Below are 277,956 nucleotides of genomic sequence, written 5' to 3'. Positions count from 1 at the left end.
CTAAATTCCTATCCTAAGGCTTCTTTCCTAGATTCAGTCCCACAGGCTCCTAGCCTCACAGTGTGTAGTTCAATTATGGTTTAATGCCAGCATGGGATGGGTATAGACTGTGTCTCATTTGCCACAAGGTATTGCCCAAATTTCTTCTGGACCCTGTTTCCTTATAATGTAGGGATAAACCAGTTCCCTATAAACCAGTTCCTTATCACGTGGGGATAAACCAGCTCTATAAACCAGTTCCCCATAAACCAGTTCCTTATACTGTGGGGATAAACCAGCTCTATAGGGTTCCTACCCCGTAGGGTAACTGTGTTGCTGTTGAGTTGCTCAGTCCTGTCCACCTCTTTTGTGACCCCGTGTACAGTAGCCTGCCAGGCTCTTCTGTCCATGGGATTTCCCAAACAAACCCATACTGGAGTGGGTTGCCATTTCCTACTCCATGGGATCTTCCCAACCCAGGGATTAAACCCATGTCTCCTGCATTGGCAGGTGGATTCTTTGTCACTGAACCACCAGAGAAGCCCAGGGTAATTGTGAGGATTAAATAAAACAATGTGGGAGGGTGTTTCACATCGAGCCTGGCACCCAGTAAGTGGAAGCTGCTGTTTGAGAGTGAAGACATTCATTCCTTTGGCTACAGGGAGTAGTGCTGGGAATGAAACGGAGAGGAGAGAGCCTATTTTATCCCTGAGGTGAACCTGGGAAAACTCTTTCATGGTGGAGTGAACCCAGAGCCAGGGGGCAGAGCCACGGTGGCAGTCCTGCCCCCTTCCCTGACAGCTGCCTGTTGCGGGGGTGGGGCGGTGAGGAGGTCTCCAGCCCCCACCCTTCTCCAGCATATAGTTGCTCTGGTCCTGCTCTGGTTGAACACAAGGGGAAGGAAAGGACCATGGCATCCCACTATAACCAACACACGGACCACCAGAGGCCCTGCAAGGAAGGCTGTGCAGATGAGGTGATGCAGCTGGAGAGCGCCATCGAACCACCTCTCCCTAGAGCCTGTGGCCTGTTCCTCCCATGGTCCCTGTTGGACCTCTTTTCTTCCTGCACTTTCACTTCTCAGTCTTGCCCCCTTGTTATTCAAAGTGTGCTCTGTGGACCACCAGCATCAGCAGTGTCCTAGAGCTTGTTGGGTATGAAGAATCTTGGGCCTGCCTCAGACTTCTAAATCAGAACCTGCATTCCAACAAGACCTCCTGGGAGTCATTGCCTTGTCAGTGCCTGAAGAGCACTGATCTAGGGTGTCCCATGCCTCAGTCCATCCCCTGCCTTTAGGACTGGACCTCCTCTGGTAGTGCCAATAGTTAGGGATAGAGGGTACCCAAAGGGTAGCCCCTCCTCCATCCACCGTTATTCTCTAGCTAAATAGTAACCCCCTGGGTCTTGGGAAAGCTTCACACAAGTGGCACAGAAACAGTGCAGGAAAGCTTTGTGAAGATTCGTTTTTGTGAGCAGTGAGAAATCGAAACAGGAAAATTCCCACAGATGGGGAGGGTCCATGGCAGGAGTGGAAGCACACTCTGGTGCTCTGAAGGCCAGGAGAAGGGACAACATATACTTTATGATCTAATTAGAGACAGGATGTTTTGTGTTGATCTCTGGGAGAAGCCAACCTGGTGGTTAAGAAATTTACTCTGAGCACTGAGTTGCTGACTTTCCTCCCTGTCTCAATGGGTCTCTGATGCCTCCAGTCTTTCATTGCTGTCACTAACTTGGAAAGAGCCAACTAGAAAATGCTCCAGTCTGGGAGATAAAAGTTCTTGGCCAAGATGCTAATCCTTCAGAAGGGTTTTCTCTCAGATTGATGTCCACTGAATTTGCTCTAAGATCACCACCCAGGACCACTATCCCCAAACAACTGAAAAGATGGCAGCAGCAAACTCACCATCAGCCTAGGAGGGTTTATGGCCTGGCCGAGTTGAGACGATAACTCATCCTGGCTGGGAGGGATGACCTTGTGGAGCTGGTGGTTAGTTAGATCTCTCTGGACATAGTTCCCTGCTCTTGCCCCTGGACCATGATCTGAACATTTTAGCTGAGAGCTCTAAGTTTCTGCTTGTTAGGGATGTCAGAAAATGACAGTATTTTCCCTACCTAATGGAGAGTGAAACCACGGTGAGACCAAAAGAGCCCTGGAATGATGCTAGCCCTAGGTTAAGCTCATTCTGAATACTGACTCAAAGTGGTATTCCATTGTGTTGCTCTCCCAGATGTTTGCATCCTGCCTCCAACAAGGAGCCAGGGAGTCTCCTCTCTCCTCCAGTCTCATCTCATTAATTGACAATAAGGAAGTTAACTCCTCAAAATACAGAGATACAGATTTTGCAGTCTAGAAAAACAAGGCAGGCACAAGGTCTGTGAAAGTCACATACAATGTTGGCAGAGTGAAACCACATTTACTAAATAAGGCTCAGGTCACCAAAACTTGAAACCTAAGAGTACTTTGGAGGCAAAATATGTCATTACTAAAACAACTTGAACATTAGCCAGAAAAGTAGACCACAAGCTTTGAAAACAAATCTATCCTTTTTTTTTCTTGGCTGCACCATGCAACTTACAGGATCTTAGCTCCCCAACCAGAGATTGAACCTGGGCCATGGAAGTGAAAGCACTGAGTCTTAACCACTGGACCTCCAGGGAATACCCAAGTCCATCTTGATACAATTAGGTCTTCCATGAGTCTTACTGGTCTTACCCAAGTAAGATGGTAGGTGTTGCAAGAGGGCATCAGAGGACAGACACACTGAAACCATACTCACAGAAAACTAGTCAATCTAATCACACTAGGATCACAGCCTTGTCTAACTCAATGAAATCAAGCCATGCCTGTGGGGCAACTCAAGACGGGTGGGTCATGGTGGAGAGATCTGACAGAATGTGGTCCACTGGAGAAGGGAATGGCAAGCCACTTCAGTATTCTTACCTTGAGAACCCCATGAACAGTATGAAAGGGCAAAATGATAGGATACCGAAAGAGGAGCTCCCCAGGTCATTAGGTGCCCAATATGCTACTGGAGATCAGTGGAGAAATGACTCCAGGAAGAATGAAGGGATGGAGCCAAAGCAAAAACAATACCACATCAGTTGTGGATGTGACTGGTGATAGAAGCAAGATCCGATGCTGTAAAGAGCAATATTGCATAGGAACCTGGAATGTCAGGTCCATGAATCAAGGCAAATTGGAAGTGGTCAAACAAGAGATGGCAAGAGTGAGCGTCGACATTCTAGGAATCAGCAAACTGAAATGGACTGGAATGGGTGAATTTAACTCAGATGACCATTATATCTACTACTGCGGGCAAGAATCCCACAGAAGAAATGGAATAGCCATCATGGTCAACAAAAAAGTCTGAAATGCAGTACTTGGATGCAATCTCAAAAATGACAGAATGATTTCTGTTTGTCTCCAAGGCAAACCATTCAATATCACAGTTATCCAAGTCTATACCCCAACCAGTAACGCTGAAGAAACTGAAGTTGAATGGTTTTATGAAGACCTACAAGACCTTTTAGAACTAACAGCCAAAAAAGATGTCCTTTTCATTATAGGAGACTGAAATGCAAAAGTAGGAAGTCAAGAAACACCTGGAGTAACAGGCAAATTTGGCCTTGGAATGCGGAATGAAGCAGGGCAAAGACTAAGAGTTTTGCCAAGAAAATGCACTGGTCGTAGTAAACACCCTCTTCCAACAACACAAGAGAAGACTCTACACATGGACATCACCAGATGGTCAACACCGAAATCAGATTGATTATATTTTTTGCAGCCAAAGATGGAGAAGCTCTATACAGTCAACAAAAACAAGACCAGGAGCTGACTGTGGTTCAGATCATGAACTCCTTATTACCAAATTCAGACTCAAATTGAAGGAAATAGGGAAAACCGCTAGACCATTCAGGTATGACCTAAATCAAATCTGTTATCATTATACAGTGGAAGTGAAAAATAGATTTAAGGGCCTAGATCTGATAGATAGAGTGCCTGATGAACTATGGAATGAGGTTCGTGACATTGTACAGGAGACAGGGATCAAGACCATCCCCATGGAAAAGAAATGCAAAAAAGAAAAATGGCTGTCTGGGGAGGGCTTACAACTAGCTGTGAAAAGTACAGAGGCAAAAAGCAAAGGAGAAAAGGAAAGATATAAGCATCTGAATGCAGAGTTCCAAAGAATAGCAAGAAGAGATAAGAAAGCCTTCTTCAGGGATCAATGCAAAGAAATCGAGGAAAACAACAGAATGGGAAAGACTAGAGATCTCTTTAAGAAAATTAGAGATACCAAGGGAACATTTCATGCAAAGATGGGCTCGATAAAGGACAGAAATGGTATGGACCTAACAGAAGCAGAAGATATTAAGAAGAGGTGGCAAGAATACACAGAAGAACTGTACAAAAAAGATCTTCATGACCCAGATAATCATGATGATGTGATCACTAATCTAGAGCCAGACATCAGTGAAGAGGCATCCGGTCCCATCACTTCATGGGAAATAGATGGGGAAACAGTAGAAACAGTGTCAGACTTTATTTTTCTGGGCTCCAAAATCACTGCAGATGGTGACTGCAGCCATGAAATTAAAAGACGCTTACTCCTTGGAAGAAAAGTTATGACCAACCTAGATAGTATATTCAAAAGCAGAGACATTTTGCTGACTAAGGTCCATCTAGTCAAGGCTATGGTTTTTCCTGTGGTCATGTATGGATGTGAGAGTTGGACTGTGAAGAAGGCTGAGCGCTGAAGAATTGATGCTTTTGAACTGTGGTGTTGGAGAAGACTCTTGAGAGTCCCTTGGACTGCAAGGAGATCCAACCAGTCCATTCTGAAGCAGATCAGCGCTGGGATTTCTTTGGAAGGAATGATGCTAAAGCTGAAGCTCCAGTACTTTGGCAACCTCATGCGAAGACTTGACTCATTGGAAAAGACTCTGATGCTGAGAGGGATTGGGGGCAGGAGGAGAAGGGGATGACCGAGGATGAGATGGCTGGATGGCATCACTGACTTGATGTACGTGAGTCTGAGTGAACTCCGGGAGATGGTGATGGACAAGGAGGCCTGGCGTGCTGCGATTCATGGTGTTGCAAAGAGTCGGACACGACTGAGCAACTGAACTCAACTGAACTGAACTGAACCTTCAGTTTATCTCCAGACTTTGATTTAAATTTGCTTATTAATTCACCATGAATTTTAATTTTAAGTTTATCCATGAAATATTTGGGCACATCTATTATTAACATTTGGCTAGACATCAAATAGGTATGTCCACTTCCACCAGAAGTTTTCAGCTTACTGAGAGAGAAAGAGATCCATACTTGAACTGGCTAAATGCAGTAAGTACTACTAATGAGTAATTTAGAAAATCTTTGCTCTTCTAAGTAGATCGGAGAAGAAAGGAGGCTTAACAGTCTCTGAAGAACATCTGGCTGAGACAAGGTTCAAGGGCAGTGGAAGGGAAATTTAGGATGGTCCCAAACTGATGATGGGTACTATGGTCTGGGTGCCCAGAATGGGCATTGGAAGAGCTGGGGATTAAGGTTGCCAGAGTGACACAGAACTAGGTTGTGACCAGCTAAGGAAAGAGGAACTTTGATAATTTTCTTTTTAAATTTTGTTTTCTTTTTCTCAAAATTACCAGTGCATATATCTGACCAAGTCATTTGTCCCATCAGGCTGGTCATGAAAATCAGTAGACTTCTGCGAGGGAAGAGAAGCCCTTTTCCCTTGCTCCCCTAGAAATACTCACCTTCAATTCTTTCAGCTGAAACCTTTTGTACTGACTTCAATATCACCACATGATATATTTATATTACCATTTAACAGTGTTTCAGTATTAGGCCAAGTCAATTGATTTTCTCCAGTGTAAGATGGAGATTTTGCTCTGTTCCCTCATCATCCCCTGTGATACATACTTCCAGGCCCTCCATTTTCTCCTTAAAATTGTGTCACTGTGATTGGATCAATATTAAATGTTGACATTACCAAGAATATATAAGCCCTATTTTACAGATAAACCAGGACAGATATTTATGACTTTGCCTTTAAAAAGAAACAACTTGAGTTTTTCCTGGAATTAACAATCTTGTTTTGTTTGTTTGCATAATTTTCCATATCAGTTAGGTTCAGTTCAGCCACTCAATCATGTCCAACTCTTTGCAACCCCATGGACTGCAGTCCTCCAGGCGCCCCTGTCCATCACCAACTCCCGGAGCTTGCTCAAACTCATGTCCATCGTGATATCCATGGTGATGTCATCCAACCATCACATCCTCTGTCGTCCCCTTCTCCTCCTGCCTTCAATCTTGCCCAGCATCAGGGTCTTTCCCAGTGAGTCAGCTCTTTGCATCAATTGGCCAAAGTATCGGAGTTTCAGCTTGAGAATCAGTTCTTCCAATGAATATTCAGGACTGATTTCCTTTAGGATGGACTGGTTGGTGTTCCTTGCAGTCCAAGGGACTCTCAAGAGTCTTCAACACCACAGTTCAAAAACATCAATTCTTGGGTGCTCAGCTTTCTTTATAGTCCAACTCTAACATCTATACGTGACTACTGGAAAAACCATAACTTTGACTAGATGGACCTTTGTTGGCAGAGTAATGTCTCTGCCTTTGAATATGTACTCTAGGTTAGTCATAACTTTTCTTCCAAGGAGCAAGCATCTTTTAATTTCATGGCTGAAGTCACCATCTGCAGTGATTTTGGAGGCCCCCAAAATAAAGTCTCTCACTGTTTCCATTGTTTCTCCATCTATTTGCCATGAAGTGATGGAACCAGATGCCATAATCTTAGTCTTCTGAATGTTGAGCTCTTCTCTTTCACCTTCATCAAGAGGCTCTTTAGTTTTTCTTCGCTTTCTGATATAACAGTGGTGTCATCTGCATATCTGAGGTTATTGATATTTCTCCCTGCAGTCTTGATTCCAGCTTCTGCTTCATCCAACCCAGCTTTTGTCATGATGTACTCTGCATAGAAGTTAAATAAGCAGGGTGACAATATACAGCCTTGACGTACTCCTTTCCCGATTTGGAACCAGTCTGTTGTTCCGTGTCCAGTTCTAACTCTTGCTTCTTCTTCTTTTTTTTAATTAATTTATCTTTTTATTGGAGGATAATTCTTTATAGAATTTTGCTGTTTTCTGTCAAACCTCAACATGAATCAGCCATAGGTATACATATATCCCCTCCCTTTTGAAACTCCCTCCCATCTCCCTCCCCATCCCATCCCTCTAGGTTGATACAGAGCCCCTGTTTGAATTTCTTGAGCCATACAGCAAATTCCCATTGGCTATCTATTTTACATACGGTAATATGAATTTCCATGTTACTCTTTCATATATTTCACCCTCTCCTCCCCTCTCCCCATGTCCATAAGTCTATTCTCTATGTCTGTTTCTCCATGCTGCCCTCTAAATAAATTCTTCAGTACCATTTTTCTAGATTCCATATATATGTGTTAGAATATGATATTTATCTTTCTCTTTGTGATTCACTTCACTCTGTATAATAGGTTCTAAGTTCATCCACCTCATCAAAACTGACTCAAATGCGTTCCTTTTAATGGCTGGGTAATATTCCATTGTGTATATATACCACACTTCATTATCCATTCATCTGTCGATGGACATCTAGGTTGCTTCCATGTTCTAGCTGTTGTAAATAGTGCTACAGTGAACAATGTGATACATATGTCTCTTTCAATTTTGGTTTCCTCAGGATATATGTATAGGAGTGGGATTGTTGGGTCATATAGTGGTTTTATTCCTAGTTTTTTAACGAATCTCCATACCATCTTCCATAGTGGCTATATCAATTTACATGCCCACTAACAGAGCAAGAGTGTTCCCTTTTCTCCATACCCTTTCCAGCATTTATTGTCTGTAGACTTTTTCATGAGGGCCATTCTGACTGGTGTGAGGTGATATCTTATTGTAGTTTTGATTTGCATTGCTCTATTAATGAGAGATGTTGAGCATCTTTTCATGTGTGTGTTAGCCTTCTCTATGTCTTCTTTGGAGAAATGTCTGTTTAGGTCTTTTTCCCACTCTTTGATTGGGTTGTTTGTTTTTCTGGCATTGAGTTGTATGTGCTGCTTTTATATTTTGGAAATTAATCCTTTGTCAGTTGTTTCATTTGATATTATTTTCTCTCATTCTGAGGGTTGTCTTTTCACCTTGCTTATACTTCCCTTTGCTGTGCAAAAGCTTTTAAGTTCAATCAGGTCCTACTTGTTTATTTTTGTTTTTATTTCCATTACTCTAGGAGGTGGGTCATAGAGGATCTTGCTTTGATTTAAATCATTGAGTGTTCTGCCTATGTTTTCCTCTAAGAGTTTTATAGTCTCTGGTGTTACATTTAGGTCTTTAATCCATTTTGAGTTTGTCTTTGTATGGTGTTAGGAAGTGTTCTAATTTCATTCTTTTACACGTAGATGTCCAGTTTCTCAGCACCGTTTATTGAAAATGCTGTCTTTGCCCATTGTATATTCTTTCCTCCTTTGTGAAAAATAAGGTACCCATAGGTGCATGGGTCTATTTCTGGGCTCTCTATCTTGTTCCATTGGTCTATATTTCTGTTTTTGTGCCAATACCATACTGTCTTGATGACTGTAGCTTTGTAGTGTAATCTGAAGTCAGGAAGCTTGATTCCTCCAGTTCCATTCTTCTTTCTCAAAACTGCTTTGGCTATTCAGGGTCTTTTTTGTTTCAATATGAATTGTGAAATTTTTGTTCTAGTTCTGTGAAAAATACCATTGGTAATTTGATAGGGATTGCATTAAATCTGTAGATTGCTTTTGGTAGTATAGTCATTTTCACAATATTGATTCTTCCTACTCAGGAACATGGAATATCTTTCCATCTGTTTCTGTCATCCTTGATTTCCTTCATTAGTGTCTTACAATTTTCTGTGTACAATTCTTTTGTCTCCTTAGGTAAGTTTATTCCTAGATATTTAATTCTTTTTGTTGAAGTGGTGAATAGGATTGATTCCTTAATTGCTCTTTCTGATTTTTTATTGTTAGTATATTGAAATGCAAGTGATTTCTGTGTATTGATTTGCATCCTACAACTTTGCTAAATTCACTGATTAGCTCTAGTAATTTTCTGATACTATCTTTAGGGTTTTCTATGTACAGTATCATGTTATCTGCAAACAGTGAGAGCTTTACTTCTTCCTTTCCTTTTATTTCTTTTTCTTCTCTGATTGCTGTCGCTAGGACTTCCAGAACTATAGTGAATAATAGTGGTGAAAGTGGACACCCTTGTCTTGTTCCTGATCTTAGGGGGGATGCTTTCAGTTTTTTACCATTGAGAATAATATTTGCTGTAGGCTTATCATATATGGCCTTTACTATGTTGAAGTAGGTTCCTTCTATGCCCATATTTTGAAGAGTTTTAATAATAAATAGGTGCTGAATTTTGTCAAAGGCTTTTTTTGCATCTATTGAGATGATCATATGGTTTTAATCTTTCAATTTGCTAATATAGTGTATCACATTGACTGATTTCTGTATATTGAAGAATCCTTCTATCCCTCAAATAAACCCAACTTGATCATGGTGTATGAGCTTTTTGATGTGTTATTGAATTCTGTTTGCTAAAATTTTGTTGAGGATTTTTGCATCTATGTTCATCAGTGATATTGGCCTGTAGTTTTCTACCACCATGGACCAGTGACAAACAACTCATGGATCAGCTGTGGTCCAGAGGCCATCTTGATTACTCAGTACAAAGGCTTCATCACTTCCGCGTCTGTTCTTCTGAATCTGGTAGACATTTCAAATTGCAAGCTCCAAGAATTTGACCTCCTTTCCCTATGTATTCTGCTGTGTCATCCCATTCCCTAGGCCCATAAGTGCAGAACACATTAACTGCTAGAGAGAAATGGTAGAAGAAGTAGCAACTAGGTCACAGAAAACAGTGGAAATAAAACTGCATCGGTTAACTCTCCAAGTTTCATTCTTAATGCAGAAATGAGAAGTATAAAATTGGCTTTTAAAAAAGGAAGAGAACGAGACTAATCATCATTTGTAAATAAACAACAACCTCCAGAAAAAAAAAAGGTTTTTTTTAATAGTTCAGTAGGATGGATTAGTACAAGCTAGTAAAATCAAGAACCCTTCTACTATACTAGACTAATGATTAGAAACCATAATAAGGGTTCCACTCACACCAACTATGAAACAAAATACCTAGAAATCAAATTAATACGAAGTCACTGAATATATTTGAAGAAAATAATAAAAGCTTGCTGAGATACTTGAGAGATTAGTTTAGTCGCCAAGTTGTGTCCAACTCTTCGCAACCCCATGGACTACAGCATGCCAGGCCTCCCTGTCTTTCACCATCTCTCAGAGTTTGCCCAGGGTCATGTCCAAATTAGTAAGTTTATATTGTAAAGAGGTATACATTTTTCTACAAATATAATTCCATTCTAATCAAAATCATGTAGAAGGGGTAAGGAGGACTTGACAAAGTGATTCTTGAATCTATCTAAAAATTAAAGGGATGATACTAACCAGAAAAGGATTTCAAGAGAGAAACTTGAGGGGGTACTTATTATCCTTTTTGATATTGTATGACATTGTAAAGCTACAGAAATTAAAACAGAATAATTCTGCACACACATGAAAAGAGAAGTAAGTGGAACAGAAAGATTATTCAAAAAGAGGCCTAAATATCAATAAAAATTTAGTATATGACAAATGCACAATTAAAATCATGAAAGGAAGGATGAGTTGTTTGAAAAATGGTGTTAGAACAATTGGTTAAAAATGTGCCCATTCCTGGACTCCTCTTTGTACTTCCTTGTTCCTTCAGGCTGGGTGTCCTCATGTGACTTGTATTGGCCAATGAAATGTGAGTTTGAGTCATGCGTGTCACTTCTGATAAGCTGTAAGAGCCGGTGCACAGTTGCCCTTGTTTCCACTTCCTCTAGTGAGTCCTGAGTAAGGATGATGCACAGAAGAGCTCCTAAGTGACTCATAATAAATGTGTAGTGTGAGAGGGAAATAAACCTTTGTTTAAAGCCACTGGAATTTAGAGTTTCTGTTATGCATCATAACCCAGCCTACCCTGACGGATATAATTTCTATCTCACACTTCAAACTTGTCATGAGGCAGGAGGTAAATGAGTCCCCCCAGGGTAAAGCAACTGGAGATTCATTCTCTATTGATGGAGATTCATTCTCTATTGATGGGATTCATTCTCTATTGATGGAAATTCCAAGACAAGAATAGCAGGACAATTAAGGGAGGAGGCTAGATCCTGCACAGACCACATATTTCTCATTCCCAAAGTCAGGAGATCTCCCTGACCATACAAACACAGAAAAGGCTCCTAGCAGGCCAAAGGGGAGTCATGTCAAGGGGTATTCTACCCAGCTGACTTTTCAGTAGGATCCATCTTAGCTAAGAGATGTGTGCACACACAAGGAAGGATCCTGAGATATACCAAATATGGAAAGTGAACCAGGTGAATCATAATGATTGGCCAAAGGAAACCCAGAAGAAATGCCTCATATAAGTGATTTTAAATGTTATGTGGGTGCAACTCAAGCACTCTCCCTCTGCCTGTGTGTCTGTCCACACGTACTATACTCTTTTCTCTCCTACTAAATACTTTATTTGCTTCACTACTTTCCGACTTTGTGGAAATTCTTTTCTGCAAAGTCAAAGAGCCAGGGCCCTTGCCACTGACCACTGGTCTAATGGCTAGGATCTGGTGTTTTCACCACTGCAACCTAGCCTTAATCGCTGGTTGGGAATCCAAGCCGTGCTCCAAGCCATTGCAGGCCACCCAAGATCAGTTAGAAGAAAAACAATTCACACCAATATTTTAGAGATGCAAATCATTAATATTCAGAGTACTAATGTTTTGTAGTACTTGCGGTTTTGAGGGGAGTGTTAGGGAGAAGGCATTCAATTCAGTTCAGTTCAGTTCAGTCGCTCAGTCATATCTGACTCTTTGCGACCCCTTGGACTGCAGCACACCAGGCCTCCCTGTCCATCACCAACTCCCGGAGTTTACTCAAACTCATGCCCATTGAGCCAGTGACGCCATCCAGCCATCTCATCCTCTGTTGTCCCCTTCTCCTCCTGCCTTCCATCTTTCCCAGCATCAGGGTCTTTTCTAATGAGTCAGTTCTTTGCCTCAGGTGGCCAAATTATTGGAGTTTCAGCCTCAAAGGCATTGCTGAACCCCCAAAATAAAGTGCTATATGCAGGGCCAGCTACATAATAAAGCACAAAATGAAAATGCAGGGTCCCTTGTTTTAAAATTTATATAATTTCAAGATGGTGACCACAGAGCATAAACTATGCATTGGGTGCTTCTCAGAGTGGGTCCCTATAAAATTTCATAGACTACACACCTGTGAAGCTGGCCCTGGCTGTGTACAACTGATGTGGCTGCATCCTCCCTTTTCTCCTGGCACAATTTCCTCACTATGCTGCCTCAGATTATGCTTCCACAAGGCAGTGAGGTTGATGTTCGTGTTTCATTCATGAAATCTTTACTCCAATGTTGCCTTCTCATTTAGGCTAACCTCTGTCCTCCATATTCCTTATTTATTTTTCTCCTGTAATACTTTTCACTATCCATCATGGTATACATTTATACATTTATCTTATTTATGTGTTTCTCCCCTACTAGAATGTAATCCACGAGGGCACATATTTTTGTCTGTTTTGGTCATTATCATATCCTCAACACCTATTACAGTGCCTATCATATAGTGATTACTCAGTAAATATCTGTCGAAGGAGTGAATAAATTAATTTAAAGAATATCAATAAGAATATCTAACAGGCATCCACACATTATTGGTCCACCTGCTCAACAATAGTTAATGATTTTGTTTCAAGTCACAGAATCATGTTATCCCCTCTGAATAGGGTAACAACTGCACCACAGCATTCCCTGTCCAATAACAAAATTGAGTCCTTGGCCCATTGCTGGAAATCTTGATAGTAATTGTGAAATTGCTCATGACGCAGGATGTCATGAAGTCGGGACCCTATAGAACAGAGGGTCCCCACCACCCACGCCTGTTAGAAATTGGGCTGCACAGAAGGAGGTGAGCAGTGGCAAGCAAGCAAAGCTTCATCTGTATTTACAGCTGCTTCCTATCACCGTCTGAGCTCTGCCTCCTGTCAGATCAGCAGCAGCATTAGATTCTCTTAGAAGCACAAACCCTCCTGTGAACTGCACATTCCAGGGATATACATTGTGTGCTCCTCATGAGAATCATCCTGAAACCAACCCCCACCCCTGCTCTTATCCCCAGTCCATGGGAAAAAATCACCTTCCATGAAATTGGTTCCTGGTGTGAAAAAGGTTAGGGACTGCTGCTACAGGGAAAGAATCTTTTTTTAAAAAATAATTTTACTAGGTTGTAATTTACCATAAAATGTACTCATTTGAATGGTATGGCTTGATGCAGTTAGATATATGTATATACTTACATTCTATGGTGTTTTATTTGGTAAAAACACACAAAATTAAGTTTACCATAATAACTATTTAAATGTACATTTCAGTAATGTTAAGTGTATCCGCATTGTTGTACAACAAAGATTCTCTAAATCTTTTTATCTTGCAAAATTGAAACTGTATACCCACTGAGCATGAATTCCTCCTCCCCAGGGGAAAATTTTCATTTTAATTCATCCTTATAATGAAGCATTCAGAATACATAAAGAACTCCTTAAAATAATCTCAAAATCAGACTACTTCTAGAAAGAGTCAAGGAATCATTTAGTACTCTTAAGTGTACAAATAAAAGAAAAACTATCCAACTCAAATCAACTAATAAATTAATAAAAAGGAATTTAGAGGCTCCTGCAAATAATAGTCTTCTATCTGGGGCTCAAATGATGGAACCAGGACTAGCTTCTCTTGCATTTCTGTTCTGTCTCTAGGTGTTATTTCCCTTCCCAGGGTGGTGGGAGCAGCACCAGCCAACCCTTTCTTCCTGGGCCTTGTGAGGAGGCTCTTTCTTCCCGGCAATCCAAACAGACAACTCCTCAGTCTAATGGTAAGATGACTTCCCATTAGATCAGTCTCGTTTCCTGCCCAAGATGGAACTAATCTCTGTGGGCAGAGGAATGGAGTCTATTGATCGTCTTAAACCAATTAGGATCCATGTGGGAGCTTGGGTAGGAGTCTACCTTCCATGCACTGACTGGCTGAGAATGTGAGAGTGATGATTTTAATTAAGAAAATTGAGTGCAGGTGATAAGGGGGAATGCCTGCTGGGGCAACATCAGAATGCCATCATTGCTATGTACTTTATCAGTCAATTACTTAGTATTCAGTGAGTTCCAGTTACAAAATGAGCACCTTGATGAACTTTGGAATTGTGGATCAGGTTGTACCTGAATTTTCATTTAGGGTTTATGAAAGAAATGTTTCCAGGAGAAACCTGTAAGGTGGTGAGGTGGGGGAAGCAGGACAGGGAAGGAGAGGAAGCCTTACAAGAATGTCAGGCCTGGCCTGATCATTCCAGAGCTGAGAGTAAATTACACACCCAGGCAAAGGAACTGGGCTATTGTACTTCCACACCAATGTTTGTCTACTGGCCATGGAGAAGGGGGGAAATTCCTGGTACTTCCAGCCCTCCAAGTAATCACGGAGGCATCTATACCCAGGGGCACTCTTCTGAAGGTTTCTAGTGGTAGCCATTCACAATGAAACTGACCAGAGATAGGTGCACAGAGCTGGTCAAAGGTGCACTTTCAACAGAAACCACTGCAGAACAGATGTGACCATGATCTTCTGTGAAAGCTGCTGCCAGATAAGCAGGCTCAGGGGCCCAACATCAGGGCAGAGGTCAAGCATTCTACCTTGAGAGGAGTTGTTACCAAAAGTGCCACACAAAGGAGCAAGGTGCAAGGATGGCACTGGGAACAGCCACCATGGGCCTAGAAGAATGTAGTTGTGGAACAGAGAAGAGTGAAATGCAGGTGTCAAGAGGGACAGTCAAGTGGGTGGGGGGCTTCCCTAGTGGTCTAACGGTTAAGAATCCACCTGCCAATGCAAGGGGCACAGTTTTGATCCCAGGTCTGGTAAGATTCCACATTCGTTGTTTTTCAGTCACTCAGTTGCATGTGATTCTTTGCAGCCCCATGAACTGCAGCATGCTAGGCTTCCCTATCCTTTACCATCTCCCAGAGTTTGCTCAAATTCATATACATTGAGTCAGTAATATCATCCAACCATCTCATCCTCTGTCACCCCCTTCTCCTCCCACCTTCAATCTTTCCCAGCCTCAGGGTCTTTTCCAGTGAGTCACCTCTTTGCATCAGATGGCCAAAGTATTGGAGCTTTATCTTCAGCATTAGCCCTTCCAATGAATATTCAGGGTTGACTTCCTTTAGGATTGACAGGTTTGATCTCCTTGATGTCCAAGGGACTCTCAAGCATCTTTTCCAGCACCACAGTTCAAAAGCATCAGTTCTTCAATGCTCAGCCATTTTTTATTTTCCAGCTCTTACATCTGAGAGTCCAACTTTGAAGGTCAGCAGGATTTAATTACAGAAGTTCTACAAGACTGGGGAAACAGAGACTCTTGGAGGGTACAAGCAAAACCTTGTGCACACCAGGACCCAGAAGAAAGTAGCAGTAACCTCACAAAAAACTGAGCCAGACTTGGCTATGTGTGCTTGGGAGTCTGGTGGAGGTGTGGGTCAACTCGGCCTACCACAGGGTCAGGGGCACTGACTACAACAATCCTGAGAGGCCCAGCATGCTGGCGTAAGTCCCTTTGAAGGAGGTCACCATTGCCCCTACCATTGCCTCAGGTCAAACTACAGGGAGGGAACACAGCCCCACCCATTAGCAGAAAATTGGATTAAAGACTTAGTGAGCATGGCCTTGCCCACCAGAACAAGTTTTCCTCATGGCCAGTCCCTCCCATCAGGAAGCTTGCACAAGATTCCACATGCCTTGAAGCAAATAAGCCTGTGTGCCACAACTACTGAGCCTGTGCTCTAGAGCCTAGGAGCCACAGTAAGAGAAGAAAAAAGTGAAAAGTGAAAGTGTTAGTTGCTCAGTTGTGTCTGACTCTTTGCAACCCCGTGGGCTGTAGCCTGCCAGGCTCCTCTGTCCATGGGCAAGGAGAGAAACCCCATCAATGAGAAATCCATACACCCCAATGAAGAGTAGCCTCCACTCACTGCAGCTAGAGAAAGCCCACATTCAGCAACGAAGACCCAGCTAAGCCAAATAGATAACTATAAATAAATAAATTAAGCAAATAAATCTTTCAAACAAATTTTCCTACTTCTTAACAACATAAAAAAAAATGTGAGAAGGACAAGATAGCTCTTTTCCTATTTTCTCACCTTGCACCATCAACACTCACCAACCCAAACCTCAGATTGGCCTTGGGCTCACCCATCCCAGAGCTTGTCTGGGCTTGGCAAACTGCTCTTCACCTGGGCTCCAGAGATGCTCTCCCAGTGGTGTCACTGGTGCAAGGCCTCAGTCTGAATCTTCAGCTCTATCCCTCCAGCGGTGCCCTGACAACACCCAAGCCCTCCAAGCTCGCTCCAACAGTTAGCTTTCCAGATAGTAACTTTGGCTGTGCAGCAGTTACTATCAGTGTGGCATCCAGATCCTCTGGCAGTCCTTTCACTGGTTATGTGTGCCCAGCCCTGGGGTTTCTGTTCTTTTTCAGGTCTGTGACTTTCATGGGAGGATGGTTTTGGAGTTCTTAGAGCTCTCCTATAAGCTCTAGGATTCTACATTCCCTGCATGCTAAGGCATCTCAGTTGTGTCTGAATCTTTGTGACTCTATGGACTGTTGCCAACCAGGCTTCTCTGTCCATGAGATTCTCCAGGCAAGAATACTGGAGTGGGTTGCCATGCCCTCCTCCAATGGATCTTCCTGACTTAAGGATCAAACCCACGTCTCCTATGTCTCTTGCAATGGCAGGCAGGTTCTTTATCCCTAGTGTCACCTACATTTCCTGGGACAGCCCTTAATCAATGAGTGATAGCATAGGAGAAGGGAAAGTCCAGTTCTCTTGCCTGAGGGCAAGGTAACTCAAAAGCTCAGGTGAGGCTGGACTGCACCTGAAATGCTGCCCTAAATCAGGTTTTCTTCCCAGTCTTCTCCCATCTCATTTCCCCTAAGAAGCCCTTCCTCAGGAATCTGTCGCACATAACTCTTTTCAAAGTCTGTTTCCAGGGAATAAGACCTAAGTTACTATGCTGGTTGGCTCCAATTACTTGGGCCATCAGTCTCCATAAGAAGGCTGGAACTGAAACTGTACAACTTGGATTGGGACTTGAACTCATGGTCTTTTAATTGAGATCACACACGTGGTCTCAGGACTCTATGAAACTCAGGTTCTTAATGTCTCATTGCAGAAAGAATTCAGTGAGAGACAAAGTGCTGGGTAAGAAGTGGATTTATTTAGAGAAGAACACAGTCCACAAACAGAGTATAAGCCACCTCAGAGGGTGAGAGTGGCACTAGAGTACAGGGTTGTCAGTTTTTATAGGGGTGGCTAACTGCACAGGCTAATAAGTGGGAATATTTCAGCTATTTAGGGGAAGGGGTGGGGAGTTCCAAGAATCAGGCTATGACCCACTTTTGACCTTTTATGGTTGGCCTTGGAACTGCCATGGTGCCTATGGATGTGTCATTTAGCATACTGATGTGTTACAATTAGTGTATGCTGAGGCTCAAAGTCTAATGGAAGTCTTGTCTTCCATCTTGGACCTAGTTGTTTCTAACCATTTATGTCATGACCTGTGGCTATGGCATTCTTTTAAAGTTTGTGCCCTGTCCCCTTCCCTCCTATTTCAGAACTAGATCCTTAGGAAGCTTCAGTTCATGCTCTGATAGCCTCATAACTGGTAAGGAGCCAGCTTCAGGTAGAAAAATCCCAGAAAGCATTGCGTTTGGCCAGAGTGGATCCTATGTCCATTCCTACAACCCTTACAATGGACAGGAAAATGGTACTCTGCAGACTCCCCAAGAACTGCTTTGTTGGAAAGTAGGAAAGCATTCCCTAAGTGATAGGGACACTGTTCTGGTTAGACAGAGGAATAAAATGGTAACTGCATTTGTGAGAATATAGGCTTGCTGCAAGTGACAGAGATAGAAAATAATACCACCCGAAGAAGATAGAAATGGGCTTTTCAATTGCCCTAGTGGTAAGGAATCCGCTTGTCAATGCAGAAGATGCAAGAGACACAGTTTCGGTCCCTGGGTCAGGAAGATCTCCTAGAGTAGGAAATGACATTCCACACCAGCATTCTTGACTGAAAAATTCCATGGACAAAGAAGCCTGGAAGGCTAAATTTCATGGGGCTGCTAAAAGTTGGACATGACTGAGCAACTCAGATAGAAATAGTTTTTTCTCTCACAAAAATGTCCAAGGTGGTATAGCATCTTGACTTTATTCTTGGAAGCCATGTGCCCAAATAAAATTTGTTGTTCTGGAAAAAGGGGAGAAGAAATATTGGGAGACAACTGGTCTCTCAAGACTCTTTCCAAATATTTATATTTATGGGCATTTAGGGAAAAGACTCCAGTGAGGTGAAGTCGCTCAGTCGTGTCTGACTCTTTGTGACCCCATGGACTGTAACCTACTAGGTTTCTCCATCCATGGGATTCTCCAGGCAAGAATACTGGAGTGGATTCCCATTTCCTTCTCCAGGGGATCTTCCCGACCCAGGGATCGAACCCGGGTCTCCCATATTGGAGGCAGACACTTTAACCTCTGAGCCACCAGGGAAGCCCAGGGAAAAGACTACTGGGATTCAAAAATCCCAGTGAAAAAGGACCAACTTAAAGTAATATTTCTCAGTCATATCCTATAAAATGCTTCTTCTAAGGGATTCTAATAGGTGTGACAGTAAATCAGAGTTCCATAATCAAATACATTTGGGAAATTCTGGGCTAAATGCTAGGGTTTTTTTTCTTTAATCACATGACTTCTGTCATGCCCTTATGGACACTATGACACTCCCAGGAGGACACAGATTGCAATGACATGTACTGATATCTCCAGGAGGAGTGTTTTTAGGAAACTGTTTGGAAAATATTTTCTTCAAAAAGGGTCATCTTCTCCTCCAACTCTCTCATTGGCATTTTTCCATTGTAACTCCTACATTCACAAAGATAACTACCATATACATGGTCATTTTCCAGTTCATTTCTACTGAAACTTTTGTTATATGCCCCAAGCCGGTTCAGTTTTGGAGAGGTGGAGAGACCTGTGCACACACAGTCCCAAAGGTAGGGAGGAACAAGCAAGTATCTCAATGGGATGGTGACTAGGTTGATTTGACCAAAGTCAAGTACCTGTAGGGGCTCAGCCAGTGAAGAATCTACCTGCAATGCAGAAGACCTGGGTTCAATCCCTGGGTCAGGAACATCCCCTGGAGAAGGGAATGGAAACCCACTCCAGCATTCTTGCCTGGAGAATCCCATGGACAGAGGAGCCTGGAGGGCTACAGTCCATGGGGTCTTAAAGAGTTGGACATGACTGACTAACACTTTCACTTTCTTTCACGTATCTGCAGAGTTGGTTAATGTCAGATGATGACAGACTAGGAAAATAGCAGGCACTGAGGAGGCAGGCACTGAGGAGTCCTTGAAGCTTTTCATTTATGAGGGAAGCAATACACTCACATTTGTATTTTAGCAGGATTATTTCTTGGATGGCATTACCAATTCACTGAACATGAACTTGGGCAAACTCCAGGATTGGGAAGGCCTGGCATACTGCAGCCCATGGGTTTGCAAAGAGCTGGACATGACTTCGTGACTGGACAACAACAAGTAGGTGTGACAAGCTGGGGATGAGAAGAGGACATACAAAGTCAATGAAAGTCATTTTTGGAACCATCCAAGTTCATGCGGTACCAGGCGCAAACGTTTCTCTGTTCCATCTCCCAGTTTTGGCAGATTAGGAGGGACTTTGAAGACAGGGCAGTGCAACTCAGCAGGCAGAGCCGCAGCCCTTTAGGAATGTCCTCAGACAATAAGCTTCTATTTTCTGGAATTAAGGTAGACCCCAGGTCTGCAGTTTGACCCATCTTGGTACTTGTTCTTCCACTGTTTCTTAGCCTCGGCTCCATTCAGAGCTTTGCCTCTGTGGATATCCCTAGATTATTAATATCCCTCGCCCTGATTCCTGGACCTTGGGAGAGGTTAAGTTGCCCTCAAGAGTATCACAAAAGTCCACGAGTTTCTGTTGTCCAAAGGCTATTCTGGGCATATAGATGGTCCCAATACAGACCATCTTGGAGGAGGTGGCAATCCACTCCAGTACTATTGCCTGGAAAATCCCATGGACAGAGGAGCCTGGTAGGCTACAGTCCATGGGGTCACAAAGAGTTGGACATGACTGAGCGACTTCACTAATACAGACCACAGAGGGCCAAAGTCTGTTGACTTTGTGCAGCCCAAATATTTACTTGTCAAGCCCCCTAAAATGAGGGAACAAGAGCAGAAATGAGTCAACGCATTGTTGTGTTTATTTTTTGACCTGGTTTGCTACAGAGGACTCAGAAAACCTCAGTGTGGCCACCATCTGCCCATCACCATGCTGAAGTTGCTCCAGTGAACTTAGAGGCCAAACTAAGTGAATTCTGGGTCTTGAGACACATCAAAGCAGACCACTCCTCCTACTTGGGTGAGCCAGAATTTTAAATTTCAGTGTTTAACTTCCTCTCTCCTTTTTCTCCTTTACTTTTTAACTGTTGTTATTGAAAATAATGCAACATTTTAAAATTGTACATAAAAATAATTACCCTCAGGGAATTCCCTGGTTGTCCAGTGGTTAGGACTCAGAACTTTCACTGACGATGACCTGGGTTCGATCCCTGGTCAGGGAACTAATATTCCACAAGCCTTGTGGTGTGGCCAAAAAAAAATTTTTTTTCACCCTCAGCCCTCTCCCTTAACACAATCCCACTTATTTCATGTTTGGTTCCAGTTTTTTTCATTTGAAGATATTTTTGTGTGTAATTGTATTCATAGCACACATGCTATTGTGTACCAATTTTAAAACTTGCTGTTGTTTGAAAATATAACCATAGTTTTTAAAGATAAGATAACCTAATAGTAGTAAAAAAAATCAAAATTAGAAATACTCTTAGTATTACCAGCCCTCTTAACTTTCTATCCCAGTCTTGTCTCAAGAATTTATTTTCTAGAGTCAGTTAATTTGGGGCTCAAATTCTGGGTCTGCCACTTAATACTTTGTGTAAGGTTACAGAAATTACTTGACATCAGATGTAAAGTTGACATAAAGTTATGAGAGCTCAGCTGGTAAAGAATCACCTGCAATGCAAGAGACTCCGGTTTGATTCCTGGGTCAGGAAGATCCACTGGAGAAGGGATAAGCTACCCACTCCCATATTCTTGGACTTCCCTTGTGGCTCAGCTGGTAAAGAATCCACCTAAAATGCAGGAGACCTGGGTTTGATCCCTGAGTTGGAAAGATCCCCTGGAGAAGGGAAAGCCTACCCACTCCAGTATTCTGGCCTGGAGAATTCCATGGACTGTATAGTCCATGGGATCGCAAAGAGTTGGACACAACTATATGACTTTCACTATGGTTGTAGTGAAGAATAAATAAGAGAATGTACATGAACTATCTGGCACATTTTTGGTCATGGTAAGCTTTCAAGACACCTGAGTTCCTTTTCTTTGGTTTTACTATACACACATATTTCTGTAGAGTTGAAGTTATTAAATACTTGTTAGTTTCCCATTGAAATTGTATTGTAACTAATTCCTGTTACTGCAGCTTTCAGAATTACTATTTAGAAGTGGTGGAGTTAGGATTTGAAGCTAAGCACTTCAAATCCTGCTGTCCTACTCTTGATTTATTTTTTTCCATCAAATGATTTGGAAGCTATATATCTCATCTTTATTTTATGTGATTACCTTTGAAATTTAAAGACATCTGAACTTATATTTTTTAGTCAGATGTCATCAATGAAACAGAATCTATTGCTTTCATTTGGTAAGGTAATTAAAACGCAATTTTTCTTCTTTCCTCTTCTCTTGCCTCCTAGTTTCTATTTAAATCATTTAAACTTTTATTATTCATAGTGAAAATTTTTTAAATTCTTTTAATAACTATTTTTATATCAGTAATGTTTTTAACAGTAGCATAAACAAGAATTACTTAGACTTAGTTCAATGTTTTATTAGTTTCATTGTTCATCATTATTTATTTTATACAACTCTTCTTTCAAAAAACTGTGGTAAAGTACACATAACATAAACTTTGCCATCTTAACCATTTGGGGGCTTCCCTGGTGGCGCTAGTGGTAAAGAACCTGCCTACCAGTGCAGGTAGACGTAAGAGTCACAGGTTCAGTCCCTGGGTCAAGAAGATCCCCTGGAGGAGGGCATGGCAACCCACTCCGGTACTCTTGCCTGGAGAATTCCATGGATGGAAGAGCCTGGCACGTAGTGTCACAAAGAGTCGGACATGACTGAGTGACTTCACTTAGCAGCATTAAGTACATTCACATTCTTGTGCAACCATCAGCACCATCCATCTCAAGAATTCTTTTCTTTTTGCAAAAAAATTCTGCACCTTTAGTGGGTGCACTGACTCCTCATTTTCCCTCTCGCCAGCACTGCCAACCACCATTCTAATTTCTGTTTCTTTTAATCTGGCTACCCTAGGTACCTCGTGTAAGTGGAATCATACATTTGTCCTTTTGTGAATGGCTTATTTCACTTAGTATAATGTCTTCAAGGTTTATCAGTTGTAGCATGTGTCAGAATGTCCTTTCTTTTTAAGGCTGAATAATATCCACTGTATGTGTGTAACACATTTTGTTTATCCATGGGTTTCCTTGTAGCTCAGCTGGTAAAGAATACATCTGCAATGTGGGAAACCTAGGCTTGATCCCTGGGTTGGGAAGATACCCTGGAGAAGGGAAAGGCTACCCACTCCAGTATTCTGGCCTGGAGATGCCACGGACTCTATAGTCCATGAGCAAAGAGTCTGATACAACTGAATGACTTACACTCACTCATTTATCCATATTCAGCTCTTTCTTAAGTTCTTTTTTTTTTTAAGAAATTTATCTGCTGAACTAATAGCAAACACATTATTTAAAATTATTTTAATTATTTAGAACTTTAATATTACTTAACACTATTTTAATAATTTCTGTATGTGCTGAAAATAGCACTTTGAGCTATTTTTTCAAGTAGGGCATTTGGTTCATCTCAAGTTGAATATTTCATGCCTGGCAGAATTCTAAAGATGGATTCCCTCCACCTCAGATTCTCATCCCCTGGATATCCAACAAACACTAGCCTAGGTACTGCTGGAAGGTGCTGTTGCAATTACTAATTAAAGTTCCCAATCCAGAGGAACTTTAAAATACAGAGGTTATCTGGGTAGTCCTGATCAACTTATGCGAGCCTTTTAAAAGAAGTGGAAGGCAGAAGTAAAAAATGATTCACAGAATAAGAATGACTTTACATGTCATTCCTGGTTTGAAGACTGCAGGGATCACATGAAAAGGAATGTGACTGGCATTAAGAAACTGAGAGAGAAGTCCCCAGTCATCAGCCAGTGAAGAAAGAGCCCTCAGTTCTCTAAACTTCAAGGAACTGAATTCTGCCCACATCAGAAGGAGTTTGAAAGAACCACAGTAGAAACTCCAGAGAAGAATGTAGCCTACTCCCACCTCAATTTTCAACCTTGTGAGACCCTGAGCAGAAAAACAAGCCAAACCTGCCCAGATACCTGAACTATAGAGAAGTGTAAGATAATAAAGAGGTGTGTTTCAAGCTGGTAAGTTTATGGTGATTTTTACACAGAAACAGGCAACTAATACAATGCTTCACTGTCTTAGTTCTCCCACATGGTTAGTAATAACTTTTTCTTTTAGATTTATTTTTTACTTTATTTAATTTTTTGGCTGTGGTGGGTCTTTGTTGCTGCATGGGGGCTTTTCTCGAGTTGCCACGTGCAGAGCTGCTCTCCGCTGTGGTGCTCCGGATTCTCTCGCTGCAGAGCACGGGATCTAGAGCACTGGCTTAGTAATTGTGGTGCACAGGTCTAATTGTTCCATGGCTTGTGGGCTCTTTCCAGACCAGGGATCAAACCAGTGTCCCTTCCATTGTAAGGCAGATTCTTAACCACTGGACCAGCAGGAAACGCTGGTTAATAATAACTTTTGATGCTTCATATAACAAATCCTTCCTCAGAGGATAAGAATCATTTACAATAAGATGAATCCATTTTATCACGGACCTATTTGTATATTATCATTAATAAAAGAATGTGCTGCAGGTTCTGAAAGTAATGTGCATGTTAAAAAGCCTTTCTGGATCAGAAATACCCACAAAGAAGCACTACTCAGTCCTGGAACAGCTTGGTTTAAAATTGGATATTTATCAAAGATGGTCATTTGGTGATAGTAACTATTTCACAGAAATAAAATATAGTCAGTTATATTATTAACTAATTGGGACCATGCACATAGCTTTAAAGATTTCCCCTTTTTCCTGATGATGGAAGCCCTCTACTTGCCTCGATACCCTAACTAGATGTGAGATAACTGAATGTGTCTGTTAGTCTGAAGCATTTCCTACAAAATGCTTTACACTTTTTCTGTATCTTTAGTCTTGTCTTCTCTTTTTTTTAAAAAAAGGTTTTCTTTTGCACAAATGATACACAAGTTCATTTTAGGAAAACTACAATGTGTTTGATGAGCGAAAGGGAAAAACTCCTACTTGCACTATCATCATACATAGGGAAATGAACTCTCATGTATAACACTTCTTTACACTTTTCTGTTTATACCTCTCTCTCTACATGCACTTATTGGTATCTATATTCACCTCTATACATATTGCTATAATGATAAATCTATACATCCTTATAAGTATATTCATGTCCTAGTCTTTCTCCAGCTCCCCGTCTCCACACCTGTTTCTTTATCTGTCCAGATAACTGTGTGTTCTTGACTTGCTCCTTCCCTGGATTAAGCCACACATAGTTTAGTGATCCATACTTTCTGAGCCGAGACATTCCCTAATGACTGGAGTCAAATATATTGCCACTCCCAGTTTTACCATCCAGGTTTTACAGGGCATCTAAGGATATGAACATTTGATTTTTGAGTACATCCTGACAACCACCCCTTTGTGGATCACAGCCTTGTCATGATCAAAGGGCTTGTATAACTCAGTAAAGCTATAAGCCATGCCATGCAGGGCCACCCAAGACAGATGGATCACAGTGAAGAGTTCTGAGAAAATGTGGTCCACAAAATGGAGGAGGAAATGGCAAACCACTCTAGTATTCTTTGCTTGGAACCCCAAGAACAGTGAAGAGGCAAAAAAGATGTGACATCAGAAGATGAGCCCCCCAGATCAGAAGGTGTCCAATATGCTCCTGGAGAAGAGTGGAGGGCAGTTACTAATAGCTCCAGAAAGAATGAAGTGACTGGGCCAAAGGAGAAATGATGCTCAGTTGTGGATGTGTTTGGTGGTGAAAGTAAAGTCTGAAGCTGTAAAGAACACTATTCTAGAATGTTAGGTCCATGAATCAAGGTAAATTGGACATGGTCAAGCAGGAGATGACAAGAGTGAACATTGACATCTTAGGAATCAGTGAACTAAAATGGATGGAAATGGGAAAATTTAATTCAGATGTCCATTATATCTACCATTGTGGGCAAGAATTCCTTAGAAGAAATGAAGCAGTCTTCATAGTCAACAAAAGAGTCCAAAATGCAGTATTTGGGTGCAATCTCAAAAATGACAGAATGACCTTCGTTGGTTTCCAAAGCAAACCGTTCAACATCACAGTAATCCAAGTCTATGCCACAACCACTAGTGCCAAAGAAGCTGAAGTTGACCTACTACATGACCTACTTCTCTCATGATCTACTTCACTGAAGACCTACAAGACCTTCTAGAACTAACACCCAAGAAAAAAGATGTCCTTTTCATAGAAGATTGGAATGCAAAAGTAGGAAGACACCTGGAGTGACAGGCAAGTTTGACCTTGGAGTACAGAATGAAACAGGGCAAAGCCTAACAGAGTTTTGTCAAGAGAACACACTGGTCATAGCACACACCCTTTTCCAACAACACAAGATGACTCTATGCGTGGACATCATCAATGGTCAATATCGAAATCAGATTGATTATATTCTTTGCAGCCAAAGATGGAGAAGTTCTATACAGGCAGCAAAAACAAGACTTGGAGCTGACTGTGGCTCAGATCGTGAGCTCCTTACTGCCACATTTAGACTTAAATTGAAGAAAGTAGAGAAAACTACTAGGCCATTCAGGTACAACATAAATCAAATCCCTTATGATTATACAGTGGAGGTGATGAGTCTATTACTCAGGGAATTAGATCTGGTAGACAGAGTGCCTGAGGAACTATGGACAGAATATCACAACATTGTACAGGAAGTGGTGACCAAAATCATCCCCAAGAAGAAGAAATGCAAGGCAAATTGATTGTCTGAAGAGGCTTTACAAATAGCTGGAGAAAGAAGAGAAGTAAAAGGAAAATGAGAGAGGGAAAGATATACCCATTTGAATGCAGAGTTCCAGAGAATAGCAAGGAGAGACAACAAGGCTTTCTTAAATGAACAGTGGAAAGAAATAAAGGAAAACAATAGAATGGGAAAGATTAGAGATTTCTTCAAGAAAACTGGAGATATCAAGGGAACATTTCATGCAAGCATGGGCACGATAAAGGACAGAAACAGTAAGGATCTTACAGAAGCAGAAGATATTAAGAGGTGGCAAGAATATGTAGAAGAACTAAACAAAAAAGGCTTTGATGACTGGGATAAGCAAGATGGTGTGGTCAGTCACCTAGAGCCAGACATCCTGGAATGTGAAGTCAAGTGGGCCTTAGGAAGCATTACTACAAACAAAGCTAGTGAAGGTGATGAAATTCCAGTTGAGCTATTGCCAATTCTAAGATAATGCTGTTAAAGTGCCACACTCAATATGTAAGCAAATTTGGAAAACTCAGCAGTGGCCACAGGACTAGAAAAGTTCAGTGTTCATTCCAATCCCAAAGATGGCCAATGCCAAAGAATGTTCCAAGTACCATATAATTGCACTCATTTCACATGCTAGTAAGGTTATACTCAAAATCCTTCAAGCTAGGTTTCATCAATACATGCACTGAGAGCTTCTAGAAATACAAACTGAGTTTAGAAAAGGCAGAGGAACCAGAAATCAAATTACCAGCATCCATTGGATCATAGAGAAAGCAAAGGAATTCCAGAAAAACATCTACTTTTGCTTCATTGACTATGCTAAAGCCTCTGATTGTGTGGATCCCTGGGTTGGGAAGATCCCCTGGAGAAAGGAATGGCCAGTATTCCTGCCTGGAGAATCCCATGGACAGAGGAGCCTGGTGGGATACAGTCCATGGGGTCCCAAAAAGTTGGATATGATTGAACAACTGTCTCTCTCAGACGTTCAGATGATACCACTCTAATGGTAGAAAGTGAAGAACTGAAGAGCGTCTTGATGAGGATGAAAAAAGAGTGAAAAAGCTGACCTAAAACTCAATATTCAAAAAACTAAGATCATGGCATCTGGTCCCAACACTTCATGGCAAAAAGAAGGGGAAAAAGTGGAAATAGTGAAAGATTTTATTTTCTTGGCCTCCAAAATCGCTGCAGACAATGACTGCAGCCATGAAATTAAAAGATACTTGCTCCTTAGAAGGCGACAATGACAAACCTAGACTAGATATTAAAAAGCAAAGACATCACTTTGCTGCCAAGGGTCTGCATAGTCAAAGCTACGGTTTTTCCAATAATCATGCATGGATGTGAAAGTTGGACCATAAAGAAGGTTGAGGGCCAAAGAATTGATGCTTTCAAATTGTGGTGTTGGAGAAGACTCTTGAGAGTCCCTTGGACTGCAAGGAGATCAAACCAGTCATTTCTAAAAAATCAACCCTCAATATTCATTGGAAGGACTGATGCTGAAGCTGAAGCTCCAATACTTTGGCCACCTGATGGGAAAAGCCAATTTATTGGAAAAGATTCTGATGCTGGGAAAGGAGGAAAAAGGAGAAAGGAGTGGCAATGAATGAGATGGTTAAATAGCCTCACCAACTCAAAGGACGTGAATCTGAGCAAACTCTGGGAGCTCATGAAGGAGAGGGGAGCCTGGCATGCTGCAGTACATGGGGTCTCAGAGTCGGGTATGACTTAGGGATTGAACAGCAACTGACAACCACTCCGTTGCCATTCACCTGGAAACAGGACTTTGTCAGCTCCTAACCAATAAGGAGGAACAACAACAACAAAAATTCCACACATCTTCTGAGAAGTGTATTTCTTTTCCTCTGCCATACTTGGTCCCAACAACAATAACAACAAACAAAGCTTGCCAGATTATTTGCCCAAGAGGGACAAAATCCTATGCGAATAATTTTTAAGTCTTCTCCCACTCAATAATTACCACTTTTCACTTCCACTTGGATGAGTATAACCGGTGTGGTGGAAGAGTGCCACCTGTCCCCTGCCACAGCTCTTACTGCACCTGGAAAAGTGGTATGGCAGAGCAGGTGTTGGGCTGCGCTTTCTCACCAGTGAGATTCCTGGTAATCAGAACAACTTCTTCAAGGTTCTCCTCTTTAGATTTCCTGCTTTCCATGTATTACTTCCCCACTTCTTCCTGCAATCACTTCCAAACTGCTCATACCTAGATCCTACCTTTGTTGGAATTTACACTAAGACTGGTTGGAGGTCACTGGGTGCACCTAGAAGTTTCAAACAAGGGCTATAAAGTTGTGCCAGTTTTTAAAATCTATTCATATATCTATAGTTTATTCTCTCTCATCCATCATGAGGGATCTTTGTTCCCTGACCAGGAATCGAACCCACTAGACAACGGGGAAGTCCCAATAATTTTTTCTTATTAATATTGTTAAATGTTATTTTTGTTTTCTCCTTTTTGCTTTGGTATTAATAATACTTTCAAACTTGTCTATTTTATTGTTTTTCCTCCAGTTAATTTTTAGTTTTCTTTGGGGATTTTATTTGTTTTCATTTTATTCATTTATGCTTTTCCTTTTAGTGATTTCTGCTTATTCTTCCTTTGGATTTATTTTGTTATTCACTTGCTAACTTCCTAGGTTGAAAACTTAATTCATCTAATGCCTGTCTTTCTTGTTTTGTCCTCAAAGCATCTGTGGGTATACATTTTCCTGACTACTGCTTTGACTACATGCCAAGCTGCTGACATGTAGGTTTATAATTATTGTTTATTTCTGAATAGTTTATAAAAAATTCATTTTGCAAACAAGAATCATTTAGAAAGCTTTTCCAAAAATTTTGGAAATAAATTTTTCTTATTTTGTAATTTTGTTGCATGGTGGCCAGAGAATATGGCCCATGTGAATTTTCACTTTTCTATAACTCTCATCCACCTCAAATATGTTCTTTGATCCTTTCAAAGAAACTTTAATTTCTTTTTCATGGAATGCCCCAGTGAACATGTGCTAGCAGTTCATCTGGAGGGAGGGGGGTGTGGTTCTCCCCTGAAAACTTCTTCATGGTAAGCTCTTCAACTGCCCACTTTTCTGCTCTCTACCCCATCACTGTCATGTGTTGACCCAGGAAAGGAAAATCTGCTCTTAGACATCCACAGTAGGACCTGTGTGGTTTGCCTCTACTGACCTGGGGTGCATCTCTGGGGATGTTTCAATCTCTCCTCAATAAACCTAGGAAATCAAGATGGCATTCATTAGTTTTCAGGAAACTGGTGCCTCCTCTCTTTGCCCTGAAAACTATACTTCTCTTAATGTGTTCCAAAAGCAGCTTACTCTTTTTCATGGCCCAGACCATAAACTAAAACACCAAGCCAGTGTTTCCCACACTGTGTTCCATAATATCAGTCTTGTAAATATTAATAGGTGATGTACAGAAAGGGTTCTGTTTGGGCACTGTTGAATTAAACAAAGAGGAAATGACCACTTCAGAGCCTCTGTATTTTTTAGTGCATTAATTGACATAATAAAAGAGGAGAGCATGGGTGTGTGTCCCAAACTAATCCGGAATGCAGCCTTTCTGTGGGACAACAAGGGTAATGTTTCACAGCAGACACTGTATGCCACTGCTATTTTCTTTTTTATTGTTGTTTAACGTTTTTTTTTTTTTAATTTAAGTGCAGTTAATTTACAATGTGTCAGTTTTAAATGTACAGCAAAATGACTCAATTATGCATACATATATTTATGAAGTGAAGTGAAGTGAAGTGAAGTGAAGTCGCTCAGTCGTGTCCGACTCTGTGACCCCATAGAATGCAGCCTGCCAGGCTCCTCTGTCCATGGGATTTTCCAGGCAATAGTACTACTGGAGTGGATTGCCATTTCCTTCTCCAGGGGATCTTCCTAACCCAGGGCTCGAACCTGGGTCTTCTGCATTGTAGACAGACACTTTACCGTCTGAGCCACCAGGAAGTCCACACATACATTTATATGCCACTACTATTTTCAAATATGCTCCTACAAAGTCTTTAGTCTTGGTCAAATTTTATTTAGCCCAATGATTAGAGCCAGTCCTTCACTCCACACTCTGAATGTGCTTGTATCTTGATTCTGAAATCCAGTGTTTTTGCTACCCCTCTTGAATTCTTACTGTGGGTATATCAGATCAGTTTGCCATCTATGTTCTCGTGCAGTGCACAGATAAGCACTTGGGAAGGACAGGACCAAGGACAGAGCCTCGCAGTGTGTTTCTGGAATAGGGAGGACACATACGTTTCATTGACATTTTTTAGACAATGCCTAAGCTATTCCATGGAGAAGGCAATGGCAACCCACTCCAGCACTCTTGCCTGGAAAATCCCGTGGACAGAGGAGCCTGGTAGGCTGCAGTCCATGGGGTCGCTGGGAGTTGAACACGACTGAGCGACTTCACTTTCACTTTTCACCTTATGCATTGGAGAAGGAAATGGCAACCCACTCCAGTGTTCTTGCCTGGAGAATCCCAGGGACGGGGGTGCCTGGTGGGCTGCCATCTATGGGGTCGCACAGAGTCGGACATGACTGAAGTGACTTAGCAGCAGCAGCAGCAAGCTATCCCAGGGACAGGGGAGCCTGGTGGGCTGCTGTCTATGGGGTCGCACAGAGTCGGACATGACTGAAGTGACTTAGCAGCAGCAGCAGCAAGCTATCCCAGGGACGGGGGAGCCTGGTGGGCTGCTGTCTATGGGGTCGCACAGAGTCGGACATGACTGAAGTGACTTAGCAGCAGCAGCAGCAAGCTATCCCAGGGACAGGGGAGCCTGGTGGGCTGCTGTCTATGGGGTCACACAGAGTCGGACATGACTGAAGCGACTTAGCAGCAGCAGCAGCAGCAAGCCATCGCTTCTCATGCTTACTTGTGCAGGTGATCATCTGGGAATACTGTTAAATGCAGAATCTGGAAGATTGGACAAGAGTCTGGTATTCTGCATTTCCAACAAGCTCCCAGGAGATGCTAACCCTGCATGCCCCAAGACTACATTTTGAGTAGTAAGAGCACTGAGTTGAGGTGGATTCTAAGGCTACATTTGTACTCAGTGAGGAAGAATACCATGATCAATTAGTAATGCTTGCCATGCATAGAAGAATGAGTTGATAATACATGTCATCTTTGTCCTATAACTCTATCTCTGTTTTGAAGATGATGCATTATTCAAGAGAGTAAAGAAAGAAAAGTCATAACATCCTGGGATGTGAAGTCAAGTGGGCCTTAGGAAGCATCACTATGAACAAAGCTAGTGAAGGTGATGGAATTCCAGTTGAGCTATTGCAAATGCTGAAAGATGATGCTGTGAAAGTGCTGCACTCAATATGCCAGCAAATTTGGAAAACTTAACAGTGACCACAGGAATGGAAAAGGTCAGTTTTCATTCCAATCCCAAAGAAAGGCAATGCCAAAGAATGTTCAAACTACCACACAATTGCACTCATCTCACACACAAGCAAATTAATGCTCAAAATTCTCCAAGCCAGGCTTCAGTAATACATGAATCATGAAATTTTAGATGTTCAAGCTGGATTTAGAAAAGGCAGGGGAACCAGAGATCAAATGGTCAACATCCATTGGATCATTGAAAAAGCAAGAGAGTTCCAGAAAAATATCTACTTCTGCTTTATTGACTACGCCAAAGCCTTTGACTGCGTGGGTTACCACAAACTGTGGAAAATTCTGAAAGAGATGGGAATACCAGACCACCTGACCTGCCTCCTGAGAAATCTGTATGCAGGTCAAAAAGCAACAGTTAGAACTGGACTTGGAACAACAGACTGGTCCCAAATCAGGAAAGGAGTACATAAAGGCCATATATTGTCACCCTGTTTATTTAACTTATATGTAGAGTACATCATGAGAAATGCTGGACTAGATGAAGAACAAGCTGGAATCAAGATTTCCAGGAGAAATACCAATAACCTCAGATATACAGAAGTGAAGAAGAACTAAAGAGCCTCTTGGTGAAAGTGAAGGAGGAGAGTGAAAAAGTTGGCTTAAAACTCAGCATTCAGAAAACTAAGATCATGGCATCTGATCCCATCACTTCATGGCAAATAGATGGGGAAACAGTGAAAATAGTGCAGACTTTACTTTGGGGGCTCCAAAATCACTGCAGATGGTGATTTCAGCCATGAAATGAAAAGAAGCTTGCTCCTTGGAAGAAAAGTTATGACCAACCTAGACAGCATATTAAAAAACAGAAACATTACTTTGCCAACAAAGGTCTGTCTAGTCAAAACTATGGTTTTTCCAATAGTCATGTATGATGTGAGAGTTGGACTCTAAAGAAAGCTGAGCGCCAAAGAATTGATGTTTTTGAACTGTAGTGTTGGAGAACACTCTTGAGAGTCCCTTGGACAGCAAGGAGATCCAACCAGTCCATCCTAAAGGAAATCAGCCCTGAATATTCATCGAAAGGACTGATGTAGAAGCTGAAACTCCAATACTTTGACCACCCCATGCAAAGAACTGACTCATTGGAAAAGACCCTGATGCTGGGAAAGATTGAAGGCTGGAGGAGAAGGGGACGGCAGAGGATGAGATGATTGGATGGCATCACTGACTCAATGGACATGAGTTTGCGTAAACTCCGGGAGATGGTGATGGACAAGGTGGCCTGGCATGCTGCAGTCCATGGTGTCACAAAGAGTTGGACACGACTGAGTGACCGAACTGAACTGAACATAGATTCTCTAGTTGCATTGCCCGGGCTTATTTCTCCCAGGCATATAGTATCTTAGTTATCAACCACAGATGAAACTCATGTCCCCTGCATTGCAAAGTGGATTCTTAACCACTGGTCCATCAGGGAAGCCCCCTGTCATAGGGATTTTTATCAATTGTTGATATCCAATTAAAGAATTCAAAATAAAATGACATTGTTATATTACCCTAAAAGGGGCAAGATTGGGGAATGAACTTTCTACGACTTTCCTATTTCTGTAAAATAATAATATATTCTGACAATACCAAGAACTAATAAAGCTATTGAAATTTCTTACACTGCTGGTGAGAATATAAACAGTTACAAACACTTTGGAGAACTGTCTGACAGTATTATTAAAGTTGAAGGTATTTGTGCTCAAAATCCTTCAAGCTAGGCTTCAGCAGTATGTGAACTGAGAACTTTCAGATGTACAAGCTGGGTTTAGAAAAGGCAAAGGAAACAGACACCAAGTTGCCAACATTCACTGGATCATAGAGAAAGCAAGGGAAGTCTAGAAAAACATCTACTTCTGCTTCATTGACTACACTAAAGTCTGCGACTGTGTGGATCACAATAAACTGTAAAATTCTTAAAGAGATAGGAGTACTGACCACCTTACCTGTCGCCTAAGAAACCAGTATATGGCTCAAGAAGCAACAGTTAGAATTGAACTTGGAACAACTGACTGGTTCAAAATTGGGAAAGGAGTATGTCAAGGCTGTATGTTGTCACCCTGTTGATTTAACTTATATGCAGAGTACATCATGTGAAATGCCTAGCTGCATGAATCACAGGCAGGAATCAAGACTGTCAGGAGAAATATCAACAACCTCAGATATGTAGATGATATCACTTTAATGGCAGAAAGTGAAGAGGAACTAAAGAGCCTCTTGATGAAGGTGAAAGAGGAGAGTGAAGAGTTAGCTTAAAACTCAACATTTAAAAAACTGAGATCATGGGATCTGGTCCCATCACTTCATGACAAATAGAAAGGGAAGAAGTGGCATCAGGGACAGATTTTATTTTCTTGGGCTCCAAAATCACTGCGGACAATGACTGCAGCCATAAAATTAAAAGATGCTTTCTCCGCAGAAGGAAAGCTATGACAAAGCTAGACAGCATATTAAAAAGCAGAGACATCAATTTGCCAGTAAATGTCCATATAGTCAAAGCTGTGGTTTTATCAATAGTCAGGTATGGATGTGAGGAGTTGGACCATAAAGAAGGCTGACCACCAAAGAATGGGCACTTTCAAATTGTGGTGCTGGAGAAGACTCTTGAGAGTCCCTCGGCCAGCAAGGAGATCAAACTTGCCAATGCTAAAGGAAATCAACTGAATATTTATTGGAAGGACTGATGCTGGATGAAGCATAAGCTGGAATCAAGATTCCTGGGAGAAATATCAATAACCTCAGATATGCAGTTGACACCACCATTATGGCAGAAAGCAAAGCGGAACTAAAAAGCCTTTTGATGAAGGTGAAAGAGGAGAGTGCAAAAGCTGGCTTAAAACTCAATGTTCAGAAAACTAAGATCATGGCATCTTTTTGGGTGTTATTTCTAAAAGGTCGTGTAGGTCTTCATAAAACCATTCAACTTCAGTTTCTTCAGCATTACTGGTTGGGGCATAGACTTGGATAACTGTGATATTGAATGGTTTGCCTTGGAGACTAACAGAGATCATTCTGTCGTTTTTGAGACTGCATCCAAGTACTGCATTTCGGACTCTTTTGTTGACCATGATGGCTACTCCATTTCTTCTGAAGGATTCCTGCCCGCAGTAGTAGATATAATGGTCATCTGAGTTAAATTCACCCATTCCAGTCCATTTTAGTTTGCTGATTCCTAGAATGTCGACGCTCACTCTTGCCATCTCTTGTTTGACCACTTCCAATTTGCCTTGATTCATGGACCTGACATTCCAGGTTCCTATGCAATATTGCTCTTTATAGCATCGGATCTTGTTTCTATCACCAGTCACATCCACAACTGGGTATTGTTTTTGCTTTGGCTCCATCCCTTCATTCTTTCTGGAGTCATTTCTCCACTGATCTCCAGTAGCATATTGGCACCTAATGACCTGGGGAGTTCCTCTTTCGGTATCCTATCATTTTGCCTTTTCATACTGTTCATGGGGTTCTCAAGGCAAGAATACTGAAGTGGCTTGCCATTCCCTTCTCCAGTGGACCACATTCTGTCAGATCTCTCCACCATGACCCGCCAGTCTTGGGTTGCCCTGCAGGCATGGCTTGGTTTCACTGAGTTAGACAAGGCTGTGGTCCTAGTGTGATTAGATTGACTAGTTTTCTGTGAGTATGGTTTCAGTGTGTCTGCCCTCTGATACCCTCTTGCAACACCTACCATCTTACTTGGGTTTCTCTTACCTTGGGCATGGGGTATCTCTTCATGGCTGCTCCAGCAAAGCACAGCCACTGCTCCTTACCTTGGATGAGGGGTATCTCCTTACCGCCGCCATTCCTGACTGTCAACGTGGGATAGCTCCTCTAGGCCCTCCTGTGCCTGGCAAATTTGGCCTTGGAATGCAGAATGAAGCAGGGCAAAGACTAATAGAGTTTTGCCAAGAAAATGCACTGGTCATAGCAAACACCCTCTTCCAACAACACAAGAGAAGACTCTACATGTGGACATCACAGGTGGTCAACACCGAAATCAGATTGATTATGTTCTTTGCAGCCAAACATGGAGAAGCTCTATACAGTCAACAAAAACAAGACCAGGAGCTGACTGTGGCTCAGACCATGAACTCCTTATTACCAAATTCAGACTCAAATTGAAGGAAATAGGGAAAACCGCTAGACCATTCAGGTACCCTAAATCAAATCCCTTATGATTATACAGTGGAAGTGAGAAGTAGATTAAGGGCCTAGATCTGATAGATAGAGTGCCTGATGAACTATGCCGGAGGTTTGTGACATTGTACAGGAGACAGGGATCAAGACCATCCCCATGGAAAAGAAATGCAAAAAAGAAAAATGGCTGTCTGGGGAGGCCTTACAAATAGCTGTGAAAAGAAGAGAGGCAAAAAGCAAAGGAGAAAAGGAACGATATAAGCATCTGAATGCAGAGTTCCAAAGAATAGAAAGAAGAGATAAGAAAGCCTTCTTCAGCGATCAATGCAAAGAAATAGAGGAAAACAACAGAATGGGAAAGACTAGAGATATCTTCAAGAAAATTAGAGATACCAAGGGAACATTTCATGCAAAGATGGGCTCGATAAAGGACAGCAGTTGTCTGGACCTAACAGAAGCAGAAGATATTAAGAAGAGGTGGCAAGAATACACAGAAGAACTGTACAAAAAAGATCTTCATGACCCAGATATCACGATGGTGTGATCACTCATCTAGAGCCAGACATCCTGGAAAGTGAAGTCAAGTGGGCCTTAGAAAGCATCACTACGAACAAAGCTAGTGGAGGTGATGGCATTCCAGTTGAGCTGTTTCAAATCCTGAAAGATGATGCTGTGAAAGTGCTGCACTCAGTATGCCAGCAAATTTGGAAAACTCAGCAGTGGCCACAGGACTGGAAAAGGTCAGTTTTCATTTCAATTCCAAAATAAGGAAATGCCAAAGAATGCTCAAACTACCACACAGTTGTACTCATCTCACATGCTAGTAAAGTAATGCTCAAAATTCTTCAAGCCAGACTTCAGCAACACGTGAACCGTGAACTCCCTGATGTTCAAGCTGGTTTTAGAAAAGGCAGAGGAACCAGAGATCAAATTGCCAACATCCGCTGGATCATGGAAAAAGTGAGAGTTCCAGAAAAACATCTATTTCTGCTTTATTGACTATGCCAAAGCCTTTGACTGTGTGGATCACAATCAACTGTGGAAAATTCTTCAAGAGATGGGAATACCAGACCACCTAACCTGCCTCTTGAGAAATCTGTATGCAGGTCAGGAAGCAACAGTTAGAACCGGACATGGAACAACAGACTGGTTCCAAATAGGAAAAGGAGTACTTCAAGGCTGTATATTGTCACCATGCTTATTTAACTTCTATGCAGAGTACATCATGAGAAACGCTGGACTGGAAGGAACACAAGCTGGAATCAAGATTGCCGGGAGAAATATCAATCACCTCAGATATGCAGATGACACCACCCTTATGGCAGAGACTGAAGAGAAGCTAAAAAGCCTCTTGATGAACGTGAAAGAGGAGAGTGAAAAAGTTGGCTTAAAGCTCAACATTCAGAAAACGAAGATCATGGCATCTGGTCCTGTCACTTCATGGGAAATAGGTGGGGAAACAGTAGAAACAGTGTCAGACTTTATTTTGGGGGGCTCCAAAATCACTGCAGATGGTGACTGCAGCCATGAAATTAAAAGACGCTTACTCCTTGGAAGGAAAGTTATGACCAACATAGATAGTATATTCAAAAGCAGAGACATTACTTTGCCGACTAAGGTCCATCTAGTTAAGGCTATGGTTTTTCCTGTGGTCATGTATGGATGTGAGAGTTGGACTGTGAAGAAGGCTGAGCATCAAAGAATTGATGTTTTTGAACTGTGGTGTTGGAGAGGACTCTTGAGAGTCCCTTGGGCTGCAAGGAGATCCAACCAGTCCATTCTGAAGGGGATCAGCCCTGAGATTTCTTTGGAAGGAATGATGCTAAAGCTGAAGCTCCAGTACTTTGGCCACCTCATGCAAAGAGTTGAGTCATTGGAAAACACTCTGATTCTGGGAGGGATTGGGGGCAGGAGGAAAAGGGGACGACTGAGGATGAGATGGCTGGATGGCATCACGGACTCGATGGACGTGAGTCTGAGTGAACTCCGGGAGATGTTGATGGACAGGGAGGCCTGGCATGCTGCCATTCATGGGGTCGCAAAGAGTTGGACACGACTGAGTGACTGAACTGAACTGAACTGAAAATCATGGCATCCAGTCCCAACACTTCATGGCAAATAGATGGGGAAACAATGGAAACAGTGACAGACTTTATTTTGGGGGCTCCAAAATCACTGCAAATGGTGACTGCAGCCACAAAATTGAAAGACATTTGCTCTTTGGAAGAAAAGCTATGACAACCTAGATAGTATATTAAAAAGCAGAGACATTACTTTACCAACAAAGGTCCATACTGTCAATGCTATGGTTTTTCCAGCAGTCATGTATGGATGTGAGAGTTAGACCATAAAGAAGGCTGAGCACTGAAGAATTGATAACTTTCAAACTGTGGTGCTGGAGAAGACTCTTGAGAGTCCCTTGGACTACAGAGAGATCAAACCAGTCAGTCCTAAAGGAAATCAGTCCTGAATATTTATTGGAAGGACTGATGCTAAAACTGAAATTCCAATATTTTGGCCACCAGATGTAAAGAGCTGACTCATTAGTAAAAATCCTGATGCTGGGAAAGATTGAAGTCAAAAGGAGAAGGGGGCATCAGAGGATAAGATGGTTAGATAGCATCACCGACTCAAATGACATAAATCTGAGCAAACTTGAGAGATAGTGAGAGACAGGAGAACCCATCTCTGCATGGTGTGCTGCAGTCCATGGATTTGCAAAGAACCAAACATGACTTTTTCAATTTTCCACGACTTTTTGAAATTTTGAAATGTCCATGACTTTTTGATTTTTGAATCTCTATAAGAATTTTCCACAGTTTGTTGTGATCCACACAAAGGCTTTGATGTAGTCTATAAAGCAGAAGTAGATGTTTTCTGAAACTTTGCTTTTTCGATCATCCAACAGATATTGGAAATTTGATCTCTGGTTCCTCCGCCTTTTCTAAACTCAGTTTGTACTTGTAGAAGCTCTCAGTTCATGTATTGATGAAACCTAGCTTGAAGGATTTTGAGTATAACTTTACTAGCATGTGAAATGAGTGCAATTGTGTGGTAGTTTGAACATTCTTTGGCCTTTCTTTGGGACTGGAATGAAAACTGACCTTTTCCAGTCCTGTGGCCACTGCTGAGTTTTCCAAATTTGTTGGCATATTGAGTGCAGCACTTTCACAGCATCATCTTTCAGGATTTGCAATAGCTCAACTGGAATTCCATCACCTCCACTAGCTTTGTCATAGTGATGCTTCCTAAGGCCCCCTTGACTTCTCATTCCAGGATGTTTGGCTTTAGGTGAGTGATCACATAATTGTGGTTGTCTGGGTCATGATCTTTTTTGTATAGTTCTTCTGTGTATTCTTGCCACCTCTTCTTAATGTCTTCTGCTTCTGTTAGAGCCATATCATTTCTGTCCTTTATACAAACACTTATATCTTTTAACCTATTCCCGCTAGGTAAAGATTAATGAATATAGTGATCACGGTGGTTTTGCAGGTGTTCAAAAGATTGAAATAAGATCCTCTGAAGTTTAAAGAAAAATCCAAATGGATGGTCATGATGCAAAGGACTGTCTTACGCATTTCCACTTAGGTGGACTTTTAGATGAGGGATAGTATGGTTCCCTGTGGGGAGGAAGAGAATGAAGGTTAGAAGAGGGAAAAAGGATGCTGATGAGGCCTACTCAGTGATGAAAGGATTTTTCTTACTTAGTTCCTTTGCATCTCTTTCTCCATAACTCTAAAGACCCTCCTAGTCTGGCCCTGGAGAGAAGATGCAGGACCTGGAGAAGGGTCTACATTTCAGAAAGGACTATCAGAAACAGGGAAGAGGGAACATTTACCAACAGTGACTGAGCCATGCATGCTTTCCTTTTTAAATAATCTTATCTATCTATTTAATGTATTAATGTCTGGCTGTACCAGGTCTTTGTTGCTGCGGAGGCTTTTCTCTAGTTGTGGCTAGTAGGGGCTACTGTCTAGCTGCCACGCACAGGCTTCTCCTCACAGCGGCTTCTCTTGTTGCAGAGCACAGGCCCCAGGATGCGTGGACTTCAGTAGTTGGGGCGTGTGGGCTCATTAGTTGTGGCTCCCAGGCTCTAGAGCACACGCTCAGTAGTTGTGGCACACTGGCTTAGCTGCTTCGTGGCATGTGGCATCTTCCCAGATCAGGGAGTGAATCTGTGTCTCCTGCATTGGCAGACAGGCTCCTTACCACTAAGCCTTATGCATGCTTTCTAATGCAAGGAACATGTGAGTTGAAGACTTAGAAGACTTAGTGGATCTGAATATAGGCCTAACCCATGGGAACTGCCCTAAAACCCTGTGTTTTCAGAGCTGGGCCAGGGGTCGAGGGGAGCCTTGGGCTTCCCAGTTGGCACTAGTAGTAAAGAACCCACCTGCCAATGCAGGAGACATAAGAGGCTCAGGTTGGATCCTGGGTAGAGAAGATCCCCTGGAGGAGGGCATAGCAATCCACTCCAGTATTCTTGCCTGGAGAATCCCCAAGGACAGAGCAGCTTGGCAGGCTGCAGTCCATAGGGTCACAAAGAGTCAGACGCGACTGAAGTGACTTAGCACACTCGTGTTATTATCTGATGTACTAACTGTTCCTTCAACCTTTGAGTCATTTACAATTTGATGAACATTTCTTCCATTTTTCATTTCAAATCACTGATTAATACGTTAAACAGGCATGGACTGTACAGGCTTCCATTTAAAGAGTATGAAAGTAAGCCTCCATTAATAAAGAAAGTGAAAGTGAAGTCGCTCAGTCATTTCTGACTCTTTGCGACCCCATGGACACCAGGCTTCTCAGTCCATAGAATTTTCTAGGAAGAGTACTGGAGTGGGTTGCCATTTCCTTCTCCATTAATAAAAGATCCACACAATTCCTTGATTATGTTCACAAGGGTATCTCAAATTCAGATAGCTTATTATCAGGAAATGTTGGGATTTGGCTCACACCAGAGGATACTATGTAAGACCATGGACTTCTATCTTTAAGATCCATGAGTATATTGAAATATTGTTTAGTAAATGATAATATTATTGATTAAGCTTCCTTTGTGACTCAGATGGTAAAGAGTCTGCCTGCAATGCAGGAGACCTGGGTTTTGATCCCTGGTTTGGAAAGATCCCCTGGAGGAGGGCATGGAAATCCACTCAAGTATTCATGCCTGGAGAATCCCATGGACAGAGAAACCTGGTGGGTTACTATCCATGGGGTCCCATAGAGTTGGACATGACTGAGTGGCTAACACACACACACACACACACAATGCTGTTCCTGAGTCTGAAATTCTCTCCTCCTTGTGGGCATGAATACAATTATTTCCAGCCCTCAGGATTATAGGAACGACCTTTGGAAGGTAACACATAAGGTCTACTAATCATTTGGTTGTGTTCTTTTGTTTCTCTTATCCTGTAGTTATATAAAAAGATACATCGTATCTCTCAGTCTAGTTGTAGTCATGAGCCTTGAAGGGGGTCTTCATGATAATCACCTCATGGTATTCATGCCCTTGTGTAATCTCCTCCCAACCTGAAGCAAGCCTGGCCTGTGTGATCAATAGAATATGCAGAAGTAATGGTAATGGTGGATGTCTTCCAAGGCCAGATAAGAACAGGCAATACTGCTTCTGTCTTGGTCTCTTACTTTGCTTTCTCTGGGAGAAGCCAGCCTCCATGTCATGAGGCCATTCAGCAATTTCACAGAGAAACCCATATGGAGAGGAACCAGCTTGCCAACCATGAGAGAGCCTTGGCTAACCTTCCAGGTCACTGCAGTCCTGGCTGACTGTGACCTCAAAAGAGATCCTGAGCCAGAAACACCCGATGAAGCAACTCCCAAATCTCTATATGGCAGAAACCATGGGAGATGCCATTAAATTTAGAATATTTTTCACACAGCAATAGTAACTAGTATACAAGTCCTTGAGCTCATGACACTAATCAATATCATAAAAGATGAAGATTTTGAAGGGAATAGTTCAGCAAAAAGATAGAAAGGTAAGTTAGGGATAAGCCTTGCTTACCAGCCTTACCAAAAAAAAATTCTCCCAGCAGTTCCCAGGGGGGAAGTCAGGTTCTTTCTGCCCCTAAAACATGTCAGTTCAATTCATGAGAAATTTAGTGAGCAATTGCTATGTGGCAGGTCCTGCATGAGATTCTGGGGTTTCAAGGACAAAACAAACTGCTTTTCCTCCAAGAGCCCACATCTGAGCTGGAAAGGCAGCCTCATATACAACTAGTAAGTGGGTAGTGAAAGAGCGATTCCTAGCATTCTGTGATAATGAGGTTGGGGGGCTCAGGCAAGAATGGAGCACACAGGTGGTGAGGCTTTGGGGAAAAGCAATATCTTCCCAGATGAAATGGAATGCAAGGGCATGAAATAAGCATTCATTCTAGGTAGAGAGGGCAGGCAACACGAGTTAACACCCTGTGATGAGTCTGGGGGAAGGTTGAGGTAGAGCCAGTCTAGGAAGGGCCTTGAAGGCCTTGCAAAGGAATATGGACTGTCTCCAGTAAGCAAAGAAAGGTAAGTGATGAAGGATGGTATTAGGAGCAAGCTGGGTGATGGGTATTAAACAGTTTTAAGCTGGACTAAAGTTTTATTCCTAACAGTTTTATGAACAGGCACCATGCACCTCTGTACTTTAGTTGAAGTTAAAAAGAATAAAAGAAAAAGTTATTCAAATGCTGAGTTCAAAAATTAATATCAATAAGACATATGAACAGTAAGCTTTGCTGTTATAAACAAGCACTTCATATACTGTATAGTGTTTTGGGTCAAATACATTTAGGAACATTTATACTTTGGGTAGCTAGATCATTAATATTGATATAAATGTATAATCTTTGTCATTGCATTATAATAAAAATTGATATACAGTTGAGCTCATGAACACCAAATATTAATTTAGTTAATTAATATTTATAATTTATTAATATTAATTTGGTTTAATATCAGGTTCAGCAAATTGTTACTATTAAGTAGCAAAGTGAAAAAAATTTTTTAAGGAAATATTTATTATAAGGATATGAGGTAAGTTTTTATAATGCAGAAATGCACTAGGCTGCAGAAAGGAATTGGAACCAGAAAGACAGACAAGTCAGGAATCCAGGCTATAGTCCGTCTTTCATCTTGGCCTTTCTTTGCATTATAGCCTTCTTCTCCTTCTCTTTTACTTTGTCCTCTCTCCCTTCCTCCTCCTCCTCCTCCCCCTCCTACTTCTTTTTCTCTGTCCCTGCAGATTGGCTTTCTCTGCTTCTTGGGCCTTGCAGGTGCAGTGGTATGTTAGAGTTAGCATCTTTATAGATTCTTGAAAGCTAATTGCTATTTTCAGGAATTTTGTAGGCTAGTGCTTAAACACGCTTATTAAAAAATGTTATATAAATTAAAGATATACATATTTTATTAAAGATAAAAGTAATAAATACTTGAAAGTCATCAACTCTTAATTATGTATTTTACTACATTTTCTATTGCCTATGCTCTGGAGGCTATTTGTATCTGTTTTATTTGTATGTTGAAAATACAATATAATGGTATAGCATTGTGCATCTCTTTCCAATTCTGCATTTGGTTACCTTCATGTCTATAGGCTGAAATCAGCTATGATAGGAATTTTTACACCACAGAAATTGGCAAAAAATATAATTGATTCATTGTTTTGTTGACTGTCAAAACTTAAGAAATTAATGATAAAATGCTAATAATGCAGAGACCATGTGAAAGGATTACCCATTCAAAAATTAAGCTTAAAATAGTGTTTTTTAAAAAATTATTTGGCTGTGCCAGGTTTCACTGTGGCACTCAGGATCCTCTATCTTCCCTGTGGCACGTGGCTTCTTTTGGTTGAAGCGAGGGGGAATCTTTGTTGTAGCATGTGAACTTTTAGTTGCTCATGGAGGATCTAGTTCCCTTCAGTTCAGTTCAGTCGCTCAGTCGTGTCCGACTCTTTGCGACCCCACGAATCGCAGCACGCCAGGCCTCCCTGTCCATCACCATCTCCCGGCGTTCACTCAGACTCACGTCCATCGAGTCCGTGATGCCATCCAGCCATCTCATCCTCTGTCGTCTCCTTCTCCTCCTGCCCCCAATCCCTCCCAGCATCAGAATCTTTTCCAATGAGTCAACTCTTCGCATGAGGTGGCCAAAGTACTGGAGTTTCAGCTTTGGCATCATTCTTTCCAAAGAAATCCCAGGGCTGATCTCCTTCAGAATGGACTGGTTGGATCTCCTTGCAGTCCATGGGACTCTCAAGAGTCTTCTCCAACACCACAGTTCAAAAGCATCAATTCTTCGGTGCTCAGCCTTCTTCACAGTCCAACTCTCACATCCATACATGATCACAGGAAAAACCATAGCCTTGACTAGATGGACCTTAGTCAGCAAAGTAATGTCTGCTTTTGAATATACTATCTAGGTTGGTCATAACTTTCCTTCCAAGGAGTAAGCGTCTTTTAATTTCATGGCCACAGTCACCATCTGCAGTGATTTTAGAGCCCCAAAAAATGAAGTCTGACACTGTTTCCACTGTTTCCCCTGTTCCCCCGTCTATTTCCCATGAAGTGACAGGACCAGATGCCATGATCTTCGTTTTCTGAATGTTGAGCTTTAAGCCAACTTTTTCACTCTCCTCTTTCACTTTCATCAAGAGGCTTTTTAGCTCCTCTTCACTTTCTGCCATAAGGGTGGTGTCATCTGCATATCTAATTCCCTTTCCAGGGATCAAACCTGGGCCTCCTGCATAGGGAGCTCAGATTCTTAGCCACTGAACCACCACGAAAGTTCCAAAATAGTATATTATGAACTGCAAAAATAGTATACAATTAACATATTGTATATATGTAACCTTGCACTGAGAATAGCACAAAAATTTGAGGAAATATTTTTCCAGTGTTCAAAAACCATTGCCTTTTTTAGCAAAGATTTTTTTTTTTGCCACTTCATATTTTTAATTGAAGAATATGTGCTTTACAGAATTTTGTGGTTTTCTGTCATACATCAACAAGAATCAGCCATAGGTACACCTATGTCTCCTCCCTCCCCAACCTCCCTCCCATCTCCCTCCCCGTCTCACCCTTCTAGATTATCACAGAGCCCCTGTTTGAGTTTCCTGAGTCATACAGCAAATTCCCATTGGCTATCTATTTTACGTACGGTATTATAAATTTCCATGTTACTCTCTCCATACATCTCACCCTCTCCTTCCTCCCCTCCCCCAGGGTCCTTAGGTCTGTTTTTCTATGTCTGTTTCTCCATTGCAGCCCTGAAAACAAATTCATCAGTACCATCTTTCTAGATTTTGTACATATGCATCAGTGTATGATATTTATATTTCTCTTTCTGACTTACTTCACTCTGTATAATAGGCTCTAGGTTCACCCACCTCATTAGAACTGACTCAAATGCATTCCTTTTTATGGCTGAGTAGCGTTCCATCGTATTCATGTACCACAGCTTCTATATCCATTCATCTGTCAATGGACATCTAGGTTGCTTCCATGTTCTAGCTATTGTAAATATTGCTGCAGTGAACACTGGGGTACATGTGTTTTTTCAGTTTTGGTTTCCTCAGGGTATATGCCTAGTAGTGGAATTGCTGGGTCATATGGTGGTTTTATTCCTAGTTTTTTAAGGAATCTCCATACTGTCTTCCACAGTGGCTATATCAATTTACATTCACACCAGCAATACAACAGGGTTCCCTTTTCTCCACATCCTTTCCTGCATTTATTATTTGTAGACTTTTTGATGATGGCCATTCTGACTGGTGTGATGTGGTATCTCATTGCAGTTTTGATTTGCGTTTCTAATAATGAGTGATGTTGAGCATCTTTTCATGTGTTTGTTAGTCATCTTTATGTCTTCTTTGGAGAAATCTGTTTAGGTCTTTCTCCTACTTTTTGATTGGGTTGTTTGTTTTTCTAAAGTTGAACAGCTTGTATATTATGGAAATTAATTCTTTGCCAGTTGTTTCATTTGCCATTATTTTCTCCCATTCTGAGGGTTGTCTTTTCACCTTGTTTGTAGTTTCCTTTGCTGTGCAAAGGCTTTTACATTTAATTAGATCCCACTTGTTTATTTTTGCTTTTATTTTTTATTTATTTTTTTTGAAAGTCGCAAAACTTTTATTTATTTATTTTTCAGGATTGATGGCAGTCTATTTTAATGGGGTTGAATTTATATAAACATACAATCCATTTGCAAAAATTCAGCAAATGAACACTTAATCTTATGCAGTTTGTTGTACATATATTTTACATCAAAAATTTGTAAGCAAACATTGAACTAATTCACTCTGAAATACTTTTTATTTTTTAATATAATGTTTTTAAATTTTTTTAAAAATTTATTTTTTAATGTAAACTTATTTATTTTTATTGGAGACTCATTACTTTATACTACTGTAGTGGTTTTGCCATACATTGATATGAATCCGCCACAGGTGTACATGTGTTCCCCATCCTGAAGCTCCCTCCCACCTCCCTCCCCATCCCATCCCTTTGGGTCATCTCAGTGCACCAGCCCTGAGCACCTGTCTCATGCATTTTTACTTTTATTTCCATTACTCTAGAAGGTGGGTCATAGAAGATTTTGCTTTGATTTATGTCATCGAGTGTTCTGCCTATGCTTTCCTCTAAGAGTTTTATAGTTTCTGGTCTTGCATCCATTTTGAGTTTATCTTTGTGTATGGCATTAAGAAGTGTGCTAATCTCATTCAGAAAAGTCTTCTTATCACTGATAAACCTGTCAGGTTTTTTTTGTAAAGTTCTAAAATGTGTTTTTGTTGTTTTACTTTTGTCCTCGTTGGTTACATAAATGAAAATTCATATTCATAACATTCATATTGGAGCTATTAGTTCAGTTCAGTCACTCAGTAGTGTCTGACTCTTTGTGACCCCATGGACTGCAGCACAGGCTTCCCTGTCCATCACCAACTCCTGGAGCTTGCTCAAACTCATGTCCATCGAGTCAGTGATATCATCCAGCCATCTCATCCTCTGTCATCCCCTTCTCCTCCTGCCTTCAATCTTTCCCAGCATCAGGGTCTTTTCTAAGGAGTCAATTCTTCACATCAGGTGGTCAAAGTATTGGAGCTTCAGCTTCATCATCAGTCCTTCCAATGAATCAGGACTGATTTCCCTTAGGATTGACTGGTTTGATCTTCTTGTAGTCCAAGGTACTCTCAAGAGTCTTCAGCACCACAGTTCAAAAGCATCAATCAATTGGAGCCATACTCATTTTTAATTGCAACTATAGTTTTGCTACAAATACAAGGGTTCAGCAAAAATCAATGAAAGTTTTCTGTTAGAATCAATTGGCCAAGTGGAATTTGCAATAAACAATATTGTATATTTTATTATCTATAAATTTTTTGCCACACATCTTTATGTCAGAAGGGTTTGTAATAAATTAATGTATTAATACATTATAGGCATTTATTTTTCATGAAGGCTAGTAAACATCTACCAACACACCACTTGATGGTCACCTTTTTATTTTTATTTTTTTGCTGGTGCTGGGTCTTCACGGCTGCACTCGAGCTTTCTCTAGTTGCGTGCTGGGGCTTCTCATTGCAGTGGCTTCTCTTATTGCAGAGCAGAGGCTCTAGGTGCATGGGCTTTGGTAGTTGCAGCACTTGGGCCCAGTAGTTGCCTCTCTCGGGTTCTAGAGCATGGGCTCAGTAGTTGTGGCCCACAGGCTTGGTTGCTCTGTGGCATGTGGAATCTTTCTGGATCAGGAATCAAACCCATGTCCCTTGCACTGGCAATCAGATCCTTAACAATTGTACCACCAGGGAAGTCCTGGATGGCCACCTTACACTCCTCAAATTTCCAACCAGATTAAAATACTGCCTTTAAATTCCAATTTCATATTTCCATGTCAGGTAATCTTTCAGTATGAGTCAATTGGTTGCCTTTGGTTTAGTCAGCTGAACTGACGATGCTGGTCACATAGTATTTAAATCTTCCCCCAAGGCCAGGGAGCCTTTAGAGAAGAGGGGTGGGCGATGGGCTGAGCCTGCATTCCAAAAAAATGATGTCTACTCTAACATATTCAGTAGACAAACTCACATTTCTTCAAAAAGTAAGCAAAAGTCACACAGAAGGAAATGGCTGAGACAAAAGATAGTAGGATAAGTTAGAAGAGGAAAGATGGATGAGATCAGAAAATATTGCAGAAAAACTAAAATTTAAGAACAGAATTAAAATCCATTTGGAGAATGACCTTTAGAAGCCGACCTCTAGTTTTGTTGGAGTTCACATTAAATACATTTTACCATCTCCCTTAAAGAAAGCTGAGTGCCAAAGAATTAACTCTTTTGAACTGTGATGTTGGACGAAGACTCTTGAGAGTCCCTTGGACTGAAAGGAGATACAACCAGTCAATCCTAAAGGAACTCAATCCTGAATATTCATTGGAAGGACTGATGCTGAAGCTAAAGCTCCAATACTTTGGCCACCTGATGTGAAGAGCCAACTCACTGGAAAAGATCCTAATGCTGGGAAAGATTGAAGGCAGGAGGAGCAGGGAATGACAGAGGATGAGATGGTTAGATGGGCATCACCGACTCAACAGACATGAATTTGAGCTAGCTCCCAGATCTGGTGATGGACAGGGAACTCTGCTGTGCTGCAGTCCATGAGGTCGCAAAGAGTCAGACACAACTGAGCGACTGAACTGAACTTGCCCCCAGATGACATTTATTTTTACGACATACTTCTGTCCAGTGAGATATAAGCTGAAGACTTCTGGGAATTACTGGGCCAGTTTTGTTTTCCTGATTTAGGTGCCATCTCTTCTTCCCTCTAGCTTCTTCTTTTTCTCTTGTTGAATTATGGGTTGCATGCTCCTTATGAGAATTTAATGCTTAATGATCTGAGGTGGAGCTGAGGCAGTGATGTTAGGATTGGGGAGTAGCTGGAAATACAGATTATCATTAGCAGAGAGGTTTGACTGCACAGAGACCATAGTAAATTAACTGCTTTCAGACTCATATTAAAACCCTAACAGTGAGGGGCAAGTGACAATTAAGCTGCATCTGGTGGCAGACTTTATAGTGGCGAGTTTGGTGTATTCCAGTTCTACAGCTGCATCTGCCAGCAGGCTTTAAGTCAGAATCTGAAACCTATTTTAGAGTATGTGTGACCTGCCCATTATTTTATTTACCACTTCTATCTGTTGCTCTTTCCTGCAGGGCACACTTGTCTCAGTCACAGTTTTGGCAAGCCCACAAGCTAATCCTGGCCAAAATATAACACCCTGTAGATGCTACTATTAAGACTAGGCTGATATTTGTTTCTTTGTTGATATCCTTGTCTTTTCTACCTGGACCCCATCTATTTTCTCAGATATTTTTGTTGATTTTATTCAGGACATGGTAAGCTCTTTTATCTGCACATTTCCTCATCTCAGGATAATTTTATTCTCATATAGTTTCAGTTACTAGGTCTAATCCATTTGTTCTGTTCTCCTTCTAAGAAACTAATTATAGCCATGCTAGCACAGCCATCAGGGATTTTGAGTTCATGTTTCAGAAAATTTGAATTACTAATGGCTTAAATAAAATAGGAATTTATTTTGCTTACATCATGACATGGCCAGTGATAGGCAGTTACTAGTCTTGGCCTGGTGTCGTAAAGAACCTAAAGCCTTGATTCTCTTGGTCTTTTCCCTCATGGTCAGAATATTGCTGCTCCAGCACCAGCTATCACATACCTAGATCCCTCACATATACAGTTCACAGTAGGGTTCATGCTACTATGAGAATCCAATGCCACCACTGATCCGACAGAAGGTGAAGCTCAGGTGGTAATGCAAGCAGTGGGGAGTGGCTGTAAATACAGATGAAGCTTTGCTCACTCACCAGCCACTCACCTCCTGCTGGGCAGCCCAGTTCCTAACAGGCCACAGACTATATTGGTTTTGGTCCATGGCCCAGAGCTTGGGACCCCTAACATAGAGGACAAAACAAATGTCCTCATATTTATTGTAGAGCTGATTGTAATACCAAACAACAATGCCAAAAAATTGAAAGAATATATATAATAATTCAGTAATAATCATGTTGATCAAAAGCTTGGATTATATTATAAATTTTATTTAAGATAAAATAATGTCATTCCTAATTCTAACAGAAGATAATAGATTAAAGAAAGTTTTTTATTCCCAAAACATATTTTATTTTTATTTATTTTTTATTATTTAAGTTATCTTTAATTTTTAATGGCAGCAAAATTGATTGATGACAATATTATGTAAGTGTCAGCGTACAGTATACTGAGTCACAATTTTTGAAGGTTAAATTCCATTTGGAGTTAATATAAAATAGCAGTTGTGTTCCTTGTATTGTATCCTCATAGCTTATTTACTTTACACACAGTAGTTTGTGCCTCTTAATTCTCTACCCTCCCTTGCCCCTACCTTCTTCCTTTTCTCCACTGGTAATCACTGCTTTGTTCTCTATATCTGTGAATCTGTTTCTTTTCTGTTATACTCACTATTTTATTTTTTAGAGTCTACACATAAGTACTATCATACAGTATTTGTCTTTCACTGTCTGACTTGTGTCACTTAGTATAATACCCTCCAAATCCATTCATGTTGCTGCAAATGGCAAAATTTCATTCCCTTTTTTATGATTGAGTAGTATTCCATCAAATTGCTGACATCTGTTGGATCATAGAAAAAAGCAAGAAAATTCCAGAGAAACATCTACTTCTGTTTCATTGACTATGTTAAAGCCTTTGACTGTGTGGCTCACAACAAACTGTAGAAAAGAGATGGGAATACCAGACCACCTTATCTGCCTCCTAAGAAACCTGTATATGGCTCAAGAAACAGCGGTTAGAACTGGACTTGGAACAACGGACTGGTTCCAAATTGGGAAAGGAGTACGTCAAGACTGTATATTGTCATCCTGCTTATTTAACTTATATGCAGAGTACGTCATGCAAAATGCCGGGCTGGATGAAGCACAAGCTGGAATCAAGATTGCTGGGAGAAAGATCAATAACCTCAGATACACAGATGACACCACCTTTATGGCAGAAAGTGAAGAAGAACTAAAGAGCATCTTGATGAAAGTGAAAAAGTTGGTTTAAAACTCAACATTCAGAAAACTAAGATCATGGTATCGAGTTCCATCACTTCATGACAAATAGATGGGAAAACAATGGAAACAGTGACAGACTATTTTCTTGGGTTCCAAAATCACTGAGATGCAGCCATGAAATTGCTCCTTGGAAGAAAAGCTATGACCAACCTAGGCAGCATATTAAAAAGCAGAGACATTACTTTGTTTTTCCAGTAGTGATATATGGATGTGAGAATTGGACCATAAAGAAGGCTGAGCGCAGAAGAATTGATGCTTTTGGACTGTGATGTTGGAGAATACTCTTGAGAGTCCCTTGGACTGCAAGGAGATCCAACCAATCAATCCTAAAGGAAATCAGTTCTGAATATTCATTGGAAGGACTGATGCTGAAGCTGAAGCTCCAGTACTTTGGCCACCTGATGTGAAGAGACAACTCGTTAGAGAAGATCCTGATGCTGGGCAAGATTGAAGGTGGGAGGAGATGGGGATGACAGAGGATGAGGTGGTTTGATAGCATCACTGACTCGATGGACATAAGTTTGAGTAAACTCTGGGAGTTGGTGATGGACAGGGAGGGCTGGCGTGCTGCAGTCCATGGGGTCACAAAGAGTTGTCGCAATGACTAAGTGACAACAAAACTGATACACATACCAATTGCATGTATGTGAAATTCTTCAGGATTTTCCCTAAAGACAATTATAATACCTGGAGATAATGATAGAGTTTTTTGTTTGTTTTTTTGTTTTCTTTCCAATGCTTTCACGTTTCTTCTTTTTCTTTTTTGATCTTTCTTTACTGTGAACAATGTGCTGACAGAGGCTATTCTTATTTGTATCTTTAAAGGTTAAACTTTTAACTTTTTCACCACTGAGAATGAGGTGTTTTTCTTTTGGTTTGGGTTTTTTCACCTGTTTGTTTTCTTTATGGTAGCATTCTTAACAATGAAAGACAGGTTAAAGTGATTACGTGATTCTCTTCTGTTTCTAGTGTGCTGAGTGCAGCCCCTTCCCTATGTTACAGCTTCAGGATGCCTAGGCCCACATTCAAATACCAGAATCAGCCTCTTTTGGTTTGAGGCCTCCCCTGATCCCCCCAAAACTTAGGAAGGCTGCTCTGCCCCAGCAAAGAGAAGGCTGGACTTTCTGGGGAATCACAGGTCCAGCATCAGTACTCAAGCAATGACTTTCTCTTAGGAACTGGACTATAAATCCGCTTGTTCCCTCATCCCTCTGATGGGATGATTGTGAGGGTCTGAAGACTGTTTTCATAAAATGGTTGTTAAATTTATTATTTGCGTCTTTTTTCTAAATCTGTTGAGATGATTTTTTGCTTTTCAGTCTGTAGCTGGGTAAATCAATATTGCTATTTTCTAGTGGCTAAATGGCATCCTTTCTTCTTGGGATAAACACTCCTTGGGAACATTTGTTTTCTACAATTGCTGCATTTAGTTAGCTGTGCATACGTGCTCAATCACTTAGTCATGTCCAACTTTTTGTGACCCCACAGACTGTAGCCCACCAAGGTCCTCCTCTGTCCATGGGATTTTTCCAGGCTAGAATATTGGAGTGGGTTGCCATTTCCTACTCCAGGGGATCTTCCTGACCCAGGGGTCGAATCTGCATCTTCTGCGTTGGCAGGCGGACTCTTCGCTTTTGTGCCACCTGGGAAGCCCCATTGGTTAGCTAGTGGTCTATTTATACTTGTTACATCTGTAAAGTGAAACTGAACTCTCAGTTTCCTTCTTTCACTGTCCTTTCTGATTTGCTGTGAATGTTACACTAGCAGTGGTTAGTGACCTGTTGTTGTTTGGTCAGTAAGTTGTCTCTGACTCTTTGAGACCCAATGGACTGCAGTGGGTCAGGCTTCCCCATCCTTCACTATCTTCCAGAGTTTGTTCGAACTCATGTGCACTGAGTCAGTGATGCTACTCAACCATCTCATCCTCTGTTGCCCCCTTCTCTTCTTGCCCTCAATCTTTCCCAGCATCAGGGTCTTTTCCAATGAGTCGGCTCTTTGTACCTGATGGCCAAAGTATTGGAGCTTCAGCTTCAGTATTAGTCCCTCCAAATCAGGATTGATTTCCTTTAGGATTGACTGGTTTGATTTCCTTGCTGTCCAAGTGATTCTCAAGTCTTCTCCAGCAACACAATTTGAAACCATCAATTCTTCAGCAATCAACCTTCTTCGTGGTCTATCTTACATCCATACATGACTACTGGAAAAACCATAGTTTTCACTATATAAACCTTTTTTGGCAAAGTGATATCTCCGCTTTATAATATATTATCTAGGTTTGTCATAGCTTTCCTTCCAAGGAGCAAGAATCTTTTAAAATCATGGCTGCAGTCACTGTCTGCAGTGATTTTAGAGCCCAAGAAAATAAAATCTGTCATTGATTCCACTTTTCCCCTTCTATTTGCCATGAAGTGATGGGATTGGATGCCAAGATCTTTGTTTTTTGAATGCTGAGTTTTAAGCCAGCTTCTTCACTCTCCTCTTTTACCTTCATCAGGAGGCTCTTTAGTTTCTCTCTACTTTCTGCCATTAGAGTGGTATCATCTGCATATCTGAGGTTGTTGATATTTTCCCTGGAAATCTTGATTCCAGCTTGTGATTCATCCAGCCCAGCATTTTGCATGATGTACTCTGCATAGAAGTTAAATAAGCAAGGTGACTATTTACAGCCTTGATGTACACTTTTTCCAATTTTGAACCAACCTGTTGTTCCATACCTGGTTGTAACTGTTGCTTCTTGACCTGCATAGAGGTTTCTCAGGATGCAGGTAAGGTGGTCTGATATTCCCATCTCTTTAAGGGATGGTTAGTGACTAGCCTCACACAAATTGGTGAATCTTGTTTCTGAGTTTGGGTAAGACAAGAGTTTTTCTGTTTTTTGAAGGTGATATAGGTGCCTACAAGGACATCTAGGTTTGGTGAAGTATTTTTGTGCCTAGAATTTTTTATTTGGATTCAATTTCTTTAATGTATAAATCTATTCAAGCTTTCTATTTCTTGAATAATTTTTTGGTAAGTGATATTTTTACCAGTAACTGTCTACCTTATCTCATTTTTCAAATGTTTAGTTTAAAATACTGAGTTCAAACCAATACAATATTATAAAGTAATTAGCCCCCAATTAAAATAAATTTATATTAAAAAATATAATAGAAAATCATCTAAAAAATAAATAAATGAAATATATAAAATCCATCAAAAAATAAAAATAAAAATACTAGAATGGTATGTTTTAAAATATAGATGATGAAATATATGATAAAATAAGGAAAATAAATTTGCCCAGTTTAAACAAAGATGAAAATTGAAAAGAGGTCTTTGTAGAGCACAAAATAATAGATAAAAGCCTATACCTAAACATGAATCAGCCATAGGTATACATAGGTATCCATATTCATGTTGAGGTTTGACAGAAAACAACAACATTCTGTAAAGCAACTATCCTTCAATTGAAAAGTAAATTTTTTAAATGTAAAAAAAATAATACTGAGTTCAGAGTTTTAGGAGAGCTGCTCATCTCTCCTCCCTTGCAGGGCTGGGTAAACATAGAAAGGTGACAAAGAAAGAGATGCTTTTGTTCGGTTCTGAGATGAGCCTCCAAAAGACATGGGGGAGGAGCTGTGAATTTCTCAGGTACTCCTAGTTATATTCACTAACAATTTTAGATATTTAATTGCAATTTAAAAAGAAAACATTAAATACCACATTCTAAGTGTGTAGGGGACAGGGTAAACAAGGACCCATGGGCTAGGCAGAGGCACTAAAGGTGACTTCAGGTGAAGGTGAGAGATAAGTAAGGCAGGATGCTTATTTGGCACAAAGGCCACAGCCATATGATGGAGACCGAGGCCAAGTCAAGGAGGTAGAACTTCATTCCATAGTTACTTGGTTTCCCACCTTTTGCCGAAATGCACCATTTTGGAGAGAATAGTAGAATGGTGAAAGACACAGACTTTTTCTTAGTACTTTAAAGCTTTGTTTTAACATAACTTGGGGTGAAGGGGTGATAAGGATAAAGAGAGATGAAGAAGAGGCTGGATCAATAGAGGCAGTCCCCTTAGAGTAACTAAGTATGTGGTGTGACCAGAGTGACAAAAGTCTGCAGTCAAGTGGGAGAATTTGACCTGGGGGTTGGGAGGAAAAGGTGTGAATGGAGCCTTGGGAAAAGAACGCACGAGGGGTTCGGGAAATCAAGTGCTTTGCAGCTGTGTGACCTCGGGCAAGTTATGTAACTCCCAAAGCCTTGGAATACCAGAATAAGGTCTCTGACTTTCAACTGAGTTCCATGCAGTTTGAAATTTCTGTGGCTAGGTCGCAAGTATCTGAGGATCAATGCAGGTGGGTGGAAACTCCAGGGGTGTATTTCCCAAGGTCGCATCTTCAACCTCAGTAGCACCCATATTCTGTCTCATTTGTGCAGCAGGGACCTGAGCAATAGCATTGTTTGGGAAGCCAAAATGCAATAGGAAAAATTAAAATAGTAAAGAGTAACTGCCACAGCTGATTCATGTCAATGTATGGCAAAAACCACCACAACATTTTAATTAGCCTCCAATTAAAATAAATAAATACCACCACCACCACCCCCCAAAAAAAAGAGCAACTGCCATGGATATTCAATAGCCACTGGGATTTTCAAAACAATGAAACACAGCATTCTAGAAAAATTAATGCACAATGATGTGCAAAATGGATTAGAGAGGGGAGAAACTAGAACCTTGGTTCTCAAGGAATGGTCTGTGGGCCAGGAATATCAGCATCACCTGGAAGCATGTAAGAAAGGCAGGATCTTGAGCCCTGACTCAGAACTGCTGAATCAGAATCTACATTGACTTTAGATGATTTAGAAATACTTCAAGGCTTTGTTAATGAGGACCCAAACCAGGAACTTCAGATTTAGTGAACTGCTGGGACCAGGAAGGTCCAATAAATGAATGATGAGCCCCACTGTGTGGGACTGATGAATGGCAGAGAGACGCCACCCCTTACCCCCAGTGGGGAAGGACCCTCAGATCCAGCCCCGAAGGTGGTGGTCATACCACAGCAGAGGGATCAACAGGACTTTTGGTTTTTCACAGGAAGCATGAAATCCTGATTCCAATGTTTAATCTTCTGACTTTTTAACCTTGACAATGCTAAATTTCCTGAAAGTGATATTGTGGTTGTATAGAATGTTTTTGTTCATAGGAGACTTACAGTGAAGTGTTTGAAGGTGAAATGTCATGATGTCTGCAGTAACTCCCAAATGGTTCAGCCAGGTGAAAAAAGGGAGAATGAGAGAGAGGAGGTACAATTGGAGAATCTAGGTGAGGTGTTTATGAGTATTTATTATATCTTTCTTACAACTTTTCCTGAGGGTTTGAAGTTTTCAAAATAAAAATTGTTATGGTATTGATCTCTAATATCAGTCTATATTAAAATTTCCTTATTTGTCCTAATAATAGTCCTTTATATATACTTTTCTTTTAGATCTTAAATCCAATTAAGGTTCACATGTTGTATGTTGACATTTAGCTGTCATGCCTCTTTAATATTTTAATCTGCAGGAGTTTCTTTGCTTTTTTTTTTTTTTGGTCTTTCATGATGTATATGTGTATGATTTGCAGTCCTGATGTTTGGCCAGTCTCCCCTACTCAAAAACATCTCTGCCATCCCTATCACAGTGCCTAATAAGACAGACATTGCTATAATCTCACTATAAACTCTGAGCCAGTCTTGAGGAAAGATGACGAAATGGTGTGATAAGTGATTTGGAAAGGCCCCTTAATGTGAGCTGGTGAGGGAACAGTGAAAATGGGGCAGTGAAATAGGCTTCCCAGAGGAAAGTAACTGACAAGTTGGGGAGAAAGATAAACTAGCTGAGGTTTGTGGGAGATGAGGGTGTTAACAATGAAGAGAATGAGAAAAAAAAGTGAAGAGAGAGAAGTGAGTTATCGATTTAAGTGTGCTTTCTTCAAGGGACAGAATTCAGACAGCTTTCTTTGAATTCTAGCTCATCACCTTAAATCTTGTGCAACATTGAGCAGTTACTGAACCTCTCAGGCTCTGTAATCTTAGAGTGAAAATGGAGGAAATAATGCCTCCCTGCAAAAGGAAGGAAAAAAATGTGCAAGGAGCACCTGGCACCTGGAAGACACACACAAATGTTCATGCGGCATTCTTGTCTCTTCTCCACCATCCTATGTTCAGTTGAATTTGCTCCTTGCTGCATCATCTCACAAGACTTTCAGGGTCAAGTGATTCCCGGCAAAAAACCAAAGCAAGATTTTCCTATTCCCCTAACAAATTAAAATGAAAACTGGCAATAGAACAGGTACAACCCCAAGAGAAGACATTGGAGCAGAACGAAGCTGGGTCTATAAGGAGCCCCACACATGAGGCAAACACATTTATGTTGTGTCAAGGTCATGTGCATCTTCTCATATCACTCTGAGAACATCACTACTTGAACAACTGGATGTGTTCCTTTGGGGAAATGATTTTTCTCTTTGTGTCAGTGTTTCTGCACTAGTGCTTTGGCTTGGTAGCAAATATGTAAGACCTTTTGTTGGAAGGAAAAAAAAAATGATAACATGACCTTCAGTTTCACAATTTTGCCTGAGGCTAGTTCTTGTAGTACTTGTACATGTATCTGAGAATGTCTCAGTATCCAGAATATCCAGAATATATAAAGAACTCTTTTTTTAAACCATGATGAAATGCTGTTTATTACCATAAAACCAATTACTAATTTTCTATAGACACATAGCACAAATTTCCATATTTTAAGTTACCTGTTGGCCTTTTTATATTCAAAAAATAGCTTTATTGAATGTGCAAATTAAAATTGAGTGTATTTTACAGAGTGTGTGCAATCATGATCACAATCAAGTTTTGATCCTTTTCATCACTCCTATTAGCAGCCATTCTCCATTTCCTTCCAGTTCCTCCAGCCTTAGGCAACCACTGACCTACTTTCTGTGTTTAGGAATTTGCCTATTTTGGACATTTTGTATAAATGGAATCATACAGTGTGGTCTATTGTGACTTGCTTCTTTCACTAAGCATGTTTACAAGGTTCATTGATATTGTGGAAGAACTCAGAAATTAGTAACAAGAGGCAAATAATTTTTTAAAATGGGCAAAAGTCTTGAACATTTCACAAAAGAACATATTACAATGACCAATAAGCACATGACAATATATTAATCTTCACTGTAATTGAGAAAATATAAGTTAGGGATTTCCCTGGTGGTTTAGTGGTTAAGACTCTGCACTTCAAAGCAGGGGCACGGGTTCAGTCCCTGACTGGGGAACTAAGATCCCACATGGTTGATGGTGTGGTCTAAATAAATACATAAAAATATATCTTAAAAAAGAAAATATAAGTTAAAATTACCTCAAGATATCTTTTTACACATACTAGATGGTTAAATTTTTTTTTAATTAACAATATCTAGGATTGAGGGTGTGTGAAGCAACTAAAAACCTCATACACTGATGGTGGGAGTGTAAAAATGGTGCAATCACTTTAGAAATCTGATTGCTCTCTAACCCCATAACCAGTAATTCCACTCTTGGTATTTATCCACGTGAACGGGAAACATTTATCTGTAGAAACAATCAAAAAAACAAACACTTGTACATGAGTGTTCATAGTAGTCTTAGTCATAAAATCCAAAAAATTACGTAAATAATTTCAAATCTCCATTAACAGTATGGGCCATCTATCAGCAATAAAAAGGAATGAATGATTGCTGCTTGCAACAACACAGGTAAACCTCTAAAACATTATGCTGAGTGAAAGAAGCCAGACACAAAAATTATATGTACACTGTGTTATTTCATTTATGTGGCAAAACTAATTGATGATGAAAAAAGTCAGAAAATGGTTACCTCTTGGAAGGTTACTAACTGGGAAATGATATGGAGGAATTCCTAGAGTGATGGACACATTCTGAATCTTGAAATGGGTGGTGGTTATGTGGGTGTATATAAGGATCGATAGTCATCCAGATGTCTACTTAAGATCTCCACATTTTCTCCATGTAAATTATACCACAGGTAAAAATATTAAAGGTTATTCCTTGACTTTGGCTGGCAGGCAACTTATTCTTGTTTGGTTAAGCACCCTAGCAGCGCGCCCCGTTCTACCCCCTTCATCCTGTGCTGTACCATTAGTTGTAGTAATACTCAAAGAAGATGAGTATTCTGCCTTTTGAGCAGGATTAGGGCTGGCTCTGACCTGGGGAGGGGGCTGGGGCTCAGGGCAGCTACTCAGCAGTGCCCTATCAGGAGCGAAAAGAGATGAGTCAAGATTTAAAGGGAGTTTTGACTCAGAAAGGAAGGGACTTGCTAGAACAAAAAGTTGTGTGTAAAGCACCTGGCACTGGGCTAGGAATCTTGTTGTTTGGCCTCAAGCTTCCTTCTGCTTGTTTTTGAGGTCTTTGCAAACCTGCCTCCTCTTTTTGACCATACAGAGTTTTGTCGGCAAAGTGATATCTCTGCTTTTTAATATGCTCTCTAGGTTTGTTATAGCTTTCCTTCCAAGGAGCAAATATCTTTTAATTTCAGGCTGAAGTCACGGTCCACAGTGATTTTGGAGCCCAAGAAAATAAAATCTGTCACTGTTTCCACTTTCTCCTTTCCTGACAAAGGTCTGTATAGTCAAAGTAATGGTTTTTCCAGTAGTCACGTCTGGGTGTGAGATTTGGACCATAAAGAAGGCCGAGTGCCGAAGAATTGATGCTTTTGAATTGTGGCGCTGGAGAAGACTCTTGAGAGTCCCTTGGACAGCAAGGAGATCAAACCAGTCAATCCTAAAGGAAATCAACCTTGAATATTCATTCAGTTCAGTTCAGTCGCTCAGTTGTGTCCGACTCTTTGCAACCCCATGAATCGCAGCACGCCAGGCCTCCCTGTCCATCACCATCTCCCGGAGTTCACTCAGACTCACGTCCATCGAGTCGGTGATGCCCATCCAAAAATCTCATCCTCTGTCGTCCCCTTCTCCTCCTGCGCCCAATCCCTCCCAGCATCAGAGTCTTTTCCAATGAGTCAACTCTTTACATGAGGTAGCCAAAGTACTGGAGTTTCAGCTTTAGCATCATTCCTTCCAAAGAAATCTCAGGGAATCAAGGCAAATTGGAAGTGGTCAAACAAGAGATGGCAAGGGTGAACGTCGACATTCTAGGAATCAGCAAACTAAAATGGACTGGAATGGGTGAATTTAACTCAGATGACCATTATATCTACTACTGTGATCAGGAATCTCTCAGAAGAAATGGAGTAGCCATCATGGTCAACAAAAGAGTCCAAAATGCAATACTTGGATGCAATCTAAAAAAAGACAGAATGATCTCTGTTCGTCTCCAAGGCAAACCATTCAATATCACAGTTATCCAAGTCTATGCCCCAACCAGTAATGCTGAAGAAACTGAAGTTGAACGGTTTTATGAAGACCTACAAGACCTTTTAGAACTAACACCCAAAAAAGATGTCCTTTTCATTATAGGGGACTGGAATACAAAAGTAGGAAGTCAAGAAACACCTGGAGTAACAGGCAAATTTGGCCTTGGAATGCAGAATGAAGCAGGGCAAATACTGGTAGAGTTTTGCCAAGAAAACGCACTGGTCATAGCAAACATCCTCTCCCAACAACACAAGAGAAGACTCTACACATGGACTTCACCAGATGGTCAACACGGAAATCAGATTGATTATATTCTTTGCAGCCAGAGATGGAGAAGCTGTATACAGTCAACAAACACAAGACCAGGAGCTGACTGTGGCTCAGATCATGAACTTCTTATTGCCAAATTCAGACTTAAATTGAAGAAAGTAGGGAAAACCGCTAGACCATTCAGGTATGACCTATATCAAATCCCTTATGATTATACAGTGGAAGTGAGAAATAGATTTAAGGGTCTAGATATGATAGATAGAGTGCCTGATGAACTATGGAATGAGGTTCGTGACATTGTACAGGAGACAGGGATCAAGACCATCCCCATGGAAAAGAAATGCAAAAAAGAAAAATGGCTGTCTGGGGAGGCCTTACAAATAGCTGTGAAAAGGAGAGAGGCAAAAAGCAAAGGAGAAAAGGAAAGATATAAGCATCTGAATGCAGAGTTCCAAAGAATAGCAAGAAGAGATAAGAAAGCCTTCTTCAGCGATCAATGCAAAGAAATAGAGGAAAACAACAGAATGGGAAAGACTAGAGATCTCTTCAAGAAAATTAGAGGTACGAAGGGAACATTTCATGCAAAGATGGGCTCGATAAAGGACAGCAATTGTCTGGACCTAACAGAAGCAGAAGATATTAAGAAGAGGTGGCAAGAATACACAGAAGAACTGTACAAAAAAGATCTTCACGACCCAGATAATCACGATGGTGTGATCACTCATCTAGAGCCAGACATCCTGGAATGTGAAGTCAAGTGGGCCTTAGAAAGCATCACTACGAACAAAGCTAGTGGAGGTATTGGAATTCCAGTTGAGCTATTTCAAATCCTGAAAGATGATGCTGTGAAAGTGCTGCACTCAATATGCCAGCAAAATTTGGAAAACTCAGCAGTGGCCACAGGACTGGAAAAGGTCTGTTGTCATTCCAATTCCAAAGAAAGGCAGTGCAAAAGAATGCTCAAACTACTGCACAATTGCACTCATCTCACATGCTAGTAAAGCAATGCTCAAAATTCTCCAAGCCAGGCTTCAGCAATATGTGAACCGTGAACTCCCTGATGTTCAAGCTGGTTTTAGAAAGGGCAGAGGAACCAGAGATCAAATTGCCAACATCCGCTGGATCATGGAAAAAGCTAGACAGTTCCAGAAAAACACCTATTTCTGCTTTATTGACTATGCCAAAGCCTTTGACTGTGTGGATCACAACCAACTGTGGAAAATTCTGAAAGAAATGGGAATACCACACCACCTAACCTGCCTCTTGAGAAATCTGTATGCAGGTCAGGAAGCAACAGTTAGAACTGGACATGGAACAACAGACTGGTTCCAAATAGGAAAAGGAGTACTTCAAGGCTGTATATTGTCACCCTGCTTATTTAACTTCTATGCAGAGTACATCATGAGAAATGCTGGACTGGAGGAAACACAAGCTGGAATCAAGATTGCCAGGAGAAATATCAATAACCTCAGATAAGCAGATGACACCACCCTTATGGCAGAAAGTGAAGGGGAGCTAAAAAGCCTCTTGATGAAAGTGAAAGAGAAGAGTGAAATAGTTGGCCTAAAGCTCAACATTCAGAAAACGAAGATTATGGCATCTGGTCCCATCACTTCATGGCAAATAGATGGGGAAACAGTGGAAACAGTGTCAGACTTTATTTTGGGGGGCTCCAAAATCACTGCAGATGGTGACTGCAGCCATGAAATTAAAAGACGCTTACTCCTTGGAAGAAAAGTTATGACCAACCTAGATAGCATATTCAAAAGCAGAGACATTACTTTGCCAACTAAGGTCTGTCTTGTCAAGGCTATGGTTTTTCCTGTGGTCATGTATGGATGTGAGAGTTGGACTGTGAAGAAGGCTAAGCGCCAAAGAATTGATGCTTTTGAACTGTGGTGTTGGAGAAGACTCCTGAGAGTCCCTTGGACTCCAAGGAGATCCAACCAGTCCATTCTGAAGGAGATCAACCCTGGGATTTCTTTGCAGGGAATGATGCTGAAGCTGAAACTCCAGTACTTTGGCCACCTCATGCAAAGAGTTGACTCATTGGAAAAGACTCTGATGCTGGGAGGGATTGGGGGCAGGAGGAGAAGGGGACGACTGAGGATGAGATGGCTGGATGGCATCACGGACTCGATGGATGTGAGTCTCAGTGAACTCCGGGAGTTGTTGATGGACAGGGAGGCCTGGAGTGCTGCGATTCATGGGGTAGCAAAGAGTTGGACACGACTGAGCGACTGAACTGAACTGAACTGAACTGATCTCCTTGCAGTCCAAGGGACTCTCAAGAGTCTTCTCTAACACCACAGTTCAAAAGCATCAATTCTTCAGCGCTCAGCCTTCTTCACAGTCCAACTTTCACATCCATACATGACCACAGGAAAAACCATAGCCTTGACTAGACGGAGTTTAGTTGGCAAAGTAATGTCTCTGCTTTTGAATATGCTATCTAGGTTGGTCATAACTTTCCTGCCAAGGAGTAAGCGTCTTTTAATTTCATGGCTGCAGTCACCATCTGCAATGATTTTGGAGCCCAAAAAAGTAAAGTCTGACACTGTTTCCATTGTTTCCCCATCTATTTCCCATGAAGTGATGGGACCAGATGCCACGATCTTCGTTTTCTGAATGTTGAGCTTTAGGCCAACTTTTTCACCTTCCACTTTCACTTTCATCAAGAGGCTTTTTAGTTCCTCTTCACTTTCTGCCATAAGGGTGGTATCGTCTGCATACCTGAGGTTATTGATATTTCTCCCGGCAATCTTGATGCCAGCTTGTGTTTCTTCCAGTCCAGCGTTTCTCATGATGTACTCTGCAAAGAAGTTAAATAAGCAGGGTGACAATATACAGCCTTGAAGTACTCCTTTTCCTATTTGGAACCAGTCTGTTGTTCCATGTCCAGTTCTAACTGCTGCTTCCTGAGCTGCATTCAGATTTCTCAAGAGGCAGGTCAGGTGGTCTGGTATTCCCATCTTTTTCAGAATTTTCCTCATTAGAAGGACTGAATATCCATTGGAAGGACTACTCCTGCTCAAAAGGCAGACTACCCATCTTCTTTTATTATTACTACAACTAAAGGTACAGCACAAGGTGAAGGGGGCAGGATAGAGGATGCTGGGGTGTTTAACCAAATAAGAATAAGTTGCCTGCCTGCCAAAGTCAAGGAACAACCTTTAATATTTTTACCTGTGGTATAATTTACATGGAGAAAATGTGAAGATCTTAAGTTGACATCTGAACGACTATCTACCCTTATATACATCCATGTAAGCACCATCCATTTCAAGATTCATCAGTCCTTCCAATGAATGAAGGATTTGAGGCTGAAGCTCCAATACTTTGGCCACCTGATTCAAAAAGCCAACTCACTGGAAAAGACCCTGATGCTGAGAAATATTGAGGGCAAGAGGAGAAGGGGGCGACAGAGGATGAGATGGTTGGATGGCATCACTGACTCAATGGACATGAGTTTGAGCAAACTCTGGGAGATAATGAAGGACAGGGAAGCCTGGCATGCTGCAGTCCACGGAGTCACAGAGTCAGACACAACTTAGCGACTGAACAAATCCTCTTTTTGGTCCCAGGGCCAAGAAGCCTCTTCAGAGCGACTGTCCTGGATGCTGTATCAACACGGACCCATCTCTACTCACTCTCATCTTGCTCTATTTGAATCATAAGTCACGATCTGGAGTGGTCCCCTTGTATCTGTTGACTTGTCCTTGATTCCATCTTAATTGTATACTCCAAAAGATCGAAGACCATGTCTACCCTGTGAACTTGGGCCTTAGTGCAGTACCCTACCCATAGTAAGTCTTCGACAGATATTTATGGCATCAGTAAATAGTAGCTATTATCAAGCTAGAGCTATTATTGATATCACCTTTGTTGAATCAAAGAAGAAATAGGTGATTTTGACAAACAACCTGGAGGAAGCTGAGGGGTGGCAAATGATGGGGAACTCCAAGGTTGGTGAGAATGAGAAAAAATGTCAGTGAAATTGGAAAGTGATTGGTGATGATGGAAATGAAGGCTGATGGAAGATATTGAAACTCAGGGGAGGACTTCCCTGGGGGCCCAGTGATATGGTCTTCTAATGCAGAGGGTATGAGTTTGATCCCTGATCGGGGAACTGGGGAACTAAGATCCCATATGCTGGAGGGTGTGACCAAAAAAAAATTTTTAATGGATAAATAAGACCTGTTTTAAAAAAAAAAAAAACTTCAGGGAAAATAGTTTCCTTTTAACAGAAACAAAAATCAGAAAATTTTGAGGCCCACAAGACCAAGTCAGGTCTTGGCTGACTCTCCCTTCTTCTGTCTCTCCAGGATGAGGTATCCCTGCTGCTCTGTGGCCCCCTAATATCCTCTGGGTAGATTTATGGAGATGATGGCCAAGTCTTTATCTCCAGCCCTAAGCTGTCTCCCAAGCTCCTGCCTCGTGTTTCTAAATATCATCAGGCATTCCTAGTCTGGCATCCCACAAACATACAAACCTTAACAAGTGTCAGACACAAAGTCCTTTTCACCCTCTGATCTCCAGCCGCTCAACCCTCCACTTACACGCCCATGTTCCCAATAATGCCATGTCATCTGTGAAGTCAACATCTATCCATCCACCAAATTGGACTCTTAGATGATTTTCATCTTTAGCCTTTCTCTCCAAATCTTCTGTCTTTTAAATCTTGTCACTCCTAATATCAGCAGTAATAATAAAAAATAATGATGATAATTATTGTTTATGACTGTTATTTTATTGTTTCAACAATATTTTGAGAAAGGTGCTAGTCATGGGACCTTAATCTCTCTGAGCCTCAGTATCTTTGTCGTATGGGGACAAGAACTGTGTACTTCATGGGGTGGTTGTGAGGGTTACACTAAGAATAACAATTGTGAAGTATTTGGAACAATCAGTATCTTGATTTTAGTAAAGTGCTTAACAAACATTATTGCCACTAATTTTATTTTTTCACTATTATTAAAATTGACCCATTTCACAGGTGATGACCAGATAGGTTAAGTAACTCTTTCAAGCTCAGCTAATTGAGTTTTTCCACTCTGGCTCTTCATATCTATCCCTTTTGCCATAGCATTAATTAATCACTTCTCATGTAGACTTTCATCACCTTCTAAGTAGTCTTCTCTCCATCCATCTCTTTGTCCACCGCTCCATCCTCCACACAAGAAACATCTCAAATGCCTATAAGGGGTGCTTAGTATATGTTCTCAGTGCTCCACCCAAATGCTCAACCCACCCTGGGTTCCACTGACAACAGCCATTCGTCATTCACCTGGCTTCTCTGTGCTTTTGCTTCCAATGGCCTACATCTATTTAGAGGACTATCCTACATCTGTACTGGGCTACTGGAATTGTTCTGCCTAAAAGCACAGAGAGGACAGGAGCTTATGTCTTGACTGACAAGTACTGGGTATGAGCACCCAGCTCCCTTATTGAGAATTAGCTTCTTCTCCAGAACTCCCCTATGGATCAGGAGGAGGCTGAGACCTTACCTAAAATCACTTCTCTCTTAGCTTCTGCTTTCCTCATTCTGCTTTCCCCACTGTCTTAGCAATTTCTCCTGGCAGCCTTTCCTTCATAAATCACCTGCAAACAAACCTTTATCTGAAGTCTGCTTCTGGGAAATCTGATAGAAGACACTGGCTATTACAAGGCTCTCAGGAATTTCTCCTGGTTTCTGTCTTTAGTTTTGTAGCACTTGACCTCTATGAATGAACTATATAGTATTAGCCTTGTGGATCACCTAGAGAAGAAAGAATTTGACGATTAGGTGAGACATCATGGTTTCTTGGCCAGCCAAGAGACTCATGGCATAGTACAGGAGACTAACCTGAGTACTGTGGAAAAGCAGGTGGGAAGAATCGACTAGAGAGAGAAAGGTAATATGAAGATTCTAGTATATGTTTATTGCAGAAACTTCAGAACTTCAAGTACAACAAAGAAATTGAGTCACTTGTAATCCGACCAACCCATGGATAATTACTAGTGATAATTGATATCTTATTGTATTCCTATTAGTTACCTATTGTTGTACAATAAATTATCCCCAGATGTAGAGGCCTAAAACAAAACTAAACATTTATTATATAATTTCTGTGGTCAGGAATTCAGGAACCGCCTAGCTGGGGTTCAGGCTTAGGGTCTTGGGAGGTTGCAGTTTTAAGACATTAGCTGGGTCTGCAGTCAGCTGAAGGTCTAACTGGGACTGAAAAATCCTCTTCCAAGATGACATGCTCACAAGGCCTTTAGCAGGGGGCCTCAGTTTCTTGTCACATGAACTTCTCCCAAGAGCTGCTTGAGTATCCTCATGGAATGGCTGCTAGCTTCCCCTAAAGCAAGGGATCCAAGAGAAAACAAGATAGAAGACACAAGGTTTTCACAGCCTTATAAGTCACACATTGTTCTTTCTCCAACCTTCTTTGATTACACAGGTCAGCTTTGTTCATTGTGGGAGGGCACTACCCTGTAAACCATTCACCTACCCAAAAACCAGTCACAAGTGTTTGAATAATAGAAGGAAAGGATCATTGGGGGCCATTTGGGAGGTCGGTTATCATGATCCCCTTCCACTTTTTTCCTTCATTTTGTATTTCTCTCTCTCTTTTAACTGTACACACTATCTTTTATAGGAAATTATACTGGTTGCTCACTCAACTGCCATTTCCTTTTTCTTTATTGTTAACAGAGCACCAACTCATTAATGTTTTATTTTTTGGGATTCTTAGCAGCAGACAACATAATCTTCTCTAGCAGAAAGTATGTTGTTCACAGAATCATTGGCAGGGCTGAAGAAACATGATCTATGTTAGAGGTAGGTAAACTATGGCCAGCAGACTTACTGCCAATTTTTATAAATAGAGTTTTATTAAAACATAGTAACACTCTTTTGTTTACATATTGTCTATAGTTGCTTTCACACTACAATGCAGAGTTAAGTTGTTGTGACAGAGACCATATATAATCCACAAAGCTTAAAATGTTTACCACTTGGCCCTTTAAGAAAAAGTCAGAATGGTGAATCCATTATAGTATGGAAGTTCTTCAGAAAAATTAAAAATAGAATTACCATATGATCCAGCAATACCACTTGTGGGTGTATATGTTCAAAAGAATTCAAGGCAGGATCTTAAAGAGATGTTTACATACTCATGTTTATTGCAGTACTACTTAAAATAGCCAAGAGATGGAAATAATCTTAATGTCATTGACAGAGAAATGGATCAAGAAAATGAGATTTACCTAGTGGTCCAGTGGTTAAGACTTGGTGCTTCCAATGCAAGAGGCATGAGTTCAATTCCTAGTGAGGGAGCTAAGTTCCCACATACCACATGGCATGGTCAAAAAAACACAAACAAACAAGATAATGTGATATATATTGTTTGTTTGTGTTTATGACTCAGAGAGAAAGAATCTTCCTGCAATATAGGAGACCGGGCTTTGATCCCTAGGTCAGGAAGATCTCCTGGAGAAGGAAATGGTAACCCACTGCAGTATTCTTGCCTGGGAAATCACATGGATAGAGGAGCCTGGTAGGCTACAGTCCATGGAAGTGCAAAGAGTCAGACACGACTGAACAACTAGCACACCACCACACATACATACAATGGAATATCACACAGCCTTAAAAAAGGAGGAAAACCTGTCACATGCTATAACAGCAATGAACCTTGAGGTCATTATGTTAAGTGAAATAAGCCAGCTTCAAAAGGACAAATACTATATGAGATCACTAACATGAAGTTTCTAAAGTAGTAAAAAGCATAGCAACAAGGTCAAAAGTTGGTTGCCAAGGGGTAGGGGATGGGAGAAATTCATGTTTAATGGGTACTTTCAGTTTTGCAAGAGGAAAAGGTCCTAGTGATTTGTTGTACAACAATGCAAATATACTCAACATGGCTGAACTTAAAAAATGGTTAAGATGATTATTTTTTTCCACAATGAAAAAAAAAAAGGAGTCACAGAATGACTCCTCAAACCGCACTGAGAACTGGGATGCCAATGACCCTAATGCCCATGCCACAGTCAGGATATTGCAGATGAGGAAACTGCTGCCACCTCCAGAATCCAAACCCCTGTGCACCATTCCCAAGTGGTTCAGTGATAAAGAATCTGCCTGCCAATGCAGGAGATGCAGGAGAGGCAGGTTTTGATGCCTGGGTTAGGAAAAACCCCTGGAGGAAGAAATGGCAACCTACTCCAGTATTCGTGCCTGGAGAATCCCGTGGACAGAGGAGCCTGGTGGGCTACAGTCTATAGGACTGCAGACTTGGACACGTCTGAGCAACTGAGCACACATGCACGTGCCATATTCACACCAGCAAGTCAGTCTTTTCTGAGTCCTGCCTCTCAGCTTTCTTTAATAGGTTCACAGGAGCATTTTGAGGGGGTGGAAGTTCTGATGGGTGGGAGTTTTAGCTTCTAGCCTTGTTTGTCCAGGAAAATATGCTAGAAAACCAATCCCAGTATTAACCATGACTATCCATCAACCTCTCCCTAGTCATATGCCACAGTCACATTTTTCAGGTATTCCCAATTCAAGAGTAAATCCTGAATAGTCTAAGTCAATGATTTTCAAACATTATAATTACCTGGAGAGTTTGTTAAAACATAGATTACTGGGCCCTACCTCCAGAGTTTATGAGTTAGAAAGTCTGGGATGGAACCCAAGGATTTGTTTTTTTTTTTTTTTATTTCCCAATTGAAACTGGTTTTTTAACTATTACCCTTTGAGAACCACTGGTCTAAGTCACTGTTTCCTAACCTTTTTCACACCCTGCCCCACATCCTGGAAAGAATTTGGGTTCTCAAAGACGTTATGAAACTATTAATCAACCCTAAATCCACCCTTACCTCTGGGCTTTTGTTAGAAGAGAAAATACATTTTCCTTATGCCCTTGCATTCTTTATTCCTTACGCATAAACTTATTCAGCATTCTTTGTTATTTCCAGCCAAAGGTAATTTAATTTATATGCACTTCAAACTGCTTTTATGTTTCATGAACACTGTTTCCAATCATTTGATATTTTTCTACATCATCAAACAAAATAGTTGCATAACACGTGTGTTGAAATGTATTTAGTAATTCCTCTTGGGAATTCCATGGTGGCCCAGTGGTTAGCACTCCACCACTCCACTGCAGGGGCCTTGGGTTTGATCCTTGGACAGAGAACTAAGATCCCGCATGCTGTGCAGCTCAGGCCAAAAAGAAAAAGAAAAAACTTAAAAATCTCTCTTATGAGATGTTTAGATTTCCCATTTTTTATTATTACAAGTTATACTACAATAGACATCCATGTCCATAAACCTTTGCATACATTCATAATTATTTCCATAGGATAAACTTCAATAGGTCATAGCTGAATGGTCTAGTGGTTTTCCCCACTTTCTTCAATTTAAGTCTGAATTTGGCAATAAGGAGTTCATGATCTGAGCCACAGTCAGCTCCTGGTCTTGTTTTTGCTGACTGTATACAGCTTCTCCATCTTTGGCTGCAAAGAATATAATGAATCTGATTTCGGTGTTGACCATCTGGTGATGTCCATGTGTAGAGTCTTCTCTTGCGTTGTTGGAAGAGGGTGTTTGCTATGACCAGTGCATTTTCTTGGCAAAACTCTTATTAGTCTTTGCCCTGCTTCATTCCGCATTCCAAGGCCAAATTTGCCTGTTACTCCAGGTGTTTCCTGACTTCCTACTTTTGCATTCCAGTCCCCTATAATGAAAAGGACATCTTTTTTGGGTGTTAGTTCTAAAAGGTCTTGTAGGTCTTCATAGAACAGTTCAGCTTCAGCTTCTTCAGCGTTTCTGGTTGGCGCATAGACTTGGATAACTGTGATATTGAATGGTTTGCCTTGGAAACGAAGAGAGATCACTTTGTCGTTTTTCAGATTGCATCCAAGTACTGCATTTCGGACTCTCTTGTTGACTATGATGACTACTCCATTTCTTCTAAGGGATTCCTGCCCACAGTAGTAGATATAATGATCATCTGAGTTAAATTCACCCATTCCAGTCCATTTTGGTTTGCTGATTCCTAGAATGTTGATGTTCACTCTTGCCATCTCCTGTTTGACCACTTCCAATTTTCCTTGATTCATGGACCTACATTCCAGGTTCCTATGCCTGGAATGCAAAGATGTAGAGGGAAACAATAGAATGGGAAAGACTAGAGATCTCTTCAAGAAAACTTAGAGATACCAAGGGAGCATTTCATGCAAAGATGGGCTCAATAAAGGACAGAAATGGTATGGACCTAACAGAAGCAGAAGATATTAAGAAGAGGTGGCAAGAATACACAGAAGAACTGTACAAAAAAGACCTTCATGACCCAGATAATCATGATGGTGTGATCACTCAACTAGAGCCAGACATCCTGGAATGTGAAGTCAAGTGGGCCTTAGGAAGCATCACTACCAGCAAAACTAGTGGAGGTGATGGAATCCCAGTTGAGCTATTTCAAATCCTAAAAGATGATGCTGTGAAAGTGCTCCACTCAATATGTCAGCAAATTTGGAAAACTCAGCAGTGGCCACAGGACTAGAAAGTGTCAGTTTTCATTCCAATGCCAAAGAAAGGCAATGTCAAAGAATGCTCAAACTACCGCACAACTGCATTCATCTCACATGCTAGTAAAGTCATGCTCAAAATTCTCCAAGCCAGGCTTCAGCAACACGTGAACCGTGACCTTTCAGATGTTCAAGCTGGTTTTAGAAAGGGCAGAGGAACCAGAGATCAAATTGCCAACATCTGTTGTGTCATAGAAAAAGCAAGAGAGTTCCAGAAAAACATCTATTTCTCCTTTATTGACTATGCCAAAAGCCTTTGACTGTGTGGATCACAATAAACTGTGGAAAATTCTGAAAGAGATGGGAATACCAGTTCACCTGACCTGCCTCTTGAGAAACCTGTATGCAGGTCAGGAACCAACAGTTAGAACTGGACATGGAACAACAGACTGGTTCCAAATAGGAAAAGGAGTACTTCAAGGCTGTATGTTGTCACACTGCTTATTTAACTTCTATGCGGAGTACATCATGAGAAATGCTGGGCTGGGAAAAAGCACAAGGTGGAATCAAGATTGCCGGGAGAAATATCAATCACCTCAGATATGCAGATGACACCACCCTTATGGCAGAAAGCAGAAAGGAACTTAAAGAGCCTCTTGATGAAAGTGAAAGTGGAGAGTGAAAAAGTTGGCCTAAAGCTCAACATTCAGAAAACTAAGATCATGGCATCCGGTCCTATCACTTCATGGCAAATAGATGCCAAAACAGTGGCTGACTTTATTTTGGGGTCTCCAAAATCACTGCAGATGGTGACTGCAGCCATGAAATTAAAAGACACTTATTCCTTGGAAGGAAAGTTATGACCAACCTAGACAGCATATTAAAAAGCAGAAACATTACTTTGCCAACAAAGGTCTGTCTAGTCAAGCCTATGGTTTTCCCAGTAGTCAGGTATAGATGTGAGAGTTGGACTATAAAGAAAGCTGAGTGCCGAAGAATTGATGCTTTTGAACTGTGGTGTTGGAGAAGACTCTTGAGAGTCCCTTGGACTGCAAGGAGATCCAACTAGTCCATCCTAAAGGAGGTCAGTCCTGGGTGTTCATTGGAAGGACTGATGTTGAAGTTGAAACTCCCAGTACTTTGGCCACCTGATGCGAAGAGCTGACTCACTGGAAAAGACCTTGATGCTGGGAAAGATTGAAGGCAGGAGGAGAAGGGGATGACAGAGGATGAGATGGTTGGATGGCATCACTGACTCAATGGACATGAGTTTTGGTAAAGTCCAGGAGTTGGTGATGGACATGAGGGCTGGCATGCTGTGGTTTATGGGGTAGCAAAGAGTCGGACACGACTGAGCGACTGAACTGAACTGAACTGAAACTTCTATAGACTTGTAAGATTAAAGTGTAAGCATTTTTTTAAGATTTAAAATATACTTTGCCAAGGTTTCCAGAAAGGTTGTACCGATTTAACTTCTGTCGAGTGTGGGAGGGTTTTAATTTCCTCATGTCTTCACCAACATTGGGTATTACACAGTCACCTGTGCTGGTGAAGACTCTTTGGGCTCATCTCTGGGACTTCACTCCTCCCCATCTGTATACTCTCCTACATGATCCTATTGGATTCATTGGTTTTAAATATAACACAGAGCTGATGACTCCCAGGTGTGTAACTCCAGCCTAACCGTCCTCCCTGAGCCCATAAGAGTGAATCTGGATGTAGCTATCCTTTGTTCCCTCTAGAGATGTCACAGATAGAAGACTTTTCCAAAGCTCCTCCATTCATCCTGTCTATGAAGTAGTTCCTCACCTTTCTGACTGCCTAAGCTCCAAACCCAAAAGCCTTCCTTGATACCTCCCTTTCCTTTGCGCTCCATATACAGCCTGGTAGCAATCCCCGTCATTTTATCTTCCAAGGATATTTTGAATTTGCCTCCTTATGTTCATTTCTACTGCTCTCACTTCAGGTCAAGCCACCTTCTTCCATCTGAGCTACTATAATTCCTCCCTGTTCTGTTTGTTTTACTTTTAATGCATCCCAAACCACATAGCAACAGAGTGATCATCTTAAAACAGAAACGAGATCATATTATTTCCCTGCTCATACCCTCTAATGACTTCTTATCATACTTAGAAACCCTGTTCCATCTGGGCCTCTCTTGACCTCTTCCCCAATCTCATTTCATCACATTCTCCGTCCTACCTTCTGTGTCCCAATCACATCAGCTGCTTTTCAATTTATCAAACATGACATGCTTTTTCCTGCCTCAGGACATTTATACTTGCTATTCCTCTTTCTGGAATCGTCTTTCCCAACTGAGTATAACTGACTTTGAGTCACAGCAATAATGTCCCTTTAGGCCTTCTTTACCACTTTACCGAAGATGGCGCCCCAACCTGGATTATAGTCAGCCCCTTTTATTGTCCCTTTTTAGCATTTATCACAGACACAAATTTTACTTACTTACTGGTTACCATTTCAGGACTTAGAACACAAGTCCACTGGGTACCAGGAGCCCAGCTAGACACTGGGTATACAATTACTTCTCTCCTGACCTCCCATACTTACCAGTATGTAGGCTCACTGCGGCAGGTGAGGTGAGCTTTGTCAATGATGCCCAGTGCCTGGCAGGTAACATGTGACCAATGACGTGGTTATACTAACTTAGATGAGTAAGTGGAGCAGTCAACAATCTGGGCACAAAAGACCTAAATTCCAAGTGACCTTATATAACTGGAGGTCTTATCAAAAACAAAGAGAATGAAATTCATTATAGATAGAATGTAAACACAGTCTAGGGAAAGAATGAGTGTGTGGTATGGCTCATTTTTATGGCTCAAAACCAACTGTGGGCTCAGTTTTACAGCTAGATTAGGCCTCTTATACTACTATGTAATTTTTATTTGTAAAGGGCTATGAAAAACATTTGTGGAAAATACGTTCACAGTAATTATATCATTAATCCATATACTCACTAGGTGGTAGATAGAGTAGACAGAATTATCTTAAGTTTGCATAATGGGACACCTACACGTAGCCTGGTTAAATGGTTTCCCCAAGGTCATCCAGCAAGGCAGAGATGGGGCAGGTACCCTGTGCCTTTTCTCTAAGGCTACAAGAATTTCATGTCACAATTATCTGAAGACTAAAGTATATATTCAAAATTAATCTTCACATCCTGTAGTATATATATGCACATCACTGTTTCCTAAAGTATCCATCCTGGAAACCACAACTTGGATCAGTTCATTTTCCTTGGCCTGAACTTCTGCCCCAGAACCCATTGTGGATTGGGGCTTCATTGCCACTTTCTTCTGGAGATGGACCATGTTATTTAAAATGGGGAATACCTGATTTATTGGATAAATGGACTTTTTTCTAAGCCTAGTTGTTGCATTTACTTACTAAAGATTTTTCATAGTATGCTGTGTGTGTGCTAAGTTGCTTCAGTTGTGTCTGACTCTTTGCGACCCTATGGACTGTAGCCTGCCAGGCTGCTCTGTCCATGGGATTCTCCAGGTAAGCATACTGGAGTGGGTTGCCTTTCTTTCTCTAGGAGATCTTCCCCAAGTAGGGATTGAACCAGCATCTCTTAAGTCTCCGGCACTGGCACGCGGGTTCTTTACCACTAGCGCCACCAAATGCACATGTCACAAGTGTGTAGCTTAATGAAATCTTACAAAGTGAATATGCTTGCATGCCTAACACCCACATCAAAGCAAAGAACATGACCAGCTCTTCAGAAGACCCCATGGGCTTCTCCTTAATCACTATCCCCCCCACAGGGTGACAGCATCCTAAAATCCAATGGTAGAATTAGTTTTGCTTTTTTTCTACTTTAGATAATTACTGATAGATTTTTATTCTTTTTCCATTTTTTCCCCCAAAGACTAAGTGTCTCTCTGAGGGTCTAGGTTCAAATGACTCCTTTACAGAATAAAATTCTATAATTTATTACCTAACATTTGAGGCTTTTTGTGTTTTGCCTCTAATTTTTGTTTCTCTCTTAGCTTCCAATTCTCCAGGAACCTAGGAGTTAATCCTGAGTATGCCTCTCTCTTCATACCTTCCCCTCCATCAGTGATCAGGCCCCATCGGTTCAGTCCAGCAGCTGAGATCACTATGTGCTTGCTGAGCACCCACTGTTGTCCAGGCACTATTTTAGCCATGTGCAGTGTTACATAGATTAAGATCTCTGTCCTAGAGGAGCTGACAGTTAGTGAGGCAGCGGAGTGAGACAGAAAAACAAATCATTTCAATATAATTCCATTCTAAATACTAGGAATTACTCCAGGGTACACATATACCAGCTGAGGGGCTCAAGAAAGGTTTTTACAAGAGGCCAAGATGAGACTTAAAGGATGAACAAGAATGATCCAGAGGAAAGAGTCCAAGCAGAAGGAACAGCAAAGCCCCTGAAGGGCTTCTGAGGGGAAAACAGACACAACCACACTCTATCTCTAACCCCAGTGTTTGAAGCAGGCAGGAGGAAAATGAGTCTGAGAAGAAGCAGGAAAAAAAAAAGATGGTCAGAGATGTATAAGAACAAGTCTGAAATGCAGCCACAAAGCCAAGGAACAAGAGCTTTTCCTGGGGGAACGTAGCACCAGCTATGCCAAATATCTCCAGAAAGTTCTAGTAAGATGTATGTAGAAAAGATCTCCTGGATTGTGCAGTTTGGAGGAAATGGGTAATTTACTTGGGTGGTTTCAGAGGAAAATAGGGATAGAACCTGATTGCCAGGGGGTGATGAGAGGAGAGATGTCAGAATGAGGAGACAGGGACTGGAAGTAGCTCTCTCCAGAAGCTGAGCTGAGAAGGGGAGAGAGGTGCACCAGCTGGGGAGGAAGTGCGTTTTTAGAAAGGAGGGGGCAATACTGAAATGCAGCGAAGGAGAACTCCCTGAGGGAGGGAGGTGTCAGAGGGCTCTTTAGGCCAGAGGCTGGTGGAAGGGTCTCCCAAGGGTAGGTGGGATTGTGGATAAACAGAAGCAGGGCCGAGGGAATGCACAGCTCATGGGGAAAAGATCTTTTGGAAGTAGGAAACAAGTAGTAGTGGGTATGAACAGATAGGGAATTTGATGTTAATGGGGTTGGGAATGGGAGCGGCCTTGAGGCCAAGAGGGGCTGTTGAGAAAGGGGGACATGGAGGAGGTTGAAGGGGCAGAGGATGTGTCTTCTTGAGCATCCGTGTCCATAAATCCTTGTGCCCACCAGTGTATGTCTGTGTCATTCCCAGAACTTGTCTTCTGGGTTAAGAGCACATACATTTAAACAGATATTTTAAGATATATGTGCGTTTAAACAGACAGATAAAAAAAAAAACCAGACAGATAATACTAAATTCTATTCCGGAAAGGGTAGACCAATTTAGACTTCCTCCCACAGATTCCCTTTGCCATAACCAACCTTGTTATTAATCTTTGCCAATCTGATAGCTGGAAAATGATACAATGATGTCTAAATTTTTGTCCCTTTTTGGGGAATAGAGGTCCCAGCTTTTAGAGAGGGACTGAGTCATTTTCTACAGTGATCAAATACAAAGCACAAGTCTCTCCAAGCCTCAGGCCAGCTTTTTCCTGCTCACTCACCACCTGGACATCTCTGCCAAGCCCAGCCCTCCTGCTGAAGAAACCTCAGCTTCTTACCTTTGTACATTGACTTCTCTGGCAGATTTCTCACCGGTACTTCCAGTCCCGGCTTGCACCTTGAGGACACTGCTACCCATAGCTGTCTCTCTTGGTGTCAGCCTGGTGGTGAAGATGTCATCTACGGTATATCTATACATAGAATATATTCTGACCTTAAAAAAGAATGAGAACTTCCCTAGCGGTCCAGTGGCTAAGATTCTGTGCTCCCAATGCAGAAGGCCTGGGTCTGATGCCTAGTTAGGGAACTAGATTCCACATGCTGCAAGTAAGAGTTTGGTTGCTGAACTTTAACCCAGTCCAGCCAAATAAATAAATAAGTATTTTTTAAAAAAGAATGGAATTCTGATATGTGCTACAACCGGGATTACTGTTCACTTAGGCTAAGTGAAAGAAGTCAGATACAAAAGGACAAATATTGTATGAGTCCTCTTAGATGATGTACTTAGAACAGGAAAATTCAGAGACAGTAAATAGAATAGTAGTTACCTAGGGGCATGGGAAGTTATTGTTTAATGGGTACACAATTTCAGTATGGGATGATAAAAAAGTTCTGGAGATGGATAGTGGTGATGGTTACAAAACAGCATAAGTGCACTTAATGCTACTGAATTGTACATTTAAAAATGACTAAAATGGTAAATCTTATGTCGTGTATATTTTACCACAATAAAAAAAGGAATGAAATACTGACATGCTACAATATGTTTTAACCCTGAAAACATTCTGTTAAGTGATTGATGCCAGTCACAAAAGATAACATGTCATATCATTCTATTTATATTAAATATCCAGATTAGGCAAATACATAAAGTGTAGATTAGTGGTTGCCAGGGGCTGGTGGGAGGCAAGGAAGGGTGAATGACTGCTAATAGGTATGATGTTTCATTTTGGGGATGATGGAAATGTTCTAAAATAGACAGTGGTGATGGTTGTACAGCTTTGTGAACAAATTAAAACTACTGAATTATATACTTTAAAAAGGTGAATATTATAGTATGTGAATTATATCTCAATTAAAAAAAAGGAAAGTAAGGGGGTGGGACTGGGGAGAGGGCTACATGATACTTCATACAATGCTATACCACAGTTTATTCAGCCACTCCCCAGTTAATGGACATTGGGTCTTTCTTTCCCTTTTATTCTTTCTTTCATTTTAAAAAATGGTGCAATGTACATCACTGAATATGCAAAAAAAAAAAAAAAAAGATACCGTTTCAGGTAGGTCTTGGGTCCTCGCATGCTGTGCCATGCCTAGGTATGTCTCAGTATGGGACTGATTTAGTAAGCGTCAGTTCCCCTGACACCAAGAGATTTAGGGAAGAAGCTTCTGCCCTCTTCTCCAAGTACTTTCTCAGGGCTCAGCAAACTACAATGCATGGCTGTTCTGGTTTCAGCTGAGAATGATTTTACAGATGAATATTTGCAATCAATTTAATGGTAGGACTCCAACTAATTAATTGGATCCCAATTAAGCAAAATCTCCCCCTCCACTGCCAATTCTATTCTCATTAGTGCCCTGCATTACAAAAATATTATATCGATGATTATTATATTTTGAATTTCATCAATAAAAATTTTGTGGCGATACCATATTTAAAATTCCTAGATAGTATCCAGGAGAGGTTATCTGGAAGACAATTAGAAATGTGTGCCTTGAAGTTCAGAAAGATGTCTGTCTGGTCTGGAGAGAGATTTGGGAATCATAAGGAGATGGTTGACTTTCAGAGAAGGACAGGGCAGGGGAAAAGATGGAGAGAAAGGAGATATTAAGGAAAACTAACATTTCTAGAGGTGAGCATGAATAATTCACTGAGAGGGAATGAGTGTAGAATGATATGTAAGACCCAGTGGTATTACTGCTAGAAAAGAGTTTTGAGGAGGAGGGAGAAATCAATGGATTGTTACAGAGGCATCAAGGAAGAAAAGGTCTGTACACAGGCAGTTGGATTTGGCAACTAGAAGGACACTGGTAACTTTGTCATTAGAGAAAGCAAAGAGTGACAGGACCTGAGGAGTGAGAAGGACAGGGAAGGAAGAAAGGCAGGAGGGTGGGAGAGGCCAGGATAGCGGAAGTTTTTCACAATAGAAAAAGCCTGTAAATGTCTAGGGAAGGAGAGGAAGATACTGATGATGCAATAGTTAGCTCCCCTTCTATTAGAGATCTCTCACCCCTGGCTGAACAAAACAGTAGTACCTCCTGTCCACGTTCCACAGCCCCCCAAAACAGGTTGGCTGGAAAAGGCTCTCTCTGGTATAGGAGGATGGTGTAGATGTTAAAACGGACAGGCAGTGTGAACTTTTCTTCAGGTACTGGTCACAGAATTTTTGTCTCTTATTTTCTCCATCTTCAGTGTGGATCAAAACACCTGGCCTTCCAGGGTGTACTGAATTTTACAAGCCAACTCTTTTATTTTAAAAACACAAGTTATTAGAGAAGTAAATAGGATGACATATTGATTCTCAAAGGCTCAGACCACATCTATTTTCTGAAATTCCCACAGTTGCTGGTCACTACTCTCCGTCATTGACATTTGTGATATCCATAACACCGAGGCCCCCAAACTGTGTAAAACAGGCAGAAATTCGATGATAAAATCTTCTCCTAATGTAAGGTCAGACACCGTCCACTGTTCTTTAGCTCTCTAGAGTTGTTTGGGGGCACTAATCAGTTATTACTCAGTTGTAACAACAACTAGACAAACTTCAAGATGGAAGGTGCTATGAGAGTATTAATTATTAGGTTTTTGTTTGTTTGGGCTTGAGTTCAGATAGTCTTCAGCAGTGGCTCGCGAAGTGTGAACCCCAGAGAACAGCATGATCATCACCAGGAACTTGTCAGAAACGCAAAACCTGGAGCCTCACGCCACACCTCTGGTCTGAGAAGCCCTAGGGTTGGGACCCAGCCATCTTGAGATGGTCAAGGTGAGGCTGCGGTGCGCTAAAGACGGACGGCTACGGATTTATTTGCGGCCTTTCCGCTAAGCCACCCTTATCCAGTGACATCTCCCGGGTTTTTTTTTTTTTTTAGAAATGTAGACTCTGGGGCTGCATCCCAACGCACTGAATCAGAATCTGCAACTTAATACGACCCTCAGGGGAGTCTGAGAAGCCTCGGTCTGCACAATATAATGAGGACCTCTTCCCCAGTAAGTTAAAAAACAAAACAAAACAAGACAAAAACCCTGACAGCCTAACTGGAGAAACAGTGAAAGTGCCTTAAGACATCCAATCCACTGAGCCCAAGGCGCCGCAGATTGCTTTATTACCTTCACTGAGAGACGACAGAGCTCGCTCGGTGTCAGGCTGGTTAAAGAGGGGATACGAGAAGGACGACACTCCAGGCAAGCGCTCTACAGTCCAAGTGGGTCCGCAAGAGCGGTGAGACTGGAAGGCACGAGAAGGGGCGCGCTTCCCACGCGAGGGGCGGTGGGAAATAAATGGAGAGTGGCGGGGCAGAGAGGACGACGAGGGGAGGGCACATGGGGGGCCTGACGGCGGGCTTAGCTTTGCGGACGGGCGGGGAGCCCCTCCCTCGGGGGAGACAAGAGGGCGGGGGTCGGGCGCGGAGAGAGAGGTGGGTCCAGGTCCGCGCGGGGGCGGGCGGCTCCACGGCTCCCCGCCCCCGGCCCGCCCCTCCGCGGCGCCATTTTGCAGGCGGCAGTCGCGGGAGCCAGAGGCAACGGCTGGTACTGCGGAGCTGAGGCGCAGCGGAGGCGCAGCCGGCAGGACGGGAGCCCGGCGAGCTGCAGCCAGGTGAGAGCCCGGCCGCCGCGCCCCCTACCTGGCCGCGGGCCGCAGTTGCCAGGCCCGGCAGCGAGGGGCCTGCGGCGCCCACGAGGCCAACCAGGCACGGCCCCCGCGTGCTGTCAGCGGCCCCGCGGCGCGGCCTGCGCCCCCGCACCCTGGCCCGTCTGCCGGGTCCCCGCACCGGCAGGTCATCCTGGCTGCGGGACCCAGAGATGCCTGGCGACCCCCAGCCCCCGCCGGGCCCCTGAGCGCTCACCCCTGCTCGTGGCCGGAGCCGCGGGGCGCTCGGGCCCTCAGGCCGCGCGGCGGGCAGGCTAGTGGGGTCTCCCCGGGACCCAGTCCTTGCCGCCTCCTCCCCGGCCCTCGGCCCGCGCAGCCTGCGATCGCTCTCCGGTCGGCCCTCCGCAGGCGGTGCGCCCGGGCATCTCTGTGCCCCCAGGAATGCGGGGCCATCAAGAGGGACGGCAGAGGATGGGGGGGTTGCCCTTTATATTTTTGCTTTCTTTCTCTCCTACAGTGGCTGCGCCAAGTAATTTTAGCAGCTCCTGCCCGGTCCCCAGGGCCTTCCTCTCTGACAAGACTCGCGGGGGTTGGGGTCCCCCTGTTGCCACCTTCTTGGAAAAAGAAATTGACATTTTCGAGTGTGACTAGTTTATGGGCGCAGAATTTTCTCCTTTTGACTCTAGATGTCCCTTTGATGGGTAGCTGACAGGAATTCGGCCTGCAGGCTGGGGGTTTTAAGCATGACTTTAAATTCTTGATTGTCAGTGCAGAGGGTAAATGAGGGCAACTGCAGGTGGAAGCAAGTCACCCGTATGGGATTTCTGGGTCTGAGGCATTAGGAGTCGCTGCTACTTTTAGTCTTGCAGTGCTGTAACAGAGGAGATGGAAGATGCTAACCTTTCTAATATTTGGACGCCTATGTTCAGAGAAGGCTGGACAGGGTGAGGACATGGCTGGGAGTCCTGAGACAGTCATTATGAGCTGTCATTAATTGCCATGTGACCTTCCTTACCCAGTTTCTTCCTCTTTGAAGCCAGAGGCTAAAGGCAGTGGTGGTTGGAACATTTTAATTTTTATATTTTTTGCATTTGGATGCTGTTGTACTGAGACATCACTCTTCCAGTTGTCTGTACCTGCCTTTTCACCTTTACATATGACTTTGCGCATTTAGCCCCTGAAGGTGAGTCTTATGAGATTTATAAAAAGCCTTTCAGCTCAGAATTCTGAATTCTTTGCACTCATCCAGAATTTAATAGCTTTCTGGGCACTTGTCTTTTGAAAGCCCAGCAGTGAGTGTGCACAGAGTAAGCCCTCATGGCACACGTTTTAGTTAAAAGGGGGTGAGTAGGTGTGTCCATCTGACTACTTGTTTTACCTGACAGCCTGAACATGAGCTATCTGCTTTCTAGACTATTTCCTTTGCTGAAATGGTGACCAGATTCTTTCTTTGAATGCCAGGGCATTTCACTTCTTTGCTTGGAGTAGGGAGTGAATTTTTTTTTTTTTAAAGAAACTTGGTATTTTAATACCTTGTTGTGTTAGTTCTCCACCCCCATGCCTCAAATGGTTGTGTGCAGTTGTATTTTCTGACTCGACTCACTTAAGTCGAGTTTTTTTTTAATCTTTATTTTAAAAAAATTATTTCTTTATTTGGCTCTTCTGGGACATAGGTTCTGCACAGGGATATAGTTTTCTGCCCCAGGGTGGAACCCTAGCCCCACTGCCCCCTGCATTGGGAGCTTGGAGTCTTAGCCAATGGACCATCAGGGAAGTTCTAATTAAGTTGAATTTTAATGTCTGTTAGGATATTTCAAAAATGCTTATGAAAGTACCTGTCTAGAATATTGGCTAGGTTTCAGACCATACTGCCTATCTCTTTTGTGTAGCAAAGGCTCATAGCATTGCAGGAATGAGTTAGGTGTACCTCAGCTAATTTGGTGACTGATGCTGTTAATCTAAACATTATTGACTGAAACCTGGTATATTGGAAATTCTGAGTTGATTATTGCCGCCCTCTTCAGTGTCTCCATAGAAAAACCTGGGATCCATTTGGGAACTCATTTCTTACATTACTGATGGCTTTAAGGAATTTTCCCATTATGATTAAGGGAATTAGAAGTAAGCAGTCATAATTTGCAGTTATATAGAGCTTGTACTTGTAAATGGAAGCTTTTAAAAAGCTGATTTATTTTTATTTAATACTCTTAGGTTATTTTAATTTAAACATTTTGCAGTCCTTCCCTGACCTGTTTCCAGGTCTTGCCTAAAGAACTCCCAACACACTAGCCTGTTCCCGATGCTAGGTAACCTTATTTATTCATTTTCACTCCCTGCTTTTCTAACAGTTATTCTTCCCTCAGAGGGCCTGTCTCTGGACTTTCTTTCATTCTTTTGCTGGGGGAGAATTCCTGCTTCAGGTTAGGCTATGAGCTACCACCATAGGGTTTACTGGTCTTTTGTGCTCTTTATGGCACTCTCTTTATTTTCTCCTTGACTTTGCTGTTTCTGGCCTGTTGTTTCTTAACCAGTTCTAGATTGTTGGCCCTCCAAGATTACAGATCTGCTTGCAGCTTAGGCTTTTCACAGTCCTCCCCACATTTAGTGCATGTATTAACTGCAGACGGTGTGCCAGGTAATGCTTTTGGTGCTCCAGATGCGGTATGGAGATTTCCTCCACACACATAGTTCACACACTAGTGTGGAGGCAGACAATGAGACTTTGTGCTCTGAAGAAGAATCTGGCAGGATTGTGGGTAGTAAGTGTTGGGCGGGAGCTGAAATTTTAGGAAAGGTAGAACAGGAAGCTGAGTCACCTTTGAGTGGAGATGGTAGGAAGCGAGTCATGTGGATGTCTGGGATAAGAGCATTCCCAGTGGAGAAAACTGCAGATTCAAAGGCCCTGAGGCAGGAGGAAGAGACAATGATTTTGAGGTCAGAAAGACTATGGGAGTTGAGTCACGGTAGGCCACAGGCACCTAGGAGGAAAGCCTGTAGATTTTACTTTGAAAGCGGGGTTGGTGGTGGGAGCCGTTGGAGAGTTTTGAACAGAGAGGGGATAGAGACATGCTGATTATTGATGTCTGAGAATAGACTGAAGTCTGGGTGAGCAGGGTAGGTCTGCAGGGGAGCTAGCTAGTACAGGGCTGAAGATGGTGATTGAGTGGAGGAGGGGTGGGTGGTAAGAAGTAGTCATATTGTGAGGTTGGAATGAGGAGATTGCTGATGGATCATATGTGGGGAATGAGAGAGGGAGTTGAGGGCAAGAGCAGAGTTCTGGCCCAAGCACCTAGAAGGAAAGTGGCTGCCCCAGGAACCACACATTCCGTGGCATGTTAAGTTGCCATGCCAACCTGGTGTGACCAGATGCAGTAGTAAAGGGTGGGGTGAGTGTTTGGTGAGGGATTCAGTTACTGAGTTGAAGCTTGCTCTGCTTGCCACAGGTGGTGGTTGTTTTAGTTGCTAAGTCATGTCTGACTCTTTTGCGAGCCTGCTAGGCTCCTCTGTCCATGGGACTTCCCAGGCAAGAATATTGGAGAGGCCTTTTCCTTCTCCAGAGCATCTTCCTGACGTAGGGGTTAAACCCTATTCTCCTCCATTGGCAGGTGGATTCTTTACCTCTGAGCTACCAGGGAAGCCTGCTTGCAGTAGGACAGGCCAGTAAATCAGAAACCAGGTGTTGAAGGAAGGAATAAGGACTTCGTTTGGAAAGCTGACAGACTGAGAAGATGGCATACTAATGTCTCAAAATAGCCATTTTATTGGAGTCTGGATGCTAGGTTCTTTTATAGAGGGGTGGGAGGTGAGGAAGTAAAGTAAAAAGGCCATTAATCTTGCAAATATCTCCTGGAATGGCCAGCCTTGTGGGGGAGGCCAGATATGTTAATTTCTTCTTCCCTGTAGCCATCCGCAGGTAGACAGGGTTCTGAACGAAGATTCAAGCAGAGGGACAGGGTTCCCCTCGGCAGACCGTTATGTATGGACAGTAACCGTTTAGTGAACAAAAGCAACTGGAAGCAAAGGTTAAAGTAGCAGAAACAGGTCCAATATGGAGTCAGATTTTGTTCTTTCTTGTAACAGTTCTTCTTGCATGGAAATGTAAATCTTCTTGGGAACTTCTCATTGTCCTTTGTCTTAATTCTGTCCTCTGACCTCAGAAAAGCAAATCCCTGACCTCAGGTCTGGGTGGCCTCTAAAACCTTCCTTGAAAATTTCTCATAAAGGAAAATTCCATCTACCTTTTTTTTTTTTTTTTTTTTTTCAGAACTATCTCTTGCATTACTTCTTATTTTTCTTTGGCAGGCCTAGAATCTAAAGGTAGCACAAAAAGCAAAAATCTGGATTCATCTAAAATGGCCTGTTCCCTCCATTAGGATGTCTCATAGACATGATTTGTATATCATGCAATATATATATATAGTATGTTATACTATATATAGAAATATCTAAGTATTGAAGTGTAATGGGTGCAGTAGTGGGCAGTGCATAATCTTATGGAGGATCATACTTAAGATTTCAACCAATTAGTCTCACTGCCCATGAACTTTTCAGCAACTTGAGAGTGCAGCTCACAGCCTCTTTCTGTTGGCTATGGTCTTGACTCTGGTTCTTCCTTCATCATCGTTTTTCTGTAGCATTGATGAGTTTTTCACTTTCTTCTTTTCGTATGAGGAGGTCAAGGTTGCATTGGACTATAAACCACGGCTTTTTCTGTTCTGTGGTCCAGAAAGCCTTCTTTAGTAATGGGCTCTTTCCACAGGCTTTTCCAAAAGCGGCTGATCCTCAGTCTCGTTGTGTCAGTTGCCCTGGGATGTCTCCATGAGCGCCTGGTGTAGGCCTACCTATTTGGGTGGCTACCGTTCTCATTTATGTGCATGTGAATCTTACAGAGTTGAATCTTCCCATCTTCTAAGTTGAACTCAAAAGAAGTTTAAAAATTGTTCTTCTCTCCAGGAACCTGTCTAAGCAATAGAGGGGACTCAGGAAAGACCAGACAGTGCTGATGGGCACTGGCTATGGATTGAGCACTTGAGGTCGTTATTGTTGATTCCAACAGCTGGCAGCCAACGTGGTTCTAGTCTGCATCTTATCAATGAAGAAACTGGAGCTTGGTTAACTTTTCTAAGTTAACTCTTGGAGTCTTGAATTCTGCTCTTAATGCTCCAATAAAGCTTGGGTCCCTTAGTGATAGAAGTCTTTCTTGAAGGTCTGTGTTTCTTAGCTCCTGTTGGCATAGAAGAGAGCAGAGAAACTAGTATCAGTTGGTCACCAGGTGCTTAGCCTGGCACTTCTTGTATTCACTAACAGCAGCCCTGTGGAAGTAGGTATTATTCTTAGTTTACTTCTGAGAATGCTGAAGTTGGTGGTGGTTCACTCCTTGCCCAAGATCATGGTAGCTGAGTCAGAATTTGACCCAAGTCTGGTCTGCACCGGAACTTGGAGTCCTTTATTCCTTCTGTTCCCTCATTTGTTCCTGGAGGAACCTCCCACAAGCTCTCAACCCCAACATATTTTCCTTTCTTTTATAGTCTTCCTTTGAGGTGGCTTCCCTCTAACCCTTTGTTCAAGTAACGACACACATGCCCCAGTGTTAAACTTGCATGAACTTTGCCATTCTGGACCAAGACTTCATTACAAAGTTGTTGGTATAATAACGTGGATGGTCTTCTCCTGCTTCTGATGAAAAGCACTACTTGAAATGCTGTTTATTCTGTGGTTGATATTTCAGTATCCAATTTGGAGACTCTTGTCCCCTCTGCAGTGCTGGCTTAAATCCTTTGCTGTCTCCAAAAGGCACATCACCTGGTTGGGGGTACAGCCTCTTTTTCTGTCTGACATGGTAGATCTTAAACTTAAGAGTTTTTCATTCAGAAGTTCTGGGGTGAGGCCTGGTAATCTGAATTTCTAACCAGTTCCCAAATGATGAGAATGTTGCTGATTGGGGAACCACCAGCATCTGTTTTTGTAAAACAAGTTTTATTTAAACATAGTTGTGACCATTCAGGACACTGTATGACCAGCAAGCCTAAAATATTTGCTATCCAGCTCTTTGTAGAAAGTTTGCTTATTCCTGCTTCATAGTAATAATTAATATTTACTGACAAGTTTGAGTTCACATTTTATTGTCAAGAGCTCTTTCTATATTAAGACACTGCTTCACAAATTACTCTACAAAAGTGTGGTATAGGGAAATATTTGCATATTTTGAAGTGCTGGGAGTATGAAAATTCTGACACTTTTAAATCTTTTTATCTAAAATTAATGTGAATTTTATATTCTATTCCAGAAACATCAGTACTTGGCTTAACATTAAACACTTTTCCTCTTTAATCTTTGAGTAAAGTTGATGCTGTTAGACAAGTTATATTTGATTCTGGTTTCCCTCTGTTTGAGAAATATGCTGTTAAGATTTGCATTTTTTAAACAAATGCTGGAGAGGGTGTGGAGAAAGGGAACTCTTCTGCACTGTTGGTGGGAATGTAAGTTGGTACAGCCACTATGGAAGACAGTATGGAGATTCCTCAGAACACTGAAAATAGAATTACTGTATGATCCAACAGTACCACTCCTGGGCATATATCTTGACAAAACTATAATTCAAAAATATACAGGCACCCTATGTTCATAGCCACACTATTCGCAATAGCCAAGACATGGAAGCAGCCTAAATGTCCATTGAGAAATGAATGGATAAAGAAGATGTGGTATATATAATAAAATAGTACTCATCCATAAAAAGGAACAAAATTAGGGTTTCAAAATAACTTTTAATGGGCTGTTTCATTAAATATATGTTAATTTGGGGAGACTTTTCATCCTATAATATTGAATTGTTCTGTCTGTCAACAAATCTTTTGATTCATTTAGATTTAATAGCTCTCATTTTTAAAGTTCTCACTAATGTATGGTCTACAGATCACTTATTTATTGCTCTTTATTTTAAAATGTTTACTATTTAGAGTGAGATGATTTTCTTCCTCCTCCCTTCCATGTACCCTATTTCCTAATTTTATAAAGCAAGTGTAAAGAAAGTGTATATGCATATACATATGGATATATGTATATCCATATATTTTATACCTGACCACCTATTATTCAGCTTAATTAATGCTAGCCAAAGTCTAGCACTAACAAAATAAAAACTTATTTCTTGCTCACATTTTTCTAGCTGATTCTCCCCTAACAGGTGAGTTGGGAATTTAGGCTCCTTCCATCTTACATCACAATTGACTTCAAAATCTGGCCTCTGATTTTGCGAGATTTTGTCAGATTTTGTGCATGGAAGAGTTTTCTTATGGGCCGAGCTTGGAATTAGTAATATTTTCTCCCATAGTCCATATCCTAGATGCAAGAGGAGTCATTTGTGTGTCCACAAGGGAAATGAAATAGCACTGTGTCTGGCACACTACCTGACCACAATCTGTTAAGTTTTACTTTTCAGTTGATTCTCTTGAGTTTCTTGGGTCAACAGTCATACTAGCTGCAAAACGTCTTGTTTTTTCTTCTTCTTAAATACTTCTTTTTCCTAATATAAACTGCAGAGTACTTACAGAACAGCTCTCAATGTGATAGTGGTCCTTTTTATTTTCAGTATTTACTGGTGTGTATTAATGTATGTAATCTTTAATGATTTTAAAGTGTCCTATTTTCAGTGTCTTTTTCACTTAATTACAATATCATACTTAGTGTTTGAATGAACAAAAAATTTCTTATCTTGAGATTAACCCTGGGATTTTGTATACTGCAAAATAAATTTTTGGTAGAATCTGTCCCTGTTTTTGTAATTCTACAAATTCATTTTTTGTGCTGTTTTAAGGATGAGCTCAGATTTTTAGCTGGAAGGAACTACACAATTTATACCTTTGCTTCAGGTTCAGATATTCTGTGCTGTTCATATTTTTTGTATCAGGGATTCTGACCCTCAGTCTTTGAAAATGTTCCTTCCCTCAGAGCAGTTTTGTGGGTTCTTGTTTTCTTTCTTTCTTTCTTTTTTCTTACCTGTGGAGATAAACTGAATATATTAGCAGTATTGATTTTTCCTTTTCTGTTGAAGTTCTCCTATTTGTACATGCTTTTTGACACCCAGTGTAAGTTGGGGTCCTGTATTTCCAGCAGTGATCCTCAACTTCCTGGGAGCAGGAGGCTCCTCTGAACCCTCTCAGAAGTCCTGAGAAGTTAACAGGGTAGGGAATCTTTTATTCATGTGACTAGTAAAAACAGACATAAGAGTCCAGTTCACTTCTAGTGTTTAGTTCAGTGCCGAGGGTAATGCTCCAAAGTGCTTTCAGCTTTCTTGCATTTTTTTTTCAACTCTGAGATCTTGTACTTATTGTTTTGTTCCTTGAGTAGGTGTCCGTTAACTCCTAAAATATATTTTCCAGACTTTGTTTTGACTGACTCACTTTTCACCGATATATATATGTCTCTGTATGTATCTCAAAAACAAGTTTCACAAAAATATTATTTGATGTATATTCTGATATTTACTTTTTCTACTGAAAAAATTAGTTGTGACATCCAAAGTGATTTTTTGATCTGGTTGTGAAATACAAGACTCTGAAGTAAGGCCTTTGGGTTAATATGAATAAATAACCTTTCTGTCTTACGGTAAAGGAACCACATGAGGTTCTGTGGGAATGACAGGGAAGGGGCTCTTGACAAAATAAACTTAAAAGAAAAGCTTTGTTGAGATAGAATTCACAGACCATAAAATCTTCACTTTGAAAGGTATATTTCAGTTGTTTTTAGAGTTGTGTAACCATCACCACTGTCTTAATTTGAGAAACCACATACCTATTAACAGTCATCCCCCTTTTTCCCCTCCCCAGCAGGCCTTGGCAACACTAACCTGCACTGTTTCTGTGAATTTGCCTTATCTGGGTATTTCATATAAATGGAATCGTACAACATGTGGTCTTTTGTGATTGGCTTTTTACTTAGCGTAGTATTTTTAAGACGCCTGCATTGTTGCAAGAATCAGTGCCACATTTTATCTACTAATGAGTTGACGGTCACTGGGTTGTTTCTAGATTTTAGCTACTGTTAAGAATGGTGCTGTGAACATTGGTGTGATCATGTTTTTAATTTTTCTTTGGTAAATATCAGGGAGTGGAATTACTGGATCATATGGTAATTCTTTGTTTAACATTTAGAAGAACTGACAAATTTTTTCAAAGTGGAGGCATCAGCAATTTTCGACGGTTCTAATTCTCCACATGTGTTACTGTCTATCTTTAAGTATAGCCATCCCAGTAGGTGTGAAGTGGTGTCTCACTGTGGTTTTTATTTACATTTTCCTAATGAAGTGGGGCAGTTTTTCATGTGCTTGTTCACCAGTTTTATGTCGTCTTTGGAGAAATGCCTTAAGTCTTTTGCTCATTTTTTAGAAGTTGGATTGTCTTTTTATTGTTGAGTTATAAATTTTCTTAATATATGTGACATGTCCCTTACCTGATACATAATTTTACAAATAACTTTTTCCATTTTATGTGTTGTCTTTATTTCTTTGCTGATGTCCTTTGAAACTTCCCAAGTTTTAAATTAAGCTAAACTTTCTGAAGTTTTAATTAAAACTTAAAGTACTATTTATCTTTTTTTTTGCTTGTACTTTTGTTGTAATTTCTAAGAAGATTTACCCCTTTGTTTTATTCTAAGAGTTTTATAGTTTTATCACATAGATTTGGGTATTTGATCTTTTTTTTTTTTAATTTAAATTTTTTATTTTTTTTAAATTTTAAAATCTTTAATTCTTACATGCGTTCCCAAACATGAACCCCCCTCCCACTATATGGTATGAGGTAGTGGGGCTCCAACTTCAATTCTTTGTTTATGGATTTCCAGCAGCATTTTTTAAAAAGGCTATTCTTTCCCCCCATTGAATTGTCCTGGCATCCTTGTCCAAATTTACCTGACAAATGTTAAGATTTACTTCTGAATTCTCAATTTTATTCTGTTGATTTGTATGTTTATCTATATGCAGTGCAGGTCGAGAAGATCCCCCGGGAGAAGGGAGTGACTACCCACTCCAGTATTCTTGCCTGGAAAATTCCTTGGATAGAGGAACCTGGTGGGTTATAGTCCATAGGGTCACAAAAGAATCAGACATGACTGAGTGACTAACAGTTTACACCAGGACTATGTTGTCTTAATTATCACAACTTTTTATTAAGTTTTGAAATTGGAAAGCATGAGTGCTCCAGTTTTGTTCTTTTTCAGAATTGTTTTGACTATTCTATGTCCTTTACATTTCCATGTGAATTTTAGGATCAATTTGTCAATTTTTTCCAAAACACAGCTGAGATTTTTGATAGTGATTACATTCAATCTTAGGTCAATCTGGGTAGTATTGTCAAGAATTACATATCATAAACAAAAAATTTCATGAGAAAATATGTATCTGTGCTAGCAGTAATACATTCTGATATTTTCATTCCATTCTTTTTTTTAAAAATATTTATTTATTTGACTGAGTAGAGTCTTGGTTGCAGTACATGGGATCTTGGTTGAATCATGCAGGACCTTTCCTTGCGGTGCATGGGACTAGCTTGTTGTGTCTCACAGGCTCAGTAGTTGCAGTGTGCGGTCTTGGTTGCTCAGGGGCATGTGGGATCCCAGTTCCCTGACTGGGATGGAAACTGAGTCCCCTGCATTGTATTCTTAACCACTGGTCCACCAGGGAAGTCCCATTCTTTTTTTTTTTCTAATTGATTTTTTACTTAAAAAAAAATTGCTGGCCCCAGTCTACTGAATTGATTTCTCTACTCACTCTGGTATGATGTTTGGAAAAAATGCTTCAAGTCAGCAGCCTTAACAGCAAATTAACAGCCTTAATTTCCTTAACAGCAAATTGGAATCAGCTAGGGTGCAGTTGATCAGAGTGTATATAGCATATAAGTGTAGGGGTTAAAAAAAAAAAATCTCCCAGGTGATTACAGTTTGCATCTAGAGTTGAGAACCATTGCTATAAAAGAGTTTTTGTAGTAGTGAGAGCCTCATGTGTGAAGCTTTCAGTCACTTTGGTGAAGATTGTATTCAAATTAGAGAAGTCTGTGCATTTCCTCTTAATATTATCACTGATGTCATTCTCTCAAGGAATGGTTTTGCTTTAGACTTCCTCCTAGGTGTGTATAGTTGTACCTGATCTGTACAGAGAGCGAAGATAGAGCATACTCCCTGGAGAGTGTCTGTTATTTCTCAGGAATTTTTGTGTTCTTTTTCTTTTTGCTATAGGAAATGGGCTGATTTGAGAAGAATATGCAGGAAATTGACAGTAATTAATTATGATATGGGGAACATGGAAGCTGTTGGTTAGAATTGCTACTGAAGTATATGAAGGCATTGGTCAGGATTAAGATAAGAATTCCTGGAAAAAAGATCTGAAAGTGGGACCAGTGTCCCATCTTAGAGATGTTAAGGAATTTGGGAATTGTGGTGAAAACTTACACACAAAAAAGCTTAGTTTGCTCATTGATGATCCCTCTTTTTTTTCTGATTTGTTTGAAAGTATACTGTCTTTCACATATGCATATATGTTTATTTGTATGTGTTTCAAAACAGACCTCATGGGGCCTTTTATTTTTGTCCTTGCCACACAGCTCATGGGATCTTAGTTCCCCCTTCCAGGATTGAATCTGGGCCGCTGCAGTGAAAGCAAGGAGTCCCAACCACTGGACTGCCAGGGAATTCCCATACATACAGGGGCCTTTTAAATCCCATTTTTAAGCTTAGCAATGTGTCTTAGGCTTATAACTAAATCATTAAATAGTCCCATGCTTTTTAACAGCTCGTTTGTGCTGAATGCATCATGTTTTATTAGACAGATCTTTCTACTGTTGGGTATTTGGTTTATGAGCTATTTCTTTCTCCACTGTAGTGAACAGAATACAGTGGTGAATAGCCTTGTATGGAAATCTATATGCTTTTTTCTGATTTTTTTCCTCAGACTACATCTTTAGAAGAAGGGATATCATTTGCATTTTTAAGGCTTTGATACATGTGTGACATATATGCCAGATATTTCTGCATCCAGGTTAGGGAATCAATCTTATTATTTATTTATTTATATATATATTTTTTCCAATCTTATTATTTAAACTTAAAAAATTTTTTTAAACCAAGAAGAACCATGTTTCTTTTGTTTTGATAACTAGTGAATTTGAACACTTTTTAATGCGTTTTTTTTGTTTGACTTATTTCTTTCACTAGTTTTTCTAATCCTGTGTTCATCTTTTTCCTGGTGATTTATAGCAGTTCTTTTTATATCCTAGATATTAACACTTTAATAATCTTGCCTGCCCATTTTTTCTTGTAAGTTTATGATGTACTTAAGACATAAGCTTTTGATTTGTAGATCGTTTTTCTTGGGATTTAGTTTTCAAAATAAAAATCTCATTTTTCCAAGGAAATATTTTTCTTATGGATGAATAATCTATCAGAACATGATTTTGTTTAAAATTTTTTCAGATTTCAAATTTGCTTCTCTTTTAAAATATGCTTGGGTTAATCACCTGAATTAAAAAGTAAAAATTGAACTTTAAAAGTTGTCAACATCTTGGTTCCAATAAATGGGAACTTAAACTGTGATGGTCTGGAAGTTGGATGCCCTTACTCTAAGTAGCCAGAATGGGAGACTGGGTGTCATTGGTAAGCTCTCCACTCAAGTTTTAAACTTGGGTGCTTTTGGTGCTTAGTGCTCGTCTTAGTGCATAGGCTTCCCTGGTGGCTCAGAGGTTAAAGCGTCTGCCTCCAAGAGACCTGGCTTCCATCCCTGGGTTGGGAAGATCCTCTGGAGAAGGAAATGGTGACCCGCTCCAGTATTCTTGCCTGGAGAATCCCATGGATGGAGAGGCCTGGTAGGCTACAGTCCACGGGGTCGCAAAGAGTCAGACACGACCGAGCGACTTCACTTTCACTTTAGTGCATAGGGCACATATGATGTCTCTTTCGGGTTGATGGAGCTCTTGTGCCTTAATTCCTTACTTTTGCTCCAGTACTATTAGAAAGTAAAATCTGAGACTTTTGTGTCATACTTCGGTAATAGCCTTGCGTGCACGTGTTCTAAGTCACTTCAGTCATCTCTGACTCTGCCACCCTGTGGACCATAGCCCTACAGGCTCCTCTGTCCATGGGATTCCCCTGGCAAATACTGGCATGGGTTGTCATGCCCTCATCCGGGGGATCTTCCCGACTCAGGGGTCGAACCTGAGTCTTCCACATTACAGGCAGACTTGTTACTGTATGAGCCACCAGGGAAGCCCATATACTTTAGGCTACTGAAGCCTGCCTGCCCTAAGGATCCAGAGGCTGCAGCTACTGAAACCCAAATGCCCAGAGCCCATGCTCCACCATAGGAGAAGCCATGCAGTGAGAAGCCTGCGCACTGCAACTGCAGATGCTCGCATGGAGCAACAAAGATCCAGAGCAGCCAAAAATAAAATTAATTAATTTTAAAAATCTAGAAATTTCTTTGAAAAAAAAAGGCATTTACTGTTCATAGGAGAACATTTACTGTTCATTTACTGTCCAAGTATATACACATGGATCAAAGAAATCAAGATTAAAACCAGGTGTCATTTTTTGCATGTCAAATTTGCAAAAGTTAAAAAAAATCTAGGAGTGGCAAGTGAGGTTAACATACAGTTTTCTTTTGTGCTTTGTTAGCTTGACAGTTTTTCCAGAAGAAATTGGGAAGGTTACCAATTTCCTTTTTCTTTCCAGAAAGTTTAGGAAATAACTGGCCTGTGAATTTGTCTGAGTCTGACACTTTCTTGAGAATAATTCTCTTGCTTTTCTATTTTTCTGTAGTTATTACTTATTCAGGATCTCAAAAAATAGTTTTACTAAAAATTTGCTCATTAATCTAGATTTTCAGGTACATACAAGTGCTTTCGTAAATCCTTTAAAAAATATAAATGTAAAAGCATGAAAAGTGTATTTTGTGTTTGCCCTTGTTTTTAGCAGATATTCTTTGCCATATTCAGCAAGTATCATTTTAATTTTAATTGAAGAGGTTTTGTTTTTGTTTTTTGAGTCCAAAGTAGATGGGACTTCTCTGGCAGTCCAGTGATTGAGATACCACACTTACAGTGCAGGGGGCATGGGTCTGGGACGTTCTGCACGTTGCATGGTGCAGCCAGTAATAATAATAAACATCAGAATAGGTGTTTGGACAGCCTATTGACATCTCCTGAATTGATGTAATAATTTTGCTTCTCAGAGTTTCTGGCCCGTGAATGGTATTAGCTCTGGGGTTAGATCTGTCCTGCTTTTGAAGTGTTAATGTTCCTTTTTAAAGAAACGGTGAATGCAAAAATGACAGTTCTGTATTATTCTCACTGCATTAAAAAAGATGTTTTTATTTATTTGACGGCACCGGATCTTAGTTATGGCACACAGGGTCTTCATTCTTGCTCGTGCATGCAGGATGTTTTAGTTGTGATATGCAGATTCTTAGTTGCTGCTTGTGGGATCTAGCTCCCTGCTCAGGGATTGAACCTCAGTCCCTTGAATTGGAAGTGTGGAGTCTTAGCCACTGGGCCACAAGGGACATCCCTCCCTTTTTTTTTTTTTGGATGATTTTTTTTCTCTTGGAAATCACTGCATGTAGTACTTGGGCCTAGGCTGTGATGTCAGCTGTGTAGCCTTGTGTGCAAAGGACAGGTTTTCAGAGTACGAAGGGAGAGGTGTTCCAGTGCCACTGTGGATGCTCACTTGATAACTCAGTCTTGTTTTTGTTGAGTGGCTTCTCCTGCTTAATTTCTTTCTCCAGGTTCTTTTCTTTAAAATGTTTGCATTTCCCCAATATTAGAACCTCTGACCCAATTCTGTTTTGGTTTCTGATAGTTGTTCAGTTGCAATCAGCTTTACAAAATATTTTCCAAAAATAAGTATTCAGAGTCATAGTTCTTTCACCTTCAGAATTTTTCTATGATGTGTTTAAATGATATTTTGTTAAATTGCAGCTTTGCTATCATGGAACCTTTTTTTATACAATTTTTTTTCTAACTTTTTAAAGGATTTATAAAAGAAGCATATGCATGTTGGAGAATAACTAATTCTCACTCTAATCAGAATTCTAACTAATTCTAAATAATCAGAATTGGATAATGTAAATTTTGAAAGTCATATAGGTTCTTATATATCTTTATAAAACAAGCATATGCATGTTGGAAAATAACTAATTCTAACTCTAAATAATGAGAATTCTAACTAATTCTAAATAATCAGAATTGGGTAAAGTAAAATTTGAAAGTCATATAGATTCTTATACCCCCTACACTTAAGGCAGTTTGATGTTTATCCTTTTCAGCTCATTCCTATATCCACAAATATGGTCTGTGTAATTATAATAAAAATCAAGTGACGCTATGCATATTATACAACTTGCATTTTTCAAAATACAAAATGTATAATTTATTTCACTAAAAATAAGATGTTCTTTTAAAGCCTTTCTTGTTACTTTTTTTCATGTTCTTTCCAGTATTCTTCTTGGCTAATCTTCATTGATTGTTGCCTCCCTTCTGACTCTAAATTTTTAATAAACGTAGCTTATAGTAGATTTATGTTTATGAAGATTTAATTTTGGGAAGTAACTTATGCTTTTTTTTCCCCTTGTATGCAAAGTATGTTTTAGATGGAGAAAACCATAGTTTCTCTATTCATATTCTATATCATTTAAAATGAGTAGTGTCTCTGGTTCCAAACAGCAAAAGATCAATGTTTAGTTTCTGAAGTTAAATATACAGGATCACTGGAGGCTTCTTGAAGGCTGCACTGGTACAGCTCTGTTGGCATTTATGTACTTATTTACCTAGAGTCATCTGTGAGTGGTGATGCTAAGTTGTCCTAGAATAATCAGTGATGTTGAAAGATTCACAGCCTAAATATTTCCCAGTGAAGAACTTGTTGGTATCTGGCTGAACTGTAGTTATCTCATGCATTTCTCTTTATAACGGAGAGCCAGGCTCCTAATTGCACTGGCTGTTCCAGAGATGCTGCCTGAGTTAGGCTCTGGGTTTTTATTGTGAAATTCATGCATACATACAAGAGTACATGAAATGGGTTCATTTCATAAACATTAAGATGTTCATTTAATAAACATTAAGAAGTTTATTTAATAAACAGTAAGAAAGTGATTTTTGAGTAATTAAGTCTTCTGTTTTCCTCTCAAAATATATTACCCTCAGTTTATTCTAGGGGTAGCCTTGAAGGCAGTGTAGAGTCATAATGAAAGGTGAAGGTTCTGCTGTCTCAATCCTCTTGGGGCTCTATTCTGTGTACTGTCACGTCTCCAGGACCTTGACCAGGAGGCCTCACCCCTTCTGGGTTTTCTTATTCGTAAAGTGTGGGCCCAGTTATCAAGGGTTGTTTGAAGATGAAATATTACACATATGATGTATAGTACAGTGCCTGGCACATAGTGAGAACTGAAATCTTAAACAAGTTTTAAAAAATCGAGGCGTTATGTTAAGGCATATGGAGTTATCAAGAAAGCCCATTGGGTACAAAATTGCTTTCTCCTGGTGCTCTAAAATACTGTCTTCCAAAATATTTTGTGCAAATGGGGAGTTACTTTTTGAGGGACTGAAGGTACAGTTTGTAATCCTGCCCAGCGATGGTTTAGGGCCTTGGATATTTTTCTTTGGAGGAAAGAAGTAAGAGAGCGAGTTCTCGGATTGAGCATAGCCCGGTGAAAAGTAGACTGCATTCATGCCTAGTGCCTCCTGCCAGGTTTATTATTACTTTTTAGTTTGATTTACCATTTGTTTTTCTCTAGCTAGGTCTTAACTTCATAACCGGGACTCCACATGCTGCTTTGAGCTTGGACTTTGGCAGCACAGGGAAATACAGCTCGGCAGCTTGTAATGGAAAGCACATGGACATGTCTGCATTGAGGTGCATCCAAAACACAGTCTTTCTTGTTCTACATTTTGTGACAGAGTTGTGCTGATGGTCCCTTTGTGCTTGACTTTGCTCTTTGTACAGGTCAGCAAAGATCTAAATGCAGTCCTGGGAATAATGATTAGGTTGCTGCTAATGATAAGGTAATGGACTTCTTTGAGGCCAAATTCCACATAAGTAGATTAAACTAGAAAACAAACAGGCACAGTCTTGCCACTTACACTAATTACAAGGTAGGAGGTAAATATTTTCATTTTCATTTACGTGGGTTTTTGACTTTTTTTTAATCCACAAACATTTAAACGTCTATTGCTGTTGGAGTTCTTGGTCAGCGTCACAGATGTGAAGCCTGGGGGTAAAAAAATTGAAGACCTATCGCCTTGCTTTAATTCAGGTACTCACCAACGTAAGTAGTGAGACTATGCACAAATACCTTACTAAGAAACATTTTTTTCTCTTCTTTCCTCCTACCATTTCCCTCAACCCTAAGCTTGATGGCCATTTTGGTCATTTAAAATTTTTTCTATTATAAATAACACTGAAGTGAAATTTCTTGTATGTACTTTGAAGAGACTTTTCTTGTACGTACTTTGAGGATAAATTTACATAAGTAAATTTCTGGGAGTAAAATTGTTGGGCACAGTGATAAGATTTTCCAGTTAGTTTTGATAGATTGGCAAACTGAGAATTGAGACACTGCAGGAATTTATACTCCTACTTTGCCTTGTTACAACTAAATTTATTCAGCATGGTGAATGCAAAATATTATATCAATGATATTTTTGTTTATATATAGTAAAATTAATTCACTAGGTGAAAACTTACAAGAACTTTCAAAAATGCTCAGAGGGAGACTTCCCTGGTGGCCCTGTGATAAAGAACCCTCATGCCAGTGCACAGGACACAGGTTCAGTCCCTGGTCAGGGAGGATTCCACATGGTGTGGGGCAGTTAAGCCCATGCATCACAGCTACTGAGCCTGCTATGTAGCGCCTCTGAGCTGCAACTGCTGAGCCTGCTCTGTAGCGCCTGTGAGCGGCAACTACTGAGCCTCTGCGCACAGCTGCCAAAGTCTGTGCGCCTTAGAGCCTGTGCTCTGCAACAAGAGAAGCCACCACCATGAGAAGCCTGAGCCCTGCAACTGGAGAGTAGCCCTTACCCACCGCAGCTACAGAAAGCCTGCTTGAAGCAACAAAAGACCCAGCACAGCCAGAGGAAAATAAAATTTAAAAAATACTTAGAGGAAATCATTCCTTTTTAAAGCATCTTTAATTTTCTAAAATGTTTTTGTTGTTCATTCGCCCAGTTGTGTCTCACTCCTTGCAATCCCATGGACGGCAGCACGCCAGGCCTCCCTACCCCTCACCATCTCCCGGAGTTTGCCCAAGTTCACGTTCATAGCATCGGTGATGCTGTCCAGCCATGTCATCCTCTGACACCCTCAATCTTTCCCAGCATTAGGGACTTTTCTAATGAGTCATCTGTTCGCATCAGATGACCGTAATACTGGCGCTTCAGCATCAGTCCTTCCAGTGAATATTCAGGGTTGATCTGCCTTAAGATTGACTGGTTTGATTTCCTTGCTGTCCAAGGAACTTTCAGGAGTCGTCTCCAGCACCACCAGTTGGAAGGCATCAATTCTTTGGCGTTCTGCCTTCTTTATAATCCAGCTCTCACAGCCGTATGTAACCACTGGAAAGACCATAGCCTTGACTATATGGATGTTTGTCGGCGAGTAATACCTCTGCTTTTCAACACACTGTCTAGATTTGTGATAGCTTTCTTGCCAAGAAGCAGTCGTCTTCTGATTTCATGGCTGCAGTCACCATCTGCAGTGATTTTGGAGCTCAAGAAGAGGAAATCTGTCACTACTTCCATCGTTTCCCTTTCTCTTTACCATGCAGCATGGGGCCGGATGCCATGGTCCTGTTTTTTTTTATTATTTAGTCTTAAGCTGGCTCTTTCGCACTCCTCCCTCACCCTTATCTAGAGGCTCTTTAGTTCCGGTTCACTTTCTGCCATTAGAGTGGTATCATCCACATTAGAGGTTGTTGATGTTTCTCCCACCTGTCTTGATTCCAGCTTGTAACTCAGCCCAGCAATTCTCGTGATGTGCTTAGTGTATAGGTTAAACAAACAGGGTGACAGTAGACTGCCCTTCTGTACTCCTTTCTCAATCTTGAACCACGCAGTTGTTCCATACGGGGTTTTAACTGTTGCTTCTTGACTCACATACGAGTTTCTCAGGAGACAAGTAAGGTGGTCTGGTTTTCCGTCTCTCTAAGAGCTTTCCATAGTTTGTCATGATCCACGCAGTCAAAAGCTTTAGCGTAGTCGATGAAATAGAGATAGACGTTTTTCTGAAATTCCCTAGCTTTCTCTATAATCCAGCAAATGTTGGCAGTTTGATCTCTAGGTCCTCTTGCTTTTCTAAACCTAGTCTGGGCATCTGGAAGTCCTTGGTTTGCCTAATGCTGAAGCCTATCATGCAGGATTTTAAGCATGACCTTATTAGCATGGGAGATGAGTGCAGTTGTCCGATGGTTATCATGTTCTTTAGTACTGCCCTTCTTGGGAATTGGGATGAGGATTGACCTTTTTCAGTCCTGTGGCCACTGCTGGGTCTTCCAGATTTGCTGACATAATGAATGCAAAACCTTATGGCATCATTCTTTAGGGATTTGAATAGTTCTGCTGGAGTTTCATCACATCCACTATCTTTATTAATAGCAGTGCTTCTTAAGGCCCACTTGGCTTTGTACTCCAGAATGTCTGGCTCTGGGTGACTGACCACCCAGTTTTCTAATAGAAGTCTATTTAAAAATTAAATAAAACTTGGGAAATAACAAAAATTAGGAAGGAGAAAATATCCTCAATCCTCTTTTTAACAACAGCACTGTGAATATTTTTGTGTATTTCTTTCATTCTTTTCGTTTTCTCTATGTAGTTTTTTTCACATAAGACATCATCATTAAATTGTATGTTTTGCGTTCTTAAAGTGACAATTACTAATGAAGAGGGAGGTGAGGGAAAGGCAGTTCTGCCTGTGGATATCTGCAAAATAAATGGTCTCCTAACTCCCAGAGTTTCAGTTACTGTTTTCATATTTCAGTTGACAGAGCTTTCTCTGCTATGTTCTTTCACAGAAGTGAAGTGAAGTGTTAGTTGCTCAGTTGTGCCGGACTCTGCGACCCCAAGGACTGCAGGCCACCAGGCTCCTCTGTCCATGGGGTTTTCCAGGCAAGGATGCTGGAATGGATTGCCATTTCCTTCTCCAGGGGATCTTCCTGACCGAGGAATCGAACCCAGGTCTCCTGCACTGCAGGCAGATTCTTTACTGACTGAGCTACGAGGGAAGCCTTTCACAGAGCTTCTCTCAATTTCTGGTGGTCTTTGGTGGCCCCTTGTCAAATGTACATGCCACCACCAGCTCAAATTCACCATGTTTAAACTTCATTCACTACTTGCCAGTCAAATCTGTTCCTTACGTATTTGTGAAGTAGAGACAGTCTTGTTTTCCCAGAGGTCATCTTTGACACCAAGTCTTAGTGTTATTTTTGGAACTGCTCCCTCTAGCCATCCCTTTTTATCCTTGTTGCTTCCGTTGTCCCACTTTCCAAGATCCGTATACTTGGATTAACGCAGTAGCTTCTTGATCACCTATCTTGGTTATCCAGCGGTGGGCTCTTTCTACTCTCCTCACACACCCAGGAGCTCATGTGTCATAAAGCTGTGTTGCAGTCACATGGACTTCAGAGACTCCAGTGACCATGTGAGGGGTCTTCTTCCTCCATCGCCCACTGTGTGCCCTCTTTAACCTGTTTTCATGCCTACCTTTGGACTCCATGATGACCTCCTGTTCAGGCCTCTCCATCCTTCAAGGCTAGTGCCAAGTTCCACTTTCCAAAAGTCATTTCTAACAGTTTCAAGCCCTGTTGAGTTGCTGCTTTTCTGAGCTTTCATGCACTGTTCGATAATTATGCTGTGTTTTTTTAATTCAGTAGTTGTCCCAGTCTGTCCAGTTGGGTGGTATGTTGCTTCACGTGTATTCTTAATTTCCATCTCAGTGCTAAGATAGTTGTGGTTCAAGAAGCTAGCTGAACAGTTGGTTTATTCCATTCTTTTTGAGATTATCAGTACAGATGCTAAAATATGGAGCTCTTACTAAGCTAAGAAAAAGCAAAGGCTTAATAGTACTTTTCTTTATTGTTATCAAGAGCATACAGGTGACAGTTCGCTGCCTGGGTATTCATGGCTGAGAACAGCAGCTCTGCCAGGTCCCTGGAGCCTGCAGACTGGATGCTGATTCATGTGCATTTTAGGAATTGATTTGACTACCACAGATCTGGAGGGTCTCGGATAAATATACTGAATGAAAAACTGAGCAGGGAAGGGAAATTTCTGTTTTATTGGAGGCTGATTTCTGAGAGACCTCACTGTGTCTGGTAATTCTGGTATTTTTGGTTTACAAACTCTTCATGCTGTTGACATCAGTGTCCTATTATCTCATGACTAAAAACGTCATATAGAAATGCTGTGTTGTTTATATTAATAGTTCAGTCAGTGGCAACAAGAGAATTAAATATTTATGAGAGAAGTTGAGTAGTTTCAAAAAACTATATAAACACTGATGATGATTACAGAGCTTCCATGAGAAAGGGAAAGAAGGAAGATGGAAGAGTTATGTAATGATTATACGAAAGAGATTCCAAGCATATTAGAACAGCTGTGGTCTTTTCAGTTGGATATATTTTAAAATCAACATGTTCGTGTTGGATTAAGACATATAAATTGCTTACGTTTGCTGACTTCTTGTTTGGTATTGACTGTAAATTTGTCCCCTTCCCTCTGATGTTAATTCCTTTTAAATACAAGTATTTTGTTTTAGGTTAGCCAAGTAGAACCTGAACCTACAATTCAGTAATTAGAAAGCCCCTTTGGGGTCTCCTTGGTGGCTCAGTGGTAAGAAAAAAAAATCTGCCTGCCAGTGCCAGAGACGCGGGTTCGATTCCGGATCCCACAAGCCGAGGAACAGCTAAGCCCCTGCACCACAACTGTTGAGCCTGTGCTCTAGAGCCTGAGAACAAGTGCTGAGCCCGTGCACCATGGCCGCTAAAGCCTGTGCATCCTGGAACCCCTTCTCTGCAACAGGAGAAGCCACCACAATGAGAAACTCGAGCCCTGCAACTAGAGGAGCCCCGCTCACCACCACTAGAGAAAAGCCAGGCTCGAGCAGGGAAGACCCAGCGCAGCTCCCGCAAAAAAAAAAAAAAACAAAAAACCCCTCTATGTTTGAGTAGAGTTTATCCTTGGATGGGCCCTGTGTTTTTATTTAGATTTATTCTGGTTCTGAGCCTCTTAAGAAGAGCTCCTGACTCCTCTTTTGGCCTTTCAGCTTGTGCTTGTTACCACATGGATTTCAGCTTTGGTCTTTCCCCTTCCTCCTCTCAGTGCTGAGTGAGAAATGAGGTGAAGGTGCTTGTTCCCATCTATCACAGTGCAGGCTGCAAAGTTGATTATGTAGGACATGATATAGGATTTGCTTTGATATTTGGATTAAGACGCCCGTGTTGTGTACATGTGTATTTATAGAAGGGTGTCAGAACACACTCTTTGAATGAATCTGATTACATACTGGTTATGTACTATGTACTGGTTATGTACTATGAAATAGTATTTACTTTTTTGCGTGATACCTACTTTTTTTAACCTCAGTCATATTTTATTATTAGTAATAGCCACTTTGTTAGACTGGTGCTGTCTGATACAATTATAATGGAAGTCACATACATAATTTTCTGGTAGCTATGGTGAATAAAGTTAAAAACAGGTAAAATTTAGTTTAGTAACATATTTTATAAAATATTATAAAATTGATTATTATTAGTAATTATCATTATCACTTCATTATTATTCTCAGTTGGGCTGACCAGGTCTCAGGTCTCAATAGTCACATGGGGCTGGTGGCATTGGGTGGCACAGCTCAAGACCACATTACTTTACCTACTACTGAGTTGTCAGGTTTTAAGCTTTTGGATTTTTGAGTATTTCATAATGGAGGCCACTTCCACTGAAGGACTGAGTAATGTACTCATAGTTTAGGATGTTTCTATCAGCTTCCCCTTTCTCATTTTTTTCCTGTCAAGGGTAGAGTTTTCCCATTGTCCAAAAATGTTACTGAGCCACCAAAATTAGATCAGTTTATAGGCAGTATTTCTAGATGTTAATCCATTTATTCCCTAGCCTGAGAAGTAGAAAAAAAATTATTAAAAAAATATTTATTTATTTCACTATTTCTTGCTACATGTGGGGTTTCTCTAGTTGTGGCAAGCATGCAACTAGAGAGCCTGCACACTGCAACTAAGACCCAATGCAGCCAAATAAATTAATAAGTATCTTAAAAAAGAAAAAAATATTTAGTAGTTATATGGTTTGTTGAGTAAATTTTATTTATACACTTTTGGATTTCTCATATTATCATAAGAAAAATTACACATAATTATATTCCCATCAGCAGTATAGTGAGAATCACATTAAAATAAAAAAGGAATCTTAATATGTTAGAAAGTCTTAACAAGTGAACTAGTTTTGAGTGTGTATGGCCAAGGTGTCCTAAAACCAGTTTGTTAGAGAACCTGCCTTCCTGACCTGGCAGTTCTAGATAGATTCTTGGGTATACCCTTCCCTTTCTGAAATCTTTTATTTTGCTAGTCCAAACTTAGGAACCAAATAGATTCAGGAAAATGTGGATTCCTTGCTGTATGAACTAAGGAATAGCATCAATTTGTGTAAAAAATTGGTATGAGTTGTGTCATTGCCTTGAAGGGAACAGTGAAGGGAGATGACCAGTTTAATTTGGCTTTTGAGGATACTGCAGAGGAATTGCTGAGAAATTGATCATTTAAACAGAGATCTGAAGTATGAGTAGGAATTCTCTAGATGCAGTGTTCCAGGTAGTGAGAATAGCTGGCTGTATTCTCTAGCCATAATGCTTGTCTGTCTGAAGTTCATACCAGTCTTTGATACCATTCTCCCTTTACTTTTTTGCCATCATCTATAAACTTCTTGGCCATTATGTGGCCTTGGATGTTGGCTCCTGCCTTGCTCTGTTTCTTTGCACTGTGCCTTCTAACATCATCTCTAAGTTGTTGGCTCATCCAGTCTTCCAGCCTTGTGTTCCTTCACATTATCTCTTCCAGGGAGTTTTACATCCAGTTCACTTAAGCTTTCTTGGGCCTTGTTATCTCCCAGATGATACTTTGGAACCTTGAGTTTGGAGAATCTCCCTTCTACAAACATCCTGTCCTTCATGCTCATTTGTTCTCCTCCAGTGGTCCTTGATCGTTGGGTACTTGGGTGCTCTCTGGCTTCCTCTAGGCTTCCCAATCTGTCTTACCTGCTGTGGACTCCAGGGACTCATGTGACTCTCATCTGAACAACACCTTGGTTTTCTCATTCTCTGAACTGGCTGCATAACTTGCCAGCTTTTGTCCGTGGTGCAGTCCTGCTTATGTAACTTTTCTGTCTTTTTTTTGTTGTTAGTTGCACTCTGCTGGAGAGAAATTGGCTAGCATGATGACTTTCTTTACATATTTCTAAGTTTTGGACTCAGTTAGATCCTTGACTTTTTTTTTCCTTTGTCAGTCATTTTACTCATCCCTTTCCCAGATTTCATCCTTGGCCTTCTTACTTTTCACCGTGACCTCCACTTTTTAGTTCAATAAGAAAATAAGTCATCAGATAAGTGCTCCCTCAACTTCCTGCCTCATTGAGTGTTGAGTAACAGTGAATATCTGTGTACATCTCTACCCACGTTTTTCCACAGAGGACATGAGGCAATCACTGCAGATGGTCTGTGTGGACCTGTTATAACAGATTCTAAAAGTTTTCCACCCAGGGTTGCAGGAAAACTGCTTATTGCTCCTTGCTGGTATACTTAGAACTTCTGATCTCCCATTTATGGAGAGGTGTTTTCACAGAAAGTAGGATTTTAGAAGTGGCAAAGCACTTGGAGAAGGGTGGATTAAATCACCTCCCAAGATGACAGAGCTCATTCATGGCAAGTCTGGGCTGGAATCTCCGTTCGTGGCATTTCTTTATCCAAAATAAAAATACTTTAGTTTTCTTTTTCCCCCTTGGAGGTGAAGAGTACATCAAATTTATTTGTAATTTAAAATAGTGGATATACATGGAACAAAATTCAGAAAGTACATGAAGACAGACAGGGAAAGTTAGTCTCCCTCCTGTCTGATCCCAGCTTTTTTGTCTGTGTTTTGTGTATACTTCTAGAGATTCTTTGTTAAAAATTTGTTTTTAATTGGGACATTTCAAATAGAAAGAAACTGAAAGAATGAACCCTCATATGTCACATACCTCAATCTAATAAATAAATGTTATCTTTGCTTTAGGGTTTTTTTTTTTTTTTTTAGTAAGAATATAAGACATTTTAAATACCCTTTTTATATCCTAATCTCTCTCCCTCTTCCTCTCCTATAGGTAACTTTGCAGTCCACATTTTTACTTTTGTACCACATGTTTCTATATCCATAAGCCCACATATAATATTGACTGATTAAAAACCTATAATCATAATATAAGATTTCATGTGATACATTTTCTGCAGCCTACTCGCTCATTCAAGTGTGTTTTCAAGCCATGTTGATTCAAGTAGTTAGAGTTGACTTGTTTTAACTGCTCTGTTTTATTCTGCTGTTTAAACATACCAGCACTTATTTTTATATTGTCCTATTGATGTGTTGGTTGCATACTGGTAAAATGGGGGAGAAGTGTCATTGCTGGATCATAGGGCACACACATCTTCAACCTACTGCTGTTGCTCCTGCTGCTAAATCGCTTCAGTCGTGTCCGACTCTGTGCGACCCCATGGACGGCAGCCCACCAGGCTCCTCCGTCCCTGGGATTCTCCAGGCAAGAACACTGGAATGGGTTGCCATTTCCTTCTCCAGTGAGTGAAAGTGAAGTTGCTCAGTCATGTCCGAGTCTTAGCAACCCCTGGACTGCAGCCCACCAGGCTCCTCCATCCATGGGATTTTCCAGGCAAGAGTACTGGAGTGGGGTGCCATTGCCTTCTCCAGTTCAACCTGCTAGATGTTACCAAATTATTCTCCCAAGTATTTCAACTAATTTACATTTCTGGCAGTGGTGGGAAAATTCCTGTTTATCAGCAGCATCGCTAACACTTGTTATTATTAAACTCTTTTATTCCTGCATTATCTGATAGGTGTGAAATGATATCGCATTTTAATTGGCATGTGCCATGGTTTGTTTATTCATTCACTAGTCAAAGGTGAATGTTGTTTCCCGGTGTGGGCTATTATAAATCACTATAAACATTTATGTTACAGACTTTGTTTGAGCATAAGTTGTCATTTCTCTGGAGTATGTTGCTAATAAGATACCCAGGAGTGTATTGCTGGGTTTTAGAGACTGTGCCATTTTAACAAACCCATCAGAATTGTATGAGAGTTCCAGTTACTCTGTGTCCTTATTAGCATTTGGTGTTAGCAGTTTCTTTTTGTTTTAGCCATTTTAATAGGAATGTCATGTTTTTTTAACCCAAAGAATTAAATTTAAAAATGGATTATATTTTTAGATTAATTAAAGTAGTTGATATTTTTGCTTTCCTTGGTCTTGCATGTTCTCCCCACTGCCTCCCCCCCATTTTTTAAAATAAATTTTTTAAATGGTTCTTTGTTCTTATTTATTTACTTGCCCGTACTGAGCAGGCATGTGGGATCTCAATTCCCTGACCAGGGATTGAACCCATGCCTCCACATTGGAAGGCAGAGTGTTAATCACTGTACCGCCGAGGAAGTCCCCCCTTAATTCAAAATCAACATTGTGTTAGAGTAACTAAATAATGGTGGTGTAGTGCAGCATAACATTTGCAGGCTGCTGCTGCTAGAAAGCTTGTAAATGTAGTTTTCTTGCTGCTCTCAGCAAAGTTCGTATGGTTATGGAATCTTTGATATACTGCTGGACATTTTTTTTGGTATTCTGGAAAGTGTGTACTAAAACTTTACAGTAAAGAGTATCAAGTCCTCATTTTAATAACATCATCTACCTACTTATGTAAACCACTCCCCCTCCTAGCTTTGAATTTGAGGATGCTTATTTCATTACTAACAGAAAAAGTGCAGAAACCACAGATTTAGACCAACATCCTTATTTTACAGAGGAAGACAACTGAGGCCCACGGGATAATGGTTTTCCTGCACTTACACCATCATTCATGGTCTGCACAATTGTGCGTGTTGTATAGCATGGGCTTCTGGATGCTCAGTGAGTTCTGTCTTCCCACCCCTTGTATTCCATGCCAGGATTCTGACGACAACACACCGTGATGTGAATCTTCAGTTTGAAGGATGCGGTCTTCACTATGGATTTACTTTCAGAGTGGAAAAAGTTTATTTTTACCTTTATTGCTGAATTCTTCCGAGTTGTGCTCTGAGATTATGTATGAAAGGCCAGCGTTTAAGTGTCTGCCAGTGAAGCCTTTGGTAGTCAAGGGAAACAGTGAATTTATTCACCTCATGCAAATGTGTATTCTTTATTGTGATCCATCTCTGGAGAGTAGCATTCAGTCAGGTTTGAAATATGTACTGGTTTATTTCCTACTGAAAATTTAGTAGCTGGGCTTATTCTAAATATGTTGTCTTATCAGATTTTCTTTTACGCATGTTTTGTTGTTTTTTGGAGATGGGGTATAGTTTTGGCTGTTTGAATATACACAAACATGAAATAGCTTTTCACATAATCTGACTCCTTTTTTTCTTATAGCTTCACCATTTCTAGAGTATTGATTCATTCACATGGCTCAGGATGTTTGCTTCAGTCAGTGGGAAAAGGGAAAGGAGCACATGTTTATTTCAACTCCCATCCCATTAGCCAAACTTAATCACATGGCCACCTCTAGCTGCAAGGGAGGCTGGGAAGTGTTGCCTGAATTTAGTTGGTTGTGTGTTCAACTTAAAATCAAGGCTTTTTATTAGTTTAATTATTAATTGAATGGCAGCAGACTCACAAACACCTGGTAGTCTCTTGACACTTCTAATGAAGTAAAGAAGTTGCCATGTGAATCAAAACAATACATAGTCAGAAATAAATTGGATATGAAGTTAAAATGTAGTTTAGTTTTGTCTACTTTTTATGTGAAATTTTCCAGAATATTAATAAAATAATTTTCATATTTTTTAGTTTGTCTTATAACACTAGAAAATGAAGTCGCTTAGTCGTGTCCGACTCTTTGCAACCCCATAGACTGTAACCTGCCAGGCTCCTCTGTCCATGGGATTCTCCAGGCAAGAATACTGGAGTGGATAGCCATTTCCTTCTCCAGGGGATCTTCTGACACAGGGATCAAACCCCCGTCTCCTGCCCTGCTGGCAGACTTTTTACCATCTGAGCCACCAGGGAAGCCCTTGCAACACTGGAGGGTGCTGTTAATGTATTTCCTTTTAGTGTTTACGGAATTCCCTCCCCCTCTCCCTGGATGGCTCAGGATAAAGAATCTGCCTGCAGTGCAGGAGTTGCAGGAGACACAGGTTTGATCCCTGGGTTAGGAAGATGCCCTGGAGAATTCTCGGAAATGGCAACCCACTTCAGTATCCTTGCCTGACAAATCTCATGGGCAGAGGAGCCTGGCGGGCTGCAGTCCAAAGGGTTGCAAAGAGTCTGAACACGACTGAGTACAAACACTTATGTACTTACTGCCCCCTCTGCCTCAGTTAATCTTATTACCAGGATCACAGTAGTTTTGTCCAGTTGATAATTATAAACCTTCTTTGTTGTTTTACTCAGTTTTATAAAAACAGGGACGCTGAAATGTCAATATGTAACATTTATCTGGAAAGGCAGAAATAGATAATTACCAAATGAGTAATGTTTAAAAAAAGAGTTTACATTTGTCCTTAAAGGAAAAATATAAATCAGCAATTACTTTAATCAAATTAGATATTTTCAAATACATAATTATTTCTGAAGAATTAAACTGTTTTTTTTCTTCCAGTATTTGGCCATAAGTTTAAAGCCTTTTGGTTGTTTTGCCTAATTTTGGTCCTAGATTTACTAACCATATATAGGTGCTAAGTATTGAGCTACTACTAATTTTGCCTTCTAATACATTGGGAGGGACAAAACTAAAGCTTAAATTAAAACTTTTTCCACAAAGCAAAAACAATTATAATCACACTTTACAGAGATAACCACTGTAAAGAGCTTGGAATCATCTTTTGCTTTCTTAGCCTGCTTGCATGTGTATGTATGCAGTACTTTAAGAGAGCGGTATCCTTTGAGGTAACGCCAGTCCATGGGGTGAGGTTTCCCTTTGTTCGTTTGTAAATGGCTGCTTTTTTGAAGCATCAGGTTCCAGTGCTCCCCCTCACCCCTGTAACTCATTTTGTCTATAGACAGATCTGTGAATAATTCTTTTGTCTTCCTTTTTTAATTTTTATTTTTAAAGATTTTTTTGATGTGGACCATTTTTTAAATCTCTGTTGAATTTGTTGCAACATTGCTTCTGTTTTATGTTTGGGGTTTTGTTTTGTTTTTTTTGCCAGTGAGGCACATGGAATCTTAGCTTCCCAACCAGGGATTGAACCAGCACCCTCTGCATTGGCAGGTGAAGTCTTAACTGGTGGACTTAACGTGGAAGTCCCCTTCTTTTCTGCTGTTTGAACTTTAAAATCCTTTCATACTGAAATAGAACTTCCAGAACAGTCTTTTCTAATGGAGACATCACACTCCCTTCTGTTTTTGGCTTTAATATGACCTTGCTGGATTTTTCAGAGAAAGTATCTCGTTGGTTTTGGCATGAGATAAGGATTCTTTTTGAGGAATCAAAATCAAGAAGAAAACATTTTTCTTCTTTATTGGAATGCACGACAGATTTCATTTGAAAATTGATTTTGAGCTTTATTAAATACCTTTTTGGTTTCTGATTTTCTTTTTGGATCTTAATGGTTTTCTCCCTTCTGCCTGTTGATATGAAATGTAATACTAGCTTTTTTCCTTCTCTTGTGCTTTGTCAAATGTCGAGTCAGGGTTATGCTTAGATTCTAAAATGATTGACAGGCTTGTCATCCTTTACCAGTGCTTTGGCACGGAGTAGCATAGAAAGAAACTTCCTTATACTGGAAGGCATTTGCCTGGGAAATGCCTTGGGTTTCCCAGTTGCAGAGGGATGATGCACCAGGACTGGGGTCTCTGTAGCATATGCATCTGAGCCCAGTGTGTTTTTGAATGGAGGGTCTCTATCTGCCTTGGCCTTGTGCATGCATGCTCAGCCATGTCCGACTCTTTGCAATCCCGTGGGCTGAGCCCACCAGGCCTCTCTTTCCATGGAGTTTTCCAGGCAAGAATATTGGAGTGGGTTGCCATTTCTTACTCCAGGAAATCTTCCAGATTCAGGGATCAAACTTGTGTCTCTTGTGTCTCTTGTGTCTCCTGCATTGGCAGGCAGATCCTTTATCGCTGTGCCATCTGGGAAGTGCCAAAAGGCTTGTTTAAGAGCCCTCTTGGATGTATTTATCAAACTTATCAACTCTGCTGCTTATTTCCTAGCTATTTTCTCTTCCTCTCTTTATTTTTAACTTTCTTTAGAGTATTTTGTTACTTACTCTTTTTTTAATTGTAAGGATATTTTTTAACAGTCTTAGTTTCACCTTTGAACTAACATATTTGGGAGAAAGGCAGAAAATTTTGAAGTTGTTAAATTTTCTTGGTTGATAATTCTTTTAAATCTGTTTTTAACATTATGATCAAACAATGAGAAGCGTTCTTTTTGTGGAGGTTGAAATTTTCATTTGTCATGGTGGTCAGTTTTCACTAATGCTTCTTAGCCTTGAAAATAAAGCTCTACTTCCTGTGGTGTGCAAAGTTTGATACTTACTGTATTAGCCTTATTCATTATATTGGTCAGATTCTCTAATTGATGGACAATAGAATTAACATGGAGATCAAATCTGTGCTCATTTCCCCTCTACCCTCTTGCCTCCTATCTTCTTGGAGACCAATAGGTATGTTTATAAAATGTTAGTCATTCTTCTGTATTGATAAACATTATGGACCTTATTTCAGTGAAATAATGTTCAGAACATAAAAATTAACATACTTCTATTGTTAATTTTACAATTTAGCGATGTAAAATGATCCTTTTTCTCCCTTTTAATACTTTCTGGCATGAATTCCGTTGTGTTTGACATTTAAAAATAACAATTATTGTTGTTGTTCAGTTGCCAAGTCGGTGTCTGACTCTTTGGACTGCATGGACTATAGCACGCCAGGCTTCCCTGTCCCTCACCATCTCCCAGAGTTTGCCCAAGTTCATGTCCATTGAATCAGTGATGCCATCCAACCATCTCATTCTCTGTTGCCCTCTTCTCCTGCCTTCAACCTTTCCCAGCATCAGGGTCTTTTCCAGTGAGTCAACTGGTTGCTTCAGGTGGCCAAAGTTTTGGAGCTTCAGCTTCAGCATCAGTCCTTCCAAAGAGTATTCAGGGTTGATTTCCTTTTAAGATCAACTGGTTTGATCTCCTTCCTTTCCAAGAGACTCTCAAGAGACTTCTCCAGGACCACATGTTCTTAGTTCCCACTGATTATAAAATTCTTTGGGAAACTCTTTTCTCCAGCTCTTTACAGATCTCTGTTTTCTTTCAACTTCTGACATTTATCAGAAGATCCAGGGGCTAATCTCAATTATTGCTACTGTTTAAGTAAACCAGGGTTTGAACCCAAGTGTACTGTGGAAGCTTGGAGTTATACCCACTGAACGTCCAAGAAAGTCCCTCTACCACCTCTTATAGCCTTTGCCCTCGGAGCCATTAATCAAGGGACCTAGAGTGTGACAGGGCAGCCACGCCACTGATTTCCAAATTGATGCACAATTTCTTTGAAGTCCCTTCAGTTTGATCCCTTATAAATCCTGAACTTTTAAAAAAGAGCACAGGGTCTATTTTTGTTTCATTTTTTAACCATGGGATCTCCAGGGAATTCCCCTTGTTTCATTTTTTAAGGTCTATCTTAGGTGTTTATTTTTTGACAAAACAGGGAATATTTTTAATGAAATCAATTTGATTTACAGGTTTAGTTTTAGTCTGTAGTTTTAGTCTTCAAATTCTAATAATGGTTTCTTTTAAATTAAAAAAAAATGGAAAACAACTTTCAGTTGTCATAGCTGAAATCTAATGATATTTTTCCCATTCCTGTCTGTTTGGAAGGGCTTCATCATTTTTCTGTGTTTAGTCTTTAATAACGTACTCTTGTTCATTCTGCTTTGTTTTTAATTACATTTTTAACTCATGTAGTGGCTCAGATGGTAAAGAATCTGCTTGCAGTGTCGGAGACCTGGGTTCAATCTCTAGGTTAGAAGATCCCCTGGAGAAGGGAAGGGCTACCCACTCCAGTATTCTTGCCTGGAGAATTCCATGGGCAGAGGATTCTGGAGACCTGTGGTGCATAGGGTTGCAGAGTCAGACATGACTGAGTGACTGATACTTTCACTTTCAGTATATGCTTAGAGAATAATTTGATGTACTGGGTTTATGTTCTAATTTTGATGGTTTTGGCTGCCATACATTGTTAGTAGTCTTGTTTACTAGTGACCTCTCTGAATTTTGCTTCTTATCTGGCTAGAATATAGCCCCAGGCTTTGATTTTCTATTTCACGCATTTCTGAAGTTTTTGGCTTTAACACACAAAGGACAACTTGTTTGATTATAAAATTCTTTGGGAAACCTTTTTCTCCAGCTCTTTACAGATCTGTATTTTCTTTCAACTTCTGGTGTTTATTTCTGCCTTGGAAAATCCTGGGGCTAATCTTAATTATTGCTACCATTTAAGTAAACCAAACATTTTCTCCATCTCCGAGTGTGTCTGTTTCATCCCATAGCTAAATTATTTTGCCAGGATATGTTGAAGTTTAATTTCTTCTCTTGAATTTTTAGTGACTCTAGTGTGCCCGTATATGTATGTACTCAGTCATGTCTGACTCTGTGACTCGTCAGATTCCTCTGTCCGTGGAATTTTCCAGTCAAGGATACTGGAGTGGGTTGCCATTTCCTATTCCAGGGGATCTTCCTGACCTGGGGATTGAACACACATCTCTTTCGTCCTGCATTGGCAGGCAGTTTCTTTACCACTGAGCCACCCGGGAAGCTTGGTGTGCCCATCTCTGTACTCAGATTTTTCTTAATGTCAGAATTAGTTGTGATTTTTTCCTGTATCTTTTGTATCTTTGTTTCATTGTTTATTTGGCTGCGTCAGATCTTAGTTGCAGCACTAGGGAACTTTGTTGTGGCATGTGGGTCTTCGTTGCGGCATTTGGGGCTTCTCTAGTTGTGACACAAGGGCTCTGGAGCCTGGGGGCAGCATGCAGGATCTTTTCATTGTGATGCCAAGGTTTAGTTGCCCCATGGCCTGTGGGATTTTAGTTCCCTGACCAGGGATCAAACTTGCATCTCATGTATTAGAAGGCAGATTCTTAACCACTGGACTGCCAGGGAAGTCCTCTTCATTGTTCTTTAGAAAAAAATTTTTTATTGAGGTATAAATCAGAAACTGTAAAGTTCTCCCATTTAAAATGTACAGTTCAGTGGCTTCTGGTGAATCAACCTTGGGCAACCATCACGACAATCAAGTTTTAGAAATTTTCTTCATCCTATAAATAAATCCCAAACCCATTAAATCACTCTCATCCTGTCCCCTATTTCTACCCCAGCCCCAGGCAACCGCTAATCTTCCTGTTTCTATAGATTTGTCTGTTCTGGACATTTCATATAAATGGAATCCTACAGCATGACTGGCTTCTTTGTTTTTTGTTTTTAAGTCCATTTAAGAAGCACTGGATTATTCATGTCTTGACTTTGCTCTTTGCTTTTTCCCCCTCCATGGTACTCATCTCTGAACTGTTATTGCCTTTCTGGCTTTTTCCACATCTAGGAGTTTCTCAGGCTTGTCCTTTACCTTTCAGTTTTCTGCTGTTTTATGCAGTTTCACTTCTCTTTATTGCTTCTAAGCTAATTCTGTGCTTTTTGTTTCCTCATAATTCTTCCCCACCCCAGCTTGTTGTTTCTTGGTCTTAGACCATTTTCTTCATATAATTGTTTGATCCTGTTTCCTGTGTTTATATTCAACTGTCTTTTTTCTTTCTTGCTCCTTTTTTCCAAATTGAAATTTTCTTTTGGTTCCTCCATTGGAACCTTTCTGAAGCTTGTCTTCACAGAACATCCTGATTATAGTTCTTGTATTCAGGATACTGAGACTTGAGTATTTTTTCCATAGGCTAGACCCTGGGTTAGCTCACCTTGGAGCAAGGGACTACCTGGGCATGTTGCCTGGTGGGTTGAATGTGTCACATGTCACCTGTGTTTTGGGCACTTGTAGTTGTGATCTCTTGCCCCTGAACAGTTGAAGTACTTGGCTTCCAGCCATCCCTCTGGCTTCTGCTATAGCTTCTCCCCTAGTCCAGTGGCATCTTCCTCTTATGTTCATTGCTGATTTCCTTAAGATTACTCATGAATAAGTAACACTTAATGCTGCTTTTCACTCCAGAAGTTGTCCTGCTCCTTCTTCTGCTTTTATCTCAGGGATCTCGTCTTCCAAGATGCATCTTCTGTCTGGCTGTTTCTCATCTGAGTTTCTTGGTTTTCTGTTTGAATTTGGGAAGTACAGTGGTGTTGGCAAGATGAAGGCTAGTATTTGTCCTCTCACAGCAGAGATGAGGTGCCCATTGCCCAGGTTTTGGCAGTCCTTTGGTAGGTCAGGACTGGAAAGGACAAAGTCTGATTGCAGGTGCAGCTTCTTCCCTTTCAGTGTATATCTGCCCCTTTCTGTGTCTTCATGGGCACTTCCACTGTCTGGTGGGGCCTCTGCAGCTGGGAGTGCATATAACAGGTGCCACATCCAGCTGGGCCCCAGAAGTTAGCTTTCAATGTAACAGTTATTGTTGGCTCTGCCTGTCATTTAATGAAGAAATCATACCTTCAGATATATTTTTAATCTCTGAAAGTCTTTGAGTTTTGAAAACAGTTGTCTGTGGGCCCCTGATTGGGGAAATGAAAAATGACCCCCCCAAAAAAGGAGTAAAATTAATCTCCCTTTTCACTGAGCATAAAGCGGTGTGGGTAGACTTGTTCATCTGAGTGGAAGGGATTGGAAAGATAGGTTTTAATTTTCCTTATTTGTGTAAGTTTGAGAAATGTAATCCCAGCAGTTGCTTGGTTTTCGCAATGGTATCCAGCCTGCCACATAGAAACCTGCTACAGATTGATGGTAAACAGACCATACTGGAGGCATGCAGTAACAGTTTGTAACCAGGTGGTGGCTGTTGTGTAATACAAAGTAGATAGCATTTCTGGCTAGGTGGGGCGGTTATACAATTTTGGTGAGCCTCTGTGGGTTATAAAAACCGAAGTTCCTTCAGCACCTGAAGCGTCTCATGCTGAGCATCCGAATGATCCCATCGTTGAGCAGAGCCCAGCGCAGAATTGGTGGGTGGGGGCAGTGAATACAAAGTATTTTTGGGAGATACTACAGTAAGATTTCATTCTTCAGGTAAGACCATTTCTTGGTACATAAGCTGTACTGTGGGGAATTAGCGTCTGCGTCTATGTGTCTGTCTGTGCATCTGAGTTCGTGGGTGTCTGTTTCCATGCGTATGCATCTGTGACTGTGTGTGCCCGTCTATGACTGTGTGCTGGTTTGGGGTGGCAGGGGATTTTTTTTTTTTTTTTTTTTAGGCTAATACATGGCTCCGTAGGTGGGTAAGGCACCTATAGCTTGAGTTTCCCCAGCTGGGTTACTAGACAATCTCCAAAGTCTTTTTTGGTGCTGTCAGACATTATTTGAATATTAATAACATTAACATTTATGCAACTCTCGGAAGACAGTGCTCTTCATTAAATATGTGAGAGTGCCAATAAAAAATCTGATCTGCAGCAATTAAAATGTTAAATTCAGGGAATTCCCTGGTGGTCCAGTGGCTGAGATTCTTGAGTTCCCAATGCAAGGGGCATAGATTCCATTCTTAGATCTGTCGGGAAAGTAAGTTCTTGCGTGCCAAGTATCTTGGCCCCAAAAAAGTTAGATTGAGTGTTTTTCATGTGTTCATTTACCCTGTTCTCTGAGTGAGGTCCAGTCCGGGGACTTTCAAGGCCTTGTCTGCTCTTTTATACAAAATTTTAGGGGTTTGAGGAAAAGTAAGTTCACAGACAGCAAGGAACATAGATTAAACAAACCTCAAGGAGAGCTAGAGCCTCTTTTATAGCTGAATACATCCATTTTTTAATTCTTTTAAGGTTGTGGGGCTGTAAAAATGTCAGGTTCAGACGCCAACAAAAGCCATATATCTGTGCCATAGGATTCTAAGTAATTGCAGTCTCTGTATCAACTGGATGTGGTTTTCTTTTCTTTCTTTTTCTTCTTTTTTAAATAGGTTAGGAGGAACATGCCCCTCTGAAGGAAAAAAAAGAAAGGTATGGTATGTTTATTAAAGGTCAGGAAAAAGGCTCCCATTTAATGAAAGTCAAGGGAAGGCTGTTTCACTTGTTGTGTCCTTGGTGTGAGTCTGGAGAAAAATTAGTGTCCCAGCCCCAGGTATTGCAGAGCAGTGTAGTTAAACCCTGGTGTAGCTTCCCTGGTAGCTCAGATGATAAAGGATCTGCTGGGAGTGCGGGAGACCTGGGTTGAAAAGATCATCTGGAGGAGGGCATGACAACCCACTCCAATATTCTTGCCTGGAGAATCCCCATGGACAGAGTAGCCTGGCAGGCTATACAGTCCATGGTGTCACAAAGAGTCGGACACAACTGAGGGACTAAGCACATTCCACTATTCAGCCATCAGGTAGTCCATCAAGGTAGGTGAAATTGCAGAGCTCCCCTTTTCTCATCTTGGGAGAGTCTGTGAGGAGGAGACAGAACTCTTAATAAACTGGAATAGGGGGCAGCAGGGGTGAGTGAGGAGAAAATAATTATTGTAGAAGAGATTTGCAAATGGAATTTCTTCCAGATTATAGGAAGAGAGCAGGTAGTTGAGAGAAGTAAGTGGGCCAAAGTCCAGCAAAACAGAGCAGATATAATGGGTAGGCAGGAAATTAGGGAAAGGTGGAGCTTGACCCCTTTCTGCAGGTGCAAGAAAGAAATTTTGTTTTCGCAGTTGGGGCAGAAGAAAGGTGAGAGCATTCCAAAAAGGGATGGATTAGTCTGAAGAGTAATTCAAGGAGAGAGCTGGTAAGTCAGTTTGAGCTTGAAGCATCAGGATGCTGTTCCCAGCACGTGAACAGTGCCTTCTCTTCTGCAGTGGGGGCAGCAGTGGCAACAGTAGCTGGAGGTGACAAATGAGTCATCAGCTGTCCTGGAAAGGGAGGATGAAGCAGGAGCTGAGGGGGCACAGAGTTAGCAGGGCAGGGCCATCCCCTGGAGATTACTTGAGCACTCAGGGTTGCTGTTGTAATGGAAAGGTGGGGTGGGGGAACATCAAATAACAGAGGTTACTTGGAGGTGTAGAAGTGTCTTTTTATTCCCTGATGGTAACTGGGACTTTGCTCAGCTTCCACGAAAATGACCATCAGACCTAACATCTCAGGCCTTTACTGGCAGTTCATCTTTCGAGCCTTGCTCTGTCAGTCAGTCCATGGGGGAACAGGAGCAGTGTCCGTGCTCTCAGTGATCTGTGTGTCTGCCACTTCCCCTTGGCTTTTGTCCAAGGGTATGTCAACCTCTCTGTGCCTCAGTTTTCCAGACTGAGGGGATAATAACAACCCCTCCTAGAACTTGAATAAAGTTAAGCGAAATTATGCAGTTTTGCACATTTTGTCATTAAAATTGCATGTAAAATTAACTTTTCAGTGCCCCTGTACATTAAAAATAATATTAATACATTAAAAATAGTGTTTCAATAAAAAATATAATTTGTACAAAAAGTGACGTGTTAAATCACACAGAAGTAAATGCAATAAAATGCATCTTGATTCTGCTTGAGTTTTCTCAAATATCTATTTATAGTTTAATCCTGGCCCACAGGCTATACTTTCTCCTCTGTTACCTCGCCCTCACCTTCTCTCTTATCCCAGCCATATGTTTTCCTCGCACAAACCTGGAGAGCAGGGAATAGGTTTTGTTTTGATTGTATGGCTAACTGGTGCTTGGAAAAATGCTCAGGTTTTCTCCATATATTTGAATCCCTTTTATGTGATGAACACCGTGTCCCTGTCCAGTCCCTGCCTGGTTGGGGAGCTGGACCAAGAAACTGTACTATGGAAACAGGAATGTGGAGGGACAACTAACCCAGAAATACTTCCTATAGGAGGAGGCTTTTTGAGCTAAGACCTGGGAACTCTGCATGTCAGCATGGTTCGAGTGGGTAGTATTTGGGTCAGGAGAGGCACAGTGAGGATGATGGATCTTAAGGTCTTACAATTTTAAATAAAGTTTGGGGAAAAGATTTCGATTGGATGATACTAGCCACAGCATCTGACACCTACATTAAGTCAAAAACAGAGATCAATGATGACTTTGTGTTTTAGAGCCATCAGACTAACAGAACATCAGTTGCTTTGTCCTCTTACTGAAAACTTGACTCCAGTTTTCCCCTAATGGAGCAACTGATGAGTCATTGTCTTCTCCAGATGGCATGACCAGCAATTCTCATGACTCAGGCTGTGTGTAGACTGACATCAGCGAAACAGCCTGTCTTGGGCTGGATCTAAGCTTTTTTAGGGTTTAGAGTTTAGTCTGGGACTAGAGGTTATTCTGTACCAAAGGCTTCCCAGGCCATGTCTCTGGAAGGAACCAAAGGGGTCTTCTGCATTCAGAGAATACTTTTTAACATCTATCATTTTATCATTTCATCTTATGCTCCAAAAATATTTGCTTTGAATTAGGAATGGTCTTCCTCACTCACCTCACACCATAGATGTGCCAGGGATATTTGCCATGTCTATTCAATGGCTTTGTGTCCCCTCTGTTGAGGACCCTGACTCCATTTTTAGGTGATTCCTAAGTAGTCAAGCCCCTGGAGAAGGACATGGCAACCCACTCCAGTATTCTTGCCTGGAGAATTGCATGGACAGAGGAGTCTGGCGGGCTGCAGTCCACGGAGTCACAGAGTCAGACTTGACTGGGTGACCATCACTCGCTAAGTAGTCGAGCAACACTCATCCCAGGGCCTTTCCCTTCCAAGTTCCCTGTAGGCTTGCACCATAGGCTCCTCATAGGTCCTGGGGCTCCTGAGGTTCTTAGCGGGTGGTTTCTGAGATGAAACCTGGCAGCCAACCCTGATTCCCCTTCAGAAAACAGGTTCTATTTGACTTTTTAAAAATTTCCTTCTTGAGAACAAATTGACAAACCAAGACAGTGCCAGACGCTTACACAACTTATTGCAATGTAAACAGATACTGTCTTGAATGCAGTTACTGAGGTGTTTTGATTTAGGGCTCTGAAAGATTTTAAAGAAAGGCCACTCTGAACCATGATTCTGGACACTCTCCATTGTTAAGGCAAGGTGACGTTATATTTTGTTATCAGTGTTGTCATCTTGTATCACTTGGGCAAATTATTTTTGTGAGTATGTTAAAGTTTAGCAAATGACATGTATTAAATTGAGTGCTTGAAATACGCCTTTTGTGTCACTGGGCAGAGCTTTAGTTTACATCACTGACTTTTAGACTCTTTTTGACTGACCCACAGTTTTTACCTTTATAAGGGTTACCTTTATCTTGTGAGGTGTGCTCTGAATTTTCTTTATTCTGTTAAATTTCATTGTTCTACAAATTCTGGTTGAGATCAAGTTGATTTCTTGGCCCGTTAAGTGGATGGTGACTTGCAGTTTGAAAAATAAGAGCAAGAGTTCTTAAGAGTGTTTTGGAAATGACTGTAGAATGATTTCCACCCCCACTAGTTATAGCCTGTGAGCCTAACTGTAATCACAAGATCAAATAATAACCACTTCTTACAGGTTCATTTCATTACTGCTTAAATGGAATAATGATAGCCAGGGTCAGAATTTTAAACTGAATGTTAAACCCTAAAGCAAGATTCAATGTTAGGCAACCATTTAAGTCATTATATTTAAAGGGAGTTTGATCATGTACAAGTTGAGGATATTTTTCCCAGTAATCTTTCTTTTGGCTTGAATTACAAGTATTTAGGTCACATGTTAGCATTTAACAGAATTTAATGGAGAGCCACAGTTCAACTATAATCCCCTAATGATGGGATTTAAACAGAGAGCCAGAGATTGACTTTTAAAATGTGCTTTATCATTGAACTTGGCTGGCTCTGAGAGTTCTTGTTTATCTTTGGAAGGACCAGACTACCACTTGGCAAGTTCAGGTTTTGAATTTACTTATTCCAGAGTTTTCCTTCTTGGTCATTTACTCACACCTGTCTAGATATGTTTCTGCTCGTAGAGAGCATAGCTTGATCCCATCCCAGGTTGCCCAGTCCAAAGGTGTTGATCTGACCACTAGCATCAGAACATTTATGCACTTGTTAAAAATGTCAGCCCCAGGTTTCAATGCAGGTCTATGGAATCAGAATTTAGGGGAAGGGACATTTTTTAATGTTGGTGGGATGAGAGTTAATTAAGTTTCTTTTCTTCTAAAATCAATTTTATTGAGCCATAGTTTACAAACAATAAATGGAAGAAGCGGAAGTGTTAGTCACTCAGTTCTGTCCGACTCTTTGATGCCATGGACTGTAGCCCTCCAGACTCCTCTGTTCATGAGATTCTCCAGGCAGGAATAGTGGAGTGGGTAGCCATTCCCTTCTCTTGGGTATCTTCCCAACCCAAGGATCGAACCTGGGTCTCCTGCATTGCAGATGGATTCTTTACCATCTGAACCACCAGGAAGCCAATGAATGGAGCCACCAGAATCATAACTAAGATCTGGAACATTTCTGTCACTCCATAGGTTCCTTCCTCTGCCTTTGGAGTCCGTTCTTCCCACCTTTGCTCTGTAGGCCACCATTCTCTGCTTTCAGCCACCAAAGATTAATTTTGTCTATAGGGAATCAGGCAACATATCTTGTGTCTGGCTTCTTCTACTCAAAGTAGTATCTGCCATTTCTCCTTCTTGTTAGGTACATCAACAGTAGCTTCCTTCTAATTGCTGAGTATCCCTTTGTTTGGACCCACCATGATTTGCTTATCTATTTGCCTGTTGATAGACTTTTCTGTGTCTTTAATTTGGGAATGTTATAATAAAAACCCAGGTTTCCCACCTTACAGGCAGATTCTTTACCACCTGAGCTACAGAGGAAGCCCAAGAATACTGGAGTGGGTAGCCTATCCCTTCTCCAGGGGATCCTCCTGACCCAGGAATTGAACCAGGGTCTCCTGCATTGCAGGCAGATTCCTTACCAGCTGAGCTACCAGGGAAGCTCTGATAATAATAATAGCTTTGAATGTTTTTCTGTCAGCATTTGTATAGAAGAAATCTGTATACAGAATAAGATTCCCAGTTGAGTTTTAGGGATATGAACCACTAATTCTTACTCTCTATTCTTTTCTTTCTTATTCTGTGTCATTTTGGAGAACTGTAGGTTTTGTATCTAGATGAAACAGTGGATTTGCTGTGCAGTTATGGTTTCAGTGTAGCATTTATTCAATGCCACCTTTTTGGGGTAAATGTGTACTTCATCACCATTTGTTGTGTGTTGTTTTAAGAACTCCCTACCCATCTAACAGGGGGCTTCCCAGGTGACACTAGTGGTAAAGAACCCGCCTGCCGGTTCAGGAGATGTGGGAGACTCGGGTTCAATCCTGGGTTGGGACGATCCCCTGGAGGAGGGCATGGCAACCCACTCTAGTTTTCTTGCCTGGAGAATCCTGTGGACAAGGGAGCCTGGTGGGCTACAGTCCATAGGATCACAAAGAGTCGGACACGACTGAAGAGACTTAGCACACACACACACCACCCAACAACCTGAAGGCCAGACTTATTCAGACGTTCTCAAAGGCTATACATGGACTTCCCTGCTATAGGGATCCCTCTCAGACCTATGTTGTGCTGTGGCAGGAGATTCAAGTCTAAGAAATTACTATTTGAGGTGGGGTTTTCTGTGTGGTTTAAGTGCTTGGTGCTATTGTGTGGAGAGGCCATCCAAGAATTGCAGGCTGCCCGACCTGGAAAACTGAATGAATTATAACCAATTGGTGCTGCTGAAATTTGAAGGAACCTCTGTGGCAAGGCTGAAAAGGTATTATTGAAAGAGTTGGCATTTGTATGTGTAGCAGGATGCAGGAGTCTAGAGCCTGGACCTGCGGCAGTTGTAGTGTGTTACTAAGAGTTCTGAAGAGACCTGGGCCAGAGGGAAGGCTGGTCTTGGACTGACAGTTGCTTTTCAATCAGATCTGCTAAAGCTTTTTGAATATAAAGATGCAATGTTTACAGGGGAAAAATGGTAAGTCATACTTGAAAGAGTTGACACTGACAGGGGAGAAATGGTCAGATAAAAAAATTCAGTGCATAAGAAATGATCACTGACTGAATAGCTGATGAATAGCTCATGAAATAAACAAAGATTAAAAATTGTTATTCTGCTTGGAAACCTATGCATTATGATAGGTAAAATAGATAGCCAATGGGAATTTGCTGTGACTCGGGGAACTCAAACCAGGGTTCTGTAACAACCTAGAGGGGTGGGATGGGGAGGGAGGGGACACAGATATATCTATGGCTGATTTATGTTGATGTTTGGCAGAAACCAACACAATGTTGTAGAGCAATTATCCTTCAATTAAAAATAAATACATTTAATTATAAGAAATTGTTGTTCTGCATTTGTGCATAATTATTGGTGACCTGCCAACGCTGAAGATGCAAGAGATGCAGGTTTGATTCCTGGGCTGGGAAGATCCCCTGGAGTAGGAAATGGCAACCTGCTCCAGTATTCTTCCCTGGAAAATTCCGAGGACAGAAGAGCCTGGGGGGCTATAGTCCACGAGGTCACAAAGAGCATGCACACACACACACAAACACACACACACCCTGATGGCTAGAGACCCACACCCACACCCACCCTCACGGCTACAGAGCTGGTGGCTCAGTCTTTAGGGAACTGAAAGATTTGTTGAAGATCTGATAATTTTACTTTTTATTTACAGCAGAATCTCCCAAATTGCTATTTTCCCACCATGTCAGCCTTATGTTTATTGAGGTTGATTTATTATTTTTTTAAGTCTGTAGTGATTTCTTACTTGCTCTAAGATAGTGATTTTTAACTCTGGCTGCAGGAGAGTTAAACAAAATCCAGATGCTCAGGCTGGGCAGTCCTATTCGCTAGACTCTAGGTATTTTTAAAGTTCTTAAGTGGTTTCGACATAGAGTCATGGTATACCTCTTTTATGGGGAGTTTCCTCCTTCACTTGCTAAGTATAATTTACAAATCCTTGGCTTTTCTCCATGCTCTTCTGACAACAAAAACTACTTTACAACTTTAAACATGAGAACTGTATTCTATACCACTTTGCTTTGTGTCCCCTTGGTAAGGAGAAGTGATCACTACTCTGGATTTGATTCTTAATAGCAGGGAAGACAGAGAAGGCAATGGCACCCCACTCCAGTATTCTCGCCTGGAAAATCCATGGATGGAGGAGCCTGGTAGGCTGCAGTTCATGGGCTCACTAAGAGTTGGACATGACTCAGCAACTTCACTTTCACTTTTCACTTTCATGCATTGGAGAAGGAAATGGCAACCCACTCCAGTGTTCTTGCCCGGAGAATCCCAGGGACGGGGGAGCCTGGTGGGCTGCCGTCTATGGGGTCACACAGTCGGACACGACTGAAGCGACTTAGCAGCAGCAGCAGCAGCAGCAGTAGGGAAGAACTGGGTACTGATGTGGCTCCTGGGGGAGAAAGTGAGCATAGCTTGCATCAAGTACATAACTTGAGGAAATACAGAGGAATAAGAGGAAGAAAATAAGTCCTTTGCTGTCCCACCAGTCAACAATGCAGCTAACATTTTGGTGTGTTTGCGCATGTGGCACACTTACACATACACAGTGAGTTATTGCTGTACATACTGCTTTTTTCATCTTTTAAATTGCTTTTAATCCTTTTCATTCATTGCATCATTTTAGAAAATTGGCATTGTTATACATTACTGAGATCTACCCTCTTAATGAACTTTTAGGTGAATGATATGTTACTGTTAACTACAACAGATCTCTATAACTTACTCATGTTGCGTAATAAACTTTATATCTACTGAAAAGCAACGTCTTACTTTCCCCTCTGCACCAGTTGCTGGCAACCACCATTCTACTCTCTGCTTCTATGATGGACTGTTTCAGATACCTCATACAAGTGGAATTGTGTGGTATTTGTCCTTTTTTGACTAGCTTATTTCTATTAATATAATACTGTTTTTATTTTAATACCAGTTTTTGTATGTAACTTAGGGCACACATTTCCCCACGTCAGTCAGTATTTCTGTACTATCTTTTTAATGGCTACAGTGGCATTCCTTTGTAGGATCATACCATAGTTTTGGTCTTCCTTGGTGGCACAGTGTGAAAGAATCTGCCTGCCAGTGGAGGAGACACAACCGATCCCTGGGTCGGTAGGGAAAAGTGAAAGCGAAGTCGCTCAGTTGTGTCTGACTCTTAGCGACCCCATGGACTGGAGCCAACCAGGCTCCTCTGTCCATGGGATTTTCCAGGCAAGAGTACTGGAGAAGGCAGTGGCACCCCACTCCAGTACTCTTGCTTGGAAAATCCCATGGACAGAGGAGCTTGGAAGGCTATAGTCTGCAAAAGGGTCAGGCATGACTTGGCAACTAAATTGCAACAACAATCTCTTGTATCACAGATGAATTTGATATTGGCTGTTAATTTCCTTTTCCAAGATTAAATAAAAGTATTAAGCAAGAATGATTGTTACATTATATGAAAGTGAAAGACACTCAGTTGTGTGACACTTGGTGACCCCATGGACTGTAGCACACCAGGCTCCTCTGTCCATGGAATTCTCCAGGCAAGAATACTGGAGTGGGAGGCATTCCCTTCTCCAGGGGATCTTCCTGACCCAGGCATCGAACTGAGGTCTTCTGTTATATGATTTACCTTTATTATTAATTTTTAAGCACCATTCTACATATTTTGGGGTATGTTTGATATAGGTGCTAAGTTCAGCACTGGGGATAGTGCCTCTTGTTCTGTACTTCTCTGGCTGAGCAGGTAGATATTATCTTGCTGTGTCATAACCATCTTTATGGTTCCCAGATGCTATGGTGAAAGACAATGCTCAGAGGCCAGACTGATGGATGGGTGAGATGAAAGTGTTTGGAGGAACAGCATGTGCAAGGGCCGGAGGCTAAGATCTGACGCCACCAGGGAACTAACTGAAAGATGGAAACCACAGCGTAGCAGGGTCAAGTTACATAGTAGGCTTCACAGTAGACCTGAAACCTCATTAAGGAATTTGGATGTCATTCTTGGGCTAATCAGGACACCATCAAACGGTATGGTAGTTTCTGTAGCATGGCCGTTCCTGCTGCGGTAGAGCCATCAAGATGAAACACAGGAGGCTTTTGTGCTGTTGAGATGATGGTTTATGCAGTGGAAGTGCACATATTTGGGAGTTCTTGGTCTGAGGAGGGCAGGCTTAAGCTCTGGAGAAGGAGCTCTGCCAGCTTGAAACTTATGTCTTGTTTGTATAAACATTGTTAGGACAGGAACACTGATTTAAAAGTTTGAGTTCTGCTGTTGCACTGCTTATAACTGGGTATCCTTTGGCAAGTTATTAGTAATTTCTCTGAAGCTCAGTTTCCACTTTTATAGAGTTAGTGTGCCTATCAAGTAGTAATTTTTGTTTATATAATGAGAGGTAAGAGATGTCTCTGGCACACATGGACACATAGCTGGAAAACTACTGTCATTATTATCATTTTCATTATTGATGAATCAGACCTTTTATCCCTCAGCCCCGTCTTTCCCCTTGTCTTGGGCTCAGGGGCAAGATAGCACTTGTTATTCAGTCACTCAGTCGTATCCGGCTCTTTGTGACCCCATGGACTGAAGCACACCAGGCTTCCCCGTCCTTACCTGTCTCCTGGAGTTTGCTTAAATTCATGTCCATTGAATGAGTGATGCAGGATGCAGATAGCACGGGCGTTGCTTGTTCTCTGTGTTTTGCACAGAGTAGGAAGAAGAGTCAGTTAGGCACTGTGGGAGGACACTTTCCATTTCAGGTTTTTTGGCAGATTTTGCCTTCTGTTTTACCACAAATTCTAACATAGCCCCTAAACTTCACTGTTTAAAATCTTTTGCTGCATTTCCTTTGGGCCTTGACATTTTCCCGCTTGAAAGTTCAACTCTACACATAAAAGACTCTCATCTCAGGTTAGTGCGTGGTTTCTGGCCTTGAGGCTGTCTTCATAAGTCTTGAGTACTTGGCTGTCGAGTGCTTTGTCATTTTGGGACTTTCAAAAATTTATTTTTATTTTCAGTGGTCACCGTCTTCTTTTCTTCCTCTTCTTCTTCCCTCCATTTGTCCATCTTCCTGGACTTTGTAGCCCTCTGCCCCAAAACCTTTCTCAAACTTCCTGCCCTATGCTTTCTTTGGCCCCAGAACCTTTTAGGTTCACTTGGGTCTACGTCTTTAGGACTTTCCAAAGGCTGATGTTCTGTGAGAGACAGGCAAAAGGGAGTGGATGGGTCCCCTCAGTATAGCTTGTGTTGTTGTTCAGTCACCCAGTCGGGTCCCACTCTTTGCAACCCCATGGAGTGCAGCACGCCAGGCTTCCTTGTCCTTCACTATCTCACTGTCTCAAACTCGTGTCCACTGAGTTGATGATCCACACAACCCATCTCATCCTGTGTCGCCAACTTCTCCCCTGCCCTCAGTCTTTCCCAGCTTCAAGGTCTTTTTCAGTAAGTCAACTCTTAGCATCAGATGGCCAAAGGATTAGAGCTTCAGCTTCAGTCCTTCCAATGAATATTCAAGGTTGTTTGCCTTTAGCATTGACTAGTTTGATCCCTGCTGTCCAAAGGACTCTCAAGAGTCTTCTCCAACACCACAGTTTGAAAGCGTCAGTTCTTTGGTGCTCAGCCTTCTTATTGGTCCAGTTGTCACAACCATACATGACTACTGGAGAAACCATAGCTCTGACTAGATGAATCTTTGTTAGCAAAGTGATGTCTCTACTTTTTAATCCACTGCCTAGGTTTGTCATAGCTTCTCTTCCATGGAGCAAGTGTCTTTTAATTTCATGGCTCCAGACACCGTCCACAGTGATTTTGGAATCCAAGAAAATAAAGTCTGTCACTGTTTGCATTTTTCCCCTCTCTATTTGCTGTGAAGTGATGGGGCCAGATGCCATGATCTTAATTTTTTGTAAGTTGAGTTTTAAGTCAGTTTTTCACTCTCCTCTTTGACCTTCATCAAGAGGCTCTTTAGTTCCTCTTCACTTTCTGCTGTTAGGGTGGTGTCATCTGGATATCTGAGGTTATTGATATTTCTCCCTGCAATCATGATTCCAGCTTGTGCTTCATCCAGCCCAGCATTTCATATGATATACTCTGAATATGTTAAATAAGCAGGGTGACAATATACAGCCTTGATGTACTCCTTTCCCAATTTTGAACCAACCTACTGTTCTGTGTCCAGTTCTAACTGTTGTTTCTTGACCTGTGTACAGGTTTCTGAGGAGGCAGGTAAGGCCGTCTGGTATCCCCATCTCTTTGAAGAGTTTCTTGTGATCCACACAGTCAAAGGCTTTAGTGTAGTCAGTGAAGCAGAAACGGATGTTTTTCTGGGATTCCCTTGTTTCTCCTGTGATCAAGTTGATGTTGGTGGTTTTGTCTCTGGTTCCTCTACCTGTTGTAAATCTAGCGTGTACATCTACACTTAGGGCTTCCCTGGTGGCTCAGTTGGTAAATGGTCTGTTGCACTGCAGGTGGCCTGGCTTTGATCCCAGGGTTGGGAAGATCCCCTGGAGAAGGAAATGGCAACCCACTCCAGAATTCTTGCCTGGAGAATTCCATGGACAGAGGACGCTGGTGGGCTACAGTCCATGGGGTCACAAAGAGTCTGGCATGACTGAGCTACTAACTTTACTTTTGTACATCTGGAAGTTTTTGATTCACATACTGTTGAAGCCTAGCTTGAAGATTTTGAGCATTACCTTGCCTTGCATGTGAGGTAAGTACAATCATGCAGTAGTTATAACATTCTTTGGCCTTGTGCTTCTTTGGGATTGGAATGAAAACTGACCTTTTCGAGCCCTGTGGTCACTGCTGAGTTTTACAAATTTGCTTTTATACTGAGTACAGCACTTCAACAGCATCATCTTTAAATGATTTTAAATAGCTCAGCTGGAAATGCATAACCTCTGCTAGCTTTGTTTATAGTAATGCTTACTAAGGCCCACTTGACTGCACACTCCAGGAAGCTTATAAGGGTCAGTTAAACATTGGGTAGAGAAATGGAGTACAGAGTACTTGATGAAAAGTAGTCTCGTCCAGATGGAATTTTATCCCTCTCTGTTTCTGGTGATGAGGGCCAATGGGGAGGGTTGGCTCCTGCAATGGACGTATACGTCTGAAACAAACATGAAGATAAAATTAACTTAGTAAAATAAATGTATTCTACATTAAAGTCCTGTCATTTTAGCTAAAGTTAACGTGGGTTTAGTTCAGTTCAGTTGTTCAGTCATGTTCAACTCTGTGATCCCATGGATTGCAGCACGCCAGGCTTCCCTGTCCGTCACCAACTCATGGAGCTTGCTCAAACTCATCCCTCGAGTCGGTGATGCCATCTAACCATCTCATCCTCTGTCATCTCCTTCTCCTCTTGCCTTCAGTCTTCCCCAGCAAGTAGAATAAATGTATTCTGCGTTAAAGTTCTTTCATTTCCCCTAACTTTGGTAAGTATAGATTTGAAAGCTCTGCTGGCATACCGATGGCAGTGGGGCTGGATATAGAGCAAAGAGGTTATGGTCCCTCTGGAAGTGACTGGCAGGTAGTCTTATAAAGACCCAACAGTTTCCACCATCCACTTTGCTTGTCCTATCTTCTGGAAAACATAAGGTCTTGGCCATGGTAAAAATCTGTCAGGGTCTCTTCTGGCAGATTTTATTAATATATTTAGGTATGCTTGTTGTCACACTTTTTGTTCAGATCTTGGAAAGCTGATGGATGGCAGTGGCCAAATCACAATGTAGAAGACTGATGGATTTGGTTACATAAAAATAAAAACAATTCTAAAAGATCGTTCACAGAATTCGTGAGCAAGCAAAACACTGGACTAAGATATTTGCATCGAATATAACAAGAAAGTATTACCTATCCTATGCATTCTACAGAATGTTTAGCAGCGCACCTGGCCTCCACTTATTAGATACTAGCAGCTATCTCCCAGTTTTGATGACCAAAAATATCTTCAGACATTGCCAGATATCCCCTGGAAGGAAAAAAAAAATCACTCCTCACTGAGAGCCACTGCGTTAAAGAATGATGGATGAGATGCGAACAAGAATGCAGAATGTGGATGAACATTTAAACCGAAAGAGCCACCTCAAAAATTTTTGTGTTTGTGTACCTAGCTCTATCCTACTGAGGCAACTTGACATTCTGGCAGCTATTTCTATTATTTTTCCTTTTTGCCTTTTAACTGTTGAATTCTCCAATTTTGTGTTTTCTTATTGTTTATATTTCTGTTTTTCTCCAGCCTATCTAAAGTATTTATTGATTGAGGTGTCTTAAGAAAATTCCCTGAACAGAAGGTTTTCTACTTGTCTTTCCAAACTTCTTGTAGGCCTGCCTTCTCATTTGCAGGACAACTTGTCTGGCTTATTCATTCTCTGTGGGAAATTAATTGATGCTAAGATCTGACATTGTTCTAACCTGAGTGCCAGTGGATGTCTCCTGTCCCTTTTCCCCTCTACCTGCATGCGGTATTTTTTTTATCTATCTTAGGGAATTCCCTGGTGGTCCTGTAGCTTAGACTCCACACTTTCACTGCTGAAGGTGCAGGTTCAGTCGCTGGTTTGGGAGCTAAGATCCATACAATCCTAGTAAGTGGGCTGTGGCTGAGCTGTCTAATATGATCACCGCTAGCCAAACTTAAATTTGATACAAATAAAGGTTCAGTTTCTGTATCTGCACTAGTTACATTTTCAAAATAATTTATTTATTTATTTATTTATTTATTTATGGTTGCGCTATATCTTTGTTGCTGTGGGCTTTTCTCTAGTTACTGCAAGTGGGGGCTTCTCGTCATACGCCTTGTCTAGTTGTGGAGCACAGGCTCTAGGGTGCACAGGCTGCAGCAGTTGTAGCTCCCAGGCTCTAGCACAGGCTCAGTAATTGTGGCACACAGTCTTAGTTGCCTCTAGTTGCCTCGCGGCATGTGGAATCTTCCCCGACCAGGGATCGCACCCGTGTCTCCTGCATTAACAGCTGCATTCTTTACCACTGAGCCCCCAGGGAAGACTTGGGCTTGTCACATTTTAAGTGCTTAGTATCCTGTGACTAGTGACGAATGTATTGGACAAGACAGATGTCGGATATTAACATCGTTGTAGAAAGGTTCTGTTGGATAGTGCTGGACTAAAAGATAGACACTGTAATGCATGTCAAAGAAATGCCTCTTCTATTTTTTTCCTCCCTAGTATTATGATATTTTTGATGGTCAATTTTGGTGGTCCCCCTCTCCAGAGGGTGGTTCAGAATGTGAATGACTATAAATGAAGGTGGATGAGGACTTGAAAAGTGATAAAGTAATGAGTTTTTTTAATGTTTGGATATAATTGTACTCTGACTTTCCTGTGCAGGAAACACAAGGTCTGTGTGTCTTGTGTGTTGTTTGTATGCTTGACATGATTTGGCTGCTTTCTTTTTTTCTAGGTGCTAAGAAATGGCACTTGTGGGGCTCATCTCTGCCTGAGAATCGGCACTGGAAGAGCTGACTCTGAACTTCCAACCACTGCAGTCCCCAAGCTACTCTTTTTCTCTTAATGATGGGTATTGGTAAGAACACTACATCCAAATCCATGGAGGCTGGAAGTTCAGCTGAAGGCAAATATGAAGATGAAGCGAAGCACCCGTCTTTCTTTACTCTTCCGGTAACAGCATTCCCTGTCTTCCTTTCTTCTTAAGTCACTCTAAAGTAGTTTCTGCATTGAATAGGATTAACATTAATACTTCTGTTCTCAGTGAAGTTAAGGCGATTGAAGAGCAAATGCTTTTCACACAAGATAGTCTTTGGGAACCCTGTTGTCTGACAATGGTTGGCTTGCTTTCTGCCTAGAGTCAGGGCTTTCCTGGTGGCTCAGAGGGTAAAGCGTTTGCCTGTAATGTGGGAGACCTGGGTTTGATCCCTGGGTTGAGAAGATCCCCTGGAGAAGGAAATGGCAACCCACTCCAGTATTCTTGCCTGGAGAATCCCATGGACAGAGAAGCCTGGTAGTCTAGAGTCCATGGGGTCGCAAAGAGTCGGACTCGACTGAGCGACTTCACTCAGTCACTGCCTGGAGTCACCTGATAGGATTAACTCCAAGAAGGAAGCATGCCTTTCTGTGCACACTGTAAAGCTGGCCCAGTGTTTACTGTGTACTAGAGGATGTTGAAGGCTTAATTTTATCTCCAAAAATGTGTTTTTATGAAATAATCTGTGACCCAACTTCAGACTTGTATTTCAAGGTGGGAGGATGAATGAATGCATTCATTGTTTGGAACCCAAATGTCCGTGACTTGTATTATGGTAATAGCATCCAAGATAGAGATATTTTGCCTGGATAAGTGATATCAGATAAGTCAGATAAGGTTGATGACACACATTCATTATATTCAGTGCTAATATTTTTTTTCAGATGTAGGATTATGACTTGATATGTGTAAAGATACCTATAGTGTTAGTTTAAAAAAGAAAAAGCTCTTTAGAGGGATCTTGCCTCAGGTTTTTTTCCCCTTAATATTAGAAATGGTAATGTCAAAAATACCGTTCTAGGATTCTTTAAAACAGGGTCCTGGAATTTGCCTTGTTGCAAATACCCAGTAAGAAAAATGCGAGCACAGCATCTTTAAGTACATTGGTTGACCAAATCTACAGTAATATTTTTATTTTTACTCTGTGAAATCAGGGAGATATTTCACTGATTTTGTAAGTGGTGTTACTTGTTTTCTTTCTTCAAAGTAGAAATTTCTGTTATACTGAAGGCTTATCTAGAGGAAGAGAGAAATCAGGTTTTCAGATTTCAACTGGAGCATCTTTGAAAAATGAAAAGGAAAGTTCATGCCTGGGTTTTGACTTGTCTCTCCTGCACCATTTGCTCAGCAGACCATTTACCCTGCCCTGCTCTACTTGAGAGACAAAAACTTTAGTTCACTCGGGTCTGCTTTGTCATTATGGTTTAGGGATTTAGGCTTATTTTAGCATTCAGATTGTGATAGTACACAATTAGCGGTTAAATTCACCCACATATGTTATCAGTTTTCATATTCACTGTTGTTTTTTGTGTCCCTCTTCTCTTTGTTCACTTGTCTTTTTAAACCATACCAAGGGTCTGTGAATGGTCACTGTCTTTGTGTGTTTGCACTTCTGAAAATAACTGTATTTTGCTCTGAACTCTTGAATGGATTTCTGTTAACTGTACAGTACAGCCTCCCGTTCTAGCTCCATTTTTCTTTAACTGCTTTCTTATGATTTGTAAGTCTTTCTCTAGTGCTTCCTTCTGGCTGGATTCCCCAGTGTTATTTTCCAGTTTATTAATTCTTTGTGTACAGTTGTGTGTTTATGTTGAACTTTCATTGCCATGATTGTATTTCTTATTTCTAAAGTTACTATTCAGTTTATATCTGCCTGTTTTTGGTTCTTAATTTCTTATATGTATGTGTTTTTAAATGTTTGTGAATTTTAAAATGTACCAATGACCTTAATGTACTATTTTTCTCATTGTTCTATTATACTTTCATCTGGTGTGAAATCCTCTTGTTTCTTTTGATATTTTCTTCTCTCTCCCTGCAACTCCCTGCTTCTCTCTCTATAGTTTTGCCTTTTCTTTCCTGGATCCAGTCCAGAACCTGGTCTTACAGTGGGAGGTCTTCCTGTCTTCCCCCGGTGGTGCAGACCAAGGAGTGAGGAGACCTGCTGGCCCTTGTGTACTGCCTGGTTCTGGCCCTCCCCTTATGCGGGGACCCCTGAGCCCCTGTTTTCCCATGGAAGTTGCCTGACTAAGGTCTTCTGGGCCCAGAGCTTCTTGGGTCCCAACGTCCACCCATTCATTGTTTTATGTTTCTTGTATTCTAAAAGACTTGTCAGTTTCTAGCCTTGGCTGTTTGGAGGTTTTCCAAATGCCATTGTTTTTTTAGGGGTGCGGCTGGGAAGGAGTATTCCTCAAAGCCTTAATTTCCAGATTCATTTTCACCAGGAGTACAACAAGTATATGGGAGCTGGGAATATGGATATACTATGTGGTTAGACATAAAAATAATGTGAATATAAAGTTAATTTAACACTTGAGCAGTTTCATTTAGAGATGTTATGGAATTTTTACTTTATTCTTTGGCTATAAAAGTTAAGCATTAAAAAGGGAGAAGAAAAAGAGGAGTAATAGAACTGAAATCAATGGGATTGAGCTACTGGGAGGAATGTGACATATCAAGGAGAGAAGCTGTAAAGATCAGCACATGAGCCACCAGGATGACTTAGAACAGGGATGCCAAGAAGTGTGTTAACATGGGCTCCCTCAGAGCTTATAAGAAAATAGAAGATGAAATAAAAGAAGGAAAGCAGATGAAAAGAAAAGCTTATCCAAAAATGTTCATGAAGAAATAATTCATGTATTGGAATTTGAGGTTGTAGAAAGTTTTTGTTAGAAAATATTTTGTAATAAAAATAGGAACAGTGTACCACCCTTATTTAATCACTAGTTAAATTACTTACGCTAAGAAAACTTTAAAAATAAGGTAAAAGGCTGTTTGAAAATATTTATTATTTTTATTTATTTGGCTGTGCTGGTTCTTGTTGTGCATGGGGGATCTTCAATTTCCGTTGCAGCATGCAAACCATTAGTTGTATCACGTGGGCTCTAGTTGCCTGACTAGGGGGATCAAGCCTGGCTCTTGTATTGAGAATGTGGAGTCTTAGCCTGTGGAGCATCCTAGTGGGATTTTGAATCTCATTTTGAATGACTTCTTGTTGATAGGGTGGAGGTAGGGGGTTAGGTTAGAGCTGGTCCCTTTTTGATACCCAGTTGGTAGGATTATTTTGGTCACTGCCTCTCTGCTCTTAGGACATGCATCCATCTCTCCTTCCTCATTCAAGGACCACAGGGTCTGCACACTAATTTCATAGAATCTGATAATCTTAGAATTGAAAGTGGCTTTAGAACTTTCGTAGTGGTTCTGTGGAAAGGTGAAATGTAGGACTTTGCCCAAAGCATCTAGCTAACGTGATGTGTTAAGTTTATCAGTTGGATCACACAGGCTCTTGTCCCCAAGGAGTTCACAGCCAGGTGAGCAAGACAAGGGCTGCACATGCATTGATCATCTGAGTTTCACTGATGTTCCTGGGGATAGTCTTCAAAATAAAGAGTTGGGAGTGGTGGTGATTTAACTGCTCTAGTTGATGCTCCAGTGGGAGCAGTGGTGAAAAATAATACTCAGTTTTGTTTCTTACAGCTACTTGTCAGTGTTAGCATCTGACTGACTTTGTGGTTCTGGTTGTGGTTTTGTTTTCTCTTCGCTATAATGTGGCCCCTCGGTGGGTTTGAGAAATGGTGTTTGGGTTAGAGGGTTAGTCCTCCTAAGAGAATCTCTAAGCCAGTTTCAAATATAGATGATTTTCTTTTCCTTCTGACTATATTCTCTCATGGAAAATGTGATGGCATTAGAAAAAGACAGGTATGGGTAGAGGCAGGAGGTGTTGAGATGGGGAGAGGACCCTTGGCTATGTTGGTCTCTGGATGCAATGGCAGCTGAAATGGACCCTAAAGTGAAAGGAGGCAGGGTCAGAACATGTCAGGATAGTGCAGGGGAAGGGAGCAATCTGAGGCAAGTCAGGGGTAGAAGAGTAAAGGTGTGGAGGATGGTGTTAGAACAGTAGGCTAGAAGCTGAGATTCCGGGTAGTTCCTGAATGATTGGCTAAAAAGTTTAGAAGTTTGTAGTCTATCAGTAAAAAGCTCTGCAAGAGTTTTGACCAGGGGAATAACCTAAAAGGTTGTGCTTTAGAACACCCTGGAGTTGGGCACAATTAGAGAAGTGTCATTTTAGTCAGTTCTGGCTGCTGTAACAATTTACCGTAGACTGGGTGACTTAAGGGTTTTCCTGGTGGCTCAGACAGTAAAGAATCCTCCTGCAATGCAGGAAGCCTGGGTTCGATCCCTGGGTTGGGAAGATCTTCTGGATAAGGAAATGGCTACCCACTCCAGTATTCTTACCTGAAGAATTCCATGGACAGAGAGGAGCCTGGCAGGCTACAGTCCATGGGGTCTTAAAAGAGTCAGGTACAACTGAGCGACTAACACTTCCACAGACATTTCTTTCTTACAGTTTTATTGGAGTCATGGAAGAACAAGATCAAGGTACCAGCAGATTTGATTCTTGATGGGGACTTTTCTTGGCTTGCAGACAGCTGCCTTCTCACAGGATCCTGACAAGCCTGAGAGAAGCAGCTCTGGTGTCTCTTCTTAAAAGAATACTAAGCCTGTTATGGGGGTTCTACCCTTAAGACCTTATCTAAATCGAGTTACCTTTCAAAGGCCCTACCTTCTAATCATGTTGGGAGTTAAGGCTTCAGCATAATGAATTTTGGGGGGATGAAGCATTCAGTCCATAACAGGTACCTGTTGCAGTTCTCATTCAGCAAGTCTTTATTGAACACATTCTGTATTAGAGGTGGCCCGTATCTGTGCATGAAACCTTCCAGTTTACTTTTTGCCTTCAAGTAGTGGGTGAGCAGGAGCAGTGAGCGGATAGTTCTAGCACAGTAGAGTGAGCGTTGCAGTAGGAATTCCTGGAGCATACAGTTGGAGCCGACTGGAAGGGCCCTGGACTCTTTTGGGGAAAGCTGGATGAGGGAAGGACAGGTTAGGACAGGGAGGGTCAGGGAGGCTTCGGAGATACCAAAGTCTCAAGTGTGGGTAAATGCAGCAGGAATGGAGATGAGGCTGATAGAAGAGATGCTGAGGAGATTTTGAGAGCTGAGAGAGAGGAGAAAGTTAAGGGGGACATTTAGATTTATATAAAGGGAACGTGGTTGCGTGATGGTACCTTTGCAGAAAAGAAGAAGTACAGGGAAAATCATAGGTTTGGAGGACAGGGGAAGATAGAAGATAATGGATTACATTTGAGAAACTGGATTTGAGATGCTGGTGAAATTCTTGGAGACGCTGGGGCTGTGGAACTTGAAGCACAGAGAAGCAGGAGTGTAATAATAATAAATAATTCTTTTAAAGACATGGGGCTAAGGTGGCTGGTGGCTGGATCCAAAGAGAGCTGGCATAGGAAGAAAGGAGAGTTGAGAATCTCACCGTTGGAGATGCCTACCTCTGGGCGTCTTAGAGCACTGAGACAAGGACATCACTGCCTGTCAGGGCCTTACTTCATCCTGGCTTTCCAAAATGTAAACATTGAAAAGTAACCAATAGGGCAGCTCTGTGTTTGTTTTTTTCTCTAGATCTGTGCCACCTCCAGATTCTCTAGCTCTTGTGCTGCTAGCACAGTAGCTACTAGCCGTATCTGGCTATTTAAATGCAAATTAATTAAAATTAGATAAAATATAAGTCCAGTCTCTCAGATGGACTAGTCAACTTTTTTTTTTTCAATTTGCTAGCTGATCTAGCCCTTCCTAGACTCTAAAATTCAGGCTCTTATTTCCTTGTTTACTTTGGAGTTAGAAGTTGGGCCTCAGGCTGGCTAACACATCTAGAGGCCAGTGTGCTGGAGTGCAGGGAGGTGGGACAGTGGGAACAAAGCTGGCTGTTACTCAGAACCAGGTTTGGTGATGGTCTCAGGAGTTGTTGGGGGTACAGGTGTAAAAGATCTCGGGGCATCTCATGTTAGATAATTGTTTCCTCAAATGCTACAAGTGCTGATTTTTTCAAAGACAATTCCTATGGAAGGAAATAAGTGAAAATTTATTTTATTTTATTCTTAAAATAAAGACTCATGACAATAATGAGAGAAAGAATAAGCCATACATAGAGGAAGAATAATGAATAAATCACATTAAGATCAAGAGACATGCAAAGCCCCAAGGTTCATAGACATTAGGTCATATGTTCAGTTCAGTCGCTCAGTTGTGTCCGACTCTTGGATACCCCATGAATCACAGCATGCCAGGCCTCCCTGTCCATCACCAACTCCCGGAGTTCACTCAAACTCATGTCCATTGAGTCAGTGATGCCATCCAGCCATCTCATCCTCAGTCGTCCCCTTCTCCTCCTGGCCCCAATCCCTCCCAGCATCAGGGTCTTTTCCAATGAGTCAACTCTTCGCATCAGGTGGCCAAAGTATTAGAGTTTCAGCTTTAGGATCAGTCCTTCCAATGAACACCCAGGACTGGTCTCCTTTAGGGTGGACTGGTTAAATCTCCTTGCAGTCCAAGGGACGCTCAAGAGTCTTCTCCAACACCGCAGTTAAAAAGCATCAACTCTTCAGCACTCAGCTTTCTTCACAATCCAGCTCTCACATCCATACCTGACCACTGGAAAAACCATAGCCTTCACTAGATGGACCTTCGTTGGCAAAGTAATATCTCTGCTATGTTCAGAGTTGGTATTAAATAGGAGAAAGATAGTAAAAGAGTTTCTCTATATCCCAGGGGAATCTTGTTAGGCAAGTTTGTGTGCTTTTAGAGGCAGGGTGCTGCACTCAATATGCCAGTAAATTTGGAAAACTCAGTAGTGGCTACAGGACTGGAAAAGGTCAGTTTTCATTCCAATCTCAAAAGAAGGCAATGCCAAAGAATGCTCAAACTACCACAAAATTGCACTCATCTCACACGCTAGTAAAGTAATGCTCAAAGTTCTCTAAGCCAGGCTTCAGCAATACGTGAACCGTGAACTTCCAGATGTTCAAGCTGGTTTTAGAAAAGGCAGAGGAACAAGAGATCAAATTGCCAACATCCTCTGGATCATGGAAAAAGCAAGAGAGTTCCAGAAAAACATCTATTTCTGCTTTATTGACTATGCCAAAGCCTTTGACTGTGTGGATCACAAGAAACTGGAAAATTCTGAAAGAGATGGGTATACCAGACCACCTGACCTGCCTCTTGAGAAACCTGTATGCAGGTCAGGAAGCAACAGTTAGAATTGGACATGGAACAACAGACTGGTTCCAAATAGGAAAAGGAGTATGTCAAGGATGTATATTGTCACCCTGCTTCTTTTAACTTATATGCAGAGTACATCATGAGAAACGCTAGGCTGGAAGAAGCACAAGCTGGAATCAAGATTGCTGGGAGAAATATCAATAAGTCAGATATGCAGATGACACCACCCTTATGGGATAGTGAAGAAGGACTAAAAAGCCTCTTGATGAAAGTGAAAGAAGAGAGTGAAAAAGTTGGCTTAAAGCTCAACATTCAGAAAACGAAGATCATGGCATCTGGTCCCATCACTTCATGGGAAATAGATGGGGAAACAATGGAAATAGTGAGAGACTTTATTTTTGGGGGCTCCAAAATCACTGCAGATGGTGACTGCAGCCATGAAATTAAAAGACGATTGCTCCTTGGAAGGAAAGTTATGACCAACCTAGACAGCAAATTAAAAAGCAGAGACATTACTTTGCCAACAAAGATCCATCTACTGAAGGCTATGGTTTTTAGTGATCATGTATGGATGTGAGAGTTGGACTGTGAAGAAGGCTGAGCACCAAAGAATTGATGCTTTTGAACTGTGGTGTTGGAGAAGACTCTTGAGAGTCCTTGGACTGCAAGGAGATTCAACCAGTCCATCCTAAAGGAAATCAGTCCTGGGTGTTCATTGGCAGGACTGATCCTAAAGCTGAAACTCCAGTACTTTGGCCACCTGATGCGAAGAGCTGACTCTTTGAAAAAGACCCTGATGCTGGGAAAGATTGAGGGCAGGAGGAGAAGGGGACGACAGAGGATGAGATGGTTGGATAGCATCACTGACTCAATGGAAATGGGTTTGGGTGGACTCCGGGAGTTGGTGATCGATAGGGAGGCCTGGAGTGCTGCGGTTCATGGAATCACAAAGAGTTAGACATGACTGAGAGACTGAACTGAACTCAACTGAGGAAATGTGTAAGGAATGAATGCAGACCAGCATGAAATCAGAACCAGAAAACAGAAAAGAAGCCTTAAAGAACTGCCGTACCCTAAGGGCACTGGCCAGGAAGCACCGCCAGGAAGAGGCTTACTCTGCAGTTCCCCTGTGTTGGTAGCTCCTATATCTTCTGAACCTGGAAGGACATCCAAGGAAAACTAAGTAAATAGTTTGAACTTAACTGTTGGCATAGAGTGGTGATACAGTCTAATGTTTCCACTGAGCCTTAAGTTTTTGTTTTTTCTCCTTCTAACAGGCTCTATGAGAATATTTGAGTCTCCTCTCTCAGGTGCCAAGAATAGATCATTCAGTCTGGAGATATTAAGGGGATGGACTGAGGAGTAGCTTTATTAGGTTCAGTTTTATCAAAGAATAGGAAAAATATTCATCAGTGTTCATACAAATCTGTTATTTCAGATTTCCTTGGTATATTTTCTGTAGTGCCATATAATGTTAAGAACCCATGATCCCTAACTTGGTAGGTACCATGCAAACCTTGTAACAAGCTACTTACAGCCCAGTTGGCGTGTGAGATATTAGAAAAAAAAAAAGTATGTATATCTCTTTATCTGGCTGTTTTCCTGTATCCTTTATTATATCCTTTAATAAACTGGCAGACGTAAAGTGTTTCCCTGAGTTCTGTGACCTCTAGCAAATTAATCAGACCTGAGGAGAGGGGGTTGTGGGAACCTCCAATTTGTAGATAAATTGGGCAGAAGTTGTGGGAAAGACTTGGATTACTGCTTGAGATTGACGTCAAAAGTAGCAGGGGGAGCAGTCATGTGGGGCTGAGCCCTTTAGCACTCTCTAGGTGGACTGTCAGAGTTGAGTTAATTGCAGAACCTCTGGCCGATTTCACAGAGAACTGCTTGCTGTGGAGAAAAATCCTCTCCCATTTGGTGGCCGGAGTGTCAGAGGGGAAGTATTCTGTGTGAGCAGTAAAGGAGACACGGGAAAGACAGAGTAGGTAGACCAAACTGGATTTTTCTAATACAGCAGAAGATACAGCAAGCCAGCAAACAAACCATAAGTGTTAGGGTTTGAATTCAGTAAGGGTGCTGTGGGCGTGCCCATGAGGAACCCCTGCCCAACCCCAGAGGAGACGACATCAGAGTCCCGAGAAATGTATGGGTGTAGCAGGTCCAGAGGAGGGAGAACGAGGATCTTCTGGCTGGGGGAACAGTGCAGCCGTGTCCGGCTCTGGGCACAGGTTCATTGTAAACAGTACGGTAGAGTTGGGTTGGACGGTAGGGGTGCTTGTGAACAGTTGTAGCAGAATCAGTTACACTCAAGTTTTAGGGTAGAGAATTCCTGCTGTGGGCACAAGGAGGTCTGGAGATAAGGAGAGTTAGGGTTTAAAACAGTTCGGGTGGTACTGATTGTGACTTGATCTGGGAGAGCAGAAAGGAAAGGAATTCTTTCCTTCCCAGATGCTTCATGTGAGGCTCTGGGAACACAGATTACTACCCCTGTGAAACTGATCTCCAGGTGGTGAGAGAAGACAGATGATAAATAAGCAGAAGCCTCATGTGATGGCTGGTGACAAGTTCTGTGAAGAAAATCAATCAAGGAAGGGAGATAGCAAGGGATAGAATGTGGAGTCACATTGTGGTCATTCAGGACCTGCAGACTATTGATTAATTTATCCTTTAAAAAATGCTCTCAGTTATTTCCCTCAGGTTCAGAACTCTAGGGAACAGCAATGAATTAAACAGCAACCCCCGCTGACGTCACAGAGCTTTCATTCTGGCAGGGGAGACAGGTAATGTACACTAAAAATAGATCACGTGTAGATGTATGTCTAAGTACCAAGGAAAAAATAAAACCAGGAAGAGGGATAGAAACTGCTCAGGCTGATATGTTAAACTTTCAGGTGGCCAGGAGAGGTGGCACTAGAAAATGGAAGACCATCATGGCAGTGTGTGAGCTGCAAGTGCAGAGACACTGAGGCAAGAGGTGCCTGGTGTACCTGAGGAGCCCTGAGGAGGAGGTGTGGCTGGACAGAGGGTAGGATGATGTCAGTAGACTGTGTAGGCCTCATGGCCCTGGTGACGATTTTGGCTTTCGAGTTAGATAAAAAGCTGTTAGTGGGCTTTGAGCAGAGGTGTGATGTGCTCTGCCTAATTTTAAACACTCCTTCTGACTGCTGAGTGGGAAGCCAACTGAAGAAGCAAACAGAAGATCAGTCGGGAGGTGATTCCCACAGAGCAGGTGGGCTGACTCCAGCTAGGGTGCCAGCAGTGTAGGTGTGGTGACAAGTGGTCGGGCATTGGAGGAGAGCTGACCTGGATGCTGATGAACTGGAAGAGAGTAGGAACAAGAGAGAGGAACCAAGCATGGCTTCAGGTTTCCCCCTGAGCATCTGGGAGATGAATCGGCCAAGTACTGAGATGGTGCAAGGCAGAGGGAGTCGTGAGTTTAGTGCGGCCATGGAGACACTGGATAGAAAGCTGGTAAGGGCAGCATTGTGGCTGGAGCTGTTCCCTGTGTGTTGGCAGTGTGGAGATGGCAGGTAAAGCCAAGGGATTAGATGCTGTCTCCTAGGGATAGATGCCCCTAAGAGAGCAAGAGCGTCTGCGGACCCTGCACTGAAGAGATGCGGTGTTTGGAAGTATGGAAGCTGAGGAGGACCAGTAGTAGGGAGAAGTAAGGAGTGGTAGCTTAGGTGGGAGGGAGACCTCAAGAGAGGTCATTGTTTGAGCGGGAGAATGACATCCTCCTTGGTGTGCGTAAGCAGCCAGTGAGGAAAGCATTGCAAAAGTAAGCTGGATGAAGAGTAAGGATGGATGACTTGATTTAGCCAGGTGAGCACCAGAGAGGACAGTGAAGGTTTGTGCGAGAGTTACTGTAGTGATGTGCCATGGCCCCAAGACGGGGTGAAGACGGAATTAAGGCTGAAGCATCATGGGCTCTGAGGCATAAGATGTTGAAAAGGCTTTTGGGCTTGGCAAATGCTGAGGGCTTGGCAGTCTTGCTGAGGTCAGGAAACTGGGGATTAGGGTCCTTGGAATTAGGTCCTAAGATGGAATTAGGGTCCATCTTTCCTAAGAGAAAAGATGGGTAGATCAGGAACAGGCAGCTTCGAGAGGTGCTGAAGGTACAGATGTGACCAGATTTGGTGTTGTCTTAGGTATGGGTGATGAGGTATACAGTAGGAAGTCAGGAATGACTTGAGGAGGTTGGGTAGGCCACCTGGGTGTATGGTGGCACCTTTTGGTGAAGTAAGAGACACACAGACAGGACACAGGGGTTGGTGTGAGGAAGTAATGAATTGATAGAGCAGAATGTTTAATTCTGTATTCTTTCATTATGCTTTGTGTTCATATACAGTCAGGAAAGTCATGATTGATTCCTTTGCATCTGAGGTCTTTTCCCTCTTGTCTTCTAGCAGAAGCAGGCTGCTAGAAGACAAGCCATACTTGTTGATACATCTCCCCTTTATGCTCACAAGGGTCCTGGTTTGGTTGATATCTGGTCACTTTAATTACGCCAAAAAGTCATATGTTAATTTTAGTTGTTCAGTCACTAAGTTGTGTCCAACTCTGCAACCTCTTGAACTGCAGTGTGCCAGGCTTCCCTGTCCTTGACTATCTCCTGGAGTTTCATCAAACTCATGTGCATTGAGTCAGTGATACCATCCAACCATCTGATCCTCTGTTGCCCCCTTCTTCTTTTGCCTTTAATCTTTCCCAGCATCAGGGTTTTTTCCAATGAGTTGGCTCTTCCATCAGGTGGCCAGAGTATTGGAGCTTCAGCATCAGTCCTTCCAGTGAATAGTCAGGATTGATTTCCTTTAGGATTGACTGGTTTGATCTTTGTGCTGTTCAAGGGACTCTCTTCTCCAGTACCACAGTTTGAAAGCATCAGTTCTTCGGCACTCATCCATCTTTATGGTCCAATTCTCACATTCGTACATGACTACTGGAAAAACTGTAGCTTTGACTATACAGACTTATGTTGGCAAAGTGATGTTTCTGCTTTTTAATCCACTGTCTAGCTTTGTCATAGTTTTTCTTCCAAGGAGCAAGCATCTTTTTCATGGCTGCAGTCACCATCCACAATGATTTTAGAGCCCAAGAAAATAAAGTCTGTCACTGTTTCCATTTTTTTCCCCTTCTATTTGCCATGAAGTGAAGGACCAGATACCATAATCTTAGTTTTTTTGAATGTTGAGTTTTAAGTCAGCTTTTTCACTCTCCTCTCTGACCTTCATCAAGAGGCTCTTAGTTCCCCTTCACTTTCTGCCATTAAAGTGGTATCATCTGCATATCTGGGGTTATTGATATTTTTCCCGGCAATCCTGATTCCAGCTTATAAGTCATGCAGCCAGGCATTTTGCATGATGTACTCTGCATGTAAGTTAAATAAGCAGGGTGACAATATGCAGCATTGGCGTACTCCTTTTTGCAATTTTGAACCAGTTCATTGTTGCATGTCTGGTTCTGCGTGTTGCTTCTTGTCCTATACATGTTTCTCAGGAGACAGGTAAGGTGGTCTGGTATTCCCATCTCTTTAAGAATTTTCCAGAGTTTGTTGTGATCCACACAGTTAAAGGCTTTGGCATAGTCAATAAAGCAGAAGTAGATGTTTTTTGGAATTCCCTTGCTTTTTCTGTGATCCAGCAGATTTTGGCAATTTGATCCCTGGTTCTGCTGCCTTTTCTAAATCTAACTTATACATCTGGAAGTTCTTGGTTTATGTACTGCTGCAACCTAGCTTGAAAGATTTTTCCCTTGGACAGCAAGGAGATCAAACCAGTCAATCCTAAAGGAAATCAACCCTGAATATTTATTGAAAGGACTGATGCTAAAACTGAAGCTCTGATACTTTGGTCACCTGATGCGAAGAGCTGATTCATTGCAAAATACAGAGTTTGGAGCATGGTTGGAGCATGGTTCTTTCTAGTAGTAAGAGTTTCATGTTGTGGATTGGCTGGGAGATGTATCCTGCTGGCAGATAGTTGTGTAGGCAAAGAAATGTCACAAACCCAGTTGTCTTGTGTAAAAAGCCATAACATAACTCAAAGATAGTTTTAAAAGAAATTCTTTATTTGAATTAAGACTGTTTTATCCTGTAAGAATTATATACAAGTGAATCGAGATTTTTTTGGAATACTTTGAAACTAGCCTTATACTTGGGTTATATAATCTGTATGACCTCGAAAAAGAAATGAAAATTTTCTGTGGCCTTATTTCCTCAACTGCAGAAACAGGTGGATTGAAATCTCTCTGGACTGCCTTAGCCAAGCCATGCTGCTCAGCTCTTTAGTCTTTTTAAATTCTTCCCTGTTATAAAAATAAATTGTCTCCATTGTGGAAAATTACCAAAATATGTAAAGAGAAAAAGAGGGTTAAAATGGCTCCATTGATTAAAGGCAATCACTGTTACTATTTTGGTATACTGGCATATGCCTTTTATATTAGCCCTTTTAAAAAGCAGTGTACAAACAACACCTGCATGTGTACTGATTATAAAAGGTCTGGGACTTCCCTGATGGTCCAGTGGTTGGGAGTCTGTTTGCCAGTGCAGGAGACGGGTTTGATCCCTAGTCTGGGAAGATCTCACCTGCCTTGGGGCAGTTAAGCCTGCTGCACTGCAACCACTGAGCCCATGCTCCCTGGAACCTATGCTCTGCAACCAGAGAAGCCACTGCAGTGAGAAGCCTGTACACCACAGCTAGAGGAAGCCTGCATGCTACAGCAAAGACCCAGCACAGCCAAAGGGAAAAAGGATCCAGATCCTTCTGGATCCCAGTCCAGAAGGGTTGGGAATGAGAAGTGCCTATCATTACTCCTTGCCCTGAGGGCAGCCTATTAGTGATTTTGACTTTTCTGGATCCTTTCCCACATATTTTGGACAGATAGAGAGGGTATTAAAATTGTATTTTTTTTTTTAGCATAATCCGGATAATTGTAGGCTTATACTTGTGACTTAAAAAAAAAAAAACCAACAGTATTTCTTGGACTTGTTTCCTTGTCAGTACATCAGTTTTATGCTTTTATTTTTTATTTTGTTTTATCATTTATTTATTTTTGACTGTGCTGGGTCTTGGTTACTGTGTGGGCTTTCTCTTCTGTGTCGAGTAGGGGCTGTTCTCGAGTTGCGGTGCGCAGGTTCTCATTGCAGCGGCTTTTCCTGTGGCAGTGCTCTAGGGTGCACAGGCTCAGTAGTTGAGCACAACAGGCTTAGTTGCCCTGCAGCACATGGGATCTTCTCAGACCAAGGATCAAACCCATGTCCCCTGAACTGACAGGCAGATTCCTAACCACTGGACCACCAGGAAAGTCCGCTTTATTCTTTAAAAGGCTGAATATTGAGAATTCCTTAGCTGTCCAGTGCTTTGGACTTGTCACTTTCACTGCTCTTGGCCAGATTCAAGCCCTGGTTGGGGAACTAAGATCCTGCAAGCCGTGCAGCATAGCCAGAAAAATTTTTTTAATGGCTGAGTGCTATTCTTGAAATAGATACCCGATGATTTTACAATGACTTTTTGATAAACATTTTTGGTTTTCCGAGTATTCAGCATTTTAAGTAATGCTGTAGTCATCAACTGTGAATATATATTTTGCATAGATATTTCTGGAGGATCAGTTTCTTTAAGTAAAACTGCTGGCTCCAAGAAAATGCCTATTTCAAATCCCAGTGCTAAGTTACTCTCCAGAAAGATCATTCCACCAGGAACATAATCTCTCTACACCCTGGTCAACACCAGATTCCTCTTTTAAAATTTCCTCCTAATTTATGTTAAAAAATGGAATTATATTTTGTCACTTTTGTAGTTTTAACTAAGGTTGAATGGGTTTTTGTTTGTCTCATTGGATATTTTAATTTTTTTCCCCATGGATAGATTCCTATCCTTTGGGTTATTTGTAGGTATTCTTTTTGAATTACTAGTACCAGTCATTTGTTACGTGTTGCCCTGTTTTTTCTTACACCATCACTCATCTTTTACTTCTCCTTAGTGTGTTTTATAGCACTAGAATTTAAACTTTTAATGTAGTTTTTCTTTTTTTCCTCAGTATTTAAAAAATGTAGTTGTATTGTTATTCACACATAAAGTCATTTTCAGTATTATTTTTTTCAAGATAAATTTTAAAAAATGGAATCACTAAGCTAAAGACTAAAAATATTTTCAGGTATTTGCTGCAGTCAGCCAGGACCTAAGTCGCACCACACCAAGGGTAGGCATGAAGGAGGTCATGACCTGCCAGGTGCCCAAGTTTTCTTTGAATCTCAGGATACCTTCTAGTCCTTATCTTGAGGGTCTAGAAACTGAATTTTGTTGTCATAGACAGCCATTACCCATCCACATCCCCTCAGTGCCACAAAGAAGTGGACACACCAGTGGACTAGTTTATTGCTGTGAGAAATATAAATTAGGGTAACAGCAGTGCATGAATTGCTCCAACTGCCACACATTTCTTCCCTGTAGGGACATAGAAGTTGTTAATCTGGCGTTGGGAAAGGACTTTAACCAAGGCAGCTCAGAATGCTTCTCACCCACTCAGAAACTGTAGCATTGTCCTCACAGCCAAGCCTCCCTTGTCCCTAGAGGCTGCTGGGGGTCCTGCCCCTTATAGTTCCTTAGAGTGTTCCATTTCTGGTGTCCTTTAGCTGACTCCCGCTCATGTATCCTCATTCATGAGGACACATGATACGTTTCCCCATCAGAAACACATATGTGGTCACTGGTACATATGTACTTGCCAGGAGTTTCATTTAAGAAAACTTAAAAACTTGGCTAGTCTGATAGGGGAAATTCATGCAGTTATTTTCTTTGAGGGAAAACATTTTTATACAACAGGATGGTATAGGGTGAAACAAACCTCTAAATGAATTGTTTCTCTTCAGGTGGTGATCAATGGAGGGGCCACGTCCAGTGGTGAACAGGACAATGAAGATACTGAGCTCATGGCAATATATACAACAGAAAACGGCATCGCAGAAAAGGTACCTCTTTCGTCAGCCCCATCCATTCACCCACCACTATGCAAGGAAGATCCTGTATAAGGAAGTGGGTATCCATCTGGAGTTTTTGTCTCTTCCTTTCTGAGTGTGTATATGTTTGTGTTCTTTATAATGAAAATAGAAGGAGTGATAAGGAATAGTACTTAGAAATTTTTATTGTTTTAATGGCAATATTTAAGTGAGAACCATGTAGAGGTCTTTAACTAGATATTTTTAAACCTCAGCCAGGATCCCACAGTGAAGTGGTTAGGAGTTTGAGGTCTGGGTACTAATATGACTCTGATCCTGAGGGAATTACTTAAGCTTTCTGGGCATTAGTTTCCTCACCTCTAAAATGGGTATAAAAATATCAGCATCTGCCTTAAAGTTGTGGGTATTGAAATAATATATATAAAGTTATTAGCATTGTGCCTGGTAGATACTGTTCAATTCAGTTCAGTCGCTCAGTTGTGTCCGACTCTTTGCGACCCCGTGGACTGTAGCACACAGCACATACGGTGTACAGTAAATAAAAGACACCAGTAGGTAAGTTATGTAGACTGTGAAAATGCCTTACACAAAGATATTTGAGAATCACACACTGAAGTGGGTGATCCCTCATCCCATCTGCTTGGCAGGTCAGTCTGTGTGATCGTAGAATGTATGACCATATTCACAGGGGCCTGGAGAAAGCTGCCCAGAGAGGGTCCGCATGCCTTAATTTCTTTTTCTCTTTGTATCTGCTACTGTGTCTGATATATATGAAAAGTATAACAACATGGAATTTCCAGACTGCTTTGCAGCCCTTAGACGTCTCAATTTCATTTGAGTTTCATTTGACAGATTTTTAAGACAGATTTTATTTTTTATCATCAACTTATATAATGATGTGTTATATTCTAGAACTACTATATTATACTATAGACAGTGTATACTATATATTCTAATAATAGACCCCTGGGAAGTTGATATATACAAATATAATTCCTAGCTCGGGTACTAGCGTATTAAGTATACAGTATAATCACAAAAATGGTAAAGAACAAAATAAATTATGTTGAAATTCTTAAATAATCAAATTTTTGTATCTGTGATTTCTTTTTCTCTTTCTGTCTTTTTCTTTTCTAGTTTGGAAGATGGAAATTTCATTTTTGGCTATCTTGACCAGTATTGCTGTTGTTTGGTCAAGCAGTTATAAGTTTTGTGAATCTTAAGTATAGATTCATGCCGAGATGTTGACATTTCTATAGTACTGATTTCCAAGTTGCTCCTCAGAGCACAGAGATGGGAGCAGCCATTGTTGAGGCTTTGGTCTGCAGCAGAGACTTTTTGCATAGGGCAGGATCTGGGCAGGGCTTACTCCTTATCTGGCTTGAGTTTCAACATCCAAGAGACACATCTTGTAGCAAAGTGCTTCTGTCTTTTACAGACTTGTTGAACTCCATCCAAACCTCAGATATTTGATCCTTAATCAGAGAGTCACCAGAATTTCCAGGCTGTAGGCTGTCATGATTTTGGATGTTCATTATCCAGGCATTGATGGCTCTCTTTTGAAATGATTGATAGAGTATTAATTTTTCAGGTTGTAAAATATCTGTAGGTGTACCTTTTACTCATCTGCTGGCAGGAAAAATGTCTAGTATGGTAGTGTTAGCACATTTATGCTAGACATTTATTGTTCGGGTGAACATTTTTTTCATCATCTGAACTTTAATAGGTGTGTATTTCCTTGAACACTAGTGAAATAGAATATCTTCCTATTTTACTGGTCCTTTTTCTTTTCCTATGAAATGGCAAGGATAGTAAGAATTATCGTATGTTGAATAATGCCAAAAGTCCAGATCTTTAGCTTCAGCAGCCTGTCACATTTAGTCCTCTTAGCATCCCTGTTAGAAAGGTACCATCACTATCCTTGTTTTAAAGGTGAAGAAAATGAAATATTAGGTCTTTCGTTGTCTTGAATTTGTGTAAAGCAAACTTGACACCAGAGGATTTTACTCTTTGGGATCTTGCTTTTCAGATGGCATTGAAAGGCTCTCTGAACACTTGACTATGAAATAAGAATGAACCATTCAAGGAAAGACAAAAGAATTGAAAGCAAGAGATTCTATCCTATATATTCTCCATATCCACAGGGTTTCTTAGCTATTCATTTTAATGTACTTACTTATTTTATTAAAAACTTTGCTTTTCTGGTGTCCATTAAAACTCTTGAATTTCTTGTAGTAAATTCTGGCTAATCTGATATTAGCTACAAGAGACTCATTTTGGAATTTGCTCAAAGGGATTTTTTTGCTGAAAAGACCAGAAGGTTAGTGCCCCAGATCATCAATCATAAGTCCATAGGATGATGTTGGAACTCATGTCTGGTAATTTCTTGGTATGGACTTCAGTATCATTAGGATTCTTCTATTTGGAAGGCTGAGGGACTTGAACTTCATAATGAGGGTGTTTCTTTTTTAAGTTTTAACCTTTTTTGGTTTATGAACCATGCAGATTCTCTCTCTCTCTCTTTAACACCAAAAACATTTTGTATTGGGATATAGCCAATTAACAATGTTGTGATAGTTTCAGTTGAACAGTGAAGGAACTCAGCCATATGTATACATATATCCATTCTCCCCCAAATCCCCCTTCTGTCTAGGCTGGCACATAAGATTGAGCAGAGTTCCATGTGCTATACAGTAAGTTTTTGTTGGTTATCCATTTTAAATATAGCAGTGTGTACATGACCTTCCCAAAGTCCTTAACTATCCCTTCCCCCTAGCAACCATGAGTTTGTTTGCTAAGTCTGGGTCTCCTTCTGTTTTGTGAGTAAGTTCATCTGTATCATTTTAGATTCCACACATAAGGGGTGTCATATGATATTTCTTCTCTGTGTGACCTACTTCACTCAGTATACACTCTCTAGGTGCATCCATGTTGCTGGAAATGGCCTCATTTCATTCTTTTTAATGGCCGAGTAATATTCCATTGTATATACATACTGCATCTTCTTTATCCACTCATCTGTCAATTGACATTTACGTTGCTTCCATGTCTTGACCATTGTAAACAGTGCTGCACTGAACAGTGGCGTGCATGTGGCTTTTCAGGCCGTGTTTTTCTCTGGTTATATGCCCAGAAGTGGAACTGCAGGGTCATATGGTAGCTCATAGTTTCAGTTTTTTAAGGAACCTCCATACTGTTCTCTGTCGTGGCTGTATTTTATATTCCCACCAACAGCACAGAAGGTTCCCTTCTCTCCACACCCTCTCCAGCATTTGTTGTTTGTGGACTTTTTGATGATAGCCATTCTGGCCGGTGTGAGGTGATATCTTATTGTAGTTTTGATTTGCATTCTCTAATAACTGGCAGTTTTGAACATCTTTTCATGTGCCTGTTGACCATCTGTATGTCATCCTTAGAGAAATGTCTATCCAGGTCTTCTGCCCATTTTTGAGTGGGTTGTTTGTTTTGATGCCATTAAATGTCATAAAGAAAGAAACTAAGTGAAGTCGCTCAGTCGTGTCTGACTCTTTGCAACCCCATGGACTGTAGCCTACCAGGCTATTCCATCCCTAGGATTTTCCAGGCAAGAATACTGAAGTGGGTTGCCATTAAATATCATAAGCTGTTTGAAAATTTTGGAAATTAATCCCTTATCAGTCCCATTATTTGCAAATATTTTCTCCCAATCTGTGGGTTGTCTTTTTGTTTTGTTTATTGTTTCCTTTACTGTGTAAAAGCTTTTGAGTTTAAGTAGGTCCAGTTTATTTATTTTTGCTTTTGTTTCCATTATTCTGGGAGGTGAGTTAAAAAAGACATTGCTGTGATTTATGTCAGAGTGTATTCTGCCTATGTTTTCCTCCAAGAGTTTATAGTGTCCAGCCTAACATTTAGATCTTAATCTACTTTAAGCTTATTTTTGTGTATGGGGTCAAAGAATGATCTAATATTTTTTACATGTGGTTTTCCATTTTTACTAGCATCATTTATTGAAGAGACTGTCATTCCCACATTGTGTAGCCTTGCTTCTTTTGTCATAGATTAATTGACTATAGGTTCAGGGGCTTATTTCTGTTTTTTTTATCGTGTTCTATTGATCTATATTCCTATTTTTGTGCCAGTACCATACTGTCTGGTTGATTGTGGCTTTCTAATAAAGTCTAAAGTCAGGGAGCCTGATTCCTCCAGCTCTGTTTTCCTTTTTCAAGAGTGCTTTAGCTATTCATGCTCTTTTGTATCTCCATACAAATCTTGAAATTTTTTGTTCTAATGCTGTGAAAAATGCCATTGGTAATTTCATAGGGATTGCATTGAATCTATAGATTGCCTTGGGTAGTATAGTTATTTTGACAATACTATATAATATATTAGTTCTTTCAATCCATGAACATTGTATATCTTTCCATCTGTTTGTCATCCGATTTCTTTCATCCGTGTCTTACAGTTTCGGGAGTACAGGTCTTTTGTCCCTTAGGTAGGTTAATTCTTTGGTATTTTATTCTTTTTGATGTAACAGTAAATGGAATTGCTTCTTGTAATTCTGTTTCTAATCTTTCATTGTTAGTATATAGAAGTGCAACAGACTTTTGTGTATTGATTTTGTAACCTGCAAATTTACCAAATTCATTGATCAGTTCAGTTCAGTTCAGTTCAGTCGCTCAGTCATGTCTGACTCTTTGCGACCCCATGAATGGCAGCATGCCAGGCCTCCCTGTCCATCACCATCTCCTGGAGTTCACTCAGACTCACGTCCATCGAGTCCGTGATGCCATCCAGCCATCTCATCCTTGGTCGTCCCCTTCTCCTTTTGCCCCCAGTCTCTCCCAGCATCAGAGTCTTTTCCAGTGAATCAACTCTTCGCATGAGGTGTCCAGAGTACTGGAGCTTCAGCTTTAGCGTCAGTCCTTCCAAAGAAATCCCAGGGTTGATCTCCTTCAGAATGGACTGGTTGGATCTCCTTGGAGTCCAAGGGACTCTCAAGAGTCTTCTCCAACACCACAGTTCAAACACATCAATTCTTCGGCGCTCAGCCTTCTTCACAGTCCAACTCTCACATCCATACATGACCACAGGAAAAACCATAGCCTTGACTAGATGGACCTTAGTCAGCAAAGTAATGTCTCTGCTGTTGAATATACTATCTAGGTTGGTTTTAATTTCATGGCTGCAGTCACCATCTGCAGTGATTTTGGAGCCCAAAGAAATAAAGTCTGACACTGTTTCTACTGTTTCCCCATCTATTTCCCATGAAGTGATGGGACCAGATGCCGTGATCTTTGTTTTCTGAATGTTGAGCTTTAAGCCAACTTTTTCACTCTCCTCTTTCACTTTCATCAAGAGGCTTTTTAGCTCCTCTTCACTTTCTGTCATAAGGATGGTGTCATCTGCATATCTGAGGTTATTGATAATTCTCCCGGCAGTCTTGAGTCCAGCTTGTGTTTCTTCCAGTCCAGCGTTTCTCATGATGTACTCTGCAGATAAGTTAAATAAGCAGGGTGACAAATACAGCCTTGATGTACTCCTTTTCCTATTTGGAACCAGTCTGTTGTAGATGAGTTCTAGTAATTTTCTGGTAGCATCTTTAGGATCTTCTGTGTATAATATATCATCTGTAAACAGTGACAGTTTAACGTTTTATTTTCCAATTTGGATTCCCTTTACTTCTTTTTCTTTTCTGATTGCTGTAGCTAGGACTTGCAAAACTATATTGATTAAAAGTGGTGAGAGTGGACATCCTTGTCTGTTCCTGATCTTAGAGGGAATGCTTTCAGCTTTTCACCATTAAGTATGATGTTAGCTGTAAGTTTGTCATATATGACCTTTATTATGTTGAGGTATGTACCCTCTATGCCCACTTTCTGGAGAGTTTTTATCATAAATGGGCACTGGATTTTGTCTAAAGCCTTTTCTGCATCTATTTAGATGATTATATGTTTTTTATTCAATTTAATTGATTTACAGGTGTTGAAAATCCTTGCATCCATGGGATGAATCCCACTTGATCATGGTGTATGATCTTTTTAATGTGTTGTTGGATATGGATTGCTAGTATTTGTCTTGCATCTATGTTCATCAGTGATACTGGTCTCTAGTTTTCTTTTTTTTGTCATATCTTTGTCTGCTTTTAAATGAGTTGGAAAGTATTCCTTCCTCTGTGGCTGTTTTTGGAACAGTTTCAGAAGGATAGATGTTTTAACTGTTCTCTTAAATGTTTGATAAAATTAGCTTGTGAAGCTGTTGGGTCCCGGATTTATGTTTTTTGGGAGGTTTTTAATCATGGTTTCAATTTCAGTGCTTGTGACTGGACTGTTCATATTTTCTATTTCTTCCTGTTTCAGTCTAGGGGAACTGTACCTTTCCAAGAATTTGTCTATTTCTTCCAGGTTGTCCATTTTATTGGCATACAGTTGTTCATAGTAGTCTCTTTTCATTTCTAATTTTACTGATTTGAGTTCTCTCCATTTTTTTTTTTTGGATGAATCTAACTAAAGGTTTATCAATCTTGTTATCTTTTCAAAGAACCAGCGTTTAGTTTCATTGATCCTTGTGATTGTTTTCTTTGTTTCTATTTCGTTTATTTCTGCTCTGACTTTTATGATTTCCTTCCTTCTGCTAACTCTAAGTTTTGTTTGTTTTTCTTTATCTAGTTGTTTTAGGTGTAAGGTTAGGTGGTTTATCTGAGATTTTTCTTATTTCTTGAAGTAAGATTATATTGTAATTACTTTTGCTGCATCCAGTAGGTTTTGAGGTGTTGTGCTTTCATTTTCATTTGTCTCTAGGTATTTTTTTTAATTTCTTTTGATTTCTTCAGTGAACCAGTGGTTGTTTAGTAGCATATTGTTTAGCTGCCATGTGTTTGTGTTTCCTAGAGGTTTTTCCCTTGTAGTTTATTTCTCATCTCATAGCACTGTGATCAGGAAAGCAGCTTGATATGATTTCGATTTCTTTACATTTGCCAAGGCTTGCCTTGTGGCCCAGCATGTGGTCATCCTGGAGAACGTTCTGTATGCACTTGAGAAAAATGTGAAGTCTGCTGCTTTTGGATGGGATTCTTTATAAATAACAATTAAGTCTAAGTCATCCAAAATATCCTAGGTGGCAAGAATACACAGAAGAACTATAGGAAAAAAATCGTAATGACCCAGATAATCACGATGGTGTGGTCACTCACCTAGAGCCAGACATCCTGGAGTACGAAGTCAAGTGGGCCTTAGGAAGCATCACTATAAAGAAAGCTAGTGGAGGTGATGGAGTTCCAGCTGAGCTATTTCAAATCCTAAAAGATGATGCTGTGAAAGTGTTGTACTCAATATGTCAGCAAATTTGGAAAACTCAGCAGTAGCCACAGGATTGGAAAAGGTCAGTTTTCATTCCAATCTCAATGAAAGGCAATGCCAAAGAATGTTCAAGCTACCACACAATTCACTCATTTCACAGGCTAGCAAGTAATGCTGAAAATTCTCCAAGCTTGACTTCAACAGTATGTGAACCGAGAACTTCAAGATGTTCAAGCTGGATTTAGAAAAGGCAGAGGAACCAGAGATCAAATTGCCAACATCTGTTGGGTCATAGAAAAAGCAAGAGAATTCTAGCAGAACATCTACTTCTTCTTCATTGACTACACTAAAGCCTTTGACTGTGTGGATCACAACAACCTGTGAAAAATTCTTAAAGAGATGGGAATACCAGACCACTTTTCCTGTCTCCTGAGAAACCTGTATGCAGGTCAGGAAGCAACAGTTGGAACCAGACATGGAACAATGGACTGGTTCAAAATTGGGAAAGGAGTATATCAAGGCCATGTATTGTCACCTTACTTATTTAACTTCTATGCAGCGTGCATCATGTGAAATGCTGGGCTGGATGAAGCACAAGCCGGAATCAAGATTGCAGGGAGAAATATCGATAACCTCAGATATGCAGGTGACACCACCCTTACGGCAGAAAGTGAAGAGGAGCTAAAGAGCCTCTTAATGAAAATGAAAGAGGAGAGTGAAAAAGCTGGCTTAAAACTCAACATTGAAAAAGCGAAGATCGTGGCATCTGGTCCCATCACTTCATGGCAAATACATAGGGAAACAATGGAAACAGTGACAGATTTTATTTTCTTGGGCTCCAAAATCACTGCTGATGGTGACTGCAGCCATGAAATGAAAAGACGCTTGCTCCTTGGAAGGAAAGCCATGACAGAGCTAGACAGCATATTAAAAAGCAGAGACATCACTTTGCCACCAAAGATCCGTATACTCAAGGCTATGGTTTTTCCAGCAGTCATGTATGGATGTGAGAGCTGGATCAATAAGAAAGCTGAGCACCAAAAGTTGATGTTTTTGAACTGTGGTGTTGGACAATACTCTTGAGAGTCCCTTAGACTGCAAGGAGATCAAACCAGTCAGTTGTAAAGGAAATCAGTCCTGAATATTCATTGGAAGGACTGATGCTGAAGCTGAAGCTCCAGTGCTTTGGCCACCTGATGCGAAGAGCTGACTGATAAGAAAAAATCCTGATGCTGGGGAAGATTGAAGGCAGGAGAAGAAGGGGATGACAGAGGATGAGATGGTTGTATGGCCTCATTGACTCAGTGGATGTGAGTTTGTGCAAGCTCCGGAGATAGTGAAGGACAAGGAAGTCTGATGTGCTGCAGTCCGTGGGGTTGAAAGAGTCAGACATGACTGAGTGACTGAACAACAACAACAAATATACTCCTGCATTTGATATACTCCTGCATTTCCTTACTGATTTTCTGCCTGAATGATCAGTCCATCGTTGAAAGTGGGATATGAAAGTCTTCCACTATTAATTTTGTTACTGTCGATTTCTCCCTTTTTGTTTGTATTTGTCTTACATACTGAGGTGCTTCTGTGTTGGGTGCATATATATTTATAATTGCTATATCTTCTTCTTGGATTGAGCTCTTGATCATTATGTAGTGTCCTTCTTTGTCTCTTACAACAGTCTTTGTTTTAAAGTTTATTTTGTCTGATATGAGTATTGCTACTCCAGCTTTCTTATGATTTCTATTTGCATGAAATACCTTCTCCCATCCCCTTATTTTCAGTCTGTAAGTGTCCCTAGGTATGAAGTGGGTCTCTTATAGACAGTATATATTTGGGTCTTGTTTTTGTGTCCACTCAGCCAGTTTATGTTTTGGTTGGTGCATTTAATTCATTTACATTTAAGTTAATTATGGATATGTATGATCCTACTCCTATTTTGTTGTTTGGGATTTATTTTTTATAGATCAGTTCCTTCTCTTGTGTTTCCTGACTAGAGAAGTTCCTTTAGCATTTGTTATAAAACTGATAGAGTGGTGCTGAATTCTCTTAATTTTGCTTGTCTGGAAAGCTTTTGATTTCAGTATCAAATCTGAAAGAGTCTAGTTGGGTAGGGTATTCTTGGTTGTAGGTTCTTCCTCTCTATCATTTGAAATATATTTTGCCATTCCCTTCTGGCTTGTAGAGTTTCTGTTGAGAAATCAGCTGATAACCTTATAGGTTTTCCCTTGTATGTTATTTGTCTTTTTTCCCTTGTTTCTTTTAATGATTTATCTTTCATTTTTGTCAGTTTGATTACCCTGTGTTTTGGTTTGTTCCTCCTTGGGTTTATCCTGCCTGGGACTCTGTGCTTCCTGGACATGACTGACTATTTCCTTTCCCATGTGGGGGAAGTTTTCACCTGTTAGCGCTTCAGATATTTTCTTGGGTCCTTTCTCTCTGTTTTCTCCTTCTGGGGCGCATATAATGTGAATATTGGTGTGTTTAATGTTGTCCCAGAGGTCTGTTAGGCTGTCTTCATTTCTTTTCATTCTTTTTCCTGTATTCCATTTTGCAGCATTGATTTCTACCATTCTGTTTTCCAGGTCACTTACCCATTCTTCTGCTTCAGTTATTCTGTGCTTGATTCTGTCTAGTGTATTGCTCACCTCTGTTTGCTTGTTCTTTAGTTCTTCTAGGTCCTTGGTAAGCTTTTCTTGCATCACCTCAATCTTCGCCTCCAGTCCTTTTCAGAGATCCTGAATCATCTTCACTGTCATTATTCTGAATTCTTTTTCTGGGAGGTTGCCTGTCTCCATTTCATTTAGTTGTGTTTCTGGGTATTTATCTTGTTTCTTCATCTGGTACATAATCCTATTTCATTTGGGATAGTTTTCTGTGATTGTGGTATTAGTTCTAGAGGCTGATGGGATTGTAGTTCTTATTTCTTCTGTCTGCCTTCTGGTGGATGAGAATAAGAGGCTTGTATAACCAGTCCATTCTGAAGGAGATCAGCCCTGGGATTTCTTTGGAAGGAATGATGCTGAAGCTGAAACTCCAGTACTTTGGCCACTTCATGCAAAGAGTTGACTCATTGGAAAAGACTCTGATGCTGGGAGGGATTGGGGGCAGGAGGAGAAGGGGACGACCGAGGATGAGATGGCTGGATGGCATCACTGACTCAATGGACGTGAATCTGAGTGAACTCCGGGAGTTGGTGATGGAAAGGGAGGCCTGGCGTGCTGCGATTCATGGGGTTGCAAAGAGTCAGACACGACTGAGCGACTGAACTGAACTGAACTGAACTGAACTCATGAGCTTCCTGATGGGAGGGACAGGCTGTGGGGAAAACTGGGTCTTGGTCTGCTGGGCAGGGCTGTGCTCTGTAAAACTTGAATACAACTGTCTGCTGATGGGTGGGGCTATGCTCCGCTCCCAGTTAGTTGTTTGGCCTGAGGTGACCCAGTCCTGGGATCTATAGGTCTCTGTAATAGGACTATCAGAGACCTCCACGAGGGCGCAGAGTGTCCATGTCTCCATGGCAGGCCACTGCCAGCCCATGCCTCTACAGGAGACCCTCAAACACCCACAGGTAGGTCTGACTCAGTCTTCTGTGGAGTCACTCCTCCTTTCCTTTGGGACCTGGTGTGCACAGGATTTTGTTTGTGCCCTCCAAGAATCTCTTGTTTCCCCAGTCCTATGGGAGCTCTATAATCAAATCCCACTGGCCTTCAAAGTCAGATTCCCTGGAGATTCCTAGTCCCTTGGCCAGATCCCCAGGCTGGGGATCCTGATGTGGGGCCTAGAACCTTCACAACAGTGGGGAGCTTCTTTGGTATAATTGTTGTCCAATTTGTGAGTCACCCGCCTGACAGGTATAGGATTTGATTTTATCATAATTTTTCCCTCGTACCATTTCGTTTTGGCTTCTCCTTTGTCCTTGGATGCTGGGTATCTTTTTTAGTGGGTTCCAGTGTCTCCTGTCAATGGTTGTTAATAGCTAGTTGCGATTTTGGTGCTCATATGTGAAATGAGTGGGAATTTACTGCTGGTCTTGGACAGTCTCCTGGAGAGGTGGAGGCGGCTGCAGTGCATGCTGGGGAGTGCCTTCTACCTTGTGAAGCCGGTGAGGGTGGGTGCCATTGTGGAGGCTCCTCCCCCTCACTTCCAGACTCTCTTTACCTTTTAGTACCATTTGTTCTTGAGCATACTTGCTTAATATAAACAGCCCAAAATTGTATTAAAATGTTTAAGATGTGCTGCCTCCATTCTTGGTCTACCGAGCATAGTTGACAACTGGCAGTCTGATGTGTTTATTCCACATGCTTTTCCACTCATGAGCACACATATCTGAGAGTGTTGTACTATAGACAGTGAGCCACTAGTCACTACCCCACCTACATCATGTATATACCTTGCTAGGCTACTAAGTGTATGTGGAATTTTTCTGTTTTTAAAAATTAATTTTAATATTTTAAATAGACAATCTCATGATTTAAAAAATCACTTGCTCTATATACACCTATTATTTCTGAACTGTTTGAAAGTAAGTTACAGACATAAGACTCCTTTTTCCCTAAATATTTCAGTGTGTATTTCTAAAAACAAGGACATTAGAATATTCACATTGATAAAATTATTATTGATAATAGATCTCATTAATTTTAAAATAAAGCTTAATAATTTTCATTTATCTACCATGAACAGTAACAAAATTGGTGAGTTTTCTTCTTTCCCTTTTCTTTCTTGTACTATCTGATTTTGGTCAGAAATACTACTTACACTTTATATTATAATTGATTTGTCAGCTTTAAGTATCATCCTTTATCTTCCAACTGTATTAGATTACAATTTACTGCTTGCCTTTTTCTTTTTCCCTCTCACATTTTGTTAATGGTAATGTCTGTATCTTTTTGGTGCACATGACTTTTATACATTCTGGCTACCTACTTCCTACTTTTAGTTTTATTCCTACAGCTAATTTGAGTCAAACCTTCTGCTGATTTTCACCAGTAATTTCTTGGTTGACTGAAGTTCATCCTCCAGGCTCTTGATAATAAAGTGTAGTCCATGCATCAGCTTTGTTGACATCATTACCTACAAGCTTGTTAGAAATGTAGAGTCTCTCTCCCAACCAAAACCTGCTGAATCAGAATTTGCATTTTCATACGATTCCTATGTGATTTGATATGTTCACTGACGTTAGAGAAATAACACTGAAGAACTGGATCATGGGAATAATTTTGGATGAGAATTTATCTATAGCATTTAGGCTTGAAGGAAAGTTTGGCTGGATGTAAAATCTTTAGGACATTGTTTAGATCCTGACTCAAATAAATCAGCTGTAACAAAATTTTGACATAGGATGAAAAAATTGTAATAAGCATTGGGTATTCACTGATGTGAAGAAATTGTTAATTTGATTAGTATGTAATGGTATTTCCGTTCTTTTTAGGGTCTTTATGTGCTGAAGAGACATATATGTGTTTCTGAGCAAATGTATGTATTTTGAGGATTTCGTTTAAAATAATCCATCCCTTTACTCCAATAAAGTTAGAATGAGATGGGGAATAGATTAAATAAGAATCTAGGGATAATAAATTTTGAAGCTGGAGCTGGGGATAGATACAGAGCAGGCGTTTCAAGTTCCTTCTAACACTATAGTTTTCAAAAATTTGTAATACAAAATTAAGGAAATAATTGAGTCATACCTTATTGTTGGCTCTTTTCTCATTTTCTGGTATTGAATATGGCTTTGAGGAACTCAGGCTGGTCTTTTTTTCCCCCTTGTAAATCAATATCTTGATCTTTTTGCCTTTTCTGTGGATTATTTATCTTTTATATTCAGTAACTTTACTGACGATCATATAATAATCATAAGTTTTGAAGCTGACCTTCTGTGTTAGCTTTTCCTGGCACTTTCAGTGTTTAGCTTCAAGTCTCCTGTTACTTCAGCAATGTTGTCTTGAATTATATCTTTATTTTCTGTCCTAGTTTCTTCTTTTGGTTTCCTTACTTGGGGGCTCCATTTGTGTCTGTTTTGGACCTGCTTTGTCTGCCCTCTCTATCACTTCTCTCTAATCTTTTTTTCTCTTACACTTTTTTCATGTGGTCTTCCCTCTTGTGCTCCTACCATTTTGATTTTTCTTTTTTCTCCCCTTCTGTCCAAATTCTTAAAACTCATATTTTATTTCCCCTTTGTCCTTAAATTTCTTGACATATTAGATTCTTTTGTTGAGTTTTCAAAGACAGCTGAATCTTTTTTAATTAATTTATTGAGAACTTGGTGTATTTTTCTAATTTGCAAGCATATCCTTTAGTTCTTAGAAATTTTCTTATTTCTTTGATTCCTGTGTTCTGTTTTCTTCCATAAAAATTGTTCTTAATCTACATTTGTCTTTTTGTTATTTGGGACTCTCAACCCTTTTGTTGAATTTTTTTTCCTATCCTGTTTTTAGTTCCTAAGGTCGGTTTTACTTTTTTTTTTTTTTAATTTACTGATTAGAGATTTGAAAATGACATTTCTTTCCTCCCAGGTTCAAAATACTTTTGTGAAGAGACAGGTTTCTCCCCCACCAATGTGTTTTCTTTCTACTACATGGACCTGTTTCCTCTATTTGGCTCTTATTTTCGGAGGAATGTGAGGCAATAAAAAATATGATTGTAGAATCATTGTGTGTGGGTAAAATGTTCTGTTCAGCCTTTCCACTGAATAGGGAAAGCTATCTTGTTACTGTAGGGTCTGTAGATGGTAGTGTTTTATCTCTGAGGCTGATCAAATCATCTGGAAAGGAGTCCTCTAGTCTCTTCCTATAGCTTCTGGTATTCTGGAAACAGATAAAGATCTCACTGTTCATGCTTGTGGGTTAAAACCACACATAGTATTCCTCAGTCTGAGGTATTTCTGATTTGTATTCTTCAAATAATACATTTTTGTGTCTTGAAGGGGGAGAATAGCAGTTAGCAGGCAGCAGGGTGTCTGATTGGTTTGCAGAGTTAAATCCCATTTTTTTCCCATCCCTATTCTGTCTTCAAGCATAGAACATTTCTCAGCTTCTTGTTGGTCAGCCAGCTCACTTCTTTATACCTTCCCCTCTCCCAGATGGGTCACAGCTCATATAGATGCTCTACATATTCCAGAAATAATAGGATATAGTCAGTTAACAATGTTACGATAGGGTGAATAGTGAAGGGACTCAGCCATACATATACATGTGTCCATTCTCCCCCAAACTCCCCTCCCATTCAGGCCGCCATATAACACTGAGCAGAGTTCCGTGTGCAATACAGTAGGCCCTTATTGGTTATCCACTTTAAATATAGGGTTTGTATATGTCCACCCCAAGCTCCCTAACTTTCCCTCCTTCCATCTTGCCCCGATCCTCACCCCCTCACCCTCACCATAAGTCTGAGTCTCTATTCTGTTTTGTTAGTGAGTTCATTTCTTTCATTTCTTTTTAGATTCCATATAGAAGGGATGTCATCCAATGTTTCTCCTACTCTGTCTGACTTAATGTAATCATCTTTCAAAGAAACTTCTCTGTTGGAGGTTTTTGTTTTTGCAGTTTTAAAATGGCTCTTATTGTTCATGCTGTGATAACAGAATGTGGTACCATGGTCCTCAGTGACCATTCTCCTTCTGTCTCTGGGAGGAGCAGTGTAGCATTTGTCTGACAGGGTTCACTGATCCCCTTGACCACACAATCTCCTGCCTTTTCTTGATATCATCAGTGGACATTTACATTAGTTCCATTACTGAGTTGTAGAACCACCCTCATTACTAAGAAAAATCGTGTGTATACAGTATATATATATATGTTTGTGTACACATCTTAATCTTAGCCTTCCAGGTTATAAAGAGGACAGATTCAGTCTTTTCAGTTCTGTTCATGTGTTTTGTAGGTAAAACTAGCCATTTGGGAATCTTTAGAGTAATAATGCTTAAAATATTATTGTAACAGATTATACTAATCTAGTAAGTGTAGTGTTACTGTCCGGTTTTCAGACATTTCTTTTTGTTACTTTGTGAGCAGTAACACTCCCACCTGTAGGCCCTATGATAGTGTTGAGTTGTCCTTTGTGTAGTGAGTCCAGTGTCCATTGTTGCATCGTATCAGCAAATGGTCAGCTTCGTTCAGAGATATCCAAGACTGATTTGAAGTGAAGTGAAGTGAAGTCACTCAGTCGTGTCCGACTCTTTGCGACCCCATAGACTGAGGCCTACCAGGCTCCTCTGTCCATGGGATTTTCTAGGCAGTAGTACTGGAGGGAATTGCCATTTCCTTCTCCAGGGGATCTTCCCAACCCAGGGCCCGAACCCAGGTCTCCTGCATTGTAGACAGACACTTTACCGTCTGAACCATCAGAGAAGTCCAAGACTGGTTTAGGAGTCCCAAATCAGGTTCAGTGATTGGCTTGGATGACTCACACTGACTCAGTGGACATTAATTTGAGCAAACTCAGGGAGATAGTGAAGTCCATGGGGTCGAAAAGAGTTGGACATGACTTAGTGACTGAACAAGACCGACTCATAGAATTCAGAAAAGCTTCTGGTTATAGCTTATTTGAGAAAAAGGGTTCAGATTAAAATCAATTAAAAAAACCATGTAGGGCAGGGTATAGGAGACACTGAGCAAGCTTTCAGTTGTCCTCTTCCTAATGGAGTCATATGGGCAGTGCTTAGCTTCCCCCAAAGCAATGTGTGAGGACACTCAAGAAGTGTTGCCAGACCCTCTGGAGTCAAATTGATACCATGTGGCCCAAGGCCCCCATCGTCAATTGCACTGTTAGAATAATCTGTGAAAGGCGGCTCAAGGATTCAGGTAAACAAATACACTCTTAAGAGGAAGGATATTCCAAAAACATTAAAGTATCTTCCAGGTGTCAGGTAAGGACCAAACTTTTCTTTCAAAGGTGCAGGGTTTGGACAGCCCAGACCTGCTGAGTTAATCCTTTACTGCGCATCACTGCATATCATGGCTTCCCTGGTAGCTCAGTAGTAAAGAATCTGCCTGCAATGCAAGAGACCCGGGTTCAAGCCCTGGGTTGGGCAGATCCTCTGGAGAAGGTAATGGCAACCCACTCTAGTATCCTTGCCTGGCGAATCCCCACGGACAGAGGATCCTGGCAGGCTATAGTCCATGGGGTCAGAGTCGGACATGACTGAGCAGCTAAGCGCGCACACAACTGCGTATCAAGTTCCTCACCATATGTACCTTCTCTGCCGCCCCTATGAACAAGTTTTGAAAGACACATGTGATATGTTTAAACCCATTTAATAATGCAGACCTGCCAATATCCGTTGTTTGAGTGGAAGAAAAATTCTTTCAGAAAGGTCATACTCAATTCACATTTGGATTAGATCAAATGTCCGTTTACTTTTGATATTTACCTTTAGGACTTCCCTGGTGACTTAGACGGTAAAGTGTCTGCCTACAATGCGGGAGACCCGGGTCCAATCCCTGGGTCTGGAAGATCTCCTGGAGAAGGAAATGGCGACCCACTCCAGTATTCTTGCCTGGGAAATCCCACGGACAGAGAAGCCTGTTGGGCTACAGTCCATGGGGTCGCAAAGAGTTGGACACGACTGAGCAACTTCTCTTCACTTCAGGCTTTCGAAAGTGATGGTGAATTGTGTCACTAATACAACACTCCTTGTTCAAGAGTATTTGGCCAGTGTGTGTTCAAATTCCAGTGTATGAAAAATGGAGTGATAAACAAGGAGTCAGCATCTTTCTCAGAATCTTTCTGTGGATCAGATCCATTGGAAAGTGGAACAGATTGAGCCAGATGTGACCAAGGTTGATCTTTATCTTTTTTGTGGCACATCTTGTAATTTTGTTTCCTCTTAGGCGCTTTATTATTAAAAAACTTAAAAAAAAAAAAAAAGCACATCTTGGATTCCGATAAATTATTTGTATGGTTTTAGAAACAGGGTAACATTGAGGGTATATAGGGGAATCCCCCGAGTTTTCAGTTTGGCTCAGATACTGGATGAGTTCAGAAGTGACACTGAAGCTGATCAGCCATGTCTGGAGTATAACCTGTGGTCTCTCTAAAGATTCTGGTTTATAAAGCATACAACACAACATCTTAAAAAATCTTTAGTAATGGGGGTTGGTGGGGTTATCCTCAACTATAAATACATTTTTAGTCTTTTTTTTAGCATCTTTAAATTTTTTTTTCTTTTTTAAAAATTTATTTTTTAATTAAAGGATAATTGTTTTGCAGAATTGTATTGGTTTCTTTGAATCATAGAATCTGTATACCTTTGCTCTTTTCACAAACATTTATGTCTGAGCAGAAGTGTTTTAAAAGAAGGGTGTTTCCTGGGACTTCCTTAGTGGCCCAGTGGTTAAGAATCTGCCAGCCAGTGAAGAGGACATGGGTTTGATCCCTGGTCCAGGAAGATCCCACATGCCGTGGAGCAGCTAAGCCCATGTGCTGCAACTGCTGAGCCCATGCACTGCAGTTACTGAAACCCGCATGCTCTAGACCCCGTGCTCTGTGAAAAGAGAAGCCACTGCAATGAGAAGCGTGTGCAACGCAACTCGAGAGTAGCCCCCACTTGCTGTAACTAGAGAAAGCCCACATATAGCAACAAAGACCCAGCACAGCCAAAAGTAAAATTTACAAATAAATAAAAGAGGGTGTTTAGGTACAAAAATCTTTTTCCTTGCAGGGATGGGTTGGGATAGGAGGGGCAGATTAGTGCTATTGAAAGTAGTTAGCATTTTATAGTATTTCTTAACTCAGGTTACCACCCAAGGATGGCCTCACTCATGCCGTGGTATTACTTTGTGGTCTCAACCTTGGGAGCATCTCTCTCTATGCAGGAGGTACCCAGGTTTGGGGAGCAGCTCTGAGCAAGCTGGTTGCTCTTGGGCATGAGTTGATGGCAAGTGATACTGAGCCCCTAAATCCTGAGAACAGACTGTCCCACTAAGTGTGCTTGACATTGTGTCAAAGGTAATAAAGGCTTAATTTTACATTAGAGTGACAGCCACTTTATAAAATTGTTTTTCAGTAACAGCCTATGCTGTTAACCTTAGACCTTGCTTTTATTTATTTATATATTTTTTAGACCTTGCTTTTATTAAACAACTTCTTTTCTCCCTTGCTCACAGAGCTCCCTTGCTGAGACCTTGGATAGCACTGGCAGTCTAGACCCCCAGAGATCAGATATGATTTATACCATAGAAGATGTTCCACCCTGGTACCTGTGCATATTTCTGGGGTTGCAGGTAAGATGATCCCTTTGGAATGTAACCACCAGCAGATGCTTGAATTGTCTGTCTAGATTATTTAAAATTCAATTTTTATTTTTTACTTATTGACAGCTTTAAATTACTCTTTTAAGGATGATGAATGGTAATTGTTAATATGAATTTCAAAACAGTGAAAGGAAGAAAACAGGAGGAGTACGTTAACCATGGTAGGAAAAAAAGAAAATATTCAGGAAATAAGCAAGAGAAATGACATGGAAGGAAGGGGAAAAGTTCATAGATGTATGGAAAGGGTGAGAAGAGGGAAGAGAATGTAGAGGAATAGAAATAAGAAGGATTAGTGTTCATCTCTCATTCCTAGTTAACCAATCCATAGTCACTGTCAACTGCCATGAAATATGGGTGACATTAAGAAGTGCTGTGTTGCCATAAAAAGTAATGCATTTGAGTCAGTTCTGAGGAGGTGGATGAACCTAGAACCTATTATACAGAGTGAAGTGAGTCAGAAAGAGAAAGATAAACATCGTATTCTAACACATATATATGGAATCTAGAAGAATGGTACTGAAGAATTTATTTACAAGGCAGCAATGAAGAAATAGACAGAGAATAGATTTACGGACATGGGGAGAGGGAAGGAGAGGGTGAGATGTATGGAAAGAGTAACGTCGAAACTTACATTACCGTATGTAAAATAGATAGCCAATGGGAATTTGCTGTATGGCTCAGGAAACTCAAATGGGGGCTCTGTATCAATCTAGAGGGGTGGGATGGGGCAGGAGATGGGAGGGAGGTTCGAAAGGGAGGGGATACATGTATACTTATGGCTGTTTCATGTTGGGGTCTGACAGAAAACAACAGAATTCTTTCAAGCAATTATCCTTCAGTAAAAAAGTAAATTAAACAAAAAAAAAAGAAGTGCTGTGTTGGTCAGGACATAAATGTGGAGGCTTCAGTCTTATTTTTAAAGGAAGGTAGGCTTCCCTTGGTAATGTCTGCTTGCAGTTTCCAGTGGGAGCAGAGCAAGGAGGCTGCCAAGGAGCGGGTAGGAGGGTGGGGCGAGAGGTGACCCAAGCTGGTGCAGGACTTCTGCATCTTTGGTATCTGCTCCCCCCTCTCCCCCCAGCCACCACTCCCTTTTCCCACTTATGATCGAAGTGGGGCTTTAGGAGAAAGGGGATGATATGGAACGCTCTTTGCCCAGACACATAGTTCTGGTCTTTGTATGCCTTGGTTTTGAGGTCTTGCTTTGCATTCTTACTTTCTCAAGTTTGAATGATCAGTTCATGCTAAGGAAATCAGTCTCATTACCCAGACAAGTTTATTCACTTGGAAGTGGACTGTACCTGCTGACAGCTGATACTTCGGTTCAATTTCCAGGCCCTTCCCCAATCTTAGGTACTAAAACAGTTGGTAACCTGGACAGAAAGGCATTCTAATAAAGAAGTCGTAACCAAAGGACCTGACTGGTTGGGCACATAATTTCCCTAGGGCTGAATGTCTCAAATGAGGTTCAGGAAGCTCATTTTTTGAAGTGTTTATAGATGTGTCTAGTAGTAGTCTTCCCTTTCAGATAAGATTGGGACACCCTGTATACATCATTCCCTTCTTGACAGTGCAGTCTTGTGAGCAGCTCTGGGAAGTCCTGATGGGAATGTTCTGTCCCCTTCACGAAACACCTGTTAGTGTTACACAGTTGATCATTTTGGGCTGCAAGCAGCGCATTTTGGCAAAAATGAGCAGAGATGGGGAACTGTAAGGAAGAAAAGAGGAAATTTGCAGAATGAGCAGAGATGGGGAACTGTTAGGAAGAAAAGAGGAAATTTGCAGAAGTAAGAACTGAACAGGCAGGCCTCTGGGAAGAAGGGATGTGAGCAGTGAGAGCTGGAATGTCCTGCCCGGGCTGTAGGGAATGGGGGAGGGGTCCTAAAGGAGGAGTAGGATCGGCTCTTTCTGGATGATTCCCACAGCTGCTGTGTGAGCTTCAGTTCAGTTCAGTCGCTCTGTCGTGTCCCACTCTTTGCGACCCCATGAATCGCAGCACGCCAGGCCTCCCTGTCCATCACCAACTCCCGGAGTTCACTCAGACTCACATCCATCAAGTCCGTGATGCCATCCAGCCATCTCATCCTCTGCCGTGCCCTTCTCCTCCTGCCCCCAATCCCTCCCAGCATCAGAGTCTTTTCCAGTGAGTCAACTCTTCACATGAAGTGGCCAAAGTACTGGAGTTTCAGCTTCAGCATCATTCCCTCCAAGGAAATCTCAGGGCTGATCTCCTTCAGAATGGACTGGTTGGAGTTCCTTGCAGTCCAAGGGACTCTCGAGAGTCTTCTCCAACACCACAGTTCAAAAGCATCAATTCTTCAGCGCTCAGCCTTCTTCACAGTCCAACTCACATCCATATGTGACCACTGGAAAAATCATAGCCTTGACTAGACAGACCTTTGTTGGCAAAGTAATGTCTCTGCTTTTGAATATGCTATCTAGGTTGGTCATAACTTTCCTTCCAAGGAGTAAGCATCTTTTAATTTCATGGCTGCAATCACCATCTGCAGTGATTTTGGAGCCCAAAAATAAAGTCTGACACTGTTTCCCCGTCTGTTTCGCATGAAGTGATGGGACTGGATGCCATGATCTTAGTTTTCTGAATGTTGAGCTTTAAGCCAACTTTTTCACTCTCCTCTTTCATCAAGAGGCTTTTTAATTCCTTTTCACTTTCTGCCATAAGGGTGGTGTCATCTACGTATCAGAGGTTATTGAGCTTAGTGCTTCCCTGATTACTATTAAATAATGCCAGGTCATAGGAAAAGATGGAAAATCCCTTGTGCAGTGAAGCTTGTAACTCAATCCCCAGACCTAGAAGAATTTTTTAAAAAGGATGAATTATCTCAAAACATAATTGTAAAATTCTACATAAAATATTGGCAAATCAAAATCTAGCATGACTGACTAGGGTTTGTTTCAAGAATGGTTCAGTGCCACACAATTTCTGTTAACAGGTTAGAGGGGAAAGATCTATGGTTTTAGCAATTGGTGCTGAAAAGCAGTTAAAAAAAAAAAAATTCTCAGTAAAAATTCTATGGATAAAACATTACTGGTATTTGCATTGCGTTTCCTTTGTGCTGGCCCGGATTCATTCACATAATAAGTAATAATACCGGTGAGTTAGAAGATGAGAAAATGTAGTAGGAGAAATGCTAGGGAGAAAAATACAATTTTGCATATGATGAGTGTGTACCTAAAAAAACAAGTTCATGTGTGCTACTTTTTAAAAACAACAGGGGAGTGGGCAAAGTTAGGGTAAAATCAAACAAAATACAAAAAAAGAGTAACTTCTCCCCTCTGTCTCACTCTCCCCGCAGCATTATCTGACATGTTTTAGCGGCACCATTGCAGTGCCCTTTCTGCTGGCCGACGCCATGTGTGTGGGATATGACCAGTGGGCCACCAGCCAGCTCATTGGGACCATTTTCTTCTGCGTGGGAATCACGACTTTGCTGCAGACTACTTTTGGATGCAGGTGAGATTGGGGCACTAAATTGGGAATGCTGACGTGCCCGTGAGGCGTTGTGCACATTCACCTAGGGCTGCTTGGAAGGACTGACTGGAGTATGGGGAAGCGTGGCCTAGTGGCATTTGCCTTGCCTCTCCCCAGCCCTGTCGTGTTTCTTCTCTAGGTGGGTGGCACCACTTCCTGACCAGTTGTGCAGGCTGGAACTCAGCTCCTTCCATCCCACCAGCTGGCAGGGCAAGTGTTCCCTCTAGTACTCTGTCACTTCCCCCAATTCCTGAAGTTCAGACCTGGACTGTGTTCTGCTAGGTTTCCAGGTGGTTTCCCTGCCTCCAAGGCTACTCTCTGCCCCGCTCTGTGTGCCACCCTGGTGTCATTTTTTCAATGTTTTCATCTTCCTGGGTGCTAGGAGGCTACAGCCTTACTCCCTGTTTAAAAACTGGGATGTGCCCACCCTGTGGGCGTCTCCTTGTTCTCTGTCCCACCGCCCTTCCAGGTATGTCCCTGCGCCCTGCAGTCTCCTTCCGTGCACTCCCCAAGAAATGAGCTCCTCCTCAAGCCCGCTGTGCTGTCTTCCCTGTGCTTGTGCTCCCATGCAGCCTTCCAGTCTTGGCTTGTTCCTCTTCTCTCTGAAGCACCCTTGACTTCCCAATGCCTCCGTTGTTCTCTCTGAATTCCCACACATGCGTCTTGTGTATGTTCTTCTAATGTGACTCTTATTCCACTTTGTCCTTTTTTGTTTGTGTCTTTTCTTGCTGAATTGTGTTTCCGCAAAGTGCACTTTGCATCCCCAGGCCCCAGCTTACATGGATATGGAGCTGGCATAGGAAGGAAAAGAACTGTCTTCTTTTACCTTCTCCTGCAGTCTTGCTTTGTCCCCTCCTGTCCCCTTCTTCCACTCTCTTCACATTCAGCCTTTTCCTTTACCCTAGGATGTTGCCCAAGGGGTGGAGCCTGTGGCCACAGGACTAACCTCAGGGCAAGGACAGCGGAGTAAATGTATAAGTTATGTCTCTCCCTGCTAGGGAAGTGGGAGCAAACACAGAGGCCCTGCTAGGGAAGTGGGAGCAAACTCAGAGGGCAACGAAGGCAGCCTGGTAATCATGGACTGTATTCAGTGAGTCAGAATCCTCAGAACAACCTTCACTTAAGGGGACAGGAGAATATGGGAAGGACAATGTTAGGGCATTTTGATTGGCAGCTTAAGCAATGTCCTCAATATGACAGCTCCATAGCAGGTCTGATGATGGAAGGAAGGCTGAAAGGGCTGGCCAGCCCCTGGGGTGCTCAAATCCCCAGCCCCTGCAGGACTGCCTGAAGCCACCATGCTGAGCAGATCCCTTACCTCAGAAAGGAGGGTCGTCTTAGGGGACCCCTGAGGGAAAGGCAGCGTGTTACTGACCTGTTAGGGGAAGGAGATGTATTTGGACGCTCCAGAGAGGACTTGATTAAATTTTTTAGTGCTCAGGTAGTTAAACTTGGCTGACAGTATCTTTCATTCTTTTGTTATAGCATTCAAGATTTTGTGTTTCAAAGCCAGGGTGGTTTAGAAAGTTTTTATTGGCTGACTCAAGGGCCTTACCTTATACATGGGGAACTGGTTCTCTGGGGAAATACTTGTTTTCTAAACAGCTAGCTCATCAGAGAACTTCTAGCACAAATCATCTATAAATTTAGGCAGTGTCTCTAGTTGAGAATTGTTGGTTGACTTGAAGAGGAAATGAAAGACGTGTTTACTGTGGTATGGCAAGTACCAGGTACAGCTCTGCCCTGGCCTCATATCAGGAAGGCTACGCCTGACTCTACTTCCCTCTTTGTGCTAACACAACAGCACCTTTTTCTTGCCTGGGATCCTTGCCTCGAAGTTCCCATCTAGTAGGGAAAAAGTGAGAAGGCACTTAGTAGCTTGGTTTCCAACTCCTTAAAGCCACAAGCTGTTGTTGATACGTTCTTTTAAGTTTTGTCCAGCATATATTTGAGGGCCTGCTGTGTGACGGCAAGCCCAGATGATGAGGTGTATGAGAGGCATTTCCCTCCCTACTTAATTGGTCACCACCTCTGAGGTTGTTTGTTTGCTGTATCCCATGTCCCCTGTTTGTTTGCAATATCTCATCTCCCCCACCCCCTGCATCTCCCTGTGCTTCACCCTTTTCTGTTAAAACTCTTAACTCCTCTTTTCCCAACTTCCCCTTGTTTCACTGTGCCTGAAGAGGCAGGGCTACCCCTTCCAGCTGAATCACCTCTCAGATTCTTGCCCCCCAGTCTCCTGTGGCTTTTGTGAAAGAAGAGCAGAGATCTCAAGAATGGCCAAATACCACACTCCCCTAGTATTTCCAGCAGACCAAGGTTGACACTCAGACCTCAGTAGAGTGGGGACCCACCCCTGGTACTCAGACACCCAGTACTTGGACTCAGAACGGGTCAGGGTTAAGCATCCCTGAGTCTATTCCAGGGATGTCTATTCAGCAGAGTCAGAGCAGCAGCATTGCCAGTGTTGGTTAAAATCAAGTTGTTGACCATTGTAATGATAAAACTGTAATCCCATGGACAGTCAGAATCTACAGTTCCCAATAAAGCGTTAGCTCATGCCACATGGCAAATGATGGTTTCTTTGCCGTTCGCACATGGGGGAGTAAAATGAGTCCATATGAGGAGTTAGAGAGACCTATGCAGTGTTATAACTGTGGACAGAAGACCTCTCCAGCTCCCAGTTTGCTTTTGTGAAAATAATAGGAGGCTCTTCCTAAGGTGTCCTGTGGATGACATTTGCCGTCATTGTGTGTTTGTAGATTATTATATTATATGCTTCTTTCTAAAATACATTTGAAAAGTGACAAGAGTATGAATAATATAGAAAACCTTCTAATTCTGCTGCTTACTGACATAGACCCTCATCGTCGATTTTGAATTGTCATGTTTACAGACTTGTGCATTTACTTTCTGATCACAAGAGAATCAAACAAACAGATAAAGCAGTTGGGGCCGTGGAAATACAAGGGTGGGACAGTGCAAAAGAAAGGCAGACGTGGCCAAGAGTGGAATTTATTCCCAGTATCACAGCCTTAAGGATTGCAGGTGGCCTCTGCATGTTTGTTGGTGTTAGCAGTTCACACTCATTTCCTTAGGTGGAGAGCTGCAGAAGAAAAAGGTTTTCATGTTCAGCTATCATGATTTCTAGGGCAGATTTTCAGACTTTTCTAACTGAGTGGTTTGCCATGTGTGTCTGAGTTCTGTCTGTTTCTTTGTGTGTTTGCCTGACTCCCATGTAGTACCCAGAACTCCCCTGCACTGAATGTCATGGGTATATGGGACCTAGAGACCAGTGATGGCCCATGCCTCTGAGGGATAGGGCCTTTATTGTGAGGAAGCCAAAACCATAATTGCAGGTCTAGAGCAGGGGAAGGAAGTGTAACCATTTCCATTCTCTGGGCTCTGGCCAGGTCATCCTTGCTCCACATTTCACATGGGTGTGCTGAAGAGTGGCCTGCTGTTTCTGGAAAGTTGTTTCATTGCATAAAAATAACCAACAGTGATACGGAAAAAGTGAGAGTGAAACAGAGGTGTGCCTTTACAAACCTGAACCATGAGCTTGCAGTGCCAGCTTTATGATACTATGTCAAAAATACTCCTTTGGAGGTCTGTTTTCCATGAGCTGGGCTGGCTAAGGCCACAGAAAATGTGTCTGATGCAGCACGTGCTGCAGACCCTCCTTCCTTCCCTGAACGTGTCCCCTGGCATGAACGTGGTTTCCTTTCCTCCAGAGATCATGACTTGTTTTGGAATGGAGATCATGTGTCTCAGCACCAGCTGTGTGACTTCTGTGGCTTCAGTGCTTCCCAGAGCCTCTGCCTGTTGGGGATGGGATGTTTCTGTTACAGCTGCTTCTTTCATCCCCTTCCTTCCATCCAACGTTTTCCTTCTTCCTTCTTTCCTTTGACTTTGGTCCCCTGCACTTGGCTTTTAACAAGGTTTTTATTGCTCAGTGCCCTTGAGTAAGGTTTCAGCAGTTCTCATTCTGGTTGATTTCAATCCACCTTTCCCCTTGAGGTCTTTGTAGGAATTAGTGCAAAACCTTTAAAATCCCATGAGCGGGGGCAAGAGTCAGAGTCTCCCAACCCAGGTGTTAACCAGCCCGCAGCAGCCATGCCTCCCTGGCTTTGGGGAGGACTCAGTCAATGCATCACTTTGGCTGCCATTGTCTTTTCCATCAGAGACCAAGCCTGGGTAGCAACTCTGAGCTTCCCAGAGTCCCTGCCCTTGACTGCAGGTGTTAGTGCATAGCTGGGGATGAAGGAGAGCCCTCTGGGATGGACTCTGCCCTTTGCACATCATGCTGACCTTTTCTGACCTTCCCTAAGGTGTGCAGGTGCTGTGTTTGGGGACCACATCCAGTTCCTCTTGGAGTCCTTTCTGTCAGCTTTCCAGAAAAAGACAAAATTGCAGGCTGAGAGGCCCTTTCCTTGAGAGCCTCTCCTGGCTATAATAGGCCTGCTGGAGACTCACAGAACTTTCCTTTGCTGAGAAAAGGTAGATTTTGGCTAAGACAGTAGCTAGCACAGCAGCCTGACAACTCTAACAGAGTTGTCTGTCCTGAGATCCCCTGTTTTTCACCTCCTTGGGTTCCAAGGCTGGTTCATATTGTGTGCTCACTAACTAGGGGGTGGCTCCAGGATACTTCAGGATCTCAAGTCAGAGGCTTTGAACTCTTAACTGTTGTTAATATTTAGAAGAATGGAGAGATGCAGTGCTTAGATTGGGGTTTGGGAGACTTGGATTTCCCTCACATTCTTTCTCTGTATATGTATTTTTGCTGGGGTATATATGCAACTTTTTGAATTAATTGAGAGTTGAAGGCAGAATGGTGATGGCTCACTCCTAAATACTCTCCTAGAGATGAGGGTCTCTCGTGTAACTATTTACCACACCTGATAAATTTGAGTCATATCATCTAATACTCAATCTATGTTTAATTACCCTAGTTGTCCCTAAAATATCTGTTACGGCTATCCTGGCCACCTCTCTGAACCAGGATCCAGTTAAGTTTGTATGGTGCATTTGTTGTGTTTCTGTGGTCTGATACATTTTTCTTCCACATGATCTACTTTTTTTTTTACGTAATGATTAAAGGTTTTATTTGGCAGGAAGATACGTAATAATTCTAACCATACATAAACATAACAACAATGCTCAAGATATGGAAGTCAAGAACTAATAGAACTATAAAAAGAAATAGAGAAATACACTATCATAGTGGAAGATGTCAACCTTTTTGTTTTAAATTGAGGTCTGTTTGACCTATAACACTGTGTCAGTTCAGAGTTGATATTTCTATACATTAAAAAATGATTGCCACAATAAGTCTAGTTACCATTTGTCACCCTACAAAACTATTACAATTTTTATTGACTATAAAATTGTGATTATTTTATTTATTGACTCCTGCTGTATAGTGCATCCTAGGTGACATTTATTTTATAACTGGAAGTTTATACTTCTTTAACTCCTTCACATGTTTTACTCATCCCCTCCACCCTCTACCTCTAATGATCACCAGTTTTTTCTGTATCTATGAATCTATTTCTGTTTTGTTATGTTTGTTCATTTATTTTGATTTTTATGTGTTCACTGATAGATGAATGGATGAAGATGTGGTTTATATATATATACACACAATGGAATACTACTCATCTATAAAAAAGAATGAAACCTTACTATTTGTGACAACATGCATGAACCTAGAGCATGTTATACTAAGTAAATAAGTCAGATAGAGGAAGACAAATATTATATGTTTCTACTTATAGGTAGAATTTAAAAATCAAAATACATGGTCCTCTTTTTAAAGAGTCCAGGGCAGTTGTCTTGTTGAACATCCCATGGTCTGAATATGTCTAATTGTGGTATTTGATTTGTTCCACAGTTCTAAACTGGGAGATGGGGCCAAAGGCACGGTTGATTCCGAATGAACATTTTTGCCAGCATTACTGTATAGATGATAGTGAGTGTATCATGTTAAGTAGGTTCTTAATAGCAAGTTGTAGGTTTTTCCTGCCTCCACGTGTAAAAAAAAAAAATATATATATATATATATATATATATATATATATATATATATACATACACTATTTAACTCAAAAAATTTTAGGTGGTATATTAAAAACATGGGCATGAGTGAAAAACTGGAGGTCACTACCTTGGAGAAAGAGGGGAGCTTTGCGTGGCTCCCCTCACCAGCTATGTAGTGGGGCTTTGGCTTCAGAGGTGACATCACTCCCATTTCACTGTTTACCAGCTGTCTAGCTTTTTAAAAACATTTATTTGTTTCGCTGCCTTGGGGCTTTGTTGCGGCATGCGGGCTCTTCATTTCGGAACACAGGATATTTTGTTGTGGCGGGTGCACTTCTGTAGTTACAGCAAGCGGGCTTAGTTGCTCTGTGGCATGTGGGATCTTAGTTACCCAACCAGGATTCAAACCCACATGCTCTGCATTGGAAGGTGGATTCTTAACCCCTGGATCACCAGGGAAGTCCTCAGCTGTGTGGCTTTAGCTAGTTGACTGGTCTCAAAGTCCCTTCTCTCCTCTCTAAAATGGTAGTAGTATTAAAGTTGTTAGTAAGCATCAAATAAGATAATATCGGGCACCTGTCCACTCTTGCCTGTTGGTACTTATTATTTTAGTGGCCCCTCAGAAGGGTGTGTAAGGTGAGGCAGATAAGGGTGCACCTGCCTTGGGGCACCAAGTCTGGAACACCAAATGGAGCAGCTTGTGCTTGATGACACGGCAGGGGTTGAGTGTGCTCCTTGGCCACGCAACCACTGGTGAACTCCTTCAACTCTAGCTTTTCTGAGTGGGCTCCCCCTTCAGTTAGCCTGTTGTTTCTCTGCTAATATTTCTGATGCTTCAGATGACTAGGAGACTAAGTCCTCTTATATGTGGGGTTAAAGATTCCCCATATAAAGTAAAAATAAAAATTAAAAATAAGTAAATAAATAAAGATTCCCCATAATCTTTTTTTCTTTGACTGTCACATCTCACTTACCCCTTATGTTTCCACGTGTTCTAAAATGCACGTCCTCTTCCTCATGGCCCACTGACTCTCCCTTTTATCCTTCCTTTTCAGGCAGGTGGACTGCCTGACAAAAGCTGCACCAGGAGCAGCTGAACCACAGATAGAGCTTCTCGTCAAATACCCAGAGTGAAGCTCTTTTCTTTTTCTTTTTTAATTTTGTGTTTTTTGTAACTATTTGACATAACTAGTATTTTAAGGAATCATCTACGCCATTTCTCCTCCAAGAAAGACACTGTATAGACAAAAAAATTTTTAAGTCAATCTATTGAAGGGTAATTGACATAGAGTAAAATTTGCCTTTTTTCCTGTGCATAGTTAGATGAATTTTTATTCATGTGTACAGTCACTTAATTACCACCACAGCCAATAGATACAGCATTGTCCACATCAAAGAATTCCCTCGTGCTTCTCTGTGACTGACTAGATAGTTATGTAATAAACTTTTGACTTAAAATAGTTAATACTATCATGCTTGAAAAAGAGGTTATCTAAATTGGACCCAGCCAGGCCCCCTACATTCCTGTGCTCTGTCTGGACAAAGCCTCCTGCTGGGAGAATAGCCAGTTGACTGGTTTCTATTGAGGTCCCCCAGGAGTGTGTCTAACTGAAAGTGTTAACTGAGCTAATTCATATACTTTTGATATTTACATATAAGACCAGAATATCATGGACATGAAGATAAACGTTAGACTTGCCTTTAGTTAAGAGTTTTCTTTGAATCAACTCAAAATGGATTAGAAATCCAAATGCAAGAAATGTGAAACCATATAACTATTAGAATAAAACCAGGTGAATTCCTTTATAACTTGAGTAGGGAAAGAGTTTTAAAATAGGACTCAAACTCAAGAGTCAATAAAAGGATGAAAATATAATGCCATTAACTGTTTAAAAATTTTAAGCTTTGCATTGTAAAAAATATTTTAAAATGGCAAACTGGGGAAAATATTTGTAATACAGGTAAGTTCTAATATCTCTAATTGGGGCTTCCCAGATGGCTCAGTGGCAAAGAATCTGCCTGCCAATGCAGGAGACTCAGGTTTGATCCCTGGGTCAAGAAGATCCCCGTGGAGAAAGAAATGGCAACCCAATCCAGTATTCTTGCCTGGTAAATCCCATGGACGGAGGCTGGCAGGCTACAGTCCATGGGGTCACAAAAGAGTTGGACACAATTTAGCAACTAAACAACAATGTGTCTAATACAGAAAGAACTCTTACAGTCAAAGTTAAAAATATATATATAGAAAAAGCAAAAGACACAATAGACAATTCTCAAAAAAGCTATATGATGGCCCTTCATCATAGGAAAGGATCAAATTGACTTTATAATAAGAGAAGTACGAACTAAATCTACTCTGAGACACCATTTGTCTCCTTTGTCAATTGACAAAAAATAATTTTGACAAGCCACTCTGATGGCAAAACTGAGAGAACGGGCATTGTTACACGTTGCTCTCAGGAGTGTGTGGCTCAGACAGTATAGAATCAGCCTGCAATACAGAAGACCTGAGTTCGATCCCTGGGTTGGGAAGATTCCTTGGAGAAGGGAATGGCTACCCTCTCCAATATTCTTCCCTGGAGAATTCCATGAAAGAGGAGTCTGGCGGGCTACAGTCCATGGGGTTTCAAAGAGCTGGACATGACTGACTGACACTTTCACTTTTTCAGAAACTAAATCTACCCGAAGACACAATTTGTCTTGTCAATTAACAAAAATAATTTTAACACGCCCCTCTGATGGAAAAACTGTAGGAGAACAGCCACTGTTACGTGCTGCTGTCAGGAATGAAAATAGTTCAGTGCCTATGAGGAGGGGCGTTAACAGTATTGAGTGCACATATGCGTTTACCATTCGAACTAACAGTCCTACTGCTAGAAATTTACCCTGCAGATATGCTCCCACAAATGCAAAATAAATGCAGAAAGTTTTTTTTATTGCTGTGTAATTTGTAATGACAAAATAGTTAACACAACTTAAATGTCCATATGTAGGAGACTATCATACATCACAGTGAATGCAGCTCTGAGAAAGAATAAAGAAGATCTTCCTGAACTGGTATAGAGTAAGTTCTAAGGATATATTGGAAAAAGCAAGTTGTAAAACAGTGTGTATGTTTGAAGAAATAAGGATAAGTTAGAAATTAATAAAAATGGTTAATGATAAGTGAGATTTGGAGGGTGGAGGTGATAGGAATGGGAGTGACCATATATTTTATGGTTTTATTTTAAAACCATAAAATATTCGACATGTTCAAAACATAAACTCTAAAAGGATGAAGAAACACAAATTCTAAAATTGAATACAAACAGAAACAAGTGAACCTATGACAAATTGCTGGTCACATGGGAAAAGAATTCATTCATAGACTTTAGAACATAGTACTTTGCACACTCTGAATGAAATATATTCTAAAGGAAGAAAAAAAGAGAAACCTTAAACTTTCACTTCGGTTCAGTTGCTCAGTCCTGTCCGACTCTTTGCGACCCCATGAACCGCAGCACGCCAGGCCTCCCTGTCCATCACCAACTCCCAGAGTCTACCCAAACCCATGTTCATTGAGTCGTGATGCCATCCAGCCATCTCATCCTCTGTCGTCCCCTTCTCCTCCTGCCTTCAATCTTTCCCAGCATCAAGGTCTTTTCAAATGAATCAGCTCTTTGCATCAGGTGGCCAAAGTATTGGAGTTTCAGCTTCAGCCTTAAACTTAGTAGTCTTGTTAGTAGTGACATTGGTATAATTCTGGAACTGTGGTGCTTTGGGCAAATTTGGGACAGTTTATATTAAAAGGAATAGTCATGGAAGTGTGTTATTAAACTGAATAAAAAATGAGTCCATGTGTTTATGATGATATTTTCTTTTTGGACAAAAAGAAAAGCTCTTTACAAAAGGACACTAAGGGACCTCCCTGGTGGTCCAGTGGCTAAAACTCCGAGCTCCTAATGCAGGGGGTCTGGGTCCAATCCCTGGTCAGGGAACTAGATCCCACATGCTGTACCTAAGACCTGGCACAGCCAAATAAATAAAAGCATTTAAAAACAATCAAACAAACAAAAACCAAAAGGACACTTAATTAATATCAATGGAATGATAAAATTAAAAATTATACTTTTTAAGCCACACTGTAAGAATGTTAATAAGCTAGTGAGAATATAATATTTGTACAATTTAAGAATCACCTTATAGATAATTTATTCATTGCAAAAGGAAGAGGTACTTTTAAAATGGAGAGTTCCGGTAGTCACTACCCTGACCAAGTTTTCTTACCTCCTGGGACAGCCTGACAGGCCTCCTGATGTGATGCTATAAAAAAGGTATGACACCTGAGCAGTCTTTGCCAAAAGTATTTGAAAGTGAAGGTCGCTCAGTCATGTCCGACTCTTTGTGACCCCATGGACTATACAGTCCATGGAATTCTCCAGGCTGCAATACTGGAGTGGGTAGCCGTTCCCTTCTCCAGGGGATCTTCCCAACCCAGGGATCAAACCGAGGTCTTGCGCATTGCAGGCAGATTCTTTACCAGCTGAGCCACCAAGGAAGTCCAAGAATACTGGAGTGCGTAGCCTATCCATTTCTCTAGTGGATCTTCCCCACCCAGGAATCAAACTGGGAGTCTATCTCTTCTCCAGGTGATCTTCACCACCCAGGAATCGAACCGGGGTCTCCTGCATTGCAGGCGATTCTTTACCAGCTGAGCTATCAGAGAAGATATGACACCTGAACAGTCTTTGCCAAAAATGTTTAGCCTGACTCCAAATATGATGCACAATAACCAGCTGCAGTGTAGAAACTGTGATTGGATATAAGCACTTTTATAAACAATTAAGGACTTCTGTGATGGTCTAGTGACAGATTTCACCTTCTAATGCAAGGGGTGCAAGTTTGATCCCTGACTGGGGAACTAAGGTCCCACATGCCTTTGGCCAAAAAAATCCAAAAAATGTAAAACAGAAGCAATATTGCAACAAATTCAGTAAAGACTTAAAAAATGGTCCACATTAAAAAAAAATCTTAAAATAATTTGGGGAATTTAAGTATGGCCTAACTATTAGGCCTTGTTATTAAAATTCATGTCCCCTTTCTTGGGTGTGATTACGGGGCAGGGGGCAATAATGTGGGAGGATTTATTTATTCTTAAGAGATGCCTGCTGAAGTGTTTGTGTAGAGGACTCCATGCCCACAAGCTCCTTTTCAGCAGTCCGGCAGATACATACATACATGTAGGTGTAGTAAACAGTATGGAAATATTTCCAATTAAGAAAAGAATATTCTCTGAGACATTGTATTTTGCTTTTCTTAAGGCCAAACTTGCAGTTGTGCTGCAGTTTAGATTCAAGTAAATGTTTACTTGGTGATGAAAGTTTTTGTTACAAACTTGATTTCTTTCTTGGTAAATGGAGGAAGCCAGGCACAGAGTGTAGTCTCTGGGCTGTTGAATTATGTGTTTGCTTTATTCATTTTCATTAAATGGTTTAGTTCTGGGCAGATGCATTTCATCCCTTCTTGGTGCTGCTTGTGGGACTGTTCCCTTAAACTTTTTGATACCTTTTCCTTGATGGCACTGTGGAGGACTGCCAGCCTCTGGGGCATGGGAGAGTTACCTGATTTTATCTTGAAAATCCATGCACATTCAACACTCTACTCTCTCTACCCAGTGCCTTTAATCTTAAAAAATTTCTCCCCCAAATTTGTAGTTAAAATCAACATGGCAGAAAGACATAACCTCTTATTTCTAGTTTAATAAAATTCCTCTCGAAAGATATTTGTCAATAACACCTTCAATTCATTAATTACTAAGCGAAAGTTAGTCTGGGGGTCCAGTGATGGATAAGCAGGCTCAGTTCCTACTGTCAGGGTGATACCACCCCCTTGGGGAGATAAGCAGGTTAGCAGTAGGGAGCTCTTCAACACAGAGGCTTCAGTGCTGTGAAGGGAGCTATAGAGGCCGAACCCTGACATGGGCAGGCTGGTCATCTGAACGGCCACCACAGGATGGGCGGAGTCAGTGAAACAAGGACCACTAACCAGAGCTATGTCACAGCCTCTTGGAATGCCTTGAGAATAGTTTTGGAGTTAAGGTCAACTTTTGCATGTTCCCCCCAGAAGTGATCCTTTCAGAGCAAGGTTCTTCACTAGTTTTCCTCTTGTTTACAAGAAGATTGCAAGGCATTTGCTCTTTGATCCCCTCTGACCTTCACCATACCAATTCCCACCCACAGTAAAGTATCTGCAATTCTTTAAGGATTTCTGGGTCTGCTTTGTGGCTCTCATTTGCATCTATACTCCTCTGCGTGGATTACTAACCTCTTGCTTATGGGCCAAAGTACTTATTGTCCTTTAATAAGATAATAGACTCCCATGGCGTCTTGCACGTCTCCCTCACTACCCTTCATGTATATCCATGATAGATAATCTCTTTCACACAACAGAAACCCCTCAAGGGCCCAGGGGTGGTTTTTCCCATTGTCTCATCTTTTTATAAGTGTGCCTGTGTCAAGCAGACACCCAGGAAGTGTTCATCAAGAGACCAAAATGATAAATCCCTTCATCTGGCATAGGGGTTGTCTTCGTTGCCTAGTGCATCAGCCTCACCCAGAAGTAATTATTCAAAATGCAGATTCAGAGACTCCACCTGAGACTCTGATTAACTTGGACTGAGTGAGATGAAGAAATGCTCATTTTTTAACCAGCGCCGCCCCCCACCCCACGCCAGAGAATCATGAAGCAGTTCCCTGGCAACTTGGGGAGTAACTTGTAGAAATCATGGCCAGAATGTCCTAAGTAGGGGAGTGTGTTATAGATCCTTAGTAGAGCCAAGAATAGTTCCTGGAGGAGATGGTATTTTCTGTGTCCTTTAAATACTGAATAGAAATGGAGCTTTAGAAATGAATTGATAACCGAAGAGATAAGCAAAGGCTCGGAGGTAAGAACATAGACTACTTGCCTGGAGTGCAAGTGTGTGACATGATGGGTGAGAGACTAGACTGGGAAATGGATTCAGGTCAGCTGGATGCTCAAGAAGAAATGAGGCACTTCCAGCAGAGTTTTGAACAAAGTAAGAACTTGTGTGGGGCTTGTTAGGTTCTTTTTCTCTCCTGGGGCTACAAAATCTGCTCAGATTTTCTTAATGACATCTGCTACTGCTGCTGAGTCACTTCAGTCGTGTCCAACTCTGAGCGACCCCATAGACAGCAGCCTACCAGGCTCCACCGTCCCTGGGATTCTCCAGGCAAGAACACTGGAGTGGGTTGCCATTTCCTTCTCCAATCCATGAAAGTAAAAAGTGAAAGTGAAGTCGCTCAGCTTAATGACATCTAGTTAACACTTTATTAACTTCTAAAATGTCTACTAAAAAATAAATTCTGCATTTTTGGGGTATCTTCACATATTTAAGATATACTTTCCCTGTAGTCAAGGTTAGCAATTTTATTTTTTCTGTAGTGTGTTAACCAGTGAATATTTTAGGCTTTGTGTTCCCTGTTGTAACTATTCAGCTCTACCCATTGAAGCATAAAAGTAGGCACAGACAGCTCATGAATGAGTGAGGGTGGTGGCTGTGTCCCAGTGAAACTTTACTCATAAAAACAGGTGGTTTTCCAACTCCTCGTGTAAAGAAAAGCACAGTTTAATTTGTTTCATTTCCAGTCATCAGTACAGAATAAAAGAGCAGACAGTCCCATCTGCTTGGAGAGCCCAGGGATCTGAAGTTTAGGTGATTGTACGGGGAAAGAGCCTCAGCTACCTCAGAATAGTGTGTACCAGCTCTGTATTTGTAAAGCGGTTCTATGTCCTTCAGCCAGAGGCACTGTTTCTCAATCCAGTTACTGGATCACTCAGGGCGAGGACGAACTGTCAGCTCAGAGGAGAGCCTGGCTGGGTTCCTATCCTACTGGCCAGGACACTGATTCAAGGCTGCTTAGGAGTATTTTAAGAATGATCTAGATATCTGAAAGTTCCAAACCCTGCAAACCAAAGGGCTAGTTTCATATTTTACCCTCAAAATAATGTTAAAGATAATGATTGAGTTCCTCTGTTAGCCCATTAGAACCACTTTAATACAACTCCAGTGGAAAATACTCTATTATACTCTAATAATAAAGAACAAAATCTTTTGAATTTGAGTAGCACCAGTGTTCATAAAATCAATATGAATTATCTAGAATGTAATTGAATGATGGTATCTGAGGATCTCTGCATTTAGTTTGACAGTGTAGGCAGGATATTTAAAAGAATCTACAAGTTTTCTGGGTCCTTTAGAAATAAGGGTATAAGCGCTTGAGTATTTTTTATGATTAAACAGAATATTTTATCTACTGTTGATTTGTAACTTACAGTTTTCCTTTTTCTCAATAGATAGATAACTAACGTAATCTTAATGCTTATCCCCAGTGATTCATGGCAGTTTTTGACTTACAAAATGGAACGACAGGGGGAGATAGGTTTTCTCCCATGATAACCAATAAGAATTTGAAAGGGAGGAGGATGGTAAAATAGAAGAGGTACATTGATGTTTATTAAGGAGCTCACAAGCTCAGCAGGACAGAGACACCCAAATGCCTGCGTTCCCCCCACCAAGGGGAAAGGTGGTAATGTCAGGGGCTGGTGTTGGGGTGCTGGCACTGACTACAGAGCTCCCCTAGAACCTACCCTGGGGCTCCCTGGGGAGAGAGCATTAGGGGGGGAGAACGGAGAAGCCAGCGTCCCTGGCTGCATGGCCGAGGATATCTTTGCAGACTGGGGCTTTTTTTCCAGGTGTGCCTGCGTTTACTCATGTGCTGTTTGTCTGTGGAAAAGACTGTTAAGCTGTCAAATAGTGAACTACCTCGGTAGTTCCTGATGCCGTGATCATGGTTTTGGTCTCGTTTCTTTTAGGTTACCCCTGTTTCAGGCCAGTGCTTTTGCATTTCTGGCCCCTGCTCGAGCCATCCTGTCTTTAGATAAATGGAAATGTAACACCACAGGTAATTGCAGTTATTTCCACATATGTCATTGGGGTCCTTTAATGCAGGTGATAGAAGGGAGGCCTGGATGTGCTGCCCCCAGCAGTGATAAATCCTTTCTGGAATCAGGCACGGAACACAACCAACAAAACAGCTTAGAATACTCCAATCTGTGGATCGTTTTTCTGTCTCTCTCTGTATCCACTCATTCATCCCTACCCCCAGAGCAAGTAAGGACCAGGAAAGGACCTCATTCCTCTGTGCTAGTGAAATTGATAAATATGGAAACAGAATAGAAAAATATTTGTGCTGTTTTTCTGCCTCTTTCTTTCAGTGGGTTTTATGAACCACCAGTAGTCACTCTCTTTGCTGCATCAGCATCCTTTCTCTGAAACATCTTTGCTTTTTAAGGATCTGGCTGCTTTGGTTTTCTACAAATGACTTTCATTCCACCTGCTATCCTCCTCATAGTGATTGCAAAGATCCTTAAATAACCCTTAAGGTCAGGAAGAGATCAGATAGGGGATTTGAGGAAAGCAGACAGACCTGTTGTACTCTCAAAATACTGTTAAATTTTTAGGTTCTAGGAGCAGAATTTTCTAGCCCTTATTTCCTTCCTTGCTCCTAGGAGTTACTTTGTGACCACTGATTTGATTTAGGAAAAGAAAAAGGGCCTCAGTTTTATCTAGGTTTTTAAAACCTCAGTCAGGGAACCTTGCTGTTGGTCATTTCAATGAGCTGCTTGCAAAGGTTGGTCTTTGTATGAGACTGGAACTAGCAGTGTGTATCATCAGTTCAGTCAGCTTCTGAGAAACCAGGAGCTCTTGTTGGTGAATAAATTTGGTTATATTAGTGATAGGGAATCCACCTTTCAGTATGATATGCTAGATTGTTGTAACTTAAATTTTAGGGTTGGGTATTTATACAGATATACTTAGAACAGGGAGGAAATTCTTCTTTAAAAGAGTAAAATGAATATGTCCCGTCAAACATCAGTGTCACTCCAAGAAAAATTTTGTCTTTGTTTTTGTTTTCAAGATGTTTCGGTTGCCAATGGAACAACAGAGCTGTTACACACAGAACACATCTGGTATCCCCGAATACGCGAGGTAAATGATGAGCATTGTCTACTTACGGCTTCTTTGTGTTTCTTATTTTCAGTGTTGGTCATGCCCAGTATATTGCAGTTGCTTACACTAAGCTCTTTTTTTTTTCCAGCTACTGATATGTTCATTTGTGCTGTGAAATTCAATTTAGATGACATTGCTATAAAATAAAGCATGTAGAAATGCTTTGTGACACCAGACAGTATTGTTTCTTGCCCTCTTTTCTGTCTTTCTTTCTCTTCCTCCTCTCCTATGCCACCACAGACCTGTCTGCTTACACCCTCCAGCATAACCAGCCGAGGGACATGGCTCCCTTTGGAGGGAGCCACAGAGTTGATAGGTTGCAAAACTATTTATTCTTGCCTCAGCGTTTGTCTGTGTTGGTTGAAGGAATTAAAGCCATTTGTCTGCTTCAGTGCATTTGAATAGAATAGGGTATGGGAGTCCTTAGATACAAAGAATGACTGACATTTTACCCAGATCTTCCAAAACGTGTAAAACCATTCACCATTAGTTTAGAATTAACACAGATATGACCATTCTGTACAAAAGAAATACACCTTTAGAATTTTTGTCAGTAACACTACCTTTTAAATGTCCTGCAGAAGCTTACTTCTTAAAGTCAAGAATCTTTGTACTGCATTGTACCTTTGAGGCTTGTTTTGAATGTCGTGTCTTAAATGGGAATGATAAGTTACATCTGTCTCGGTCAGTGGAATAGGCAAACTGATTTTGTGTCCAGTGCCCATTTTGGTAATACTCATACATGGTCATACTTAGGTTTGCTAGGTCCCAATCATACCCACTCGTATCTTTAGGGTTTCCCAGGAATTTCTCAGCTATGTCATGCCTATTTTATAATAGCTTGATACCTTACAGAATTATCAGTTGTGGTTGCAGGTGGCATTTAGAGTGTGTGATTTATAAGCAGCTTGCTCTTACGTCTGTGTCCTCTCTTGCTCCAGATCCAGGGAGCCATCATCATGTCCTCATTGATAGAAGTGGTCATCGGCCTCCTAGGCCTGCCTGGGGCTCTGCTGAAATACATCGGGCCCCTGACCATCACACCCACGGTAGCCCTCATTGGCCTCTCTGGTTTCCAGGCAGCAGGAGAGAGAGCAGGGAAGCACTGGGGCATCGCCATGCTGTAAGTGTTCCAAGACCACTCAGGAGTGGGCAGAAAAAATCTCCTTCCTTCCCAGCACTGAGGGACAGCTTCTCCTTCCTTCGCAGCACTGAGGGACAGCTTCTTTGAATGTTTTGAACATGTATACAGACATTAGGAGATATGTAAGATTAGTCTGACAGTTTATTTGTTTCATGCCAGGGAATTATTAAAGTGCCATGCAGTCGAGGTATCCTAAAGATTGGGAGGGTTGTAAGGTTTTAAACTTTGAGAAAGGAGTAAGATGGTGTTGCCATTAACTCTTGACTTTCGGAGTCATGCCAAGTCTCATACATGGAAATTGAAATACCAAGAAGCTGAATCCTTTAAATGAGACTCAAAAATACTTCCAGACTGGCAGGAGACAGAGCTGTGACCTGCAGTGTTGGCATCAAGGGTGATGTCGCTTTCAGGTCAGACAGCTCTGCATACCTGTCACAAAGCTGTCATTTCTGCCAAAGTCCTGCTGGTCGGTGCCAGTCCTTTCGCACAGTACTTGAAGTGAATTAAATATGTCACTTATCCCTTTTTTCTGTAATGTCAGTAAAGACATTCAGAACTTTATAAGATTGATTGTTAAGAGCCACAGCTTTCTGCGTACCACAGTTAGAACCCACAGTCTCTGCATATCTCTGTAGAGCATATGTAAGAGTTGACCACCTCATAGGAAATGATTCTAAGACTCTAGAATTTTAGCAGTCAGATTTCTTAAAAAATTAAGTAACACAAGAGGATTTCTAATTTTTTTGTTTTGTGAAAACTTCTGTAATTATTCAATTAAAAACAGTATTTATTGAGCCTACATATCATGCTTTACATAACTCTGGTTGTATATATTATAAATTAAGGTAGGTACCAGTGTTATCCCTATTTAACAAGTAAAGAAATCCAGGGACAAAGATACAGTGTTAGTTTTTCAGGGTCACACAGTTAGCCAGGATGCTTTTCAAAACCCAAATAGTCTGACTTGAACTTAACCCGTAACACTTAATTCTGACTCTCTGTTAGAATGTGGTTCACAAATAAAGTGAATCCTTACATAATTATAATCCATATATCATTATAAATTAAAGTATAAGAAAATATCCAGTTTTGTTCTTAGTTTTCTCATTGCAGCAAAGGTTGTCAATATTTCCATATCAGGATGGGTGTGTTGAAGGCACGTGAGAATGTTCACTCAGTGAAATGCAGTAGGTTCCAAAAAGGAGAAATTGTGTTTACTGTCTTGCTGTAAACTTTAGGAACCAATAACAAAAGAATGACTAAAACCCCCAAACCACTTAGAAGCAAGAGAATACCATTATAAATAACTCAGAAAAGAACTCCAAACTTTACAATTGACGACAGTTTAGAAAATGATGATAACAGGACTAGTCACACTTATTGAACAGTCAGTTCTCAAGAAGAGTCAAATAAAAATGAAGAGCTTATCTTCAGAAATGAGAAAAACAGGATGAAAAATGAGCACAGTTAAAGCAGGGGAAAACATTGGTAGAGATACAAAAAATATGCTAGCAAAGTAATGCTTAAGATCCTTCAACCTAGTCTTTAATGGTATGTGAACTGAGAGCTTCCAGATGTACAAGCTGGATTTAGAAAAGGCAGAGGAACCAGAGATCAAATTGCCAGCATCCACTGGGTCATAGGAAAAGTTAGAGAATTCCGGAAAATACCTGCTTTATTGATTATATTAAAGTCCTTGACCGTGTAGATCACAACAAACTGTGGAAAATTCTTAAAGAGACGGAAATACCAGACCTCCTTACCTGCTACTTGCCTCCTGCGAACCTGTTTGCAGATCAAGAAGCAACAGTTAGAACTGGACATGGAAAAATGGACTGGTTCAAAATTGGGAAAGCAGTACGTCGAGGCTTATTTAAAATCACCCTGCTTTTTAAAAAGCAGAGATGTTACTTTGCCTACAAAGGTCTGTATAATCAAAACTATGGTTTTTCCAGTAGTCATGAACAGATGTGGGAGCTGGACATAAAAAAAGGCTGAGTGCTGAAGAACTGATGCTTTTGAACTATGGTGCTGGAGAAGATGCTTGAGAGCCCCTTGGACTGTAGGAGATCCTAAAGGAAGTCAACCCTGAATATTATCTGGAAGAATGACGCTGAAGCTGAAGGTCCAACACTTTGGTCACCTGATAAGAAGAGCTGGCTCATTGGAAAAGGCCCTGATGCTGGGAAGGACTGAAGGCAGGAGGAGAAGGGGACAACAGAGGATGAGCTGGTTGGATGGCATCATCGACTCAGTGGTCGTGAGTTTGAGCAAACTCTGGGAGATGATGAGGGATAGGGAGGCATGGCATGCTGCATTCCATGGAGATGCAAAGAGTCAGACACAACTGAGCAACTGAACAACAAAATAAAAAATAGGAAACAAATAGAAGTGATGCGTGCCAAAGCTTGTTTTTTGGAAAATGGCAAACATAAGGATAGACTTCGGGCAGGGCTAATTAAGGTAAGAAGGGAATGCACACACAAAGCAGTGATAAGACTTAGCTCTAGGGAGGATGAGTTAGATCTAGGTTTTTATTTATATATATATATAGAATAGGTGGTTTTCCAGCTGTTTTTTTGGTAAATAATCAAAACTGACCCCTGCTCCCCCAGACCTCTGGATGTTGGGGCTCCTCAGAATTTGGTCCTGGGCCTCCTTCTGTCTCCGTTCTCTTCCTCTGGGGTATCTCATCGAGTTCATGGCATCAGCAGACATGCATTTTGCTGGTGGGCTCCACATGAACCTGTAACATGGACCTCTAAACTCAAGACTTTCAGATCGAACCCCTAACTTACCCTGTCCATTTGCTGTTACACAAGACACCTCAAACGTTAAAGTAAAGGAAGAAAACTCCAGCTTCTGACTCCCTCCTTCCCCTTAAACCATTTCCTTCTGAGGTCATCCTCGTAGTAGCACAGGTGCTTAAGCCAGAAGCCCTGCAGTGATCCTTTGTTCTTCACGTCCTCATTCACCATGCACAACCCATCATTCTCTCCTACCTCCAGAAAAAAGTCCTGATCCTATCCTTGGTCGTCATTGCCACAGCACTCAGCCATCACTTCCAAACTGGTCTCCGGTTTATTTTTTTCTCCCTTACTGTGCATTGTCAGTCCTATAAAATGCTTAATCATTATCTCTTCAAGACTTTCTCTTCTGTCCCCAATTCTTGCTGGATTCTAGAATCTTTTAGGTCTTCCTGTCATCACGATGTCTGAAACCTTGCCTGCTACTCTTTGGTGGTCTGTTTACATCTCAGGCTTGGCACTCCGGGCTGTTTTACTTTGCAATCTTGGGTGTTCATGGGAAATAATCTTGAATTATTTCACACATGCCCCCCCACTTCCATCCCTGCTTTATCTCTTTTTTTCTGGAACTTCTAGGATGTTGGTCCTCCCAGAGTTGTCCTCTTACTTTCCTCATCTGTTTTTCATCTCTTTGTTTTTTTCCTCTGTTCCTAGGAATTTTCCTCAGCTTTATCTGTGACTCCTTCTCTTGAGTTTTTTTTTTTTTTTTTTTTGTCCTGTTTTTTATTTTCCAGAGCTCTTCTTTTGTGCTTGGATATTAGCTCTGTGAGGGCAGGACCTCAGCTCTATATTAATCACACAGCACTGCTAGTACTTGGCTCACTATCTGTTCCAGAGCAGGGATATTCAGTAAGAGCATTGTGAATAAGTTAGGGGAGGCGGGGGAGGTGTGACCACACCCTTGACCATGGGAAGAAAAGTCAAGGATGTTGTGGAAGGACTTTCATTCCTAAAGGATGTGCTCTACTGGTTAGGCATTGAGTATATTACATCTCCAAGGAAGAGAGAATTCCTGTACTGTTTAATCTGTACTGGAGCTTTGAAAAAGAAGGGAAACTTAACAGTTTTATCTTAATGGCAAATTGTGACAGAGCTAATGCAGAAGGGAGATCGTGGACCAAGTTTTTCCTTCCTAGGGTTGTATAAAACCCTAAGGAAATCTCTTCAGGTAGTAGCATCTAAAACTCAGTGTCTTAAAAGGCTTGATACAGTATCTTAAAAGGGCCTTACTATACAGCTCTGCACATACTGAATTTTTTAAGCGCTATATCTATAAACATATCTGAAAGGAATGTTCCTTGGAACATGGTTTGGGAAAATGCTGCTACAGATAATACAGTAAAAGGGCAGTGTATTTATCATTTCAGGAACTCAAGGATGATTAAATATTAGAGATTTTAAGTTTATGAAAATCCAGTATGTTTTTTATTTTAAAAACATGGTGATGATTTTTAAAAATTGAACCTATGTTTCAACTGCAAACTGTTAGCAGTGATAAATATGATTTTTAAATGCCCCATACACCTTACTTGCTTCCTGAGAAACCTGTATGCAGGTCAAGAAGCAACATTTAAAACTGGACATGGAGCAATGGATTGGTTCAAAATTGGGAAAGAAATACGTCAAGCCTGTAAATTGTCACTCTGCTTATTTAACTTATATGCAGAGTACATCATTCAAAATGCTGGGCTGGATGACTCATAAGCTGTAATCAAGATTTCCAGAGAACCGGAAATATCAGCAACCTCAAATATGCAGATGATACCACTCTACTGGCAGAAAGTGAAGAGAAACTAAAGAGCCTCTTGATGAGAGTGAAAAAGCAGGCTTAAAACTCAACATTAAAAAAATTAAGATCATGGCATCTGATGCCATCACTTCATGGCAAATAGATGGGGGAAAAGTGGAAGCAGTGACAGATTTTATTTTCTTGAACTCCAGTATTACTGTGGACGATGACTGCTGCCATAAAATTAAAAGATTCTTGCTTCGTGGAAGAAAAGCTATAACAAACTTAGATGGTGGATTAAAAAGCAGAGACATCACTTTGCTGATAGAGGTCTGTATAGTCAAATCTGTGGTTTTCCAGTGCTCATGTATGGATGTGAGAGTTGGACCATAAAGAAGGCTGAGTGCTGAAGAATTGATGCTTTTGCACTGTGGTGCTAGAGAAGACTTTTGAGAGCCTCTTGAATAGCAAGGTGATCAAACCAGTCAATCTAAAGGAAATCAACCCTGACTATTCATTGGAAGGGTTGAAGCTGAAGCTCCGATACTTTGGCCACCTGATGCGAAGAACTGACAAATTGGAAAAGACTCATGCTGGGAAAGATGGAGGGCAGGAGAAGAAGGGAGTGACACAGGATGAGATGGTTGGATGGCATCATCGACTCAATGGATATCAGTTTGAGCAAACTCTGGCAGATACTGAAGGACAGGGAAACCTTGGGTGATATAGTCCATGGGTTTGCAGAGAGTTGGACATGACTTAGTAACTGAACAACAACATACATTAATGGTGAAAGACTTAAATTAGACTGCCTGTTGTAATCATAAACTGAGATAAGAATGTTTATTATCAGAATCATTTAAAGTTCTGAATATGCTAGCCAATAAAGAAGACAAAATAATATGGATCAATGCAGGAATAGGGAGAAGGGCTTGATGACTTGTCCTTAACAATAATTAAAGCACATTGTAGGACTTAACACTGTGATCTGGGACAGGGTAGATATTGATAGAGTAGAACAGAAAGGATGGAAAAGTGAAAGAGAAGTCGCTCAGTCGTGTCTGACTCTTTGCAACCCGTGCACTGTAGCCCACCAAGCTCCTCCGTCCATGGGATTCTCCAGGCAAGAATACTGGAGTGGGTTGCCATTTCCTTCTCCAAATAGAGTAGAACAGAAAGGATAGAAACATGACCAATAAAAAAATTAATACTTAATATATGATATTTGAAATCAGTGGAGAATGAACTGTGTAGAAAATAGTTGTTTGGGAAAAAGTTAGATTTCTGATTTATATCAAATTACATTTCAGTTGAATTAAAGACTCAAATGTAGAAAATAAAATCATGAAAGGGCTATAAGGAAACATATTAAATAGGTTAGATAAAGCAGATAGGAAAAGAGAAAGATTGATTTTACCACTGATTAATTTAAAGCTCATATCAAAAACCATTGAAACTAAATTTTAAGTGTATCTGAGAAAATACAGCAAACTCCACAAGAAAGGCTAATGTTCCCAATTGATAGAATGTCACCAGGTAATTTAAAGGCGAGAGGGTCCTGGTAGAGTAATGAATGAAGGATGTAGTATGAACAACCACTTAACAAAAAAATAATAATACAAATAACCGATCAGTGTTTAAAAAGGGCTACCTTCACTTGTTGTCATTATGCATATTCACATGGAACGGGACTTTATAGCAGTAGGAGTATTGGTAGTGGGTCACTGTGGTCTCCTAAGTCAACCAATAGATGTGGCCTTTAGAGACAGACTGTCTCTAAAGGAAGAGTCAGTGTGGTGAACTAGTATCTGCCATTTCTAAAACCATACATAAATTCTGAGTGGGAACAGTGTTTTTCCTGAAAATATTTTTCCGTTTACTTTTCTTAGGGATAACTTAAAACCTATTCAAAAGTAGAATAGTTTAATAAATTGCCATGTCCCATCACCAGACATTCCAGAAAAGTCTCATTTTACCTGTTTCCCCAAATTCATTGAGATTCTTGGCATTTGGAGTTTAATAATAATTAAACAGAGAAATCTAAAGTAAAATAAGACCCTCCTACACAGCCCATCCCTCAAAAAAATCTTCTCTTGAATAACTAACAATAATATAGGGTTTATCCTTCCATATTTTGCATTATTGGTACAGAAATACAAATTGCACATATACAGCTTTATCATTATTTTACAATTTTTCACCTCAATAATTTGTTGGGGTCACCTTCCCAAGACAGTCTGTTTAAATCTATCTCATTCTTTGTACAACTGCACAATGGTAAGTAGCATCAAAAAGTCTATTAAACTACTCCCAGGGGATGCAACAGTAAAGAATCCACTTGCCAGTGTAGGAGATGCAGGTCTGAACCCTGGGTCAGGAAGATCCCCTGGAGAAGAAATGGGAGCCCACTGCAGTATTCCTGCCTGGGAAATCCCATGGACAGAGGAACCTGACAGGCTGTAGTCCATGGGGTCACAAAGAGTCAGACATGACTGAGTGCGCACACGCACGCACGCACACAAGCCATTTCCCAGTTGATACACAAGCATGTTATTTAAAATATTTTCTGTTGCAGACAATGCTGAATATTAAAATAAATGATGATAGTGTTTTTAAATTGATGAAATTGGTAGGGATTTACAAGTATAAAGGCCTTCCCTGATAGCTAAGTTGATAAAGAATCCACCTGCAATGCAGGAGACTCCAGTTTGATTCCTGGGTTGGGAAGATCCGCTGGAGAAGGGATAGGCTACCCACTCCAGTATTCTTGGGCTTCCCCTGTGGCTCAGGTGGTAAAGAATCTGCCTGCAGTGCAGGAGACCTGGGTTTGATTCCTGGGTTGGGAAGACCCCCTGGAGAAGGGAATGGCTACCCACTCAGTATTCTGGCCTGGAGAATTCCATGGACTGTATAATCCATGAGGTCGCAAAGATTCAGATATGACTGAGCAGTTTTCACTTTCACTTTTAAAAGTATAAAACCCCCTGCTACAGTGAGTAGGAAATGGACATTTTTAAAAATTTATTTCACAAAAGTATAGTTTATTTACAGTTTTGTGTTAATTTCTGATGTATAGCAGTGATTCAGTTATACATATATGTGTGTGTATATATACACACACACACATTTTTTTCATTATGATTTATCACAGGATATTGAATATAGTTTCCTATGCTATACAGTAGGACCTTGTTGTCTCGTTTGGTTTTGGTTTTTTCTGGCCAGGCCACGCAGCGTATGGGATCTTAGTTCCCCAGCCAGGGATTGAACACATGTCCCCTGCAGTAGAAGCATGGAGTCTTAACCATTAGACTGCTAAGGAAGTCCCAGGACCTTGTTGTTTATCCATTCTATATATAATATTTTGCATCTGCTAATCCCCAAATCCCAATCCATCCCACCCTTACACCACCTTGATAACTACAAATCTATTCTCTGTGTCTGTGAAGCTGTTTTATAGATAACTTCATTTGTGTCATATTTTAGATTCCAGATGTAGGTGATAATGGTATTTGTCTTTCTCCTGACTTATTTTACTTAGTATGATAATCTCTAGATCCATCCACGTTGCTGTGAATGACATCATTTCATTCTTTTTTATGGCTGAGTAGTATTCCTGTGTGTGTGTGTGTGTGTGTGTGTGTGTATCACATCATTTTTTTTTTTTTGGTATAGGTTATTTTAATTTTGGGCTTCCCTTGTAGCTTACTTGGTAAAGAGTCTGCCTGCAATGCAGGAGACTTGGGTTCAATCCCTGGGTCAGGAATATCCTGGAAAAGGAAATGGCAAACCACTCCAGTATTATTGCCTGGAGAGTCCCATGGACAGAGGAGCCTGGCAGGCTACAGTCCATGGGGTCGCAAAGAGTCGAACATGACTGAGCGACTTTGACTCGATTTTAATTGTAATTGAAGTCTAGTTGATTAGTTTCTGTACCACATCTTCTTTGTCCATTCACCTGTTAATGGACATTTAAGTTGTTTCCGTTTCTTAGCTATTGTAAATAGTGCTGCAGTGAACATTGGGGTACATGTATCTTTTTAAATTTCTCCAGACGTGTGCTCGTGAGTGGGATTGCAGGATCATATAGCAACTCTATTTTTAGTTTTTTGGGGAACCTCTATACTGTATACTGTTTTCCATAGTGACTGTGTCAGTTTACATTCTCACCAACAGTGTGGAGGGCCCTCCATACCCTCTCCAGCATTTGTAGACCTTTTTTGGTCTGATCTTCAGATATATTATTTCTGGACTTCTTAATGATGGCCATTCTGACCAGTGTGAGATAATACCTCACTGTAGTTTTGATTTGCATTGCTCTAATAACTAGTGGTGTTGAGTATCTTTTCATGTGCCTGTTGGTCATCTGTGTATGTTCTTTGGAGAAATGTCTATTTAGGCCTTCTGCCCATTTTCCAATTGGGTTGTTTTTTTGTTGTTGAGATATATGAGCTGTTTGTATATTTTAAAAATTAAGCCTTTGGTGGTCACATTAGCAAATGGACATTCTTGGTCTCTTTTAGTATCCTTCATTGTCATACTGGTTTTTGTTAAACATCACCATTCACGGGGGAGTTAGAATAACTTGGGCACCATATATGTTTTCAACCTTGAACTGGTACTGATCTGATGATTTTGTGGTGGCACCAGGTCAGTGAAGTGCCTGCATAGGTGAGGAAATGGTAGAGTGGCAGCCAGCTGCAGTCCACACTTCATTTGGAGTGTGACTGTGAAGCGGCACTTGACTGGCTGTCAATGGAACTGATAATTCCATTTCAGCAATTAGGACTGTTCCCAGGAACAATTAAGCTTAACTTTGAGAATCCTCTTTTCCTGTCAACTCTACCTTAGGTTATAAGAGAAAGAATGAATCCCTACAGATGATGAGACATATTATGGTGTACCTTCATTGTTTGAATATAGGAAGCTATCCCACACCTGCCACACATGGGGCACCAGACACATGAGGATGTGTTGGGTTCTGCTCCAGGAGGTCACCAGACCACCTGCTTCCTACAGCACTCAGCATAGCTGGATCAAGAGTGTAGGACTTGTTACAGAGAAACTTTTGAGTCACCCAGACATCCCTGCCCTCACAATGTGGCAGCATAGTTCAGAGCCCAGGCTGTAGAGCTAGACCCCTGGCCAGCTTAGCTGCATGATCTTGGACTGCTGGCTTTCTCTCTGTAAAGTGAATGATTATAGCAGCTACTGTGGAAGGGGAGGCTAATGGGCGGGAAGACCAGTACATAATGTCTTGAGACAGAAATCTCTCAGGAATATTGTTTATATATGAATATATTGTAGGGGCTTCCCGGGTAGCTCAGCTGGTAGAGAATCTACCTGCAATGCAGGAGACCCCAGTTCAATTCCTGGGTCAGGAAGTTCCCCTGGAGAAGGGATAGCTAGCTACCCACTCCAGTATTCTTGGGCTTCCCGGTGGCTCAGATGGTAAAGAATCTGCCTGCATTGCAGGAGACCTGGGTTTGATCCCTGGGTTGGGAAGATCCCCTGGAGGAGGGCATGGCAACCCACTCCAGTATTCGTGCCTAGAGAATCCTTGTGGAGGGAGGAACAGGAACATGGCAGGCTACAGTCCATGGGGTCACAAAGAGTCAGACACAACTGAGCGACTGAGCACACGTGCACATGTATGTGTATATATAATTTTTAAAAATTTATCTGTGGCCGTGCTAGGTCTTTGTTGCTGCTTGGGCTTTTCTCTCGTTGCTGTGAGCAGGGGCTGCTCCAGTTGCGGTGTGTAGGCTTCTTACTGAGGTGGTTTCTCTTGTTGCAGAGCACAGGCTTCAGTAGTTGAGGCTCCTGGGTTCTAGAGCACAGCCTCAATAATTGTGGCACATGGGTTTGTTGCTTTGCTACATGTGGGGTCTTCCTGGATCAGGGATCGAACCTGTATCTCCTGCATTGGCAGGCAGAGTCTTTATCACTGAGCCATGCTAGGGAAACCCAGGAATATTATTATTAATATTGAATGCTATTGTATATAGCTTTCTTAAATATTTAAGTTTAGTTTTTTCTTTTTAAAAGTAATTTATGTCCCTTCCAAGTAAATCAGAACACACAGAAAAATAAAGAATAAACCAATCCTTGTGAGCATTTGGATCATGTCCTTCTTAACCTGTTTGCATTCATGCATATGTGTACACATGCACTCTTGTGTGGTAGTTGCTTGTTTTTTAGTTAATTCGTACTTGTAATTTTACTATGCAGTACGTTGTATCTGGCATCTTGTCTTTTCTTCACATAGCGTGAACTTTCCCTATCAGTATGTACATTCTTTGTTTTTTCTTCATCTGTTAAAGAATATTTAGCTGAAGTATTTACATGACAATCTCATTTCCATATCTAGAAATGTTAAGATCTAAAAATGGCATTTCCAAAAGACATTTCCCAAATAATAGAGGACTAGCAGCTCTCTAGAGAAATGAATTGAACACATGTGGTCAATTTTGTCATTGAAACTTTGAGTATTATTTTTAACATAGATGTAACAACCTTTAACCTAGTTCATTTTCTTTTTCTCCTCAGGACTATTTTCCTAGTATTACTATTTTCTCAATATGCCAGAAATGTTAAATTTCCTCTCCCAATTTACAAATCCAAGAAAGGATGGACTGCATATAAGTTACAGCTTTTCAAAATGTTCCCTGTGAGTAATTACTTTTTTTTTAAAATTTTTTTGAGACAGTATTGCATTTGGTTCATATGTAAAATGTTTATAATGAGAAGAGGGGGTTAAGCAAATGGTCCTGAGGGACCATGTCTGTGTGATGATATCAGAGTACTAATGACCACCCAAATCATCATGGACCTAAATTTTAGAAGTGGTAGAAGTTTCCAGTTCTGGAGTCCCTTTTCAGTTCAGTCACTCAGTTGTGTCTGACTCTTTGCAACCCCATGGACTGCAGCACACCAGGCTTCCCTGTCCATTCCCAACTCCCAGAGCTTGCTCAGACTCATGTCCATCAAGTTGGCAATGCCACCCAAGAGTCCTTGGAGTCTTTTTAACAGTACGTGAGAGGACATTGATTCTCCTTGGAACTGAGGGAGGTCAGACTCCACGTGGCCCTTTCAGGCCCATTGTCCATTATTCTCATTTTACTGGCCAGTTTCAAATTAAATAACTTTACTGTATGAAACTACTCTCTCTAAATGTGATTCCATTCAAGGAATAGGTTCTACGCAAATCCTTTATTTGTTTTTTTATGCAAAGTACTGATGGGCTCTGAGATATAATAATCCCACTGCAGGAAGGCATGTTTTGCTAGCAAGCACCACTTCTGTTGGCCTGACAGAGCCTTTTCCTTTGACCACTTCAGATCATCCTGGCCATCCTTGTGTCCTGGCTACTCTGCTTCATCTTCACAGTGACAGATGTCTTCCCTCCTGACAGCACGAAGTATGGCTTCTATGCTCGAACTGATGCCAGGCAGGGTGTGCTGCTGGTAGCCCCGTGGTTTAAGGTCCCATACCCATGTAAGTATTCTGGTGGCCAGGAGTGGTCAGGAGCCCACAAGGGTCCAACCTAGAGGAGCTGGGAGTTGGCAGAAAGCTCTGCCAACACCAAAGGCCTTCTTTGTTGCAGAGCATGCCCTGAAAGTCGCACCATTCTGGCCTTCAGAGGATCAGATAGCAGAGAAGGGAGGCAGGAGGCTCTGTTTCCAGAAGACTGTAGAGACTAACCAGCTCTCTTCTCAGTTGTACCAGTTGATTGTTTTGGTTCCATTAGGACAAAATCCCAGGCTCAAGGAGCCCCTTGCCAGATTTGAGCTCTAATGGCCAGGATTTGAGGTCAGCAGCTTAGAAAGGCAAGTATAGAGCTGTACAGTACCCAAACTACCGAAATGAACAGACTTGAGTAGGAGGGGCCTGAAGATTAGTAGACTGCTCAAGCCTGGTGGAATTTGTATAATCTTTCAATAGGTAGCCATAATCTTTTTTTTTTTAATTTCGTCACACCTGTCAGGTAAACTAATATTCACAAACAGACAATTGATCTTAAGTTATAATTTCATTGTTGGGTAACTCTTGGTCAGGTGGCAAGGGTGTTTGAGCCCTGGCTGTGAGGTACCACTTGGATTCATGTGTAGCATTTTCTGGACCCCAGCCCCAGAAGTGTTTTGTGTGAACCCAGTGATTATTACGTGCTTGTTGTAATGTGAAGACTCTGTTCCCAGCATTTAAGGTTTTTAATAGAATAAAGCCTGAGCTTAGTCAGATTGTACCAGTTTACACCCCTGTCCAGATGTCACATTTTCATATTGTCTGACAATGAGGAAAAGCCAAAAATATTAAGCTTGGGTCAAAGATAAATGTTCTAAGCATGTTAAATGATAGTGATTCTGGCAGTTGTTCCTCCTGGTCTTAACACATTTACAAACACTGTAAAAAGTTTAGTCTTTCTAAAGCATTTTGAATCTCATCAGATTATATGGTATAAGTATGTATTTATGTATGCCTGTCCCCTCCATACAAGGTTCATAAACATACATGTAATCTGAGGTAAAATGAGATTAAAAGTCAGTTGATGAGAGAGTCAGGAGAAGGCATGGGAGGGGAGGTAGGAGGAAGCCCCCACAGCACATATGGGTGGTCCTCTCTGCCTGTACATGTGGCTCCCAAGATGAGCAGAAATATTAATAGAAACACAGAGCGGGCTGTCCAGGAGAAGCAGCTGTGCATGTGTTGAGAGATGAGACTTTGCTCAGGGACCATGGCGCCTGTGCACAGGGAGGCATAACTAAGTGGGCAGGTCCTTAACATTATGATTGCAGAGGGTGCTGTCTGGTTTCTTTTCACAACAGCCCTTGAGTGCTACCAGCTCCTCTGTTGCCAGAGCTTCCCTAGATAAGGAGCTGTTCCCTGAGCCAGAAGGGTGTAGTCTTACATACTTCCTAATCCAGAGATAAGTTTTCATGTATCTTAATCCAGAGACAAGTTTTTATATATCTAGACCAATAGTTCTTAGTCTTTAGTATGCTAGGAATTACTTGGACTGGTTGTTAAAATATAGATTTCTTGTCCAAAATGTCAAAAGTGTCAGGCTGAGAAACCCTGCTATCAAGTAACAAACTAAAAGTTCTAGATAAAAAGAAAGATGAAATAACAGGCTTAAATAGAAGGCTGGAAGCCAACAGGTTTAAATTTTAAATAAATAATCTGAAGGAAAAGCAGTCAAAAATTAAGATTACAAATTTTAAATGTTGAAGTAAATGCGATAAAGATTTTAAAAATCTTCCTGAGGATTTCAGGCAAAGTGTGGGAGATAAGAAAGCAATTTAAGTAAAAAGTCTGAGAAAATGCAATTTCTGATAAATAATAAATGGCAAAATAAAATAAGACTCCCACCCCAAAATCTAGATACATAAATGAAACCATATTGCTGTAAAGATAACTGTATCAAAGGTTATTTAGAAAACACAAAATGTTGCTTGGTAAAGAAATCATCTGCATGTGAAGAATCTATTCCAAACCAATCTAGGGACAAGATGTTGACCAAACCAGTTGCTGATGACTCTGCACCTTGAACCCCTGAATACAGACTGCCTCAACATCCCCTGGTCAGCTCCCATGGGGTAAAGTGAGCTCCAGGAAGGAAAAGTTCTGTCCATACACACACCCAAGGGATAGTCTGTACACCTTACTTTATGTGTTTCCGTTCTCCTCCCAAACTTGGGGTTGCTCCCATGACCCAGTAGACAGAGGCCAAGGCCCTCCAGGGGGTTGGTCAAGGCCTTCCAACCCCAGCTGCCCCAGGCCTCCTCTGGTGAGCAGCAGCCTGTTTCTCCCCGGTCTGTCCATCCACTGATTGCCCATCCAGAACACCTTCTCCACTCAGTGTGCTGCTTTCCAGACTCTTCTTCAACAGGGTCTGTGGCACTTCCTGACTTCCTAACTGGTACTGATTGCAACATCCAGCCATTGCACTGTTCGAGATCTTTTAGTGTCCTGATCCCTCAGTATATTGTTGGCCCCTGCACAAGACATTTTATACATTTTTCTTCATGTACTTTCTGCTTAGTAGCTCTGTAATAACTAATAGTTCAGGGAAAGAAAGTCTAGGTACTTTATAAAGAAGTCTATTCAGTTTAACAGTGAAGGTTCCTCATGCTGTTTTTATTAAATAAGATCAATGGTTTTCAATGTCCAAATAGATATACTTTTAAATCTGGATACTCAAAATGAATCTACCTGAGGTCTTTGCTTTGCTTTCTTAAAGGGAACTCTTTAATTTTCTGTAACATGGTGTACTTTTTTAAAAAGTGCTGGTATTATACTAGAAAAGGGTTGACTACACTTTGTGCCATGCTCTACTGTTGTAATTTAAATTTGCGTGATGACTTCACTGCTTTTTCATTTGATGCCTCCCTCTGGACAGGAGCACTGTTTCGTACCATGCTTTGCACAGCAGGGCTAAGCATTCTCTGCATACAAATACCCATCCCAACATAGCAGGCTGCGTTAAATTCTAATTTAGCAGACACTGAGTGTGGCTTTGAAGCAAGAAAGAGGAGCTCCCACCTCTTCTAGTCAAACAATTTCTTCTTTTAAATAAAGCAGACCAATCCTGATTATGACTGTTTTCATTCAACTCGGGAACTATTCCCAGGCATTTTGCACTGATGACTTATATGTACAAATAGTTACCATGAGCTTTAAAAATCTGAATGGTTCTTGTAGATCCTGACATACTGAATGATTCAATATCCTGATAACTTTTGCCTGCCCCTCTGAGAAAGTTTATGAGGCTTTCATGCTTGTTTTTCTTCCTTAGTTCAGTGGGGACTGCCCACCGTCTCTGCAGCTGGTGTCATCGGCATGCTCAGTGCAGTTGTTGCCAGTATTATCGAGTCTATTGGGGACTACTATGCCTGTGCAAGGTTGTCTTGTGCCCCGTCGCCTCCCATCCATGCAATAAACAGGTGGGTTCCTGAGAAAATGAACTCTTCACAGGGCCAAGTGCCTCATACTTGGCTCTTTGGTTTGGACAGTCAAGAGTTTCAACATGAAGTAGCCGAGCATCAGGGCTCTTTATTGGCTGTTTCGAATAAGTAACTGCCCGTTTTGCTCTCATTTTCCACATCCAAATACTATAGAGCAGAATTCCCACCCTTTTTTCTCATGGTGACAATCATATAAGACATTCTCTGTGAGATCTTTCCAGACCTTAAACTCACCAAAACAAGTGCCAGACACTGCCATTGTTCTTTGCTTGGTTTGGGGTCATGGATGTTTTGTCCTCTTTGATTTCTTGTTTTCCCTACTGTTCATTTCACAGTTACAATTCATATAGAGAGAGACAAGAGCAGGAATAAATGAAGCCTGTAGAATCTAGAGGTTTATGAGCTGTGAAGCTTATATTCTCAGTAGATATAGTGTTTAGTTTCTCAATGCTGGGGTTAAATTGGGCCCTATAGAAGCTGTAAAGAAAATAAAGTAGCCTGGATCATCCTGCCTTTCCCAGCCAGCTGCCACCCTTCCAGAAGGAATTGTGTGTCATGAGAATGAAAGGGCTGATATCTCTGCATCTTTTGCATTGCTTCTGTTGGTGTTTAGAGCCCTAGTTTTTCCATTTTTCTCTAATGGAGCTACTGCATATGAGTAAATAACACTTGTATCTAATGTGTGATTCAGAGATGTGCTTCTGAAAGTTGAATGAGCATGGAGAACCCTGTTAAAATGTGCGTCTTCAGATCTGGGGTGTGGCCTGAGACTCTGCATTGCTAACCCCTCCTGGGGAGCGTAGAGGCTACAGGTCTGTGGACCCTGCCTTTGGGTCATAACCATTTAGACTGTTTCAGAGTATTTCTCCCATTGAATTAATGTTTTTCTTTACTCCATTCCTTTACATTTTAGGGGGATTTTCGTGGAGGGTCTCTCCTGTGTTCTCGATGGCATTTTTGGTACTGGGAATGGCTCTACTTCATCCAGTCCCAACATTGGAGTTTTGGGAATTACTAAGGTACAGATATTTTTATAATTAAATGGTTGGGCCTCTAAATGTTGATCCATTTTGTTGATTGGTCTGGCCACTGTGAGTTCCAAAAGGATGGCCTCCAATGCTGAGATTGTCTTCTTCCCCATCTCTTTTTGATTTATTGATGGAGTTTTGGAGTGCTGATAGAGGTCTCTTTCCCCTTGACTGGCCTGGGTAGGCAGGCATTCAGGTGCTATTCCTTCATGCATGCTACAATTTTTTATTAAGCACTGACCCTTTGCCAGGCCACTATTCTAGGCACTTGGGATACATCAGTGAATGAAAAAGAAAAATATTTCCATCATTTATGGAGTTTACATTCTGTCAGAGGAAGACAAGCAATAAATAGTAAGCATAATAAGTATGACAGAAATATGGGGCAAAATGGGGGGATCAGGGGCATAACTTAGGGTGATCAGGCTAAGCCTCATTGAGAAGGTGACCTTGAGCAAAGCCTGACAGAGCTGAGGGACGGAACCGTGCAGGTACCTAGGGAAGGGGCATTCAGGCAGGGAGCACTGCCAGCGCAGAGCCCTATCACAGAACCACCCTGGCATGCTGCAGGTCAGCAAGGAGGCCAGTGGGACAGGAGCATAGATGGGAGTGGGGGTCGTTGGGTAAGAGCAGATGAGGTTCTTGAGGTAATTGAGGACCAGGTCATGTAGGCTTTAAAGGCTGCCAAAGGCCAAGTGGAAGTAGTCAGGGAGAGAGTCCTGCAGGGTGTGAGTCCATCCGGTTTGTTTTTTTTTAAGAATTACTATGGCTGCTATGATGGAAGTAGACAACTGGGGTCTGGGAAGAGGGTGGAAACAGGAGACCAGTTAGGAGATGGCACTAATTCTAGATTAGAAATTGCATTCTGTCTGTGTGCTTAGTTGCTCAGTCATGTCTGACTCTTTGCGACCCCTTAGACTGCAGCCCACCAGTCTCCTCTGTCCATGGCAATACTCTAGGCAAAAATACTGGAGTGGGTTGCCATGCCCTCCTCCAGGGGATATTCTGAACCTAGGGATTGAATCCAGGCAGATTCTTTACTGTCTGATCCACCAGGGAAGCCCAAGAATACTGGAGAGGGTAGCCTGTCCCTTCTCCAGGGGAACTTCGCAACCCAGGAATCGAACCAGGGTCTCCTGCACTGCCGACAGATTCTTTACCAGCTGAGCTACCAGGGAAGCCCCAGAAATTACTTTACTCATTACAAATAAATCAATCTTACAGTAAAGAATTAATGCAGTTTTCAAAGTGTAGCAGCATCATTCTTCTCTTTCAGATGAAATCTGTTGTGGAGTTAGTGAACAGAACAAGCCATAGCAAGTCACTCAGGTTGAAGTGGTACCTGGTCTGAAGTCCTCCCCTCTTATTTCTCCCCCTAAGCCCACTCCAAGCATACATACCACACTCTAGCTTCAGGAACAAGGAGGCTGCTTCTCAGCCTTTCAGATTTACTAGGAAATAAATTTTATATCCCAGTTGCTTTGGGCCAATGCTTGCTGTTTGCCCAGGGTGTTGAGGAATGCAGCCAGGCCCTGGCCATTGTATGCTGAGCAGCTAGACACAGTTAGAACTGGTTCACCATCATCCAAGATGGACTGACTTGAGGGTGAGTTGGAGCATTCTAGAATCGTTTGACCTCTTTAAAATTAGAAATCTTCCTCCAGCTCTTTGCACGATTCTATAACCAGGAAAAAGAAACCAGATACTCAGTTTGGTTAATTTTAACTGCAAATCCAGGTGAGAGGGAGTAGAGCATACATAGTACCAGCCTGACTTGCTGGTTGGTTTTTCTGTAAATTGGCCAGGCCATCACAGAACTCAGCCTTAGGTGTGCCAGTGGCCACGCCTGCTGCCTGTCTCTCCTTACGCATGTGAGGGCATGACATGTGAAGGCTGCCTGATGGGCATTTCCTTTCAGAATGCCTGGGTCCTGTTGCTGCAGATACTGAGCACCACAGAGCTAAGGAGAGGGTCAAATGGGCACCAAATGGGGTGTAAGCCATTAACTCTAGCAAGTTTGCTGCCATGAACCTGTAGACCTATAACTAATCCAAAATAACATAATGGTAAAATTATTATAGATGGAGGGACTTTTGGGGAAACAGTTTAATAAGCCAGCTCTCTTTCTGCACTTCTTTAAAATACATCACAGATAATTTAACTAGAGTCACTATAGGGAGTAAATAGTGCTGTCATCAGGGTTCCTTCTAAAACATTACTGAGATGGTTTGAGGAATAATTACCTTTATTATAATTTAGATGGTGCTGGCTTATTCTGAAAAGGCACCCTGCCAGCATTTTTTAATTGAGCCAGTTGATCTTCTCTCTGAATTCCTTTGGAGCTACTTCCCCTAGCAGAGGCCTTATTGATTTGAGGGGCATTATCGGCCCTGGAGTTAGCTACGTTACCCTGACTCACAAGGGGCTATGATTGAGCCATCTACACGGATGCCTTGGGGTTGGGAAGTAGGACTAGCACCAGAAGCTTCTCTGTGGCCTAAACCATGTGGCTAATGGAAGATCCCTGCTCAGGAAAAAGGAAGCAGAAGTTTCAAGGCTGTATCCTGTCTTTTATCCAGCTGAAGGGCTTGGAACAGTTGCTTTTCTGATAAGAACTCATATGTGAAATCTAGCAGTTCTAGGTCTAGATCTGTGTTGTACAGTATGGTAGTCAGTAGCCACATGTGGCTGGTGGATGCCAAAGGAAAGCACAGATACAGAACATTTCCATCATTGTGTGCAATTCTTTTAGACAGCCTTAGTCTGGACCATTGTATCCATCTTCCAGAACATATAGAAAGAGGGCTATCTGTGGCTCTTTCTGAGGATCTGTCTTCATTTCCTGGCAACTCTACTATTTGCTATCCTTTATCCAGTTACGGCATTCCATGTACAGACATGGACATTCTGACTACTTGATTAGAGGTGAGGCTGCCTACCCTGCTGTGTGTTCTGAAGTTCTGCAGGTTGGACGGGTTGGGTTCCATGTGCAGGACTGCTATGTTGAGAGTGTTCCACTGTCTGTCCCACAGAAAAGGGCAGCATGACATGGTAGGGAGGTGGTTGCTTTGGATTCAGCCCTGGCTCCATCATATTCTTCTAACATGATCATGGGCAAGTTACATCTCCTCTCTGAATTTCTATGCCCTTGTCTATTAACAATAGCTTGCAAAATTTTGGAATTACTTCATGTAAAGCATTTAGCATGTGGTTAGATAAGCAAACTAGAGATATTGTTATACAATATTTAGACCTAAGTTTATTTCTAGGAAGAATAAATACCATCTTCTTGGCCATACTATCTTTTTTGATGGTGTCCGAAAGGAGATCATTTTTCCTCTGCAGCATACCACCCTGTTGAACACTTTTGGAAAGTCAGAAATGCAGTGTCAATTTTTCAGTGGCCCTGGACACAGAGCTGCAATTCAAGGAGATCATAAGGGAGCCTAGGAAGTGATTCCAGGGAGTGTGCAGTGAGAAAGATGTGAAGGCTTCACATAAGCACCAGGAGGGCAGGGATTTTAGGGCTGTGTCTCTGGTATTTAGAATAGAAATGTATAACAGGCACTTGGTTAATGTTTGTTGAACAAAAGAGTGACTAACTTGCTGCTTTTTTTGGACAGCGTCTAAGGGAGATCAGCCCTCCATGCATGGTTTTCATACAAGATTTATCGTTTCAGGCATCCTTAGGGCCAGCCCAGTCCTCCCCACTGTACATCTAACAGGACTGACTCTGCTGGGAGATGGATCCCTCTGTCTGGTTGCTCTTTGTCTTACTCATCCCTCAAGACCATCTCTAGGAAATCCTCCCCAACTTTTCAGAGTTTTTTCTTCCTACTGGACAACCCACAACCTAGTAATTGCAGCAGTACCATTATTTGATCATAAGCTTATGACTTACTTATATTTGTATCCATCACCTCCCCCTCACTCTGAAGTGCTGGTCCTTGAAAATGTTTGCTGAAAATGCTTGCTTTTTGTAAATGAAAGGCTTCCTTATCATGTAATACAGCCAAGCGTAAGTCATTTTTGCTCCATTGCCAGTTCGCATGACCCTTTTTGCTGCATCCCTGCACTAAGTGGTGGTATAATGGGATGGAGCTGTAAATTGGAATAATGGAAGCTAGGCTCCAGCATCAGCTGTGACTGATTCTAGCTGGGTATCTTAGTAAAAGATTTGCTTCTTACTCTGAACTTGACCCTTGGGCTCATTGAGAAGCTCTTGGAAGGTCTAGCCCAGCATCATCCAGGAGAATGGCACAGTAGTAGAAATGTTCTGTACTTGCACTATCCCCTGAGGGACCCCCCCAGCTGCTTATTCCTGCTGAACACTTGAAATGTAGCTAGTACGACTGAGTCCGTTTTTACATTTCATTTCATTTTAATTATTAAATAGCCATTCCTGTTCATTGTAACTCACACATAAAGCATTGTGGACACTATTCCATTTCTGGAAGCTCTTTTATTCAGTTTATGTCCTCAGGATGTTCTCTTGGGAGAAGCAGCACAGAGTAGAGACCAATAGTGCAGGATTCTTGAGCCCAGTGCCAGCTCCGTCTCTTGCTACCTGGGTGACAGTGGACTAGTTAGAAGCTTCTAGAAGGCAGAGATCAAACTTAACCAATAAAGTTGGGACCACATGGGAATGCTCTGTGTGATGCTGCAGAAGTCCAGTGTTGGGAGAGTTGAGCCTTGGAATGAAAGAAGGCTTTGCCGAGCAGATAGCTTTAGGGTAGTATCAGTACTTTGATATGTGTCTGAGAACTGGCCAGGAGGGGGATGAGCACCAGAAGACTTAGGCAGGGACCTGATCTCCTAAATCATGATGTTAAAGAGGTTGCTCCATTACAGTGCAGAGGACAGGTGGACAGAAGAAAGGCCAGAGGAAGCAAGTTCAAGTGGCAGGCTATCAAATAACCTAATGCCTGCCAGGTGTTGTTAAGACTGTTTTACATGGAGCTTATTTAATCCTCAAAGCAGAAGCACACTGTTCATTGTTACGGAGATGAGGATCCTGCCACCCTGAGAGGCTAATGCCGTCATGTGGTTAGAGACGGAGCAGAGATAGGAGTCAGGCCTCTCGGCTCTAGAATCCTGCACACAGTGGTCTCTAGGCTGTGCCACCTCTCATGGTTAATATGCCAGAAGGAGAAGTTCCAGAACTGTTTTGTCTTATCTGCCAGAACCCAGAAGAAAAGCAGGGGCCAAGTGTACTTTTCGCATTTTGGATTTGAGACACTACAAGATCATCCTGGCTGGTGGCTGTGGGCATTAAGAAACCCAAAACCACAGCTCAGGAATGAGTGCAGAGTGAGGTGACATTGCCCAGGGCTCAGAGACCCATAGGTCAAGCCCTGGGGTCCCCATAGTCAAATGAAGCAGAGGAGTCAGCTTCCAGCAGGAACCAGATGGGATAGGAAGAAGGAAAGGTGGTGAGAATCTTTTTACCCTCGATGTGCTTTTAGTAGTTAATGTATTGATATCAATCCTCATTGTAAAGTTAGACCCTCTTAACTAAAAGTTTTAAGAGTAATGTAGATTTTGTCTGTGGGTTTTGGTCACATTTGCCTGCTGGGACCTGAGTAGTTCTGCATGCTCTTGGAGGACCTCAAGGTGAATGCCTGTCTCTGCCCTCTGTGTGTCCTGCAGGTTGGCAGTCGTCGGGTGATACAGTACGGCGCAGCCCTCATGCTCGCATTGGGCATGATCGGAAAGTTCAGTGCCCTCTTCGCCTCCCTTCCAGATCCTGTGCTTGGTGCCCTCTTCTGTACTCTCTTTGGTAAAATTCCATTTCTTTGTTAGTTGGCTTTCTTCTCAAGCTCCTTTTCTTTCTTCACATTGCTAAGGAATTCCTTCAGTGAGACTGAAGGTAATGATAAATTTCTATTTTAAAATACAAAAGGATATACCTTATAAACATATATAAACATAGAAATGCATATCTCTTTCTGAGTTGAATTGATATTAACGGTAGAATAACTGAGCTAAGAAAAATCAGATTAAATTTTAGTCTCTAGTTGCCATTTTTTTAAGATTCTTATCATGCTTTATTGAAAGCATGCTGCCTTGAATATCCTCTGCGGATATCTTTGGATATCACATATTTTAATGTGGTATAGAAGCTGTTTCTTTTCTTGTATCTGAATTATTCCATTACGGATTTAGTTGCAGATAAGACCTTCAAGAGCAATGTTCTTTTCTTTTTTCTTTCGTTTGTCCGTACTGTACAGCATGTGGGATCTCCCATGCAAGTACTAACCAGGCCCAACCCTGCTTAGTTTCTGAGATCAGATGAAATGGGGCATGTTCAGGATGGTATGGCCATAGACAACCGTGTGGGATCTTAGTTCCCAGTTCTCTGACCAGGAATCGAACCCACACCCCCTGCATTGTAAGCACAGTCTTAACTACTGGACCACCAAGGAAGTCCCTAGTTGCCATTTCTAATTGATTTAAGCTCAGATATCTTCTCCCTGTGGGCCATTTAAAACTGTCAGTTTTTACAGAAAGGGAGTCAATTTTATCTCTGTGCCATTCATGTTAGTAATCAGGGACCTGATATTCAAGCCCATATCCTAATGTAATTGAAATGTTTGAGTTGAGTTTTTAAGGGGAACCATTGTCTTTAGTTTTCTGCCTGGTCTAAAGAAAGTGTAATGTTTATGCCCCTGAATAAACCCAGATAGTGCCTGGATCAAGTGATCACATTCTGGTTCCATCCTGATACTACACAGGTCTCCCAACTTGTTTCTGATGGGACAGAGAAAGGCCATTGTAGGGAGTCTGCCCTGGACAGCGTACTTGTCATCCATGCCATAGGTGAGATAATGGATCTTGTGGTCTGATGTTTTCTCTCTAGGAATGATCACAGCTGTTGGACTCTCTAACTTGCAGTTCATTGATTTAAATTCTTCCCGGAACCTCTTTGTGCTTGGATTTTCAATCTTCTTTGGGCTCGTCCTTCCAAGTTACCTCAGACAGAACCCTCTTGTCACAGGTAGGAGAAACAGGCCTTGAATCTTATGGCAAAACTGGAACCACAACCACCAGTTCATGAAACTTCAGGAATCATTTCAGTGAATGTTCATCTGTGTATTTCATTGTAGTCCCACTTGGCCGAAGTTTCACTTGAATCCCTTTGCACTCCCCACTTGAGTTGGCAAATGCATATAACTGATGTGCATGGCACAGTCTCCCTTCTTCCTTTTTTCTTTTTTCCTTTCCCTGACTTCATCTGTTCTTTTTTTTTTCTTTTTTAAAGCCAAACAAATCAGCACCCTACCCTTTTGGAGAATGCCTCTGTAAAACCTTTTGATTTTTCAGACTAAGGCTATATTAGAATTTCTTGAAACTCAACTTCATATACTTTGCCATACATGTTTTTCTGTTGGAATTACAACTATTTTGAGTTCAAGATCAACCTTCTTAAAAAAATTTTTACTGGAATATAGTTGCTTTACAATATTGCATACATTTCTATCATACAGCAAAGTGAATCATTATACAAGTACACATACCCCCCTGTTTTGTGGATTTCCTTCCCATTTAGGTCACCACAGAGCACTGAGTAGAATTCTTTGTGCTATACAGTAGGCGCTCATTAGTTACCTATTTTATATATAGTAGTGTGTGTATGTTTAATTCCTTTTTAAAAAAGTTCTTTGTGATGTGGACTATTTTTAAAGTCTTTATTGAACTTGGTGACAACATTACTTCTGTTTTATGTTTTGACATTTTGGCCACAAAGCATGTCGGATCTTAGCTCCTTGACCAGGGTTCAAACCTGCAACCCCTGCATTAGAAGACAAAGTCTTAACCACTGGACCACCAGGGAAGTCCCTAATTCCTTTTTATGTTAATACCCAAATGTCATAAAGAATGAGCGAAGGAAGACCATCTTAAGAAACAACTTTTGCTGCTGACATTTTATGCAGAATTGGGGATCATTTTATATATGTGTGTGTGTATTTTTTTTTTTAGCTGATGTTCACATAACATAAAATTAATCATGTTAAAGTGAACAGTTCAGTGGTATTTTAGTACATTTACAATGTTGTATAATCTAATCATCACCTCTCTCTGGCTTCCAAAACATTCTCATCAGCCCAAAATAAAATTTCATACCCATTAAATAGTTAACCCCCATCATTTGCCTTCCTCTCAGTGCCTGGCAACCACCAGTCTGCTTTCTATTTCTATGAATTTACCTATTCTGGATGTTTCATAAATGGAATCCTACATTATGTGACTTTTTATGTCTGGCTTCTTTCACTTGTCAGAATGTTTTCAAGATTTATCCATATATAAGTATTTCATTTATTTTTATGGCTAGATAATATTCCATTGTATGTGGATACCATAATCTGTTTATCCATTTTTCCACTGATGCACATTTGAGTTGTTTCTACTTTTTGACTAGTGTAAATAGTACTGTTATGGACATTGATGTGCAAGTACAGGCAGTTCTCTCTCATGGTAGTTATGTTCTTTAAAATCCCCATGAATATAGAGTTAGCAAACCCTGAACCATTGCTCTTAGGAGAACACAGTCAGTAGCACTAGATCTCATGCCTGAATGACATTCATCTCCCATATTTTCTCTATTAGGCATATCATGGCCATCTTGTAGTGGGGCTTATTTAAATAGCGAGATCACCAATGAAGAAGCACAAAAATGCCCCCCAAAAAATGTGTTATTATACAGATTGCTAAAAGAATATTGTTTACAGTCTGAGAGTTGAAACCAGAAGGCAGAGCATTACCTTGTTTAACCTCAGCTGGGAACACGTGTGTCGGGTGACTCAAAATTTTCACTGCTTTGTCCATGTCCATGAATGACTAAAAGCACCACAAGTATTCATTTTGGGTTTACAAATAAATTTTAGTGTGTAGGCAATTCACAAATAACAGAATCTGCCTGGTGATGAGGACTATTTGAGTACCTGTTTTTAATTCTTTGGGGTATATGCCTAAGAATAGAATTGTTGGGCCGTTCTGTTTAACTTTTTGAGGAATACCTGTTTTCCATAGCAGGTGAGCTGTGGAACATTGCTCACAACATTCCCATCAGGTATGTTGAACACAATGATTTCTCTTTCTCCACATTCTCACCACACTTGTTATTTTTCTGTTGGAGATCATTATATTTTTAAATATAAAAAGTGTGTGAATTTCTATTTTAATGTATCTCATTCATATAATGACATCTTTGCAAATAAATTTGCTCTAAATTAAAAGCAGCTAAGCACTAATTAGTAACCCAGAATTCTGAAGCCCTTCATTTGATTGCTGATCTCATGAATATTTTTGTCATCTTGTTATTCACTTTGTAAGTTTTTCAGCCTTACAGTAGCCATCTTTTATATTGATATATTTTTTTTAATCTGCAAGCAGCACTCCCCCCACACTCCTGAAGGCGTCATAGTTTATTACAGAGTGAACTCCACTCTGTTAGATTTGGGGTGAGGACTGTGCTGGGTCTTGGTTGTGGTGCACAGGCTCTTTCATTGAGCAGACAGGCTTAGTTGCTTTGAAGCATGTGGGGTCTTGGTTCCCTAACCACGGACCGAACCCTCATCCCCTGCATTGGAATTCTTAACCACTGGACCACCAAGGAAGTCCCCTCTGTTAGATTTACTTTCTGTGAATCATTGTTAGAAATTTTGCTTATGGAGGTAACTTGATTATTGTTGAAGGTAGTTTAAGTAATTTATTTACTATTATTGTCATAGCAGTTTAAGGCATTACTGGCAAAAATTTATACATGCACAATAGAAATTTACACTTTCATGCACTGCATTGACTGGCAATTAGGGTCCACCCCAGTGTTCCTTTCTAAGTCAAGGACAAGTCTATTCTGTCTGTGACCTGTTGCTATGTTGTTTTTAGGGATAACAGGAATCGATCAAGTGTTGAATGTTCTTCTCACAACTGCTATGTTTGTAGGAGGCTGTGTGGCTTTTATTTTGGATAACACCATCCCAGGTATGTGGCATATATCAAACATGCTTATTACATATGTGACCTACTTTTTTGCCAAATAAATATGGGAAGCAGGAAGCATGAATCAGTTCAAAGCCATCACTGATTAAACTTTTCTAAAGTGGTTAAGATGATACCTTGAGCTACCTTTCATGAATCACTTTAGTTTTTTTCCTTCTTGCTGAATTATTTCTAGGAGAAAACAGGTGAATTCTTTGTATATGGTGATATGGCAGCAGGATGCCTTAAGCATGCTCCAGCTACCTGCCCTCCTGCTCAGCCTTGCCTGGAGCCCTGCAGTTTGGCTTTCATTGACCTGTTCACATACTTCTGAGCCAGCTGCTACCAGCAGACAGCACTCCTCCTCCTCCTATGCCAAGTGCTGGGTGACAGACTTAAGATGCAATGCAGGGCCTGCCTTGTGGCTTCCTAGCGAAGGCTACTTTATATTGTAAAATGCCGCCATGGACAGACTGGTGGATTCATCCTGTCAAAGAAGGGTGATGTTAATTTTTGAGCTTAAAGGTTCTGTTGAGATTTTGCCCTTGATCTACCTCCAAAAGCCTCAATCAAGAAGAGGTCACTGGGGAAATGAGAGATGAACACATCAGGCAGAAGGAATCACACACATGAGTAGGTGGAAGGTGTTAGATTTGTGGGAGGTCAGTAATATCCTCTTTCTTTCTTAAGTCAGCACTTAATAGAGAGAGAGACAAAGGAGTCAGGCAGATGGAAATGGTGAGTTTCATTACTGAAATGCCCATGTGAGGGCATAGCTTATACGTGTGAAAATAATGAGAAGTTCTTAAGCCCTGCACCATAGGATAGACCTCATCACCCAGGCTCAGGCAGAGAAATATACTGTTAGGGCTCCCACGGAGCTAAAAGCAGGTACCAGTGCTATCTGCACTGTAAAGACTTTTGAAAAGGAATCCAGGAGTGCTGAACCATGAAAATCCAGGTCTTTCTTGCTGACTCATCTGTCAGGGTGCAGAATTGCCAGGAGTGTTACACCAGTGGAAGTTCATCCTCATAGGACCACAAGTGGGGAATTTGTGACAAATGCACCCCACCCCCTAGTAAAATGGAGCAAAGCAATACAAAAAGTGGTTTGTCTAGATAAAGAAAGCTGAGTGCCAAAGAATTGATGCTTTTGAACTCTGGTGTTGGAGAAGACTCTTGAGAGTCCCTTGGACATCAAGGAGATCCAACCAGTCCATCCTAAAGGGAATCAGTCCTGAATGTTCATTGGATGGACTGATACTGAAGCTGAAACTCCAATACTTTGGCCACCTGATGTGAAGAACTGACTCATTTGAAAAGACCCTGATGCTGGGAAAGATTGAAGGTGGGAGAAGGGGATGACAGGATAAGATGGTTGGATGACATCACTGACTCAATGGACATGAGTTTGAGTCATCTCCAGGAGTTGGTGATGGACAGGGAGGCCTGGCATGCTGCAGTCCATGGGGTTTCAAAGAGTTGGACACGACTGAGCAACTGAACTGAACTGATGTCTAGATGAGGGGGTGGTGGGTGTGCAGTGACCGAGTAGTGAAGTCATTGTGAGATGTACTAAGGATTCTGAACCTATTTTGCAAGATCAGATCTGTGTTTTAGAAATATTTGTTTTGAGTGGTTAGTGATTCTTAGATTTCTGGCTTGAGCATCAACTACTTCCTCAAGTGCTCTTTTCTGCCATCCTATTCCATTCAATCTACGGGACAACAGAAGCAGAGAATGTCAGTTCTTGGTAGAACTGTTCAACTAAACATTCCATTGTTCTGTTTTTGTTTTGCTGTGTGTGTTCCACAGGTACTCCAGAGGAAAGAGGAATCAGAAAATGGAAGAAGGGCGTGGGCAAAGGGAGCAAGTCTCTCGATGGCATGGAATCCTATGATTTACCATTTGGCATGAACATTATTAAAAAATACAGATGTTTCAGCTACTTACCCATCAGCCCAACCTTTGCAGGCTACACATGGAAAGGCCTCGGGAAGAGCGCTAGTAGCCGGAGTTCAGATGAAGACTCGCAGGCCACAGTATAGCCGTAGCTCATCCTGTGGCCTGGCCACAGTGAGGCATGAACCTGTAGTTCCTTGCTGCGTAACAGGAAGTAACATATATGTTTGTAGATCTGCATTTACATTCTCCACCCCAGAGCTAAGACAGATTACAGGTAGCTTTTTCTTGTGGGTGTGATCATGTCTGATACGATGTCTCACCTATCTTTTTATTTAAGCCCTTGAGAACATCTGTTGATGGTCATGGTCACTGAATTTGAAGTTCCTGCTCTCCTGTGGGAGTGGATGCTTGAAGTCTGCAGTGACTTCTTGTTTTCAGTCCCCTTCTAACACCCTGTGCTAGCTTACTTACAGGCCACCTCCAGGGTTCAGGGGCTTTCTGTCCTTGAAAGCACCAGGACCTGCACTTACAGAGACCTCCTCTGGTCAGGGGGTACCAGTATCCTTGCATTGTCACAACTGACTGGTCAAGTGTGATTTCATGATGCCTGATGCTGTGTATAGGTGGCTGCTGGCCAGTTGAAAACAATGAGATGCTTTACACTGTGCCCAAATCTGTGCATGGGTAAAGTCTGTACAGATAGAATGGAAATTGGGGGATTGGACAGGAAGGGAAAGTACCTTGAAATCAGTATCTGATTCTCAATTACGCTTTCTTGGTGCCACCCTGGCCCAAGCTAGGCCAACCCATCTCTTATTGGTCTCCTTTTTACTAGTAGCTGAGACACTCTATTTGGTATTTATCACTCCTGGCTGGTGTGATGGGTATAGAGTGCCACACAAAGGCACCAAGCAGATGTTTATGAGGATCTTGGCTCTGCTGACATGTGGATGTCAGTTATTGTTGTGTGTATTTGTAATTACAAGATTCTATTCCTATTTAATGTTACTGATTATGGATTTTTTTAAATCAGTGTTTTTCCACGTGACCCTCTTACCTAAAATCCCTATTACTTGTCCCTTATCTCCTATCCCCCATTAAGAAAGGAACCAGCATTTGTTAAAGCTGTGGACACCAACAGGGACGTTTGTTGTCATGGCTCTAGAAGGCCAGTAACCATTATTGTGGTTGTGTTTTGTATTGCTTGATACCATGAAAGTGTAAATACATAATGCTTAATCTGTTCATCAAACTGACTGCTGGACCAGAGCCCAGAAACCATGAGTTAAGTTAAACATTGATTTGTTTTCTGAAGAAGGGAAGCCAGGGCAGGTGACAAAACAGCTGCCGTACTGAATGGTTCTGCATCCTGGTAAATTAATCATTGCAGTTAAGTTGCCATTCACATCTGGCAATTAAGGCTTAAGGAGACTTTCTGTGGGTTGTCATGTTGAATGTCTGCTGGATTTTTATTTTCCAGAGGGGAAGACTAGATCCCCTGACCAAATGCTTCCTTTCTTGTTGAAGGGATAAGAAAAGCAGCTAGCAGTCCCCCTCTGTTAAATTCTTATTAATAACATTATTTCTGACAAAAATGACTTATTGAATTTGGTTTGAAATTTTCAATCAAAGGAAAAGTCTGAGTGACCTTGTTTCATGAGATAGTGCTTCTTAAGTGTTTATTTACCTGATTGTTTACAGGCAGTGGGCACATGGCTCTTAGCAGCCTTGAATCCACATGGTGAATTTCTGGCCCCCACAACTGGCCTCCTTGACTCCTGTAAAGTTTGGGGCTTTAAGGCCTGTTCTGGCAAGAACACTCCAGAGCTACTGCATTGTTTTGCCAAAACCTTATTGCAAATTAAGTAAAGAAAGACTCTAAATTTAAATTTGTATGGGTTTTTTTTGGGGGGGGGGCATATTTAGAAGCACACTGGTTAATGATTTTCATCCTGTTGACTTGGTAAGCCCTGAAGACTGACAGCCCTAGTTGTCACCTTAATTGCCTAGTTTATTCTTTACATTTTGCTTAGCATCTCCAATTTCTCTCCTCTGAACAGTGGGGAAAACTGTTAAACATCCCAGAGATTTGCAGCATTCTTGGTCTCTAGATGAGCAGAATGACCAAATACCCAAATGAAAGCCTCTGAACCATTGGTAATTCAGGAACAAGTTCCCTTCAGCTTAATTTGACCCAGGCATCTTCTCTCCCAATGGGTAACACTCAGGATGTGTGCAAGTCTTCAAAATGTGCAAAGAAGCCCTGTGCCCATACCTCCTATTGGAAAAAGAGGGTTTTCCCCCTTCTCGTTCCATTGGGACCAACTTAGATTCTCTGTCCATGAGGGGGAAGGCACAGGAGGTTAGGAAGTGTCCTCTTGCTTGCAGATACACTGAAGAATGAGTCTGTAGTTGAAAAAAAACTATATTCATCTGTTTCTTGGTTTGAGCACATACCTGAAGAGGAGGTTTTGGGGGATACTGTGCCTGTGCACCTGCTGTGTGCATTACTGGGGCCACATACACCCCGTGCTTTGGCCAGTTGGCCGTTGTAGGATGTTTTGAATGTGAATGTCCTTGGACAGAGCATTCATTCTCCAATTCCCACTTGAACACCTACCCCCCCCGTTTTCACATTTATATTGATGATCATGATGTGGAAAGTAGAAACTTACAAATAGGACAAAAGACACTACAGTATCACTGGTGGGGGGGCAAGGGAGAACCCACACTGGTTTTGATAAAATATCTAACATGGATCATAGAAAAACGGGAAATGGCTCCAGTCTTCGTAGGCAATTGTCATTCTTATTCTCACTAGCGAATTTCACATAGATTTACTGATACAGAATCTTTCTTAAGCGGGCTTCAGTGTTAGATTGTAGTAAGTTTCTTGTGATTGATCAAGGCAAGGGTCCTGATGGTTTCCCGTTTTCATGGTAACAAATTCATACACAGGATTTGCTTCATACTGTAGAATACTGACTTTCATGATGATAACCTGGTTTATGCATGAATATTGCAGTATTTCCATATAGTAAAATAATATTTCTACCCAGGATAATAGTCACAGTTTTCCAGGGAGGGAATGATAATTTTCATGACAATGTCATGTGATGATAGAATTTCTCCATTGATGAATCTCTAGTATGTGTTTATACTTTATTTACCCACGCATATATTTTATGACCATGAGCTAAGTTGTTATTTCTTTAACTCATGTCCCTGCTGAAATATTAGTACTGGCAACTTAGACTTGAAGTTGACAACTATAATCTTCCATAATAATCAATGCCACAAGAATGGTCAGGCCAGATAGGAGATGAATAAGGAACTGTGGCAGAAGCCTCATCCCAGAACCTGTCTGGTGCACAGAAAGGCAGCATCCTGCATACTCACCCCCACAGCTTGGGGTGGACACACAGCTGCGGGCAGCATGCCTGGCATGGCTGTTGCTGCCTCCTGGTTTGCTCACCCGGCTGTGCCCCCCTGAATGCCCTGGCAGCCTGAGCTCTCACAGGGCCCACTTCTCCAGCGAGCCACCACTTGGTCTTCGGGAAACACTTGGGGCCTCACATGTTCCTTGTGTTGTGCTGTCCCCTTACAGTTTTGACCCAGAGAATAGGACCTCCTCTGCCCTCCATTCCTCCTGCAGTCACAAGTGGAGTAGTGCAAGATGGTTGCCCATTTTTGCCAGCATTCAGCCTCTGCCCTTGGACCCTTGAAGCATGTTAACGCTGAAGATCCCTTTTCAGCTGCCTCTCACACATTCCTGTCCTCTTAGGCTATTCTTGACCTCCTTGTCCTCACCCTACACTGGTGACATCCAGCCTCCTTAGAATTGCTCTGTGTGTTTCCTGGCACTTAGGACACCCTCCCCAGTGGTGCCATCTTACTGACAGTCAAGTTAAAACCCTTTTTGTTCATTCATAGCAACCTTTGTCATGTTAGCCAATTTCTGACTGTTCTTAAAACAGTAGGGATGCCTATATTTTCCTTAAGTTTTTGTGACTGACTTTGGCTATATACCTTTCTGGGATTTTGTTTGGTTTTTATTTTTATTTTGCATATTGAGGGTATTTGGGGTGGGGTTGTTTTTTATGTCTAATTCTTTTATGGCGTTTTTAAAAAGAATTTTCATATTGTTTTTCTAACATACCTTCATTAAACGTTTAAGTATTTTAATATGTAATATTTGGACCAGATGTTGTGAATAATAGTAGAGATAAAGCTATTTTATTCTGTATTTTTAAAACTGTTGCGTACAAATAAAAGCTCTCCTGGACTCGATTCTGCTGTTCATGTACTTTGCCTGGTCTTTAAGAAACTTGTTGTTAATTAAAAGTCATCACCTGGGGAGGGAAATCAACTAATAAAAATTTCGGTTCAACAGGTTCCGATACATTAAAAACTCAAAGGAGGATAGCAGTTGCTGAAGTATCATTGGCCCCCATGGCTAGAGAACCTTTGTCTCCTTGGGAGAATGCCTAACGGGAAAAGGAGACCTTGGTTGGAGGATGCACTCATGCTGGGCTTTGGGGTGAAATTATGAGTCTCTTAGTAAGTTAGTGGCATCTAGAGGCTGGAGACCTTTTAGGTATTGGTGACCAGAAAGACTGTCGTGTCTACACAGTGAAATCTAAGGTTCCCAGAGTAATCTTGGCCCCTTTAGGGTTGAGGCTGGTACAGGAATTGCTGAGGTGTGGGTGCCAGAAAAAGCTCAAAGCCGAGCTTGAGAGCTGCTCATTCAGTCAGAGGCATGGTTCCCAGCGGAATATGAAGACAAATCCAAAGGTGCTTTTTGGGAGTATTTGTTAATTTAGAGCAGACTTGGAGCTCGTCCACCCCCATCTTTTCTCCAACTGCCTTCAGTCTTTCCTAGCATCGGGGACTTTTTCAATGAGGCAAAAGGAGAAGAGGGTGGCAGAGGAAGAGATGGTTGTATGGCATCACTGGTTCAATGGACATAAACTTGGGCAAATGCCAGGAGATAGTGAAAGACAGGGAGGCCTGGCGTTCTGTAGTCCATGGGTTCTGAAAGAGTCAGACACAGTGACTGAACAACAATAAATCCACATCTTTATCCCTCGTTTGTGTCTGGCCGTTTGAGCCATAGTGAACACCATAGCTACTTCCATAGGAATTCAACCTGCTGCTTCCAGTGTCCGATATCCTGACCTATGAGTCACTGCTAAGGATCCAGTTACAAGATGAACTGTTGCACCTTGCACCACTATATACGTGAGGAAAATACATGTGAGGTATTTCATACCCATGTTCTCACCCCCAGTTGGGACAACAGCACATTTCAGTATTAAAGCCCCACCCCCTACCTCATGGACCTCTCACCTGGTACACCCCCATTCCTCCCCAAGAGAGGCCCACTCCCTGGATTTTGGGTTTACACTTTCCTTGCTTTTCTTCACAATTTTGCTTATATATACATTTCTATGCCACTTAACTGTTTAGTTTTGCATGTTTTCGGACATTTAAAAGGTGTATGTGCTATCACATTTTACTATTGTGAGATTATTTCATGTTGGTTGGTACATAAGCTTCCAGAGAGAATGAGCAAAAATGAAGCCCTGTAGAGCTAGGATCATCCCATGAATGCCAAATTTTCTATCAGCCCTGTTAGTGGAGTTAACATTTTTCAGTTCAGTTCAGTCATGTCCTACTCTGCAACCCCATGGACTGCAGCCTGCCAGGCTTCCCTGTCCATCACCAGCTCCCGGAGCTTGTTCAAACTCATGTCCATCAAGTCAGTGATGCCATCCAACCATCTCATCCTCTAGTCATCCCCTTCTGCCTTCAATCTTTTCCAGCATCAGGGTCTTTTCCAATGAGTCAGTTCTTTGCATCAGGTGTAAAAATATTGGAGTTTGAGCTTCAACATCAGTCCTTCCAAAGAGTATTCAGGACTGATTTCCTTTGGGATTAACTGATTTTATTTCCTTGCAGTCCAAGGGAATCTCAAAGAGTCTTCACTAACACCATAGTTCAAAATCATTACTTCTTCGGCACTCAGCTTTCTTTACAGTTCAACTCTCACATCCATACATGATTACTGGAAAAACCATAGCTTTGACTAGATGGAACTTTGTCAGCAAAGTAATGTCTCTGCTTTTTAATATGCTGTCTAAGTTGGTCATAGCTTTTCTTCCAAGGAGCAAGCGTCTTTTAATTTAATGGCTGCAGTCACCATCTGCAGTGATTTTGGAGCTCCAAAAGATAAAGTCCTAACTGTTTTCCATTGTTTCCCCATCTGTTTGCCATGAAGTGATGGGACTGGATGCTATAATGTTAGTTTTTTAAATGTTGAGTTTTAACCCAACTTTTTCACCCTCCTCTTTTACTTTCATCAAGAGGCTCTTTAGTTCTCTTTCTGCCATAAGGGTGGTGTCATCTGTGTATCTGAGGTTATTGATATTTCTCCTGGCAATCTTGGTTCCAGCTTGTGCTTCATCCAGCCTGGCATTTCGCATGATGTACTCTGTATATAAGTTAAATAAGCAGGGTGACAATATACAGCCTTGACATACTCCTTTCCCAATTTGGAACCAGTCTATAGTTCCATGTCTAACATTGTAACTGTTGCTTCTTGACCTACATATAGATTTCTCAGGGCAGGAAAGGTGGTCTGATATTCCCATCTCTAAGAATTTTCCACAATTTGTTGTGATCCACACAATCAAAGGCTTTGGCATAGTCAGTAAAGCAGAAGTATGTTTTTTCTGAAACTCTTGCTTTTTTGATGATCCAATGGATGTTGGCAATGTGATCTTGCGTTTTTAAGGACTGGAAGATAAAAAAAACACTGAACTTGGAATTTTATGTCTAGCCCCTCAAAAGCCCCCATTTAAATACTTTGGGTGAAGTACTTAAATACAAGGGAAAACAAATCTAGGAAATACTGTAGAAGATAACTGAAGGAAAGGTAAGCAGTAAGGATCTGGGTAAACATGGTGTCTTGGTTCGTTATGATTATGAGAAAATCATAGAGTGGCTCAGAAACAAAAACATTTCTTACAGTTTTGGAGGCTAGAAATTATGGCATGGCAGATTCGGTATCTGGTGAGGTATCTTCTGCTTCCTGGTTCAGAAATAGCCATCTTCTTACTGTGTCTTTACATGGTGGAAAGGGTGAAAGATCGAGCTCTTATGAGGGCACAGCTTCCATTCATGGGGCCTTCAGCCTCATGACCTAGGATCAGTTCAGTCGCTCAGTCGTGTCCGACTCTTGTGACCCCGTGGACTGCAGCACGCCGGGCTTCCCTGTCCATCACCAACTCCCAGAGCTTACTCAAACTCATGTCGATAGAGTTGGTAATGCCATCCAACCATCATTCTCTGTCATCCCCTCTCCTTCTGACCTAACTACCCCTCAAAAGCCCTACCTCTTAGTACCAACACACTGGAGATTAGGTTTCAATATATGAATTTGGGTGGATGCAGTTTAGCACTTGGTTGTTAAAATGTAGTGAAGGCCAAAAAAAAAATGTAGCAAAGGCCAAAGGAAAGAAAAAAAATGCCAATAATTGCTCAAATTATAGTTTCAGGCCATATCAACTTGGTGATGGAAGGAGACAGACTTACATAGATGAGAGAAACAAGCCCAGTGTACCAATAACAATAAATGGACTAAACTTGTCAATTAAAGAGTAGATTGTTAGACCGGGTAGCAGAATAAAATCCTGATCATATACTGTTCGCAACACTGAGTTCATCAGTGTGGCTGTGATTGTTGAAGGCTGCAACAACTTATGTCCAGAAGTTGATAAAGCTATTTGACAGTCATTTTTGTATGTGTTGAATCCAGTACTAAAGTATCTGGCCTGTGGTTTGCATGTCTTTAATTCTAGAAATTTATTTTTTGGTATAACCTATAATGGATTGGGAAAAACAAAAAAACTATCCTTCATCACAGATGTGTCTAGAAGTACTATTTACAGACTGGTTTACAAAGGAGTGTACAAAATTGAAAGTAAAAGCATGGGTGAAAGAATCTCATGGGGCAAATACTAACCATCTATTATATTATGTGCAGACAAAATAAATCCTAAGACAAAAGTTGCTAAGGATAGGGAGGTTCTGGGAGGTCTTTGGTGGTCCAGTGTTAGGACTAGAGCTTTCACTGCCATGGGCCTGGGTTCAATCCCTGGTTGGAGAAATAAGATCCCGCAAGCTGTGTGGTGCCACCGAAAAAAAGGATAGGAAAGTTTGGTTGACAGAGGAGTATTTTAAACATATTCACCTAATCAGATAACCTCAAAATTTATGCAGTATAAATGGATGTAACTAGAGGAAGAAATTGATAAGTCCACCAGCCACTGGGAGAGTCTAGTACTTCTGTTTTGATATGTCAGGCAGACAAAAACTAAGCAAGGTTAAGTGATCAAAGAGCATGTTTAGAATCAGAGAGTACACAATGAGAGAGTAGCCATTCCTCACAAGCACTCAGAGATGTTTCTAAAAGCAGTTTATGTTCTAGGCCCTAAAGCAAGCCTCAATTTTTTTTTTTTCCAAAAATAAATATAGGAAACATGTTCCCTAACTATATACACAATTAGAAGTTAGTAATAAAATAATTAAGAGTTTCTATGTATTTGGATGTATAAAATACTGCTTGATAACTTGTGGGTAGAGAAGAAACCAATAATGGAAAGGTTCTTTAGTGAAGCTTATTTCCTGCATTATTCTGGAATCCTGATGTTGTACTCACACTGCATCTCCTTTGTCTCTCTCAAGTTTCATAGTTTCATTCATACTGTACTATCCTTTCCCATTTTCTCTAAGTTCTGGGACCATGTCCTGTAACAATGATCTAAGTCACTGACAGGATTTTCTGGAATACTCAACGTACCTCTTACTCATGTGCAATTTGGGAACAATTTGTTTTTAGTAATTTTCAAACATACACAAAAGTAGAGAGAATTGCATAATAGCCCCTGATGTGCCCATCATCTGGCGTAACAGTATTAACTGCTAGCCCCTCTAATTTTATGTCCATCCCTCAATTTCCTGTTCCCCATTGTTTTGATCAAGTCCTAGGTGTTTTACTTCATCTATAAGCAACTGAGTAGTTAACCTCTGAAAGATATTTTTTTAAAAAACCAAACAATTATCTTAAAAATTAAGTGTTTAGTAGGATACATTTTTAGTGTTCCAGTTACCAGTTTTTTTCATAAATATTAGAAACAGGAGCCACATCGTGTCCTGGCTGCCACACATCATGTCCTGAATGTCCACACATTGCCACTGGTGTGGATTGATATACCTTCTGACTCTTTTTTTCTCTTTCTTTTTATTTTTAAAAAAATGTTAATTTTTTGTTGCACTGGGTCTTTGGTTGCATTTATACTGCTAAGTGTTGGTTGCGTGGGCTTTCTCTAGTTGCAGCAAGTGGGGGCTACTCCTTGTTGCCGTGCACGGGCTTCTCATTGTGCTGGCTTTTCTTGTTTCAGAGCCTCCCAGGAGTGGAGGCTTCAGTAGCTGCAGCACGTGGACTCTAGAGCATGCGCTCAGTAATTGTGACACTGGCTTTGTCGTTCCAAAGCATATGGAATCTTCCTCGGCTGCAGATTGAACCTGTGTCCCCTGCTTTGGTAGATGGATTCTTAACCACTGTACCATCAGAGAAGTCCCTCCTTGAAGTTTACTTGTTGAGCAATTTATTTGTCCTGTAGTTTCCTATAGGAGGTGCTGAGTGCATCCCCCTCAAGCATATTCCTTTGCCCAGATGGTTCTTTGTGGCCAAAGATGGAGAAGCTCTATACACTCAGCAAAAACAAGACCAGGAGCTGACAGTGGCTCAGATTATGAACTCCTTATCACCAAATTCAGACTTAAATTGAGGAAAGTGGGGAAAACCACTAGACCATTCAGATATTATCTAAATCAAATCCCTTATGACTATACACTGGAAGTGAGAAATAGATTTAAGGGACTAGATCTGATAGATAGAGTGCCTGATGAACTAGGGACGGAGGTTCGTGACATTGTATAGGAGACAGGGATCAAGACCATCCCCATGGAAAAGAAATGCAAAAAAACAAAACGGCTGTCTGAGGAAGCCTTACAAATAGCTGTGAAAAGAAGAGAAGCGAAAAGCAGAGGAGAAAAGGAAATATATAAGCATCTGAATGCAGAGTTCCAAAGAATAGCAAGGAGAGATAAGAAAGCCTTCCTCAGCCAACAGTGCGAAGAAATAGAGTAAAACAACAGAATGGGAAAGACCAGAGATATCTAAAAGAAAGTTAGAGATACCAAGGGAACATTTCATGCAAAGATGGGTTGATAAAGGACAGAAATGGTATGGACCAAACAGAAGCAGAAGATATTAAGAAGAGGAGGCAAGAATACACAGAAGAACTGTACAAAAAAAGATTTTCACGACCAAGATAATCACGATGGTGTGATCACTCACCTAGAGCCAGATATCCTGAAATGTGAAGTCAAGTGGGCCTTAGAAAGCATCACTATGAACAAAGCTAGTGGAGGTGATGGAATTCCAGTTGAGCTATTTCAAATCCTAAAAGATGATGCTGTCAAAGTGCTGTACTCAATATGCCAGGAAATTTGGAAAACTCAGCAGTGGCCACAGGACTGGAAAAGGTCAGTTTTCATTCCAATGCCAAAGAAAGGCAATGCCAAAGAATGCTCAAACTGCTGCACAATTGCACTCTTCTCACACGCTAGTAAAGTAATGCTCAAAATTCTCCAAGCCAGGCTTCAGCAATACGTGAACTGTGAACTTCCAGATGTTCAAGCTGGTTTTAGAAAAGGCAGAGAAACCAGAGATCAAATTGCCAACATCTGCTGGATCATGGAAAAAGCAAGAGAGTTCCAGAAAAACATCTATTTCTGCTTTATTGACTATGCCAAAGCCTTTGACTGTGTGGGTCACAATCAACTGTGGAAAATTCTTCAAGAGATGGGAATACCAGACCACCTGACCTGTCTCTTAAGAAACCTATATGCAGGTCAGGAAGCAACAGTTAGAACTGGACATGGAACAACAGACTGGTTCCAAATAGGAAAAGGATTACGTCAAGGCTGCATATTGTCACCCTACTTATTTAACTTATATGCAGAGTACATCATGAGAAATGCTGGGCTGGATGAAGCACAAGCTGGAATCAAGATTGCCGGGACACCACCCTTATGGCAGAAAGTGAAGAGGAACTCAAAAGCCTCTTGATGAAAGTGAAAGAGGAGAGTGAAAAAGTTGGCTTAAAGCTCAACATTCTGAAAACAATCATGGCATCTGGTCCCATCACTTCATGGGAAATAGATGGGGGAACAGTGGAAATAGTGTCAGACTTTATTTTGGCGGGCTCCAAAATCACTGCAGATGGTGATTGTAGCCATGAAATTAAAAGACGCTTACTCCTTGGAAGGCAAGTTATGACTAACCTAGATAGTATATTGAAAAGCAGAGATATTCCTTTGCCAACAAAGGTCTGTCTAGTCAAGATTATGGTTTTTCCAGTGGTCATGTATGGATGTGAGAGTTGAACTGTAAAGAAAGATGAGCACCAAAGAACTGATGCTTTTGAACTGTGGTGTTGGGGAAGACTCTTGAGAGTCCCTTGGACTGCAAGGAACTCCAACCAGTCCATCCAAAGAAGATCAGTCCTAGGTGTTCATTGGAAGGATTGATGCTGAAGCTAAAACTCCAATACTTTGGCCACCTCATGTGAAGAGTTGACTCATTGGAAAAAGAGTCTGATGCTGGGAGGGCTTAGGGGCAGGAAGAGAAGGGAATGACAGCGGATGAGATGGCTAGATGGCTTCACCGACTCGATGGACATGAGTTTGAGTGAACTCCGGGAGTTGGTGATGGACAGGGAGGCCTGGTGTGCTGCAATTCATGGGGTCTCAAAGAGTCAGACACAACTGAGCGACTGAACTGAGCTGAAGGCCTAATTTACAAGTAACTGTGTGTGCTTCCATCAGGTAACATGTGGTCTCTTGTTTCCTGATGTTAACAGCCAGGAAATCTCAGCTCCAAGATCCAGCAGTTAATTAGGGGCATTGCCTTTTCAAGTTTGGCTTTGTAATTGTATTTCAAATTAAAACACAGTCTTCCATGATGCAATCTTTTCATAGATGCAGTAAACTCTGAAGTCCCCTGAAAATATATCTTAGCGACTTTGCATGAAAGTTTTCTCCCATGTCATATGAGTGTTTCATTGTGAAATGTTTCTTTCAGTTCCTCAGAATAGACCCCTTCTTTGGACTATTGAATCTTTTCATGTATACTTGGTGATTTTCTTTTTTCTGTTTTTCTGACTGTTCAAAGGAAATTTGAGTTTTTTTCAGCAATAGGATTTACTTTAGGATTTGGTTACTTTCCCCCCTAAAGTTGAAATTAAAATCCTTTATGTGTTTTGAATTGGCCTCTTCTTGGATTTTCTTCAAAGTTTGGCTCCCCCTGCATCCATTTACCAGATTCTTGTTTATTCAGCAATAGATACTCATTAGATATTCTCACAATTAAGTTTTGTTACAAATACATTTATATTTATGTAGATGTGTGCTTAAAGTAATGAAAATGTCCTCCAAAACCTTTGATCATCATCTTTGAGAAATGGGATTACAGGTTACATTTATTCATTTGTTTTCTTTTTATTTTTCTCTATTTGAAATACTAATTACTCATATAAATACTTTTTCCAAAGGAGATGGTAATTGTTTTACCATTGTTTCTTACTGAAGTATAATTCATGTACAATATTATATGTTACAGGTATACAATATAGAGAATCACAGTTTTTAAAGGATATACTCCATTTATAGTTATTATAAAATATTGCCTATATTCTCTGATTTATACAACATATCCTTGTAGCTTAGTTCATAGCTAATAGTTTGTACCTCTTAACCCCATACTCCTATTTTGCCCCTCCCCCCTTCCCTCTGTCTACCAGTAACCACTAGTTTGTTCTCTGTGAATAATATTTTTTTTTATTATATTCACTAGTTTGTTGTAGTTTTCAGATTCCACATATAAATTATACAGTATTTGTCCTGTCTGACTTATTTTGCTTAGGATAATACTCTCCAAGTCTATCCATGTTGTTCCAAATGGCAAAATTTCATTCTTTTTTTTATGTATGAGCAGTGAAAAATATAGTTATATTCAGCAATATCTCAGTTTAAGAAGTTGGAAAGTCCCTGTACTCCTCTAATGCTAATATAAAATATTCAGTTCAGTTCAGTTGCTCAGTCGTGTCCGACTCTGCAACCCCATGGACTGCAGCACGCTAGGCCTCCCTGTCCATCAACAACTCCCAGAGTTGACTCAAACTCATGCCCATTGAGTCAGTGATACCATCCAACCATCTCATCCTCTGTCATCCCCTTCTCTTTCCACCTTCAATCTTACCCAGCATCAGGGGTCTTTTCAAATGAGTCAGTTCTTTGCATCAGGTGGCCAAAGTATTAGAGTTTCAGCTTCAGCATCAGTCCTTCCAGTGAACATTCAGGACTGATTTCCTTTAGGATGAACTGGTTGGAGTTCCTTGCAGTCCAAGGGACTCTCAAGAGTCTTCCCCAACACCACAGTTCAAAAGCATCAATTCTTTGGTGCTCAGCTTTCTTTATAATCCAACTCTCACATCTATACATGACTACTGGAAAAACCACAGGTTTGACTAGACGGACCTTTGTTGGCAAAGTAATGTCTCTGCTTTTTAATATGCTGTCTAGGTTGGTCATAACTTTTCTTCCAAGGAATAAGTCTTTTAATTTTATGGCTGCAATCACCATCTGCAGTGATTTTGGAGCCCTCAAGTCTGACACTGTTTCCACTGTTTCCCTATCTATTTGCCATGAAGTGATGGGACCAGATGTCATGATCTTAGTTTCCTCAATGTTGAGTTTTAAGCCAACTTTTTCACTCTCCTCTTTCACTTTAATCAAGAGGCTCTTTAGTTCTTTGCTTTCTGCCATAAGGGTGGTGTCATCTGCATATCTGAGGTTATTGATATCTCTCCCAGCAATCTTGATTCCAGCTTGTGCTTCTAGGTTGGTCATAACTTTTCTTCCAAGGAATAAGTCTTAATTTTATGGCTGCAGTCACCATCTGCAGGGATTTTGGAGCCCATAAAAAGGTTTAAATCTCAACATTCAGAAAATGAAGATCATGGCATCTGATCCCATCACTTAATGGGAAATAGAGGGGGAAACAGTGGAAACAGTGGCATTAAAATAGTCTTAGTCAAATATATCTCAGTAAAATAATGAAAGTGCTAAAGCTAATGCATGTATATTTACCACCTTTTGTCCTGCATAGGAAGGTATCACCTAATAAATGACATGGCTTGTTGGATGAAGTCTTCCAGAACATTCTAATAGTCTTTTTTGATATTTTACATGGGCTATATGTCCAATATCTATTTCTCTGCATGTATTGTACAGATTAGATATTTGTTTTTATATATTTGTCTTATATCTAGTCAGATATGATTAAATTCTTTTCTTAATCACTTTAGTGTTTTTTAATTAGTCAGTTAGATTTTCTTTTTTTTCTGACCATACTGCAATTACTAGAGTTCCAAGGTGATACTGCATAAGAGTAATGAAGTTGGGCATACTCTGAAGTTGCTGATTTAGGTTAAGTGTTTGTTCTTAGAATATTTGTCACTGAATCTTGGTAAATTGTCTTTATTATATATTTAAACAGTTTATAATTTTATTTAGCATTTTAATTAAGTGACTGCTCACTGTTTTCAAATGGCTTTTCACCATTTAATTATTTATGATATGGTCTTGGTCCTTTAATTTACTGTAATGAATTAAATTGCCAGATTTGCTGATTTTGAACTGGCCTTGCATTCTTAAAATATATCACACATTGTCACAGTGTCACACTCCAGGTACATGGATGAGTTCTATTTGCTAGCAGTCTTTAAGGATTTTTACAACCATATTCACAAGGGCAGTTGATCACAGTTTTTAGTTTTTATATTTAAATATCAGAATTAAATGTTCAGGTTATTGTGGCTTCATAAAAGAGATTCAGTTCAGTCACTCAGTCACATCCGACTCTTTGCGGCCCCATGGACTACAGCACGCCATGCTTCCCTGTCCATCACCAACTACCGGAGCTTGCTCACACTCATGTCAGTGATGCCATCCAATCATCTCATCCTCTATTATTGATGTCATTGATATTCCTCCAGGCAATCTTGATTCCAGATGCCATCTAACCATCTCATCCTCTGTCATCCCCTTCTCCTCCTGCCTTCAATCCTGCCCAGCCTTAGGGTCTTTTCTAGTGAGTCAGCTCTTCACATCAGTGGCCAAAGTATTAGAGTTTCAGCTTCAGCATCAGTCGTTCCAATGAATATTCAAGACTGATTTCCTTTAGCGTGGACTGGTTGGATCTCCTTGCAGTCCAAGGGACTCCGAAGAGGCTTCTCCAACACTACAGTTCAAAAGCATCAATTCTTTGGTGCTCAGCTTTCTTTATAGTCCAACTCTCACATCCATACATGACTACTGGAAAAACCATAGCTTTGTCTAGACAGACCTTTGTTGGCAAAGTAATGTCTCTGCTTTTTAATATGCTGACTAGGTTGGTCATAGCTTTTCTTCCAAGGAGCAAGCATCTTTTAATTTTATGGCTTCAGTCACCATCTGCAGTGATTTTGGAGCCCAAAATGTAAAGTCTCTCACTGTTTCCATTCTTTCCCCATCTATTTGCCATGAAGTGATGGGATCAGATGCCATGATCTTAGTTTTTTGAATGTTGAGTTTTAAGCCAACTTTTTCACTCTCCTCTTTCACTTTCATCAAGAGGCTCTTTAGTTCTTCATTTTCTACCACAAAGGTGGTATCATCTGCATATCTGAAGTTATATATTTCTCCCGGCAATCTTGATTCCAGCTTGTGCTTCATCCAGCCTGGCATTTTGCATGATGTACTCTGCATATGAGGTAAATAAGCAGGGTGACAATATACCCTTCCTAATAAAAGAAATTATGAAGCTTTAAATCACTTGTCCATAATCTAAAATAAATAACATTAAAGATTTTCTTTCTTTAGATATAAATAAACATGGCTGTGAGTCCATCTAGTTCTGATGCCTTTCCCCCCCACCAAGTGGTAGAGCTTTAATTACTACTTTAATTATAATTATTATAATAATTTGTCTTTCATTATAATTAATTTGTCTTTTCAAATTTCTTCTTTGGGGGTCAATTTTGCTAGAAAATTCTGTTTTCTCTTAACTTCAAATAGATAGAATTGGGTAAATATTCTTTGATAATTTTTATTTTACACTTTTCTGTATCTCCTTCCTTCATTAATCAACTTTTCTTTACTAATTTCTTCTTCCTATTTTCTTTTGCTTCAAATTTTTTGCTCTTTTCTAATTTTTAAAAACTGATCACTATATTCCTTTATCTTTCTAAGTTAATGAAATTTTAAGGCTACACAGTCTGTTTTCCTTTGGATACAGTTTGTTACTACTAATAGGTTTTGATATGAATTATTCTCCTCTTTATTGATTTCTAGATAGTTTCTAATTGTTCTGTTAATATCCTTGGATATCTAAAAATCTATTCCTTAGTTTCCAAGTAGTAAAATTTTGATTACTTAATTATTTACAGTTTTATTGAATTATGATTAGAAAATGTAGTCAAATACTTGATCAGTTTTTACAAATGATCCATGAATATATAATCTATTCTTTATTCAAAAGATTTAGGTATGTTGATTGTATTACATAGTTACTCTGTCACCTTCAATTTACTTTTGTTAGGTGAAAATAAAAAGTTATATTTAAATCTCTAACAATACTTTTATTTTTTTCTTAATATATATTTTACTGAAATAGGTTCATCCACAGTGTTTCAGGTACACAGTAAGGTGACTCAGTTACCTATACACATATATTAGTTTTGAAATTATTTTCATTGCAGGTTATTACAAGATATTGACTATAGTTCCCTGTGCTATACAGTTAACATTTGTTGCTTGTTGCATATCAATTTTATTTTAAATAGAAACCTAGCATTCCATTCATACTAAGTCAAACTAGTAGAATCAAGATGTCATAAATTTTTTAGTTTTAGGCAAAAGTTCATAAGTCTTCTAAAATATATGTATGTTACATATTATTTATATATATGTATGCAAAAGCTTTTCTACTGTGCTTGATAAAGTCTTGAGAAAGAACATTAAAGAAAAGATGGAAAATTGAAAAACATAAACTAAATGAAATAGAAGCACTGATAATGAAACAGAAAAAGTGAAACAAACTAAATAAAAGTAAAAGAACCTCATATAGTCCAGCTGTTTTTACACATGATTGCTCATTAGAAACATATCTGGAGCTCTGGAGAAACAAAAAGCAATATCTGGGCATTTGTATTTTTCAAAAAAATTTCAAGATAATTCTGATATGCAACTGGATTTTAAAAAGTAATTACAGGTTTTTCTATTAAATCCTAGTTTTGGCGATACAGAGTTTTATTATTATTTTTGCTGACCAATCATGATACAACGGTATTAAGTGAGCAGTAGTTACATAATCACAATAGTGAAAGATGTTTATCAGTTTTCACAATCAATAGCCAGACAAAAAAGATAATTACAATTGCAAGCCATAATGGGAACATGATTAACTTAACAATATAAAATAACTGCATACAATTTGGGGGGTCAAGCAGAGTGATGTGGTAAGTGGAAGTGCATACATGCACAAGTTTTCAGTCTATGTCTTTTGGTTGGTGCACTTAATTTATTTACATTGAAGGTAATTATGTATGGTCCTACTACCATTTTCTTGTTTTAGGTTTATTTTCTGTTAGGTCTTTTTCTTCTCTTGTGTTTCCTGTCTAGAGAAGTTGTTTTAGCATTTTTGTAAAGCTGTTTGGGTGGTACTGAATTCTCTTAACTTTTGCTTGTCTAGAAAGCTTTTGATTTCTCCATCATATCTGAATAAGAGTCTTACTGGGTAGAGTATTCTTGGTTATAGCTTCTTCCCTTTCATCACTTTAAATATATAGTGCCATTCCCTTCTGACTTGTAGAATTTCTGTTGAGAAATCAGCTGATAGACTGATGGGAGTTCCCTTGTATGTTATTTATGATTTTTCCCTTGTTGCTTTTAATATTTTATCTTTGTCTTTAATTTTTGTCAGTTTGATTACCATTATCAAACTGGTGTGTTCCTCCTTGGGTTCATCCTGCCTGGGACTCTCTGTGCTTCCTGGACTGCGGTTGACTGTTTTCTTTCCATGTAAGGGAAGTTTTCAACTATTATCTCTTCAAATATTTTCTGAGGTCCTTTCTCTCTCTCTTGTGAGACACCTATGATGTGAATGTTGTGTCATCCCAGAGGTCTCTGAGGCCATCTACAGCTGTCTTCATTTCTTTTCATTCTTTATTCTGTATTCTGTTCTGTGGCAGTGATTTCCACCATTCTGTGCTTCAGGTCATTTATCCGTTCTTCTGCTATTGATTCCTTTTAGAGTGTGATTCATCTCTGTTTGTCTGTTCTTTAGTACTTGTTGTTGTTCAGGGGCTCAGCCATGTCCAACTCTTTGTGACCCTATGTACTGCAGCATGCCAGGCTTCCCTGTCCTTCACTCTCTCCTGAAGTCTGCTCAAACTCATGTCCATTGAGTCAATGATGTCATCCAACTGTCTCATCCTCTGTCACCCCCTTCTCATTCTGCCCTCATTCTTTTCCAGCATCAGGGTCTTTTCCAATGAGTCAGTTCTTCACACCAGGTGGCCAAGTATTGGAGATTCAGCATCAATCCTTCCAATGAGAATTCAGGGTTGATTTCCTTTAGGATTGACTGGTTTTATCTCCTTGTGGTCCAAGGGGGTCTCAAGAGTCTTCTCCAGAATCACAATTCAAAAGCATCAAATCTTTGGCACTTAGCCTTCCTTATGCTCCAACCATCACATCCATACATGACTACTAGAAAAATAATTGCTTTGGCTATATGGACCGTTATCAGTAAACTGATGTCTGCTTTTTCATATGCTGTCTAGGTTTGTCATCGCTTTTCTTCCAGGGATCAAGTGTCTTTCATTTCATGGCTGCAGTCACCATCTGCAGTGATTTTGGAGCCCAAGAAAATAAAGTCTCTCACTGTTTCTATTGTTTCCCCATCTATTTGCCATGAAGTGATAGGATGGGATGCCATGATCTTGGTTTTTTGAATATTGAGTTTTAAGCCAGATTTTTCACTCTCCTCTTTCACCTTTATCAGGAGGCTCTTTAGTTCCTTTTCACTTTCTGCCATTAGGATAGTGTCATCTGCATATCTGAGGTTATTGATATTTCTCCTAGCAATCTTGACTCCAGCTTGAGCTTTATCCAGCCTGGCATTTCTCATGATGTACTTTGCATCAAAGTTAAATAAGCAGAGTGACAATACACAGCCTTATGGTAATCCTTTCCCAATTTTGAACTAGTCCATTCTATATTCGGTTCTAACTGTTGCTTCTTGACCTACATACAGCTTTCACAGGAAGCAGGTAAGGTGGTCTAATATTCCCATCTCTTGAAGTATTTTCAACAGTCTGTTGTAATTCACAGTCAAAAGCTTTTGTGTAGTTAATGAAGCAGAAGTAGATTTTTTCAGGAATTCCCTTGCTTTTTCTATGTTTCAACGGATGTTGGCAATTTGATCTCTGGTTCCTCTACATTTTGATCTCTGGTTCCTCTAACTATGAGCCATGCCGCCTAGGGCCACCCAAGACAGATGGGTCACAGTGGAGAGTCCTGACAAAATGTGGCCCACTGGAGAAGAGAATGGCAAACCACTTGAGTGTTCTTGCCTTGAGAACCCCATGAACAGTATGAAAAGGCAAAAAGATATGACACTGAAAGATGAACTCTTCAGGTCGGTAGGTGCCCAATATGCTACTGGACAAGAGTGGAGAAATAGCTCCAGAAAGAATGAAGAGGATGAGCCAAAGCAAAAACAATCACTAGTTGTGGATGTGACTGGTGATGGAAGTAAAGTTCAATGCTGTAAAGAACAATATTGCATAGGAACATGGAATGTTAGGTCCATGAATCAAGGTAAATTGGAAGTGATCAAACAGGAGATGGCAAGAGTGAACATCGACATTTTAGGAATCAGTGAACTAAAATGGACCAGAATGGGCAAATTTAATTCAGATGACCATTATATCTACTACTGAGGGCAAGAATCCCTTAGAAGAAATGGTGTAGTCCTCATAGTCAACAAGAGTTTGAAATGCAGCACTTAGGGGCAATCTCAAAAATGATAGAATGATCTCTGTTCATTTCCAAGGCAAACCATTCAGTATCACAATACTCCAAGTCTATGACCCAACCACCAATGCCAAAGAAGCTGAAGTTGAATGGTTCTAAGAAGACCTACAAGACCTTCAAGAACTAACACCCAAAAAAGTTGTCCTTTTCATCATAAGCAACTGGAATGAAAAGTAGGAAGTTAAGAGATATCTGGAGTAACAGACAAATTTGGCCTTGGAGTACAAAATGAAGCAGGGCAAAGACTAACAGAGTTTTGCCAAGAGATTGCACTGGTATAGCACCCACTTCCAACAATGCAAGAGATGACTCTACACATGGACACAACCAGATAGTCAATACTGAAATCAGGTTGATTGTATTCTTTGCAACTGAAGATGGAAAAGCTCTATACAGTCAGCATAAACAAGACCAGGCTCAGATCATGAACTCCTTATTGTCAAATTCAGACTTAAATTGAAGAAAGTAGGGAAAACCACTAGACCATTCAGGTATGACCTAAATCAAATCCCTTACAATTATACAGTGGAAGTGACAAATAGATTCAAAGGATTAGATATGATAGACAGAGTGCCTGAAAAACTATGGACTGAAGTTTGTAACATTGTACAGGAGGCTATGAGCAAAACCATCCCCAAGAAAAAGAAATTCAAAAAGCCAAAATGGTTGTCTGAGGAGGCCTTACAAATAGCTGAGAAAAGGAGAAGTGAAAGGCAATGGAGAAAAGGAAAGATATATCCATCTGAATGCAGAGTTCCAAAGGAGAGATAAGAGAGCCTTCTTACGTGGTCAATACAAAGAAATAGAGGAAAACAATAGAATGAAAAAGACTAGAGATCTCTTAGAGAAAATTAGAGATACCAAGGGAACATTTCATGCAAAGATGGGCACAATAAAGGATAGAAACAGTATGGACCTAGCAGAAGAGAAGATATTAAGAGGAGGAGGCAAGAATACACAAAAGAACTATATAAAAAAGATCTTCATGACACAGATAGACCACGATGGTGTGATCATTCACCTAGAGCCAGACATCCTGGAGTGCGAAGTCAAGTGGGCCTTAAGAAACAGTAGCATGAACAAAGCTAGTGGAGGTACTGGAATTCCAGCTGAGCTATTTCAAATTCTAAAAGACAATACTGTGAAAGTGCTGCACTCAATATGCCAGCAAATTTGGAAAACTCAGCAGTGGCCACAGGACTAGAAAAGGTCAGTTTTCACTCCAAACCCAAAGAAAAACAATGCCAAAGTATGTTCAAACTACCACACAATTGCACTCATCTCACACACTAGCAAAGTAATGTTGAAAATTCTCCAAGCTAGGCTTCAACAGTACATGAACTGAGATTCAAACTGGATTTAGAAAAGGCAGAGGAACCAGAGATCAATTTGCCAACATCCATTGGATCGTAGAAAAAGTAAGAGAATTCCAGAAAAACATCTACTTTTGCTTCATCGACTGTGCTAAAGCCTTGACTGTGTAGATCACAACAAACTATGGGAAATTCTTAATGAGATGGGAATACCGTACCATCTTATCTGTCTCCTGAGAAATCTGTATGCAGGACAAGAAGCAACAGTTAGAACCTGACATGGAACAATGGACTGGTTCCTAATTGGGAAAGATGTATGTCAAGGCTGTATATTTTTACCCTACTTGTTTAATTTCTGTGCAGAGTACATCATGCAAAATGCCAGGCTGGATGAAGCACAAGCTGAAGTCAAGATTGCCTGGAGAAGTGTAAATAACCTCAGATGATACCACCCTTATGGCAGAAAGAGAAGAGAAGTTAAAGTGCTTCTTGAGGAAGATGAAAGAGGAGAGTGAAAAAGCTGGCTAAAAACTAACATGCAAAAAACTAAGATCATGTCATCTGGTCCCATCTCTTCGTAGCAAATAGGTGGGGAAACAATAGAAATAGTAAGAGACTTTATTTTGTGGGGCTCCAAAATCACTGCAGATGGTGACTGCAGCCATGAAATTAAAAGACACTTGCTCCTTGGAAGGAAAGCTACGACCAACTTAGACAGCATATTAAAAAGCAGAGACATTACTTTGCCAGCAAAGGTCCATCTAGTCAAAGCTGTAGTTTTTCCAGTAGTCGTGTATGGATGTGAGAGTTGGACCATGATGAAAGCTGAGCACCAAAGAACTGATGCTTTTGAACTGTGATTTGGAGAATACTCTTGAGAGTCCCTTGGACTGCAAGGAGATCCAACCAGTCCATCCTAAAGGAAATCAGTCCTGAATATTCATTGGAAGAACTGATGCTGAAGCTGAAACTCCAATATTTTGGCCACCTGATTGGAAGTACTGCCTCATTGAAAAAGATCCTGAGGCTGGGCAAGATTGAAGGCAGGAGAAAAAGGGGATGACAGAGGTTGAGATGATTGGATAGCATCACCAACTTGATGCTCACGAGTGTGAGCAAGCTCCAGGAGTTGGTGACAGACAGGGAACCGTGATGTGCCACAGTCCATTAGGTCACAAAGAGTTGGACACAACTGAGCGACTGAACTGAATTGAACTGTACATCTGGAAATTCTCAGTTCATGTACCATTGAAGCCTAGCTTGCAGGATTTTGAGCATTACCTTGCTAGCATGTGAAAAGAGCTCAATTGTAATAGTTTGAACATTCCTTTTCATTGCCTTTCTTTGTGATTGGAATGAAAACTGATTTTGTCCAGTCCCATGGCCACTTCTGAGTTTTCCAAATTTGCTGGCATATTGAGTGCAGCACTTAAACAGCATCATCAGGATTTGAAATAGCTCAGCTGGACATCTTGTAGGTCTTTGGTAAACATTTCTTGCATCTTCTCCATTCTTTTCCTTAGATCCTGGATCATCTTTACTATCATTATTCTGAATTATTTTTCTGGAAGTTTGCCTATCTCTACTTCATTTAGTTGTTTTTCTTGGTTTTTGTCTTGTCCCTTCATCTGGGACATAACTTTCTGATTTTTCATTGTGATTAACTTTGTGTAATATGGTTTGTGTACTAACAGCTGTGGGACTGTGCTTCTTCTTGCTTCTTCTGTCTGCTCTCTGTTGGATGAGAGGCTAAGAGGCTAATAGGCTTGTATAAACTTCTTGATGGGAGGGACTGGTGATGGAAAAAAACTCAGTCTTTCTCTGGTGGGCAGGGCCTTGCTCAGTAAAACTTTAATCTAATTATCTCTTGATAGGTGGGGTCGCACTCCAGTTCAGTTCAGTTCAGTCTCTCAGTGGTGTCTTTGTGACCCCACCGACTGCAGCACTCCAGGCTCCCTGTCCATCACCAACTCCCAGAGCTTGCTAAAACTCATGTCCATTGAGTCAGTGATGCCATCCAACCATCTCATCCTTTTTTGTCCCCTTTTCCTCCTGCCTTCAATCTTGCCTAGCCTCAGGGTCTTTTCAAATGAGTCAGCTCTTCACATCAGGTGGCCAAAGTATTGGAGTTTCAGCTTCAGCATCAGTCCTTCCAATGAACACCCAGGACTGATCTCCTTTAGGATGAACTGGTTGGATCTCCTTGCAGTCCAAAGGACTCTCAAGAGTATTCTCCAACACCACAGTTCAGAAGCATCAATTCTTTGGTGCTCAGCTTTCTTTATAGTCCAACTCTCACATCCATACATGACTACTGGAAAAACCATAGCTTTGTCTAGACAGACCTTTGTTGATAAAGTAATGTCTCTGCTTTTTAATATGCTGACTAGGTTGGTCATAGCGTTTCTTCCAATGAGCAAGTATCTTTTAATTTCATAGCTGCAGTCACCATTTGCAGTGATTTTGGAGCCCCCCAAAGTAAAGTCTCTCACTGTTTCCATTGTTTCCCTATCTATCGGGAAAACAAGATGGTGGAGGAGTAGGTGGACGGAGAGTACATCTCTCTCCACGGATACATCAGGAATACACCTTCCAACACAGAAGTGTATGCAGAACACCAGCTGAGAGTGGACAGGAGTACCTGATCAGAGGAAAAGAATATATAGAACCATGCAAAACTCACTTAAACATCTGGACAACTCACTTCTGAACAACTGTCAACAGGAGAATGTTGGATCCCACCAAAAAAAAGATACTCCACATCCAAGGGCAAAGGAGAAGCCCCAGAAAGATGGTAGCAGGGGTGAAACTGCATTTAGAATCAAACCCTGTACCCGCCAGAGACGCTTAGAGGGCTCAAAGAAACCTTGTGTGCACCAGGACCCAGAGACCCCACAGAGACTGAGGTAGAACTGTGTTTCAGTGTCTCCTGCAGAGGTACAGTCGACTGCTGCAGGGCCAGGGGCTCTGGGTGCAGTAGACCTGGGTACGGCATGTCTTGCAGGAGGTCGCCATTAACCCCACCATAGAGTTGCCAGAACTTACACAGGACTGGGGAAACAGACTCTTGGAGGGCACAAACAAAACCTTGTGCCCACCGGGACCCAGAAGAAAGAAGCAGTGACCCTACGAGAGACTGACCCAGACTTGCCCATGAGTGTCCAGAAGTCTTCGGCAGAAGCGTGGGTTGGTGGTAGCCTGCTGCAAGGTTGGGGGCAGCAGTGCATGCATGGGACCTTTTGAAGGATGTCCTCATTATCTTCATTACCTCCACCAAAGTTTGGCCTCAGGTCAAACAACAGGGAGGGAACACAGCCCCACCCATCAACAGAAAGTTGGATTAAAGCTGAGCACCAAAGAATTGATACTTTTGAACCATGGTGTTGGAGAAGACTCTTGAGAGTCCCTCGGACTGCAAGGAGATCCAACCAGTCCATCCTAAAGGAAATCAGTTCTGAATATTCATTGGAAGAACTGATGCTGAAGCTGAAACTCCAATATTTTGGCCACCTCATGCAAAGAGTTAACTCATTGGAAAAGACTCTGATGCTGGGAAGGATTTGGGGCAGAGGAGAAGGGGATGACAGAGGATGAGATAGCTGGATGGCATCACCGACTCGATGGACATGAGTTTGGGTAAACTCTGGGAGTTGGTGATGGACAGGGAGGCCTGGCATGCTGCGATTCATGGCCTCGCAAAGAGTCGGACACAACTGAGTGACTGAACTGAACTGAACTGAGCATGGCCCCACCCATCAGAACAAGACCCAGTTTCCCCCTCAGTCAGTCTCTCCCATCAGGAAGCTTCCATAAGCCTCTTACCCTTCTCCATCAGAAGGCAGACAGACTGAAAACCACAATCACAGAAAACTAACCAATCTGATCACATGGACCACAGCCTTGTCTAACTATGAGCCATGCTGTGTAGGGCCACCCAAGACGGACAGGTCATGGTGGAGAGTTCTAACAAAACGTGGTCCACTGGAGAAGGGAATGGCAAAGCACTTGAGTATTCTTGCCTTGAGAACCCCGTGAAAAGTATAAAAAGTATAATAAATCAATTATTTATCCTGAGGTGACCTGGCCCTGGTGTCAACTGTCTCTATTAGAAGGGTTAATGGTGAACTCCATGTGGGTTTCTGCAAAGGGGTGTCTTCCTGACCTGATGCTGCCAGTCCTCCCATCCCTGTGGTAAGCCCCTGCTGACACATTACTCCACAGGAGACTTTCCAGTACTAGCAGGTAGTTTTGGTTCAGTTGCCAGTGGGGTCACTGCTCCTTTCTTCTGGGTCTTGGTGTGTGCAAGATTTTGTTTGTGCCCTCCAAGACTGGGGGAGTCTCCATTTTCCCCAGTCCTGTGGCAGTCCTATATTCAAATCCCACTGGCCTTCAAGGCCAGGTTCCCTGGGGATTATTACTCCCTTTCTTAGATCTCCAGGCTAGGAAGCCTGACATGGGGCTCAGAACCTTCACAACAGTGGGAGAACTTCTTTCCTGTTATTGTTTTCCAGTTTGTAGGTCACCCACCCAGCGGGTATGGGATTTGATTTTATCATGATTGCCCACCCCCCATACCATCTCTCTGTGGCTTCTTGTTTGTCTTTAGATGTAGGGTATCTCTTTTTGGTTGGTTCCAGCATCCTCCTGTTGATGGTTGTTCCATAGCTAGTTGTAGGTTTTGTTCTCATAGGAAGAGATGAGAGCATGTCTTTCTACTTCATCATCTTGAACCAGAAGTCCTCTAAAACTCATTTTAAGTGGAATTCTCCTCACATTTCTGGTAATTTTTGTTTTATATCTTCAGTTTCCATGTTATTTGGTGTTTAGATGTTTATAGCTTTCTAAAGAAGACATATCTCTTTTAGAAAGTGTGACTTCTATCATGATAATCTCCTTTATTCTACTTAGTGCTTTGACTTTTAAATTTCATGTTGTTCAATATCAAAATCACCACTTTATTAGCAGTAGGAAGAAGAAAAGGGGTATTTGTGTCTACTTGGTTTCTCTTGCCCATCCCTTTATTGTCTGACTCTTTGCAACCCTATGGGTTGTAACCTACCAATCTCCAATGTCCATGGGATCTTCCCAGCAAGAATTTTGGAGAGGATCCTATTTCCTCCTCCAGGGTATCTTCCCAACCCAGAAGCTGAACTTGCTTCTCCTGCATCTTCCTGCATTGGCAGGCTGATTCTTTACCATTGAGCCACGTGGGAAGCCTTGGGCAAGGACTAATAAATGGGCAGCCTTTCAGGCTGTTAAGAGACAATGTTGATGCCCCAATATCATCTCTGTCCCCTAGCCCACTTGAGTTCACTTACAGCTGCAAAGGAAGATAGTTTCCAGCACACTGATAGCTTCCTACCACCATAAGCATCTGTGTATCTTGCTTTTTCTCTGCTTAAAACTTGGAAATCATGAGCATTCTCAACTGAAGGCAGCTGTACACAGAAGTGAATTCAGGGGTTTAACCTCAACCAATGAAGGACTGGTACACTTGGCAAATGCCCTAGTGTTCCACCCTCCAATGAGGTAAGTCTATGGCACATTCCACACAGTCTCTCAGAGAACTTGTACAATTGAGCTCCCTTGCCCACAGGGGTAGCCTGCTTATTATCAGAACTTAATTGGCCTTACTCTTCCCCTCGATCCACTTATCCACTCCCTCACTGGTGCTTTCTAGGATTACCTCTCGAAGAATCCAACTGCATCAAAATTCTTATCTCAGGGTATAGTGATTTCAGAATTCTTTAACACTCCTTCCCTAAAGGTAGACCTAATTTCTCTCATTTGAGTGTGGGTGAATTTTATAACTTATTTCTAAAGAATGCAATAGCAAAGACAATGTGTGTTTTTGAGGCTAGGTCATGAAAGACTTTAACTACTGCCACCTTCTTCTCGGATCATTCTCTCTGGGAAAAGCTAGCCACTGTGTTGTGAGGGCTCTCAAGCAACCTTATCAAGAGGTACATGTTGTAGGGGTAGAACTCAGGTCTCCTGACAAGGATTTCACTAGAATGGAAATTCCATGAGGCATAGAGACAGGAATTTTTGTCCTTTTTATTTACTGCTATGTCCCCAATGTTTAAAATAATGTGTGGTACCTGGGATCTGCCTATAAACATTCACTGAATTAACTGCTAAAGAAATATACCAGCTAATACAAACATCCTATTAATGTCATTATAATTCAGAGATGAAGATTCCTTGCTTACCTAGCAAAAAGGTCAACCTATCCTTGCTGCCCCTAAAATCAGGCTAGCTACAAACTTCAGCACAGCAACATTCAAAGTGAGAAGAAAATCTTGTACCTGCTATGACACCATCAAGGCTAGCAGTCTGAGTGACGATTAGTGGGTATTTCCCCTGTGCATGGCTGAGGAGACAGAAAACGTAAGGGTTCAGAGAGGGACTTGAGATTCATTTCCCAGGTTCATATTCCTGTTCTAGCACCTGCTGGCTGTGGTCGTGAGAAAGGTACCTAGCCACTCTGTCCTTCAGTTTCCTCATCTATAAAATGAAAATAAAAATACCCCCTTCTCCTAAGGTTTTATGAGCATTAAATGAGTTAATGCTTGTAACTTGGCAAACAAGGAAATATGATTCATTTTCTCATTTGTCAAATATGTGTTGAGTACTTACAGTGTACTGGAAGTACACTGCAGTTGGAGAAGGAGGTGAACTGATAAATAAGACACCAACTTGGTTCTTGGGCTGGTTGACCCAAGAAAGTGGTCCTTGTAGATGCATTTTGAAACAGTGCTATGAGAACACTGAGGAATTCATGGGGTGAGTGGGGCCCTCATGGAGAGGGGCACTGCCTAAACATGAACCTGGGCTGCCAGAGGTGTAAAGGCCAACAGATGTGAGATGAACAGATGATGTGACTACTCAGTAGAGACTAAACATTTTTGCCCTCTGTGCACCTGTTCCTATTTTGAGAAGTCCTGGCCCTACCCTGCTGCTGTCCACAGTGACTGAGTGTGTTGAAGTTGGGTGCAGGATCTAAGTGCTTGTAGACTGAAAGATATTCATCTGGGCAGATGTGGAGAGATGGCAATATAAGAAGCAAGGAGGAAGAGAGGGAGGGAGCAGGTAGAAAGAGACAGAGACAGAGAGACAGGCGCCCGTGCGCGCGCATGCACACACACACACACACACACACACACACACACACACACACAGACTGAATCCTGTAGGGCATATTCTAGTTCATCCTGGGCCTGGCTCACTTCCTTCCCATGAGTTCTGGAAGAAACTCTTGTTTCTTTAAAATCAGTCTCACTGACAGCAAAAGAGACACAGATGTAAAGAACAGTCTTTTGGACTCTGGAAGAAGGCAAGAGTGGGATGATTTGAGAGAATAGCATTGAAACATGTATATTATCATATGCGAAATGGATCACCACTCCAGGTTTGATGCATGAGACAGGGTGCTCAGGGCTGGTGCACTGAGATGACCCTGAGGGATGGGATGGGGAGGGAGGTGGGACGGGGGTTCAGGATGGGGAACACATGTACGCCCATGGCTGATTCATGTCAATGTATGGCAAAAATCACTACAATATTGTAATTAGCCTCCAATTAAATTAATTTAAAAAATCAGTCTCACTTTTCCTAGGCTGGTTCAAATAGCTTCTCTTTCTTGTAACCAAATGATGTAGTGAGTTGATTTATCTAAGTCTCAATTTCTGAGCTTGCCAAATAACATTATTTAAGCAGATCTGCCTAATATTTTTCTGGGCTCCATTATTCTTATTTCTTACCATGCCTAGCATGGCACCTTGCATACAGTTGATGTCTAGCAAATATCTCTTCTATGAATATAATTTTGAAAATGTATTTAATTTGTCTTATGACAGGGTAACATTTTCACACCAAATAATTAGTATTTCAATACAACCAAAAATGGGAAGGGAGGTTTGATGGAATGTAACCTTGGGGTTAGGGAAACTCAGATGGATTCCTAGAAAAATCATATGTAATCTCCTATCTAATTTGAAACATAGTTCAATTACCAAAGTCTATTTATAAGTACTTTGTTTAGAGGAATACCTGCCCAGAGAGTTTAGCCTTAGGGTGCTTCACTAAATACTTTGTGTGAAAAGAGACACATTTCCTGGAAATAAATTAGTCAAGTCCATGTACCTTTGTTGTTGTTGTTGTTTTTGGCCGTGCTGGGTCTTTGTGGCCACACACAAGTTCTTCATCGTGGTACACAGGCTTTCTCTAGAAGCTGTGAATGGGCTCCTCATTGTGGTGGCTTCTCTTGTTGTGGAGCACAGGTGCAGGCTCAGTGGTTGCACTGCACAGGCTCTCCAGTTGTGCACACATGCGTAGTTACCCAGCAGCAAGTGGGATCTTAGTTCCCTGGTCAGAGATCGAACCTGCATCCCCTGCATTAGAAAGCAGACTCTTAACCAGGGAAGTCCAGGTCCGTGTACTTTGAATCCTTTTCCCCTCTTACCAGTCCCTGTCTGCACTTCCACTGGAGGGGAGAAAATCTTACAAGATATGGCTCCTGTCTGGGGCTTGAGATGCATATTCCTGAGCTTACTTAAATGCGAAGCAAACAGAAATGTTAATCCACCCTCCTATCTCTGAGGATGAATCCAGATCCATACAGGTGTTTTCAGTTCAGTTCAGTTCATTTCAGTCACTCAGTTGTGTCTGACTGTTTGTGACCCCATGAATCATAGCATGCCAGGCCTCCCTGTCCATCACCAACTCCCGGAGTTCACTCAAACTCCTGTCCATCAAGTTGGTGATGCCATCCAGCCATCTCATCCTCTGTCGTCCCCTTCTTCTCCTGCCCCCAATCCCTCCCAGCATCAGAGTCTTTTCCAATGAGTCAACTCTTCGCATGAGGTGGCCAAAGTATTGGAGTTTCAGCTTTAGCATCAGTCCTTCCAATGAACACCCAGGACTGATTTCCTTTAGAATGGACTGGTTGGATCTCCTCACAGTCCAAGGGACTCTCAAGAGTCTTCTCCAACACCACAGTTCAAAAGCATCAATTCTTCGGCACTCAGCTTTCTTTATAGTCCAACTCTCACATCGATACATGACCACTGGAAAAACCATAGCCTTGATTAGATGGACCTTTGCTGGCAAAGTAATATCTCTGCTTTTGAATATGCTATCTAGGTTGGTCATAACTTTTCTTCCAAGGAGTAAGTGTCTTTTAATTTCATGGCTGCAGTCACCATCTGCAGTGATTTTGGAGCCCCCAAAAATAAAGTCTGACACTGTTTCCACTGTTTCCCCATCTATTTCTCATGAAGTGATGGGACCAGATGCCATGATCTTCATTTTCTGAATGTTGAGCTTTAAGCCAACTTTTTCACTCTCCACTTTCACTTTCATCAAGAGGCTTTTTAGTTCCTCTTCACTTTCTGCCATAAGGGTGGTGTCATCTGCATATCTGAGGTGATTGATATTTCTCTCGGCAGTCTTGGTTCCAGCTTGTGCTTCTTCCAGCCCAGCGTTTCTCATGATGTACTCTGCATATAGGTATTTTGGATGCTACGAAAACTTCTTATCAGTGGAAAAAGTAAACTCTTAATTAAGATAGTCCTTCCTCATGAAAGATAAACTTGTGGAGTTCAATGACAAAATCTTTGTTATTAAAATGTCCTTTAGTTCCTCCATTTATGAGAACAAATGGGATCACACTAACAGTCATAAATCTAAATATTATCAGCTCACTCAGGCTTTGGCCATCTGGAAATACCTCTATATTGCTTTGGAAGGGGGTGTATGTAGGAGGAGAGTTCTCCAGGTGCATCTCTCTCACAGGCTCATAAATAATCCAGAGGACTCCAGACTTGTGTCCACTAATAACCCAGTCATTTCAGCCATGGATACTTTATCCTACTCTTTTTTTTTCTTTGTATTAAAGACTTTCATTTTTTGTGTTTCCTTTTTCCCCAGCTTTATTGAGATATAATTGACATATGGATTTAAGGGGTACAGTGTGATGATTTGATGTACACATATATTGTAAAATAATTACACCAATAAAGTTAGTTAACAAATCCATCACCTCACACAGTTACTTTTTTTTAAAAATCCTGCTAAGTTCTTTAACAGTTAGCTACTGCCATGTAACAAACTGAGGCAGGAGATAGATGGGCCCCAGGCTGAACAGTTTCTCCCCTGTGTATAGAAACTCCATAAAAGCAGGATGATGGAGGAGGCTGGGCCCTGCTCAGACAAGAGTGAAAGATTCTTTATTCTCCAAGTTAAGGAGACCTGACTACACATGTGCAGGAAGACACCTTGGAGGTCAGAAAGGGAAGGAACATCACATCATTGTAAGTGACGACAACCACCCATAAGCCTCTTCGCTAGAATCCATCTTGACTAACAGATAAATATGCACATATGGGAGGTTCTTGAAACATACCAACTATGGCCTCAGAACCAGGCAAATCAAAATGACTGGCCAAAGGAAAACGGGAAGAAACGCCCCATAAAAAAGTAATTCAAATTGCCACTAGGGCGTGACTCAGTGACACAAGTCTGCCTGTGTGTCTGTTCACACATACTGCACTCTTTTTCCTCCTTGTTTCACTATGTTACATTTTTGTAGGAATTTTTTTTCGGCTGATCACTGGTCCAGTGGCTAGGATTCAGCACTCTCAGCACTGCGACCTGACCTCAATCCCTGGCCAGGAACTAAAGTTCTGCTTTGAGTTGCTGTAGGCTGAGGCCATCCAAGATCAAAACTATCTCAAATTTAGTGACTTAGAATAACAACCATCTATTTATCTTATGCTTTTATTGGTTGGCTATTTGGACTAGACTCAGCTGGGCTCCCCCATGCATCAGTGGTTAGTTCTGGGTTGGGTAAAGGTCTTTACTGATCTTGTTTGTACTCTCCCACATATCTGGGGCCTTGGATAACTAGCTGGGCTGTCTTTTCTCTGGGACATTCTCCAGCCAGCTAATGCAGGTTTATTCACATGGCAAAACAATGTTCCAAAAGAGCAGAAGGATGCAAGGTTTCTTGAGGCCCAGGTTCTGGAAAGGTACAGTATGACTTCTGTCCCATTCTAATGTATTGGCCAAAACAAGCTGCAATGTCAACCCAGATTCAAAGTGGATAAGGAGACTCTACCTCTTTGTGAGAGGAACTGCAAAGTGTATGCAGAAAGAGGATACTTGTTATCATTCTGGCAACCCATCTACCACTTTCTGGGTAATGTTGTCAACATACCAAGACCTTGAAATTGAGAAGCTGAGTGTTAGAGTGTTGGTCCCTTAAGTATTACTTAGCAGCAGGATCCCCAAGCATGTCTGGTTGAGCCCCAGAGGATCCCTGAAGTTTATGAACCAATCTCTTCCTTTAAGTTGTGACTTAGAGCCTCTAATCTTCTCAACCCCTCCCCTCACTATTTGTCCAGGGAATCAGGTTGGAGGCAAAGCTCAATGACAACCTCACCTCTCTTTCAACTAAGTTTTGTTACTGGGCCAAACTTGGTTTCTTCTTTCTCTAGAATGAAAATTATCTCCCAAGAGGGCCTTTTTTTCACCTCTCAAACAGATTTCTATCTAGATAGCCCACTATGCTATGTCCTGATGTATTGAGGTGCCAAGGGCAGACCTCACTTAGGCTTCCCTATTTCTCTATTAATTCACTGGATCTTCCTTTGCAGATTCTCACCTCCTACATAGCAGATGGAAAAAATGGAGTCTGATGTGATAAGCAGTCCTGTTGGTCTCCTTAGGTTAAAAATTCTGAGTTATTCCTCTCTTTCCAGCTCTCTCCAAGATGGATCTTTAGGGGATATTCTCTTCCCTTCTCAAGGCTAATGCCTCAGCTCCCTTGACTGCCCTGCAGAGGGACTGTTTTGCACCATCCCTTGAAAGCAGAATGCTGAGGGGTGGTGTCCCCATTCATCAGTGTTTGGTTGGCAGATAGTGCTAATATCTGCAGCTTGTATACCTCATGGTTTGGGTGCTCCATTCTCCTTCAGAGCTCTGCAGTGCTCCCTGTCTTCTCTAACCTTAACTCAGCCCTCACCAATGGTCCCTCTGAGTCCCCATCCGCTTCCAGGGTCAACTTGCCCTCTCCGAGTTGGGTCTTAGAGCAGATGTTTTGTGTCACCTTCCCTCAGCCCACTGTTCATTCCCAGCATAGCTGGGATGGGCAGCTCCATACACATTAGTTGGTCCTACCTCAAGTGTCAACGGCAGTGGTTCCAGCTTTTCTACCTCAGATGTTTCCTTGAGGTCAAAGATATTCACCCAATCAGGAAGTAAGAAGAGGTAAACTTTCTTGGGAATAATCCAAGATCCAATAATCCAATAATCTTGTGGAATGAGAGTCAGTGGATACATTTCCAGCTCCCTGACCTTCACAGAGAACAATTCTGAGGTGCATTTTATAGAGTTGCTTAGAGGCCCCAAAGGAATAGAGGAGCAGTTGTATATACTGTATTAACTTTTTCTCCTTGTTTGTCTCACATTACTGCTTTCTGAGATCTACTCCTAAGTACATGACTTGCACCCAAGTTCTTTCCTCACATTCTGCTTGAGGAAGCTCAAACTAACCTAGGTGCTACAGAAGGGCATGGTTCACCGTTTAGCTTTCTTCTGAGGCCCCTGGTCCTTGGGAGCAGGTGAGAACTTTACATCAGGTCCATGCCATGCAGGAAGTGTGGGTGACCCCAGAAAGCTAAACCCAGGCCCTCCCTTTGGATAACATAAGCAATCCACTAAGTTGACTTTAATGAGGCTCCCCTCCACCCTCAGGTCAGTGTCTGAGAACCTTGGAGAAAGAGGGAGGCAGCCAGTGAGGTGATCTCCTCTATTTTATCCCCAGAACTCCCTTTGGTCCATCAACATATCTTCTCACTCTGGCTGAAATCACAAACAAAAAAGTTGTAGCATTTCCTATTGTCTATATCCCCTACTTCTTCTTCCCTTCCCCCAGAAAACACTGCAATTGAAGAGAGGCTTTGGGCCTCCCGACTTCTCTGCATCTCCTGCTTTTCTTCCCAGGCACAAAGTAGAACTTTGATCTCGGTAGACAAAGTCTGCCTCTTGAGATGTTACAGGGGAACATAGAACAATGTTGAAAATCATTTTCTCTGACCGTGCTTGATACTTCTGTCACTGTTTCGCTAAAGAGAAAAGGGAAATCAGCTTTGAGACTCCAAGCTCCTCAGTGGCCTCCTTGCTCTTTAAATTGTGCAGTCCCAATATGGTAGCTACTAACCACATGTCACTATTATGCACTTGAAATGTGACTAGTGGAACTGAATATTAAGTTTATGTAAGCTTAATTATTAAATTTAAAAACTGATAATTCAATTATTGGGAAATTTTAAGCATGGTGGAACAACTTGGGTACATGTGAATATACTTTTTTCAAGTGAAAGTTTCATAAAACCTTAATAGAGATCAAGTATTTTAAAATTTTTATTTCAAAATTTAATGCTCAAATTGAGAGTTTCTGAAAAGACCTTGATGCTCGGAAAGATTGAGGGCAGGAGGAGAAGGGGATGACAGAGGATGAGATGGTTGGATGGCATCACCAACTCGATGGACATGGGTTTGGGTGGACTCTAGGAGTTGGTGATGGACAGGGAGGCCTGGCATGCTGCGGTTCATGGGGTCGCAAAGAGTCGGATATGACTGAGCGACTGAACTGAACTGAACTGAAGTGTAAATACACACCTGATTTCAACCTTAGTAAAAAAATGGAATGTAAAATATTTTATGAATAACTTTCTTTATATTGTCTACACATTGAAATAGTAATATTTTGGTTATATTAGTTTATATAAAATATACTATTAAAATTAATTTCACTTTTTTTGTTTTTACTATTTTTAATGTGACTAGAAGGCTTTAAATTGCATCTGTGGGCATGCATTGTATTTCTACTGGAGGATGGCTCTAGAAATACTTTTCTGCTGCTTCTTTGAGGTCATGTGCCTCCTGGGGGTAGAAGTTTGCAAGAAAACATGAAAAACTACCTGGCTGCTTTCTTCAACAGGAGCGTTAAGCCCCAGTGATGGAAGTGATGGCCACTCTTTGGCATATGTCTGGGGTGGAGGGAAGGCCAGTCTATGATGAAAGAGAAGAGCTGGCTCCTCAGAGAAGACTTTCTGGGTTACTGGAAGCCCTTCAAGTTCTATATTTGCTTCTTACGGAGCTCTCCCTGTAATTCTGACCTTAATGTTGGAGGGAAATACTCCTGTCCTCATAATACATTTCCCTTCTGAAGGTGCTCCTATTACCTGCAAAGCAAAGAAGCTTACTGAGAATTAACTCCAAAGTTTGGGGTGCGGGAGGGAGGATTAATGATTGAGCTTTGTGTTTTACAGCTCACTGGAAAAAGTTGATCAGTGGTCTCCTTGTTCTGGGGTAGCTGACAGTTTTCACCACTAACCTTCAGCTGCATTTTGGATTCAAAAGACTTTTGTGGCCAGCCTGGGAAGCACATCACCATTTATAACATTGTTTCTAAGGGAAACACATTCCATGCACCAAACAATGAATTTATAAAGTGTGTCTGGCTTCCAAGGAGGGATGAGCTGACCCAGCTGTACCCTGAGGTATAGTTTAACCCTTAGTCTCTGACACCAAAAGGCCTGGAGATCAACTCTACAGGTCTGGAGTATGTATGTTAGTCGCTCAATCGTCTCTGACTCTGCGACCCCATGGACTATAGCCCGTCAGGCTCCTTTGTCCATGGAATTCTCCAGGCAAGAATACTGGAGTGGGTTGCCTTTCCCTTCTCCAGGGGATCTTCTCGACCCAGGGATAGAACCAGGTCTCCTGCATTGCAGGAAGCCCATAGTATGTCTGTGGGGCTGGGGGAGAATTGCGATAAGAAGGAGGGAACAGATAAGGCGCCCCTCATCTGGGGTGCTCTAGGGATCCCTGTGCACTGAGAGGCCATGAGGCTCAGGGATGGCTAAGAGGGGGAGCTGAGAGGACAAAGAAACTTGGCCTCCATATTGGTGTCATGTGTGCCAGCCCGCGAAAGGCCGCGAAGTCCAAGGGGCCTTGCTCAGCTCAAACCCTTTCTGGAATAAGCAGGTGTTAGAAAAAATATCCCATATTCTCTGCTTGGGGAATCCAGGGCGCTCGACGTGGGCTTCGCGGGGCAGAGTGACTGATCTCTGGGAGTGGCTATCACCGTCCAGAGCGAGCCAAGGGCCAAGACTACATCCCTTTCGGAGGTTTTGGAGAACGCGGTGAGCAAGCCAGCTCATTCTCCCCACCCTCTTACTTCTACCCCTCCACCCCAGGCCGGAAGAGGCGCCGGCAGCCTGAGCCCTGACTCGCAGGAGGGAAGGAGGCGACGCGCAGCCACAGCTTTGTCTGGGAGGGAGGGGAGAAGCCCCGCCCCCAGGGGGCGGGGGGCCGCGAGAGGAGGGGAAGAAGAAAGGCTCGGGAAGGAGGGTGGAGGGAGCGGTGGAGAGCTAGAGAAAAGAGTAAGGGAGGGCGGTCAGATCCGATAGAGGCAGATAAAGACGGAGGGGCGGGAGAGAGGACAAGGAAGGGCGGAGGGGGGCGGGGCGCCCGACCCCCAGCTGCGCGGCTGCGGCAAGCTCTGCCGAGCTGCTAGGGATCCTGGCCCGCCGATTGCTGAACGAGCTCCGTGGCCACCCCCGCCCCCCTACTTTCCAATTCCACGGTCCCCGCAGCGCGCGCGAGATGCAGCCGGTTCCGGACGCAGGCAAGGCGCGGGGCGCGGGCGGCTGGGAGCAAGGCTCCCGGAGCAAGTTGCGGGGCGCGAGGTGTGGTGTACTGGGCGGTCCTCTCTCCCCTCGCTGAAAGTTTGCTCGCAGTGTCCCCTGCTTCTTCCGTGTCAACCCCTCAGTCCCTCGGCGCCCTCCTTTCCCAGACGCTGGGTGTTCCAGGCTGTGCGGGCTCCGCTGGGGCCGCGTAGGCGCGGAACCCCGGCCAGCCTGCCTTCTGAGGGACAAAGTTGTGGTCCAGGCTCTTCCTTCCCCTTCGATTCCCTGGGGGTTTCTTCCTTCTCTCCGCGCCAAGGGCGGCGGCAGGAAGCCCCCCCACCCCCCAACCTTATTCCCGGGGTCCCCCGGGACTCCCTGGCGAGAAGTTGCCGGGCGGGCAGGTGCAGGGACTTCAGACCCCGACAGCCCGGGGGTTTGGGTGGGTGGTGGTGTCCGATCCTAATCCGGTTCTCTTCTTCCCGACTGAACCGAGGGTTCCCTGGAGGCGAGTTCCAACCAACAGCGCCTGAGCCTCCCTTGGCCTTCAGAAGGGCGTTGGACGCGTTGTGGCCCTCTGTCCTCCTTGCACTTCCCCTTTGCCGGCTCTTGGCCTGCCGCCAGAGCCTGAGGTCGTTGAGAACCTCGGCTTTGCGTCCTGTCTCACTGAAGAGGCAAGTGCCTCGGGCCGACTCCGGCCACCACTGCATTTTGAGCCCCTGCATTGCGCTCAGTTCCTAAGCTGGGAAAGCCCTAGGGACAGAGAGAGACACAGTCGCCTGACAGGGAGACATGAGGCTCCATTTTATCCTGGGGCGCTCCTTGGGTCCTGAGTTATTCACTGCACCTCTGCCCCTCAGTGACAGAAGGAGCTGAGGGCCAGGCTTCTGAACCCTGCGATGCACTTTATTCCCAGGTGTGTGGAATCTGGATCCCTAGAGCTTGTTCTCCCAGAGAACAGAATTGTCTAGAGCTGGCCAAGTTCATAATATGTACTTTACATGGGATGAGTGAATGTAGGCACCAATGAGCTGACAAATAACAATCCCTGTCACAATTGATCTTGGCACAATGGGAAGAAAGAATTAGAAACAATGATTCTTTTAAACAGCTGTGAGACAGAACCAGGGGCCTTCTTTCCAGAGCATCTGGTTGAGGAATCTGGGGTTGGATTTATTTTATTCATCAATCTACATTTACTTACTGGAAACTTTTTCTTCAGGTGGTCTGAAGAATTAAACCTCTTATGGCTAAGCTATATTATGTTGTTTGAGAAGAGGTTTTGTTTGTTTGTTTGCTTGTTTTTGTTGTTTTGTTTTAAACTTGTGTCCAAATTCAGTGTTTCAGGGACTAAAATTGAAGTCAGCCTGCGAGGTGCCCATTTGGGATCAGAGACTCTGAAGTAAGGCCATGAGTATGGGCAGCAACTGTGCTTTCTCCTCTGAACAGGTCAGCCTGATGCCTGAGAGCTGCAGCAATCCAGTGGGTCTCAGGGGGATAGAAGAGGGCCTCAAAGGATGGCTGAGCTCAGAGAGGCAGGGTAGCTTTAGAAAGAGGGTAGTTCTTCCCCTGGGGTAAGGAGGTAGCGATGCCTGGGAGTCCAGCCTGGTTCAATTCAGGATTCCCTGTGCTAAGAAAGCTGGAAGGTGAATCCTGCTCCTCCTTCAGAAAAAGGGAGAGCAGAAGTGGAGTACTGAGTAGATCTTTGACATGCAACCTAAACATACCCTTGTTTTTATGCTGGTGAAATCTGGTTAGAATGATGAGGACACCTTTGGGGGACCTGGTTGAGAGAAGGCCAGTGGACCAGAGCCCCTAGTCACATCCTTGTCCAGGGGAAGGTAATATGCCCTCTACACCTGGCCGAGCAGGCCAGGGCCTGCACAGTATCTGCCCCTGCTGTATTTCTAGCTGGCAGCATCCCCACCTTCCTGAGAGTGGTTTCACTCTGCTCCAGAGTCCACTTCTCTGGGGTTGTGCAGAGGTGGGACGAGATTATCAGAGAATCCCTTGGAGAGTTTGGGGAAACTGGACGATCCCAAGAGCAGTCTCAGGATTTGTCCACGTTCCTTTTCCTCTGCTCAGAGTGAGAAACTGGGGAGGTCTCAGCAGGGTTTTGGAGGATGGAACAAGACATCCAGTCTGTCTTCAAGCCATAGTTGCAGTTTATAGGGTTTATAAAACTAGAGCAGTGGTCCTTTTCTGCACCTCCTCACTAATCCCACTACTCATCACAATATGGTCCAGTTATTTATCCCAGTGACATACTGTGCTATTTAAACACTCCCTGCCTCTCCAGAAGAATTTTAAATAAATCCTTAAGGCTGGGTTAGCTACCACAGGCCCATGATTGCTAACTTCAATTGTTTGATTATTTGTGGGTTCCTTTGGAGGATGAGGTGGGGGAGGGGATGGAGCTGGAGGCAGAGGGGAAGCAGAGCGCAGTAAACAGGAACATCCTCCAGATTCCATTGGCTAGGTGGCCAGGAGGTCATTTTTAATCATCCCTTGGATGGTAGACTCTGGAGCCTGTAATCAGAGGTTGATGCAGCTGCTCAAGGACTACGGCTTGAGGCTGTAGAATTCTTGCCCAAGGCAGCTGTGACTGAACTAGAGAAGGCAACCTCACTGAAGAAGGGGCAGGGAAGGGGCATTTGGTTAATTCTTGTGGGATGAACAAAGGGACTTAGAATGGCTTTTCCTAATCCTTATATTGATAACAATTAGCAAAAAGATACATTTTATTTCCTTGGACATGTTAAAAAAATCATTTGGCAAATACATTTACTTTTACCAGCATGGCACTTTGCCCATAGTGTTAGTTTGATTAACTACTCCTTTCATAATGAAAAAGGTATTGGATTTGGAGTTTGAATGGCTTTGAAATTTTCTAGCTGCATAATATTGGGCAATGGAATAGATGCTGTCAGCATCCATTCTGTGTTCCCTTGACCTCAAACAACGCTCTTGGGAGCAAGTGTATAAATGCTCCAGCTCCCTCACTTCTCTGTTGGGGCAGCTTTGGGGCATAGTCTATACTGTCTTTCAGAGTTGCTTAGTAAGACCATTTCACAGTGACTCCCGTCACTGGCTGCCTTCCCTTCCCTCTTTCGCTTTCCCACTCCCTTTCTACTTGCACTTGAATCCTTGTCCTATGGGCAACCTCTGGGGGAATCGACCTAAGTCTTTAGTTTGTAGTTAAAAGTCATTTTAAGTCTGTGTCTCCATAGAGAATAGACCTTGCCAAAAGGGAGAAGTGCATGAGAGGGTTGGATTAGGAGTTTGGAACCAGCAGATGAAAACTATTATATGTAGAATGGATAAAAAACAAGGTCATATTGTGCAGCACAGGGAACTATATTCCATATCCTATAATAAACCATAATGGAAAAAATAAAGATAAACCTTGGTTCTGATAGAAAGTGGAAGATTCCTCTCACCCAGCAGGACCTGAAAAGCTTGGGGCCACATTTCCAGCTACTTCCAATGTCACTGCATCCAGGAATTGTTCCCTGACTGTGCCACATGGGAGTATGGCCCCATCTTTTGCATTCTCATTCACATTTTGCCCATCCCTTTCTTCCTTGTTCCATTGTTGTCTCTCTCTCACCTTGTACAATTTGAGAGCTGAGTCCTTGATTGATACTTCAGTAGCATCCTACAAAATGCTTTTGACACCTTGGATTCCTTTTAAATATGGTTGAGTTAATAAAAAGTGAGAAGAAAAAAAAAGGCTCTGAGTCTCAGTTTCCCCAGCTGAATGATGGAAATGATAACTGTCTCACTGTAATATGTGCTCAGACACAGCGAGCATCCAGGCAAATGTTTGCTGGCTCTTTGAATAGTACAGGTGAGGCTATGATGGATTTGGGATGGATTTGATGATGGATTCATGGTGGACCATGAATTATGCTTTGGAGAGAGAGGCTTGAGAGCCAGTAGGACCCAGCTCCAGCACAAGCCTGGCCTTGACTGGACTGGGATGTGATCAGTGTCTTAATTTCCGATTTTGTACACAGGTGAGGAGGATAAGAATTACCTAGGTAATTACTAGGAGAAGGCAATGGCACCCCACTCCAGTACTCTTGCCTGGAAAAATCCCATGGATGGAGGAGCCTCGTAGGCTGCAGTCCATGGGGTCTCGAAGACTTGGACACAACTGAGCGACTTCACTTTCACTTTCACTTTCATGCATTGGCGAAGGAAATGGCGACCCACTCCAGTGTTCTTGCCTGGAGAATCCCAGGGACGGGGGAGCCTGGTGGGCTGCCATCTATGGGGTCACACAGAGTTGGACAGACTGAAGCAACTTAGCAGCAGCAGCAGCAGCAGCAGGTCATTACTAGGTAAAAAGAAATACTAGGTGTCGGAACTCCCTGGCAGTCCAGTGCTTAAGACTCCACACTTCTAGTGCCTCCACTGCAGGGGGCGTGGGTTGGATCCTTGTTTGGGGAACTAAGATCTCACAAGCCGTGCAGCATGGCCAAAAATATTTTTTAAAAAAGAATTGTACTAGGTGTCGAAATTTAGGGTATGTTCAGCTGTGTCCTAAACTGGCTGATTCATTGTGTATGAGACACTTATGGGGTTCAGTTAAAAATTACTGAAGTGTCTATGCTATGAGTTTAGGGGGGGGCCTTGATTTCCTCTCCTCCAAGGCTAGAGATTAGATGATTCCACAGGTCCCTTCTAATCCTTGGTCTACTCAAGAAGAGTCCATTACATTCTTCTGTCCATACAAAAAAACCTTTAACAAAAGAAAACCTTTCATGTGTCTACACATAGGTTACTCACCATGGGGCACCCAGCATTGGGCCATCCTAGAGTTTTAGTTTTACTGTAGTCTTTCCTGCTGGCACAAGAGAGTTCAGTAGAGCTGTCTCAGTAAATTTTGCCTTCCTTGTGTGCCAGTTTCACTTAATGACCTAGGCATGATGTGTCCCCGCAGGACTAGGGAGTGGGTAAAGAGGATATGGAAATGATATGCCCTTTCCTGAACCACTGTGCAAAGTTGTAGACACCCACATGGAATCCAGGAAAGGTCCATGTGGAGGAAGACACATGGCTTCTATATGACAGAATTCAGCATTCCTGGTTGGGTTCTACTTATAAGGCTCTGTTGATAATCCTCCTGAGGGAGTCCCTGACTCAGCAATTCCACCCAGAGGAATTGGACACATGCAGAAAAATATGTGCATGAGCAATGTCCTGTGAAACGTTGTTTATAATAATAATAAAACCAAAAATGGAGACTCAATTCAGTTCAGTTCAGTCGCTCAGTCGTGTCCGACTCTTTGCAACCCCATGAATGGCAGCACGCCAGGCCTCCCTGTCCATCACCATCTCCCGGAGTTCACTCAAACTCATGTCTATCAAGTCGATGCCATCCAGCCTTCTCATCTTCTGTTGTCCCCTTTTCCTCCTGCCCCCAATCCCTCCCAGCATCAAAGTCTTTTCCAATGAGTCAACTCTTCGCATGAGGTGGCCAATGCCCCCAAATAGTAAATTTGTTAATCATGGTGTATCGCTACATTAAAATACCATGTGATTACAAAATATTTAGGATACAGATATGTATCTGTTAACATGGGGAAATATACATTTGTAAAGAGCAGGTTACCAAACATTGTGCTGTTGTTGTTATTGTTCAGTCATTCGGTTGTGTCCAACTCCTTAACGACCCCATGGACTATAGCCCACCAGGCTCCCCTGTCCATGGGATTCCTCAGGCAGGAATACTAAGTGGGTTGCCATTTTCTTCAGTTGCCATTTCCAAACAATGTGGTGGTTTTGTAGGGTCCATTTATATTTGCCTCTGAAAGGGTGTATGGAAAAATATTAATAGTGATTGTCACTGAGCGGTGGAATTTTGGAAGATTTTAATCTTTCATTTTCTTATATTAAGTATTTTCCATTTTATATTGTATTTTAAATATGCACAATATAAAATTAACCTTGTTAACCATTTTTAAGTGTACAATTCAGGGGCTGTCTTAGTCCGTTTGAGCTATACAGTATAACAAGTGCCACAGACTGAGTGACTTATAAACAACAGAAACTTACTGCTCACAGTTCTGGAGGCTGGGAGTCAGATCAGGCTGTGAACATGGTCAGGTGAGGGTCCTCTTCCAGATCACAGACTTATTATTATATCCTCCTGTGGCAGAAGCAGCTGTGGGTCTCCTTTAATCCCATTCATGGCTCAACCTTTGTGACCTAATTTACCTCCCAAAGCTCCCCACTCCCCCCAACCCTTAATGCCATCATAGGATTTCATCATATGAATTGGGAGAGGACACAAACATTCAGACCATAGCAGTGGCATTGAGTACATTCACTATGTTGTATGACCATAGCCACTATTCCTTTCCAGAACTTTTCCAAACAGAGACTTTGTACCCATTGAACACTAACTCTCCGTTCATTCTCCTCACTCCAGCTGCTGGTAACTTCTATTAACACCTTCATGAGTTTGCCTACTCTAGGGTTAAGAGTGGAATTGTACTGTAATTGTCCTTTTGTTGATCTTAACCTTTCTGCTTTTCTATATCTTTAAAATTTAAAAAAAAAATCCGTTTTACTTGTATAAAAGAAGAAAAGGAACAAGGAAGCCCTGGAGAGAATTGTGGTATTTGGTCTCTCGCATTTTCATTTCAGACTGGGCTGCAAGGACCTGGCCATCCTTGTTGCTTCTGCTCCCATCACTTGGGATGGAGGTTAGGGTCTGCCCTCCATCTCAGCCGAGCAGAACAAAGGTAGACAGCCAGTGGGCATCAGAACTAATCACATTTGGGACTTGCTGGTTGCTAGCAGCTGGGCCTTGGGCCCCAGGCCTCTACCGCTCAATCATCATATCCCAGGGTTTTTTGTGTGTGGTGGTGGGATAGAGTGTGCTTGGGGTTTACTGTGCCTTAAACCTAACAGCTATCCTATAGTAAGTAAGGTCCAAACCAGATGGGAGTTGGATTGTTGAGACCATCTTCCTTAAAGAATGAGAATGAGAGCCTCAGCCTTTCTATTTGAAACATCCTTTGTGTATTCCAGATCCTATAGCTCAACTCAACTTATTAAATACCCACCATGGCACCTGTGGCGGCTGCTGAATGTTTTGTCCATGGGCAGGGTCAGCCTGCCTGGGATGCAGAGAAGACTTTAACTAGTGGAGTCCATGAGATCCTAAGTACTCTGGGAGAAGGGTAGTGGCCTCATATAATCAATGCCCTCTTCCTAAAGCTCCATGCAAGCTTTTATAGACGTCTGGGCCAAGGATTGCTCTTTTGTGTGTATGGTGGGTTGTGTATTTGATAGAATAATCAGGAACATGGTGCAGAGGAGTGGAGGCAGGGGAGGTGGTATGTTTTTGTGTTTCAATCTGGTCTGAGGTGAGAGGAGATCAGGAAGTGTCAGTACCCAGACCTGGATAGGTTGCGTGACTATATTCAGGGGTCAAGGGAGTAGGTCAAGTAGCTTTGCCGTGGGACTCCTTGTTCTATGGAAAATGCTTTAAGTTCCTCTTTAATCAAGCGCCCAGAGGAAACTGCTTGCCCTCCACCTAGTTGCTGAGAAAATTTAGGTCTGGGAGGGACAGATGTACGTACTGTGCTCTCTGGAAATTACTTTTCCTGGCTCTGCCTGTTTTCTCTCTGCCCAGCTGCTCTTTGAATCCCAGACAGTAAGGGGGAAGTGAAAAGACTTTACAGAAATGGCCTTTGAAGACCATTTTGAGAAGTTCAGCTTTTCATGGTGCTGATTTTTCTTTCGGGTTAGTCAGCTGGTTGCAGGACAGGAGGAGGAGAGTGTGAGTGTGGTTTTGTGGAAAACTTCCCCTGAGCCTCCTGGAAATGTTCTGGAAACCCCTGGATGAGCTGTCTCCCCTGGGTCCAAGATCTGCTGTATGAGGCGGAATTTCCCTGCCTGTACATACTGTAGAGTGTTAATGAGGTTAAGAAAGGGTGGATATAAGATGCACCATGGCTGCCCCCAAGGGGAGGCTCAGTACTTGCTGGACCCTTCCTCTGCTTGCCCTTCCTTACTGCTTCCAAGGGCAAGGAACCTGCCCATACCTGGGGGTGAAGGAAGCCAGCACTTTAGGCTTTTGCATTTCCTATCCTGGCTCGGGGGGGAAGCAAGGAGGGGAAACCCTAAGATCTCTGCACACAAAGCTGAGTCTCAGTTGATAGCACCAAAAAAGGGAAAGACCGCTGGGTTATCCTTAGGAAGGGGATGTGAGGTCAGAGATGAGTCTCAGAGAAGCACTCAGTAAACAGGAAGTGTGGCCAGAGAGAAACCTGTGCTTGTAGGAAGTGGGGCGTTGGCGGCTGCCTCCCAACTTGGCCTGGGTAAGCCAGCAGTCCCTGCAGAGCTGGTGGCAAGTGGAGGCTCAGAGCACGAGGAGTGACACAGATCTCGGGCCCTCCCTGTGAGACAGGGCTCCACTTAAATCTTGTAATTATTGGGCTGGAGGAGAGCTTAATTTGCCCTTCGGAAGGTAGGACTTTAAATACCCCATAAAATAACCCTCGGTTTTGAGAAATGCAGGTCAAGGAATGCTTAGTCTTATTTTCCTCCACCAACTTCCCATTCTTTCCTCGTGCCAAGTCAGTTATAAGGAATTTTGCACTTTGTTGAGTTTTATCCTGTGAGGGGACGCATCTTGGCAGGAGCCCTTTGGGTGAAGGAGATGGAGGTGTTGCTTTAGGGAGGAAGAGGTGACTAGGCCCTTCCCTGGGGGCCTGTAGATATTGGGAGTTATCTTTCTAGGTCTCTAGACCTAGAGGGTTCTCTGAGCTGTAGTCAATATAGTGGGTTCTCTGAGCTATAGTCAAAGTTGTTTATACACACACACACACACACACACACACACACACTCTGTCTCTCTCCACACACTCTCTCATACACCCCTACTTACACATTCATTTGCACACTTACTTACACTCTCCCTCACACCGATACACATTTACACATGCATACTCTCTTACACATTTACGCCTATACGTTTCCTCACACATCTACACCTACATATTCACACACATATAGCTTTTTCTGTATGCAGTTTTTGCTTCCTTTATGTCTTTTTGGTCCCACTCCAACACCCTGCTTATTTGACAAGAGGCTAAGGGTCTTTGGGTTTCCTTCTAAATATCCATCCAGAAAGTCAAAAACTTGTGGATGTAGATGGGACTTCCCTATAAACAAGTAGTTGCTCATCTGGGCCCGGGAGGTGATTGTTTGGGGGGCGGGGTGGTGACTGTTGTGACTCTCCAGCTCTACTCACCTGGCCACCTGCCTACTAGCATGGGAGTAGGAGACAGGTCTTCTCAGCAGGAAACAGACCATTTCCTCAGAGCTTCTGCAGGCACACTGAAGAATTCAGACTAGTGTGCAAAAGGCCTGAGCAAGAAGGATCAATGCCGAAGCTGTCAGCGGAAGGAGCTGGGGCTTTTGCAGACCATGCTCCTGGCATGAGGGAGCCCATTTGACCACCTGCTGAATCTCATGTACCCATCTGGCAGGTGTGCCAGGTGAGGCTTCTCCGGGGATAGGATTGAGGTTGCCTGTCAGTAGGGGCCTTGGACCTGTTGTTAGACCCCCAGGCTTTTTCCAGAACGAGGAGCAGGCAGTTTTGGGGCCCATGAGTGTGAGGAATAGCTTGTTCTGTAGACAGGGTGAGATATGTCTGGGCATTCATGGCCCTGTGACATTGCAAGTGCCCAGGTCTCTGGGTGGGATCTCTAGCCCCTGCAGGGTCTGCTTTTCCTGCAGGTTGTCTGCCGGGCCAGTCACTGACTCACCTGCCTTCCCCAGGACTCTGGGGCATTCTGTGGCTAGCAGCTGAAGCCAGCCTCCAGCTGCCTGTCCTACTTGGAGGCCCTCATACCCAGTGCTTAGCCAAGGCACCAGAGAAGGAGCACCATTTTCATGTCAGCTCTGTGACCTGGGACAAGTCACCTAACCTTCTGTTTCCTCATCTTTAAAGTGATAAAAATAAAGAGTTCTTTTAAGGAATAGGAGAAAGCTTTTAGAGTCTTGTTACCAGCAGCACTAGCGGCATTTGGAAGCTTGTTAAGGATATACCTTCTCAGACTCCACTCCAGAAGTGTTGAATCAGAAATTGGGAGGGTGGGAGAAACGGAATCGGTATTTAATGAGCCCTCTGGGGGATTCTGATATATATTTCTCTAGAATATGGCCGGGTCAGGTGATTTTTAACTGAAAACTTCTTCACTGCAAGGCAGCTGTAGCAAATATAAGCTCTGTTTTGCATCAGACGGTCCTGAGTTTGAACTTCAGCTCTGTCTCTTCCTCTGTGTCTCTGGACAAGTTATTAATACTTAACTTCTTTGTGCTTCAATTGCTTCATCTGCAAAGTGAGACTATTAAGATTTCTTTCTGCATTGGGTTGTTATGGAGATTAAATGAGTCAAAACAGGTAATAGCATGTAGTAAGCTTGCATTTCTGTCATCTATTATTCACATTTGTTGTTTTGTTATTAGCTTAGTAATATTGTGATTGTTCTGTTCACTATTTGTGAGGAAACTAGATTGGGGCTTCCTTTGACTAGTCTTCTGTTAGCTCTTTTTGCTGCCTGCCTCTGCATAAAAGTGCCATCCCTCCTCAGGCAGGACACACCAACCTCTTCCCAATTATTTATGTTGGTGCAAACGTGTTTGTGGTTTTGGACTATAAATTTTTAAATTTAAATCATTATAACTAGGTTCAAACACATCTATATTAATCAAAATAGGTACCATTGCAATCACATTTTTGCCAATGAGAAATAAGTGTGTTTATTCCTGTAGCTTAAAAATCCCTGCTTTGGGATTCCACAAACTCTTGGAAAGCATTTTCTGTATTCTGTTGGTTGTGGAAGTATTTTCCCTGCAAAAAAAGTGGTCAAGATCCTTGAAGAAGTGGTAGTTTGTTGGTGAGTGAAGTGAAGTGAAGTGAAAGTTCCTCAGTCGTGTCCGACTCTTTGTGACCCCATGGACTGTAGCCTGCCAGGCTCCTCCATCCATGAGTTGGCGAGAGGTCAAGTGAATATGGCAGATGAGGCAAAACTTCACAGCCCAATTCATTCAACCTTTGAAGCATTGGTTGTGCAACATGAATTCGGATATTGTGGTGGAGAAGAATTGGGCCCTTTTCTGTTGACCAATGCCAGCTGCAGGCACTGCAATTTTTGGTGTATATCATTGATTTGCTGAGCGTACTTCTCAGATGTTATGGTTTTGCCAGGATTCAGAAAGCTGTAGTGGATCAGATTGGCAACAGACCACCAAACAGTGATCATGACCTTTTTTTGGTGCAAGGTTGGCTTTGGGAAGTGGTTTGGAGCATCTTCTCAGTCCAACCTCTGAGCTAGTCATCGCCTTTTCGTCGAATGCCACAATCCAATCAAGAAATGGTTTGTTGTTGCGTAAAATAAGAGAATATGACACTTTAAAGCGACAGTTTTTTTTATTTGTAGTCAGCTTATGAGGCACCCACTTATTAAGCTTTTTCACCTTTCCAGTTTGCTTCAAATGTCGAATGACCATAGAATAGTCAATGCTGAGTTCCTCAGCAACTTCTCATGTGGTTCTAAGTTTCATGATGGCTCTCAGTTGGTCATTGTCAACTTCTGATAGCCAGCCACTACATTCCTCATCTTCAAGGCTCTCGTCTCTTTTACAAAACTCACTGAACCACCACCACACTGTTTGTTAGGAGTTCCCAGGCCAAATGTGTTATTGATGTTGCAAGTTAATAAGAAAATTGCTTGAATTTGCTTTTTGTCTGATGTCATTTCCATGCTCTAAAATAAATATAAAATAAACAGCAAGTAGTAAGTCATTAGCAATAAATAAATAAATAAAGCAAGAAATATGCATTAAAATGATGCCACATAACCACATTTATTTAAGAATGTATTCCAGGATCAAACAGCAAATTTCAGCAATGCAAAAACTGCAGTTACTTTTGCCCCAACTTACTACCTTCCCCTCTCCCTTTTCTCTAACCTCTAACATCTTTTTGGGGTGCAGAGGGGCAAAGCTTTGTATTCGCAGTCATAATAAAGCTGAGGAAATGGAGTACATATACCCAGTACCCTTGACCTTATCTCTCCCTTTTGTGCTGTTTAGTGCTCTTTTCCTGAGCAGAGTGACTGAGAGCCCTGTAGGTGGTTCCCTGGAGGCCTGGACACCAGGGGTGGGAAAGGAAATGGAGGAGGCATGTGGGTTTGGCCAGAAAAGTGGACCTTTTATTGAAGAAAGCAAGGGAAGGGAAAGTATGCTGTTCCTTCCTAGGCAGCCCAGATTTTGCCGTTGTCTAGGACAGGCTCAGGTGGCATGTCTTGTAATCGCTAGGTCTTGGCAGGGCCCCAGGCCTCCGTCCTTGTGCGGTGCTATAGGACTGGGGTTTCCTGTTTGCCATTGATACTTCTTCCTGCTGCTATCCTAGCGAGCTGAGGTGCAGAGGGGCAGCCCTATCTCCTCTTTCACTGCTTGGTTATAAAGTGGAGTCCCTCTGGAGATCCGATGAGGCAGTATTCAACATTCTAGTATAAAGCACCATGTCAGAGAGCGTTCTTCTCCAATCCTGGAGCTCCAGATTGTCCCCAGAGGGCAGGGCAGAGCAGGGTTCAGAAAAGAGGTAGAGAAAGGACTCAAAAGGGGAAGCTGCAGGCCTCCAGTCAGTGTTTCATTTGCATCAGGTGCCTGTAGCTGACTTGCTGGTTTCTGTGGTGTGGTGCCCTGGTTTGCTGGATGGGGCCCCTTGCATCTGCTCTGTGCATCTCTTCTCATCCTTGGGGATGGTCTATGCTGTCCCCTGTCCCCTCTGAAGTTTAGTAATGGGAGGGGAGTGCAAAAGACAACTCATTTGTTTTTAGAAAATTCTTTTCCTTCCCTCGAAAGACTACTTTGAGATGCGTTTGGGGGTGTCCTCAGTTTATACAGCTCTGTCTCCATCGTATTTCATGATGGCTCTCAGCCGTGGTTGTACATTGGCATGACGTGGGGAGGTTATAAAAATGCTCATGCCTGGACCTTCCTGGAGGGTCTGAAGAAACTGGGCGGAGTTGCAGCCTCAACATCAGGAATCTCAAGTCAACCCTCCTACCCCCTCCCTTGGCTCCCCAGGTGGTGAGGCAGTAAGGAATCTGCCTGCCAGTGCAGGAGATGCAGGAGATGCAGGAGACGCAGGAGATGCAGGAGACGCAGGAGATGCAGGAGACGCAGGAGATGCAGGAGACGCAGGAGACGCAGGAGATGCAGGAGATGCAGGAGATGCAGGTCGATCCTAGATCAGGGAGATCCCCTGGAGGAGGAAATGGCAACCCACTCTAGTATTCCTGCCTGGAAAATTCCACGGGCAGAGGAGTCTGGTGGGCTATACGTAGTCAAGGGGGTCTCAAAGAGTCGGACACAACAGCACGCACCAACATACCCTACTCCTACCCCAAGAGAGTCTAATGAGCCCCCAGAATTAGAGCCTCTGAGATGTTGTGTGTCTTGAGGTCAACTGTTACTCCTTTCCACCTTGGTTTCAGTTGAGGCCTTGCCAACTGCGTATCCTTCTCGCTGGTCAGGGCATAGCTCTGTGGAGTTTGCCCCACTGGGAATGCTTTGTGGAATAAGCCCTCCCCTTTCCCAGCCTGTCTCTCTCTTCTAGTTATATCTTCTTAGAGACTGGGACTGCCTGGGTCCTATAAATTGGCTGTTGTTCCCTCACTCCCATCCTACCCGGGGAGCTGAGGTGGGAGTCAGGATGTGGGGCCTGACTCTGGTTCTGGAAACAGGAAGACAGAAAACAAAGAAGCAAAGAAACCACTGAAGAGGTTCTTCGTCTCACTCTGGGCTTTCCTGCCAGGGGTTTCCCCTGTTTCTGTTCTTTATTTGCCTGCTGGGACTTTCCAGTTGATCAATAAAATGAGAGACACTTAGTCTCTAGGCGGAATCAGAAGCTTTGTAGGGATTAGCCAGCCTCCTGGCAATGCTCTGAAACCAGATTAGCTTCAGTGTGTTCTCTGGGCTCCCTGACAGAAAGGGAGTTGAGGGCACAGGAATTTGGAGGAACCAAGAACCAAGAACAGACAAAGCTGTTCTTTTAAGACAGCATTGAATGCCTTTTCTACCTCCTCAAGCTTCCTAAGGATTTAATGCTTTCTCTTCTCATAGGAAGTTGAGCTGGTTGATTTCAAGGGCCTGGATAGCCCCTCGTTTATTCTTGGGGAGTCTGGAAACACCTGTGAGTGGGGAGTCTGTGAAAAGAGAAAGGGAAAACTCCTTTGTGCAACAGCTACAGGGTAGCTGCAGGGTTTTTACTGGTCCAGAGCTCGGGCATCTGTCCCCATTTCTGCAGCTCAGCCTTGCATTGCACCCAGTGATGCTGGGTGGGCAGCTGTTTCCTCCCAGCTTGAGAGTGGGTGGACAAAGGTGACAGAGCCAGGAGCTGTTTCAAGCCCTAACAGGGGGCATGTGTGGTGGTCGCTGCTGGTATCCACCCAATCCCCTTTATCTACCGCATGTTATAAGTGTGGACTGTTGACAGGTCTCAGTTGCTCCCTAGTCTTGAGAACTGCTCTTCAGGGAATGCCTTGGCGCTCACCCCCTCCTCCCAGTTGTGACTCTCAGCCAAGACTGACTAGTGCCAGATACAAAGGCCTGGTCTGCCTCTCTTAGGGTGGGACAGTTCCATGAAGTTGTTCACACCCTAGAGCTCCCATGGGATCAGGCTGTGGCTAGGCTCCAGTTCCTTCCCCAGCCCAGTCTTGCTTCCCTCACTTCCTTACAGGTTTCTCCTGAAGTCACTTCCTCAATAACTCATGTGCACAAGAATCCTCTGCCTCTAGGAATTCCCTGACATAAAACAGCAGGCTAGCTTTCCTAGGGCTGACTGTTTAATCCATTGTTTCCAAATAATTAATAATGAGAATGAAAATATTTTCAGGAGAGAGACACAGTGTGGGATCTGGGGCCCAAAGAGAGAAACCTCTAGGCCCAGGAGAAGAAAGAAACAGTAAATTAGTGGTTTCTGTGTGGTGGTAAGTGCTGTGATGGACAGACTGAGGTGTGGGTGCCGTCCCCTCAACACTACCCAGGGATGGTGGGAACAGTTTGTAGGGAGAGGTAAGTTTTGGCAGGGTTTAGGGAATGTGTGAGTTTCCTTGGGTCTGAGAAGAAGGAGTACCCTCACAGAGCATGAAAAGCAGGCCCTGAAAGTTCTCTGTAGCTGGGATGTCATCATCTTCAATAGCTTAGGAACCTTTGCTTTGTCAAGACATTCTCTTGGATCTTAGGGAAGATTGTGTCCTCAAGCTGTCCTGGGCACAGGCAGGAAGGGTCTTCACGTGAGAAGTACTAGATCCTGCTGACAAGCTGCATGGCATCACGCAGGCATTTAATGGAGCTGAGTAGAACCCAGAACATTCTACTAGGGCATGAAGTGGTGCCAGAAGAGAGGACTGATTGGTTAGTGGCCTCAACAAGTGTCCAGTGTGTCTAGGTGACTAGGAGGCTCATGTCCTGACTCGGCAAGCCCAACAGTATTCATGTCTCTAGACATTTTAGCAGATGTGCTTTGTAGTTAATGGGGCTTCCCAGGTGGTGCTAGTGGTAAAGAACCTGCCTGCCGATGCAGGAGACGTAAGAGATCTTCTGAAGGAGGGCGCTGCAACCCACTTCGGTGTTCTTGCCTGTAGAATGTTATGGACAGAGGAGCCTGGCAGACTGCGGTTCATAGAGTTGCAGAGTCGGATACAACTGAAGCCACTTAGCACACACGCATGCCTTCCATCTTTTAACGTTTTTCTAAAGAGAAGTTGTACTGATTTAGAATTCTTGAGGGCCAAGTGGTCATGTTCACAGGGGGGTTCAGTAGATTTAAATATGTTTTAAACGTCAAAGATTATTTGTGTCAAATCTGCCCTTTCGTTCCTGTCCCATGCGTTCTCTCTTCTCCTTTCTCTGTATGGGACTCAGTCAGCTGTTTCAGTTCTGTGCCTGAGATGCTGGCTGATGTGGGAAGCCCCCTCCTTCCCCTCTCTCTTACTTTCCCCTCTTCCAAGAGATGGTGAAGAGTTGTTCTGCATTCTCAAGGCAATGTGGAAGTGATGCTTGAAAATGATCCTTACAAGGCATTTTGGAGTCCAGAAAGGCTTCATATATTCTTGTTAACAGAGAAGGCAGAAGAATTGCAACTAGCTAGCTGAGCAGATCTCTCTCTTCAAGACTGTGGATACTGGTGGGCATCCTTGGGGAAAGTGTCCAATTGAATCCATATCCCAGCCCCATCAACCATCTTCCTCTGACTCTTCCTTGTATAAGAAGCAATATTCTGTTTAAGCAAGATTGGACTGAACTCTAAATTTCGGCCTTTTGTTTGCTCTGTTACTGTGTTTGCCTTAAAGTGTAGGTAAATTTAGCCAGCTTTTTTCCCCCCCTCTTCTGCTGGCTGGGGGTAGCCAGTGATTTGTGGTGATGGTTGGAAAGTTTATGAAGACAGATGCAGATGTTATCCTTGATACAGACAAAGGAGGGCTTGGGTCCTAGAATCAGTTATCTGTAATTTCAATTCAACAATATGGTAGACTGTTTAAGTATTTTCCTAACATTCCTAATCCAAAAAATGTAAAAGTAAAAAACAAAAACAAAAACGAAAAAACAGGTGGGGAGAAGTCAGGCTGGAGACAAAGATTGGGCCAAAGGAATCTATATGTGTGCTCAGTTGTATTCAACTCTTTGTGACCCCATGGACTGTAGCCCACCAGGCTCCTCTTTCCAGGAATTTTCCAGGCAAAAATATTGCAGCAGGTTGACATTTCCTACTCCAGAGGGTCTTTCCTACTCAGGGATCTAACCCACATCTCTTGCATCTCCTGCATTGGTATAACAGGTGAATTCTTTACCACTATGCCACCTCGGAAGCCTAGGTCAGATTTATAGTGATGGCCTTGGTGAAATCACTCACTAGGGAGAGAGTGACTGAACTTTAGAGAATTCCCACATTTGGGCCATCAGACTACTTGATGATTTTTAGCAACCTGGTAAGTAAAAAAGTATGCATGGATGTGAGAGTTGGAAAGAAGCCTGAACACCAAAGAATTAATGCTTTTGAGCTGTGGTGTTGGAGAAGACTCTTGAGAGTCCCTTGGACTGCAAGGATATCCAACCAGTCAACCCTAAAGGAAATCAACCTTGAGTGTTCATTGGAAAGGGTGATGCTGAAGCTCCAATACTTTGGCTACCTGATGCAAAGAACTGACTCACTGGAAAAGACCCTGATGCTGGGAAAGATTAAAGGCAGCAGGAGAAGGGGATGGCAGAGGATGAGATGGTTGGATGGCATCAGCAACATGAGTTTGAGCAAGCTCTGTGAGTTGGTGATGGACAGGGAAGCCTGGTGTGCGGCAGTCCATGGGGTTGCAAGGAGTCAGACACAACTGAGCAACTGAACTGAACTGAATAGTGCTGGAGAGAGAGGACAGACATTGCAGAAGATAAACCAAGAATGGCAGGAAGAAAAGCAGCAATCAAAGATAGTATAGGATAGCATTTCCCTGGCTGGAGAAAGACTTGAATGTTCAGGATGAGGTCTGTCAATGGACAGGCACCACTAATCTGATTTCCACTCTATCTAAACTTAGGAACTGGCTCTGGCTGAGGTTCCTGATAACCTTGTGTGGTAAATCAGAGACTGCTCTTGGTTTCTATTCCTTGGGTTCCCACCACCAGCTCCTGGCTCTGCTGATCATGGACTCCTTCTCTTGGTTTCCAAGATACTGTGTCTCCTCTTTTTCCTCCTCTTCTAGGGACTCTTTTTTTCCTACCTATGCCTAACCTACTGGGTTCATTGGATCCCTGCCCTTGGCCCTGCCCCTTTAGTCCTCCCTACTCTCTCCTTGGTGACCTTGCCACTCTCCTGACCTCCCTCCCCTCAGCAGAGCCAGGATTCCCTCCCTGGGAGCTCCACACTGTCTCTTTCCTGGGGCACAGACCAGGCAGGGCTTCCTGTCTTCAGCATCATAGGGTTCCATGACCTGCCTCAAACTCGGCCCATATTCCTCACAGCCGTGTTTGTGACTGTGCATGGCTACCCAGCAGCCCCAAGTAATGTGAGAATCTGGCCCTTTCCAAATCTTTTTACTGATGGAATGTGACTTTTTTCTCTACCTCTTTAAACTCATTGGACCCTGTTACTCCATCCCCACTGCCTGCTTCCCTGGGACAGGCCTCTCAATTGGTCCCTTTGCCTCTGTTTTCTTCCCTAATCCTTTCTCAAAGTAAAGAGTAAAGTGAAGTAATCATTCCAAAATTCAAGTCAGATCACACCCTTCCTTATAACTCCCCTTGTTTTCCTGTTGCCGCTGTAAATGATCACAGACTTGGTGGCTTAAAACAACAAAAATGTACTCTCTTACATTCTGGAGGCCAGAAGTCTGACATTGGTTTCAGTGGGCTGAAACCAAGGTGTTAGTAGGGTTGTGCTCCCTCTAGAGCCTTTGAGGGGTGAGAGGGAGGGTTAATTTGCTTGCCTTGTCTCTCTGTGTTCCTTGGCTAATGGTCCCTTTCTCCATCTTTCATCCATAGAGTAGCATCTTCAAATATCTTTCTCTGTTGAGGCTGTCTGTAGCAGAATCTCCCTCTGACTTTCTTTTAAGGATACGTGTGATTATATTTAAAGTCCACTCAGTTAATCTAATTAGGCTTATAAAAGGAAAGCTGAGCGCTGAAGAATAAATGCTTTTGAACTGTGGTGTTGGAGAAGACTCTTTGGAGAAGACTCTTGAGAGTCCCTTGGACTGCAAGGAGATCCAACTAGTCTATCCTAAAGGAAATCAGTCCTTAGTATGCATTGGAAGGACTGATGTTGAAGCTGAAACTCCAATACTTTGGCCACCTGATGTGAAGAACTGATTCATTGGAAAAGAGCCTGATGCTGGGAAAGATTGAAGGCGGGAGGAGAAGAGATGACAGAGGATGAGATGGTTGGATGGCATCACCAACTCAGTGGACCTGAGTTTGAGTCAACTCTGGGAGTTGGTGATGGACAGGGAGGCCTGGCATGCTGAGTCCATGGGGTTGCAAAGAGTAGGACACGACTGAGCAACTAAACTGAACTGAACTAGGTGGCAACCCACTCCAGTATCCTTGCCTGGAAAATTCCATGGACAGAGGACTGTAGTGGGCTACAGTTCATGGGAACACAAAGAGGTGAACATGACTGAGTGTACATGTGTAGGTAATCTAGGATAGTCTTCCTATTTCCAGATCCTTAATTTAATCACATCTGCAAAATCCCTGTCTCCATATAAAGTGACATGGACAGTTTCCAGGGATTAGGACCTAGATATCTTAGGTGGCCATTATTCAGCCAACCACATACTCCATCCCATTGCACTTCAAAGTCCAAACTCCTTGACATGGTCAAGGTCCAGCATATGTACTTCCTCATCTTGGTGCATGCTCCTTCTGCCTGGACCGCTCTGCCTTCCACCTTTGCTGGCTCCACCTCATCACTGAGGTCTCAGTTTAGAGTTCACTTCCTCCAGAAAGCACCTGGGACACCACGCAAGTCCAGACTAAGGGAGTTTCCTTGTCCTTCCCAGCTTCTAAAAGCCTTTCCCACATTTCCTTGGCTCACACCCTGCTTCCTCCAGCTTCAAAGCCAGCAGGAGTGAGTTGAATCTTTTTCACATTATGTCACTATAACACTGATTTTCTGCCTGGTCTTTCCATTTAAAGTTTTGTGGCAAAACATGCATAAAATTTACCATTATAACCATTTGTAAGTGTACAGTTCAGTAGCCTTAAGTACATTCATATTGTTGTGCAGCCATCACATTATCCATCCACAGAACTCTTCATCTTGCAAAGTTAAAACTACATCCATTAAATATCAGTAGTAACTTGCCATTTCCCTTTCCCCAACCCCTGGCAACCACCATTCTACTTTCTTGTCTCTTTGGATTTGACCTAGGTACCTCATTTAAGCAAAATTATACAGTGTTTGTCATTTTGTGACTAGATTATTTCACTTGGCATAACGTCCCCATGGTTCATCCATGTGTGACATATGACAGGGTATCGTTCATTTTTAAGTCTGAATTGTATGTATGTATTATTAATCTAGTCATCCACATTGTTAATCTATTCATCAGCTAATAGGTACCTGAGTGGCTTTTGTTATAAATGCTGTGAAGAACACGGGTGTACAAATATCACTTCAAGGTCCTACTTTCAGTTCTTTTGGGTATGTACCCAGAAGTAGAATTGCTGAATTGTATGGCAGTTCTATTTTTAAGTTCTTGAGAAATTGCCATACTGTGTTGTTGTTTTTTTTTTTAATTAGAGGATAATTGCTTTACAACGTTGTATTGGATTCTCCCATTCAACAACATGAATCAACCATAAATATACATATGTCCCCTCCTTCTTGAACCTCCCTCTCTCCCACGCCCATCTCATCCCACTCCTCTAGGTTGTCTCAGAGTACTCAGTTGAGCTCCCTGTGTTATGCAGCAACTTCCCAATAGCTAGCCATTTGACACATGATAATGTATATGTTTCAGGGCTATTCTCTCAAATCCATCCCACCCTTTCTTTCCCCCACTGTGTCCAGTCTGTTTTCTATACCTACATCTCTACTTCTATCCTGAAGATATAGGTTCATCAGTACCATTGTTCTAGATTCCATATATGTGCATTGATATACAATATTTGTTTTTCTCTTTCTGACTTACTTCATTCAGTATAACAGGCTGTAGGTTCATCTACCTCACTAGAACTAACTTAAATGTATTCCTTTTTATGACTGAGTAATAATTCCTTGTATATATGTACCAACTTCTTTATCCATTTATCTGTTGGTGGGCATCTAAGTTGCTTCCATGTCCTATCTAGTGTAAATAGTGCTGTAATAAACATTGGGGTATGTGTGTCTTTTTCAGCTAAGGTTCTCTCAGGGTATATGCCCCATAGTGGCATTGCTGGGTCATATGGTAGTTTAAGTCCTAGGTTTTTTTGTTTGTTTGTTTGGTTGGTTTTTTTTCTCCATACCATTCTCTGCAGCGGCTGTGTCAACGTTCCCACCAACTGTGCAAGAGGGTTCCCTTTTCTCCATACATTCTCCAGGATTTATTGTTTGTAGATTTTTTTCTTTTTTTGGATGATGGCCATTCTGACCAATGTGAAGTGATACCTCATTATAGTTTTGATTTGCATTTATCTAATAATGAGTGATATGTAGATGACACCACCATTATGGCAGAAAGCAAAGAAGAACTATAGAGCCTCTTGATTGAAGTGAAAGAGGAGAGTGAAAAAGTTGGCTTAAAACTCAACATTCAGAAAACCGAGATCATGGCATCTGGTCCCATCACTTCATGGCAAATAGATGGGGAAACAGTGGAAACAGTGACAGACTTTATTTTGGGGGGCTCCAAAATCACTGCAGATGGTGACTGCAGCCATGAAATTAAAAGACACTTGCTCCTTGGAAGAAAAATTATGACCAACCTAGACAGCATATTAAAAAGCCAAGACATTACTTTGCCAACAAAGGTCTGATTAGTCAAAGCTGTGGTTTTTCTAGTAGTCATGTATGGATGTGAGAGTTGGAATATAAACAAAGCTGAGTGCCGAAGAACCGATTCTTTTGAACTGTGGTGTTGGAGAAGGCTCTTGAGAGTCTCTTGGACTACAAGGAGATCCAACCAGTCCATCCTAAAGGAAGTCAGTCCTGAATATTCATTGGAAGGACTGATGCTGACGCTGAAACTCCAATAATTTGGCCACCTGATAAGAAAAACTGACTCATTGGAAAAGAGCCTGATGCTGGGAAAGACTGAAGGATCTTTCCCAGCATCAGGGAAATAGACAATGAGATGGTTGGGTGGCATCACTGACTCAATGGACATAAGTTTGAATCAACTCCAGGAGTTGGGAGGCCTGGCATGCTGCAGTCCATTAGGTTGCAAAGAGTCAGACATGACTGAGAGACTGAACTGAACTGAACTGAACTGATTAATGAGCGATGTTGAGCATCTTTTCGTGTGTTTGTTGACCATCTGTATGTCTTCTTTGGAGAAATGTCTGTTTAGGTCTTCTGACCATTTTTTGATTGGGTTGTTTGTTTTTCTAGTATTGAGCTGTATGAACTGCTTGTATATTTTGGAGATTATAACCTTTTGCCAGTTGTTTCATTTGCAATTATTTTCTCGCATTCTGAGGGTTGTCTTTTCATCTTGTTCATAATTTCCTTTGCTGTGTAAAAACTTTAAAGTTTAATTAGGTCCCACTTGTTTATTTTTGTTTTTATTTCCATTACTCTAGGAGGCAGCGGAAAAGGCAATGGCACCCCACTCCAGTACTTTTGCCTGGAAAATCCCATGGACGGAGGAGCCTGGAAGGCTACACAGTCCATGGGGTCGCTGAGGGTCAGACTCGACTGAGTGACTTCACTTTCACTTTTCACTTTCATGCATTGGAGAAGGAAATGGCAACCCACTCCAATGTTCTTGCCTGGAGAATCCCAGAGATGGGGGAGCCTGGTGGGCTGCCATCTATGGGGTTGCACAGAGTTGGACACGACTGAAGCAACTTAGCAGCAGCAGCAGGAGGCAGGTCAAAGAGGATATTGCTGTGATTTATGTCTGAGTGTTCTGCCTATATTTTCCCCTTAAGAGTTTCATAGTTTTTAGCTTTATATTTAGATCTTTAATCTATTTTGAGTTTATTTTTGTGTATGTTATTAGGAAGTGTTCTAATTTCATTCTTTCATACATAGGTCCAGTTTTCCTAGCACCACTTACTGAAAGACTCTTTTCTCTGTTATATATTCCTGCTTCCTTTGTCAGAGATAAGTTGCCTATAGGTGCATGGGTTTATCTCTGGGCTTTCTATCTTGTTCTTCTGATCTATATTTCTGTTTTTGTACCAGTACCATACTGTCTTGATGACTGTAGCTTTGTAGTAGAGTCTGAAGTCAGGAAGGTTGATTCCTCCAGCTCTATTCTACTTTCTCAAGATTGTTTTGGCTATTTGGGATCCTTTGTATTTCCACAGAAATTGTGAAGTTTTTTGGTTCTAGTTCTGCAAAAAATGCAACTGGTAATTTGATAGGGATTGCATTGAATCTGTAGATTGCTTAGGGTAGAATAGTCATTTTCACAATATTGATTCTTCCAATCCAGGAACATGATATATCTCTCCATTTGTTTGTGTCATCTTTGATTTCTTTCATTAGTGTCTTATAGTTTTCTGTATGCAGGGCTTTGGGCTTTCCAGGTGGCTCAGTGGTAAAGAATCCACTTGCCATTGCAGGAGGCACAAGAGACATGGGTTCAGTCCCTGGATTGGGATGATCCTCTGGAACAGGAAATGCAACTGGCTCCAGTATTCTTGCTTGGAATATTCCATGGACAGAGGAGCCTGGTGGGCCACCGTCTATGGGGCTGCAGAGAGTCAGATACCACTGAGAAACCGAGCACATACACATAGGTCTTTTGTCTGTTTAGTTTATTCCTAGATATTTTATTTTTTGTTGTTGTTCCAGTGGTAAATGGGATGGTTTCCTAAATTTCTCTTTCTGATTTTTCATTCTTAGTGTATAGGAATGCAATGGATTTCTGTGTATTAATTTTTGTATCCTGCAACTTTAAGTAAATTCATTGATTAGCTCTAGTAATTTTCTGGTGGCATCTTCAGGGTTTTCTATGAATAGTATTATATCATCTGCAAATAGTAAGAGTTTTACTTCTTTTTCTTTTTTTTTTTTTTTTTTTTGTTTTACTTCTTTTTCAATCTGGATTGCTTTCATTTCTCTGATTGCCATGGCTAGGACTTCTGAAACTATACTGAATAATATTGGTGAGAGTGGGCACCCTTGTCTTATTTGTGATCTTAGAGAAAGTGCTTTCAGTTTTTCACCATTGAGAATAATGTTTACTCTGGGTTTGTCATATATGGCCTTTATTATTTTGAGGTATGTTCCTTCTATGCCCATTTTCTGGAGAGTTTCTTTTATTATAAATCAGCATTGAATTTTTCAGGAGCTTTTTCTGCAGCTATTGAGATGATTATATGGTTTCTATCTTTCAATTTGTTAATATGGTGTATCACTTTGATTGATTTGCATATACTGAAGAAGTCTTGTACCCCTGGGATAAATCCCACTTGATCATGGTGTATGACCCTTTTAATGTGTTGTGAGATTTGTTTGCTAGTATATTGTTCCAGGATTTTTGTGTCTATGTTCATCAGTGATATTAGCCTGTAATTTTCTTTTTATGTGATATCTTTACCTGGTTTTGGTATCAGGGTGATTGTGGCCTCATAGAATGAGTTTTGAGTTTTCCTCCCTCTGCAAGTTTTTTGGAAGAATTTGAGAAGCATAGGCGTTAGCTCTTCTCTAAATGTTTGATAGAATTAAACTGTGAAGCCATTTGACCCTGAGCTTTTGTTTGTTGGAATATTTTTGATCACAATTTCGATTTCAGTGCTTGTGATTGGTCTGTGTGTGATTTCTCTTTCTTCCTGGTTCAGTTTTGGAAGGTTGTCCTTTTCTAAGAATTTGTCTGTTTCTTCCAGGTTATCCATTTTATTGGCATAGAGTTGCTCGTAGTAGTCTCTTATGACCCTTTCTATTTCTGCATTGTCCGTTGTAACTTCTTTTTCATTTTTAATTTTATTGATTTGTGTCTTCTTTTTCTCTTGATAAGTCTGGCTAATGGTTTGCCAATGTTGTTAATCTTCTCAAAGAGCTGGCTTTTAGTTTTATTGATCTTTGCTATTGTTTCCTTTGTTTCTTTTTCATTTATTTCTACTCTTATCTTTATAGTTTCTTTCCTTCTACCAACTTTGGTGGGTTTTGTGCTTTTTTGTTTGCTTAGGTGTAACATAAGGTTGTTTATTTGGTTTTTCTCATTCTTGAGGTAAACTTGTATTGCTATAAGCTTCCCTCTTAGAACTGCTTTCACCTCTTCCCATAGCTGTTAGGTCATTGTGTTTACAGAAACTGTTTTCTATAGTGGCTGCCCCATTTTACAGTCTCACTTGTAGTTCGTAAGAGTTTCAATTTTCCTGCATCCTCACCAACGCTTGTTGTCTCATGTCTTTGTAATGATAGCCATTCTAACAGGTGTGAAATGATATCTCATTGTTTAAAAAAATAAATTATTGCGGTATAATTGATTTATAATGTCA

The 277,956-nt window shown here is 41.6% G+C and overlaps 1 protein-coding gene across 1 annotated transcript; it reads left to right on the top strand.

The window, feature by feature from the left end:
- On the top strand, positions 80,627-219,782 carry SLC23A2 (solute carrier family 23 member 2). The gene is made up of 16 exons (XM_018057363.1): positions 80,627-80,728; positions 131,488-131,705; positions 147,727-147,825; positions 166,190-166,306; positions 169,651-169,808; positions 184,737-184,825; positions 185,843-185,913; positions 186,876-187,057; positions 198,164-198,284; positions 198,955-199,111; positions 202,410-202,557; positions 203,492-203,597; positions 209,256-209,385; positions 210,466-210,603; positions 213,495-213,590; positions 215,403-219,782. The coding sequence occupies exons 2-16, from the start codon at positions 131,598-131,600 to the stop codon at positions 215,633-215,635; spliced, it is 1,953 nt and encodes a 650-aa protein (XP_017912852.1). The 5' UTR covers positions 80,627-80,728; positions 131,488-131,597; the 3' UTR covers positions 215,636-219,782.

The sequence above is a fragment of the Capra hircus genome, chromosome 13, assembly GCF_001704415.2.
Source record: "Capra hircus breed San Clemente chromosome 13, ASM170441v1, whole genome shotgun sequence".
Classification (NCBI taxonomy): Eukaryota; Metazoa; Chordata; class Mammalia; order Artiodactyla; family Bovidae; genus Capra; species Capra hircus.
Note: the sequence above shows the minus strand (reverse complement) of the source record. Positions and strands in the feature narration are given on the sequence as shown.

Coding starts and splice junctions, on each gene's coding strand:
- SLC23A2 (XM_018057363.1), top strand. CDS start 131,598: ATGATGGGTATTGGTAAGAACACTACATCCAAATCCATGGAGGCTGGA. Junction 131,706..147,726: donor CGTCTTTCTTTACTCTTCCG/GTAACAGCATTC, acceptor GTTTCTCTTCAG/GTGGTGATCAATGGAGGGGC. Junction 169,809..184,736: donor CAGACTACTTTTGGATGCAG/GTGAGATTGGGG, acceptor CGTTTCTTTTAG/GTTACCCCTGTTTCAGGCCA.